The sequence below is a fragment of the Phalacrocorax aristotelis genome, chromosome 1 (assembly GCF_949628215.1).
Source record: "Phalacrocorax aristotelis chromosome 1, bGulAri2.1, whole genome shotgun sequence".
NCBI classification, from domain to species: Eukaryota; Metazoa; Chordata; class Aves; order Suliformes; family Phalacrocoracidae; genus Phalacrocorax; species Phalacrocorax aristotelis.
Window position 1 is genome coordinate 160446908 of NC_134276.1, and position 288358 is coordinate 160735265.

A 288358-nucleotide genomic window follows, 5' to 3' on the forward strand; every position below is an offset into this window, starting at 1 on the left:
AAGGGCCAAATTACAGTGGATTTATAATCCTCCTGAGCAAAAGGGCAGTGTTTATCTGCTGCTTTTGCAGACCTGCAGCTCGTAAAGCTGAGTGAGGTGTGTTGTCTCGCGCAGCAGGACAAGCTCGGCCTCATCTGTTGATTGGGGCAGGGAAAGTCCAAATCATAAAAAATCAGGCAAGGGACAATGCTGGGAGCACAGGTCAAACAGTCAGGAGAAGAAATGTGACTGCAGGTAGACCAGAAAAAACAGGTAGCCCTTTTGCAGGGGAAAATATATTGAAATATATTTGAAATACCCAGGTATTTCAAAAGCCTCACTCATTGAGCATTAACCAGGGCTGAAAGGGAGTCTTTGGGGTCAGGGGGAGAGCTCAGATGGAAATTCAGGTGGAAACATGGGCAAGTGATTTTGGTTTTTTTTTGGGGGGGGAACAACCCCCCAGAAAACAAAACAAAACAAAACCAAAACAAAACAAAACAAAGACTGACCTGAGCAACGTAAGAGGAGAGCAGGAAAGCAAAGCCCTGGCCAGTCTGACCCATGAGGAGTGAGCATGGGAAGTCATTGATTCAATATCTGCTCCCTTTTCAGGATGATGGGTTCTGCTTTCCGGTGTTTTGCCTTATGGACTGACACTTGCCCCGCGTCTGCTGACCGACGAGCCCGACGCCAGGGCACTCCAGGTGCCGGCTCCGCAGATCAGCCCTCTCTCTTGGCCTAGTTCACAGGGATATTTAATACAGGAGTTATTATGAACCATCACATCCAACCATCTCATTACAGTTTACGACAAAACCACCAGAGTTGCAAGGCTGCTAGCGGCACCGGCAGCTACCAGACACTACACAAAATGCAGAGGAATGTCCACAAGAGGGAGAGGTGGTGCCGGTCTCGACGGTGATTTTGTGCAAACGGCACTTTGCTCCCCGGCAATTGTAAGAGAGCCGGTCCCCTTGCTTCGCTTCCCCCAGCAGAAATGTTTCCTTCTCCTGATGATTCCCTTTTCCATGTTATTTTCTTTCCTCCTCCTTCTCCAGCCAAATGGTATTTCATCTTATTTTTGTGGGGTATGCCAAAAGGCCACGCCGTACAAGCTCTAGACACGGTGCCATCAGAAAGGCACTGTGATTAAGATGGTTTCTCTGCTCTTGCTGCTGCTCTGCTCCCCTTTCCTCCCACTTTAATTGTGCCGTGCTGGAAGGGTACCCCCCCACACACCTGCCCCATCACAGGCATCCCCTCCTTTCACCCAACCCATCACTGGGCGGTGGCACCCTACATCGGCCCCTCTGGGGAGCCCCGTTAGCCTCCATGGGCACACATACAAAATTCTGGTCATTCCTGCTGGGTTCTGCGCTCAGCCTCGACACCCCAGGCCTAAAACAGATTCCACTGGGACATGGGATATTTTCCAAGAACAGTTGGTGGCTACCAGCACAGAGAGCCTGGAGGTCTCTGAGCTTCTGCAGGACAAAGCTTGCTGTGAGGAAGCACCTGAAGGCACTGGTGATGTGGAAATGACACAGGATGGGCTGGACCAGGAGAGGTGAAGCCAACAGACCCAATGGCCAAAAGAAGTTCCTGCGTATGCACAGATTTTTCTTTGTGGGTGAAGGCCTGTGTGTGGAGCCACATCCGAAGAGGGTGGGAGGGATGAGTTTGGCTAGTGATTTAGCAGGAACTGTAATGAAGGTCATATCATTCCTAGGGCAGTTTCTTAGCCTGAAGGCTTAGAGAAACATATCCAGAGATGCTCCATATGAACTGCATCACCAGGATCACCACAAAAACCCCAAGTGTGGTTCCCAGCACCTTGGCCACCCTCCGGGCACTGTTAGACTCCAGCTGCCAGGGCAAGCCTTGCTTGTGCCCAGCTGGCTGCGGCATGGTGCAGCAGCAGCCAGTGGTGTTTCGGCAAGCACGCAGGAGAAAATCAGCTCTCCAAGGGAAAGGAACAAAGCAGGGCAGCTGCTGGCAGAGAGGCGATGCCAAACGGGGCTGCTGGCTCCCTCTGGGGAGAGGGATTTCCAGCCTGAGGAACAAAGCTATGGATGCTTCCTCTGAAGCACATTGTGCCTGCTGGTATTAACATTTCAGGCATTACGTACAAAACTGCCCAGGAAAAAAGTACAGACGTGAGCATATGAGCTCCTAAGTCTGACCACTGGCCAAAGAGCTCAACACAGCAGTAAATGTGGTCCATAGCTCAGCGGGGGGCACTGGGCAGGCAGGGCAAAGAGAGCTCTATCATGTCCAAAGCAAGAAGATTTATCAACACGCCTGCAGGACCTGTCTTGCAGGACATCCACACCGTTGTGAAAGATGCTGCACATTGCGGGGGGGGGAAGCAAATCTCTAGAAAACACTGCTGGAGGAGCGAGAGATGCCAGCTTTATTGTAAGCCAAAGCCTTAATTGCTCTGCTCCAAATTATAAGTCTAGGACTGGGAGAGGTCATGCACCCAGCTAGCCTTTTAGAGCAGCTTGTCACCGTTGGGTGGGTGCAGAAATGCACAGCGTGAAGAACCAGCACCTAATCCCAGCTCCTGCAGTCGGTTGGAGCATCTCGTTCAGCGTTACCTGCTTGTATAAGGTAACCTGAGCAGATACAATAAGACAACAGTGTAAGCAGCGGCTTAGCAAATACAACTAACTACTGCAGGCAGCATATCTTAACTTGTCTTTAGGCATGCTGACAGGAAACAACATAACCAAAAGCCATCAGAGGTGAGAAAGTGAAGAAGAAAGAGAAGGGCCACCCCTTGGCAGGGGTGAGACAGCAAGGTTATTTACAAAACAGCCAGTGGATATAGGTCTTATTTATAGAGGATAAGAAAAAGAAAAGCCTGTACTGCTAATGCAAAGTTATCTTATGTTGAGTGGGATCATTTAATAATATACATTACTTCATACAGATTAAAACAGAAGTAATTAAAAGAAAGGTTGTGCTCTGAGGCAGAGTCCCCCTGGCACTAAGTCCAGGTCCACAGGGGAGCTCTCACTTGTAGACGCTCTCAAAATCAAATCCCCAAACTTCAGATCATTTTCCCTAGCAGCTTAGCTACTTGTTGTGTCCTTTGAAGTAACATTTTAAGTTTAAATTTAAATCTTTATCCTCCTTTCTTACCTTTAACTTCTCTCTAGTTTATTATCCACACAGCCATGAATATCATAATTCCCTGCCCTCGTTAACATGCAAACATCCCCCAATCTCTGTTACACCATTCTCCACTGGGCAGCATTTGAAATCCAGAGGCAACTCCCTGCGTGCACCGCCAAGGGCCGAGGTTCACTGCGGCAGGTTCCCACACTCCCGCCTGGGCAGGGCGAGGGACCCCCGGGTGTGCAGCGCCAGGCAGCGGGGAGGCAGCTGCGACGCTGGCTGGTGGTTCGCTCCCTGCCCTGATGCAGGACATGAAGGTTTGCATCCAGGAGTGTATGAAGGGTTAGAAGGAGACCTGCCTTGGGACCAGAGCCGAGAACAAGATACCTTATGAAACAGTTTCATCTGAAAACAAAATGAACCCTCTTGGACTCCCCGATGCAGCACACTGCCAGGGTCTCAAGAGGCTTTGGGCTTGCCAGGAACCTAAAAGAAATATTTTCAGCCTGAGTGAGGTTGACATCAAAATTTTATTTAGTTTTTCCCCCTATGAACTCACAGGTGAGCCAGAAACCGTGGTTTTGGCCATCTCAGGAGTGAACTTACAACGGCAGGAAATGCTTTTCAAGTGCCTCAGCGACGTATGAAATGCTCCTTCCTTTCCGTCTTTGCCCACATGTGCATGCATGGTTGGCCTCCCTTCCTCTCTGCAAGAGCATGACTTTAAGTACTCTTGCAGCAGGAAAACGTTAAACCATATTTGCCCCAGAACTCCATCATTTTCCATACCTGTGCCACAGAGATGCCTCCAGCACTGCCACAGCACACGGGGCTGCATCGCACCCACATCAGGGAGGACCCAGATGGCATCTTTGGGCCGGGGCATCGATGGTTCCACAGGGACAAGACCCCAGCTGGGGAGACAGCACTGAGGAGCCCGGCCACGTGGGGAAGGGCTGGGTTGAAGACCTTTCCCTCACTTCTACGCACAGAGCTGCAATAACCCCAGCATGTCCTGGCTTAGAAACTAATAAAGCAGATTTTCACAGTGATGAACCCAGGGGAAAAAAGAAACAGAGGGATGTTTTGTGAGGGCTAAACACTCACACCAGCTTTGCAGAAGCGTTTTGCTCTCTTAGCCTCATATTCCCATAACGCTTAGGCAGCCTAGTACTGACTCTTCGTTCATATGGGAGGTTTTTGTTGTTTGGGTTTTTTTTTTAATTTTAAACAAAACAATCTAATTATGGTATAAATATTTAGCTTGAAATGAGCAGACAGACATTCAAAACCATTTTCTGACATGACAGATGATCTGAAAGGAGCTACGCTGCAGGCATTGTATGCCGTTCAAACCCAATTTAAAAATACACGGCGTAGTAGCAAAAATAGACATGACCCTAAGCACAAACATCGCTACGCAGACAAATGTCTCCTGTAAAATGCCATCGGTGATTTGCATGGCAGCCGAACCCAGCGGCAGTGGAATAGCATCGCCCGCCTCTGTGGGTGCTGCCATGATAAGCCCATGCGAACACCATTGCAGTGACACACACGTTACCATGGCAGGGCTTGCCCAGCTGCTCCAGTTCTGGGACTCCAAACTGCGTGCCATCCTTTCCTGAAAACCTAAGGGAAATTCCTGTCCCCTTATGCATGTTACCTGACCTCCAACTCGTGGCGTGCAGGGAGATGCCCAAAACGACTCTTGTTACCTTTGCCATATCTAAACTATTGAGACATCCAAATGACAGGTGAGAGCCAGGTAGTGTGAGAGTAATAACCTTTTCACCCTTAAACACTAAGGAGCTCACGTCCAAGCATTCACACCCAGAAATGCTGAGGAGCAGGGAGATGCAGGAGCAGCAGCATCCCCTTAGAAGCTCCAGCTCCAAGCCCATAGGGCTTGAGATCGACCCACTCCAAAAGCTTCGGCTCAAACCCTGGTGCTCCTGAAGCAGCCCTGCGCTTGCAGCAGGAGAGGATGGAGGCACAACCCCAACACTGGTGAGAGGGGTTGGGAAACAGGAGTCCAAGGGCCACACACCACCCTCGCAGGGGAATACCTCCGCTGAGTGGCCAAAGCCTGTGCTGGGTCCCTACGGGAGTGAAGGGGCATGACCAGAAGTGTGTATGGCTCCACGTGGGAAATGCAGCTAAAGCATGACCTGGTGCAGTCTAGAGGTGAGAGGTACGAGAGGCCTCTGCACACCCACCTCACTATTCACACTCCATACGTGGCAGACCAGCGGGGCATTTATGGGGTTAGACACAGAAGCAAAACCCTAAAGGCAGCAGCTCTGGGATGGGAACACAAGAATGAGCAAATCACACAGTAGCAGTGAGTTGTTGTGTCCACATCCGGGGAAAGACATTAACTGAGCGTCGCAGCATCTCCACAAGGTCATCCTCACATCTAACTACCCACGCGTTTTGATATCAGAAGTATGTAAAATCACAGCAATGGCAGTGAAAACATGAACCTCAATCGCTCCTTGCAGAAATGTTCTCTAGAGCACAAATATTAATGAAGCTAACTTCAAGCATGAGGTACTAGCCCTGTTTTTCAGATGGAAGTAACAAGCAGGAGGTACCAAGTGGGCATGGGGCAGGAGAAGGCGATGCCTCCCCCCAGAGGACGCAGCCTGTGCCCCATTAGTCCTCCCACACCAGCCTCTAGCCTCCTCCTGTCAGCTGTCACCGAGGCAAATGGGGCCATCCCTGTTCTCCTGTGCCTCAGGTTTGGGATGAAACTTCACAGAGCCTCTTCCTCCTGATCCCTCCTGGAGGCCCCAGTGCTGGGGTGCCTCCCCAAGGCTACCCTGCTGCACTCACCAGGCTACACAGTCCCTGCATCCTTTTGGTCACCCCTTTGAGCTAATTTTTACCTTTAGGCCCATGCTCACAGCCCTTTCATCCTCCAGATTTCCCAACCAGGGGCTTGTTCTGTTTGCATGAAGCAGCTGTAACCAGACCACCAGCAGGCCAGGTCTGAGACTGGGTCCTGGGTTTGCTGCTTTTCACTGGTCAGTGACTCTTGCAAGGCCAGACAAGAGGAGAAGCCAGTCCAAAAGCCCAGTGTGACTGCAGGCCCTCAGTCATGCAGCACAGCTCTGGCTCTGGAAATGGCCTTCCTGCACACAGAGAGCCAGGAGATCCCTGGGCTATCAGACCCAGGTGCCTTACCATAGTTTTTGGAGGGGAGAGCTGATAACTCCAAGCTCTGGGGCCTATCCAAAGTGTTTGCAGAAGCACTAGTGAAAAAAAAGGTGTTAAAAAAAAAACAAAAGTAAAATGAAGAGGAATAATAACTGTTCTGGGTACAGGAATCCCAGAAACATCAAGGTCGTAACTGTCCTGGTAAGACACAGCTCTGGGTGCTCCGGGCACTGCTGACTCCTGCAGCCACAGCCAGGCAACCTGCATGAAGAGGCAGTTGAGAAGGGATGGTCTGTGTCCTGGGAGGCAGGCTAGACCTGGTTTTATTGGTCCTGGGTTACTTTTAATTTTCTGCACATGAACGGACTATTAAAACACGACTCAAAATCTGCCTTTCTGCTTTGGCTGCCTTGGATCATCCTGTCTGCTCCAGCCCCATCATTCCCGTTGGTCATTCCTTTGGGCACACTCACGGCACGCAGTTTCTCTGACTTAGACTATGAAATGACACTCTGAAAGCACTCCTGTTTTTCACAAACCCTGGGGTGAAATTGGGGCCAGAAACATTGCTGGGCATGAAGCTTAGCTCTGGGCATGTTAGGACTTTGTCCTGTGAGGATTGCTTGGCTGCCAGAGGGCAGAAGTGAAAGGTTTGGAAAGGATAACTCCTGCTCTGCAACACTGCAGGAGCCAAGGAGTCGGGCAGCATAGCAGAGCTCAGAGCTTGATCATTTGATCAGAGGCCTGATCATTTGCAGTACAGGAGAGAGAATCACCCATTGTCTCTTCTCTCCCTGGCAACTCTCACTGTATTTTGGGCACAGATGCTTAGACTCGGTGCTGGTGACTGATCTAGAAACACGTGGCCCCAGGGGAGTTATGTAGCTGCAGTTGTGGGGAGGGAATGGAGTGGATGCACATGGTGAGCAAAATCTCCAGGGTTTGCTCTAGGCAGGTACCATACCAGGATCCGGCTGTTCTTCAAGATGTGCTTCCCACAAGCCCAGGCGCACCATGGGCACGCAGCCCCTTGGCCAGGAGCTCGGCCTTGGCGGTACGCGTAAGGATGTTGGCACCCCGCCTCCTCTGTGCCTTCGGGGCTTCTCGGCTCTGAGAGCCCCCACTGAAGGCTCAAGGGGACACAAAGCTACACAGGGACACCGGAGAACAAAGTATCTCACATCTCCCCAAGAAGTCCCAAGTATAAACCCCCTGTGCATCTACCCAGCACCAAACAGGTCTGGGTGCTGCTGCCCTGCAGGGACAACCGGGCTTTTGGCTCTGCACCACAGCCGCTCAGGGCTTGTCCCCAGTGCCATCATCCACCAGCGGGGACAGGGATGCTCAGCCAAGGTGTTTCTCACAGGACCCTGTCATTTTTGTCAAGGCGTTTCATTTCTAGTGGAGAGGTTGGGTGAAAAACAGCCGCCAGAGACTTGCAAGAAGGATAAGAGCACACCAAAGATGGGCAAGGCTCCAGGGCAATCATTTATTTTTCTACAAGTGGTTTTATCACCCGCCTGGTGGGGAAGGGGGTTGGTTGCCTTTTTCCAACAGGAGAAACGGGAAGCTTTGCCACTCACCCCCAGCCACAACTCAGATGCTCCAAATACGTTTTCTTCCCTCAAAATGGAAAAACATTTAAACACCTGAGCAAAGAATGAAAGATGGTGAACAAAGCTCTCTGGTTGCTGAGCAGTGACCCACCACGGCCAAGAGAAATTATCCCCGGTTCCCTGCCGTGGCGCTGGGTCATACCTGGCTGCAAGTTACAGTGAGTTTTCCACAGGTGCCGGGATGTCCCACCTGAGGCAACACCCGGAGGGTCTGGCGTGGCCCTGAGCACCCCGGGCCATTGCTGGGAGCCTTCGCATGGTCACCACTCCCACAATCTGAGCAGCTCCAGCTAGGCGCAACTGATACGTACCCTGGACTGAAATTTGGTCTCAGCCTCCTCTTGTTTTTTGTTTTAAGGGCACCATCCTTCAGCAAAACACAACGTGCTTGCGAGCTTGAAGGTTCCAGCCTCAGCTGGAGCAAAACCAGGGGGTCTGGCATCCCGTCCCTGGGATTATTTATGATCCGCCGTGGTGTTAGTGCTGCCTTACAGCTGCCTCCTGCATGCTATTCCCCACAGGGACGACTGGAGCAAGCTCCCGTAGCTCTACATGCGGGATTTCTGCCCAGTTTCAGTGTGAGGATGCTGGCTGATGGTGAGGAAGCGTTTCACTGTGCCCCAAGGCTCTCTGATAACGTCAGGGACCGGCAACTCACTGGCATTCATGCTGCTCAGCAGAAAGGCCCCTGGTACTTACTCGTGCTCATGTTGACAGGTCCCGACTCAAGAGGTATTTAATGCAAGAGGTATTTAGTGCCACTAACAAGCCTGTGGGAAAGGCACATTTCACTCAGACCCACAGTTACTCCAGGTATTTGTTCCTTTCAAGTCAAAACTATTTGAGATCCCAGGGCTGAAGAGGTATTTTGCACAGCCACCCAGTGACCGGAATTGCTGAGCCAGGCTCTGCCTAGCCTCCCCCCCCAGAGCTAACAGCTCTCCCAACCACAGCAGGACCTGGATCTTAACCAGGGATGAGTCGGCTGCACCACAAGCTGACCTCTGTTGCTCCAGGGCTGAGTCTCACCCAGTTTGATCCTGGAGAGGGTGTTAGATTCATCTCTCCGGACCTCTGGTTGCACTGGCTCTCAGCTTGGTGGCAGCTGTGCTGTAGCATTAATGGCAAGTGAGGGTGGGTCAGATCCGCTCCTGCACCATGAACCCCATCTTTGGTCCATGGAGGAGAAATGAGTGTTATCCCAGGGTCACAGCCCTGCAGCCAGCTCAGCCCTCACCCCCAAGGCAAGCATGCAAACGCAGCGGCCACCAGCTTTTCCCCAACACTGAATTTTTCATTTACCCCCAAGTTTTTGTTCATTCCCCTACAACACAGGCATGGAGCCTCCTATGGCCTGCGCAAAGCTTTGCACAGGGTGGCATTGTTTTTCCTGTTTCCTTTCTCACCCCTCCAAGCTCCATAGCCCGGGGGACAGTGAAGCAAGCACCTCACCCTGATGCCTGCCCATGTTCATTCTGGGGTGAGCAAAAAAGCTCCCCCCAGCCTCCTGGGCTCAGGGCGCTGGCGTCTGTGGCTGCCCTTTGCTGGGGGAAGACCTGCTTCCATGCTCAGCGGAAGCGCGGGGACAGCCAGCAGCATCTCGCCCACACGAGCTGCACTCAGGCAGAAGCAGGAGCTATTTCTGGAGAGCAGCTTCTCTTGGAGCAGAGGCAGCAGAACCGGGGTGCACTGACCGAAAAAGAAAAGCCCTGGTGTTTTGAACGCAAAGCGAGGTTTCCCAGCCTCCCGCCGGGGAGGACAGACAACATCCTTGCAAAAATAAGAGAGGACAGGAGCGCTCGGCAGCAGGGGGGCTCCAGCTGAGCGCAATGGCTATTTCAATAAAACTGTAAACACACTCGATCTGCTGTTGCTGTGGAGCTCTGTGAAATTGGTGATTTCTGAGCGCAGTTCAGCTGGAGAGCACTGGTGCTATAAAAAGCAAAGTGACTTTGGGGTTTGACGCTTCCTCCTGACACACAAAAAGGTGATTTGTGATTCAAAAGATGAGGAATTTATCATCAAAAGGAGCTGGGACAGAGCTCAGTGTTTACACATGGAAGAACAAGACAGGCACCAAGAGCAGATATATTTATACCCATCCATACCTTTGTGCTAAAGTTAGAGCGCAGCACTCAGCATGTCCTTAAAAAGGCAAGAAAGTTTCCGCAAACTGGGACAGCTGCTCCCGGTGCCGGCTCTGCACATCCCCTCCCCAGCACGCGCCTGGGCTCCCGGCATCGGCGTGCTGCAGCGGGAGAAGAGCCAAACGTGGTGAGGCTTCTCCCAGCGACAAGGCTGACTCCCAAACTCTGGTCATGGGCTGGCGGCTACGGCACCTCAGGAGCCAAACGCTTCCTGCAAACCTTCGGAGACCTGCAGAAGTAGCCTGCCTCTTCCCAGAAACAAAAATCCTCTGGTTTCAGTACCCTCTCTGCTTCCCCAGTCACATGGCTCAGACAGGCCAGGAGCCTTCAGCTCTGCTGCAGGAGGAGATGAGGGCATGCTGGTCACAGCACACCCAGGCTGGTCCTGTGGATGAGGATTTGGTTTGTGGGACCATCTCCATCAGCCAGCAGAGGGAAGAGGAGCAGCACCCGAGGGCGACAGGCTTGGGCTGTCGCTGATGGGCTGGTGCAAGCCCAGGGTGAAGAGAGCGCACCCAGGACAGTAGATGGTTCATCCCCAATAAGGTTAGCAACAGGGCTGGCCAGTGCGAGTCACCGGAACCTCTTGGATTAGGATTTGATATTTAGAAATGCTTCAAAAATAACTAATCGCAGCAAGTCCCTTAACCCACAGGTAAAATTGGAGTTGTCTGGCTTTACCTCCCAGGCACTGGGCTGGGCTACAATGCCACTAGGTAGGAAAGCCCTAGAAGTCAGATCTTTGCTCCTTGCAAAGTGCTTCTAAAAAGCAATTACTCGTCCTTATTCTTGATGAATAAACATAGCAGCTCTTGCGCTCATCTCCATGTTCCCCCTCTCTCCCCACCCTGCCCATCTCCAGCCCCCGAACCACGCTGGAAGCTCATCGCTGAACCACTCCCAGCTTCAGGCAAACTGAGAGCAACCACAAAAAATACATCTTGTCTGAATCAAATCTGATAAAATCAAATTTATCTTCTCCTCACCTCAGTGAAACAGCCGCAAGTGACAACCAACCCTGGCCTGTGCAGGGAGGGACACAGGACTGCGGGCAAGCAGAGGAGGCCATGGGTCACCTCTCACCTCCCAGGACATGTTGTTGGCACTCCAGAACGGATTCCACCTCCAAGCTCGTGCTGAAGATGCTAGTTGCATGAACTTGACTGGCCTTTGAGCAAGTTATGGGACTAGAAGACCTCCACACATCTCTTCCAACCCAAATTGTTCTATGACTTTGCAATTTTTGTATGAAGACAGAAAGGCAGGATGCAAATAACCCTCCCTCCCACATCAGCTGCTAAGCTCTCCTATCAGAGGGATGCCCAGGCTACCACCCCTGAGCCAGTACGGTCAATAGCAGGCCAGCAGCAAAACCCCAGGAACAGGACAGCCCCACCCCTGGCAGCGGGATTAGGGCTTCTTCCGTGGCTTTTGGGCTCAAATCTCCTGAGGCAGCTTGTCAGTGCCAGACTAAGGCACAGCCTTAGCAGCAACACCAGCCTCACCCTCGAGTTCTTCTCCAAATTCAATTTGAATTAATAAATTATTTCAGCATGATCCAAACGACATTTTCCAGCCAACTTTGTAATTTACTGACTGAATCCCCACCACCACGCAGCTGCCAAACACAGCCGCGTGGCACAGGGATTCACGCTCAGTGACCGTGTTGGTGGACCTCGGGCTGGCACCAAGCCCCGCGGCGCAGAGCCCACACCCAGGTTGATTCCAAGCCCTCTTCCAAGCTAATTCCTGATGTGACAGCGGTGAGCCTCACCATCCTCACTCTCAGTGGATGCTACCTACGCACGGCGAAATGTGCAGTGGCTTGCAATCAGCTATGACCAACTCATGTGATTTGTCTATTATTTAATTATTTACAGCGTATAGCGGGGGAACGTATTAAATCAGCAGCGTTCGTTTCCTTAGCCAGCTTGCAGTCCATTCGAAGAACCTGTATCATCTTCCTTCAGCGAGTTTTTGATAAACCCCTGTTAAGCAATGCAATACTACTAGAGCACTTTTAATGACTTACTAGTGAATTCCAGGATCAGCCATTTTAGGGCTTTGCCTTGCAATGAAGGTAGGCTGGAAGACCCACAGCCATCTTTGCTTCGCTTCTGAGGTGTGCCGCTGCCCCACCTTTCTCCCAGCACAGCGGAGCTTCATTTTAAGACCTCTCCCAGCCTCACCGATCCAGAGCCCTTTAACCAGCTCTCCCACGACAATTATTCGGCCCGGATTTCCAGGCATCTAATTTTAGCAGTTACTTTTGAACACCCTCTCAAGTTATTGTTAGAATGAAACGAGGATCATCTGACAGGAACACATTGCAGCTCCTCGGTAAATACTGGGGAGGAATGCTTAAAGGAGCTCACGCGCCTTCCTGCATTGTTATCGGCAATCCTGTCATCCAGGGACACACCTTGTCCCATCCCTTTTGTTTCTGGTACTTTGCATTTCCAAAAGCAATAAGAAAATCCTGTGCTGGCCTCAACTGCACTAGGCATATTTCTCTGTATCATTTCGCTCAGTTACCAGTTTCCATAATTATTTGCAAATTGGCCAGAGGGATTTATTATTTGTTATTTTTAGGATCACTTCAGCAGAAAAAACATCTGATTATATGGATATATATTGGCATGACATCTTTCACTTGAGGATCTCTAAGCACTTCGTAGAATATAAACAAATTGCTGCTTGTCTGCAGTGATCCTCCTTTTATAGGCAGGACAACGGGAGCAGTGATTAAAAGACATGTCCAAACTCCCAGAGGAAATTTATGCCAAGCGCAGGAACACCAGCTTCCAGTTGTGTGTGTTAACTATTAAACCTGTGCTAACACAGACAGCGGGAGGCTGGCTACGCAGGCGTGCAAGAAAACGCTGATACCATAATTTGAAACGGTTGTCTCTCCTTCCACACTAACAGGCTGAAACAGAGAGAAGGAAAAAAACCAACCAAACCAGCCAAGCCAAAAAACCAGGCTCCCTATCAAACACCAAACAAATGGCCCTTTTCTGCTAATAAGCAGCGACGGGAAAGGATGGCAGGGACAGGCGTGGGGTTACAGAGAGCTCGGTGTATGGACGGGGCTGGGATTTTGCCAGTGTCATTTGCCAAGGCTTCGCCCTTTATCACTCTGTTAAGAAGATCCGATCTCCCAGCTCATGCTTCAAACCAGCTTCCCTTCTTTGCATTTTACCTGCCAGGGAGACGCAGCAGTGAAGTTCATCCAGAAGCACTGAAGAACAGACACGACACAGGAGCCAGCAGACTGGTGTTTCTCTCTTTTATTTAAAAACAGTGCTTCATTACCATTTGCAAAGGGTTAGGAAGGGTTTCCCCCCCTTGCTTAGTTTATAAAAGCCAGCAACATGATCAATAATTTATACACATGGATAGTAATACAAAAAAAAGGAATAAAAGCTAAAGATCTAACTACTCCGACCTTCACAATTCCAGCTACTTGATAATAATAGGAATAACCCAATGAATACTGTATGGTCTGAAAGCTACTATACAATATGATACTTAACGAGGGAGGGCGGGAAGTTAGAGGCTGTCACAAAGCCCTGGGATGCAGATACTGCTTCTCCAGAGTCAGCGGGGAAATGGGACCCTGGGCAAGCGGCTCGGGCGTCCTAGGAAATGATCCAGGGGAAGGGAACGCATTCCACTTGGGACTCGTCCTGTTCCCCGGTGGTACCTGGCAATGGGAGGTGCTGGGGAGACCACGTGAAGGGGCAAGTCCGTCGCTGCCGTTGGAGGTGCTGCGGCGTCTCAGCCGTGCACTGAAAATCTCCAAGTCTCAAGTAGATCAGCCTGTGAGGTCAGTAAAATACTCCGCCAGCTCCGTATCGCTCTACAGCCCTGGTTCTCATTTGCTATCAGCCCCAGGTTTTAGCTCCAGCTATTTACAAGCAGGATTTATCATATTTTTTTAAAAAAAAAACAAACCAACAAAAAAACCACAAAAAACCCAAAACAAAAAACCACAAAACAACAAAAAAAACCCAAAACCAAATCATATCCCCTGCGGTAAAAGAGGATTATTTCGTCACTTGGTAATGGAGCCAAATCAAGCTGCCAAAACTATAACACACGCGCACACACAAAAAATACTGTGAACAGAGGAAAAAAAAAAAAGAGAAAAACATGACCAAAACTGAGACTAATGTGGGAGGCCTGATTTCTGTAAGGAATTCACTCCTCAGGTAAGCAACAACCCCCTCCACCAGCAGAGAACAGGGAATCTGGCAAGAGATTTATTGACCCACTTAAGAGAAAAAAAAAAAAAAAGAATAAAAAACAAAAACCATTCCTAAAGATTAACCGCCATTTTGCTGAATGCCAGCAAAATGAATATTTGGGTGGACGGCTTTAGACACCAGCAATCTCCTGGCGAAATCAAGCGATATTTTCGGCTGATGCGTTCTTGCTCTGCCACAAGTTGGGAGGCAGCGTGGGAAGCTTGTCTCCTGCACAAGCCTGGACCAGCTGCAGCCCGCTACGCAGAGAGGGCAACCGCTGGCAGTGCTTTCAGCCACTGGCAAGAAGCTGCCTTCCAGGGTTAGCAGTGCCAACAGAGACGGGACCTGGACATCCCAAGTCCCGTTTAGGCTGCCCTTGATGCACATGCTGCCGAGGGACAGGGACTATCCTGCCAACTCCTGGCTAGAGCAAAGCGTACCGGGGAGAAACCCCAGAGCCTACTTGAAAAGGGCCCCATTTCACGCTCTGGCTGTCAGACTCCTGCTTGTCTTGTTGACTGGAGTTTTCATTGTAGAAGAGAAGTTTACCAGGGTGGGAGGGCAGAGAGGGCAATCAGTAAGGTAGGGGTGGAGGGAAGGGGCTTTTCAGACATTAACATCACCAAAAATAGTGTTTTATGCAACAAAGAATCAAGTCTCACTGGTGTATACTACAAAATGTTTGACATTTTCCAAGAGCATGACAAAATAAAAACACAAAGAAGTTTACATTGGATGTTCATCTTGTTCACTAGGTTGGGTTTCTCCCCTCCCCCCCTCCTATTTTAAAACAGTGCAAACAGGTAACACACTTTAAAAATCACCCCTCTGCACCAAGGACAGCATTCCTCCAACCCTGCCAGGCTGGAGGGCCACAGGCAGCAGGCCGTCTGCCACGCTGCCCACGTGCTTTCCCTTTGGAGCTAGACTCAGCAAAAGCACTCCCCAGAGCTGTTGTCTGGGTTTCCCTTTATTGAATTCCTAAGTGCTCCCCAAACCTGGTTCTCCACTTGCCTCCTCCTTTGGGGCTGGGATGGGAAGATACAGATAGGGATGGGTTGGGAAAAACAGGGGTAGGAACTGGGAGGTTCTGCTTTGTATTCCCTGCTGCCGGAGCTCTGGGTGCTGGAATCAAAACCCCAGCCGCCAGCATCTCTTCTCAGGCAAGGAAATTGTTTCATTAACTGCTTCACAACTAGCACTCGAGCCAGCTATTCAGATAAACCTCCTCAGCTCTTGCTGTGCACTTCACATCCACAGATCTCAAAATGGGTGAGAACAGGGGATAAACTTCCACTTCACTTTAGGGATGGGGAAGCCAAGTCTAGAGTAGCAACACGACTGCTCCACGATGACCCTTGAGGATCACTGACAGAGCCCTGCCGAAAACACAGGTCTCTGACTCCTGAGCTAGTGCTCCTTCTTGCTGGGCAAGTCTGCTCTCTCTTGAGCACTGAAACAGCCAAGCCACAGCTATTTTGAAACATGGCTTTGTCTATCCGAACTCATGACACAGGATCCACATAACCTGGGAAAAGCTGGCTATAGCAGGCTCACACTGAGCTCCCTGCTGTCTCCAGGTCCCGTCATGGCTTTCTTAAAAAAGCTAACCCACCTACAACAGTGCAGCCTCCCTAGCATGGGGACAGTGACAACAGTTTGTTAATGTGCTGGGCATCAATGTGTTGTTCCCAGTAAAGAATATGCCATACCAGTAGAAGTCATCTTTGTACCAGCACAACTGTACCCACAAGGAAAGACAGACCAGCACATTAAATAAATCAACTCTTCAATCCAAAACTTTATCAGTAAAATATCATGTGCTGGCCAGACCTATTGCAAGACAGTAAAAACAGCAACACTTAAAGAAACATCTTTTCCTCCACATCAAGAGGAATCCCAGATGCCACCAGACCAGAAGGTAACAAACAGCGAGCTATTTGCCAGGCTGCCTGTGCAGTTTACCTCAGAAGCCAAGCCCTGCTTTGCAAGGGACCCATGACTGCAGACCCATCTCAGGGACAAGCACTAGCTGCCATCAGTCAAATAAGCCAGGGCCCAGTTTAATCCATTAAGTGTAATTCATTTTGCATAGGGAGATATAGGCTTCATTCTCACTTCTTCAGAAGAAGGATAAAGCCACGGCTTGGTTATTCTGAATGCATCTCAAGCCAGTTTATAACATCTGAGTGAACCCAGAGCTGCTGTTTGCCAAGGCGGAAGGAAAGGCTGAAGAGCTCTCCCACCACGGCACAACACTCACTCGAGAAACCTTGCTGCAAAATTCCAGCTGGCGTGCAAGTTTTTGGGAGGTCTGGTCCTCCAGAGACCTGGAACCAGCGAGCTACCTCCGGCCCCGGCTGTGCAAGCGTCCTGGCATCCCCTCTGCAGCTCACTGCTGAGAGCAGGATGCCGGGCTATCAGCAAGCTGCCTCAGCGGGGATCTTGCGGCATTAACTACGGAGTCAAGGAGACACTGGCTGGTTAATGCACCGGAGGAGCCTGGCAGGGCACGACCGGAGCTGGCCAGGCTCAGATACAGGAGGAATCAGGCTGGATGGTCTAGAGCAGGTATTACTCGGAGATCATTCAGCAGGGGACCATGGCCCCGCAAAAGTTGGGCGCTTCTGCACTAAACCCCTCATGCTCCTAATATTAATATATTCGGGTGGGCTGAAGCTGCCATGCATAGACTCTGCTCAGAGGCAGAAATGGGGCTGGCCTCCCTACTCGCAGAGAGGCCAAGTGGCGGGGGGGCATTGCAGGTGGCACTGCCAGGGCAGGGGGAATCCAGCTTTTCAGGAGCTGCAGTCAGAACCAGCTGAACTGAAACAGGAAAGGGGCAGAGGGGTGAGCAGCTGGCCCTTGCCGGGCTCTGCAAGCTGCACTCCTGTCACTCGCAGCCTGCAGACCTGCTGCATGGGGAACTGCCTGAGGGCAAGGGAAGGGACGGACTCACTCAGCCCCTCCACCCCACAGGTGGGTAGAACAAGTCCAGTAGAGGCTTTTGCTGCATCTCAGCTCCAGAAGTCTCCCAGCTGCCCTGCGGTGGAAATGGCTCCCCTTGAATATGACTATTTCTACCACAAGTCCTCCCTCCCCTACCCCAATTCAGGCAGTAAAAGCCCCCAGATGCCCCGAGTCCTCCTCATTTCCTAGATTTTGTGAAAGCCCCAACACCCTGTTCCCCCCCTCCCCATTTTCAAGCTAACTAAAATATATATATACAAACAACAAAAAAATTGTCATAACAGCAACAAACCAAACTTTGGCTTGAAAAAAAAAAAGTTAAAAACCAACAAAACCAGAAAAAAAACAAAAAAGGTGGCCAACAGGCTGGCAGTTTGGTGTCCCCTTTATCTAGCTATTCCTCCAGAGAATCAATAGCTTCAGGGTCTCTAGCTTAACTAATGGCTTCCCCATTCTTCCCATTTGAGGTGCCTCCTCTCTGCTGCACAGAGAGGCTACATGTATCACTGGGGAAGAGCAAAAAAAAAAAAAAAAAAAATAGGCGTGGTTGTGCGTGGCTGGGCCAGGACACCTCCCTGGGGGCTCTGCTTGCTGGCATCGCTTAGTGTTAAATGCAGGTTTCCTATCCTGGTATCAGCAGTGGATAGAGAAGCAGGTGTATGACAGGAGTTGGAGAGGCTCTACCAGCAAACCCACACTCCAGGCAGCCCTTCCGGGGGCAGCGAGCTCACCCCAGTACCAAGCGAGGGAATCAAGGCAGCCTAATAAAACCATGCTTCTGCATTTCTCTAATACGTGGTTAGAGAGACTGCCTTTGATAACTGAGTTTACTGGGAGCACTCTAGGAGCCAGCAGCTGAGCAGGGATGTCTGGAGAGCAGCAACTCCCCATCACAGCACAGCTCATGCTGTCCTCTAAAAATGCTGACTTTGAAACACAGCGAAAGCACTGTACATGAGAGCAGAAGGGGGGATGGTCTTGGACGTCGTGGAGCCCTTCCCTGAACAGCCTCTCTGCTTTCTCATCTTCTAATATGTAGTGTCTATATGGACTCAGCAGATCAGGTGCACAACTTTCTATAACAGGCTAGGGAAAAAAAGACCCAAGGGCTCTAACACAACTATGCAAGGGCCTGAAATAGCTTGTGGTGGGAAGTTCCTATGAATTCAGAGCTTGCACAAACTGCTTCTGCCTCCCCTTAAAATCCTGACTGAGACAAAATTACTTCAGGATCATGTTTAGATATAAAAGAACCTCTTTCCCCACACAAACACACATGCTTGCCCCTTGCCTCAAGCAGCTTATACATGACTGTTTTCCTCACTCATTATTTGAAACAGATTACTTGCAGAAGCGCCTAAAGCAGCTCAGGATGAACAGGAGAGACCTCGTACGCTGGACCTCAGAGCACCTGAGCACAGCACCGATGCACAATTCTTCTGTCAGCTCTCTTCTTCTGCAAGGCTGCATGCGCTTCACCTCTGCAAGTTTAACTGCTTGCTGTCCGCAACAGAGGTACTCTGTGTGATGCTGTGTTACATCTGCCACTCCTCGAGAAAAGAAGGGGAGGAAAGGGACAGCAGGGAGACAGATCTTGAAAAGGAGGAAGGAAAAACTAAGATAATTACAGCCACCAGCCATGGACAACAATCAGCTAGAATAAAGTTGTGTGGGGTGGGGAAAGATTATCCTCATCAAAAACTCCTTTCGAAGTCTTGTCCCCTATACAGCAGGTCATAGCCAAAGTCTTTGGGGAGGTTGAGGAAATCTTCTCTTGCCAAGCCTAAAATCCTGACACTGCTGAAACTGTGCCAAACCTGTGTGCATCAGATGGTGATAAAAACGAGGAAAGTCTTTGCGTTTACCCCGTTTCTGAATGTAAATTACTATCTCCCACCAGCATTAAGGTCCCAGCCACAGCCAAAGAGTGCTTCCTTCTGCAGACCAGAAACACGGCAGGTGGAGACTTCTCTCTCACGTCCTCCTGTCTCACAGGCACCAAGCACCAGACCCAGGGAAGTAACTCCGTCTGCGTGTTCCTGATTAATTGCATGATATCAGTTTCTAACAGCTTTCCTTATCACTAATCGCCTTTTCCGTGATTGGTAGGATAAGCTATGCACCAACATACAGACACGGAAATGCATTATTTTTACCACAGTTTAAAAAAACCCCAAAAACGAAAACAAAAAAAAAGCACAATCTTTGGAACAAAAGAATTAAAGGCAGAAATTTAAAGAAAAAAAAAATACATATTCAAAGAACATAGTGAGGTATAAAAAAGTATTTTCTCTTTTGTTTTTTGTTTTTCCTCCTCATCTTGCTATAGAGTTCCTCTACTAGTATATATTGCAATAGCCAGGCCTCATGAACTGGGGGGGCTGTCCCACTTGCAGGGGGCTCACGTCACTTCAGTAGGGGGCAAATCGGCTGTAGCCACCTCGGTATAAACTCGCCTGTAGAAATTAAATGGGAGAAGAGGTTGTTAGGAGGTGAACTGTGAAGAAATACTCAGCACAGCGCCCAAATGCTCACAGAAGGACTAATGGACATGTCCTGGCACTGACCCGCCACCATTAGCACCTCTAAGAAGCAAGAGAGAAGAACCTTGCCTGCAAAAACAAAGACATGGCTCAGGAGGGCATGCTCATGACCGGCCAGCTGAAGGTGAAGTTTGGCAAGTCTTGGCCAAAGGGAGTTCAGTACCAGAGATGGGACTCATGAGTCCTAATCTCTGAGCCAGTTGCCTAGGCTGTCTTTATAGACAGGAGAGACCAGGACTTCTAGGATGCTCTTTACCTCACCTTAAGGTAAAGGTCTAAAATAGACATGAGCTGGTATCCTAGAAGTACCTGCTTTTCCTTCCTTTGACCCTAAAGAGAACCCACATGATGAGCTGAGGCTCAGACGTGCTACACTGCAGATATCTATATTTAGGTGTCTTTTTCTCTGAACACATTTGTGTTCCAGCCTTTGTAACAACACAGATACTGCACTGCCTAGAAGCAGATGGGCAGGCATGTGTTTTCAGCAAGCTGCTCCACTCCCCTCCAATGCCAGCATACCTCACTCCTGCCCTTGCATAACTACTGCTGGCAGGCAGGACACTGCATCCCTCCCCTAGTGGAAGAGAGAACCAAGTGGTGCAGCTTTGCTGCAAGATGTCATGAGAACAACTTATTCCTTTGCCTCCTAGAACTGATTTCTCAACCTGCAACAACAAGCCTTTAATGTTTGTGAAAATGGCAAGAAATGGTATCTTGTATCTTTAACTATTGCTGATTTTTGCTCTAACACCTTGATACAGTTCTATTGATTCACCAACAATGTTCTGGCTCCTGACATTTCTGTTCATTCTTCTGCCATCTCCTTTGTCTAGGTGATGTGCAACACCAAGTGATAACCGGTCTCCTACAGCCTGTCTCCTTTCCTAGTGCACACACACAAACATATGAATGCAGAACAACTGAGAACCCAGCACTGCAGCTAAGGACCTCCTCAACAAAAGATTATTTCTAGGTGAAGTTTCTTTACCTGACACCCAGTGAACAGCTGTCCCCCAAGCTGGAAATGAGAAACAGCACAAGAAAAAAAAAAACCACTTACCACAGCGCCAACTCCGTAGCTAGCGGCAGGGGCAAGGGCATGGTAAGGGTCTGCTGTGTACACCCTGCCATAACTGAAGAGAGGGAGAAAAGATATTTTAAAAAAAAAAAAAAGGGGCAGGGGGAAGAGTAATTTCTGAGGGGTGGAGAAACAGCTGTCTAACCACAGGCAATGGAAGAAGCAGCATGCCCTTCTACACACATGTATGCATACATGCACACAGATTCACGCAGGCAGCCCTTCTTCGAAGAGATCCCGTGGGCATGCTGCCATGCATCATGAGATGGGCGAGATAACAGCCTGCAAGGAGGAATGTGGCAGAAGCCATGAGTTCGACCTGTAGGAAAGAGGTCAGCACTTTTGAAATGACAGCTAGTGCATCCCTTACCTCACGTGATGCAATTTGGGAGGAAAGTGACTGCTGGCGCTAGCGCTACTGGCACAGTAACAGCTGCTAAATGGAAAGCAGTGAGGGATTCTCCAGAATGAGAAGGGAGCATAAACTTTAGCAGCCTTGCATGCGCTAGGATTAAAACACAACCTCACTGCACAGGAGATGAAAAATTTTAAGGCAAGCACTCTGATGATGATAATCCTTTGTATCTATACACAGCTGCATGTTAAAGCATCCTACAGTACTGTATGAACTGAGCAATTTTTACTTTATGGATGGGGAGAGAAATGCACCCAGTGATTAAACAACCTGCCCAGAGTCACAGAGCAAGCAGCTGGCGAGACAATCCAGGTCTTTTGACTCTGAGGCCAAAACCACACTGTCTCCTTTGTGCAGAGAATCACAAGGACAGGGAAAAGGCCAGGATTTGTGCCAGCTCACATACACCGGAGGGCAATACTGCCTGGGAGCAGAGAGACAAACCGTGCATTCAAGTCTTTCATGTTGGGTTGTGCATGCATGTGTGCGCGGGCGAGTGCAAGTAAGACACAGAAACAGGGAAAGAACTAGAGGTACTGTAATGGATCAATGCTCCTTGAATCCCTGAGCACAGCAAGCTAGCCCCCATCGACACCTCCCCCTTACATACCCATCGCTGTAAGCTGCTGCAGCGGCTGCAGCGGCCGTGGCTGCTGTTGCAGTAGCAGGCTGTGCATATCTGTAGGCTGCATATCCACCCTGCAGGAGAGAAGAGAACTGACTTTACAGATACCTGTCCATCCACGCAGAGCATAAAAAAATTCAAATTAAAAAAAAGGTCACACACATCACAAGGAGAGGAAGTGTTTCAAACTGCATCAGCTCCCATGTCATGTCTATCGCAAGCATTGCCCATTAACTCACGTGAAGGACCAGGGAGACTCTTCCGTTACCCCATTTAGCAGAAGGAATAAACTAAAGCAAGCCTGAGTATGGTTATATCCCTGCAGGAAATTAGATTTGGCATGGAGGAACTGAAAACCCAAAGAGAGCTGAAATTTTGCATGCAATGTAATTTTTATGTCCCCTTCCTCTTACGCTGGGGAAATCAGAGGTAGGCACTTTCTGTGAAGTGTGTATTTTATAAAGGGGACCCATTCAGAGAAATACCTGTTTTTCCCTGCCCCCCCCCCCCCCCCACTTTTTTAAGCCTGGGAAACCCAAAAGGCTATAATTTCATTTGGTCCAGATAGCCAGAGAAGCCAAAAAGCAATCAGGAAAAGATGATCAGAGAAGACAGTCCCTGGTGGTCTCAGGGCTGGCAATGAGCAAACTAACATTGATACCAACCAGACTGTTCTCCCCTCCCTCCACGGTAAGAAGAAAATGGGTCAGGGGAAATTATGCCAGAACAGTCTGTATCACTGGTGCATTTTGGCCCACGCTACACACCTGTAGTAAAGGTCTTTAAAATGCTTATACTGATAAGAGGTAGTTACTAAAAATGTACTTACAGCTGTGTTGGCAAAATGTGAATCCTGAACCAGAGAAAGACCTGCAAGTCTCGTCCAGGAGCTCCCACAGGGAGCTCTTGGGGCAGAGGAAGACCTGGCTCAAACAGGCAGCTCTGCACACCCTGCAGTAAATGAAGGACGAAGCCCAGCAACCTTTCAGCCCAGGGGCAAAGGCTGCATGACAGGCAGCAAAAAGGGCTCTGAAGCCCAGATCTTGATTGTACACTTCTGAACATATTTTTGTTAACTTGGGAAAGAGGGGGCAGCAATGGTAAATGAACCATGGCTTTGATTTGCTAGCAACACAATGAACCGTAAAAAACATAATAAAATTCCATATTGCTTCTGGCTTCCCCCCGCCCCACCCCCAACTGACATTTCAGCATTTGAAGGACCAGCAGGCAGACTTATGCTCTTCACTTCCAGCATCAGCTCAATATACCTCTACGAATTCTCCCCTGTAGATCTTTTGCATATATGTAATTAAGAGTACAAGATCAGCTCTACTACAGGGCTGCGTGTTTGCTCATCAGTGCTCAGTTTTGGGCTAGGTAGCTTTTTAAATTAGAAGCAATGATTTTAAATTAATTGTTTGTTTTTGTGGGGCCTGTGTTAGCCCCATGAAGGGTAACATGCTATCCAAAACATGCCTGGGGACCCCTTCCTGCTCTGGAGGAGAGGGACTTACAGCCTCTTCAATCTTCTAGTTAACAGAAGAAAGAGCAACACAAAACCTACACCTCTGAAAGATCACTACGTTGCCTGAAAGAGATGTCATGTTACAGTTTTGCCCTTTTAATCTCATCTAGCTGTTTCAATCCCTGCATTTTGGATTGATGGCTTGGGGAGGTTTAGCTTGGTTTTGGCACGCTATCATTGCGCCACCATTACTCCCACCTCCAAAACATGATGGAGACAAGAGGACTGAGGCGCAGCCTTCATCCAAATCAAACTTTCATCGACCTCACTAAATTAAAACAAAACTTCATACCAACATGGTATTCCCATAAGCTTACAAGCTTCCTGAACTCTTGATGGGGACTGTCACTTGGGCATGGTGTACGAGGCACTTTTACCTCGCACAGCCCTCCTCAGGGCAGCTGGCTTCAGCGCGCACCCCGATTCCTACTCTGCCCCGCACTCGCCAGCCACATTTCAGATCAGAAGCCACTTCAAATGTGCCTGGCACATACTCTGAACATGACAGCAAGATGCAGTTTGAAACCAGAAAGGGTTATCATGTAATTCTCTTTTAACTCATGTCTCTTGTAAAGGAAAACAGAACCAAAACAAAACAAAATAAGAAAAAAAGAAGAAAAGAAAAGAAGGGTTGGAATCAGGTGTGGGAGGGGGAATGGCGTAACATTTATTAATCAAAATTAAAAACTAAGCATGCTGACATCTGGAGCTAGAACAACCAGCAAAGTCACCACGTTCAGACTCATATTGGCTAGTTCTATCCATCCCAGCATTCTCTTGGGACAGCAGTTCGCCCTAGGCTCTACCACAAGCTCAGTGAAGTACACAGCCTCAAGTACTAGAGCGTGCAGCCACAACAACCTGCTATTACGGAAACAGTCAGTCACCACTGGAGTTAACATTCCAACCTTAACGACTCCCGCAGCCTCCCACCCTCGCCCCCCGAAATGGCTCCCACCCTAGCCCTGTCCCACACCACAATGTTAATAATTATAACAAGCAATAACCCATCTGTTATATCAGAGAAGGGAACAGAGACTCCACTGAGAGATTTAGAGCGGGATGTTAACATTTCTTCAGTCAACTGCACAATAAACAAAAAAAAAAAAAAGGAGAAATAATTCATTGGAGAAATGAAGTTAAGAAATAGCTGACATGTGTATTGCTTTTTAACCATGCACTGATGCAAAATTGAAGCTACTGTTAATTTAAAAAAAAAAGTCACAGGATAGAGGTACACACACGGGCAGACCTGCTCAGTGCAAAGCTGTCTGCAAATTCTACTTGTGTGTACTTCAAATAAAACCAAAAATGGGGATTATAATGGCCATGGTACATTCCTGTCATAGGAGCAATGAGCGTGGACAGCTGGGGGATTTCTGACACGGGGATGTATTTAGCATGACCAGCAGGTCCAAATACACCAAAACAGGGTGAAGGAAAGAGGAGGAAAGTTGCGACTATTACTCATTATTTCGTAAATGCTTTCACCGAGCTCTGGGACCAGCCCAGAGCAAAGAAGACACCGTGCAGGTTGCCTCACCCAGCTGATGCTCCTGTTCTCCATAACTCAGGCCCCACCTATAACTCCATCAATGCATCTGAAGCCCTGCTCAGCTTGTCCAATGCAGCAGTTATTTACTCCTGCTACTCCTGTTCACATACAACTTTAACTGGTATGCGGAGCTCATCTGTAACCTCAGCTACATGGTCCTACTACCCCTAGTGATTTCTGATGCCACTCCTTTCGGTACTCTAGCAAATACAAACTATAACAGAGTAGAGCATCTTCAAACGACATGAACAATCATGTTTCCCAATAAAAGAAATAATAATAATAATTAGGAAAAAAAAAAAAAAAAGGCCCTTGCTAGCTGCACCACACTCCCCCAGTGCCACAGCCAAACTGCAACAGAAGACACCACTGAGTGGCATAAGCCCTGAAACCCAGGACAGACATGCAAACTCCCACTCTGCCTATTTAAGTGAAATGACTCCACAGGGACAGGTTTACTCATCCAGGTTCAGCTTTTAAAAAACTTTAGCCTCATCTCAAAAGAAATGAGTGTGTCTGAGCTTCTTGCGAAGATGATAAGTCAGAGATGTTTCTATCAAAGGGACAGTTTAAACACTACCTTGACAAGGAAATAGGGGAAACAAGGAAAAGGCTTAGGCATTTTTATTGGGCGGTAAGTAACAACCAAAAGGACTACCTAGATCAAGATTGGTCCCTTCCGGTAGAGTCTTTTGGATTGTCTGGGCAGCGTGTGAGAGAGATGTTGCTTATCTTAATTCAAGTTCTCTTTCTCTGGATATCCTGCCAGTGTTGCTAGGGCTGTGCTAAACCCCTTTCCCATGGGAATGTGTAGTGCTTGAGCCTATAGATTTCAATTGTCAAACAACCGTATTTGCTCAGGTATTCACAAAACCCCAAATTTAAAATTACTCTTCTGTGATGTTATCGTTCTTGGCTCATCAACAAAGCAAGAAAATATTTTTTTAAACTCCGTTATCATTAGATGATAGCTTTTTCAATATTGTCATATATTCTCTGAAATAACACAAACATTGCAAAACAACATATACAGGAAGCTGCAATCCCAACTAAAGCAGCGTTCCAATTACTGAGCAACTTAATGTAGATAAACGTGCACTTTAAGACTATACAAGTAAGTCCATCTTCTCTTCCATTCTTCAGGTCCATATTGGGCGATCAGTCCAACGAGAACATGAGGAAATCCAAAAATATGGCTTGCTATGTCAGTGTATCCTACGTTCTAAGCCTCCCTTTTCTTTTTCCCTTGCTGCCTTAGACGGGCGTGCAAAGTGTGTTGCTGGCTCTCTTTACTCCAAAGAGTCTTTATGCCACTGAGACACAAGTGTTCCCATACCCCTGGAGAAACGTGTAAGTCATGGTACCAGTTACATACTCTTGACCACCTGCCAGGTTTAGGCAGTGAGCCCAATTTTAGGATCTTTTATTTGTCATAACTCAATTGTGTTTTTTCCACCCCCAAACTGCCCTAACAGAAGTTAAGAAGCAGAAAGGGCTAGAACCATTTCCAGTATTTCTGTATTAGAAGGGTGGCATACGTGCACCAGGAATGAGCATGAATGAATTAAAAGAGGTGACAGGACAACGGTGTCCATTGCAGCAGGTGCTTCTACATGGTAATGGGACAAGCATGACCTTGTTAACCCTTCCATTGAATTTTGTTGGTTTTTTTTTGAATGAAATGCCACTCGGTGTGAAATCTGGACACACGCCGCCCTGCCATAGCAGGGGCTCGGATCACACATGAGTCTGCGCTGCTCTAAAAAAGCCTCTGTTCCCATCTCTAATGTGGTGCTGGAATGGTTAGTATAATTCAGTTTTTTCCACTGCAATCCACAATCTGATCGGTTGGCAGGTCACACTGGCACTCCTACCTGAGGTATTTTAGCGCTAATGATTGGTTCCTGTAAGACTATTCTATAACAGAACACAGGAAGAGCAGTTCAAAAAAACACAGCTGTGGAAAGAAACAATCATACAAACAGCCCGCGGCGGGGCTCACCAGCCTTTTCTTTCCAGTGGATGCAAGCACGCTTTTCACAGGCAGGAGCGGTCTTCGCATGGGTGGGTTGGTTTGGGTTTCCCCCCCGCCGCCCAGATTGACCCCATTGCAGAAGAAAGATAACCTTTCTTATGATCCGAAATGAAGCCCTCTGCATCCTGGGGCAGGTTGTTTTATGAATTCAGGTGTCTTGCCAGAGTGGGACGCATCCAACAAGAGATGGAATGCCTTCTTCACAGAAGAAATGGCTAGCAGGATGGTTGCCCCAGGAAAGAAAAAAGGAGTGAGGAAGAGGAGGAGGAGGAAAATGAGAAATTGGTGTATAGCACGTATGCAGAAAAAGCAGCCCAAACATGGGACTCTCCCCCTTTATCTTGCCTACCACTAAGCACTCCCTGCCAGCTCAGCTCCTTTCCACCCTTCCCTGACACAACCCTATGGACTCAGAAGACCTAAGGAGACTTCAATTTAACTTTCCCCACAGTCCTAACTGAAGTACCCTCTGCCATCCCTTCCACATCAGGACAAGCCTTTCACAGCAACCAGAGGGGCATAAGCACTGCAGTAAAAAGCATGACAAATCAGTGGGACACAGGGACACTGTAATCATTCCACCTGTGCCAAGCAAATTGTTTGGAAAGGTAATGTTATATATTTGGATTATGATAACTTTTTCCTGAACTCCATTGGAGGGCTCTGGGCAGCAATGTCATAGGAAAAAGCACCACCATCTACTTTGATGAGTCCCCTCTTCTATTGTACTGCTTTCTGACAGCGACACCAGAGCCACCAAGAGCAAAGTCATCAGAAGTTCACATTCTAACCTGACTTGGGGGCTTGGTTGTGTATTATGTGATGCTACTGCACTGCAGTACTAAGTGGTCACAGGGTTTTTCATTACTGAAGTCTCTGTCCTTAAAACATGTTAAATAAGTTTCTCCTCCCCACCTGCAATGGAAGCTCTGAAGGAGCTTTCTCCAAAGAAATAGGGAGTAACCCTGGCCAGTCTTCCCCTTCAACATGACAGCCTCTTATATGCCATACTCTGAGGGAAGAGGTGCGAAGCATTGCCCATTTGCTTGCTTACTTGCTGTAGCAAAGTCAGTGGTCTGTAAAGGCAGTGTTTTAGGAGTGAGGCGGGAAAACCCAGAACCCCCTGTAGTCCTTGACAGTTTTATAAAGGAACACTTAACTAGGTGGATTAATTTTTAAAGGACTGTACACACAATAGCGTATATAAGAATGAAGAAATCACCCTATGCATCTCTATGCTCAGCGAGCGTGTCTTCCAACTGCTGTACTGTGCTGGGAAAAGTGCCTTTACAAGACTTGACTGTCCATATAAGCTAACAAAATCCAAAAGCTAATTCCATCCATTATCCTGAGTCTAACCCCAGGGTCCCCTTTATAAACGTCAGGAATAGCACCTTCAAAGGAGCAGGGATGTGAAATCCATGCCAACAACTGTGCCACTACCCAATACAAAACTTCCCCAACTCCAAAGAGCTATTACCTACAATACCACAAAAGGGAATTCTGCTAGAGCTAGGCAGGCCACAGGTTGCAATGGCAGTAGCAGACCTGAACATTTTGGCTTGGAAATGCATATTCCTACCATAGCTGCTCTGCAACAGCTCTCCATCGGAGAGGAAACCGCTTTTCTCACTGGCCAGTCAGAATCCCTCCACCCACAACCCACCTACGTGTACACAGATGCCCTGGAGATTTGCAATATAGACTGGCTGGGTAGGACAAAGACAACGACAGGACAAAGTCTCCTGTGGTATCAGAGCTAATCCCCAGGAGGTGGCTGCTGACTCTTCTAACTGAAGATCTTCACATATTTGTACTTTACAATTCCCCAAAGAGGCGACAGAATCTAGCCTATTTAGGTACCATTTCTACCAGCAAAATGAGATGTCAGTTTTCACTCTAGCATCTCTGTCTCCATTTTTAATCAGTCCCAGTGTCTTCCCCAAAGGGATAATCTCCACATCCCAGTGGCACGTGAACATTTTTAAACATACAGCTTGCTCAGTTTAGTGTGGGCTGCACGAATCAAACCTGAAAGGGCCCCAAGAGGGGAGAGAAAGGGGAGGGTGGAGGAGGAGAAGGAAAGGGAAGGTCTGAGGCTAAACCAGTCCTGTTATTTTTATATCCAAATTATGTAAACGAGAGAAGTGTTGAGAGAAATTTTAATTTGCTAATCATCTCTTAGGTTAATTAGTAGCAGTGTGCACGTGGGGGACAGGACACCCAGTAAACTGACCCTGGCAATGATCAGGAAACCCAAAGGCTTAGGTCTTGCACCCAGGGGCAAGCGCAGTGACAGAGAAGCATGCTTGCATTCCTAAATATATAAATATATATATCCACAAGGAAGAAGAAAATTAAAGTAAATGATATTTTAAAAAACCAAACCAACAAACGAAAAGGAAAAAAAAAAAAAAAAAGGCTGGCTTGTCAAGGGTTGGGGACGAGAAGGCTCCGGTGTGTGTACTTACATAGAGGTCAGCACCGTAAAATCCGTCCTGGTAAACCACACTGCAGAAAATCCACACAAAAACAAAACAAAACAAAAACAAAAAACAAAAAACAAAAAAACAAAAGAACAGAAAACACATTCCGGTTATTGAGGACGGCAGCATGCACATGCGTTTTACACAGGCAGGTGATGTATGAATCCACAACCTGGGCTTTTGGCAGGAGCAAATCAGCGAGAGAATGTGTGTGCGCACGCACGCTAGACGGCTCCAAGTCATCTTCCATGGCATGCAAAGGGGGATGGGGCGGGCAGAGGGGGAGACAGTATGCAAAGGAGAGAGGGAGGGGAACCACCATCTTGTACAACAAAAATAGACTCAAAAAGATCTGATGTCCTGAAGAAGAGAAACATGGGTTTAGAAACCTCCACTCTGGTTGTTCTCTTGGAATGATTTTAGTTACCCCCTAAATATGTAGAAACATTGGCTTCATCAAGTGGGCTTGTGAAATCGAGGAGCACCTCAGAAGGCATCCCACTGGGGCTGGAGTCACCTATGTCAGAAGCTCATTTCAGAGAGTTGCATATGATTACATATTTTGAGCTTCACAGGCTGCATGACTTTGTTTCTGACATCCATACATCACCTGCTTTTACCCTGCACATTAGACATGCGATAAGATTTGGCTGATCACACAAGCATGCAAAGTATTATTATTCAGCATCTTAAAGAACCAATGCAACACCTCAAGAAAACAAGTCAATCAATTCTGATCAAAGTAAACACAGAGAAATGTAATTAAAAAGAAAAAACCAAAAATACCCACAATGCATTGCTTTCACAAGCAGAGATAATGAGCTAAAAAGGTTAGGTGACTGATCCAAGGTCCGAGAATTGAAAGGTGCAGTGGGAGTCCCTGGTAGTAACGACCTGTTCTGCAGCAGAGAGGAGCAACTGGAAGGGTTTCCATGGGATAGTGCTTTTTCTGCTTTAAGCCATAATTTTCTTTTTCTCAGAACTTCAAGCAGGAAAACTGTTAAACCAGAGCCTGGGGTTCCCAAAGAGCCACTCTTACCAGAGCATTAGCTAGCATAAGACTATGCAGCTCACTTTGGGGACGGGGTCAGGGAAGGATGAGGAAGGAAGAGAGGGGATGCCCCCCACCCCTTAGAGTTCAGCATGTGCTTCATAATGAGGAATTTCCTCCTGCCTTGTCCTCCGAATAGCTCCGCACAAACTTGCTCAAAGCTTTAAAAAGCATTAACCCCACCTTCTGTGATGTTCATGGATCTGATGTGCATGACTTACCAGTAGCATTAAGGAAAAAGGTATGGAATACTAGGTTTTCTTTTGATGATCCTTTTTTTTTACTCATCGGATGGAATGTGAAATGCTGCCAAGAGCCTGCCACCCTCAGAGACCCACCTATTGTAAGGCACGCACACACAAAAAAAGCCCAGCAGATCTTGCCAAAATTCTGCATGCTATTACTAAAAAATAAAATAAAATTAAAAAAAAAAACAAAAAAACTCTTGCAGTGTTAGCTACTGCTTGAATAATTTAGTCTTGCTGTCTTCCCCGGGAAAAGTACATTCCGTTCCCAATAGACAGAGTTACTACGGTCTCCAAGAGCGCTGGGAGCAGATATGAAGATAGAGACCCTTGTTAGAGGAAGAGGGGAGCCACTTCAGCAGGGAGAAGCAGGCCATAAGATCATTTTTGTTGAAGCTAAATTTTTACAACCACATAACAAAGAATTTGGCTCCTGGGGCAGTGACTTACATTGCTGGGTTCGCTATCTAGGACCAGAAGTGTTTTAGCAGTGATACTCCACCTGCTCCTGCAGGAAAGGCAAACGCATGACAGAGGAAGTGACTGTTGGTTTATGAACAGGTTATCAGTTTTAACAGTTATTCTGAACACAACCAGTTGGATGAATATAAGCTTTACCACATTGGATCAGGCCACTATTCCTGTAACTTAGAATCCTGTCAGCAAGAGATGCTAGCATCAGCTCTCCAGAGAAAACTGCAAGGAACACTAGTAACAGGTAAGAGTAAGGCTGCCTAAGTCCAAACAACAAAGCACACGTGCATCTTCCGTCTCTCCTTCAGTTAGGACTTGACTGACACCAACTGCCAGGCCTGAAATTTAGCAAGGTTTATTTAGATGCTAGAATATCCATATTTGCCATTCTCAATGCTAGCAAAAACTGAGAGAATTCCTTCATTTGAGAACAACGGAGACCATCTGGTTATGTAGACTGACCAGAAGCATAAAGCAGCCCAGCAGCCCATCAGATCTCAGTGGCATTTGCAAAAAGCCCACTAGCTGAGCTAAAACACATCCACAAGAAAAAGAAATATGCTGGTTTTGTAAAGCAGCCATCATATCATTTATGTGTAACAACAATTGACTTTGTTTCAAAAGGAACCAAAAAACCACTCCAAACCCCCAAAGCTCCCTAATGCCTTAGATCTAGTCTGACTTTTATCTACTTTTGGTTTCAAGTCAGTGAATCCTCTATATAGTTACCTTTGATTAAATTATTATTTACTATGGCAAGCCTACTCTTCATATAGGTACTTAATGACCATGAACAAGTCAATGCCTAACCTATAGCTTGAGAAAAAAAAATAAATAGGCTTGATCAATTTATAAGAGTTTTACAGTAGGCAATTTTTTTTCAGACTGACTTAATTCTTACAGCTATTTGTCTGAAGCATAGTTTGTCAGCATTCTTGTTTAGAAAGCATGGCCGCTACAAATCAGGGCAATATTCCAGTACAGTTTTTACCCATGCTATATATCAGAGGTTATAATGTCTCCTTACTTCTATCCAATACAGCCTCAGTTATAAATTGAAGGTTGCATTTGTATTCTGAGGTCAGGCTCAAGTGGCTATCTAACATCCTCTCCAATGGCCTGAGCAATTGCTTTCTAAGGTATGAATAGCCTTCCCTGCATAAACATCCATGTCCATACATAAGTAGGTACATTCCACATATGCATTAGTAAATCTTAGTTTGAGTTCTTGAAATAAATGTTAAAACTATTAAGCACAATACGATTACTTGCACCTTCCTCTGGAGTATCTAGCAGTAGACACTTTTTAAAACTTACTCTAACCTGAATGGCCCTCAGGTCTGATCCAGTATGGCAATTCCAACAAGCTTTTAGTAATCTACATTCTGTATTATTATTATTTTTTTGTTTCTGCTAAGCTCTCAAATGCAGTGATACCATTAAATTTTGTAACTTAAAATTTAAACACCACTGAGGTTTGTGAAAACCAATTCCTTCTACCAGGTTTGAGTTAACCTGCAGCTTACTGTACTGTTGTCTTCCACATTACTCACTATATCTTGATCACTCATGTGTCACTGACTGATCTTATGCTGTCATCTTCCACTGGCCAGGAGGAAAGCAACTGATGCAGGGTAAGGTGTCAGGAATGTGTGACTGCATGTGACTCCATGGATGTCAACAGTGCCCCCACTGAGCAGTGTCCGTCCTACAGGTTTACTGAAACATGGAACTGAAAAGCACAATTTGAATTATTCCATGAGGAATCAAATTCCCTCTACAAATTATCTTTTAGAGATTCAGACTATGATGACAATCAACACCAGAATTAGTTAATTACATTCCAGTGCTTGGGACCAGGGACAGTGCTGGGCCATTTGTGAACCTGCCTTGTTTACTGCTGCCCCACAAATGTTTACTGCATAGTACCCTGCCCGTAAAGACATGGAATCAGTCAGCAGGATCAGACAAACTCAACGTAATATAAGTAAACACTGTCATGAGACAGTATTTGGAAGGGATACTCGTTGGAGCCTGGCCCATATTCCAAATAGAAATAAACCTTTTATATGAGACTCAGGCTGGATTTATATCAAAGACAAGCCTAGAGTCCCTCCCAGCACACCACTTGTGACAGCTTCTTGCTAGGAACACTCCAGCCATTACTCCCAGGGATGAAGAGCACATCCCCGCATCCCTGGTGCAAGTATTTTGCATTCTGCTAGACAGCAGCACTTAGCTCAGGTTTGCTTCTCTGTTTCATTGTGGAGCACTTCCTAATAAAGCCAGACTGGGTCATTTTCAGAGCAACAGACAGACAAGTTGCAAGTCAGAGGCTATGGTTAGAGGAAATAGAATATGAACTAGGAGCAGTGGCAAAAGGAGGTGGATCTCAAAATCCAGACAAAACACTGTTTGGAAGGCCAATGTGCTCAGACAACAGATTTCATTTAAAGTCTTCCAGTGAGTTAAATACAAACATTGCCAGATTTGCCACAGAGCAAAGCCAGACAGATACATGACCACTGCAGCTTGCTTCCTTAAGCTCCACTTTAAATAACAGGCTGGACTCTAAAAATAAAGGGCAGCAGTAGCTCTCACCACTTAATCTGCCACAGAAGGTATTGCAAGCTTATCCAGCATATACCAGGCCAGCTCCTTGCACTGATGTGTGTGGCTTCCACCTCCCTTTTTTTAATAAAAGATTTATAATTTCTTTTTTTCTGTTTTGGGGCTAGTCTAAAGGAAAAAAGGGTCAGTCCACTTCTCTGTGTTGGAGGATTCATTCCTACTCCTATTATTTCTGAGAACATTGCCTGGAAAACACGGCAAGTAAAATCCCAGAGACAGGCAATATGCATAAAGCATCCTCGAAATCAGAAAGACAGCTTGGAAGGGACTTGCTGATTTATCTGTCATTCCATCACACTTAAACAAAAACCCAAAACAAAACTCACACATAAACCCAGTTCCCTGTATTTTTAAACAGCAGAATACTCTTTTGTAACAGCATCTATTCCACTGCATTACTAGTGAAAAGTCAGAGGGCAAAGAATCCTAAGGCCACACATTCACCATTGATTGCTTCATACAACAGTTAGAAGAATGCTGCACTTCTGTTCTCCCTATATCCCAAACACTCCCAATTTTAAAATAATGGACTTGATTAATCTTTGTTTTAAACCTTTTTAAACCGTCTCCAACAAAGAAAGCAAATCCATTGTGGGTAACTGGCTCTTCTGTGTCCTACTGCCAGATGGTGAGGCATGAAGGCAATGGATAATATTCTTTATTCCTGGATATGAAAACACAACTGGAGTGCAAAGAGCAGAACCTTTTTGGAAATTTTAGACCTTCTTTCTTTGCTTCCTTCTCTGCAGCGCTACAACGTATTGGGTCAATATATGACAAATGCCACATAGACAAATTGAGAAATTGCAAGAAGGAATCCATCGTCACTTTAAGCTGTTGCAAGTACTGAAAATTGTTTCAAGTCAAGAACTTAATGCATGAAAATTTAGATTTTCCCCCACTGGATGCCATAGTGTGCAGAATGCTCTGGCACTAGCAAATATCCTGACTCTCACCATCCAGACAATTTTAGTTATTTTTTTGTTAACCAATCAGCTAATTTGACACAGTTGTGCAGAGCACTCTGCTCTCATGACCAGTGCTTACCCTGGGTAGGCAGGGATGGCTGTGGGAGGTACCGCCCGGACTGCCCCATACACTGTCCTTCCTCGGCCCCTCAGATGGGCTCCCCGAAATGCGGCTGCTGTGGTGGCTGCAGTTGGATAGGGGAAGCCTGGAACTGTAAAGACAGACAAGGTGGAGGGTGAAAAGGATCCGAGCTCCTGCCCAGGGAAAATCCATCTGCTTCAAACAAAGTGACATAATAGCTCCACAGCGGTGGGACATTTTGCATCAGTCCTGCAGAGGGGCATGCTTATAACCCAGCAAGCATCCGATACATACTTCCTGCTACACCATGGCCTTTGGGGGAAGAGGGGTTGCAGAGAGGTTTGGCATGCAAGAGGTTAATGCTTTGGCATGCCTCACCCACCACAAACAGGGTACAAATCCCCCCGCCTTTTGACACCGCCATGCAGTCTGGTTAGAGTCCAAGAAGCGCAGAGAGTTACTATCAATACAGCAGGCGGCTCTTCCAAAACTGCAGAGGCTCTTTAAAATAATTTGTCAAGAGGCCCTTAAAGTCAACCAACTTACATCAGTCTCTTCCCTCCTTTCCCCTCCCACTCTTTGCCACCCAATCCTCTGTATGTTCATTTTAAAGCCTGAAAGACAAGATAGCCCATATAACAGCAGCAGAAATTTCCCATAAAGTGCCAGTTTACTGAGAGCCCACCTTCACTTAACGAGTGTGACCATGTATAGCGGGGCCTGCTTTATTATGCTTTACACTGGAGTAAACTGGCTCGTGATGAAATGACGTAAAACCTCAGAGGCATCTGCAAACACGTAATAAACAGATACCGAGAGGGAACGAGTCCCAGGGCGCAAACCCAACTCAATGTACGTCCAGGTGCATGCGACTGGGGGCCCTGCAGGCTCGCAGTTTAGCAGCTTGTATAATATGTACTTTAGGGATTCGTCTGTTTGGTTTCTTTGATTTCAAAAAGGGGGGTGGGGGGTGGGGGCGCAAGGGAATGGCCTATTCTTCACACACACCCTCCCCTTGTTCTGCAGCCTCCTCATTGCTCAGAAAGACCCATTCACCAATACAGAAACACACTGCAGATGAACAAGTTACAGCCACTGTACAGTATACTTTGGCTCAAGGTAAACTCATTCCCAGCGAGACCCATCCTTTCAAGTATATATTATACAGACTGGAGAGAAGAAGGGTAACAGGTCATCATTAACTCAAGCACATGAACAATACAGGGGCCAATGGGGGCTACTTACTGATTAAAGGAATGTAAGTGTTAATACCCCCCCTTCCTGACAGGGGCACTGCGGCGTCATTGCCCAGCGAGACATCTGCTTGAAAGCTGGACGCTAATTTAATTTTTAAAAGAATAAAGAAAAAAAATGTAAAAAGGTTATAAAGAAACAGCAGATTGAGAACATAAACAAACACCACTGCAGTTAAATGGCAGAAGTGGAAGTGTCTACTTAAGCTCTACCTGCATATAACTCAGGGCCGTACACCGCTCCAACCACAGGACTCAACTTCCAACCTGAAACAACAAAGACTGCAGTGAATGCCAAAATCTACACCAAGGGAAGGAGCGGGCAGCGTGGGTAGGGGGAACGGCCTCTTGCGTGTGCCCCGGCTTCACATGCACAGCTCTTTCCAAGTTCTGCTTCGCCTCAATCCTCCTTGGTGTAGATGGAGGCCAACTGCCTTTTTCTAATGTCAAGTTCTAGGTACAGGTCGCTGTATCAGAGGGAACAGCAAAACATCAGCTGATCCGAAGCATGGGAATGCCAACTACCTTATATGCATATTCGCCACTAGCACCCCTGCGACCCTGCATTCCCTGCATGAACCTTGCTGTCAGCTCCTCCCTGCTTTCACCAGGAATGCTGCAGATCCAAAACCTCTCTAAAGCCACCGGCCCAGACTGTCAATCCCAGGCAAGTGAATTTATAGCCTTAAATTCTCAACACACCCTTCTGCCTTATTTGCTAGAGCTCTGCTAAAACGCAGCAGTGTCTGAATTTCCACACTAACTGAATTACACGACTATGGTGCAAAAAAGCAACTCAGTATATTCAGCTCACATTTTCTCCTCTCTCTGTTATTTTAGTATTTCCTGCCTTCTTTATGCTATTTTTCAGGTGAAAGCCTTCCCAGAGAATGTATTTTAATATCATCTGGATAATTGGCAAGAACTGCAAATCATCAACAAGAGAACTGTGCTTCAAGTAGTCATTGCTGGGGTATGAGCAGGAACACATTTGCCAGTCAGATCTAGAAACATACCTGTCATCCCCTCCCCCCATCTAAGAAGAGGAGCAATGAGTGTAAAGCAAACATCATGGTGTAGGCTGGCTTCCACAACACATTCCTTTCATGAAAGACCTCAGCTGTTCAGCTAGCAATCACACAGGTGTTTTTATTTAAATAAATCCATACCCTTACTCTGTCTTGGAGTCCTGACACACTTATTGTGCTTTAACACCTCTATCCAGCCTAGAAACCATATGAACAACTTTGTGAACTGCAGCCCATCAACATCACCCCTTCACCTGCTGGCAGAGTATCAATAAGAGATGCAACGCACACTCCCTCCGCAAGACTGGGCACGCTGCCCCTGCGCTGCCCACCTTGATGGCAAAATACAAGCGAGTGGTGGCAACAAGAAGACTGGGATCAACCCTCAAGTTTAGTAAGTCAAACAACCACTCATCTGATACCTTAAGCCTGGCCTAATAACTTCATACCTTTGCGTAGCTTTAAGCTGGCTTTAAAATGCTGGCTGTGAAAGCAAAATATTCCTGCCCGTTCTCAGGGTTTCACAAGTGAGCCAAGGTTTTTTACCAGTCATACACATTTTCTGCCTTTTTTTTTCAGGACAACACAACATGGCTGTGTTGCCTTTTACTATAAAATCTCCCAATTCCTTTCAGACACTGAGAGTCAGCATCCCAGCCTTTCTGCCTTCCCGTTTCCCCAGTTCTGTAACCAAAAAAAGCCACACGTGTCAGTAGCAGAGCCACAAATAAAATTTGGATCTTCTGACTTCTGAGTCTTATGTTGTAATCAAAACATTCTCACACTAGCAACTACCTATATACAGCTTCCTGCCTTGCTGAAGCTGTTTGGGAACATTTTCAGTCCAAAATTAATTCTTCTGCCTGTTTCAGGACAAAGACTCAGATTCAAAACCTGTATCAAAGCAGCATTCAGTTTTGTCGGTCAAAGAACGACTTTTTATGCTATATATGCCTATGCAATAAAATTACTGCACAGACAGAATAACCAAGATATCCTGATGAAACAGGATTCTTCATTACCCAAACAACTTCGTCTTTCTCTATTCAGGTTCACTGGAAAATGACTGAACACAGGCGCAGTCTCTAGCAAAAAGCGAGCAAACAAGCAGCACAGGGCCTCTGTTTTCCCGGCTGCTTGGGGACTGCTGTATTTCTACAGTTAGAACCTAAACTGAGATATATCCAATTATGTATCCTATGTTGTGCTTCTGGATTCATATTTAGGTATCCACGTGATGGCAGTGAGACTCAGGAGTACTGCACGCCCCACTGTACTGCATCAGCTTGTGGTAGCGGCAGGAAACCATCAGTCCTTGGCTTCTTTTCTTAGCTTGGCTACACTGGGCATGTCACTACTCCTCTGTTCCCACTTCTCCATCTGTAACATGGTGTTCCTCCATAAATGCTTAGGAATTACACTGAAGAATAATGCTATAAGTTAGGGTTTGTGCAGTTTTTGTTGGTTTCTTTTGGGTTGGTTTTGGTTTTTGGGGTGGTCTTTTTTGTTGTTGTTTTTGTTGGGGTTTTTTTGGTCCTGAGGGGAGGCCATGACTTTTCCCTCCCAGGAAGCTTTTGTCTTCCTTCAAACCTTTCAACTCATCATTAGTACAGTCTCTCTTACCATTTGCGTAAGGTGTGACCATCTTCTTATTGGTCATCACTCGCGCTGTGGCGTTGTTAACCTAAAAGTAAGAAAGGGGAGGGGGAGGAGAGGGAAGGAAGCATAGGACATTAGGGAAAATGATGGAAAACTCTCAGATACCACACACACACACGCACACACTATACTTGTCTGAGCAAAAAAAAATTAAACAATTAATTTTACAAGAATGCAATCTTTAAATTACTTTTAACAGTTGCCATTTAATTATAAAAGTTACAGCTAAACGTGGCACTTTAAAATTATGCATTAAACAAAAGGCCAACGAGAGTAAAGTGCAGATTCTCCACCACCCTGCTGCTCCTTGGTACGTGCTTATTTTTGGCTCATTGATCGAAAGGGCGAAACTTGGGAGGTTTTGTCCAGGTTCTGTTCGAGAGGCAGTGACAATTTCCGCAGCCCAGGGCAGGGGAACTGAACCAGGTGATGCACAAGCTGACTTGTTTCTCAAGCTCACTGTTGGGATTGGGGCCCAGCAGGTCGCTGGTAGGCATACTTTTTAGATAGAAAAATGTAGCCTGGAGTTCATCAGCTTTAGATTTGAACTCCCAAGGCTTCAGGAGATTTCTGGACCACCACCAAGCGTTTGGATGGTCTGGTCTACATTCACCAATGTCCTCCCCACCATTTTAATCTTTTTCCAGATTGTTTTTTTCTTGTCACAAATCTCATGGAACAAAAAGAAGAAATAACATAGCAGTAGACCTGGGTCTTTTTTTTATTTCATTGTGCCCTCCACCCTCTTTACAGAGCTCTGCGTAATTCCAAGCAGTTTGATTGCTCAAGCAAGTGGGGTGTTACCACAGAGATGGTGCTGATAAAGAAAAGATGGACCAGTTTGTAAGCCAAGTTACTGCAGCCCCGTGTCAGAAAGCCTCAAAGTTCTTGCAAGGAGGGTGAAGTCTTTATACAACATCAATAATTTATCAAAACCCATGCTAAATGGGAATTGAGGCCAGGGTGAAGGAAAAAAATTCATGTAAAAATAAAAGCTGCCTCGGGCCCTTGAGACTTATGGATGGTGAGCGGACGCAGGGTGGGGAGACTGGAGCTACATTTACTCTTGTTTCAGCCCCAAAACAATAGAAACATTACACATTTAAAAAGAAAGAATGGAAAACAACAATGATGAGACTGAGAGCATGCAGTTAAACACACACAGATAAAAGAAAGAAAAAAAAAAACCACAATTGATTCAGAGGGTGGGGAGGGGAGAAGGGAGGAGATAGGGTCTCACAGACAATCATTAAGATGGAGCGAGTGCCTGAAATCAGCTGCTACAGCAAAGTGCAACACAAGCACTTAAAGGAAAAATTGCCAGAACTGATCAGAAACCACCAGTCAGCAGAGACCAACAGCTGCATTTAACCAAGTGAAGAAATAAACCGGGGAGGGGGAGAGAGAGAGAAAGAAAAAGAGAGAAAACAAACAGTAACAGCTACAAACAGGTCTCAGAAAGAAAAAGCAGCAGAAAGAAGGGGCAGGAGAGAGAAAGGAGGAAATGGGTGCATTAATAAAAACCAGCCAAACTGGAGTTCAGTAACTCTGAGTAAGATGTGCAAGGGGAAATCACCATGAAGTCAGTAATCAAACAGCTCAGACTGCTACAAAACGATATGTACATCCAAAGTCCAGGCGGCATTACTCAACAGCGTTGAAAATAAAAGGGGGAGAAGGGGGAAGGAGGTGGGTGGGGACAACAAGTCAAATCACATTTCGTAGTGTTAATGTGAGATGGCAGATGGATTTTTTTTCTTTCTTATTTAATTTTGGTTTTTTGTAATTTTAAGAAAAATTAAAAAAAAAAGCTTCTTCTCTAGCGCTTTTGTTTCACTTACCGCCAACTCGTACCATCGCCAGCATTGTGTATAGTTACCATGGAAAGAGTGAGTCAAGTGAAGGGCCCTAAACGCTAAACCATTGAAAAGGGAAATAAAAAAACAAAACAAAAAAAAAGCAAAATATGCAGACATCTTACTCAAAAACGGCGGCTTTTTTGTTTTAATATTTGTACTCTTTTTTTCTTTTTTTCTTTCAAAGAAAGAGGGAGAGAGGGAAGACGCCAGTTAGCCTTCACCACAGTGTAACACCAAACCGGTCACCACCAGGTATGCCCAATATATGGCCATGTTGGCCAGCCAACATTAACCCTTCACTCCCCTAAGGTGAAAGCTAGAAACTTTAAAGATTAGCTTTCACCAAGCTGACTCTTGACCATAGGAAGGTCAAGAAACCAGTGGCGTGTATATAGCACAGCCCTCTCGGGGCTTCTGCCCCACATCTCCCCTTCCCTCCCCTCCCACCACGGGCATCATCTCACACTTGCATGGAGGAGAACTGGCCTCGGAGGAAAGAGAGGATACTGGCTGGCCCCCTGCTTTCTTTTTTGGACACAGAGTTAGAAGTCGGACAGTACTCTTTCAGTTAGTTTTGTTCAGGCCTGGTAACAGGAAATCGGAGCCTCGCAAACTGAAGCAAAGGAAAAATCAAGACAGCAGAAGGGCAAAAATTTGGAGTGGGTGGGAAAAAAAACTTAATAAAAGAAGAAAGAAAAGAAAAAAATACCCAAAAAACAACAATAAAAATAGTCTGTAAGGGGTGTAAACTTTTATACATTTCAGTGCAGGGAGGTGAAGGACACAGACACAAACACACACGCACACACGAGACTGGGATCCAAATGTGAAATAAGTGAGGCAAGACACAAAAAGAAATCAAAAGAATAAATATAAAGAAGAAATTGAATTACTGAAGACATGCACCTCGATTTTACGGCCCTCTACCACGGTGCCGTGTAATTTCTCCCTGGCCCTGTCTGCATCAGCACTATTCTCGAAAGTTACGAACCCGAATCCCTGCATGCAGCGGGAGAAGGGGGGAAAACATGCACATCGTTATATATTGAAATACTGATCTCTAGGTAAATAGAGAAAAAATATCACAGTATGAAATCGACATCAGCACAACTCAGCAATAACCTCTTAGAGTCACATTGTTGGTTCATGCATGTTTCATAAATGAAAGAAATTAAATTCGATAAAATAAAGGAACTGTAATCATAAGAAGAGTAAATAAAAAAAAAAAAAGAAAACATAAAAGCAATTGAGGCCAGACCAAAAAAGAAGTACAAAGTTACTCGAGACAATTTTTTTGTTTTGTTTTGTTTGTTTGTTTAAAAAACACTAAGCCCTGATCTGACATAGGCAAGCTGGTCAAGCCCAAGCAGGGCTCCTCTTCCCTCTGCTAATTAACAGGCATGCTTTGCAGGACCCCCCACCCACCCCAGACACAGTACAGGACATCGACACTGAGCAGCACTTCGTTCTCTTGAGAAACTGCTACGAGAGCAAGCAGCAATCTGAGTTCACGCCTGGCACCAGGAATTCTGCGAAGCTTTGGGCAAATGAAACACTGAACCTTGTTTTTCCCACCTGTAAAATGGAGACAATAATAATTACCTACCTTAGAAAACTGCTGAGAGGAAGGGCTGTTTGTAAAGCATCCCTTGTAAGCTCTTCGGGGTACAGCTGATGTCTACGCCTATGCCTGTAACTTCCCTAGTAACGCATAGGGCCCTGAAAGTAAGCAGGGCTTCTAGGTGGCACCTTCAAATAAACGTGACTGAACATGAAGATTTAGAGTATCACACATTCTATTTTCCTATGAGTACTGTGTTGGACTTGAGTGTAAATCTAAACACCTAAATATGGATTCATCAGTAAAGGCAGGTTTTAGTTGTCTGACACTGCTGACCTACTGCTACGGCCCTCCCACCCTGCTACCCATCGTACTTGGCTTTCTTATGAGATGGCAACCTCTGCGCCATAGACAGTAGCAAATCTCTGCCTAGTTAGACCATGAAGTTCAGAAAAATTGATGTGCCCTGCTTGGAGCAACCACAAAGACTCAAGGACTACTAAAATGTCCCTTTAGTTAGACAAATTGAGCATTACCGCATCCATGAAGGTGCATGCAACACGCCTCTCCTACATGCTGATGCTGCTGCCAACTCATGCAGCCGTGTAACATGGCAGGATAAGAGATCATGCTTCCTTCCACAGAGATGAGTGCACTGACATTAAAACAGAGCCAATGTGACCAAGTGAATTAGGATTTTAGCTAGTAACAAATGCTATCCTACTACAGACAACTGTGATGAGATATTCTTCGTGCCATTACAGAGAGTGGGGCCAAAAAAACCACCACAACAAACCACTACCAAACAAACAAAAAAAACCCAACAAATTTGTGTCGTTCTGCTTTTAGGGTATCTTAAGATAACAGGAGTAACCAGCTCCAGTGGTTTGGTATAAAGCAAACTGATTTAATGTATGGAGAGTAATCTCTGCTGGCTCCGATACCCTCGGGAGCAGGAAAAACAAAGCTTGCAACTGATACAATGGAAACTCCTGACATTAACTGGAGAGCAAGGTGATGTGAGTGATCTACAGCTACGCCTTGTCAGGCAAACGGCATGCTAGCCTTGCGGCCCCCTCTGTGCAGCCGGAGGTTGATATGTACAGACTGGACTAAAACAAAAAAGACATCTTGAATTCTAAGCACTGTTAGCAACAAGACACAAGCAAGCCATCATTCTTGCACATGCTGGCCTTTACCATCCACAGCTAGGTTTCGAGCACCAAACCATTACACATGCAGGTTTGGTTTGGGTTTTTTTTTCCTTTTTTTTTTTTTTCCCCCTGAACAGCAATAATAAGAACCTGGACAAGTACTGCCATGTTGAGATCAACAAGAGTGCTCCTTTGGGCTCCAACACAATAATCTAAAACTTCAGATGATTTCATTTCTCCAGCTATAAATAAAAAGCTATATAAATAAGAAACTGATGTCTTTTTCAGAACAGCATAAAAGTTCTCTGTTTATATGGATTAGAATTGGAGCTACAAGAGATCAGGGCTATTAACACTGCCCAACTACATATAACTCAAATATGTTGCAGGGAGGGTACAGGGGTATATAAGAGCAAAGCTGATAATGAAGGGACAGCGTATCGTGTATGCTTCAAAGAACCCCTACAGAGAAAGGCAAGACTGAGAAATAGAGCAATACCTTTCCCTCTGGTTCTATATAATGGGGAAAAAGCATCTTTAAAAGGCTGGGGGAGAAGGGGAGGTGAAGACTGCAACAGGAATCTCTATTTCCCTCTTCTCTTTTTACATCAAAATTTCTGTTTGTTCTAGACAAGCCTGTGGAGACCAAATGAAATCTATGTCTTCGGTGATGATGTGAAAGCTAGTGAGCAGAGGGAAGGTAATTTTTTAGACATTAATCTGTACAGGCTAGAACCAAACTAAGACTATTTTAATTCACATTTGTTTGCAATTAGTGAAGTCTGTATGGGATTTTAAAATCACATTATCATTAAATACCTTTAAACTTCAATTAGGAATTTTCACTATTTTTAATAAGTTAACTCAAGGTAGGGTACAATCCACATGCAGACTATATGAAAATAATTAACAATGTGAATTAAAACAGAATTAATCTGATTCTGAACAACATAGCTAATTAACCACAATTTTTGTTTTATTGACAGATCAGTCCTTAGCTTGTGCATCTCTCTTTGTTGAGAACCACTAAATGTCAATGCTGAATTAACTCTTTACATAGTTGACTATTGGCAGAGTCAGTATTTGTGCCCCCTTGATTTGTCATCTTAATGCATATCTTAAACATTCAAATTTTCATTAGGAAAAACAGGTGATCCATGCTTGACATTTTTGTTATTTGTAAGTTTAAAAACTAGCAATTATATATACATTCTTTTTTAATGTGGGAAAGAAAAAATAGCAGATACATATAATTTTAATTCCTTCTCACAGATGACCTGTAAAGAATAGGGATTAATTTGTACCTAAATACACATACAAACACTTCTCAGTTTTCCCTCCCAAGATTGTCTTGCCCATGGAAAAAAAAAGAAAGAAAGAAAGAAGAAAAAGAGGTGGCAGATGTTCAATATTTACTAGCTTAGCTTTATAGCAGGTACTGGTTTGCTCCAAATTACTAGATATGGAGCCAGAAGGAGGGAAGATACAATCCTGGGTAAAAAAATGCTTAAGGCTTTTAAAATTTAGATTATACAAATAGCTTGGGTTTAATAAGGCTATTATGATAACAAGGCTGAAATTTTTAACAACTCCTTTCCACCAGCAACTGCCATGAACTTCTCCCAAGCAGAAAATAAGTTTAAGCCTCAGTGTACCCAGCAAACACTAAATAACCCCAGCAAACATTTTTAGGACTGGTGAGTAATCTGCAGTGCCAGACTAACCCCTTTTACCCAAAGGTTTATTCAAAGGGCCTGAAGAGACCGAGTAACTGCCACCCTTTTAGTCTGGCCTCAGACTCTGCAATAAATAACAAGCAACATGATGAGCAGTGAAAAAAAAATGTATATATAGTATTTGAACGTTTCCATCTCTGAAGAATGAGAAAGAAAATTTACCATGTAACCGTAAAGGGAGAAATCAAAAGCAGACGGTTCTCCTGGGTGTGGCCAGAACACAGAAATTAAACAAAAAAAAAAAAAACACAACAAAAAATAAAGTAAAATAAAATAAAATAAAAAAAGAAAATAAAACCAAAGGAAACTAAACAGAGCCCCTTGAAATCCATGCATTGTTAACCCTTCATTTGTCACGGAGTTTAGACCAGTCACCTCAATAGCAGCGTCTTTGCCTTGTACCACTGGAGCATGCAGCCAGCAACCGGCCCTGCCATCATCTGCTGCTGTGCTCACTTTTAACCAAGTTTGTGGGGGCTTTTTTTGATATTTTTTTTTTATTCCTTATTTCCATAATAAGCAAACTTTTAGGAGCCTGGAAAAAAATGGCCAAGGAGACAGCAGTTTAGGCTACCTGTTTCCAAGGCATTTGGAGAGAGTAGGAGGGTTTCAGCTATAATCCACCTGAGATGAGCTGGACTGAATACACCAACAGAAACACAGCATGAAATTCAGAAACATATTATTGAAGTTACACACACAAATGCACACTTCAAATCTGTGAGGGAATTGGCATAAACCAAGCTGCCACTATTTTCAGCAGCTCTTCCAGCTCCCCCCTGCCTGTGCCACACTTTGAGTGCGTTAAGGCATATATGCATAAAGCACCTGTCTGTGTACCTGTGCAAGCTGGTGAACCAGATGCAGAAATTAATCTGGCTAAAAAACCATAAATACATCTTCAAAAAAAACATGCAGGGCTGTTTTTAACCTGGATCATTTCATTGTGTTGCTGCCACTGCCAATCCTCCTGCAAAACTGAGGAGGGGGCAGAGGCCGGGAGCAAACGGCGGGAGCCTGGCCAGCACTGCTGCTCAACACGAGCTTTGGGCTTCAGAGCCGCTCCAGCCAACTCAGGTCAGGGGTTTCACGGCCCCATGTTGTCCCCGGTTGTGTGCTCCTCCTCCTCCCCTCAATCTATCTTGGATCTTACTGTGTGGTCTGTGAGTTCAACTAGCTAAACTGTCAGAGGACAAACTCGTTCCTCTCCCTCTCCCTGCTGTATCATTTTTTTGCTAATTTAGCACCCAGGATTCAACTCTCTACACAGTGAAACGAGTGCTACTGGGAAGGCACTCCCACAGGAGCAGTAAATCAGCTTATACTATCAACCGATCAACTTCAGCCTTAAATAAACCAGTTCAGTGTATGGACTAATTTAACTCATTAGTTTAGTACGGCACAGTTGAAGGCATAAAACTGTACCTCACTGAACTAGGATAAAGGGACGCAGGTCACGTCTCCTTCATACCACTGGCATTACAAAGGGATTTGGTGACCTGAGAAAGCTATGCTGGTCACTGGTATTTAATTTGTTATTAAGCCTCTTTGTGTTAATAACACTATTTGTATTTCTGGCTCAACTGATGACATCTGAACAAGAATTATGAAAACAGAATTAAAATGAAAACAAGACCTCTAATTTGTTTTATGTAACAAGGGGTTGTATCTGTGCCACTTAGTGGAAACTAACTCCAGAACAAGAGCAGCTCAACTCAAAGCACCTAATCCATTCAAAGAAGAAATAAATGCACATGCAAACGTACAGTCTCTTAGGTACACTTAGCAAAACCTAAACTCATATTCTTATCTCAACCTACAGTTAACTGCAAACAAAAACCGCCTAAGTGTTTCCACACAGCTTTCTGCACAAGGTTTTAATTAGCACAGGTTTACTTGCAGAACTCCACTCACTAACAGGTATAATTTCTTTGTGAAGACAAGATGTAAGGTACTATACAACTAATTTTTTAATCAAAAATGGAGCTTTTCTAGACACTTCAGTCCTGTACAAGAACTCAGAGACCTGAGTCTCCCAAGTAGAAGGAAGTGAAGGACATAAACTTACACGATCCTGAAACCACAAGCTTGCAATCTGCACTAATATGAACTCTCACCATTTGAAAACCTAAAAAAAATTCTACCTCTTCAAGCCAAGATTTTACTATGTGCTTACGCACTCTTGGTCTCTGAATGTCATCGAGGGCACATCTTGGAATGTCACATGGTACACAGCTGATGAGCAAAGAGCTTGGATTCCCTTCCCCTGCAGCTTTACGAATGCCACAGGGTACTCGTTACGCAGGCAGACTGCATTAATTCTGCAAATACATCCACTTGTTCGGTTCAGCACAACAGTACAAAAATATGCATCTAGAGGATGCATTTCCACTAACAAAAGGAGCAGGAATCCTCCCTCTCTCAACTTCCTCTGGAGTTGTTTTATTCACGGTTCAGTGAAGTGCATGGTAAACTGCAACCATGAGCACAATGCTATTTAAAGGTACTTACACGGGTCAGAACCAGAAATGTAATGGTAAACAGAACAAATGAAACAAACAGTTTCTTGGAAGCAAGCAAAAAACCAAACACATCAAGGGAAGACTGATGTCATTCTATTAAACAAGAATAAAACAAAATGAAATTCAAGGGATGCTTAAAGTTTCTGTCTTGTTTCTCATAACTAGCAAAGCAACATCAGTGTGAAGTCTACCAGGGCCCATATAATCCCACTAAACAGATTGAATCTGGGCAGAAATTGAGTTAGGAAACAAGAATTCACATTGCTTGGAGAGGAGAATCAGCAAAACTAATTATTAACTGCCTCCTACTCTGCTGTGACACAGAAAGTCAAAAGAAACAACATTTCCTAAGCCAAATGCAAGAACCTGAGGTGCAAGGTAGCTGTGGCAGACACACGCTGCTCTCTCTTTCGTCACCAAACTTCCTAAACACACAGAGATGCTGAAGATGCAGCTAGTTTGATATAGCTCCCCCAGACTGTCAAAGAAAACTGCCTGGTCATCTCAGGTGGATTCAACAGGAAGAATGCAACCCACACGCTTCCTCCAGTCCCTCCTACCGACCAGCACTAGAGCGATCCCAGCAGAGATCTCCTGCCACAGCTCGGCAGGGACAAAGCGCTGCTCAACCCCATTGTACACTGGGTGGGAGCAAACCCAGCGCAGTTTGGGATTTACCACTGTACCTTTTAAATATTTACATAACATATACACAAAACCCTACAACCCTTAGGAACCCGGGGGAGGGAAGGGAGCATTGAGAACACAGCACAAGGCAGGCAGCAGGAGCATCTGCTTTCGGATTCCCAAGAGAGAGGAAGAGGAGAAGAAGAGAGAGAGGTTTCATATCATTAATTAGAATGGAAACCACAGGGCAGGAAAATGCATTCAGATTATTTTTTTTTCCTAAGGTGGAGGAAGAACCCAAGAGTGAGTGAGTGGCCTCCAGAAAGATCCATTTCCTTTGCTTCACCATCAGATCACCAAACTGCTGTTTTCCATTATTATGTGAATACCAGGTGCTTCGTGCAGCTACACCCCACTCAAACACTGGGGCCTCCCATTTTCATGCTAAGCAGGAATAATCTTGCATTCTTTTAAAAACAGGAATTATTTTGGGCAGAGAAGGATGCCGAGATACCACAAAATTGCTCTGGGTGTTGTCTCATTCTGTTCAGATTCTGCCCCATCCCTCACAAGGCTCTCAGTTTTGCCACTGCTTTTTGCTATAAGATGACAAAAAAAGCAGTAGAAAACTGCATGGTCAAGGACTGGAAGAACATGTCTTTGGATCGCTTTCTTTTTTCATATATTTGTTAAGGGTTCAGGATAAAACCCATCAAGGAACTCTTCAGCAATAATTTTTGTTTTAACTGAAAACCAGAAGCCTTGGGCTTTTAACAAGTGCGTGAGAAGGTACTTTTCAGTCATAAATCAAATCTTCACAGAAAGCCTCCAACGTTAGTGTTGCCTAGAAGGGAAAGGGCAGCCGTGGGCGTTTAATACAGGGCTGTATGGATGGGCAAGAGAGAGTAAAGTTCATGTGTGGAGAGGAAAACACTGTTCTGGAAAGCACAGGCAGTGGGGGATGAAGGATAGAGCTCACCACTTTGCCAGGCCAGTTATTTTTGTTCTTTCTTTTGCAATTACATCCAAACAAGTAGGGATTTGATAGAGGCCAGAGGCTACTCCCAAAGCCAAATAGAAATAACTAAAATCAAGACTAATTCACAGATAGCTCTGGCCTATAAATATCACAAGAACAGCAGAGAGCAGAATAACTACTTACAAACTCAGCATAGCTGATTGTTTTGGCAAGGCATATAGATTTTTATCCAGAAAAAGGGATATAAAACTAACTAAGTCATATGGATATTTACTTCTTCAGACTGTCTTACTTAAATAAAAAAAAAAAAGACCAAACAAAAAGCCAACAAAACCAAAACCATGGTATTAGGCACAAAGAATGAGAAAAGGGCTAACACTCACTTTTGTATACAGATCAACCGCTTTCTGGTTTCCAGCTAATACACAGACTGAAGAATTTCAAAATGCATCTTGGGCAGCATGGGTGGAAATTTGCAGAGGGCTCTGAACATGAACATACCCCGGAATATATGTTGAAGCAAAGAGGCCACCTTAAGACTGTGAACCTCAAATCCAAGCGAAAGGCATAGACTCTAAACCAAGACTGCTTAGCTGAATTGCAACCTCAAAGTCTCTTGTGTGCATGCACACATGTGCGCACACGTGCGTGGGGGGAGGAGGGAAATTTTTTTTTAATTGAAAATGGGAATCTTAGCATTGATTAAGTCAAGCAGAGTATAGACATGCACTGTGCAAGCTTCCCCCATAGAGCTTTGGCAATGCACCTCGCTCCTGACCTGCAAAACTCCCTGCTATTCCAGTGCTGAACCTCCTGGGCAGAGAGAGAATCACATCAATTTGTCATTGTGGTGATACTGGTTACGTGATGAGAACCAATTGCCAATTAGGACAAAGATCACTGAATCTCTCTGCAGCTGACCTGAGCAACATTTGAAATCTCATCTCCAGAAAAATGAATTACCATTAACCCCAACAAAAACTCCCTCTTAATATATCTGTAAGATGAAAATAGGTCTCTGAATGCAAATTCAGTGGGGAGAGTTCCACACGGGGCAGGGCAAGGGGAATGAGGATGCTCATTTTAAGCATCAAATATCTCAAACATGAAAGGTTGGTATCACAGAAGTGCTGAGTTAGTCTGCAAAATAGAGTAAATAAAATCCTTTCACATATGAGATATGACAGTTTCTTCTATAGAAGTATTTTAGTGCAACAAAAATGTTGTTGGGGGTGGGTGGATTAGGCTTTGTTCTTACAGTCTCACCACCACACAAAGCTGTTGTACCTTATTCTGCCTTCCCCACAGGGCACCCATTGCTAGTGCAATGGGAACAGGTTGGTCTGAAGGCTCAAGTGACTGACTCCCTGTTTGTTCAAAAGGCTGGGAACCTGATCCCACATTACAGACAGGAGTGTCCAGGAGCATTTGTATATGCTGCCCAGAAATGACCACGCTCAGAGTCTGGAGTCAGAGGGAACAGGAGGCAGCCCCCAAAATAGCTTTTCCCTTCCCCCATCACACTAGTTCCTGCTGACCTCTACAGAGTATATTCTCTAGGCAACGAACTGCCTTTAACTCTGCAATCAAAACAAGAGAAACGGGTACAGAAACAGGACTTACCTTGGAGCCACGCTCATTAAAGATTATCTCTACATCAAGGATTTTGCCGAATTGCTGCAGAGAGACAAAGGGAAAAAAGATTTATTTTTGGCATCCCATTTTTCCTACCTTTTGGGGGCTGGCTTAGTGCACTAAGAAAGGTGAGAATATTGCCATTTCTAGCATACAGGCAAAGGCATAAAATCCCAGTGACATGACCCAATTCTCTTGGGTTAGGACATGCAGCTCCTCTTGGTCACAGACCCTGGTTTTCTCAAAAAATTCTAAAGGAAGAATAACAAACTCAAGAAGAGTTTTAGGGATGGCTTTTGAGGTGGTTTTTCTTTTGCCCCTTTTAATCTAAACAAGTCTTTCTTCCCTCATTCTACTATTTCACCTCAGACATGGTTATATGATTTCATCTCGGACATCTAACAACATTTCTCAAATGTAATTCAGCACTTCATCTTCCTCCTGAAGCAGCTATCACAAAGAGAAACTTAACAGTGATGATGTTTTTCTGGAGGAGACAGTCACATAAGACTCCCAACCTCAGGGATTCCAAACCCTAAATCTCCTTTCCTCTCTCCCCTGCCCTTAATTTCCTAAACTCCAAGCCTTCAAAACAATTGATGGCAGATTCAGAAACCAGGAAAATGGCCAGCCCCTAACAGTTTGCTTTTCAGAAAATATCATTTTACTTCAACCGGTGACATACAGGCTGTTGATAGCAGGTTGACGATAACCCATGCAACTTTATGATGTACGATACAACTCTGACCTCTGCCTCAGCCTGGAGACCCTGAGGAGAGCAGGGCCCCACTACTATGCACTGTTTCAACAAGTGGTTCCAAAGAGCTCCCTACTTAGCGCAGATTAAAAATGGGAAACGAGATCTACAAGCTAGAAAGGAGATTTACTACACTCTGTGGAACCATATATGGATCACATACTTCACCTTGGAACGTATTAAAATATTTTTACTGAACTGGTCAGATTCAAACCTATAGTAACCTATAGGTAAAAGCATCACCACTTCAACAGAGCCCTGCGATACTCTGTCTTCTAGAAGTGTCAAATGTTATATTTCCAAACTGGAGGTCTGCTCTCCAGAAAGACAAGTCTAAGATCTCATTTTCAGGAGTGTATATACAGAGCAGCCCTCATTCTAGAGAGGCATTCAGGCAACTGCTATGTCTGACCATTTTTCCTACCCCGTTATTTACAAAAGCTTCCGTCAACATGGTTTTGATCTCACTGCTTGCAGAAGATTTAAAGGTGGTAGCAAATTAAGGAAGGGTCAACAAGAAAGGATGGTTTCACAATTCGGAAAGATGATGAACACAGCCTCCGGGCACTGGGACACTCTCCACTTTGCCACAGTGCTCTTAATGTAATATTTGCCATTTTTTAAAAAAATTAACCTTTCTATTCAGAGTCAAATGGGTATAATGCTCATTTTGTGGGTGCCCTGCTTGAAAGACTCGTGGCCAGATTTGCAAACATGGAACATTTACAACAGCAAGCCATAATGACTAAGGAGAAGTTCTGAATATGTAAAGCAATAAAAAGCTATAAAGTCCCTTGAACAAGTATTCCACAACTGTCTTTAAGCAAACAAAATGCTTCCAACAATTTTAGCAATAGTTTCTGTCTGCTTCCATTCTCCATTCTTAAAAAGGAGATAGTTGTATTCTTTTATGAATTTTGGTTCACAGATGTTGTTTTTATTGTTCTATTGTTTAAGGACAATACTCGATCTTCTATTCATCCTAAGAACAATTGAATTCACAATATCCCATGTTACACAAAGTTTGAATAATGCTAATGTAAACATGCATCTTCCTTGAAACCTCAACATCTCAACAGCTTAGGCTTGATCCACGCTGGATCCTCTTTTGACCACTGCTGTGCCAATCACAGCTAAAATACATTTTCTATTTCTATCCCACACTTGGTGTGGGCTTATCTATAAAGGAGATTAGCTGTTGATTGCTTTTTGTTGTCTTTGTTGCATATGGCTTGGGCACTGCCATGAAAGAAATCAGTCATGATTGCTTTCTTGGTAGACTATTTCAGTGTTGTTACACGACAGGGGCCGAACCAATTTAACAGCTCGCAGCTGCTGAAGGGCTGCCCCTGCTCCCTTGTCCCTCCTTGTCTGGTCTCACCAGCTTCCTAAAGCTGGCCCGTTTTCATTCTCACCTGTAGAAAAACTGATACAGCTCACCAATCCTGCGAAACACTAGCCCAACAAAAGGAATAAATACGAAGTTTCTGACAAGTTAATGATCTGAAGTGGCTCAAAGCGTCAGGTGAGCATTAGGGCTCTGAGAAGCAAGGAGGAGTGGAAAGTAGCACACCCTGCCCGAGAACAGGGTCTGCCCCTGCCACATCAGCTCAGCTGCCTAGCCTTACCACACACGCTGAAACAGCCAGGCTCTCGATAAATGCAAATGCAAAAATTATTTTCAGAATCTTAAAAGCCATCAAAAATCACCATTTTCTACCTCATTAGGATCATCTTGAAAGAGAACAAACTGTGCAGCTTCTGGTGCACAGTTATGCCCTGCCATCTTCCCCTTTCTCCACACCCAGCTGGGCCTGGATCCTTGGATATTACTGCCAGCGCTGCCTGCCAGCCCCATTCGGCTGAGCTCACCATGCAGGGTCTCCACACCAACAGGAAATCCTGTCTTGTGTGTTAAATTTCTTGTGGCTGACTAAAAGCTGGCTGTAATGCTGAATGCAAGTGGTCTCACCTAGCTCTATGAGATGTGTCAGGGATGCCTCCTTGCCCTGTAGATGAAGGATGTATGTGATTTCCTGGACAACAGAATTAAGATCACCAAATCCTGTGGTTGCAGCAAGCACAGGCTTGATGTTTACTGCAGTGGGCTACATCCACCCATGCAAACCATCCCAATCTCTTTTCTACCTAGGAACTGTGGGTGTTTGAAGAGGCAGAAGAGAAGGACCTGCCTGCGAGAGAAGGAATAGAGAGAACAGGGGCTAACTGCTGAACTGAGGTTTGGTGGGGAGGAGCTTCCCGCTCCATGAAATTCCCTGGAGGAAAGCAGCATAGCTGAGAGGCAGGAGGATGTGTGTTGGGCTCTTCAAGACTCTGCTGCAGCTGTTGCCACAGCGGCTCTGACAGCTCCTAACACCACAGCTCTTGTCCTCACTGCCGCAACGGACACCGCAGGTCCAGCACTGGAGGCACTTATTTTTGGTAGCATGCCAGAATTTTCCTGAAGAATGGAAGCAGGAAAAAAGAACTAGTTCATTTTAACAGTTTATATCTCCTTCAAAGCTGAATCTAATTTAGTGGAACATAGAAAGGCACTTTGTTCTCTGATGGTCCTTCCCCTACCAAATGTCAATAGCCTACTGCAAATAATGGAAGTTTTAAGAGCTCCTTAGTGAAAGGTCACAATTTTTGTATGGAAAATGCTAGGCCGTCTAAATACAAGGGTCAACACCACATGCCCCCACAGTAATTTTTTAAAATCATGTATACAGGCATGTTTGTATTTTCCAGCAGACAGAGGGTCTAGCCAAATAAAACAAGACACATGCTTAGGTCATCCATGAGAACCAATCCTCTAATCTCTAACCTTGAAGACACGAATTACTGTGCTCACAGACCTGATTTGTTCACTCAATGACTAACAAGAACTTCTACTTACAACCCTGCACAGCAGCTGGGGCAGAAAAATTCTCAGCAGAGCTCACAGCCTCTGAAAAAGTCATTGCAAGACTACACATCTCAAGTGCTCCCCACTGTGACTTAAAAAGCTTACTGTGTGACCAAGAAGCCAGCATCCCTCATCACACGTCAGGCTGCATAAGAAGCCTCCTCCAAGAGCTGCACATGTATACGCCATATGATGGCTAGATATATATATATACACACACACACGCTTCCAGTCATGCCACGGCATAGGAGCTACAGGATCTTGTTTTATCTTCGTGCTCCATTCCCTGAAGTGACCCTGTACCAGCTGTTAGTTATTTTTCTGTAAAGCAGGTAAATGCAGGTAAATGAGAATCATCTCCTCTCCTCTACAGTGGTAGCAGGGGCTCTTGGAAATCACAGTTTTAAGAGGCATAAAGATATTAACAGACATCAGCTATGACCAGAACCCAATTTGCTTGCTTGAACATGATGTACCTTATCATAGATGCAAGGGCATTGTGCAAGAAAAGGTATATGCATGCTGTGTGCTTCTTTCCACCCAGATGACATGAAGGCAGCAGATTTTTCCAGCGGAGGATGTAACTACATTACATATAATAAATTTGAGAGTTCTGGCACCAGAGAGCTTTTGCCTTCCAAGGCACTGACAGTTTGGTAGGGCCCCTCCTGTATGCTGTTCCAGCTGGCCCTGCCTCCTCTCTCTGTCTAGAGCTTTCAAAAACAGCTCCAAAAACGTGCCAGACAAATAACTTAACCCTAAAGATGCAAACAACAGGGAGTACAAGGCAAATTCTCTAGAAAACACAGAACAACAAAAGGTAATGTGAGACACCATGTGACAACCTCACATCCCTGCAAGAGAACTCTGTATGCCCAAGCAGCTTTGCACTGGCCCTACAAAATTCGCTTAGAGACAAGTGCAGTGAACTATCTAAACCTTGAAGGCGACAAACAGTCCATTCTCAAACATGGCCAAAATTCAAAATAGCCAGAAAACCAATCTACTGTGCAAGAAACCATTTCAGGTCCTCAGGGACTTGAAGTGTGTGAGCAAGAGCGTTTCCTATGCAGGATAGGTCCATGCTGCAGAGAGCATCCTACCCATGCTCCCAGCTACATGGGATATACTTTCAGCTGAGAACAGCTGGCTCCATTGTGGCGTGTATTAGTCAGTGCCTAGTTATGGCAGCCCGGGGCCTGCCAGAGCTACGCTGCTATCAGTACATGAACTTCCTCACCTAAAGTTGGGTCACATCTCTTCAAAATAGTGAGTCCAACCCTGCTACAACCAACCTTGTTCAGCCAAGCTGCACCAGTATGCTTTGCTGACAGGAAGATGGAAGCATCAAGGATTCAGACCAAAGCGTTACCATAGTTTACCAATTGAACAGACAGTATACAAGCACCAACAAGCCCTTATTAGGGTTGACCTGATGCCCAACAAAACACATGTTTTCTAAGAAACCAGACTTTAAAAGGAAGCCACACAACGAGCACAGATTTTTAACAGTATTTACAGACCACAGTCATCCCAGCAAACAAAGTGACGAGGAACATAATTTCTCAGTCATTTTTAATCCTCTGACTCACAAATAAAAGATTTTCACACAAACCAGTGAGATGGGGGTGAACAGTACCACAGGGTAGCGTTCCAGAGATCTTAACACCAGTCCAGCTTCCTGATCTACACTTTCAGCTCCTTGTTCCTGCCTTGCACCGTCTGCAGAGGTGTGACTGCACTGTTACTTGGTATGGAAAAGGTACTTGGACCCATGCCCACAAAAGCAGCATACATTCAAATCTCAATTTGAGAGGACTCAAGACATGTAGACCGAATCCATATAAAACTGGGTTATAAAAGACAACTCCATGTAATTTTACCCAGGCCCTTTATTCAAGTAAATCCAGGTACAGCACAGCACTGTTCCCTAAATTACATTCAGCCCAGTCTCACTGCAGACTCTTCTAGTAACTCGTATGAAAACCTAAACAAATCTTTGATAAATGTATGATCCAGTCATCGCTGTCTTCCACCAGATGGTCACTACAGAAGTTTTTATGTCCTGTGGCATCAGCACATAGCTTTTGCAGATCAAGACAGACAGTACAATAGCTGCTGACAGCTGAAGTACCGTGGTCCCCAGCATATGCACGCAGACAAACCAGAATGCTCAAGTAGCACTGAGCACACCAGTTCTTTGCAAAAGGTGATTCCAGAAATTGCCCTGGTGAAACATATCAGTATAAACAGCAGCGCCTCTTCTAACTCTAACCAACATCAGGGGGAACAAAGTCCTGCCCCATGACAGGGCTGGAGCTCTCTCTTATTGCAGGAAGAGCTTGAAAACAAGAATTGTCACAAAGAGGCCACCTTGTGTCAGAACATTTGTTCTCCAGTACTGGCATGTAGGACTTGTTACCTGTGATCAGTGGCCATCAGTACTATCCAGAGATGAAAAAACTAAAATACATCTTGATATCCAGAAGACAGGATTTCCTCCTTCAGATGTCCAATCCACTCAGAAAGCAGAGTCCCTTTCAGCAATTTTCCTATCGCTGTACTTCAGGCCTTGCTGCATCAACACCTGTAGGTCAGTGCTTCTTGGTCTATCGTTTATTTACCTACTTACCTTGATGCCAAATTAGTAGTTTTCTGCCATTGCCAGTAGTTGTGTATCATGAATTACTTGTGTATTTAAATTTATTTACTGGCAAATACAGACTTAAAATTCTACCAAATTCTTGGTGAGAAAGAGCTGTAGTCTAGCTTGTTATTGTTGTAGCCTTGAACTATAGGCTCATGGAGGTGTTTTGCACTCTTGACACCAGAATGAAACTGGATGAGACATTATATTCACTGAGGTATTTTAGGAAGTGCAAAGTGCCAAAATGTTTCCCCAGTGGCTGAGATCTGAAGGCTACAATAGCTTCCAAAAATATCTGAGCTCCCAGAGCTGTGCTGTTTGGGTCATACAAGGCAGTGGTCTACCAAAAACATGCACCATAGAGATATGAATTATGCTTAGAGAAGGAAAAGGGTAACAACATCGCCTGCCTTAAAATCCAATGTTAAAAAAAAAGGAGCTACCATTCTGTCACCTTTAATAAATGAAGTTATTAATAACTTCATTAAGTGAAATTATTAAATGTGACAGAATGGTCACCTTCATATAAAACAGCTACGCATTATTATTATTCCTATAGCTGATAATGCACAAAACCCCTTTATCCACTGGGCTGATGATGTTCCCCACCAGAAGCAGTTAAGGGCCTACAAATAGCAGCCGTGGAGTGAGCAGGTTTTTAAGAAAAGGCAATGTCTTCTTCTGAAGCCAGAGCCTGAGGGAATTCACACCCTGTACTGAGCTATCCCACCTTCACCTGCAATCATCATCAACATAGTCCTTATTTTTATCTTACACATCTCCTTTTCTAAAAATAGTTGAAGATTCTTGAGAAACATCAATTCTGAGAAACATCAATTCTGACTCCTCATACTGTTACTCTCACAACAGATAAGAAGGATTTAGTGCACAGACACCCATATGAACTACCAAAACGATCCACTTTGCTTGTTTTTGTGGAGGGAGTTTGTGATTCAGCCTGAGAACAGATGGATTTTCCTCTTGCAGGCAGCTCAACCCAGCCATCGTCTTCCCCAGGAGACTCTGAAGTCCATCTGACTCTGAAGTCCAGAACTGACCAGACTATCCTGGCCAGTTTTATACTGGGAGGAAAACTGCTTCTTGAAGCCTAAGAGGGAAAGACTGAGGCAGTCAGCCATGGGGTACAAGCACAGACACTATCATAGCACAAAGCTGAAAGGACTGGAAACATGTTGAGGGAAACATGAGCTTTTCTTCTGCATACATAGTCCAGTAAGGAAGGGGACAGCCTATCTGCACTTAAGAAGACTACTACCATCATGTTGGAGTCTTTACACACACTAGCTGAAAAACGTCCCTCAAAAACTGGGTAATAAGATTTTTGAAAAGAGTTGCCAACTTGTTTTTGACACTGATGGCAACTCTTCTACTCCCTGGTAAGTTGTTCCATTATTTAAATTATGCTAAATGATTATGATTTTTCTCTTATTTCAATGTTAATTGTGTTAAATCTCAGCTTTCAACTGGAAAAATCTTATTATTACTGTAAACAAGACCTAAAAGCCCTATTAGTAGGTATCATCCACGCATAAGCACCTGTACGGAACTTGTCATCTCCCAACCTCTCTTTAATAAGCTGAGTAAATCATGTACCCAACACCTTACACAGTTTAAAAGCCGCTCATCTGCCAAGCCCTGGAGTGTTTTTTTTTGGTCTTAAACTGATCTCAGAACTGAAGAAAATTACGCAGTCAGGCTTCAGCTTTCAACATGAGTGAGATCACATCCCTCCTTCAACCTGACACCACCCTTTGCATTGCTGAAGCGACTATCTTCAACAATCACTAGTACTCTCCCAAATCTGTGTTTTCTAAAGAAAGCTTTCCATCCTAAAAGCACAGCCCAGTTCGCACATACTCAGTACTCTGCACTGAGCTGCATCAAACACTTTTTTGTTGGATTTATTGTCAGTTGACCAGGTATTTCAAGTCATTCCCTAACAGTAACCTTATCTTTCTCTTTCCTCCTCCTCAAATAGTTTTTCATCTGCAAACCTTACTGGCAAGGTTTTAATAGTACTGTCTCCATGGGTTGATACAGATGCTGTACAGGACTGTGACTGAAACAGGTCCCTGGAAAAACAAACACCAGAAACAGTCTTGATTACTGATGTCTCCCCAGTTACTTTTTTTTATTATCTATCTTTAAAAGAGGTTTTAAATCCCTCTAATGTGTATTGTGTTGATTTAAGTGTTCTTTTTCTTAAAAAAAAAGGCAAAATTGGTCACTTGGATGAATTCAATTGGTTAAGCAATGTTCAACTGTATCAGTATTGCTTTGTACAATCTTGTCAAAATAGACTGGACAATATTTGTCCTAAAAGATGTCTATTACATTTTACAAAGTCACACTGAATAGACACTAAACGATTTCTTCATATTCTAATGTTTTTTTTTAGCATTCCAAAATTATTCTTATCTTAGATCAACATATGGATAATCAGTCTGTAGCTCTTTGGGTCACCCCTTTCGATTTTTTAATAGTGAATCCTGGTGGGCAGCACTCCAGCCTCCTGCAGCTTCCCTAGCTTACAAGAATTGGCTGAAAATTAACAGAGCTCCTTGCTTTGGCTATTATCTTGGAACGTACCTTGTCTAGATCTGCTAAGTATTAGGGAGCACTGTGTCATCCTCCTTTGTTATAAATTACATACAAAACCAGATACGGTACAAATATCTCCTGTTACATCATAAACACAGCAAGCTGGGGTTTTTTGATGGTCTTTGTTTGGTGTTTTTGGTTTCATTAGGATTTTTTTTCCCCAGAAACACACAACTCTCCTAATTTTATATTGGACCTACACCTAGATCTTCTCTCTTTGCATATAGAAGATTGATGCCTTCTCTGAACCTACATCACCAGTATCTCCATGATTAGCACATTTCCTTCCTCACCTGCTTCTTTAAGTTTACATTTATATTCACTGACATTTACTTCCTCCTCCTCTTCATCCTCCCTGCCCCACTGTGTTTTATTAACACAGTTTCAGTGACTGTGGAATCAAGCCTTTTTGACCATCAGTATGATTTTGGTGAATACTTTATAGATTCCATTAATACTTCCCTTTTAAAGGTACCTTCCTGGACAGTTATCCTGCCAATTGTTTAAACTCGAAGAAACAGACTCTTCTAAAGCTCCTTACATCACTGCCTGATGCCATATTCTGTTTGCACAAAGTAAATACAGACAAATAACAATCACTGGTACCTAAGCAACCGTGGGATTTCAGGTCAGCTATTAACTCTTCTTTATCTGCTAGAACAAGGTCAACTATTGATTTATTCCACAGTGGGTGCAGAACTGTGTGCATTAAAAAATGACCTATTCCTTCTAGAAGCTTTCTGGAAGTCTTTTTATTGGCATCATGAAATGTCAAGTAAATATTACCTGTTTTAAGCAGACTATTTTATTTGCCTCCCTATAAGAAGCATATACATAAGGAAATGTTTGTTCCATTCTTGAGGATATCTTAGGGACCTGTTAGAAACACCCAATAGGTGAGAGATGGTTTGAAACCCAAATAACTTGAATTTGTCAGGAAATCCTTATGTCTGCACTCTCACAAATTGTGAAGGTTTAGAAAGCTTTGTGTGATTTCCATTTAATTGCACATGAGACAACACAATTGAAGTCCACCTCTACTTCAGTCTGGACAAAAGCATTGGCTAATGCTCTGTGCCCCAGGACTGGGCTGACCTCTCACATGCTGTTGCATCCTCAGGGGACTTCTTTACTCCCTCCCTACCATCACATTTATTTCTTCCTCCACGGCTTTGCTGTCTACCCAATTCCTCTCTTTGTACCGTAGCTTGGGAAAATCACTCCAGGCAAGGATTTTGAGTCGCTCAGATATGACATTGAGGAGACGTGACCTGACACACAGAAGGGAGAGGGAGAAGATGAGGGTTACAAGGTAGCCACAGCCAAAGACTCAGACAACTATGAGTCCCCTGTAGGAGAAAGGGTAGGTTTCAGTGAGTCACCCAAGGGAAAGCATCTTGATCCTGAAAAAGAAATAGGAGTGATGAGTACAGAGGGAGACACGCTCTCCTGCTTGAGGCTCTGAGCCTGCTGAGAGAAGCAGCAGTGAGAGATAAAGGGCCAGGTGAACTAACCAAAGTTTGATAGGGAATATATCACTTATCCCCGTTAAAAATCACAACACTGTGCTGGAACCCAAGATGATGTCTAATGAAAAAATAAACCAACAAAAAATAACTTAGGGAATATCAGAAACCAACTCATATAGTGTATTTCCTTGTCCCTTCTATGTACAACCATTTGGGCCCAAAAAAACCAATGGGAAACCTTAATGCAAGCAGTTAGGCTACATTTTCTACAAGTCACTTCTCAGCACAGCAGTTCATTCGCATTTCCTGGGTGTTCTCACCTACAAAGCAGAGGTAAGAGTCACCAGAACAGAGATGCTCTCGTCATTTCTGTTTCATCCACATCCCCCCACACCAGGAGCACAGGGAGGAACAGCATCAAGATGAATGAGCATGAAAGGGGCCAGTCGTCAAGCCAGGCACTGGTCTCAAGGGAAGGGGCAGCAGCAACATGGAACAGTTTATGTAAGCGATGCAGCTCCCGGGAGAGGGGAGCAGCAGTAGCACAGAGCAGGACGTGCTAAATACAGATTGTAGCAGGTGGTCCAAGAACTGGCTGTGATTTCAGCAACCGGTTTATCCAAACCGGATGGAACTGCCTACCTCACAGCCCTGCAACAGCAAAAAGCAAGCTAAAAAACACAAAAGCAGAACAGGCAACTGAGAAGATTCAGCAATCACAGATTGCCAGGAGATGAGTTTCACCCTGAAAACATTCCCACGGATGTCAAGAGTGTGACAATCTAAAGTATGAACAACACAGAAACAAACCCAGACCTCTTGCAACAGAATCGTAGTTTTGGCTAGGACCAGAGGTCAGAGGTCATTTGGTACAACCCTTGCTCAAAGCAGGTCTACTGAGATCTGGTTGGCCAGGCTGTGTCCAGTCAAGTCAGATTCTGTCAAGGAACTTGTGTTTGTCATCTCTCATCTCATCATTACACACAACCAAAAAGAATCTGGCTACATCTTTTCTGTATCCTCTGATCAGGTAGTTGCAGACAACAAAAATATCCCTCCTCTGGATTCTCAAAGCTGAACAGGCCCAGCTCTCAGACTCTGGTCACATGCCATGTTCTGCAGCATCCTGACCATCTCAGTGGTGCCCATGGGGCTTGCTCCAGTATCTCACTTAGACGAAGTGCACTTCTTGCCCTGGAGAACCCAAACTGGACACAGTATTCCCAGATGCAGTCCGCCAATTGCTGAAGACAAGGGGAGGATCACTTCCCGGGGCATACTGACTACTAACACAGCCCAGGGTGCAATCAGCCACCTTTGCCGCAAGGGCACACCGCTGCTTAGGTTCCATCTGTTGTCCATCAGGACCCCCAAATCTTTTACTTCAGAGCCTCTTCCTAAAGAACCAGTCCCCAGCCTAGCCTGTAATGCTGCAGAGGTTATTCCCTCCCAAATGGAAGGCTTGAAACTCACTGAGTATCTTTAGATTCCCATCAGCCCGTCTCTCCAGCCCGGTCAGGTCCCCCTGAATAACCGCCTTGCCCTCCTGCATTTTGACCACACCTCTCCATTTGGTCTCATCCACAAAATAGCGTCTTATGTACACAAAAAGCTTCAAGAACGAGGAGCAAAGGTCTCTCACAATATATAGAAATTGAGACTTTCACTGAAGAACATCAGAGAAATTTTTAACATTTCTGCACGTTTTGTTTACCTTCTACTGTCCAAGTTATGATCAGATAAGCCCAATTCTTCTCTCATTTATGGCAGCGTAAGCTCGAAGTCCATGAATGTGGCATATTTACAGTACTGTAACACTATTCTCCATGTAAGAGTATGTGTGTATGTGCATGTATACACTCTCACACAGATGGCTCAAGAGATGCAACAACTGAAAGAAGATTACTGCAGAATTTGGAGGAGCAGCTGGCTATGCAGTCAGGGCCAAGGTATACACTCAAAGCTTAAGGTGGCAAGAAGAACCTTAGCTTTAGTCTTTCAGGACTTGAGTCCTCTGGACTGCATCCTAAACAGGCAGCAACTGTTAACTTCATAAATAAGAAATATTTCTGAAGACTGAAGAACATGCCATCAACCAAGGATGGTACTACCATATCAACACACCAAATATTCATGATGATGATATATAGATAAGTTCACTTGAAGGTTAGGTCGTGAAGCATCTAGTTCATTTATCTCTGTGTTCACATGGAATGAGTCACCACCTATATCCATGTCAACAAACTCTTCCTCAAAGAGCTCATAAATTGAGAATGATGAATAGCATACAAAGATTAGGGAAGACAAACTATTTGGTCAAAAGAAACAGTGTATATGTATCATACACAGTGTAAAATACCATCTGACTCGCACTAGCTTTTCCACATGCAATTGCTAGTTGGCCAATTCCTTGCAGCAATTTTTCATCACAGAAGTGGATCATGAAGACAGACATAAATATTTCAAGAAGTTTCTAAGCAACTGAAAAACAGTGCTTTGCAAGGGATATATTAAGTCAATGTTTAATCCTAGTCTTTACCGGGAAATAAGGTAAAGTTTCCTTTTGTTTTCCAAACCAATTGTTAGGTTACACTGAACATCTTGATAGGAACAACAGTTGTATTTTTCATGTGTATTTACCAGCTGAGGCAAACATTACCAATTGTCCTAGTCCTGCAAGTATTTTTAGTGTGCTAACTAAATTGAGGGGAAGGGGTTTTTATTTACATGAATACACCAGCACCACATGTCCCACCTGTGAAGGAGAACCTGGCATGCCTGAAAAGGCACCAGTAACTTACCCCAAACATCTGCCGAAGGTCAGGATCTCGAAAGCGGAAGGGAATGTTAGACACATGGAGTCGTTTTGGAGTGGATTTGCTCTCGGTATTCTCACTGCTCTGTGTCTGTGATTGCTGTCCATCTGTCTGTGCCCCTCCTTCTGTCTGCTGAAATCAGAAGGACAAAAGTGTGTGCATGAATAGAAACCACACAAATTCTTTTCACATGTTTTGTCTATCTCTTTTTAGGTATTAGTACTACACTTGCAATTGCAGTATCTAGCACTTGACAATTATTTTGATAAAGCCAGTAACGCTTAACAATTGATCTGTTTCTTCCCTTCCCTTTCCATGAGTAAACAGTAATGGGATTTCAGCCTCCCTCCCCTCCTGTAACACCTTTTAGCTTAACAGATTTGTCTTTGGTTTTCTTAAATTGCTTATCTCTTCTTGCCTGTTCTTCCTCACTTCAGCTGCTACCCTATGAAAGCTCTAATGAAGAGGCGGATCTTTCACATCCTGAAGCTGGGAGGTAGTACCGCCACTCTAATCTCATGTGGCAGGATGTTCATGCAATCATCAAAATCCCACAGCTGAAGTGGCAGCTCTTCACTGGGCCAATACCAGAAATGCATCCCCAGGCAAAACGGCATCTGCTCTGTCAAGCTCCCTTCAGAGAAACATTACCCCAAAAGAAGATCTAAAATTAAATGGTAAAATCCATATATGAACAGCTTACGGATGTCTTTGATTAACTTCTCATACATTTAAAAGTCAGCCCAGGGACAGGAAACAGTCATTACCACTGCAGGATTTATAAAAACTCCAGGTGCTACTTTCTGCTACCAATTCCACAGCTAAAACAAGTGAATTTGTTCCAGCATTCCCAAGCACTGACTGGTACAGCAACGCGAGCAAGAGGTGGGCCAGGGGTACCTGCGCACAGAAAAAGTGCAGCAAGAAGGCAGAGGAATAAGGGAGAACAGTGTGCCAGAGGAGAGGCCTAACGCCTCCAGAGATGACTGGCAGAGGAGAAGAAAGGAAAAGAACCTCAGCCACTTGTGTTGAGTTTAGGCTAAGAAGTGGTATAATTTGAGCACAGCATCAAATACAAAGGCAAGGCCTGCTGCCAAAACGGCTTGATGAGAAAATGGTATTTTTCACACTTTAGTCAGAAAAATGACCTCAAAAACTCAGAGCTACAGAACAAAGTACAGTACCTATTTGGTCGGTTTTATTGCTCTGTCCCTTTCCAAGAGCATGCATTGACAGGCCGAGGCATTCAAAGAGCACCCACCCACTCCCTCTATCTCCTGCTGCTTGCCTCAGCCTCCTAGGAGTCATGCTTTGACCACCTGTGTGATGCACTTTCAAGTGTCATTCCGTTTCTTTAGATGCCAACCTGACTTCTTCCTTAATGCATCAAGTGAAAAGAAGTTCTACGAGAAGGCAAGGACCATGTAATTGCTAGTCAGCCTGTTTTAGGCACCTTCAAGAACACACACAGGCCTTAAAAATAAAGATGTCAGAGTAGGGTTTAGGTTTTTTGGTTTTTGTTTTTTGTGGGGTTTTTTTGCTGTTTTGAGACCCTCCTCCCTCCATTTTAAATACCCAATTTGTGCACCATAAAGGAAAGAAATCTCAGGGGAGTCGCCAACACCGACTCCCCAGCCACTGACTGGACTTGCTAGACTGCTCTGCACATCATTCGATATACAACACTTAATGAATATTTGGAAAGAAACATCTCTCCACAGTTCAACTAAACCAGCTACGTTAAGAGAGCTTCTTTTGGCCAGAAATGTCTCTTTCAGACATGACCTTGAACTTGCATATTGGTTATAAAGAACTGACAAGAGCAAGCAAACAGTAAGCACTGGGGTCTTGTCACACTGTGCAAAGCAGTGGCAGCTTTCCATTTTATTTTAGTAGAGCTGCGCAGGAAGCACAAAACATGTTTGATCTGGTTAATATAAATTAAGCTGTGATTGGAAGAATGAGGATACCGCCCGGCAAGCATCTCTACTTCCCAGAGCCATGCAATTCTCAGGAGAAGCCTAGCAGGATGATGCGTTTTTATTTGGCGAAGACTCATCCATCCCCCAAACACCAAATTTTCAAGAACAACCTCAGAAACTTCCATTTGATCATATCTAAAAAGCTGCCTCCCTGTCTCCAAGTTCTCCCTCTTCTCCTACCCTCTCCCCTATGACAAAAATGCATCTCCAAACATACAGAGAGTGCACCCTAAGGGAAGAATCGATGCAGCCGGCTTGTGATTAGATCATACCATGCTGTTTGGTGGTTTATTTTTATGACTCCATGAAAGGCCTTTGCTGCTCGGGGCAAATCTATCCAAGAAGGACAAAACACAGGAGTAGCCTATCCATCACTGCCGTACACAACACCTGCAAATGAGTTCTCCAAAATAACTCCCCAAAATCATCAACACTCCTGCTAAGAGAGATCTCTAGAGAGATCATAAGTGTTATGCATTTATTTTGGAGCCCTGCTCCAGATTTGCCAAATCCCATGTTTTCTATGGCTTTGCATGGAATTGGCAAGTGGGCAAACCCCCATGCGCACACTGCATCCTCAAACACACAGACTAGTGCGTCTTCTGCAGTGTGAATGAGGAAAGGCACAGATTCTGAAAGGTGACAACACCAATGTTTTAGTCTTTAAATTCAAATATAGGTTGCACAGGACTGGGATCTGCTGCTTCCACAGGGGAGGAAGCCACGAGGTCGTTTGCACTCCTCTCCCATCCATTTGTTGGCAGGCAGAGGGCAGAACTCCTTTCTTACCAAGGGTGCAATGTATCATGTACAGCGGCCTCCTCAAAAACACTCACAGCTGTTCCTGCATATGGCAGAGTGCTGCTGCCACACAGGAGTCATTTTGCAGCACGTGAGATGTGTACAGTCAGAAAAAGGCTTCAAAGAGGAGAGACAACAGAAGCAACAGGGGATCTCGACCCACTCTTACCTTTTTGACTACACTAGGAGTCCCCAAATGCTTTTCAGGCTTTTACACATCCTGATTTTTCAGCAGTAGTTTAACATTAAATACCGTCTCTCCCTGGATACTGTAGCTCCCTCATTTCTATCGTCCATGGCCCTAAGGTAAGATTTGAACTTTCAGCCACTATAACATTAGTTCAATACATTTGTCTACTGCCACACATTCAGCTACAACATAAATGAAAGAAATAGTCTCCTCAGATCTTGCCTTTTTTTTTTTTCCTTTTATAGTTATTTCTTGTCTTAATTCATTAGGAAGGAGATGAAAGGAAGGGCCTAGAGCCTGTTCTCCGGCAGCACATAATGGAGACTGGTAACAGCGCTAACCCTGACCAAGTCAGATGATAAAAGCCAGCATTTCACCGAGTGCCCACTCCCCACCCTGACTCCTTCCCCAGACCGAGTTTCAGCTCCTTCCTTCTGGCCTCATGTCAACACTTCACAGCAAAGAACCTGCCCTCTCCCTTCGCTACAGACAGCGATTCAGCTCAGAAGGGAGCTGATACATGTTCCCTAGGTCTCAGTGCTTGTCATCAGGCAACAGAGAGACATGCTGCGACAAAGATCCTGCATTTAGAAACAGCGTTGGATCCACCTTACCTCCTCAGAATAGTCTGCATAACATATGCAGGTGATAATGTCATTCATGCCTGCACACACAAGCTCTGAGCTCTGCTCAAGGTCACTGAGAAATGCATCAGAGCTCAGGAAACGTGCAACATGTGCTTCACTTTTAACTACTTGCTGCCTGTGCCCCCATGCCAGCTCCTTCCTTATGCCTGCCAGCAGTAAGGAAACCCTAAGCAAGAAGAGGCCGCTGCAAAGAGAAGCTTGGATGTGTACATGTGCACGTATGCATGTAAAAGGGGAGAAAGGCACCTGGCAACACGAGGGTGTTCTGAAAAGTTTAGGGGCAGCTCTGAAACCATCCTTCCACCTCTTGACTAGACTATGCTGTCCTGAAGCAGCTGGTGAACAGGAAATTGCTGAGGATTTCTTCTCCTTGGCAGGAGAGAGGCAGGGGCTCCAGCACCACTGAGCAGATCTCCATCTGTGTGGCCAGACAGAGGGCTACCTCCCCGACGGGCCAGGCAAACACCAATGTGATAGACCAGCACAGACACTATTAATATCCAGCACATTCTGTTTCCATCTCCCGCTTGCTTCTAGAACTGGAACTGCTTCAGGTCCAAGTTACAGAAAAGCAAAAAAACAACCCCCTGTCGTCTCCCCCAGGAAGCACGCAGTCCAAAATGTTGTGAATCATAACCAGGAGGTTAAAAGCCATAAATCGCTGCAAAGAAAATATTTACAAAATACAAACTGCAACTAATAACTATATTTAAAAGCGGACTTGGGTGGCTTACAAAATATGGGAGACACGCTGTGCTCACTCCACTGCTTATAGACCAGTATCATATCAAAACCCCCCCAAAAAAAACCCCAATAAAACCAAAAACAACCTTGTTTGGATCAAGAGCCTGAAGAACTGTGTGGAGAGAAGAAGGACTGAAAGTTATGACTGGCAGAAGGCAATCTCCCCACCACAAAGGAGAGTGCAGACAATGGGGGAAGATCTCTACAACTTCTAGTGAAGAACCCCTGTCAAAACAGCCAGTGACCCACAAAGAACAGATATCCACTGAGCAGGTTTGGTGGAAAAACGAGTGAAAAATTAGGCACTAGACACAAAAGTCCTCTCCTGCCCCACCGCACTCTACCAGAGTGGGACTGAGGTCCTTCCATATTCAAGAACAACGGGTATGGGAACTTCTGCTGCTTAAACAACACTTGTTTAGCGGACAGAAGACCGCAGAGCTAATAGTCACCTTTCAACAGCGGTAAATTCTAGGATTATATCCAAGTACTTGATTTTTCAGAGGTGCCAGCAGTGTTATATTTAAAAAAAAACAAAACGGGGCTACACTACAGGGACAATTAACAACGTGCCCAAGTATTTGTATGCCAAAAACTGGACAAAACATTGCTAAGGACATACCAAATAACTTCTGCTAGGCTTTTAACTATTTTCAGTACAGTCAGATTAATTCAGGGCATTTTTTTTCTGATTGTTAATTACCTGTTTTCAGACATACTAAGGCTTAAGTCAATTTCTTCACTTTCCTCATTAAAGATATACCGCGAAGTCTGAACACAAACCTAGAAAGCACACAGGAAGCTTTGCTACTTGTCCTGCACAACAAAGACATCTCTGATATGTCAAATAACATTTTCCATGTAGTGATGTTTAAAATTACTTTGTCTTTTTAAGCAGTATTTTTCAATAGAATTCTCCGGTGCTTTTCTTCCCCCACTGCCCCCCGCTTTCAATGAAGTGGTAAAATAAGCCCCGCCCCGAAAGGCCTGCTCTGCTAGTCACAATGCCAAACCCTTTGTGAGCAGTTCCAGCCCATTCCCCACAAAACAGGGATGCCCTGACAAGGTGATGGAGGCAGCAAGACTTCCCGAGCTAGCAGTCACCCATGGACCGCTCCACTGACAGCAGCAGAACAGCAGCCACACAGCGACTGACTAAGACCCATGCAGCCCACTATCTTCTTTCTGACAGTGGCCAAATCTGTGGAAGAACACAGGAACAGGGAAAACATTTGGTGACTTTTCTCCAGCACAGCCTCCACCAAACTGAGCCAGCTCGTGTTTCAACTTCCAAAGCATCCTATGGACAACAGTTCCAATGCTAAACTCTTCACTATATGAAAAAAGAAAAGTAACAAACACCTGATTTCATTATATGTGGCACTCTATTTTCTGTGTGCATCCTAGTAAGTGAAAATGGGAAAGTTCCCTATTTTACTTCCCATACTATTCAATATGCTATGTACTAGTCATATGCTTTCATTACTATCAGCTCTTTTTGTAAGTGAAGATTTCATTTCTTCTCATAAAGAACCTGCTACATCCCTTTCATCATCACTATTATCATTCCCTGTACTACTCTAGATCTGCTATAACCTTTGAGAGATATGCAGAAGTACCACAGCTGTATACTCTAACATAATGATATTTGCTGATTTATTTCCTATTTCTCTTTTGAAATCATTTTTAAATCTGCCTCACTAGACACAAGTCTACAAGTGCTGACAATAATCTGCCTCATACTCAAAATAATAAAATAATCTGCCTCATACTCAAAGCAAATTCCTGATGTTAAATGTCAGAGTTTGCTACCTCAAGACAGCAATTTCCAAGCTGAGGTGCCCAAACAATCAGCAGCTAGCTACTGATTTGAAGCTAGCTCTTCCTCACGTCTACCTGCTCAGCAGTATCGCAAGATAAGTGAGGATATTCATTAAACATATTCTTCACCTGAAATACCTCACATGAGCAATTGCTTTAATTACTAAAGTGATGAAAAATAATTACAGAGGAAAATTCTGCAATCTCAGACTAGGCAAGAAATACCCATGGGAAAGTCATCATTATAACATCATCCATGTGTTACAAAAGTCAGCTGAGGAACCCTTGGTGCCATTGGCTCCCTTCTTTCTAAACCCTTGCTAGATGTTACGGGGCACAGCCAGATAACTGAGCAGCTTCCCTGTCTTCCTTCTGAGTACATAGGGGCTCCCCACCACAGATGTGTCTCCTTTAAGAAATCAGAAAGTCAATATCACTTTATGATATAGCAGATGAGTTAAATATGTTTCAATATGGCACATCAAGAAGCCGAGAGACACGGTGCTCTGTAATTAAATAATGCTTTATATTGGTTCACAGCAACGTAACACCGAAGCGACAGCACCTGCCATTTTCATGTGAAGTCATTTACATAAACTTATTCCTCTACTTCTATACCTCCAGCTGCATTCCATAATTTATACAGACATACAAATTCTTCCCTCTGACATTAACAAGAGAAACGAGCTGGATAATCAGCTCACAGTATTAAGTGCATTGCATTTACTATCAAGCAAGCTTTTTTAGTTCAGCGGATGATTAATCTTCCCTCTGCGGGTAGAGTACCAGGAGATGCAGAGAGCTGACAATTGCTCTCGGCTTCTGGCCATGCACTCCATACGCTTACCTTGCAACAACAGCATTTGCTGGATCCCTCCAAGAGCTGCTCTAATTCATTAACCCAGCAAAAGAATTAGACAGCTTTCTGCCAGGTCAGTGAATTAAAGTGGCTCACGTAAGGAATGCCAGAGCCAGTAAACAGGAGTGGGAGTTTGCGCTTGGAGCCAGATCTCTCCTTTCTGACAGCAGTGAATCTTTAGATCAGTTCCGCTGCCAGAGGTACTGCAGCCTAATTAGCATCTCCACTTGCAGCTATCTGTGCTGGGTGTCTCCAGCAGGGATAAGCGCACTAATGTAAACCAAGAAGGGGGAAGGGGGAAGAAACCAGGTGACCCAGCACCATAAGAAACGAAATGCAGAACGTCAGCGGTTTAAGAGACAGGCTGCAACAGGCAGACTGAGTAGGCCAAATATGGTCCGGTACCTCAGCCTATTTTTAATCCAGGTCTTTCAGCTGTGCTTTGGGACAGTATCAAGAGAAAGGACAGATGCTTGGAGGTGAAGACCAGAAGACCCACATGCCAGGCAAGAAACAAAGCCCCACAGATGAGGCTTTATCCTAAAATAAAAAAAGATTCCAAAATATTAAGCTGTTTGTATTACACCACCTATTGCGCCAATTTCTTTTCCATGCCCCTGCTCTGAGAGCTTTGAATGCTTTCCACTACACTCAGACCTCCAGAACCAAGCTCATCCTTCACTGATGACACCAACCAGTCATTCCCCTTTGCTCAGGGCTTTTAGACTGTGTAGGAAGGCATGGACTTTGACTCTCAAAGTTTATTTTACTTAAGTTCACTGCTGATGACCTCAGGCTTCCAGACCACTGGCTATTAGCTCAGACACCACCGCTAATCTCAAATCATTCAATCTGACTTGCCCACCAGAATCTGCCAAGTTTCTATGAAAAGGTGCTCCCACCCAGTGTGTTAGGGACCCTGTTATAGACCCACTTACGTTGCTGCATAACACTTTACCAACCAGGTGAAACTCCCCTTTCCATGAGGGACCTTTAAGCCACGCTGTATTTTTGGTTACTTTTGCAATTATCTTAAAGGCTCCCAGTCTGAAAAGCAGGAAAGCCCCGCCATCTGAGCACACCTTTGGATATCTCATTCTGTTCTGCCAACCGGACCAAGCACAGGCCTTGTTCTTAAAAGGAAGGAGAGACCTTATCTGTCTGCCTGAAGGAATTTCTGAATCATCCCGTGGGAGCACAGGCTTCAAGTCAGCAGCTAAAAAATCCACCGGCTGTTCGGTCTGGGGTATCGCCTTCACACACGACAGCAGCTGGGCTTGTCAGTCGCAGTAAGGGGAGGGAAGGACCATACATCACCCGCAATGACTTTTTGCTCTGTTAAAGCTCGCACTGTTGTTTGCGCAAGACAACAAAATGGTGTAAGGAAAAGGTGCCTTAAAGCATAGCAGTGTAGTCCACGTGGACTGAACATATATGTCAAACAAGTAATAACCAGTGTATGCGATGGACTAGATGCTTGATGTTAGCTGTAGATGTTCAAGGTGAAATAAACACCCTGTTCTGCTATACTTTAATAGCATGCTTTAGCTTGAGTAACTACAGACCCTTCTTCCTTCCCCTAGTTCCTATATCGTTAATCAGCATAATGAGAAGGAGAAAAGTTACAAGCAGTTACACCTCAAGGCAGCCCACAGAATCAAAATAACTTCATACAGAGGGAGCCCTAGACAGAGGGATAAAGGGACTCAGAAGATCCAGGACCCTGTGCCTGTGAAAATCTGGCATGAGAAAGGCCCTTGGCTGAGGCACCTGCCCCCTCCCCCTGGATTTCTTCATGTGCCACTGTCTGGGATCCTCTAGGTTTGATCAGCCCCAGCCATAGCAGCAGCAGCAGCACACAACAGCAAATTGTCTGCACCCTTACCCTTTCCCAGATAGCTATGGCCTGCAAGCCTGACTCTGCACACTCAGCTCGCACATCTTTAACCATGTCAAATGGTCAGACCAGACGTGCCCACCTGTTTCCAACAGCTTAGTACAAGCATTAGTTGTTATTTAGCCTGTTTCTCGGATAACCCGACAGTCAGGTTCCCTTCACAGCCTCCTGGCAACACTGCTGCCTCCCGGCAGTCTCCCAGCAACACTCCCTCCCGCACAGATGGGCTCCCAGTCCCTCCTTGCAGGCTAGCCAGCCTCCCCGCATGCTGTGGGCTCCTTGGAGCCTGCATTAGTTGATGAAACACAGAGCTTAGCCCTGCAGTGCCACAGAGATGGCTCCTAATATGGAAGAGGAGCAGGAGGGTTGGCAAGAGCTTACATCCAAGGTCAAGGCTCGCATCATTTCCATTAAAAAGAAACACTCAAACTCTGGGCAAGGATGGGAACAGCAAAAATACATGGGGAAAGCCACTGCACTGTTTTATTCCCTGTTTCCAGCTTTCCCATCCAAGGGGCAGTGCTGGAGATAGTTGTTTGCTGGAGATGGGCAGCCCAGATCTTTACGGGTTGGAACAACATTGGACAATCTGGTCCTAAAATGATAACTTGCATTTCTGCACACTGCACCAGCTCCAAGTTTTATTTCCAGCCTGATCTCTTCTGATCTACGTTTGTGTTTGCTGAGTAAGGCACCTGAAGTTCCTTTTATGCACTATCAATGTGCTTTACAGGGTTTGTACCCCTCTTCTTCAAGATGCTGAAGTTGCAGCATTCCCAGGATGAACTCTAAGATAGAGTGGGCTGGCAAGAGCCTTATGAAGTTCAACAAGGACAAGTGTAACGTCCTGCACTTGGGAAAACATAATCCAGGAGTGCAGCACAGACTGGGATCCACCTGGCTGGAGAGCAGCTCTGTGGAAAGGGACCCGGGGCTCCTGGTGGACAGAAAGCTCAACATGAGCTAACAGTGTGCTGCTGCGGCCAAGCAGGCCAACAGGATGCAGGTTTGCATCAAAAAGGGCATCACCAGCAGAGATAAAGAAATAATTATCCCACTCTACTCAGCACTTGTCAGGCCACACCTGGAGTACTGGGTACACTTCTGGTCCCCGCTATACACAAAAAATACAAACACAAAAATATACACAAACAGGCTGGAAGGGGTCCAGAGAAGGGCCACCAAGACGCTCAGAGGACTGGGAAGCCTGCCATGCGGGGATAGGCTGGGAGAATTGGGATAGTGCAGCCTTGAGAAAAGGAGGTTTAGAGGGGATCTCATTACATTGTATCAGTACTTAAGGGTTAACTACAAAGAATATGGAGACTCCCTTTTTACACGGAGTCACATGGAGAGGACAAGGGGGAATGGACACAAGTTGCTCTTGGGAAGATTCCGACTGGACATGAGAGGGAAATTTTTCACAGTAAGGACAGTCAACCATTGCAATAATCTCCCCAGGGAAGTGGCTGACTCAGCCACATTGGACACCTTCAAGAGTTGCCTGGACACAGTGCTGGGCCATCTTGTCTAGACTGCGCTCTTCCTAGAAAGGTTGGACTAGATGATCCCCGAGGTCCCTTCCAACCTGTGATTCTGTGGTATCTTATCAAAGTCATAACCAGTGGTGTCAGCCATGCAGCCACCGCCCAGTGCAGAAGGAGCAGGAGTGCACACCAGGAACCATGCACACCCGAGCTGGCACTATCAGTTTTTCCAATCATTGGCACTGAACTCACTCAGTACTTAGAGGGGAAAAAATAATATGTACAAGCCAAACATCCAACTACAAGTAAAACTGAAAGCATTAACAGATTAAATCCACCCCTGAGCACTGAAGGCTCTCTCCATAAGGCTATTTATTAGGAAGTTAAGTCTTAACAAGTGGCTTAAGAGGTGGATAAACCTTTTCCTGGGATAATCTGCCAGCATGTTGCCCAGTGCCAGTTCCAGGCCATAGGAAGAAGAAAAAAAAAAAAAGGTGAAAAATCTTTGTTTGGCAAATGGATGCCCACTAGCTGAGAGGTCCTTTCTTATCTTTGCCTCCTGAAGCTCCCTGACATCTTCACAGAAAGGCAAAGAAAGTATTTTTCTACTCTGCTAGCTTCCTGAAAACAAAACCACATTGGGATTACACCCACAATGCATGTGCTCACCCTAATCCTTCGTATGGTCAACCTTTCAGAATTTACCTCCATCACGTTCATTTGACCCATTTGCCAATTAACACAAGGTAATCAGCACTTCTGTAAAGGACTGTCTTTGGACAATGGCACTATGGTAAAAACTTAAGTACTACTGCTCTTTGCAAACACCTATTTATAAGGGAAGCATGCACAAGGGGAAAGACAGGAGCCTAGTAATAGAAGGTCAGAAGCTATGTTTTGTTTATAATTCTCTCCTTCTCAAGTCTACCACTGATTTGCTGCATACTTAAGAAACAGTCAGCAATCCAATCAACAGCTACTTTTTCCCAAAGCACCGTGCTGCTCTCCTGGCTCTGCACCCTTCTGCACTTACTGCAAGAGATCCGTTCTGCGTGCTGGCCGTGTTCGTACTCTGCTCTCCATGCGGCTGCGTGCTTCCGTAGAGCGTCAGATTGTGCTCGCTGGTCTGGCCTGCATAGTCCTGAGTGTGTGGCACCCCATACTCTGTGGGAATCCCGTTCTGTGGGGGTGGCGGAAATGGGATTGTGGTGAATGGCTGCACCATTGCATCAGGAGTTGCTGCTGGCTCCTGGTTACCCTGAAGAAAGGGAAAAAGAGGAAACAGCTTTATACTACAGAAGATGGATCAAAACATCAGCCTGAGAAACTATGTACACACACACATTCATGTGAATATCCCATCCCACCACCACCGTAAGATTGTGCAGTTTTCTATTACCTTCTCTATTAAAAAGAGCATGCTTCACCCCTCTGAGCCATGCCACTGTTTTCTTAATTGGTTTTGGGCAACTTTCTTGCTACTGGGTGGCATTTGGAGAACAAGTTGTGGGGCTTGGAAATTGCATACCCCTGTAATCTCACAGAAAGCTTTACACACAGTAAGGCATTATTTTGGAAGGGGGAAGAGACACTGAAACATTGGAACAGGGAAGGAAACACAGGCAGAAGAACAGGGTTCTTTAATATGCCTAGAAGTACTATATCTGGGTCCATCTCCTCCAGCCTGACCCTCATGGCTCTGCTCACAAGCAAGCATATCATGCAGTTCAGAGCACACTCTTCACTCTTCCCTGTTGTGTTACAGAGAAAAGTACTAATTTTAAACCTCATCTGTGTCGTAGCCCCCTCCTTTGCTCTGGCAGCATGGAGTACAGAGCCCAGGTGCTCGGGTACCAGTCACTGGAACATCCCATTTGCTTTGTGCTGACTCTGCAGAACACACCAAAGAGCTGTGGGACCTGAGTTGAGAACACTAGCCTGGAGCACACTCACTCCGTCCCCAGCCCTGAGCATCACTACCATCACACAAGGCATTAATTACCCACTCCTCTCTCAGCTTAGGGTATCCCACCGAGACCTTTACGCTAGAACAGTGGGCTTTTTAGCAGCTTTTAGCACTGCCTTAGACATAGCTGACACCAACCAGATGACTCAGAAACAGACAGCCGACCACGCAAAAGACATCCCCAAAAGACAGTAAAAAACGTACCCCACCGTGCCTGAAAACCACCCAAAGCAAACACAAAAGCACACAGCCCTGCAGCCACTGCAGGAATCTCACAGAGCAGGGAGCAGGGAGCTGCATTCAGCCACCTGGGGCGAAGGAGAACAGCCTTGACATTGAAACCCAACCCTGGGAAGCCCAGGCTGCTGCACCGGCTCCTACTGCTTCCACCGCCGCAGCAGAAAAAAAATCCACACGAAAGATTTATGATAGGAGGACTGTTTGATTTATGTGCGTGTCAACAGACTAATCCTGATTTAAAATTTTGGCTGCTGTTCCAGCCCTGGGTCCTCCCCCACAAAGCCCAGAGGTGCTCAAGCCTATTCTGACACCAGCATGCTTAAATCAATGGAGTAAAAGACAAGCAGACCTTATCCTGCAGATAGGGAAGGCAGAGTGGGAATTACCAAGCAGCCTTTCAGCAGAGAGCATGTAGGGGCTGACAGACCTCCAGTGAAGCCGGACAAACCTTTCAGTCCCTTTATCAGCGTACCTGCAGCTTTCCCTTCCAGGCGAAGGAAACAATGATAAATGCAGCGCACCTCCAGCCAGCACCGGGTCATTCAGACACTGGCTGAATCCCAAATTTGCTCTGACATTAGTCTATCTGGTCTGCCTCCCCCGGGGGCCACGTGGCCACGCGCTCCCGCAGCTGGGGAGAAGGAGAGGGAAGGGCATTCAATACCACTTAGCGGAGCTGAGCTGCAGCTTTGGCCTGCACCAAACAACGGATGGTTTCATTAACTGAAGTCCAGCCGGTGCAAAGCCTTGCTGCCTGCAGAAACACAAAACTCTGCAGCCTTATCTGAGAAGGAAAAATTCAGGAAAGCATGCCAGCTACAGCCCGTGCTTGTTCATTGCACGCACTCCCCCGAGCCGTTGCGGCCCTGTGTCGCGTGCTAGCAGCTCTGCGGAGGTTTTTCACACACCAAGCACATTTTCTGAAAGCAGGACAAGGCTTCCCCCCCAGCCTCCCTCCTCCAAAAGGAAGGCAGCTCCACTAGCCCTCCACTTCTCGCTCCTTTGCCATTCTCAGCTTCAAAGCAGGGAGCTTCTGACTCAACCTAAACCATCACCAGGATCTGCAGGGCGAGTTTTACAAATGGGAGGGAGGAGAGACTGAGCGATGGCTATCCCACTGCAAACCAGGTATCAGCAGCCCCACTGCTCACCTACTCAGAGTATTTATCCCCTGTCACAACAGCTCTGTCTGCATACTGACTCCTTTTCAAGCTGTTTTTCTTACAGGATTTCATTATATCCAGTTATCTGCCTGCTTCCATACAACCCACGTTGTCTGCCCATTTCTTGTTTTAAAATAGGAAGTAAGTATGAAACTGATTTTTTTTGTTTTAAAAGATTTCAAAAATTGGTACGGTAAGCCCAGGAAAGATGCAGTAGCAGCAGCTATTTCCAATTTTCTTAGAACAACCTAGATTTACAAGCCGGTAGTACCCCATAGGAGGAAGAGAATGCTAATTAGCCACAAACAAAACCTATTCTACCATCCTCTCAACGGTGCAGGGCTGCTCCCCAAAGGACATACTCCAGCGTTTTGGTTAATCTCACTCTAAGACTGCTTAAAATGCCAGCCCATAAACCTTATATAATCTTATTTTCACTGTTTTTACCCCTCAGTTAATACCGTTCCTTCCAGTTTAAACACATTTCAACCTTTTAAACATTTTCTCTGCCTTCTTCAATTATCTACAAATGTTTGAAGGATGAAAAATTCTCACCCTCTCTCTGTTGCTTGTGGTGTTTTGATAATACATATTTATTTTTAACTTAATCACACCCCACAGCCAATATATCCTGGTAACTTTATTTATTACTTCTCCCTGACCTTCCTAAGATTTTCAAATAAGGGATTTCTGGTGCAGAATGAAATGTTTTTGATACCACTGTCACTACCCTCCCCCTCTATCCCCAATCGCACTAACATGCAAAAATCCTGTCTTTTATTACAAATGTATCCTTAATTTCATGTCTCAGGTTATCTGTAGGTCTATCACCATTATGCTTGTCCAAGTTTCATCATCCCACGAAGTATCTGTATCTCAAATTATTTTTCTCTTGGTATGATTATGTACACATTTCCCGTCCGAATTTTTTTTTGTAATTTTAATTTCCTTTGATGCTTTAGAACTACTTTGCTTCTGTTTCCACTACTGTCTACAGGACTCCTGATGAGATCTCTGCAGGTTTCACAGCATACTGATATCATCCTCCAAACCCAGAGGAGATTCTACTTCTTCTGTTATTCTACCAAATTTCAACATTTACATGACACTCCATATTTTCAAGAACTAACACCGCAAAAAAAAAAAAAAATCCATTTATCTTCAAACATAGAACCTGAACTGCTTACCCTACTTCTAAACCACCAGGGAAAATCCTGCAGTCGGAGGCGCTGCTTTTCCCACTTCTCAGGAGATACAAAGAACACAGAGAAAACCCCAAACTTCCTGCTGAAGGTCTGTATGTCAGAGGAGAGACTCAACTGAAAGTGTTTTGTCTATCCAATCTTGACAACATACCTCACTGCATTGCTAGTCCTGCCTGTTTTAGCTCATGAAATTCTCTTAAACATTGACTCAAATGCAACAACAGGACGAGATGGATATGTCCAAGAGTAGTCACCACCCCCAAATTCAAGCAAGGATGCCATCACAGGACTAGGAAAACCTGGCTGCAGCTCCCCACAAAAACTATTGCCGTCTTCAACTTATGTGATGGCATGAAACAAATCCTAACTAATGTTCACGAGCAGACAGACACTTCTCTCAGCCACAGTGCAGGGTAGGTGGCAGTCTCTAGGAGGGGATCTTGACGGACATTTGGCTGCAGGAATAGTTATGACAGTTCCAGGTTAATCAACTCCTTCCATGAGTCTGAGCTGCCATGCACTGACCCACACTAGCTGTCAGCCCATGCTCCCCAACTGGGAAAGGCTGTTCAGTGCAACTGGAACTCAGTGCAATTAACACATGCTCCTTAAAAAAAAACACCAAAAAACTTCAATGCAATATTTGGTAACCTATAGTTCAAAGAAAACCAGCAATTCCCATGTTTTCTATTCATTCTGTTGTTCTGCTCCCACAGAAATCACTCATCAACATCAGGTAGGAATTCAAAGCAGCTCCCCTCTTGCAAAATTTTGACATCAGCACCCAAGCCCTCAGGGCACAAGAGGGATACCGGATACCCGTCTGGGCTCCCCTTTTAGGCCCTTATTCTCAGCCCTACAAAGGTCCAGCCATGCCCTTGCAGGTGCCAGCTTTCTTCCTTAGGTCAGGGTTTCCCCTACACAGCTCAGTACAAAACCATTCCACATTTTGTTTAAAAAACAAATTAGCTAAACCAGTAAAAAATCCATAATGGGGACATATTTCTAAGAGTTTACGTGGCTTCAACTTAATTAACGAACTCTGTAGCTCCAAGCTAAGCAGAGGAATGGTAAGCAACCACACATAGTGGTACATTGCAGAAGAGAGAACTGGGGTCAACATCTCAATGAGGAGCAATGTGGTTCAGCAAATGTGATGCAGGATGAATTCTTCCAGCAGACAGCAGGTGGTGATCCAAGATCACGGCACTAGAGCACCAAGAAGGAACACCAGAAACACACACAAAGGCCTCCTGCTTCCATAAAACTGTCAAAGATCAGTCTGTTTTGTGAAGGACGGGTTTTGTTTTGCTCGTTAGAGGAACAGGCGTAATTATAGGAATATGAAAGAAGTCTCATAGCAACACAGCTCCAGATCCCTTCTGTACTGGTACACCATAATATGCATAGGTATTAAAGCAATAACCACCCAAATAAAAATTATAATCGTAGTAAAGCTAAACTGGTACAATTTCTGTATAGACATTTCCATGCAAACTGCCACAAGGTAAACTGTCTGTGCTGCCCATAACCTTACTGCAAATCATAAGCATCAGAGAAAGGTGCAGAGAAATCCTACAGAATGTAAACATCACATAATCTCTTAACTATGCCTTTCAACTCTGGTAACCCCCAAATCATTAAGACAGATATGAGTATATGCCTATTAGCAGCATGGGGTTTCTAATAAGTATGCCTTTGCTGAGCTCATTTTATGAAACCTTGAAGCAACTGACTTGCAGCTAACGGAAGGCAATTATCCTGTTTGTGAAGACCACTGTGTTCCAGGCTACAACTGTTTGCTCTCTGCACTAACCTAATCCCTTTCGTAAACAGCAAAAACAGTTGTAGCTCGGATCTGAAGGGCCTGGCGCAACCGTTCAACCTGGAGCCACTGCCCGCCCCCAGCTCTCTCCATGAAAGGGATCCTTGTGAGAGGGGGGGACACGGGGACCACGCCGTCCCTCCTCCGAGCCAGGTCACAGCCTGCTGTCTGGGAGGCAAACATGACACAGCTCCTGCAGAAGAGGCCAAGCACTGCTCCTCAGCTGTACACAGGCGAGACGAAGGGCCAACTACCCAACCCTGTTGCCACAGAGGCAAGAAAATAATAATAATAATAGTAATAATAATAATAAATAACATGGCCTGGGGTTTTCCCCCCCCCTTCTCATAGCTGAACACAAATTAAGGTTGCTATAGCAGGATCCCCTTCCCAGCCCCTTCTGACACAGCCTTCTCTCCCAGAAGCCCTAGTGAGATTCACGGTCCAGAGGAGCTCTGGCTGGACCTGCCACCCTCCCACCTCCAGCTGCACACTCCTGCCTTCTCTCCCCCACCAGCCACAATGCTCTGCCCACCCTCTGCTGAGACGTTCCAGCGCATATCCCAGGGGGGGGAAAAAAAAAAACAAACACCAACAAATAACCTCGCTTTTTATTGTCAGGTTAGTTTTATTCCCAGTTAAGAGTGCTGAAATGGCTTGGCAAGGACTTAGAGGAGAATCGGAGCCAGAGATGAGAAGGGGTGGAGAAGCTGGGGAGGGAAGGGCCACGGGCACCAGCACTTGGATGAGCTCAGGCTGCTGGGGAGCTGCATCTCCAGCATGCATTAACCTTCTCCCCAGGCAATCCCACAATTTGCTGATACAAACGTATCAGCAAGCAATTTCTTCGCAAATAGAATGGATACAAAGCAGCCTGAGGGGTGCTCCAAGACCCAACAGGAACTCGAGCATTATCCCTTCCAGAAAACCACGGCCTGGGACATTACACCACAGGGAAACCCCAGCCTACACTGGCAGCTCTCATGGCACATGGAACACAGGACTTGATTTTGAAAATTGTGCTTGTGCTCTTCAGGGTCACAAAGAAACTCAAACACAAGCCAAAGTGATGTATAGGATGGTGAAGCAACGGCTTTCCAACTCCCCAGTCATGCCAAAACAGCGACTTAGCCACATGAACCTTGCAGGTGCCCATGAACATCATACAAAATCTTTACCTCAAAACACAGTAATAACACTTCCTCTGTCAAGGCCATTTCATTGCTGGTTAGTTTCTGAATAGGAAGAGTGGGTAAAATGCCTACAGTAAGGAAGTTTGGAGGTGAAAAGGATATACAGAGGATATCACCATCCTGTATTCTTCAAGTTTGTACAAACCTGTTCCTGGATTCAGAGGGGTACGTGACCCTAACCTGACACCCACAGTCCACATTACAAAAGCACTTCTGTTACCCCACAGAGCAAGACTGGCGTATCTGTCTGACAACCCAGACTGATAAAATCAACACTCTTTTCCTTGATGTGGGTTGGTCATAAAAGCACCTTGAAGAAGATCACAGTAATAAGGGAGTTTGTATTTCATCTGCACATCTGGAGCTTGATCTTAATTTGATCTATGACACATTGTGGTAATAGAAAAGGATGCTGGATTTTTACTCTACCACCACGGGCACAAGAGCAATTCCTCCTGAATCCTTCCCAAAACAGTGCTCTACCTATAGGTAGTTTTGCAGAAGTTTGGTGGAGTTTTATGCTAGTTTTAACAGAGTAACATTTATTTGTATGCCTTTTTTTTAAATTTAAATCAGATGTAATCATCTTAGGAACTCTTTTTGCATTGGGTTAGCTTAAGCCTAAATAAGCTAATCTTCCACTGGAGAGGGAAAGGAGGGAAAAAAAAAGATGCTTGCACCTAGCTAACCATTTAAAGGCATGTTTTCTTCGACTTCCTGGTGCAAGCTTGCACTACATTATCTAATCTTGCCCTTCCTTCTCCTAGATACGTAAAGCAAGGGAAGAACAAGTTATCTTCCAATATACACTCCATCATTCCAGGCCACCAAAAACTGTTCTGTAAAATAAACCAGCTGGCCTTTTTTTTTTTTTTTTTTTTAATGCATGTAAGAACGTTATGGAGAAGACGTTCAAGCCCCTCTTTTGTAGAAAAGGATGAAAGAAATTATCTTACTGTTATACACAGGAAGCACTCACTCATCCCCATGCTGTCATTATTTCCAGTAATGGTCAACTTTTGCTCTATCCCAATGCACAAACACAGGCTCTTGGTGCTGAATGCATACATGCTTAATTAAGAAGCCCCTGGGCAACCTGCAAAGAGGCTTCCTGTTGGATATAGCCAAAGCTTTAGAGTTATGCAACATTAATAAGGCCCAGAGCCACATCTACTTGCCAGCCTGAAACACACCTTTCAGATTTTATAAAAGCTCTGATTTTCTGCTCCTGAGATCTACATTATTCCCCCTTCCGAAAAAAAAAAAGTTAAATGTTACTGGCACGAAGGCGTCCCACCAAACGCTTTCAATCAATCCACGCTCTCTGGGGTTGATTAGAAAGAATCAAGAGACAACATCGAGGTCTCAACATCTGTTTCCATTCCATATTAGGAATGAAACTACCTCTGAGAATTATTGGGGAAAAGGGGTGGGTGCGTGGAACAAAGGAAAAAGTCACCAGGATGCATACGTCCTCAGGAGCAAAGCCAGCAAGTAAGAGAAAGGCTCAGGCTCAATTTTTTGTTCCAGATCTGTCCTTTAGCACCTACTCTGGCGGTGTTCTTCCCACCTCTGCACCATTCCAAGTGAATATTTTCCACTTCATATTCATAGTCAAACGTTCTTGGGAAAAAAGATTTCCATAATACGACTAGCTTTCAACAAATCAATATGAAAATAAAGTCCCAAAATATTACGAATCTAGTCATATGTTAATCCAGCAGGCACCCAGAGTAGCAGAAGCACCTCCCACACAAGTGAGATTACTTTACTGTTGGGCGAAGAGGGTTAAGTTTCTTCTTTTGGACCAGAATTCAAATGAATCATAGCTAAGAAACAGTGTGCTGCAGATGTGCCATGTATGTTTAATCCAAGCTAACCACGATTAGCTTTTCAGCGGGTTAGCAAACCAATCACACTCACAGTTGCATGACTGCAGATCCTCACACAGGGAGGCAGCAGGAACTGGAGGCCAGTGGTGGGGAAGGGGTGTGCTAACTGCTCTTCCAGGAGTGGTCCATGGTTGCATCAGGGCACCCGGGCACTCATGTACACAACTAAGATGGCACGGAGGACCTGCCCGTGTTGTTTTTCTGCCTTACTCCTGACTGCTAACCAGTGGTTCCTGCTGCTGCTCAGTAAAAGAAGGGCTGCAGAACATGGAAATTTAACAGGAAAGAGAATCCCACTTAGTCCCATGCTAACTCTTGACCAGGCTCTCAGGTTAGTGTCACAGCTACTGTCACCTCAGCTAATTCTGCAATCAGATTGCTCACTTCACGTGGCTTTGTTTCAAGGAAGACAGTAACTCTACAGGTGACGTCATATTTCTAAAAACCATTATCTGCCTCTCCAACCCCAATCGGGTACCTGAGCTCGACTGATAAGCAATTTTTCATCCCATGTCGCTGCTCTGTGGGTGGACTATCACCCTGTATCTGCAAGCACATCACCAAATCTGAGTGAGTGTGGAGAGTTATTCCTGCAACCTCAAGAATTCAAACTGCTTTCCTGAATGTTTAAATCCTCATGAAGCTCATTCACCCCCTTAGAAAGATTTGTATCTACTTCAGTCACAGGAAATTTTCAAAGCCCTTACTACGTGATGCAGCTATCTGTAATAGACTCTTCCAGATCTCTCTATATATCCAGCACTCTTCTAGGCAGGATTTTGAAGATCACTTTTGGCATCAGGCTTCCCTGTCTCCCTCTCCTCTGCTGGAGGAGAATGAGCTGAATGCAGGACTGAGCTGTGTGGAGGTGCTACTTGGAGCTGACTTGCATCCCAGACGATGGACAAACCTCAAAGCCCTGTCAGGCAGCTTCACTTACACAGCACTTACACAGGCCCCTTCAATTCCCCCGATTTCAGTGGCCAGCAGGAAAGTCCTCCCACCTGCCTGCACCAATTCCAGCACCTCACAGGGAAAAGTAGCCCTGCCTCTGCTGGCAGCACAGGAGGAGGAGGAAGGGAGAAAGAACTGGGAAGGGGAGAACACATCTGGAATCAATTGGAGAGCTCTGAATGCCTCGGAAAGAACTGCAGAGCTGGCAGAAACCATAGTGAGGAGCTGTGCACTCAGACTTGACTATGGAGCAAAGGTGGGGGACAAGACACATATAGCATACTTAAACACAAAACCAGAGCTCTTCCTGGGGCCTTGTTTTTTTGTGGGTTTTTTTTGTTTTGTTTTAAGGCAAGCAGTTAAACACCTCAGCCCTGTCACATTTTCACTGCCGCTGACCTATCATGAGCACGGTCAGAGCTCAGTACAGACGAGAGGGGACGAGATGAGCACAGCCTCCCTCAGCCAAGGCAAACGGGACTCATCTGTGACTCGAGTGCCAGGACTCAGTAACACAGCAACAATACATCAAGCTGCTCTCTGGGTGCGTGGCAGAGGAAATACGTGACTGACTTGGCACATGCTCGAGAACAGAAATTTGATGGTTTAAAAACACAGATTTCTTCCCACAGTTACTTTCCATTCCAGACATGCAATCTCCTATCTCCTGCTGCTCATTTGTTCCAAGAGGAGTTTTCCATTTTCAAGGAATCCTCCACTATGCATCCTGGAAAGCAGAGGTTCTGGAAAGGAGCAGAGGGTCATGGAGAAGCAACTCACCAATGCAGCAGGCTGGTACAAAGAGTGACGCTACAGCTGTTCGGATATTTTACCAAGAAGTAGGGTGCTGGAAGCATTGCTGCTTTGCTAAGTGGCCTCAGCCAGATGAAAAATAAGATACATGCTTCCACATACAAATTTTAACAAGGGAATTAAGAAACTCATAAGGGAACATGAAAGAGCCACAAAAATGACCACAAGATTGGAAAAAGTCACATGGCTGCACACTGAAAAACTTAAAAAGCCCAATCCATTTTGCTTATAATTTAAAAAAAATAATTAAGTGGCAACTGATTATTTTGTGAAAGTATATTAATGGTGAGAAATAAAAGTAGACGCTAATAATATTTAATCTAATGAACAAAGGCATCAAGAAAACCAATAGCCAGGAGCTGAGTCTGATAAATTCAGCTCTGGTAAAAGACACCTTTTTATTCTGTTTACTGATTTCTAAATGACAGTTATTAGGTCAGCTGGTAAGAAGGACTCAGTCCTTTCCATCTTCCCGTGCTTTCATGCTGAAAAGATTATTTCATTCAAAACAGGGGTACCTGAGTACATGGCCTACAATGCACGTGTGGCCAGAAGAGGCAATCTGAAGCCAGATCTATAGGACAATATTCTGGAAAGCTAAGAAGAGCTGGAAGAAGTCAATGCACATAAATTAAAGCAGATTAAACTAAGCAGCAGACACGTTTATAAGTAAAATTACCTCACCTTATGGAGAAGAACAAGCTATTGAGAAGTATAGGCGCAGTTTCATGTACCACCTAATATGATAAACTACCAACGGGCTTCAGCAGCAGTGGCTCTGCTTCCCTCCCCGGCTGTCGTGAGATCTAGTCATGCCACGGCCATAACCAGAAAATTAATCCAAACAATAGTCGTCTGTTTGGTCATAAACTGAACTGTCTTGCTTTATATCTGCCTAAGCACGATGCCCAGAGCAGTGAGGAGGCTGAACATATGGCCAGGGCAGAGAGACGAGGGGGACTATTCTTCTCACAGCAGCCCATAGTTACGCTACATTAAGCGTAACTTGAAAATGCACCTGAAAGCCACTTCAACCCAGAACAAGAGGTTACATGGACATTTAGCATATGTTATTGCTGCTACCTGCCTCGCTTATGCGTAACTTTTAGACTGTCCCCATGTAAACCACCATAAAGTGGCTTACACACAGGGAATTTGTCAAGTATCTCAGGAAAGATTTCCCCTTTGTTATAAAATTCTTTTAAAGCCTCCTTCCCCCGGGGCCTTCCAGCTAACGTATGTTAGCAGTAAACACAACCAGCATAGACTTATCCCCTACATAGGCCACCTGCATGGCTCAAAGGTGAAGCTCGAGGTCAGCAGCACATTTGACCACCTTTCAGATGGCTCCTCCTGGGCTGGGTGTTATTAATGCAGCTCCTACAGCCTCCGTGCTCAGCATCTTTGGAAGCATGCTGCTCTCCCTTGTCACCACCTCATCAGCACCTTGGTCACATAAAACATGCGTGGGTTTAACAGCAGCGATATACCAAATATTCACATTAAACTATTGCATATTACTGGTACTCCCACTTTTAAACTGCTCTATTTTACTGAGGCTAAATTGATAAACCTTAAAAGCTAAATTGATATAAGAGCATCTCAGTTCAGTGGCACACCTGTCAGCATCTGCAGCTACATTAATACATTACTGCATGAGTTCCCGTGAAATTTACCCCTCCATAAATCCCAGTAGACCTCTACCTTCCAGAGCCAAGTGCATTAAAGGTTCTTTTTTTCCCCTCCTCAGTGTGTTTGTCTGCTCACATCTACAGAAGGACAAGAGAACAGGCTACGCAAAACTTAAACCCTTTCAGCCAGTCAGTCTCCCCTTCTGTACAGACCCTTTCACGCACACAGTGTCAGGCTAAACAAAGCCACTCGCTCCAGGATACAGGCCTGGAAAAAAAGCATTAGCATCTGGCAACCAAGAGCAGCACCCTGGCATACGAGCCTGAGAGCAAACACAAGTCTCTGGCACGAAGAGGAAACACCGAGACGTACGCCTGACTGCTCCTGTCAGTCTTGCAGTGGGGGAATGCCCGATTAGGGTTTTGTGTTTTTTTTTTTTAAATATATTTTTATCATATTACTGAAAGGAAATGCCAGGGACTGCTGCAGCCCCTGTCCCTTGAGGCTCTGCTGCTGCCATCAGGCTGTGCTGCCTTTGCAGCAATGAATATTTAAACAGGGCAATAAATATTGCACAGCACATTCACGCTGATGAGAAGTCTACTAGAATAAGAGAGACGAGACAACCACACAGGGCCAGGGCCGCTCCCTGTTCTGCCCCTCTGGCTCCTGCACTGCCTGCCCTCCCTCCAGACCTCCTTCCCTCCAGACCTCAAGAGGCACCTGAGAGCCTCAAATATGCATGAGCACAGCTCCGATTACTTTCCAAACAAGCAAAAACACCGTGAAAAGTAAAGAAGTGCTCTGCTTTCCAGAAAGGTGCAGAACACAGCTACCACACACTTTGCTTTCACCTCTTCTGGGGCCTCTGGCTTTGGCGGTGTAGTGCTCACAGTCAGGGAAAAAAAAATTGCTTTAAGACCCCACAGCGTCTTAAACGTTTTAATATTGCACCTTGGAAGAGAAGACGACCAAGACCACCAAACCCAAAAGCTCGAGAAGAAAGCATGAAAGCATGTCTCTTTTCCCCACAACTCCCTTCCTTAATTTCAGCAGCGCATTTACTCGGGTGTTTCTTGGTTGCTAGCAGCTCCACTAGACTCTCTATGGGATGCTAACAGATGTACACAACTTGGCCATCACCGGCACAAATAATATCGGCTAGCAAACAGGTTTAGGACATGACAGCTGAGTAAATGAATGCATTTTCTGTTATCTGCATGTCTTTCATGTACTGAGAGCTATTTTGACATTCATAGTGCTAAAAGCTTGGGTTTTTAACTAGGACCTTAGCTATGCTCTCACCTATAAAGAAACTTAAAAAAAAATTGGGGTAACTAAAGTTTTTCAGGAAATTTTTCAGGAAATCAAAATCAATTATAAGACACTTTTTCAGGATCAATTTTATAGGGCCATAAAACCCATGGCCATGCTCAAAAATGGACTTTTATACCAGCTCTCACTGCATATCTCAGTAGATTCAAAAGATGTAAGGTATTTGCTAGTCACACAACATATGGAGAAGCCTTCAGAAAACAGTTAAGCTTCCTCTGGGTGAAGGGAAGTCAAAAAGACACCCTCACAAAGAGCAGCCAGCAGCCAAAGGGTTATCCTAAGTGACAGGCGCAAGCTAGCCTGCCCTCGCTAACCGAGCTGCACCAGAGCATCTCCTTTCCAGGTAAAGGCTGTAATTAATAGTATATAAAAAGACAGGCATCTCTGCCTTTCCTGGTGCCCACGTTTTAAAAGATGATGGTAACTAAAGCGCAATCTCAACACGTCACATCCTCTCAAAGATGCCTCTCGGACTGAGCAAGGAGAAGACATTCCTTTTACCTGGATCCTGGCCCAGCTTGAGGTACAAGCTAGGCACCAAATGGTTCAGCCCTGTCATGGCTTGGGCACGGCAGGGCACGTGCAAGGGTATGCGACAAACTCAGCAAGGTCTGCAGATGCAAAATCTTGGATTAAGCTGATGAATTCCCCTGCAGTCTCATTTCAGATGCTTTTAGACCTTTGAAGGAGAACAGACAGGTCTTTCCTATGCGCAGAAAAGGCCCTGCAGCACATCAAGAGTGAGCTTGCTACCGCAAGCCAGAGCTCCTGCTATTTCATCCATGGTCCTCGTGGTCAAGGAAAGAGATCAAGGCAGCATACGAGAGCTGCGTAGCCTGCTTGGGATGGCCAGTTTCCTATTAATGAAATTCTCTCTCATCCCCCTGCTGTATGGCACAAATTGGCTCCAAAGTGAAGTACTGAGCTGTCAAATAGCAAAACCTCTCTCCAAATAGCATTTCTAGGAAGAGCAGCTGCCTACTGAATAGGTGGATCAAACGCCTGCTGCCACCCCCTGTCCCTTCTGATCGAAGGTTCCTGGAAGAGAGGCAACAGCCCTCCTTCAAGACTGGCCATCAGCCATGCCACCAAAAAGATGCTCTTTATATTAAAAATATAAAATAACAAATCACCATAGTGTAGTTCAAAGAGCAACAACAATCCCGCTGCTTTGCCAGCGGCGAGTCCTGGTATTCCACAGCTCTGCTCCCAACCACCACCCCAACTGTCCTGCATATATCACTACAACAAAAGGATCCAGTCAGAAGTGAGATTCAACCCGGCCCAAAAAACACCTTGTATTTTCCTGTCCTATTAACAGCCCTCATACACAGAGGAAGCAAAATATCCTGGAAGGTAAGCAATTACCTCACCAATTAATTTAGAGCAAGAGCCACCATTTTGCAGCAGACATCAAAATAATGAGTGCTCCTCTGTTGATTGTGCAGCTCCGTATTATTCCCACAATGGGCCACATACCCAGCAGCACAGTGACATGGAAAAAAGGGCATCTGATCCCAGGCAAGAATGAAAAGATAATGTTTGCTATAATACAAAAAGTGTTAGGAAGGAAAACAACATTTAATCCTGTGGCTCCTGAGGACCTCTCATGACTTAGAAAATAAATGCAAACAGATGAAAAAGTTAATTTGGATCATATCAGCCCCACTGGCATGCAAAGGGCAGAGCAGGCACCCTGGGGAGTGGGAGGGAAAGATTTGCCATAGATCAGGTTACTATCACTGACAGATGACCTAAAACACCACAAAATTTCAGACTCTGCCAGTTCTTCTAACTTTCAAAGGTGCAACCACCTCCTTTAAGAGATGAAATGTGCGAAATGTGTAACACACTGAGGACAGGGAAGAAGATCCTGCAGCACAAGTGTATAAGCAGCCAAGATGATAATATCCTCACTGCTTTAGAAGGAGCACAATTAACTGAAAACAAGAAGAATGCAGAAGTGAATTGTTCCTTTCAAGATGTAAAAGTTTTGATCCAAAGCAATGAGGACATAAGGAACCGGAATTGTTTCTCATCCGCCTGGAGTTGCTGTGTGGAACAGACAGACAGCTGCTCTGTCCTACAAACATGCTCCTTTGAAACAGATGTCCCTCTGCAACCCAGCACACTCTCGACTTGGGAAGCCAGAGATCCAGCTTGCTGGATGGGCTCCACACAATCGTCCCCCAGATGGGCCAGCACAGCCCACAGACATACTTCATCACTGTCAAACCTGAGAAATGTTCTTCAGCACAAGCCCTCAGCACCTGGTTTAACTTCGTCTCATTTGAAGGGATCCAAGCTGCCCTGCTTTGCCGGCAGCGAAGGGTAGGCAACACTGACAACTCACAGGACTAGCCAGGCACCAAACGCAAGAACAAATCAGTGCTCCGCAACCTGTTTTTCTGCTGTGCGTGGTCCTTTCCAACTTCATGCATCCAGGCCGGTAAAGCTCATCACAAACTAAGCATTGTTTGTGTCCTATTAAATTTTTAGGAAGCGTTCATGTTCAAAAGTGGCCAAGGAAAGCATGAGCAGTAGCCCACAGCAGCCAATGTATTTACTGTTACCTGAAGTCCCTTTGCTTTCTTAGACGTTCAAAATGAACTAGAAGATTCACAGGAAGACTGACTGGTGTGAAAAACTTCCTTTAAATCGTTTAAGATGAAAATTATGACAACTGAATCTACCGCTCTTATGGCTTCCCCTAGCACGTCCAGGACATAAAGCCTTTCCAGAATCCCAGAATTCAGCACAGAGTACCAGGAACACCTGCATCTGATAGCTGTGGTGGATCTTAGGGAATGATTTGCACAACTGCCTCTAGCTTTGTGCTCTGCTTCTGCTGGGTACTACCAACATCGCACCTAATTAACGGACTCACCTCCATGCACTTCAGCAACAGCAGGACTAACACACCTGACCTTTTGTGGGTGCAGAGAAGCAGCTCACCCAGGCACGGTAACTCCCAGCGGAGAGGTGGGAGGGACACAGCTGAGGGCAATTCCAAAACCACTTCACAGCTGGCTTGGCTGCAGGAGTCCTGGCCCCACACTAGCACTTTGCTAGGACTGCCAGAATAGTAGCCAGGAGGCTCACCACAGCTCTGCATTTAAATTGTGTCAAAGGTGGTTCTTTCCTGCCACCAGCTTCTTTTCTCCTAGATTTAGGCCAGACAGTATCTCAGAATAATTGTATGGCGATGCACAGAGCCTCACAGCTAACCTAGAGGCCTACTACACTTTTGAAAGCCACTAAAGCCCTCTATAACCCCCAAGAAGAATGAAATTTATCTTCCTTTATGCTCATCCAAAACATTAAGAAATTCCTAATACTCAGCTCTAGCTATTATTCTTCTCTGGGTTACACATAACATAGCTCAGAGTTTCCTATCCACCCACTAAAAAAAGCCACTTTGGCTTTCTGGGTACTTCTGCTTTAAGCAGAGGTCTGGCTGGAAGATGCGTTCTTGGCCACGTGGCTGAGCTGCTGGGCAGGACCTGGGCCACCCATCAGGCAGGGAGGCTTGGAGCTGGCAGGCAGCAGGCAGGGCAGGCATGGATCTGAACAGAGAAGCTCAAGTCTGCAACCTCTGGTGCAGCGCTCTCCTGACTTCTGTGCCACACTTGCAGTAACTCCCGCAGCTCATTGTCAAAACCAATTAAGAGTATCCCTAACAACAACAGTCCTGTGAAATCACATTTGAGCTGGAAAGGACAGTAACGTTACCACCTCTCTTACCTCCTCAAGCAGGGCTGTTTCAGGAGGACATGCATTTCGTCTATGGCCAAAGTTGCCTTCGGGCAGCTCAAAGCTACAGTTTCAGACTTGATGGAAAACATGGCTCAGGGATATTCAAGCTGATTTAACCCAATTTATTTAGATTCATCTCATTGAGTAAGATAATGCATTTGGAAGTCCTGCTTTCTGATGGAGCATAGAGGTCTCAGCAGTATTTTTTTCCACTTTTCTGAAGTCCATGTTGCCAGATAAATTCATTCTCACACTGTGCCTTGTAGCATTTTGACCAAAAGAAGCTTTGAAGATTCAGAGTCCCTTGGAAAATTTCTCTTCAGACAAAGGTTTGCAACTGGCTTTGGATGACCTAAATTCTTTCTGCCACCGAGAGGGTCAGTCCCTCCTTAACTACACCTCTCCATCAGTCACACAGCATATGCCCATTCACAGTCTGTCACTCATGTCCTTATGAAGGACACCTGGAGCAGGAAACTGTCCCAACTTCTCACCACAGCCTCCAGTCACCACCTTCCTCACTCCTGTTTCTCACCACACTACACTCTTTACCATAGATTAGACCGTGTGAGGGAGTCAAAGTGACCCCAAAAACCACCAACTACCCTCCCCCCCCCAAACCAAGCCAAGCTTACGTAAGAGGGACTCCTAGAAGTACTCTTCCTCCCCTTCCAGCTGCTTTGAGACAGGAGAGAGCTCTATCCTGGAACTGGGTGGTGGCAGACCAAAGAATGGTTTTGCAAACCAAATGTAACAACATTAAACAGCTTCATCATGTACACAAAGAAAAGCAAGGGGAAAAGTTAAAGCAAAATAATGCGCATGAAATATTTGAACACTAAGCAAAGCTAACATAGCACAATACCTTACAGCCCAACCAACAGTCAACAAATTGACTTATCTGCTAATTTCACCAAATTACCATGCTCTTCCCTCCTGATTCAGGCTGGAAGGATCCTTTGTGAGATAACAGGTGTAGAACTCTGCCTATTGGAACTCTGAAATCCTTTCCCCTGCTGCCCTATTTATCTCAACCACACTTTACAAAGCAGGAAGGAACACATGCTGGAAAACAAAAGCCCTTCTTACTCCTGCTCCCTAATATTCCTAAGTACTTTGCATAATTGTTCAGTTTTGATAACCTCCTTTCATATGCTGTAACAACAAAAATAAGAAAAGCTACAAAGAGCAACAAATCAAATTAAGGGTTTCACTCTTCATGGAGGTTACATGAGACAAAGGAGGACAAGTACTATCCCAAACGCCTCTCCAAGGCATTTTTAAATCGGTCTTTTCAAGACATTTAAAGCAGGTTTTGCCATTACGACAGGAGGGAAAGCGTAGGCTTCAGATAAGGAGCCTGAGTGAGACCCGATAGGTGAATGATGGTCTAGGCACTGCATAGGTCAAACTCTGATTATCTAAATCTTGGTTAATCAAAAGCAATTATCTGAAAGTCAAATATGCCCTCCCAGTCAGATAGCTCGGTAAGACCAGGACTTATACAGCACACAGAAATCCTAAACTCCACAGGACCACAACTGCAGAGGCTATGAATTTTAAGCAGGATAACCAGGAGGACAGCTCAGAGGGTTTTAACCGTACTCAAGACTCCCAGCCCGAGGGCAGTCTTCAGAAGCTGCTAGCAGATTACCCTTGCAATTACTTGGACATTTTTGGTGTCTCCATGCACTCTCAGAGTAGAGGCTACTTGGAGTGCAATTCCAGTTAGGTATTTAGAGACTACTCAGGGTGAAAGTCTCCATTTTAAGCAGGGCTGGTAGAGCCAGGCTGGTTGATACTTCCCATTTTAAGACCCTGTTTTCAGTTGTTTATAATTCTGAGAAACCATTCAAATTGCAATTTTTTTTTCATGCTATCTGCACTTCATTTGAGGGGTTGGTAATTTTTTTTGTTACTTCAGCCATATCGTTCCAACCTAAGAAAGAAGTAGGGGGAATATTTTGTCATGTTTATGATTAGGGGAGGGAGGGGAAGGAACCACCCACACACACTTTGAAAAGCCTACAAGGACTTCATATTTAACAGAAAAATTTGCATGTCAGGGATCTATATTTAGCAACGATATTAACAAGCCACCAAAATCTGACCAACTTTATAACAAAAGTATGGAAAACTACGGAAAACTACAGTTACAGTTTATCAACTAAATCTGCAAGTAAAGCCACATATGATGGTCCAAAAAGGCTAAAACCAAGAAAAAATATTCCAGTATGCAAAACCTGCCAAAAAGGAAAGAACCAATCCATCCTTCATATTTATCATGGAAGAACAAATCACGGCAACAAGCTTTATCTTGAATATTAGGAAAGACTTAGCAATGCTCGGAAAGGAAAGGACTTGGATTGTCAAGGCTGGCAGTGGCATCACAGATGTTTTTAAGGCAGGTTACTTGCCATCAGGAATGGTTTAGACACAGTTTATTCCGACAGGAAATAAAGACACTCTTGCGGGTGGCTGGCAGTGCCACTTGCACCCCATTTTCTGTGATTTCATGCTTTTGTTCAGGGCTCATCCACAGCTTCACAGGAGATACTGGCCATGGCAGATCCAGGTCTGGAGATCAATGACAGCAGGGAGATGACCCATCTCCAGTAGTTTGCATCATCCCCTTTGTCGGAATCAAGTAACATTTAGTAGCAGTTACCCACCTCAAATCCAAAAAACCCAAGAAACAGAGCTGGAAGTGTAGCAGAAGGAAAGTAAATTGGGAGAAGAAGCCCAAGCACCAACAGGACAGATTTAGTATGGGGGGAAAGGGATAGACCAGACAAGTTTAACTGCAATAGGAGCAGAAAAGGCAAACTGAATGAGGCATGCAAGGAGTGGGTGGAGAAGTTAAAAAAGCATATGACAAGGAGACTGTAGTGAGGACAGGGAGGAGGAGGAGGAGGAGGAGGAGGAAAAGCAGAGAAAGAATAAGAAGGCCTTAAAATCAGCTGAGAAAGAACAGAAATGTTCACGGTAAAGAAATAGTGTGCCAAAACAGGGTGACACGTAACTGGAGAGGAATGGAGACAGGGACAGCATGGACATAGGCTTGTGTGGGACAAGCTACTTAACAGGGATCATGAGGAGCGGGTGGGAGGAAGATGATCCATCCATCCATCCATGATGCATGGCAGAGGTGAGACAGGAGAGGTCATGCAGGGTTGAAAAAGAGGGGAAAATGTGCCTACTAGTGTACACTCCCAAACCTAAACCAGAGCCTAATATTGCAAAAAGTCACCATTCCTCTGCTGTCAGCAAATATACAAAACCAACTGGCAAACACACATCAAGCTGGCCTGCACAGAAAATGGCAGCTAATTACACATTCAGTGTAAGTGGCAGAGGTCTGTGGGATGCATCTGGAACGGCCAACCCTGCTACTGATACTTGCAGAGGTCATCATGGTGCCACATATACTGGAGCTGATGGGGACGGGTGGAGGGTTGTCTGGTTTTTCTTTCCTTTCTTGTGGAAAAAAATAGCATGCAATCATGTGATTAAAGACTATCATAAATAGACACAGAAATAAAGAGAACAAATGAAGGTTTCTTTCCCAACTTAAAATATGGAAATGCCCCGGAATTGAAGTGCCTTCCCATTACCATCTTGATAACTCTCAATTCAGTTTGTGAATAATATTGCTCAATGGACAGTTTTGCAAAGAAAAAAAAAAATCGGATATTTTAAACAAAGCACGCTGTTGAACAGGCTCAGCATTTGTCCTATTTTCTCTTATATATGCAAAGTGCACTCTATTTTTTCAAAAAGCTTTCAGTTGAGCATTAATTGCACTAACTTCTGTGAACCCTTCAAAACCAGCCTATAATCTCCAGCGCTCACTGGTCACAGCACAACCTCCAGTAGCCCAGCAAAAGAACATCCTGCACAGCACAGGATCATAAATAACTCAACAGGCACAAACCAAAACACTTTTGGTAGGAAAGGTAACATTTCTCTACTCTGATTCCAGGGAACATGTCAGATAGGAAGAATACCTGACAACATTCTTTTAAATAATATTTGAGAGCAGGGTGAGGCAAATTAACCACCTCCTCCCTGGTACTTAGACCTCCAAGGGATGCCTGTGAGTGAATTCTGTGACTTAGCAGCTGGGAGACAAATAGGTTAAGGGGCAGCTAACTGCACATACCTGCTGAAAATGTAGCTAAAACAGGAACATCAAGCATTTTACCTGAAACAGTTACGACGACCAGAATCCAAGTCTAAAAAACATCAGCCCCTCCACCGCAGCTCCCTTTTGCACTGGTGTTAGAATTTTATAGTAGAAGGCTGGTCAATACTAATTAAGTAGAATGGAGCCATCATGAATTAATAACCTGCAGGGAAAGATACTGCTGGTTTTAAGGGCTTCCCTCCTTCTCAACCTTCAACTTCCAGTACTTTTCACTAATCCAGATACTTCACAAATTAAGCGTTCTTAAAATAACAATAAAACAGTATGTTAAATTTACACAGCCTCGTCATCCGAATATCACAGCACGTACTGTGGCAAACTTCGGCATCCTCAATTCCCAGGTACCCAGGGATTAGTCACCTTGCCACCTGCTGAAGAAATACATTAGGGACCAGTGAGGTTATTTCTAGGACAGGGACTTAAGGAAATGGCACTGCTGTATCAAGTTCCCTTTTAGCTCCCCATCCTGGCCAGGCAACATGGAATGCAGCTTCTGCCATCCCAAGGCTGCTCTGCAAGCACCTACAGTGATTCGCTTCTACTCCAACACATCTGAAAGTGCTCAGGAAAGGTAGTAAAGAGAAAAGGACTTTAAAAACCTCTCACATGGTTCTGAACAGGCCCCGCTGACTTTTAAGCCCATAAGGATAAGCCCTTCTCAATCAACAGTGAAATCTCTAAGTATCACAAGAGTTATGTACACAGTCCATAGGCCCACCTCAAGCAACCATGTCTTTACATTAGGGAAAGTGAGCCACAGGTCCATCTTTCAATTCCCAGGGGAAGATTCTCCTGGAAAAGTGACTGGCCAAGATTCCTCTCACACAAACCTCTGCTGCTGTTTTAGTGCTGCAGACACCATGTCAAAGTCCTATGACAAACAGTAGAAGGGAAGCACAAACTAGGGCATATGCATAGGCACAGTCAGGTATCGCATAAACAAGTGCTGCTTTTCAAATGGCAAAGGAAGGGAAAGAGCACAAGGCCATGGACAGAGAAGAGAGTGAACCCCTTCAGAAAGCTCATGCAAGTTTGCAAGAGTGACTAATACTAAACCGAGGAGCAAACAGCAAGGACGCTTGGCCTGAAAGGAAAGGGAGACGCAATCCTCAAAGAAAGGAATGGGGACAGGGGAATAGCGGTAGCTCCTGAGACAAGTCAGAGAGGAAAAAAAAAAGGGAACTTTCCACTATGCACAGAAGAAAAAAAAGGCGCTTTTAATTATTTCTTTTAGAGGGGTAGGGGAACCCTGCAGCATCCAGCTTGCCTGAAGGGCAACAGATCCTAAAGCGGACGTAAGGGGACGGGAGAGGGGAGGCTGTTCTGGGACTCAGTCTCCTTTGCAGACAGTTCAAACAAAGGAGGACGGTCTCCTATAATGGGATGCATTGTACATTTCTAGCTAGCACACGGTGGCTGTCATGACAGGGCTCCCCATCTCCTGTCTTTTCTCCCCCTCCAAATATGGACCACCTGCATGATTCCAACATGAAGCACAGACAAAGATCTGTTTTATCACACCGTTACTGTAATGGGAGGTAGGGAAAGATAGGGAAAGGGAATGAGGCAGAGAAATGAAAAGGAGACAGAGAGGCCTTTAATGAGTCAGCCGCTGCTGATTTAAATAAGATCTCCATTTAAGGAACTCTGCATTTGTTTTGGGGTTTTTTGTGTGGTTTTTTTTTTTAATTAAAGAAAAAAATCACTAACTGAGTAAGCAACTTTTGGCTGCACAAGGCTGTCTTACAGCTACACATGGGGTCTGGGAGGGAAAGGGTTATGGAAGGGGGAAGGGAAAGGGAAGAAAACCTCTGGAAAAAATGAGGCTGCTTGCTGGTTCATTTTCACAAGTACATAAATTAGTCTCAAAGCCACAAACGCCATCACCTCCCTGAGCCATGGGCAGAGCGTAGCAAGTCAAACACGTGCCAAGATAAACGGCACTGGCTGGAGCCTCCAAAGGGGTGCTGGGGGGGACAAGAGGGGGCATGCTGGCAGGCAGGGCTGCAAAGACGCTTCAAATGGTGCCACAAAATGGAGACTGGTGATCCTACAGCTGCACAAAAGGGAACCCTTCAGATGTTCCTGCCTATACCCACATCAAAAGATGGGAACTGAAGACAGAAAGGAAAAACGGGGTGCTGCAGTCGGAAAATAGCAGCTCTCCCCAGTCTGGCTTTGATTACCACGAGCAACCCTTCCTCCTCCTCCTCTTTCCATCTTGGAAGAAGGCCCGCCGGCAGGCAGCAACCCAGGTGAAAAGCTCCATCGCTGGCAGCAGGGAGGGGAGCAGACAATGGCGGGGTGATTCATTACAAAGGCATACACACATATATACACGCACACACACATGCTCTCGCTCCGGCGCTGCTGACTGCCACATGGGCTGGCGGGACTCCTTAAGGAGGCAGCAGCTCCCTTCCCACTCTCCAAGATGCTCGACACCTTCCCCCTCTCCCAGCCCTGATGGGAAACAGATTTGGAGGAAAACGCCAGCAAGGCACTGGGCTGTCCAAGAAAGGGAGGGCTTTGTGCTCCACGCAAGCCAGCAACCTCACCATGCACCGCACAGAGAAAAAGCCTTTTAGCATATAATTCCCATCCACCCAAGACTCTCTTTTATCTGCAATTAGCACATGATGTACTGGGCCTCATTTAACACTCATTTTCACTGATTTAGGATTAAGGGGGATAAGACCAGGGTACTTTTTGTTAATGAATCTGAGCTCTTGCTCTCATTAGCAATTTTGGTTTCTCTTTTTCAAGCATGTTCCTACCTTCCAACATCTCCCATTTCTTCCCATTACTGTTTCTAGTCTTCCCACCCCATACACTCCCATTTATTTTGTCTTACCAGCCCTTCATGCCTATACAGAAGCCGATCTCCCAGATTTCCAAGGAAGATGGGCAAGCTTGCTCCCAGACAGAATGCAGACCAGGCAGGCAACGTTGTCTGGAGATTGAATCAAATGGAGCAAGAGACTGTAGCAATGCTGAATTCATTCAGTGGCCATTACCAGCCTAACATACCAACAACATGTACTTTTCATAAATGAAATATGTTCACAGGTTGAGAGTAAGGCTGCTCCATTGCTTCCAACAGCACTGCAGAATAACGCGGCTGGGCATATTGTCCTGGATGTGCCACGCTCCTTCAGCCTCACGCTCAACCAAACCTGCAGCAATGGACCACTAAGGACCAGCCTAGCAACCCAAATGCTTCCCTGCAAGAAGCAGCACTATGCTACAGCTGAACTCACCTTCGCCGTCTTCCTGAACTCTGCATAAAAGGGCTATTGGTAGTTCATTCGGAGACCCCAATTGAGACACAATCCGAGCTCTCCTTCCCCACTGGTTATTTTAATATGCATCTTCTTCAGCATCAGCATGTAAATATGCAGTGCAAATCCTGAAAACCTATCCTAGATAGTACATACTCCTAAGACAGTCATAATTCAAGGTCAAACGATACTCATAATACATGGTCCTGGTGCCTCCTTTCCCATGTCAGTAAATTAATTTCTGTGGAAGACAGATTTCCCTAAAGTTTATTAGGATATCCCAAACCTTGCAAGGAGTTTATACCCTCCCCTGTTTCAGCCAGTGCTCCAGCAGAATCCCATCCTTCCCAGCTCCACACATCTCCAAACCAACCTGCTCGTGCTTCAGGGTGCCCGGTCCTAGGCACGCACAAACTACACACACTTGTGTACTGGTGACCCAGGCACTCTTCTGTGCAGCACAGACACAGGCTATGTGCCTAACGGTTGTGGCTGAGAGCACATTTTGCGATACAAGGCTGTACAGAACAACTCTCTGAAACGTGCACATGCCAATCTGCAGCTTCGGGGCATACACCTCCATCTAACCGGGCACGCTCTGAGCACACAGCAATACACAAAAGGACCCTGACTGCAGAGGCACAGCTTTTCAGCATCATTCGCTAACCTAAATAGAGGTACAGAAAGCCTCAGGAAATTTTCTGCAGAGCTCTTCCATCTCAAAACAGAAAGCCTTCGTCCAGATAAAAAGGAATCGATAATGGAAGGGACTAAATATCAGAAGCAGAAGGTGGGGCTTGGGATCTGGGGAAGATACCTTCGGAGTGGACACGGACTTATTTTTCAGCCACTGACAATCAACACAAGATGAGAGACGGGAAGGGTCAAAGCGGGTGTCACTGCTGGCAACAGATCCATTCTGAGCCAGGCACCTGCAAAAGCGCTGCCCCTTGCAGCGGGACGTGTAGGGTCTCAGTAGCAGCTACGGAACAGGGGTTCAGCCAGGGCTAAGGAAAGCCAGGAAGACAGTATGCATCTAGTCTGAAAGCCTGCAAACCTCCACACAAAAACAGCACTTGTGAAACCCAGATTTGAAGAAAAGTTCCCTCTGAAATTCCTTCCCTCCACCCCCTTTGGGAATATACCCCAAAGGTTTCCAGCTCTGCAAGGCACTGCGGGGCATTATATAATGCCTAACTCCAAAGGATTCCAGCTCCCGATGCTGCTCTCCCTCCTCCTCCTCCCTCTGCCCCCTCCCTCCGGCGGCGACTTGCAGATGCAATGCAAAAAAAAAAAAAAAAAGTAAAAATCCAACCCCACGTAGCAGCCTTAAAAGGCGAGCACCGTCCGATAAAATGCCCTTCCGAGGCGGGGGAAACGCGATGGGATGGCAGCCGGGTGCGCTCCCCAGCTCCGCCGGCCGCCCCCCCCCGGAAAGGCGCGGGCAGCCCCACGCCCGCCGCCACCGACAGGGGCTTCCCAGCCCTCACGGCGGCCGCGGCAGCCCACGGAGGAACGGCTGGGAAGAAGACGTTTACCTTCGGGCCGTTCCACGGCCGGTTTGGGATAACTTGGGAGGCAGAGGCGCCCGTGCCCCTCTCCCTAGAGGGCACTGCGGGGCTGCACCGGGCAGAGGGGGGGCTGCGGGGAACCCCTTCCCCAAAGCGCCCATCCCGGCTGCCCGGCGCGGCGGGGCTTCCCCCCCCCCCGCCCGCCCCAGCGCCGGAGCCGCGGCCGCCCCAGGGGGAGGGAGGCAGGGGAGGGAGGGATGGAGGCGGCGGGGCAGCCCCGCTGCCGGCCGATCCCCTCCGCTCGGCGCCGGGGCCCCCGCTCCCCGCCCAAACAAAGCCGGGCGGGCGGCCGCCGCCCCGGCAGCCCGGCCCGCCCGCCAGCCTTACCTGAGTTACCATTTTCTTTTTCTCCATAAACCAAAATGGGGGAGCCCGGCCGCTGGGGGGGTGGGGTGGGGGGGAAAGGGGGATAAAAATAATATAAAGAGGAAAAAAAATTTAATAATAAAAAAGAAGCAGCAGCCCCGTAGAGGCGGGTGCCTGCGCTGCGCTGCCTCGCCGGCGCGGTGCCCCCCGAGCCCTTTTTCCTCCCTTTCTTCTCCCGTGTTCCTCCCTTTCTTCCCCCTCCCTCCCTCCCTCCCCCGGCGGCCGCCGCTCCCCCGCCCCCCGGCTCAGCCAGATGGCTGCGGGAAGCACCGCCCCCAATGCCCAAGGTAATTAATGCGAGCCGGGACCGGTCCCGCCCCCGGCCCCGCCCCGGCCCCGCCCCCCCGCGGCAGCTCCCCCCCCGCCTGCCCGCCGGGACCGCGCCCCCCCGGCAACCCCGGGGCTCGGCGGGGACCCAAACGCGAGCTGAAAACAAAAGCGAAGGTCGCCCCCGAGCAGCGCTGCTCCCGGCCCGGCGGGACCCCAGGGCCTGCCCGCCTTCCTCCTCCTCCGCACCTACCATTCCCGGCGGAGAACGGCCGCTCGAGCCTGGCGGCCAGGCTTCCCCCGGCCTGGAGCTCAGGAGGCGGGAGAGAGCATCTCCCCGCAGAAGGGATGCTCGGGAGAGAGCTGTCAGTTGTGCACAGACCTCCCTCCTGCCACAAAGGGGAGAACGCGTGGGTTACACGGCGTATCGGACGAACCGGAAGCAGTATCCGTGCCAGGATCCACATTTCTTTCATCATAAAAACTGGAGATCGCCAGACTCCTTCCCAGCTTGCTTCTTCACCCCTCCCATTTATCTTCAGTAAGCATCTGGCCCTTAGCACCTGAGCGCTCTGCACTAGGTTTGTTCTCCCAGCGACCCCGCAAAAGACCGATACACCACTACCCCGTTTGGCAGAGGGGATCCAAGACGCACCAACTAATTTTTCCCAGCATTGCACCCACGGAAACCCACGGACAGGGCTAAGTGCAGGTCTGCCAATCTGTCAGTTAGACAAGAGGACTGAGCTGATGCTCCAGCACTTGAGATACGGAGATAAAACCAGCCCAGGCAAGTTGTCCCTCTGGTATCTCTCCTCTTGACACCTGGAACTATAGACTCCCAGGCTTTTGCAGCAGAAAAGCCAAATCACAGTGCAGCCACACCTTGGATCCCCACGCATTCTCCTTTGCATGAATACACTCCATTATAATTTACACTCAAAAAAAGCGCCCAAAAATCAACCACCAACACCTAGCGGTCTTTCGCCATGGGCTTCTGCTATTGCACTGCTCTCCAGGTAGCCTGCGCTGACCCAGACCGCTCTTCAGTTTTCCAATTTCAGCACTACAAAAGTGGCCCCGGCTCCCTCCCTCCCTCCCCTCCCCTTTCTCTCCTAATGCAGAGGAAGGCCAGCAAGAGCACACATCCCAGGCCTGTTTGCTCCTCCAGCGTGAAAAGCCTGAGGCCAAGACAGCGGCAAGCCATGACGCCCCACCAGAGCACAGAGGCAGTGCACCACAGGCCGGCCAACCCCACGCAACCAAAGGATCAGCTGTGGCGTGGGGTCTTCCGGGAAGCAGCCAGCCTCCACGGCTGTCCATGTTTTTCTGAGTTACTTCATCCTCTCTGCTAACTTGTATCTTACAATACTAGAGGCTACAGGCAATATCATAAAACCAGAGGAGAGTATTGGATTTTTTATTTTTTTTTTTCCTTTCTCCCCTATTACAAACCTGAGATTCTGGAGCATGAACCTGGGTCAAGTGTAAATTCCATTTGAAAGCAGCAGAAAACACAGTGACCTCTTTATACCTTTGCCATGACAAAGCACCAGGTTTCAGCAACATGCATCTCATTCACCACACTACTGCAAATCACTCAGGATAATCTCCTTACTCTCTCCACTTAACTGTTGCATTCACCTGGTCTCCTCTGTGCCACAGCGCGGCAACTTCTTGTCTCAGATCTAGGGCACAGACCTTCAGGACAAAGAAACATCATGCTACTGCCACCCCACCGCTGTTCACTGGGATAGCATCATTTCTAACCCATTTTGGCCTTCACACTAGGAACCTCTAGAAATATTTGCCATTAAAAAGAATCCTTTAAGGAAAAAGAGGTGCCCAGTCGTGCACTGATCCCTCGCTTGCACTGCCTCCCACCACCCAGTTGGTACAACTGCTTTGCTGGTGTGCCAGCAGAGTGGGAATTCCCTTCAGCGTGATCTACTGCTGGTCTCCCTCTTTCATCTCCATAGTAGGCCAGAAAGCATCTCCTCCCCCGTGCTTGGAATATATCCACCTTTGCTCCTGTTTAGTGAAAGAAAAGCCCCAATTTCCAATGGATGTGCTCGGGCAACAAGAAATGCAGGTCTGCAGGAGCTGATCCCTGCAGAAACGCCTGAAATTAACATCTGATACAGAGTTTCAAAAGCTCCAAAATACCATGGAAAACATGATCAGACTTGATAACACTTGAGGTCTTTTTTGTCTTGGGCTCTACTGGAGCCCACAAAGCAGCCCACCTGATAATGAACAAGACCAATAAAATTAATTGGTGAATCTGCGACTCACCTCTTTCACCAAGGGCTGGGGGTTCAGACGTCTCATGGCCAAGTAAAATAAGTTTGGTGGGCTTCCACTTAGCTTCTCCTACATGCAAATCACAGAACCACAGCCCAACTTACCACCACCTTTTGCCACCCTCTACTGAGCTAAATCAAAGAGTCAAACTGTGAGAACGTGCTGCTGAAGACAAGAGAAGAACAAGCAGAGCTGAAGGCTGAAGCCTGAAGAACACACAGCTCAGAGCCATGAGATCATCCCTTCCTACTTACTACATTTATTCAAAAAGCAACATATTCAGAACGGCTCTAGATGCCAATACTTAGGAGTACTCATGATTTCTCATGCATTACTGGCACATATGCGTTGGAACGTCATTACCGTGCTGTAGAAGGAGCATTCTGAAATAACTATGGGCAAATTTAACCCACCTGCCCCTGCAGTACCAGAGCACAGCTTATCATCCTTACTGCACCAGGCAAAGCCCAGCGCTCCCACCTGAGCACGCCTGCACCATTCTTGCATCCTCTTCTGTGTTCACCCGGATGTACATGATGGGTTTTGGTTAGCTCCTATCATTCAAATCCTAGTGGAAAATAAGCTGGAGAAGGATGTTTAAGCAGCAGGTGACCAGGTGAGGCCACTGAAATCGCAGTGGTGAGAACATGGATAAAGAACTAACCTCTAGTTTGACTAAGTGGTCTACACACACACTTTCAAATGCTTGGCTTATTTCAACACTCATAGGACTGGTAGAAATGGAGACAGAGGAGAAAGCCACAAGTACTCTGCTTTCAGCAAGTTTCAGGGTTTGTCTTCCTCTTTCTTTTGCTATGCCTATAATTCCCCTTTGCTGCTAAGGTGGAAAGAAAGCACAGCCTTTGATTTTAACATCTCATTACCTGCATTTCTGTGCTGGCTCAAGTTTAGATGGAGCAAACCTGCCAGCTGGATCAAGGCCAGAGGGGAGAAAAAAAGTTTCAAGTGTAAAGAACCAATTTATCAGGAACAAATCTTAACAACCAAAAGACACACTTGTGCTGGTGGATTCTATTCATGTGCGTAATAAAAACCCCAGTACAAAGTAACCTAACAAAATACTCTTTAGTGGTGATCTGAAGTATCTCAGGTTAGATAATCTTCAACTGCCAGTCTACGTTTCACGTTTTCTGGATAAATTTGGTGCCTGTGAGAACAAGGAATGCTGACACTGAATAGCCAAGGACTGCGCAGAGAACATCATCTTTCACTTGGCTCCAAAAGTATTTCAGCCTGACCAACGGCCTCTGGCTTCTCCAAGACTCCACACGTCGGGCCAGCAGATCTCACGTGTGCTCCAAATATAGCCCCCTCCCCCAGCAGAGCCTGCAATATAGGCTTCACCCTGCCCCAAGCACTGTGCTCAAACCCACCCATTCCTATCACCCTACACATCCTCGCTGGACCTCTAAAAGTGAAAAGGTGACAAACAAGACTTTGTCAGAGGTTTTGTGCGTGGTTTCCGAGGAGGGAGGAGGAAAATAGGTCCAGAGCCATTCCTGGTGGCTCGCCATCCCTGTGGGACGGACTGCAGTCACACATACAAGTCACATGCGCCCAAACAGTGCAGTAAGGCACGCAACAACAGACTAGTTTGCAGAGCATGGGATTGCTGTCAGCTCAACCCCCCTACCAACAAAAAATAAAAAAAAGCGCCAAAAATGCAAACCAAACCATAAAATTCTCAAACAACACAGACCTTGGAGTTAAAGTGTCAAATGGTAGCGCTCGTGTGCAGGAGCCTCAAAGCCCTCCGCAGAGCCTCCAGGCTGCCAAGGCCTGGGCACACCAAGCCAAGTAGCCCAGCATGGAAGCGGAGTCCTTCTACAAAACCAGCACATAAGCTCCAATTTTGCCCAAGGAACATATAGAGCAAACACCAAGACTCTATACTTGCCACTGTCCTTTTGCTTACCTGGACGACTGGGTATTGGTAATCCATACAATACACACCATACATAGCCAAAGATCCTCCAGCTAAAGGCCAAATGGACACAGGACTGGAAGCTTCCAACCCGAGTCTCCGTCTTTCAGCCTTGTGGGAAGGACTCTGGCAGCCCTGCGCAGTGCTTGGCTCGGGCCTCTGGGGCCACTCAGGTTGACACTAGCTCAGCTGAAAATAAAAAGGAGCTGCCTGGCTCAGCTCGGCTCAGCCCCTCTCTTCTGGGATCCAGCAAGGCAGCGCTCAACCATAGGCAGCAGAGGCTCCTAAAATTAGAAATCCCCTGCTGAAAACAGCCCTGCAAGCCTCGACTGAGGAGCGTCCTGCGACTCCTGGGCAGCAAACAGAGCGACTGCCGGGAAGAGGGGGACACAGGATCTTTGCAGCCACCACCACCAGGGATGGGAGGAAGCAAACAGCATTTAGGATCTGAAAAGAGCATATGTTCTGGGCTCTAGGTGCGTCAGAGGGAACACTCCCAATCCAGGACAGGGAAAAACATATGGGACTGTTCCTCCCCCACCCCCATACCCTTCTTGCTGTCCTCGGCAGGGACAGGTGCTGGGATTAGCATAGTAAAACCCTTTGGTGTTGGGGAGGGAGGGAGGGAGAGGGGAGAAGCCACATTGATATCTTGAGCTGAAGGGATCTGTTTCACATGTGCCCATATCGTTTAACGCCTCTCCCTCCCTGCGCACTTAAGGAGGGCAGGGACAGCTGCCGGAACCAGGGCTGGCGGGGGGAGCCAGGCCCAGGGCTGGCCCCTACCACCCCAGCCTTGGGCCAGCGGGTTGCTCCCCTCAGCTGTTCCAGTCAAACTGGGGTGGGGGGATTAACTCTGCCATGGGGGACGGCAAGCAGTGGGGAGAAGGGGGCAAGGCTGGGCAGGGCCAGTTGTTGTACCCGTTTTAGGAAGCCCATCCTCCCCATTCCCAGGGAGGAATCCACCCTGTGACCGACGGGGACAGATGGGGAGCTGCCCAGATGGAGGCTAGCAGGCTCACCCCGTCAGCCCTGCGTGCTGGGCGCGTTACTGGACACCCGAGAGCCCGCTGCTCATTCTTAGAAGACACACCGTGGCTGGGGGCACCAGAGGGGACCCCATTCTCCCAAAGCAAATCACAGGTTTCACAGCGATGAGGTTTCACCCATCGCTTTGCCAAACCGCACCAGGCTGACACTGGACCAAACCCAGGCTCCCAAACAGTTAACAGCCCAGAACCACAAACGATTCCTGCCATCCTCCAAAGGAGAGCATTGATAAAACCCCTCCCTCCCAGGTTTCAGAAATAAGGATGTTGCAGTGATCAAACCCAAGAAGGGCTATCCAAATTCCTCCCCCTCCCATTTTAAATGCATGCAGTGGGTTTTTTTGCATTTCTAATCTTTAACTCTTCTGTAGTGCTGCTGTGCACCGCTAAACACCTACCTCAGCCTAGCTCTGGAGTAGCTGCCTTTCCATCGTTACTGAGAATTTCCTCCCCCTCAGAAAGGGTTAAACTTAAGATTATTTTTTTTTTTTTGCCAAGAGGTTAAATACATGGATCATTATCTAGCACAATCTGCATGCACAGCACTTCATAATTTAGGTAAGGGGTGCCTAACCCACAGCCCTCTGACCCACCCAGCCTGGCAGGACAGCTCTTGGCTTGTCCTCTGTTCCCACTGCCCTTTCTTTCTGAGACACCTCGGAAAAGGACAGCTACAAGCTGGGTGAGTGGTTACGGCAGCTGCCGCCCACTCTCATCATCTTTCCTAGGGCAACCGGGCCGCTTCTTCCTCAAAAAAGGAGCATGGACAATTTGATGAGTACAAAGCATGATATTTTCTAAATCTAAAAAAAAAAAAGTGTTTATAGCCATTGTTTCTGTGTGAAGATTTGCACAGAGAGAGAAATTAATTGCCCATAAATGGGAAAGCAGCTATGCTTCTAGATCTCTCCACTGGGGTAAAAGGATGCAGCTCCCACAATGAACTTCCATCTCATTCTGCCTTTGACCAGTTTATTTTGCCCCAGACCAGCTTCTTTATGGAGCTCACATCATGCCGCCTCCTCCTCATCTCACCTTCAGAGGGCTGTTTGGCCACCTCTCAGCACTCCCCCTGCAAGCTGCGCTTTGGGGCACAGATTGTATCTGGTTGCCTCTAAACGACTAATACTTTTTTTTTTTTCCCTTCTCCTTTCTGTAACTACACTTTCAATAGGTGCCTGCCCTTCATTCCTTTGCGTAGCTCATTACCATGCACTCAGGCAATTTAGTATCTCCAATAACATCTTTTTATGAAAAGGCATTAATTTATAAAAACCCCAAAGTCTATTCCACAGCCTGTTTTTGCTACTTCATATTACTGCCCCAGGTTTTAAAACCAAATCCCTAACTAAGTTAAAAACCTTATATTTATTTCACAATTCAATTCTTGTCATTTCCAACCAGGCCTCAGGGGAATAAAACATTTCCAAATCCTAGTGCAGATATCTTACCATCTATAAATAACCATCAAACGGGCAAAACAAAACAAGGAGGGGGAGAAGGGAGCATCACCTAAGCTCCTCTGTTGTTTTAACTACAGATCCAGAAAGAACTGCCATGCTTTGTAGTTTTTGATGCAGATTTAAGTACTCTGTCTTAACGAGTATTAAGATACTTGGGTGACACTTCGGCAACAAAGCATCGCGCCTCCTGTGTCCCACAGAAAATTAGATGACAAAAACTAGTTTTAAATTTCTATGTGCTAAGATGGATACAGCAGAACTTTATTGACCGGTAATAAACTACTGAATTTTCTGCAAGGCTGGCCATAATGGCTGGTTTACTGCTGCACATTGACTTGCAACAAATATTAGTCACATATAAGACGGCGCTGCACTCCATAATCTTATTTTCAGATAAAGGCCCGACTACATTACCACATAACCTGCTATGCACATGCATTTCCAGTAATGCAAGTTAGGTAGCTGTTATAAAACCATTGACTTGTTCCTGCAAATGCTTACACATATGAATAATTTTTAAATTACATAAATATTAATACTGGAAAAGACCTCCTGACACACAGAATGAGATCAATTGCTATCATACAAAGTCATCTAATCTTTTAATATAATTTATCAAGCTACATCGTAAAACTGTTTTGCAGCCAAAAGGCTGGTCTAGAACATCATTCCCCAGCAGCTGGGATCTGTGTCCATCTCCAGCTTAACGGTATTCCTGAGCAATTTCTGTTTGTTCTTTGTTCATGTGCCAGTACCGTCCTCTGGCTTAACCATATTTTCTCTTTCCCTTACAATTAACCTCCCTGATGTATCCCCTCTCTACCCATCTAAACAAGCAGCTGTTCCAGTCTTTTCTTACATGACAGGCTTGCTATTCCCCAACCTCTAGAAGCCCTTTCTTGCACTGTGCTTTTTTTTTTTTTTTTTAAAAAAGACATTCCCCAAGGCAACATGGTTAGCTCCTAATCCGTTTCAAAATTCCAGAACTAAACTGCGTCTTCGCTAGCCTCATTAGTACTTTCCCCTGTACCACCACATCAGATGCTGTAGGACCCATCTACGGTAAGACACGTCATCCTGTTAAGAAAAATGCATATCAAGTTAAGAAAACTGGGTATCTTAAAGACAGATAGGCTGATACAGCACAATCCCATTCTGATGGATTTGAGTTGCCTTTTATCTCATTTTTCATTTGTGTCTAAGCCTTTAATCACAATTTTTGTCTCAGGTTTTGCATACAGGTGAGGATGGACCAACAGGTCTGTATTTACTCAGACCATCCCCCACCGTCAATAGGGCTATTATACATCTGGTTCTCCAAATATCTGATAGCACTCCTGATTAGATAGATTAAAACTTGTATCAGATCTGCAACTTCATGAACCGGTTCTTTCATTTTCAGAAACAGGTATCACTGCTCCCCAGCCCATCCTGCATGCACTAGGGTCTTTGAAATGCCCACCATGGTGGCTTCTACAGCAGGTTCATGCCCATAACCCATCCTTCCTTTGTCCCCATGACTCTACCTACAACAACAACAGATTTTTTTTCAATTTTGTGATCACAACAAAAGTATCCTCATGAACTACGCTATCCTCAACACTAAGGGGCCCCACATCTTCCCTTCCTTTAATTGTATTTTGAGAAGTTATCACCCATTTTTGTAGTAACATTTGCAAGGCTGGCAGTTCTCACTTTATCCCTGCAGTTCCTGACTTTAAAGGCACAGCGGTCTCTGCTGCTAAGTCTTTTTTTCCATCCCTTGTAAATTCTCTTTTTGCACCTAATAGCCTTCATAAGGTGATTATGCCTCCAGTTAGGCTGAAACTTCTTCTTACAAGCTTTTTTCCCTTTACTTGTATCATCAAGAATTTGTAGCCAAAGTATCTCTAACAAAAACAAGCAACACACAAAAAAAAACCCACACAAAAAAAAAACAACACAAAAAAACCCCACCGCAAACCACACACCTCTACATTAAAGTCTGAGCTTTCAATTCAGTTCACTGACTTCATTAAATATTTTGCTTCATGTATCAAAGCTTGTATCATGATCGCCCTATCCAAAGGTGGGGACCTGGAGGCTTCCGAACAGCTTGTTTTCCTGTAACAGTCATAGCACCAATAATTCACTCACTGTCTTAACAACAGGTGATGATGCTACAGTGACGAAATATTTTGAACCTATTATTAGCAGCATTTGTTCTCCAAGCTGTATCCGAGAAATTAAAGTTTCTCATACTAATATTTATCTCTCTAATGGTACTGGGAATAATATTTCAGAGCCTCAAGTTTGTATCTGAATCCAATCCTATGAGGGATTACAGCAGACTCACAGTACTCCCTCTGGGACCTCTTTTACCGTTCTTCCCCACCGTAATTTTGACCAGAAACAGATCCTGCGTTATCAGTATTACTCTTCTTTCTTCTTTACAGCCTACTGCATACAATACAGCCTATCACCTTTTACATCTACCCTATCTGAACCACACATAATCTTGAATGCATGTTAAAGCCATGATTTCTATTCTTGCAGATTGATATTATCCCTATAATATCCAGTTTCATGTTCTGCACCAGTAGCTCTGGTTCCTTTACTTGTTATTTCTAATGTCAGGAGCCTAAAAAAAACCCTGATATATTTCTGCGTTTACTGATGACACAGCTCACAGCTCCCTCAACTAAGAGTATGACCCATCTAGTTACTGCTGAATTTTTTTTTTTAACATTGAATTTTATTGTTTTCCATCCCCTACCCACCCACCACTTTGCCTAGAGATACTGTTTTACATGCTACTGTAGCAGCATTTACCTAATTTTCCTCTTTCTGTGTACTAAGCAAGGCATGGAGATTACACAAGTTTTTCCCAACATTCTCAAAACCCAGTATTTTGCTTCACATGCACTGCTCTCTTTGATGTCTGCAGACTGAGGAGCATTTTTGGAAAATGCAAGACCACAGCCCTTGGCTTTGCTTTGCCTGCTTTCTTCAGACTGCTTATAGCAAGCATGCTAAGTCACAATTACAAGTAAAGCTATAAGAACATAAGCTAGCCACAGTCTCCCTATGCTTGAAGTACATCCATGGTAGTCCCAGACATTTCCCCTGTACTTTTTAATTGCTAAAAACTGTGGTATTGTGGGGACACAACAATACAGCATGGAGTCTGAGATATTTCCATGCTGCACAGTCATTACACCACATTGATCTTTACTAAGGAAATTACACCAACAGTTTCATTTTATAAACTGAATTTATAAAATCTTTAGTATAATTCTCTGTTCTACAGACAAATTAATCCAAGCCTTATCTAGTTACTCCCACTAAAGAGCTCTTACCTCTGCTGATCCTAACTCTTCATTGCTAGAAGCCTGGCTGATGCTCTTCCTCTCACCCACCAAAAATGGCATCTTTAACAATTAGCCAATCACTACATCTGCTAAACTGGGTCATCAGGGATCTGATGAGCAGCTTACAATATGTCTCTGCTTTTTAAAGACTGATGTAAATGTAGGAAACATGCCAGCAAGCAAGGATGCATTTTCTGGCTGTGTATGTACTGATTTCCATAGCAGCTAAATAGATCAAGCGGCTCAGCCAGCTCGTACCGGTGTTAGACAAACAGCACGCGGTACCAAGATTACATCTTTAGAGCTCCAAGAGATTCTCATTTTGCACCAAGGCAAGTCCCATGTCCTGAGTACAAAGATGGCTTTCGCCCACTCTAGGTGAGAATTGATAGTGGAAAGTCATCAGACCTCCATAGGGCTACATTTTCTGGGCTGTATTGCTTGTTTGGTTTGAATAGGTATAACATTTTTCAAAAAGCTGCATGATTTTTTTCTTCCAAGTTTCAATATAACCAATGACTAGAAATATTACATATGGTCTAGTTGTTCTTTTGACCCTGAAATCATTAGGGTTTCAAGTTGGGAGGACATAAATGTAGGCAGAGCATGCACAGGAACACTCAATATTCTGAAATGGCAAGCAGAAGCAAAGACGATGACAGAGGTGACTGCATAAATTGTTTTTCCTCACATTTCAGAAACCTGGCAGTTTTACATAGGTGTCTTGATCTTAGGAGCAAGAAGATCTGGCGGTGGATCAGCTATGGAGGAGAGCAAATAACTCCGTACCGAGCCAGTGCATTCTTTGTGAGTGAAACATGTTAGCATGCAAATGCTGAAGATCAGGAACAAGATGCAGTAAGCAGAAATGGAACCAGCAGTTCTGGGGGATGTGGAATAGCAGCAGAAGCGAACGAGAGCATGTTGGATTAGCGTAACAGGGACATCACAAGCGAGAATTTGAATACGTCGGTAACGCCATAGGAGCTACTGCTTGCCTGGACCCGGTCTGAGTAGTTAGTGATACTGATTCCTCATGTTCATTAGGATTAACGTTCCTAAAACACATTAACCCAAATGGAATTACCAAAACCACACTTTGAATCCAAGGAAATTAAAATCCCTCCGGCAAAAGGCCTAAGAAGCCCAAAGCTAGAGAAAGCAACAAATACCAGGCTACGTGTAGCAGAGACAATAATCCCATCACACTCACTGCTTCTGTCAAGGAAATACCTCAGGTAGACAATGGAACCTCAGTCATTACACACTCCAGTTTTCATGGATAAAATTCACGATTCAAGAAAAATTTAAGAGAGGAAAATACCAAAGACAATATTTAATAAAATGGAAGCTCTGAAATAGCTTCTGGTCATGTCTTTTCCCATCAAGGCACTAAAGATCTCCCTTTTCAATCATCTTCTGCAACACATTCTCCATTCACAAGGTAATTTACTTATGAATGATGGAGTAAGTTTGTGTCGGCCTCTACTGCTCTAAAACTCCCCAACCAAGTTTTGTAGCCCTGAAACTGATCTAAAATGGCTTTACAGCTAGGCACCGTGCACACTCTAAACTATGGACGTAAGATACCTGCATCCTGTTGCTGCCCTCAGCTCTTCACTGCATCATCTACACATAGCTATTAAATATTAATGGTTTGTCTAGACTGGAAAACCAGCACAATTTTAATCCACAATTACAAATACACAGCATAAAAGGACAGGTCAGAATTAAAAGTAATTATTTCTTAAGTACCACTTATTTTCAAAGCCTCAACGAACTCTGCTTTAGGGAAGGACATGGAAAATGGAGGCAGAGCAAGGATACTACATCAGTCTGCTAAAGCAACACATTGGAAGACCTTTGTTTGTGGGATAACTGGCTTTGTTTTGTTTTGTTGAGCTTTCTTACAGCCATCCAATAGAACGGTAGCATTAGCAAACTTCAGAAACCTACAGACAAAAACAGAACTCCTGAAATCACAAGCCTGGACCTTCCTCAATCAGAAACCAAGCTCTCTGAGAACCCAATCTACACAGTCATGGCTGTCAAAGACTCTTGATCCTGAAGTTAGATTTGTGTAGACAGAGTCTTTCTGAGGTTAGATATACAGATCCTGCCCACACAACTTCAGCTGCCGGACAAGGACCCAGAGTCAATTCAAGAAAACTCATATTGCCCAAAGTCTGTCTCTGAAACTATTACAAAGGAAAAATGTAAGGCAGTGATGAACACTCATCTGAAGTTTGAAAAATACTCTGTCAAAAGACTGTGCTCCCAGAACCGAGGTTTTATGCTCGACACTAGCTAACGAGCTGGCTCCCAGGAAGGCAGCTTTAACAGCACAGTAACTCACAAAAATATATTAGTGATTAACTTGCAAAATAAAGCTGGCAGCAGTCTGGATATACCAGCAGCATATAGAAGATGTGACTTCAACTTTCATTTCTATCCCAACCCGTCACTTTACATGCATTAAAAAACAGGTTTTAATTATGCTATCTTGACAAAACTCCAGCACACCTGAGTATAACACACGACAAGTCCAAAAGGAGCTTCTAAAATCCAGACAGGCTCCATTGCCTTAGTTATTACCAGAGGCACAGTATAAACGGGGAAAAGAAAGTATACACAGATTTTCCAGAAAAAAAAGTAAATATCTGTGTGTTGGGCCTGGGCCTCCTTTCAAGGAGAACTCTAAGTGCTTGGCACTGCTTCAGGAAGAAAATAAGTGTACTTTTGGGCTAAGCCATTTGGCAAAGAAGGTGATCGTAGCACAGCTTTCTTCTGGGACCACTTGTACATGCACTGATCTTGGTAATGTTACACGTCCATCAAAATGCTTTTTGCCTGTTACATGAAAAACAAAAAGGTGTCCAGATGCAGAATTTCAACATCAAAGAACAGAAGTTTTCTCTGGGTAGTTTATACATTACATGACAGCCATGCTGCCTTTCTATATTCCTTTGGGGGCAGTGGAGAGAGGAGAGACAAAAAGAATAGAGTGGAGGCAGTTTTCCTTCACTACAGAGGCTGCTAGATCTATTGGCTAGCTCCAGAACCTCAGTCAGCGAAAAGCTGTGCCCATTTTGTCTCTCATACTCCCACTTGCTTTTTCACTTAACAAGCAGCAGCAGTTCCATTAGCTGATCCTTAAGGGGAGAACGGGGAGATCCGAAAAAGACAGACCTGATACTTCTACAAAATACAGCAGCTTAAGCCTGAGCATTTCCCCAGATCTATGCTAAGCCTACAAAAATTAAGGTTAATTCCTTAATTAAAGACCTATCTTCCTAAGAATAAATATTATTAAAAGTCACCAGATGGTAGTAGCAGAGATACTTTCACCAAGTATTTTTAATTGAATGAATCACAGACTAGGGCTGGACCGCACAGGCGATTTCCCCCATAGTGTAAGTATAGTTATGCTATTATCTTGGCCCCACCAGTAGGTCGCCACGTGGCAGCTGTGGGACTATCAGTGACGCCACGCGTATTCCCAGTCCCTTGCAAATGCTCACAGGATAAAGCACTTTCGCCAAGGGCTTGAGCTAACATGTTTTACCTTGCCTTTGCCTGGGGTGAAGGGAACTCATGATCAACTATCGCACAGCATTTCAGTACATGGCCGTCTTACTCATCTAGCTGAGGGCTCGCTCCCTAACGGAGATGGTTTTGGTATGTATTCTCCTCCCCACCTCGCCTCCCAGCTTATCAAATTGCTTCCACATGACAAACTAAAATAGAAAAAGGTACTTGTCCAAGTTAAACGGTGTTCACACAATAAATTATGCTAGTATCGACTTAATTTATCCCTACCTTAGAGCGGTATGGCTTCCCAGCTACACAAACAGAAGCAGAATTTTGGGGAAAGGGTTTCTTGGGCAGCATTTTGTTTTTTTGACACAGGAGCAAAGGCATTCCCTGCCCAACTTAGTTCAACCAGAATAGCAAAGCAGCTGCCCACACTCTGTAACTGTGCAAGCAAGAGACAAAACATGTCAAAAATATTAAACTCTTAATTGAATGGAAGAGAAATAAATAGGCAGCACAGTCTACATGAGATAGCCGGGTCTGAGAATGCATTACTTGCAGGAACTGAGGAGCTGGAGAACATGCAGGCAGGACCTTTAGCTGCCGCAACAGCAGGTCACTGAATAAATCTCAGGAAATCATTTGGAAACAGTTGCAGCGTGGCAGTGTACAGAATGTGACACATTCAGCATAAATCTGCAAAGACAGTTTCATGATAGAAAAATTACATCTGTCCATTAATTTCTGTAGGCTTCAGTTCAAAATCTTGCTAACTGCTAAGCTTCAGATGATGAATCCTGCCTTTTCCCCATTCCCATTTAAAAAAAAAAAAAAAATCCCAAACTCAGGCAGCTCAAAAGAGATTCAAGAGCAAAATATCAGAAGTGCTGTAGTTAAGAGTTTGGTGCATTTGCTGAGTGCACAGAAAGGATCCAGAAATAGCACGCAAAGCTGAGGTTTGGCAAGAACAACGCAGTTTACCCTGAAAAAGGAAAGTCAGACACACTAAATGAATGGTGACAGCAGCAAGTCATGCTTTAATGCAGAGAGTGACCCCAGGGACTACTCTTTTTGGGGGAGAGGTGCTAGTTATTGCTGTGTCCCTCCTCCAGTGGTGTTAGTGGAGTGGTAGAAGGCTGTGGTGGAGAAAATAAGAGATATGTTGAGGCTATGCCAGCTTTTAGGCAAGAAGTAGTCTTCACATCACTTTCTGCCTCAGACTAAGATGAAAATAGTAAAAGGCAACAAACACCTAGATTTTGTTTGGTCGGGTTTTTTTGAAACCTCTCTATTTCTGAGAAAGGAAGAGTGATCAGAATTCTGGAAATCTTTTCCTTCTCACAAAGTCCCAAGACATGGGCGCAGATATCTGCTATGGGCATGTAAACTGTTACCAACACTTCTCCCCAAGAGCCAAGAGGACAGCCTTGGCTCTCATCAGGAAGCCTGACACAGCTCAGTCCAGAAGCCTTTCTGGTGGGCTAGCTTCAACCCCAGCAAGTTCTAGAAGAAGCCACAGTAGCCAAAACCCCTGGACAACAACCAACAAGGGCCTTTCTGTTTGCACCATCTGCACAATGAAGATACCTGCTCTTTTCAGCAGCTGTGACCTCTACAAAGAAATTCACACATGTTCATTCACCCCAATTTGCCACTACCTGCATCCTCTGTCGCAAAACCAGGAAGACAAAGATGGTTTCCCAGATCCCATGAGAACCCTTATCTCTATTTTCTGTCACTATTAAGAAATCTCCACCAAAGACTTGGTTCATGTTCTCTGCACACCTCTCTGGTTACTCTATGGTTGGGCTGCTCTCACTTCATGGTAACAGGGCTACCAATGCAAAAATTAACTGCAACTCCTCTGCATTATTGGCTTGGATATTGGCAGCACTCAAACTTCAGCCTCTATGGCTTTATGGGTCTCTTAGCATGAATTTAAAAGAACCACTTATCTCAGGCTAGAGATTCATGTGTAAGCCAGAGTTAAAGTAGGGCAATACTTAAGCTGAATCTCAAGCTCACACTGTAACCAAGCAAATGCTGGACCTTCAAGCTCTGAAGGGGCACAGCAGACACACCTTCTGCAACAGCTCTGAATTAGCCAGCTTCTGAGAAATTTGTATGAATCTTGGACATCTAACACAGCTCAATGGTCTGCAACTGAACTGCTTTAGCAGGCAGGCCGAGCTGCAGCATCCTCTTTCACGTACATCACCAAGTCCTCAGTACAGTGCTGGGAATGAGACCCTTTTCTGCAGCAGAGGAACATGGTAGATGTGCAAACCCTGCAGGAAGCAAAATTCAGAATGGCCGATTGCCAAAGGCATCTCCAGGCAAAATGAAGAAAAACCGTCACTGCTACCCAATTGCCTCAGATTGTCTGCAATAGAACAGGAAAATACATAACCACCATCAAGATGAAAACAAAGACAATGACAGCCATGTTAAAAAAAAACCCAACATACTTTCTGCACATTCTGTTCCTTACTTACCTTCTTTACAATTATGGGACAGATCTAATAACAGCCCCTAGAAATCCAGCTGTCACATTTTGATAGTTCACTGATTGCCCACAGAGATCTAATTACCTTGGCCAGTCCACATGCCTAAAACCTCACGTGGGCACGGCCATTCCTCAGTCTCGCCCCGCCAGTGGTCTGGAGAGTGGAAGCAAGAGCAACGCTACGATGATCAGATGGTTTGTGGAGCCACCAAGGTCAAAGCACAGGGACAAGAAGAAGGGAAACAGCTGCTCTAGAGCTAGAGACAACAGAATGCTTGAAAACCTAGAAAAATAATTAAATGAACTAATGAGCCATAGTTGGCAAAGGAATCACAGGTCAAAGAAGATACAATTCCTCGGTGGGGTAGAGGTCAAGAAGGGGAGAAGCCCTCCCATGTCAGGGCAGAGAAGGACCAAGTTAGCAGCTCCATAGCCGAGCTTTGACAAGGAGGGTAGCGAGAAAAGGATATACAAAGAGAAGAGGCAATTTATTCTGGAGTGTCAGGGCTGGAATAAGCAGAAGAGGATGAACAAAAGGGAATGTCTGTGGTGGATCCAAACAAGAAACAGGAGTGGGATGGCAATGCCACAGGGCTTGTTTTGTTATTGGGTTTGTGCTTTAAATTGAAGTTAATAGAAAAAACACCAGCAGTTTAAAATGCTCCGAGCATACAGCCTGCCACTCCTCCTAGGTTATGACAAAAATTCCCGCCCTGTAATGAGAAGGACTTCTTGGGATCCAGCAGCCCTCCATCTCTTCACCCCCAGTTGGGGGGCAGACGGGGTTCCCATATCAGCGGCTCGGCAGCACGGAGCTCCCCACGCTGGCACCGGCCGTCTGCCCAATTCAGACCTGTAATCTCCCTCGACTTTGATTTAATGCAGCAATTACTGGTAATGTGGTTTGAAGGAGATAAATGCCCAGTACAGGGCTGGCTGGCACTGACGCTCATTCCGCTCATGATGCGAGAACAGTTTTAATTAAAATCCCCTTTATGATAAAGGAGCTGCTTGACTGGATGTTTCTGTGCAGCCCTGATACGGAGCCTCCTCCAAAGCGGATTAGAAATCAAAGTTTCCCCCTTCTTGCTACTGGCAACACACAAAAAATAGGGAACACAGTCACCATGTCACCCCTCTGCAATTTTCTTAACCCTAGAACTGCCAGAAAAATGCCCATGTTTGCTTAAAAGCAATTGCCACCTCTTGTCATGGCTCTAAATGTTTCCTAAAAACAAAGCACCGAGGCTGCCTTAATTAGAATAAATGCATCAAGAGAGGTCATCCACTGTGATCCAAAATGGGTTCCCCTCTATCTGGTTTAAAAGGGAATCAACTTGGCTACTTCTGTAGAACACCCATACCTACAGCCCACATTCTGGCAAGGCGGGAAATCGGACCTGCAGTGATCTGGCAAGACAGTAGGAAGTTGGGATCTGGCTGAAAGGCTGGAAAAGCAGAAGCCTCTGCTGGGTGAGGCAGAACAGCATGGATGAGGAAGAGGGAAGGAGCAGCACTGCAAGATAAAGGCATAAAATCTGGCACAGCGGTCAGGATCCCAGCACAGATATGTTCCAGAAATGATCTGTCAGCTCTTGATCGAGTTACAGCAAATGCAGGTGCAATTTTGGGTTGGTTTTCTTCTTTACAGTATAGGAAATACCAGAGATGAATACATTAAGCACAGCTAGTTTCTATTATTGCAAGTGCCAGGAGCAGATTGTCACAGTGAGAAATTGGCCTTGTGCATTACACAGAAAAGGCAGCACTGGCTTTGGAGGCTTGCAGACAGTGCAATGCGAAGATAAAGAGCCTCAAGTCTGAATGCACATTATTCCTCTCCTTAAGCCACCGAACATACGTAAACATAAAAAGGCTGATTTAAGCAGCTGAATTTCTCCATGACCTTCAGAATAGATCTGTGGACCATGGAACTGTCCAAGCCTTCTTCTCCTGGGACCACCCTTCCTTTTCAGAGTCTTTGCCTCATGACCCTAGGAATGCTCCATATTCCCTGAAACTGTCTTTCCCCCCAAAGCCCTCAATGACAGTCAACAGGATTCTACACTTGAAAACCTTTTTCTTTCAAATTCCTTTCTTATTTTTATAGTGGCTCTCATGCTCTATGATTACTCACCCCCTTCAGACAGCACAATATCAAACAATAGATAAAATCAAAAACAAATCCTGAACAGGACCAGGAGGGATTTGGCACAAGGGTGTGACTAGCTAGCTCCATGGGAGTCTGAAGCAGCAGACACCAGACCACCAAAGGCTGATGTGGCACTGCTGTAATGGTAAAACCAGCCTTCAGGAGCACCTTGCTCCTCAGAAGGATGAACAAAGGGTAAACGCACCAGGTCAGACACGGCAATGTGGTTTTGCTGGTCTACAAGGGAAAAAAAATGAAACCAAAAAAGGCCTGGTATAATTAACAAGATTAAAGGGGGATTTAGGATCAGGACAGAAAAGCAACAGACCAGATTGATCCTTACAGGATTAAAGCTGGAATCCTACTAAGAGTCCAGTGGTTGAGAGATCAACGCAATGTAATGGGATTAAATCAACATCAGCTTTTGTTTTTACACAACCGAACCCCCAGCGCCTGTGCTTTTACCGATTCAGGTAAAAGGTGGAAAAGGCGGTGGAAAAGTTGACTGGTACCTAAAGACAACTGGTGTGCAGGTTGGCCAGGCCCTTCCCCTTCAGCCCTCTCACAGCAGAAGAGCAATAGGTGCTGCCACTTTCAGAAGGGGGGGGGGGGGGCGGCGGCAAGTGGTTTATAACAAACTGTCCAAACAGCCAAGAATGTTGAGGATTTACCAAAGTTCGTCTTCTGGGCAGCTCTAAATTAATTGGTATCTAGTGTGATAGGATCAACTCAGGACTGACTGACGGATGGGAAAGCCAGGAGGACAGTCCCAGCTGCATTCAGACATGCTGCCGACAGGCAATTGGATTTTGATATTGTCTCTTGCCAGTGGGGAACAAAGGACACAGTATACTCTGCGGAACATATCAGCAAACACATTTAAGACAAATTGTCGCATGTCCCCATTGCACAACAATATCCAAGAATTAAAAAAAGTGAGAAAAGGCTCTTTCAGCATGTATCATTTGCATTACAGCTGGTGCAACACATGCAGGCCAGCTGCACCTCTATTCCCCTGCCCAAGTTTCCAAAGCTTGCTGGTAATTTGAGTGGGTAGCTGGGGGGAGGGAAAGAGGGAAACAGGACAAGGCACTCAGTTCTTTCTAAATATGTATACTATTTTAAAATATTTTATTCTTGAGGAAGAGAAAAACATACATGTTTAAATGAGAGGGTACCCAGCACCACCCTGCTCGGCTGAAGAGGGAAGGGGTGTTTATCACACACCTGTTCGCAACAGCTCAACAGCTGCATTGGAGAGAAATGCTCCCCATGGAAGGAAAAAGCATTAAAGCATCTCGTATTTCTACAGCATTTCTGAGTCCTAAAGGTGTTTAAAAACAGCAGTTACACACACGCAATATACACTCCAGCAGTTTTTGCTGCAGAAGAAAAATTTCCCCAACACTAAAATTTTAGAATGCAGACACTGCCCATTTCTTGAAAGATGCCACAATCAGTAGCCTCACCTATGCTGAATGTGCTTCTCCTTTTCAGCTGGTTGGACCCAAAAAAGTAACGAGCATTCACTGCTCCTCCTCACTCAATCAGCAGCCAAAATCTCAGTGTAATAATTTGGCGGCGGGGGGGAGGAATAGCTGAAACTACTGCTGGATCCAACAGGCGTGTGAGAAAAGCTGCTCTGCAGCATTTCCGAGATGGTCCCGACGGAACTATGTACCCCACTTATGCTGCCAAATAGGCTTTGCCACCTTCCCACGAGACAATTTGTCTTTACTCAGAAGGGGTCTCTATCCAAAAGGTATATCATGGAAGCAAGCAGACATGACCATAGTGATTGAGGGCGGGATGAAAAAGGAGGCCGTTGCAACAGAAATGAAAAGTTAAAAAATAGCAAGAGGCAGATCACACTGCACATTTTCTATTTTCTAGCCACGTATACATATTTGAATTTCAGCACTTTTCTGCATTTAAACTTTTGTTTCAACACTATATGATTTATAAATTATAAAAAAAAGTACAGAGGAGCGTTCCGGTGTCATCCTATGCCAGCTCCTTAAAGCATGATGAATAATAATCCCTATGAATATCTAAAAAAATTGTCATCTGGTCAAAATATTTTCATTTCATCATTGTCTTAACATCCAAGATTCAATTAGAGTATTGTGTGTGGGACAGTATGTTTCATTTGAGGCAGAAGAAAAACTAACTGCCTTTGCCCCGGATTCGGCTACAGACCCAAGAACCATCTGGTAGAAAATCAGCCAGAGCACTGTGCAGGCAGTATATTAGTCACGAGACGTAGGACTGAGAACAATGAAACCTAAATTTAAGGGACAGACAAGGGAAACTTAATTACTTGTTTAAGCTTCTTCACAGCTTTGGGGAATCTTTAACACTTTCAAACAGAAGTATTTAGCACCGGCGGGCACAAAGCACATCCTCGATTGATTTTTTTAATGTTCTGCAAGCCCATTTTCACAACTATCTGCACTGGTCCATCAGCACAGCCTGCTTCTCCGATGTACGGCCACAGGATGTGTCCTATCGCCCTTGGTATGGAGTACCATCCAGAGCCACAGTACTGCAGATGCAGATTGCTGATCCTCTTCCAAACTCACAACTCTCTGAAGAAAACATTTTGTCTGACCCCACAACCTGACTCAAACTCCTGCAGTACCCAGTAGCCCTCGCTGAAGGACAATGATCTCTTCCAGCTAATGGCACAAGCTATCCAGTCCTACTTCTGGTTAAGCATGTACACATACATAGTTGATACCTTAGTGAGTGCTTAGAGCTGTAGAAAAAAAGGCATCCAAAATCAGATCCACTCAAAGAGCTTTCCTATACCACCACTGTACCCTTGGGGTTTAGGACAAGGATAAAGTTCTGGTGCTGCTGAAATTAAGATTTGCAAATAAGCACCATGGGAAGTGCAGAAAACACAGATGTTCAGTCTCAAATCACTATTATCTGCGCTTTTCCTGAAGCTTTCAGCTGGAAACCAGGAAGGTTGAGGTTTATTCTCTTCTTATTCTCTTATGGTTTATTCTCTTCCTTCCAAGATAAACAGGCTGTTTGGTGAAAAACTAACTTAAACAGGACCTGGCCCCTGTCAGCCTCCCAAGACTTGGACAGGCTTACAGCAGAGTTCCCTACACTCATTGCTGTTTGGACAGGTGGGAATAGAGCAGACGGGCAGAAGAGCCACTGGAGAAATCTACACCGACTCAGTCGGCATACATCCCTCTAATTCTTTTGTTTAGACTCATCAGGGAAGGAAATTCCTGAAGATGATGGCAATGTGCCGGGCACTGATTTTACCTGGTTTTACATTAATCATATGTAGCCTACAGAATACATCATCCTGATTGCGAATGTCCCTTCTCTGGAGCCAGTATCTCAATTTGAAATGCCTTCTCTTTCTGAACTGCACAGGGCTTTCTTGTCTCAGTGGTGACCTTGGCATCTTCCAGGATTACAGTCTTGCAGGAACACAGAACTGGAAAAGATCACCTAGATTATCAACTCTAGTTCTCTAATAACACAGGCAGTCACATTATATAATCTCTTCCATAAACTCTTCTTTCTCCATTTCCCAAATCTCCAAAGCCTGTGTAAAACCCTAGATGCAAATAGATGCAAGTTGCTTTGTCACACTAACCCCCAGGGGAACGCAATGCAGACATCCCCAAACCAGCAGCTTAGGTGCGGAAGCAGTATAACCATGTTCACGAGGTACTGCACCAAAGCTAATAAACCTTATCGAGCAGCAGAACTCTATCTCAGTTGCAGTGCTGGACAAACATAACTATATTACTTTTGGATTCAGGCTGCTACATATGCATGCCACACTATGGCACTGCAGGGACTTGCAGGCTGGGGAATCAGCTTACAGGCTACTAGCTTGAGGATCTTTGCATGAGCTCCATTTTATGATTTCCCAGGAGTTTCCTGATCCAGAGCAAGAACCCAAAACTGATCTTTATATTAACACAAAGCGTCTTTTACAATATTCACAGAAATTCACCCAGACCTGACCTCTAACGCACGTTCAAGAAAACCTTCCTGCCCCCTCACAGCCAGTTTCCCAGAGGCTACCACATCTTAACCTCTCTTAGCACTGACCACATAGTACGTGCACCTTTCGCACACAGCAACTGCATGCTCTCCATCCCAACAGAGCTTCAGTTGATGGGTGACGTATTTATTTGCCATTCCTACCAAACAGGTTCCAGCCAAAGACCTACAGGCACAGCCAGACTTCCCCAGTAATAGCTGCTCCTGGCTTGGCACCAGAACAGAGCAGGGAGGCCATTTTCCTTGGATAGCCACTTGCTTTGCTGCTATCAAACGTATGCTTTGAAAATCACGCTGTAATGACCATACTTTTCACCCGCAGTAGCTACCTCTCATGCAAAAAAAAATCCACCAAACAAATATTAGAAAGACATGGCGTGAGGAAGAGCACATTGCTAAGACCCAAGTTTGGCAGCAGAGTTGTGTTTCCAATCCCTTGGTGGTAAAGCTGATGAGCTCGGAGCCTAGAGGGAAAAATTATTCCAGTGAAGGCAAAGGGAGGCTTTTAAGTGACAAAAAGGCAAGTGAAAGGCAGGTCAGGAAGAAAATCAACAAAAAAATATTTCAAAATGAGCTTGACAAGCTTACTAGCACTATTCTTGCTTGTATGGTAGATAATTAGTAGGTCTAGGTAAGATCTTCACTTTCACAGGGCTCTAGAGAAAGAAATCATTTCTAGTTGCAATAGGCAGCCAGCCCTCTCACAAACACTCAGCATGTACTCTGTACACGGCTGCGAGAAATGAGGAAATTATCTATACCCACTATAATCTGAGATCAGAGCGATGAATCCAGTGCTTTCCTACCAGAAGCCTAGCAACAGCATGGACCTCCCCTACCTTGGTCCCTCCTGCCTTTGATAGTTTCAGCTGTCTTTGAGCACAGGAGAAGGATGGTTGATAAATTGCTTGCTAGGGCTGCTGCCCCTTGCTTTCAACCTCTCTTGTAACAACAGACCTCCAACAAGGCAACATTCATACATGCAACTCTCAGAACACATCATGCTCTTTAGAAAATACTTGGAATGAAATGACTCTAGATTATATCTTATGACTCACAGTACACAGAGATTCATCTGCTCATAAATGAAAAAAAAAAAAAATAGGGCTTTCTTATCCAGAAAAGGGTTGAACACTTTTCCCACACTCAAACCACTCTGCTCCTGGGTGTTGCCAGCAGAACGCCCGCTCCCATGTTGTCAGTGCAACACCTCCCTCTGAACAAAGACCCTCTTGCCTTCATGGCCCAAATTACCCCATGTCCCATCCAAAGAAATGATGACTAGGAGCCCTTTTGAGCAATTCAGGAGCCCAGACAGCTGTAGGCAAACAGGGATGAGCGAGAGGGGAGACAACGGTAGATTTAGATGGTCCCCTACAAACAAAACGCTTCTCTGCAAAACCAGAACTCCTATATGCACCTCTTATACATAAGGCAAAGTACCCACCTCGAGTTTCAACACTGATGATCAGATGCATGCACTTGAACCGCTTGAAACATCAGAAAGACTATCATATCATCTCTGCTTCAGAAAGACTTTATACAACTGCATCCTACACAATAAAAGTGTTAAGATAAATAGTCTCTCTTGATATTTAATGGCACAGCTAGTCTGCCGCCTTCACTTCCCTCACAATGCCAAGCATTAAGTCACCATGACAGATATTTTAAGTTTCCCACTCCCCAGCCCTCTGCAGCCCACAATCCCCTGCAGTCTACAAGGCCCTCATTTAAGAGTGTCCTACAACAAGTTTCACCCGAGGGAATACAGTTCAGCAAGCAGGAATGTCAGTCTGAACCAAGGCTACAGCATCACTTCATTTCAGAGACAGTATTATAATCAGGGACTGTGATGTTGCAAGTAGCCTGTACTTTCAGGTTCAGTATCCACACCATACTACAACTGCAGAGAAAGGTGCATTCTCCTTTTTATTTTATTATTTGTCAAATGTGACAGCATTCAATATTGCACAATCTCTTCAAAGAAGATAATTCTGTAACGTACACCCCCGGGGGTGGGGGGGAGAAACATTATGGTTGCTGTGGGAACCTTAATTCTGGATTTCAGGACTTGCATATTTAAAACCTCAAATTTAACATTGCATTAATGTAGCTTCATGCATTGAATTAAGGAATGACTCAGTACAAATCTCTATGCATCTACTGAAGTCCTGACGTTCCAAGGACAAGAGACGGAACAGAAAAAGAAAAAAACAGCATGGGAAACAAGGAGGGAACGGGTGAGGAACTTGTGCACAGGGAAGCAAGAAACCCGCACAACCAAGGCACTGCAAACCCCACACCAAACCAGATATGTCACTCCGGGCTCCTTGTTCTCACCGCTAAAGGTTATGTAGTCTGTCAGGATAAAAAGAGCTTAAAGCAGAAACACGAATGGGCACGGAGAAAAAGGTTCCTGAAAGTACCGAGGAAGGAGAAGATTCCCCGAAAGTAATAGGGTAGCCTGTACTGAGAAGGGAAAGATCATATCCAGATAGCACAAATTCACTAATTTTTTTTTAATTATCATGGCACAATGCCCAGATGATGCCCTTAAAAACCCCTTCAGCTCTTCAAACATTTAACACTTATTTTCCCCACTCCTCTGAAGTTTAACTGCAATGCAAGCGCAGCAACAGTGCCGCCCAAAGTTTAGGGTGCAGGCAGAAGCAGGAGCCCACGGAGGGGTACCTGTCTTCATCTGTCAACAAGTGTCCCAAAACAGAACCCTCTCTTAAGAATCCAGGACAGTGCTTCACCTTTTGGGCGAAAGCTGGTCTTCACGCAGGCTAACACCTCCGCTCTCTACTACAGTGCTCATGCACCCCTTGCCAGCGGGAGGGGGCGAGACAGCAGGGCAATGCTCCTTGGCTCCCACTCTTACCAGCATCCTCCCTGTTTCAGCTGGGTAAGGAACATCTCCATTGTTTACTGCTTATCTAAAATCAGCAGCAGCATGGCTGAGTTATTCTGCTCTGACCCCACCCACCAAACAAAGCACAAATCTTAGCTGAGCCATGGGGCCAGCCCAGCATTTCTCTCTAATAACTGGCACCCCAATTTGGGGTCCTGCACAGCAGGCTGCAGGGGGCCAGGGTGAGGAGAACGGAGAAGGTGGACGTGCCTGCCAGCAGGGCCTGCTGGATGAAACCAGGCAAGTGTGCATACCCCAGCACAGAATCAAGTTACCCTGCAACAAAGATAGTGTGTGTATGTGCAAAGGAGGGAAGTCAAATCTGTCTGCCCGGGTTCCAAGGCTCGCTTTGTTGCTAAAATAAACCAGTGTTTGTTCCTGGGAGTGATGGGGAGCTGGACTCTAAAATCAGCAGCAGTGACAGCCCCCACCTTCAAAGTTAGGAACAGATTTAAAAAAAAAAAGTCAAAATAAAAAACTTGGGAACTGATTACTCTTCACCTCACATATCTAGGTAAGGAACCCAAGGGCAAACTGCTGATCTCAAGGGTGCCCAGGAGCAAACAAAACTACACGTAGATGACTAACTGAGCAGCCTAACAGCTGACTGCTCCAGAGGAAATTCCAGTCCTTGCTCAAAGGCTGAAAATATACATGCTTTTATATATACTTTTACTTTGCTTGCTGGATCTATATAACACTTTACACATGTTTTTCCTGACATTATTTTCCATATTCCACCAGAAACTCAAGTAACCATGCCACTTCTGGAAAAACAACCTTGCATCCAACTTTTCTTGAAACAGCTTCTCCCCCTACCCCCAAAGCCCTGAATTCCAAACCTATCTATTCGCTCCCTGCTCCTCTCTTAACCTTCACTGACTACAGATCCCATTCAGCAGCACTCCTCCAGTACCTGGGATGTCTCTCAGTAATTCCCAAACCCCATAAAGCAGAGGCACATGGGAACAGTCCTGTGCATGAATTTAAAAAAAAAAAAAGAAAATATATATACAGGTGTCTCAGATGGCAGACAGTGAGCAGCATTAAACCAAAAATTTTGTCTCCGAAGCACCTGCCCAAAACTGTTCCCTCCAGAGGAACTTATAATGACAGGAAAAGCCTGCTCAATACCCGGCTAACAGTACTTGCTCTAAATATTATTTTTTACAAGGGAAAACTACAGCCCACTGTGTGTAGAGGCTGCAGAGAGCTAAGCCCAACAGCGAGGGCCACTCACGTTAGTGCAGAGTCCTTCAGCTTTCCATTCCTTATATGTGCAAAGTGTGCAAGCCCTCACACACCCTTCTCTACTCACCCAGAGGTACATCATGTTAGCCTGGGTCGTTCGAACCCAGCAGTGAGATGATCCGGCAACACAAGAGGCACTTCAGTAAGATTGTCGAGACCGAGGTTGATTGAGGGTGGGTGAGTTTTTTTGGTTGTTGTTTTTTTGTTTCTTTGGGGGTTTTTGTATTTTTTTAAAAAGAAAAAAAATCCAAACGGCTCAGTTTGAGGCTTAGACAGCGTCTCGCCTCCTCCACCCCCCTCCTCCAGCTCTGGCTGCTCTGCGCTCTTCTCTCGCACTTAATCTCTCCCTGGGAGTTCCCAGCCCCGTGTGTCTGTACTGGCGTGCACAGCACACACTCTGCATTCGCCTCCAGGGAATTTCTCTCTGTCATTCTGCTTCTAAAAACACAATCTCGGCCTCACAAGATTCTTGCAGGAGGCAGGGATGGGTGGGGTTAGTAATAAATGCAGCCCGGCTCCCAGCGCCAGAGAGTGCTTACTTTAGAAGAGGGATCTTTAGACATGAATGAGGCAGAGCGATGCCCTCCAAGGTCACTGGGGGTGAGGACCCATTTCCCCCCACCCCGCTAATTACTTCTCCAGGAATCATCTGCAGATGTAGGAGCTGTGCATGGTGCCATAGGCAGGTTCTGCAAGTCTTCATCTGCCCTACTAGTTAACACCCAAAATTCAGTCACAATTCAGTAGCTGTGTTTAATCATTAACCACTGACAGGCACCGAGGAGCACAAATACAGGGATCCTGAAGCTAAGGATAAAACCTGTGGTACACCAGCCACTCTGGAGCTCCCGCAGGAGAAATAACCAGCATCAGCATGAGCTGGGAGAGAGAAATGACTCACAGATAAAGGGGTTAATCTGCTTTCGCAGGTGGCTCTGCATGAGTATTTTACAGACTCGCATATTTCTAAAGGGAAAGCAGCAGCTGGCTCCGGTTCCTCCAAGCCTATCGGGTTCCCACTTGCCCGGAGGCAGCTTCCCCCAAGTTTGACTGGGGCAAGCACCCTCTCGCAGCCTTGTGGTCCGATTTCAGGTTTGCAAAGCTCTGCTGGTGGGGCAGCAGCCCCAGCAAAGGCACACTGAGCAAAAGGCACTCTTGCCGCAGCTACCTCGACAAGTTCCAGCAAGCCCTTCACCACACAAGCGAATCCTCATCCCATCCCCCATGCCACAGGACAAGTGTCATCTCTCATCTCATTAATCAGTTAAACCACTCTTCCAAACTAGGAAAACGGGTTTCTCGACCCCTTCCCTTCCCACCTCAAAATGAAGAATCAACTTCCCTCACTGGGCTCCAAATGCTAAGTTAAAATTGGCCTCTTCTCAAACAGGGAAAAAAATAAAACTTTAAAAAAAAATCATGTTTTTGTGGAGGCACTGGTCTCCTTGGAAATGAGTTGTGCAGAAATATTTTTATCTCAGTGAAAGATATAGAAATGGTGTTCTTTAACGTATCACCTCTACTCCCTTTACTTATAGATTACTTAAATGCAATCCAGCAGGCTCAGAGCAAAGCAAGCAGCCGTGTGGCCTGCCGTGCTCCACCCACAAGCCAAGTCCTATCTACGTGAGGCAACAAACTGACATGCCTCCTGTTGCAGCGAGTGCAGACGTCCCAGGCGTGCTCCATCCTCCCCAGGCTCCCCTCGCCTTCAGCAAGCTGCAAACGCACCCCAGGCCAGGTTTGTCTCAAGTATAGGTGTAAACACATGGGATGCCAATGGGCTTTAAGGAAATGTATGACTGTCCTTGCGGTCCTGCATAAAAAAAAACTAGAGAAAAGGCTTATCGTGGTGACCAGGATATAGCAGCCGTGGGGACATGTTCATTAGAGACAGGCAGGAAGCTGCTCAGCTTTCCAGCCAGGAAAACCCAAGCCCTGCTGCTCCAAAGAAGGAGCAGGAGCCCTGATTCAGGAAGCTCAGGTGTCACAGGGTTGTTCAACTGCAGCATCTCTTCAGACTCCCATCTGCTCTCACCTTTTGGCATGACAGGTCAGGCTGAGAAGGTGAAAAGCAATGTTCCTAAAAAAATCACTTACTGTACCAAAGCCTATGTACCACAGTCTCCGAAGAGCAAAGCATGCGATCTATAACATGTTCTCAGATGCTCCAAGAGGAGCAAAACACCTGCAACGCTGACATTTGCATCAAGGTTAGACACTCCAGCTAACATTTCAGCAGCAGGGTCGCACCAGTGGTAGCTACTAGTTCAGCCAGCCTGCAGATTCAGGCAGATGCTTCTGCACCAAATAACCTTGATGGCATTTTTAAGGTTTTCTTCTGATCCAGAATCCTGATCCAAAAATTATCTTACTGTAACTTTAATGAAAGCTGAGATTCCTTGTATTCAGAGACGGTGAGACGTCATGTGGACTAGGTGAGCAAACCCAAGTAAATCTTACTTCATGTGTATTTCCATAAAAAACTTGAAAAAGATGAGTGCTCAAAACTAAGCTGAAAAGTGACCAATAAGCTGCAAATTTAAAAAAAAAAAGAAAAAAAAAAAAAGAGAGAGAGAGTCTCCCTCTTCTTCCCCAAGCTCTCTCACCATTTAGGCTACTCTTCCGTACAAGAGAGAAAAGTAAAGCTTTCAGGATAAGGCTGTTCTTTAATTTCAACTGGGACTTGTTACAAATCATCCCAGCAGCTCCACAGCTGGACGGGTCGCATTCAACCTCCAAAGCAAAACAAGACCTATGAACCCTCCAAATACCAGCTTGAAATTCATCTGCCACTGTTGCTACTAGGCCACCACCTCTCCATGGAAGGTATATGGGCAGATTACTGAGAGCAGACAACTGCTGGTGACGAAATACCCTCGTCCTGGAGCACTTTCGGATGAACTGCAAGAGCAGGTTTCTCGACACTCAATATTCTCAAGCAGCAAGAGGAATACCCGATGGGTCAGGAAACAATGCTGTGGGAAGCTTCCAGAAGCATCGCCGCTCAGCTTCAACAGAGCTGCTGCTCAGAGGTTCAAACCAACACTAAGAATATGATGCGTCCACCCAAGACTATCCACAGCTGCATTGAGTACTGGTGGCAGTGAGGTAACCATGTTAGCCTCAGATTATAAGCAGGAAAAGATATTTACTTGGCCGATATAATTATGTGGGGAGAAAAAGAATCAGTTGAGCTATTAGGCCTTCTTTAAGCTTTTATTCAGATTATACAGATTTTCAACTACATTAGCTGGTATGTAAAAGATATCAATAGAAGATGTATTTTTTTTCTTGAAAAATTATCCTGAGAAAACACAAAATATTTGTAAGTAGCAAGAGGACAACAGTATGTTAATGAGTCTAATTCCAGAAAAACAAAGACAGACATGACTAAGACAGGCTTCTTGAAACAGGTAGTTAGGATTCCCTGCAAATGCTTTGTCTTAATCCTAACAATAGTGCTTTACAGAATATACGTCAGGGAACTTGGAAGGCTGCTGGGTGTGGAAATACACATGACATCTTAGGGATCTTTCCTGTCTCAGGAAGGGTTAAAACCAGAAAGAAAAAGATTTTAAACTTAAGGCTAAGAGAAAGACGTTCTGAGAGCTATAGCCTAGTCAAACATTGGTCCCCTTCTCTGATGGGAGGCTGTTAAAGTGAAAGGGAAAGAAAGCATTCTGCAAAGGTATTAATGCTTGTTAAAGAGGTAAGGAAGGTGCTAGCAAGTAAAAAAAGGGGAAAGAGAAAAAAAGGAGCACATAACCACCTATTTAATATTATATCAAGATACTTGGCAAAACAAGAGTCACTGGTAAAACAGAGAAAAAAAATCTACCTGCTTCTATACCAGTATCAAAAGCCTTAATTACATATAAGGAGGACCGTGGCTGCTCAGTTACATACATAAATTAAAACCAAAAATACTGCTCATATATAAGTTTCAAATAAACCAAATGCTTAAAAAATAATCTACAAAAAGTTCTAACCTATTTAGGAAAGATCTGAGTGGGCAAACAGGGAGTAGGTATGGCACAGTTTCAAACTGACATTATCTGTTCCTAGCCAATTGTGTCTCAGAGGCATATGATTTCAAATGCTCGTGGATTAACATTCTAGCAGATAAAGCTCAAGGCAGGGTACGAGCTGGTGTGTCTGCCACACACTACTGAAATCACATTAGATAGCACGCAGGATGAGTGGCTAGCTAAGCACCTCTTCATAACAGAGGAAAAAAACCTATCTGATCACCAGGAATTTCAAAGGGAGCGACACTTGCAGGAGGCGTTGGGGGGCTAATGCCAAAGAACACGCTCGAAATTTCTAAATTACAGAAAACAATTTCTTAGTTCAAGAAGTGTTACATTGAAAACGAGCAATTCAATATTAGATTCCATCTTGACAGAAAAGAGCAATCAATCATAAAAATAGAAATTAGCAGTAGCTTAGGTAAAAATGATTGTGACAATCACAATTGGGTATATGGAAGAAGAATAGAGACTAAACCAGCGTATCTACAAACATACTTGAGTGGTACCAGAAGTACATTGGCGTCTTTTTCCTGGACAGACAGATTGCTTATTGGGCTTCCCTGTCACATCCCCACACTTGAACACTTGTATATATTCCAGCAAGTAAAAAAAAATAAAAGCTGAAAGAAGGAAATCAAAAGGATATTAGGAAGAAAAAAGAAAAGTTACAAGGGAGTCCTAACGACAAGAGGCAAAATCCACAGCCAGAGTGGGACGATGATAATGAGTTTTTCCAAGCTTCAAGAATAGCAAGTCCAGCAATCGCATTGACCTGTTACTATGGGGAAAAGGTAGAAACATCCCCAGTACTGAAGAAAGAGCCAAAGCATTCAATACTCACTTCTGTTCTATATTTGGAGAAAAGTCAGCTGTTGCAGCCTGTGATAACGGCATGCTTTCCATTCCAGCAGTAACTAAGGAAGAGGTTCCAACAGCTACCCAACAAACAGCATTGTCATCCTCTTATCTAGCTGAAGCTTACAAACAGCAGGGATGTAACCAGATAACAAGTGGGCTTTAACCAAACTACATCTGTGAACATATTCAGATGTGGACACTCAGAAAGGCCTGCAGTCTGCCTCGAACTGCATGACCTGCATTTGCAGCTCTAATAAGCCCTAACTACAGTACTAACATCAAGCCTGCTGTAAGGCCAAAAGAACAAGTGTGATGCAATGACATCCCCAAATGCAGGTGTTTGTCGGAGCCCATATTATTAAAGCCCTGCTGCTGTTAGCTAAGCTCAGCCAAAAGATTATACCTCCGTCAACACCAGAAGGCTGCATCAGGAAAGCAGTGCTACTGGTGAAGTCACCAATACCAATTTTCACAGCATCTGAATTTTCCTAGAAGTATCCAGGTTGGAACTCTTCCACTAACAAGACCTAAAATAACATCCCAATGCTGAGCAAAGCAAAAAATGAAGTGGGGTCTTATAACAGGAGGTTTGCAGAACAAAGATGCAGGTGGAAGGCCTCAAGTAGGTGCACACAAGTTAAATTGTGCACCTGAATGCATCCGGGAGACCATTCAGATACATGAATGAAAAATACTGATCATAAATATATGTACTCCTGATATTTAATAAGGCTTCCTGGCAACCCCTCCTGTAAAACAAAACCATAAAATAATTTTGAAAAACAGCCTCAACTCTAAAATAAGATGAAATTCTTTTACGGCTTATAAGTGCTATTGATTCTGTGTGCTCCTCCTCTTCACTGTGAAGTTTTCCTTGGCTGAAAAGTGGGAGGGAATGTACTCTGAGGTTGGGGCAGGTTGAACTGGGAAATTTCACTTCAAACCAAAGAAAGAGTTGCTCTCACAGCGAAGAGCTGGACCAAGCTTTCACATTTTATGCAGAAGCTGGGTTCTGATGAGGATGTAGACTCAGTCATTGCCCCACCACGATAAACACTTCAAGGACCATCTACAAGAGGTCTGACTGGTGATGGTAAGGGAGACAAGCTCTCCAGCTCTCAAAGGGAAATTCCTCTGACTCAGTGGCTGCTTTCCACAGCTTATCCGACTCCAGCAGAACGTCCCAGCAAGAGAACAGGGGAAATCAGACTCCTGCTAGTTATGGGGTTTGGGTACATCTTGTGTCTTGGTTTTTCATTTGGTTTGGTTGGGTTTTGTTTTGTTTGTTGTTTTGGGTTTGTTTTGGGCTTTGGTTGGTTTTTTTTTTTAAAAAAAAAAAAGATTAGAGATGGGCTGGGAGCTATCTGGGGAGAGGCACAGAAGGCAGCCCTGGGCACACATGCAGTTCCCTATGGAGATAAGAGGATCTTCTTTGAAGCTGGTTTACTCCTTTGGGTGCCACTGGAGACTATCCTGGTGGCAAAGTACTGCTCATTTACAAAGACTCCCTCCACTCAGGATCCTGGCATTATCTCTGATTATCGGAATCTCTGAACCGCAAGGTAGTTTTCCTCTCAAGATCCAAAAGGACTCCAGGAAGCCTCTTTCTGCATTATCCTGTTTGAGAAAGGAAGCAAGAAGAATACAAAGTGCATACAATAAATCACTCAGAAAAATACCACAATCCCTTTTAGATGTTTTGCCAAGCAAATAAGCCAAACATTGGCATATTACAAGGAAAAGAAAAAAAAAAAGGCATTTTGTCTACAGAACAACCCATTTCATTTTCATTACTGGAAAACTGGATTCCCTATTCTCTCTCCTGCAGGTATGGTTCAGCTACTCAGCAAGAGGCTTCTGAAAAGAGATTTACTTATTTAAAAGCAAACTATCAAGGGCTAGTTTATCTTCCACAAAAAGCAGAAAGCCTGAAACAATAAAACACCTTGACATGCAAACAAAACCAGCAATTTTCAGGGACTGTCCTGCTACTGACTTCACATAGTAATTAAGTCTTTAAATAAACTTCAGAACATCTCAATTCACTGGCTTATCGTTCAAGTAGGTAGAGAGATTAAAAAAAAAAAAAGGAAATGGCTACCAAGAAAAGCTTTTTAGACTTTGTTTGGGATTTTCCTCTCCTCACAAGTATGCTCAAGAGCACTATTCTGGAAGGCGCTGTCAATCCTTCAAGAGAACCGCAATAAGCTCAGTAACTAGAAAAGGTACATTGCTAAAAATGTGTTCCCAGACAAAACCAGCCTTTTAAATTAAAACCAAGAACACCCACATCAACAAAACTAAATTGTGAAGCCAGAGAATTCAGTTAAACATTCAAGACCACGCAAACATTTAGATGTAAGGAATTCTTACAGCTGCAGTATACTGGTTTGGGCATTCATCTGCAGAAACAAAATGCTGATGGAACTGCTCCCAGGATATAGCAAACATGAGTTTGGGCAGCCAAGTGGGAATTTCCATGAATTACACCTGTCAGCCCTACTATGGCAGAACAGGAGTGAAGTTTACAATCCTCCAACACCTTCTGAGGAGAAGCTAGCAAGCTTAAGATCTGCAGAAGAAAAAGTATCTCGGCAGCTGTGTTGCCAGGCTTGATTTTCAAGCTGTATCTTCTCCGTTCTGTCACACCTGGATCTAGTCTGAAGTCTGTGCTGAATTGGCATATAGCAAATATATTTAGATACTTGTAAGAGGGGATCAGAATAGGCTCTAACACTGGTATTCAGATCTTCCATGTTTTCAAAAAAATTTAGTTAACTAACAGCTGCCTTAATATCTTCTCTAGTAACATCCAGAGAACAAGGTTTGATCTCCCTTTAATTTTTCCATGAAGTAGCAAAAAGTATTAAACAGCATCAAGCTCCAGCAAAATTCTTTTTTTAGTATCAAATCAGGAGTACAATATCCAATTGCACAGATAAAGGGCAGCCCTAGACTTACTTGCCAGTGCTAAAGAAGATATTTATTTGGTTGTGGATATTGAAGAGGAACTGATGGCGTCCAAATGTTATCCTATTCAAGGTGGGAGACTTCAGGTGGCAAGAGAGAAACTGCTTCAAATACCTCATCAATGGAGCTACAGCATCGTTACACCATTTTTTGCCTCCACGTTTATCATGTCACGTGGCTGTACTGCCATCAGCAATTCACCAGCACAGCAACAACCCAGCAAATTAAGAAAGGATATAAAGATGACAGTATTGCAAGAGTGGGGAAAGGAGAAGACAGAGTAGCTCTCTTCCCTAGACCACACAGGGGTTTATTAATATGCTGAAATTTTGGGTTAGGCCAGCTACTGCTAAAAGGGGAATACAGCTGGGGAACAATACCATCCTGCAGAAAGGGACTCCTTCTGGCTTGTTTGTGTATAGGAAGGTTAACAATGTTAGCGAGTTATTCAGGAAGTAATGGATACCCTCTTGCCCTAAGCAAATTCCTTTTCAATAACAGTAGTAATTTCCTACGCAATACAACTATATCAAGGTATAATGGCTACTATATTTATCTACATAGGCCCTGTACTGCTGGGATCTAATTTACTATGGCATAAAAAGCAGTTTACAAATCCTGGGATAGTAAAGTTGCTAGCAACAGGAATAAAATTCTATCCTGTATTTTATGGTTTGAAAACCGGGTTCTAACATCCCTTTTTAAGAGTATAAAATGCATTCTCTCCAAATTAGAAAGACTCAAAGACTAATAAACCCCAGAAGTAGACTGCAAATACACCTATGAGAAGGAAGAAATCAGCTTAACAAATACCACATTGTGCACATTTTTAACCTTATTGTCACAGCTGCTTTATTTCTTCTTTTATTCAAATAACATTCTTTAATTTGACCCTCTGAGAAGAAAAACAATCCATGATGTTACCCAGAAGCCTTACGTACCTAATGAAGACAAAATATCTTAAATCTGTGATGTTTTTGTTAGCTGAATGCCTGAAATATGGCTTCAGTATGAGAAATGGCACAAGTATATGATCAGCAAAGAAGAAAGGAATGACTCCAGCTAATGAAGAGGTAACACCAATAAACACGGAATGACATCTCCCAAGAAACAACAAAGCTAAATTGCTAAAAGACTTTGGTGGAACACAGCATCAACCTGTGATAAGTAAGGGTGGGTGGAAAGAGACCAAACACACATGTCAGGGGACTGCAGATACTTCCATTACGTAACAGTAGGAAGAAAATCCAGGCAAAATCGCCATTAACAGAACTAAAAGCAAAATATTTCAACAGGGATATTGGCAGTTGTCAAACCACATAAAGGAACAGCAGACTGTTCAAATGTAAAAGGCATTAATAAAGCATAAGAGGCATAAATAGATATAAAATATAGAGGAAGATTTCTAGAGGACTGGAAAAATATAGTTCTAAAACACAACACCCCCAACTTCTATTCACGATGATCAGCAAAGATCAGCTGTCAGAAAGCAATTCTGCTTCTGATCTCATTCTGAGCAAAGAAAGCGGTCCTCAACCATACCTGCACCACCACCATCTCTCTGGATTATTGTCATGGCTGCAGCAAACCGCTCCCTCCATCTGACTGGTTCCTCAGGGAATTATGAGCACAAGACAAATTAGAAAAGTGTGTGCATGTAAAGCCTAACCGCACTGTTTCCTGCTTTTTAAGCAAAATATAGCCCATCCTTCAATCTCTTTTTAGTGTATATATTTAATACAGGACTTGCAAGAAGGCATGTGGATAGACACCTACCTGTATCTTTTAATAGGGCATTTCGCCTTTCTGCAGATCTCACATGCAGTGAGTACTGGAAACACCGAGAGTCTGTAACATGGGATGTTCCAACAAATTCAGATTTATTTCTTGCCACCTGTGTCAGCTGACGTACTTGAATCAGGAGGATTTTGGCTCTCATAGGAGCATACCAGCTATAGATCTGGTCTTCAGCATCACTGCAGTCTGTGGGATACAAACACACTGTGACCCTTGAACACCTTCAGCGGAGCTTATATTAAGGCTGTTCCACCTTCCTTTCTTTCCCCCACACCCTGCCATGACAAAAAAAAATTCAGTACTGTAAATTCCATTGTGATGTCTTTTCTAATCAAGTCCTGGCAAAATTAAGACTCTTCCGTTAGAGACTGATTGTAACTTCCTTACTCTTACGATAACTTTCTAAGACAGACAAATTGAATAAGTACTAGTGGCTCCCTCGCATTCAGTTTATACAAGATGAATGGTTATGAAGTAACTATGGCCAGCCAACACATGCAGTTATTGTGCCCTAGGTCCTATGCAACACATTCTCATGTTATCTTAATCCAAATTTGAGCCTTGAAGTGTAGCCATACTGTCTGACAAGTACTGTACCCGCTACAAGAGCTGCTCACTTTGATAACAAAGCAACCAGCAACAGTATATGAAATTCCTCCCCATTCCCAAGTTCTCAGAAAGCCACGGTGACCAGAACAATCTTTTTTCATCCTTGTGTGACCTGAAGAATGCCTGTTTCCTTTCAGATAAAGGCCTTGCTATGGTTATCTAATGCTAATGTCACTACAAACTGGATTAGAGATGCCCAGAAAACTCAAAGTATGTACATGGATAGTCAGCTGTATCCTAATTCTAAGTCTGAAGGAAATCAAATGCTCCAAATTGTGCCTAATGTAGTTAAGTTTGCCCTTTAGGTAGGATAGACCAGTAAAAACATATTACACAGTGATTAGATTCATTCCTGAGTGAAATACAGAGAGCTGGCTCTATCTGTCTATTGTGCCAGTATATTTCAAATTATTTCAGAGACCAACGCTCTTCCCGTGCTCTGCTCCACAGCAGCAGCTGCTCGAGAAATACAGCAGTTCTCTGTCTGGGGCAAAGTTGGCAGCAACTGGGGACAACGCTGCTGTCAGAGTTCAGCTCCCAGTTCTGAAATGCCATTCTACTGGAAATACCAAAGAGCCTAAATCCGGCTTCATATACCACGGGATGCAAAATATCTCTATCTCAGCTTTCAGCACAAAGCTCTGGAGTCTAATGACATTTACTCCTTTGGCCCCTGTCAGTCTTCCTCCAGACCCTGCAAAGGATTGGAGCTGGCTGCCATAAATGGTTGGAAAACAAGATGTTCTCCAAGCACTTGGAATTGAGGAGCACTGTTTTAGCTTAAGGAGACCATGGCAAGAAGCCAGGGTGACAGGTGCCCCAGAAATAGAAAGGACGATCAAACTGTTGCCATCATTACCACTGCTGTCCTCTTGACTTGTAAGAAAGGGTAGCCCATGCTCTCCAGGTGTATTAGGGGAACGATGGACCACAAAAGGCAAGGAGGATGTGTTTGCTGGCAGTACCTGAAGTCTCTCCTCATTAAAATCCCACTGTAAAGGAATTTGAGCACATCTCATCAGATACAATCCTACCAGTAAACCTTTATTAGGCCTGGCAGCAAGCACAGCCATGACATGAGAGCACAGCTCATCACAGTTCACAGGCACCAAAGGAGTTAAAAACACAGATTCCTGCTAAAACTGCCAAGAGCTACAAACCTTCTCCTGTGTGGGCGGCAGCAGCAACTAAATCCACTCCCCAACAATTGGCTGGCCTACGGAAAGAGAGGCGGGAAGAGACAGGTCATGGGGGACAGCCCCCCCAAGTAAATAGCAGTACAGCATCTGCTCAGGTTTTCAGCTAAAATTAGTGAGACAGTTCTCTTCATTTTAGCACCAGCCTCTCGAGACAGCAGCCTCTGACCTTTATCAGGAAGAGCACCCTTGTCCTCTAATCACAGACTTCCTGGAAAACGCAATCTAGCTGGCAATTAATACAGAATGGAGGAGGAAAAAAAAAAGGTTCATAACATCAAATCACCACTGCAAGATTTTTAAATGCACCCCCCACCAAAATGGCAGAAGAATTCAAGCATGTTCTCACAAGCCATCTCACCCCACTAGCATTATTTAACAGTACTTATTAAAAATACTTTCTCACCTCTCCCCCCACCAAAAAATATGCCCCCCCAAGTCTTGTTTTGCAGATGTTGCCTGCAGCAGCATAGCTTCTTGCTGTGAAAGCTTCCACACAGGTGTGCAGAGCGTGACCTGGGCAGAATTACATGTGCCATTTCCACTGGGAAATCTAAGAGACTTATTAAGCCAGGACAGTGCCAATTAATCTACTAATGGAATGAATCAAAAGTGTGTTCCTGGCCCTTTCCCTTTCACATCCCAAAGCCTCAGGGGAGCTGAAACCATCTGGCAAATGCCTGCTCCGAGCAACATTATGCTACTGCTGGAAATACCTCTCCCTTAATATTGAGAAGAATGAAACCATCTTCTATCCACCAGCTATTCTCGGGAGCATCTGCGTAGCTTGCTAAGGTAGTCTCCTTGCACACAGCATCCTTCCCCAACCAATGCAGAGCTGCTCACTCACCATGCAGGAGAAGTCAGCAGAACAGAAAGTGATCCCATTCATTTACTCGGGGTCCTGCTGAAGCGGCTGGCGCGAGCGGGGCGGCAAAGCAGTTACCGTACTCTGTGTAATGCACGCAGGCTGCCCTCCCACAGCAGATCCCAACAGCAAGCAGGCAGAAGCACGCTCCCTGCCCAGACTGAGAAAACGCTCCTGCTGAATTCTCTCAGTCCTTTCTTTATGCAAGGGGAGTTGCAGGTAGGGTAGCACGGAAGTGTTTGTTTATGTTAATTTAAAAAAAAATCTCTCGTCTAAGCACACTTGAAATGGAGATCCATCCAGAGAGCGTAAAGGGAAATCAAGATATCAAACACTCCAAGGTTCATACATGAATATGTTCTTACTGTGAGACAAAGGGAAGGACTGACTCAGAGATGCTGAACGCCCTGCACCCTTTGAGTAATAAGCAAGCTCAGGAAGAAACAGAGCTATGAGGCAGCTGTCACAAAAAAAGCATTTTTGGCACTTTCAAGATCATACAGGAGCAGAGGAGCCTCCTATCTTACAATTTAGACACACAAAAAAGAGAGAGAAAGGTCCAAGACAACAGCAGTCATACAGCTGTGGAATTATGTAGATGGTAACAACTGGCTTTTGACTGTGACAACAACACAAGCCCAGGGCATGGGAGACAAGAGGTCGTCCATGCTCAGAGGCAGCACAGAGCATGTTTAGACAAACATCCATCAGGAATTACCTAACTTGTTATTACAGGCTCCCAGAAACAGGAACTTCGGTCCCCTAAATTACCGTTCCAGTGCTTCGCTACATTGAATCAGAAATGCTGTTTCACCCCTTAATATCCAATTTCAGCTTTCCTTGCTGCAAATTAAGCTGCCTTCAATGGACTTGGTAAATAATCAATCTGCATCCTCCATGCTTCTCTACTTTTCCTTTTTTTAAAGAAGGAACAAGCTCAATATTTTCTTCCTATGTCAGGCTCCCTGACCCTCCTGTTCTTGGTCTTCCCTAGACTTTTTCCAGATTCTGTCCCTGTCTTTCCTGAGGTGCCTAAAACTAGGTCCAGTGCTCCGCTTGCTGTGCTGAGCTCTGAAGAATACCTTTTGCAATTACTTGACACACTTGGAAATACATTCCAGGTTTTCAAGATCACAAAAAACCAGCACCACATACTCAGTTTGGTATCTCCTATAACCCCAGGTCTTTCCTTCAATATTACTGCTTAGCCAGCTATTCTCCATTTTATATTTCATATACAGTTCCTTTTGTTAATACAGCTTGGTTTTGTTTAATTTCGCATTGTTGGATTTCAGGCTGCTTCTGCAATTTACTGTGATCTTTCTGACACCTAATCCTACCTTCCAAAGGCTGCCAGCCCCTCCACGTACATACATTCAGTGATTCTTTCATTACCCTGATGTTTGATGAGCAGTACAGAACAGCAGAGCAGCCAGGGTAGACCATGTTAAGACTTCCAGATCACACACAGAGGAAAGCATGACATAATTACTCCAAATACATTTTTCCAATGAGGTGCTCAGCCCCTTCTTAATTTCACCTTTTGTTTGCCTAGTTTATGTAAAGGTCATACGGGACTACGTCCAAAGCCAGTAGGTTTCTCCATCTGCCAGGGCTGCTGCCATGTCAGAGGAGAAAATTAAATTGATCTGACATGATTAGTCCTTAAAAATTAGCAATGTATATCTGTTGTTGCTTTAATTTCCTTTAGTAAAGGATCAGACCATAAGCATCTGATCTTTTCAGCATCTTTCCAAGTTCCATAGCTACACTGACCACCTGTATTTCTTGGTATCTGTAGCCTCCTTTAAAAAAAAAATTAGGATGGAAGAATAATGTTTATTCACACCCATATACACACACTCCCTTCATTTACTTGAAAGCTGCGAGATGTCACGATATGCAGAACACATGCTGGGGAGAACTGATCACTCAAGCACAGCCTTCACTGGCCTGAAGGAGAACATCCCTGAACCCTCACCGTAAGCGTGCGTCCATCTTGCGCTACCCTCTAAGCAGCAGCAGTGCTGTGCAGCACACGCGCCTTCTGATAAAATGAGCTCAGGCCAGGAGCCTGCTCAAGCCGGGTAAGCACTAGAGCCTGCCTGCTCAGGGTCCCCCCTAAAAGCCGCTCTCTATTGCCAGCACTCCCCCATCAACCATCCCTCCCACATCTCCCCTCTGCTCAGCCCTGGGACGTTTCGGAGCAGCGCAAAGACATGCATTACAAAAACCTTTCCCTCTGTGCCTCTGAAGAATCGAATCCCTCAGCGAGCCCTGCAGAGAGGTGGCAGGGCCTGCCTCAGCCCTCCCTACATGCTCCCATGCTGGGTTCAGGCACTGACACATCCTCTCCCCAACCCTCAAAACAAAATTTCCCTTGTCAAGGACAGCCATCATGAAAACTTAATTCACCCCCAAATTCTTGCGGGACACAAGAGGGGGAACCCTCTTCCCCCTCCCTCCCTGCGGCTTTAGCCCTTCTCCGTCCTACGGTGACGGCTGTAGGCTTGTGCCAGGGGACAGCCTGACAGGATTGGGACAGCCTGATAGGATCGCGCCAGGGGACAGCCTGAGGGCACTCCTAGGGAAGGCACCGGCCGCGGCCGCCCCGGGCCGGGCCCCAGGGCCTGCGGGGCGGGCGGGGCGGGGCGGCGAGCGCTGGCCGAGCGCCGGCTGCCCTCTCCTGGCAGCCCGCCGCCAGAGCGGCCCCGGGCCCCGCTGCCCGGCAGCTCCCGCCCTGCCCCGGCCGGGCTCCCACACTTACTCCCTGCACCCCGCCCCTCTTCCTCCTCCCCGGGCCCTCCCGGGCGCACCAGGCCAGGGCGCAAAGGCCAAAACCGAGGAGCTGAACCCCCCGCCATGTTGCAGCAGCGCGTCTCGAAAGCTGAGCGTGCCCCTCAGCAACACGCAGCGAGCATTTACGGGTATCTAGAAATAACTTCTGCAAAGGTATTATAATCCTTCAGGAAAAAAAAATATACTAAATGCACAAAAAAACTACTGTAAAATTTCTTCTGTTTGGTTTGGGTTTTTTAGTTCCAGTTCAGGAGAAAATCCTCACCCATGCAATGACAGTCCAGCTGTGCAAGCTGAGGACCCCAAGCCCCCTCACCTCAGAGCTTGAAAACCACTTCAGTTTCAAGTTAGCTGTGCACAAAGGAACGTTTTCCCCCATAAAGCAGACCTAAAGCAGAAGATTCGTTGCCACAGGATGTTGCGGATGCCAAAGATTTAGACGGGCTAAAAAAAAAAACATTGAGACAAATTCAATAAAGAAAAGGCTATCACAGGTGACTTCAAAAAAATTTAAAAAAAAAAAAATCTATGGCCAGGAAACCCCAAAGCCGTTGATTGCTTCAAAAGTATGGAGGAGAAGTATCGCCGAATCTTGGCGCTGCTCCCTCCGCTTTAAGTACTTGCTATTAGACGCTGTCAAAGCCAGAACACTGGAAGACAGAGACCTTCTCTCTGACCCAGAACAGCCACTTTCATGTCCTCGATAGGATAAAACATCAATCAACAGGCTGTTTTCTCTACACCGTTTGGTTTTGGTCCTCCAACTGATCATTTTACATACTACTTCTAACACACATGCCATACTCCCCAGTGCTCCTATAATTTCAGAAGGGGAAATCTAAATAAGATGCTGTCGTCCTTGCCAAAATAACTGAGGGGCTTGGGAGTCTCCAAGACTCTTGCAGACATCAGGAAACACTTCAACGGTCAAAAAGTACATCACAGGAAAAAAAGCAGTCTCCTGGTCCTCTCCCAAGAAGGATGACTCACATCTCCTCTCTTTAACCCCAAGCAGAGATGAGGAATTGCTCAAATCAGAGGACTCAAACATGAAAGGAATTTGTATTACATCATCCAGCCCATTTCCTGCCAACGCCTTACAACCCCAGAGCTTTGGCTGGACTATTCATCAGCAAGGTAATCGTTACTTCCCTTGAGAAGCTCTTCACAGGACTGAAGGACCTTATTGTCAGGATGTCTTCCCATGTATTTGAATTAGATGCAGTCCTCCTTAACTACTACTTCTCGTACAACTTTTCTCCACGTGATTATTTTTTCTCTTGTTACCGAGTAACAGCGAGGCACGCTTTGGTATGGAGCTTGCCAGGGGTGTTTAGGAAAGGTATTAGAGGTTCTATAAGGAAAGGATTCTCTGCCCTGTATTCAGGGAGGCTAGAAAGATGGCAGATGTGAGGGAAAAGGGAAATAAATATATGGCCAGAGCAATCTGTTTGCCAGACTTGTGTCAACTGCAAGACACCATGCTTCCTCTATTATTTAAGGATTTTGATGGTAGGGAATCAGCTAAACAGAAACGAAATGGGAGATTTGGGGGAATGTGGCCAATATAAACACAGCAACTTGGTTTAGAGTGAAATTTCAGAAAGCAGGTTTATAACAAGCTCAGTTATTTAGTGGTGTCTGCATTACAATTTTTTCTAATCCTAATTCCTGAATCTTTCCTGCAGTTTCTTTGGGGTGTAATTGGGGCTTGAGAAAATAAGGAACCACTTCTTAGCACTTCAAGTGATCAACCAACTGTCTTACCAAGACAGTCCTGGATTTGGGGGAGAAGGATTACTAGATTAGTCTTGGTAGATCTCATCCTTCCACTTCCAACTCATCCATGATTGTGGATGTGCTTGAACTTCTGTCTGTCACCAACTCCTCCTTCAATTTTTAGCTAAATAATCTGCTCTCTTTTTTCTTTCCTTCCCAGGTATCATGATTTACATTACTTTTAACCCAACTCTCTCCACTCTATCAACACTGTTTTACTTTCTGAATGTGCTGAGAGTTATAGAGCTGGATGCACTCCAGTAAAGGATGTCTCAGGAACTCCTCTGCTCTTGCAGCAGCAATTGCCTTTCCGTAGCACACCTTAACTGTCCCACATCCTTTACAGCTTAGGTGCTAAATGGTAAGCCCCCAGCAGTTATACCACTACACACCTTTGAAGTCCTCTGTGTGCAGCTGCCTCACAAATGCTTCCCACCTCCTGAATATGTTGGACATTTTCGGCCAGACCATATTCTCTAAAGTGAAGCTTGCTATTTGCCATGGAATGTTGCAGTTCAGTCAGTAACAGAACATCCCTTCGGTCCTGTCTAGTACAGAGTGAAAATATTTCACTGCTTGCCTTAAGAGAGGCCGTGGAAGCCAGGAAGCGGTAGATTTGGCAGTCTTAACCCTAATTCACCTAGCTTTAAACATAAGGAAGATGTTTAGAACAGTTTCCCCTCATTAGCTTGGTCCTACCCCAAATTCTGGGTTGTTTGCTTTCAAGCAAAGAGGCACTCCTCAGAAGCACCAGGAACACCAAGCCTGGTCTTCTTCATTTTATACAGAGGATCTCAGGTGCTTCATCATCTTTGTCCTGACTATTCACTTAAGGAGTGAGGTGCTCAAACTTCATTTAAGGTCTTTCCAGAACGTCCTTCAGGTTAAGCACTTGTATTAACTACACTCAGACCAAAGTGTAAGCAACAAACAAACCAAAAACCCACAAACAACCCTCCTTTCTAGCTCCTGAATAACTTAAGACTTCTACCGCCACAATTCCACCAGTTACCAAGCCAGTGAGCATACACACTAGACGGTGTATTTTCATGGTCAGTTACAAGCAGGAAAACAAAAACCAAAATGCTTTTAGGAACACTACTTGCAGATTTAAGCTCTTGAAACAGGGAGTCTTTGTTCTGAGACTAACAAACTAGAGCGCTGGAGAGACTGGCTGGTGCTACCAAGGTACAAAAAAAAAAGTGGCAAAACCATTTTCCTCCGGAATGTCACTTTTTATTTGTTTTATGACAAGAGCATCTCAGTCTGTCAATACTCTACCAAGATATTTTTGTGGATATTCTAATCCTACTGACCATGCAGCTGGCAATCAAGTTGTGGCAGTATCTCCAAATTCACACTTCATCCCCATGACAGAGAAGAGGAAGGTAGGTAAGAGAGCCTCAGACCACACAGACTAGAGGACAGAGGCTTCCCCCTCTGAACTCTCTGCCAAGATCCCTGCTGCTCACTGCAGAGGGACCACTGACAGGAGCCGCCAGCTCCAACAGGAAGTGACCTGCTGTCCTGCCTCCCCATGGGAGCTCACGCCCGCCCTTCACATCTCAGGATGAAGGGCTTCCTTGTCAAACTCCCCACGTCAGGAGAGACTGGGCAAAGAAAACAAACTGGACAAAAAAAAAATCAACAGGAGAAGCTTCCTGTTCTCACAGACTGCTGTGACCTTCATTCACCCAGACCAGCTTGTGGCCCCGGGGAGGGGAGTGCACGCAGTCACCTGCTATCTACAATGAATGCCCCAACAGATACTCCAGAGCAGCAAGTGAGTAAACACCCAGGGGACCAGGCTGAAAATTGGAGAGGATTTAACAGCATTTCACCTTAAGCTTGAACTCAAGCCAAGGGGACAGTGACAAAGCTGCTCCTAGCAGTTGCCATGGGCACCCACGCTACCTTGGGCTGCAGTCTCATCTACATACACGAGAACAACAGGTCAGGTCTGGTCAGTCTCACATGGAAAACCTGCCACCAAAATTTAACCAAAATGATGTTTCCACCATGTTAGTGCCGAGCCAATGGCCCAGGTTGATTTAAGAGTTGTACTCATGGAAGTATAAGCTTTTAAAAGAAGCTTCAGACCAACATTCTAACCCATGGTAATAGCTGATGATCTCTTTCCGTAACAGGAGAGGTATAATAGCTCTAATATCCTGACCCAGTTCTGGCGTGTGCAATTACCTCCAGCTTCCATAAACTGTTTTCTCCTCCTCTCTTCCCTTCAGTGGCAGCTAAACAAGGTGTTCTTGCTCATTTTGTCTCCTGTTGGGGAACAAAATTATTCTGTGCAGCTGCCAGATTCTGCCATAGAAGTGCCAGTATTCAGCATTCAAACAAATTTCAGGTATCATGTCTAATATACTTCGACATGAAAAGCACTAGAGCAATATGACATAGGCCTTGGCTATATATAAAACAAGCTGGCACAGTTAGCACGGAATAGCTTTCTGGAAGCAGAGTATTTATTCTTGATGAGTTTGTCTATGTGTAAATGTTATATCAGTATAGCTGTACCAGTCATTTTCCATGTTGAGACCAACTCATAGTAGCTCAGAGCTGTTTGTCACAGCTTGGGAACCGAAGCAAGGAAGTCTTGGTTCACTGCATTTTAGGCAGGCACTGATGTTACAAAACAAGAAACACCATTTTGTTGGCAGGCCCAACAGAGGGATAAAGAACTGAATAGTCCCTAGGGAATAAGCTCTCCTCACCAAAAGACTTGGTTCTCATCTTGGATAACAATGTTACACTAACACTTCCAATATTTTCCTTTTTTGAGGGATTCATTCCTGTCATCAGCATAGCTCTGGAAAAAAGGAGGGGCATCCTGCCATTCCTGTACGTGCATTAGGCATCCACAGAGCAAACCTTGAATTTTTGAGAAGAGTCCCAGAGAGCTCTCCAGCTCCTTACAGGGCTGTAATATAGTGCCAGTAGTGCAACACTTCAGCAACAGAAAGCCTTCTCTTTTTAGGCAAACTTACACCATTATGATTTAGCACACATGCTCCCCTGGCCCTCGCACCACAAAGAGTCCAGTAAGGCAATGCTCTGGCAGGGCAGGTGAGGAACATGGGGGCTGCACAACAACGCAAAGCTCTGGGTTACCATAAAGCAATCACACAACACTAGAATTAAGAGGAACACAGCCTCAACATGAACCCATCTCATTTGCCCCAGTGCTGCTGCCTACGCATGATGATGACAGAATGCTTAAATATTTGGGAAAGGATACAAAATAAACTTCGTACTGTAGACCTAAGCATTCCCAAATGGCCAAAGCGAAGACTTAAACCAATCACATATTTTAACCGGCAGGAAGAAAAACTACAATAATCTGGAACATCTGGGTACGATTTAACCACTAGAGGGTGTAAAAACAGCATCGTGAAAGGTTCGCAGCCAGCAATTAATGACATTTAGAGCTTGAAGGAGTGAAAAGGGCATACAAACAAGTGAAGGAGTAGGATGCTACCTAAGGTGAAAAAAAGGGCAAGTTATATCTACAGAATTTCTAGCAGGACTATTGTGATCACACGACGAGATGCCCTGAAAATAAAGCTCAGCTTTGCTACTTCCACTAAGGAAAACATTGTGGTAAAAAGCACAGTGTAAGTATTTACAATAAAGAAATGCAACGGTAAAGAGCAAGGTACAAAAACTTACATTCACCAGCTTAAATCCAGCTCCTAATCTGAGAAAATATGACACAATTGCTCCTAAATCTCATAATTACTTTCTTACAGGGTCAGGATTGCTACGCATACTCCCACACCACTTCCTTTCTCCTTCCCCAGTGCAGAAAGGCAGGTGATGGATCAGCCATTGCTGCTCTCCCACACCAGCCACAGTCTGTGGCAACAGAGGATTTCTTTCTCAGCTGGTATCATGTTAGAAGCTCCCAATCAGATTAGCTAAAAGCCTTGAAACCTCATTAGTGAAAACCAGACCTGAATTTAAGCTGCTTCATGGCCAAAAGCAAGGCAGAAGGACAAACACCACAGATCAAGATGTTACCAAGAGCAGAGAAGAAAAAAAACAAAGCCAAAAAAAGATTTTTACAAGTATTTGCTAAAATTAAAACACACAAGTTGAACTGAAGCTGTTTGTCCACTAAGAAATTTCCATAAACCTCTTTGCCATCTGAAATACATATGCACACTGGCTAGTATACGTTACTTCCCATGCTCACCCACAGAGAGCCCTCCAGGTCTGCCCAGGCTATAATTCTCAATTCACACACTGGCTGCTGCACAGCTTTCCCTGCCCATCTCCGCTGATCTGGTGACCTGCCAGCAACAGCAGTTCTGGACTTTCAAATCAGAAGAGTTATTAAGGGATGAGAAAGAGGAAACCTGTGAAGCGGGACATACTGGTAGTCACCAAAATGAAACACCAAGATGACCCAAAAACACCCCTAAATCGGTACAGCAAACTGCAAAATAGGGTGCAGAGCGTGCCACCAGAATGGAAAACAAAAGCAGATATGAACTGCTTTAAGGATCTCAGACTGGCTCTGCCTCTCAACCTAGCATACCTTACTTAGCCTGGGTAGAGCAGGAACACAATTCCCACAGCATCCCAACGCGTAATATTTATTTGTGCGGGTTAACAGTTTAATATCTCCCAGTAGACATTCTGAATAATTTCCTCCTTTATGGAAATTCATACACACATTACAAGCACCAAAGAATTGCTTCAATTGCTGAGGCTGCACTATGCTGCACTTCCTTCATAAACACATCTCCTGTTAAGCTGCTGCTGCATATACCCAGGCCTCATGAAGATACGATGAAAATTACTTTCTTTATATAGCAGTACCTGTGCGTATTAAAGAATTTGATTGTTTTGTTATTTGCTCATTACTGAAATGTGCTGCATTATTGATTTTCCGTGCATATTAATTTCCTGTTACATTGGTTCATACTCTGCTTTGCAGTAGCACTGCAGAACACCGAAAAAAACTCCATTCTAAGAAGGGAGATTTAATGTGTGACGGTTGTATCTTACAACCCATTAAATTTCATTTGTTCCAAAGCATCTCCTCCTTCCATCGTGCAAATTCATCAACTGGGATTTCTCCGTCTTCTGCTAGGAGGCAAGAGAATGCTTACAGATGCAATGCACTGAAACTGTAATTTTTACTGCTGTAGGAGAACATCCTAAATAAGAGTATAGGGCAGGGGCCCTGCTCTACTTGAAAGGAAGGTATAACAAGTTCACAGATACTAGAAACAACCCAGTGGGACACCTCATTCCCTGCTCTACCAACGAAGCAGACTCTCACAAAAACTCAGTGTTGTTTTGTTCCCAGATGCTAGAATTACAGCAACAAGTATAAAACAGGGACAAGCATACACTGGCACTGAACATCTACATTCATTAACACTGAGGAGATATTGTGGGAGCTTAGGACAGGGATTTTAAGTTACTTTTTTAAGAATAAAGAATTTCCTGAGCCATTGGTAACGTGAATCATGTTTAACCCCTTGCCAGGCACGTTGCCACATACTGCTGGAGGCCATAAAAACCATTCCATTTACCACATACATCTCCACAAGCATTCCACAACAGAACAAAACCATTTCCACTCCATAATAAGACAGTCAGGAAGCTGTCGGACAAAACATCCGTAAGTGTACGGAGACGTGCACACACACATTTACTGCAATCAGACTCTTACTTGATTGTCTCTTGCTGGGTATCCATGATAACCTGAAGTCAGAGGCTCATTCTGCAAGACAAGAAAACAAAGAGTGAATGTAGTGGGAATAGAAACCAAAGAATTATATGTCTGTCTTAACTCAGCCAAAACCAAGAACCTGCCTGAAATGAGGGAAGAATGAGCTAAGATTAAAGTATTCTGCTAACTTCCTATTTTCCATGTAAGCCTATATACCTAAAATTCATTTCCAACTCCATATGCCAAATTGTGCAGAAAGAAAAAAAATATCAAAGCCATAAAATAAACTAATCCTACCTTACCCTCTAATTTCAGTTGTGTATAATTCTTGTACTTTTCCAAAGAATTCACATGCAAACTTCATTTACCATAATGAAAACTGAACAAAACAGAACATAAAATTACAGAAGCTTCTGCCCAACTTGCCCATTTTCAAGAAATTTTTCCCTAAACATAAGCCATAGAAGTGTCAATCTTCTCCTTTTCATAAGTATACTAATAGCTTAACATGAACTTAAAAAGCAGTTATTGTAGCTTCAAACACCCCAGTAAGCCCTGAGCAATACCTCACACACTCCCAACGGGATATCAAACCTCTAGACTTTCTTCCTTCACCCCAGAAGGGACTCAGAGTCTACATTTTTTTGCGTTATTGGCAGCCCCATCACACCGCTCTGCGGGAATATATGAACCTCCAACACTTCTGGAATTTCTCCATGAAATTCCCAGATGTGTCTCTATTCTAGCAGTGCAGTGGGGATTAAGATAACATACTTCACAATACTTCCTAAATGTTTATTTCTGTTCCTTATTTTCTGTTACTCTCCCCCAACACCTCCTGTTTGAAATGGGGAGAGGGCACTCACACGCACTCCACACGTGCATCTTTCTCTCTGGGTGGAAGATAAACTAAACTAGACTAAGCCTGCATCAATTCTACCCTGGTACCCCTGTGGTTTCAGGAGCAACTCCTGGCAGAATGTTAGGAGGAAGAAAGAAGGCAGTTGCCCCCCACAATGAGTTTTTAAGTCTGCTCCTATCTCTTGTTATGACTTGTGATGGGGAACTCCTAAGCCAGCCCTGCACTTTCTCCAGCAGCTCTTGGGTAAGGGGCAGGGGGAAGAGGCTCAAGGGGAAGACCCTGACAAAACACAGCAAAACAATCCCAAAGTGTCAAAAGCAAAGATATTCTGGGCATGAAGCTCACCAAGATGTACGATCGCTATCAGGAATAGTTTTTGTTCAGATGTTTGGGGTTTTGTCCTGGGATATTTGGGTTAAACAGTCCAGCTCCTACCAGAGAGGTGTCTTCTGCTCCACACAGGACGTGTGTGGCTGCTGGCACAATTTCACAATTTACACAAGAACACTTTAACACAACTTCTGCTAAAAAGCAAGGTGCTAATAATTCAATACAGGGACTAGCAATGCTATTTTAAGTTCATATTCATCCTCCCTCTCTTCCTCTTTACCTCAAACCTGCCCAGGGAATTCTCCATGGAAACTTGCCAGGAAACATCCAGCCTCTCCTCAGTCTCCCATGCTAAAGCTACAGGAACACGCCCAGTATGACAGCTTCAAGGACAACAAAACTTCTGGCAGCCAGTTTTGGGGATTAACAGTAATTAATTAGGTTGACCACCCTGTGAGTACATTCTTCTCACATACTAATAGCCAGCAAGCAGGTAAAGCGCAAAACTCCAGAAATAATACAGAAACAGAAGGAAAGACACAGAAGTTGGAAGAAACAAGTGGTACTAACCGCTACAGTACCACTGTACTGTACACCAAGTGGTACTACAGTACCACCAAGCTTTTGGGTTTTAACTATGAACTTAATTAAAACCCAAGCAACATCACAATGAAAACGGACAGCTGGTACTTTATCCCAATGTAAGAACATGTTATAAAAAAAAGTATTTTGATTGATGTTTCTCCCACACACTACAGCTTACCAATTTAGGTAAGTGCAATAAATGTCCACCTTGTATCAGGAGATATGGCCTTTTCCTGAAAGGCCATTCCAGGTACACTTTTAACAGTACTTGTACGCCCACCTGCAAGGTCAGTACCTCAAACATACTTGTATGCCAGTCTTTCTGGACACCTTGGAAACCAGGAAGATTTCCACACAGAGAACAAGGAATGAACGGACGAGTTACCACTGCAGATACTAAAGATATGGACAGTGAATACAAGCAGAAAGTTATAACGAGGAAAGGAAAAAAGAACTGTTATCCTCAGGATGATGTTCTTCACATCAGGGGCTAACCAGAGGGACGGTCACTGCGAGGTTGTGGCAGAAAAGAGACAAAAAACAAACTTCATGGGATTTCCATTCTGAAGTCAAAGGACCTGGATGCCCAGAAACCACCTCTAGAAACAGAAGGGTTTCATAAGCAGAAGCAAATCATGAGTGTGTAATTGTCTTTCTCTTCCTTTTCACAGGGACCTGAGGGCAGCCCACAGTATGTAAGAGGTCAGAAATAAAGAAGAAAAATTGAGTGGAAGAGGGGGGGAAAAACCCCACAGGTGGTAATCTCCGCTTTGTTTTTTGGAAGACAAACCCCACAAATCGCAGATTAAAACATTTGAGTGATATGGTTGCATCAGAAGGTAAAAGACAACATGAAAGAAGATTACATTAGGAAAGCAAGAGTTTGGAGAAAGTAGAGGTTAGAAAAAGAGTAGCAGCTGGAGCATTAAGGTCACAAAAAGGCCAAAGATATCTCTGCCTTTCATACAGCAACGCTGCCACCAAGTACTGAACTCCTTGCAAAATCCCCGCTGTGCGTATCATTGCTTTAATTGAACTTAACTCTCCAAGAGAAGGCAGGAAGCGCCTAGGGAAACCGTCTCCCGCCAATAATCTCCAGTGCTGCCAATTTTACAGGTCACTAATGGTGAATCCAGGGCCTGTTGCATGATTATTCCATATGGAGTTTGCTTTTGTTGAAAACTAAACAGAGCAAGAAGTGAAAGCGTTAAACTCCTGTGACTGGAACAGGACAGTCCAGCAACATCCAGACAGAAAACCTTAGGTAGCAGGCAATCTAAGGCAGCAGAGGCCAAGGATACAGCTCAATCTCCTCTCTGCCTGCACATGCACAAAACCAATCTCACAAAATGGAAATGGGAAGACAGAGGGGGAAGATTTAACACAGATAAATACCCTGCTCACAAACACAGAGGGACTCTGCCTCCTGGCAGCAGCCTGGTGGGAGAGGGAACCCCCAGATAACTCCATCTCTCTCACGGCTCCCTCCTGCCAATTACATCTGTCTTTCAATATCAACATGCAACTAGACATTCGTAAAGAAATTGAGTTAGGCAGCACTAGCCTGCAAAATCAAATCAAACTGCCACTGGGATGTTTCATTACTTTGTTTACTACTGAAAGGCATTTCTCAGGTACTTGCAATCTGCTTCAGAGCAGGAAGAAAAAAACTGGAAGCTAATACAGTACGTCAGCTTTCTACAACACATATTGTGATTTTATTCAAACTGTACCAACGCTCTCACACATGTGCTTCCACACTTCTGTAGGATGTATGAGCACTGTGGTTGTACCCCAGTAGTAGACTCTGTGCCAGCCAACTGGATTCAACAGTATGAAAGTCACAACTCAGTCAAATCCACTAAGCCTTTACCCCCTCCCTTTACTTCAAATTTTCCCACTTCTTTAATTTCCCAACCTTGCTAACACAAGTTCTTTTCCACTAACATTTAAGGTCTGCCACAAACTGCAAGCCACGGGTACAGTCTTGGGTCACAAGCTAAACACAGTACAGCCATTTGCAGAAAACTCAAAAGCAAGGAGATGCTCCTGCACTAGCAGTACAGCCAGGCTTTGGGGCTGCCGGGTTTTTGACACCTTTCAACTTGATAAATTTTAACATGAGTTGCTGTCTATAAACCAAACACCAGTAGGAAGTGATCAGCTCCCCAGGTGCTATTAACTTATGAAAGGCCACAGTGGACTGGAGTAGAGTCAGTCCTCTGGAGAAAATATCACAGCTGTAAACATAATGGAAGGTCTGAAAGCCCTCTCACCCTTTTCTTAAAAATAAAACTAATTTTAGCTTAAAGAGACAATAATTCTTTGACCTAACTTGACCCCAGAACAAATGAATTTTAAATCACAGACTCACCATTTTGCCAGGCACAACAATCAGTGACGCCTGATTAGCAATTGTTTCTTGACAGCCAATCTAAACCTAAAGCCTGCAGATTAAAATTCTGCTGGTATGAACTGTTAGCCTCGTGAGTCCATGCATATTTCCCCAGCTGGAGAATCAATTCCTGCTGAATCCAAGCTTCAATTTGAAGTGTTGACTACTTTTGGTTGCAAAGATAACCTCAGAAACACGACCAGGCAATCTCTCTTCCCTGAGTCTGCGGCATGCCTGCTTTCCTAACAATGCTGGCAAAAGGGGAGTGAAGCTAATGCAATTCTTTTGAGTTTCACAACCACTGCCTGGCTCTGAGCAAGAGCAGCAAAGCCAACACGAGAACAGCTCATCTGCCTCTGCTGTGGCTGCCCCTGAGCGCTACCAGCAGCACAGCAGCCTCGTGGCTTGGACAGAAGTGGCAAGGGAGAGCCCCAGCTCCAGAAAGTCAGAAACCCCTGGACTACACAGAGCAATGAAATGAAGGCAACAAGAAATTACTTGTTCCTCCTGAAAGCAAAATGGGATTTTAAAGTGGTGAGATAGCATGAGTTACACGTTTATCAGAGGCTTGTGCTAGACAAACAGAAGGCACTTTTCTAGCACAAAGACATTTACCAAAGAAAAGGGCTGAAAACACTGGCAACCAAGCTATCAATCTGAAAGTGATGGTTGCAAAAAAGTAAAGCTCACCAGCCAGACACAAATCCCAGCACTGTTCACCACAGCCTGTTGGTTTCACCTTTTTTTTCTTCTTCTTCTTTTCTTCTTGCATAGCAGGAAAAGCAGAAATCCTGTGCTTGGAGAAGGGGAGTCCTGAAAAGGCATTTAGTACTTCAACTGCAGCAGAGCACTAGTGAAATTGCAAATGCCTTGACCTTATTATCAGCTACCAAGAAAACAGGTAATTCTTCATTAGACTTTACCTGTACAAATTACTGCATATAAACAAAAGGAAAATATCTGCTTCTTTGTCCAAGCATATCTGATGTGTTCAGTCTTCATTCTCAATTGTCTGTGCCATCTCCCTACCCCAAACTGTCTGTGGATAAAATTAATGGGAAAAGCAGCATATGAGGCTGAACTACCAATTATTAATGAAAAACTGAACTAATGTAGTTTTTAAATGGATCTTAATGTCACCCTTCTCCCTCGATACTTACCCTAATTCGATATATAGCTCTCGCTAATCACTCTGCAGTTCCAATAACTGAATCTATAGTGTGGGACACTTCCCTTCAGCTGTCTTCACTTTCAATTAAACTTGCTTGTCGGCTTTGGCCAGTTTCCAGACACGCAGACGTCATCTAGCAAACCACTTCCATTTATTTGCTTCCTTGTTAAGCGTCCTGACATCAACAACCTATGCTCACAGGGACACAAGTAACAGGACTTGCATTCTACTCCTCACCCATCCCTTTTTTGGGGGGATTAAAAGCCCAAGATTTTGACAAAAGGCGCTGCACCAAGTACACTGCACACCGCTGTCCTTGATGGTGGGGAAGACACATGCTGGCTGGGAGGGCCGCGGCTTCCCATGCCTGCCCAAATTACTGAGGACACTTCTTGAGGGACAGAAAAGCAGAGGTGCCATCACTAGCGCAATGCTCTGGTCACGGGGGGCCTCATGCCAGTGGCTGCCCCGGCGGGAGCAGGGAAACGCCCATGGGTTCCCTGCTCCAGGGCCTGGCGGAGGTCAGGATGGAGGCCCATCTGGGCCCTCTTCCTTCCTGGAATTCTGGCCCTGTTGTCACAGCGACGGTGGCCTCCGGCAGGGCCCCTCCACCCCCACCCCAGGTTTCCCCTTCTCCTAAAAACATCATGTTTTCAGCAGGAGTCTGCACAACGTGGGACACATGGGATGGGAGAGCTCCTGTGTGGGGCCCCGACCGCCTCACAGGGCTCCGGTCCCCTGAGAAGGGAGGCAGCCACCGGGGTTCCCCCACCTCCGGCCTCTCACCAACTCCAGTCCCCCAGCACAGGGGGGTCCCTGTCCCTGGCACCAGGCCACAGCTCTCCAAAGCTGGACCCGGTACCCTGGACCCCCAGGCTGTCCATGACCCCCCACCACAGGGCCTGCAGACCCTCCTCTCAGCCATCATTAACAGGCAGGAGCCTAGGTGGGGCCCGGCCGGAGGAAGGCCAAGCTTGCCAGAGGCTCTCCTGGTAGGAAGCCCAGTGACACAGTGAAGACAAGAAAGGAAGGTGATGTCAGATTAATAAAAATAGCCTTCTGCCCTGACCAGAGTTTGAATATGTTGGAGCAATTAGCTAGGCAAGTCCACCAAGACAGAACAGGGCAACTTTGGGGGAGGTCACGTCCCTGTCAAACAGAGCCCCGTTGAAGCCACCCAAATGTGTCAGTGCAATTTCCTGTATTTGAAGTACATATTTTCTTAACTCCAACCTTCTGTTCCAAGAAACCCCATATATACACTGTAGGAAAAATAACTGGTTGGTATAGCAGAAACTGCAGAACGGAATACACTCAAATATACATCTGACCAAACCACTCAGAAAGATGGTATTTAAACTGTCAGGGTCTGTTAAAAAGTTCAGTATGCAACGAGTTTACAATGCACAGTCAAGTTTTAAGTTGACAGCATCCATATGAAGTTAAAATAGATGTCTAATTTTGCAGAGAGAAGGGGGACTTTCATAGACAGAAAGCACTTCTGCAGCTAAAATGGAAGAACTAAATTTGAAGTATTTTACAGAGATTCTTTATAACAGTGCAGATTATTCCCTGACTTTTTTTATTTTATTTTAAAATTGAAGTAGCTTTTTGGAGGTCAGAAGAAGCTTTCCACCAACTGGTTTTTTCATTTTCCAGATCAGCCAAGGGGTGTTTTCCGCTTCTCAAAGAGATGAGTTTTCATTAATTTAGTGTAATTTAAATGTGCAAAACACAGACTGTCTTTTGGACTACATATGGCAGCAACCTAATACTGCTCTGGGCATAAAGGAAATACAGCCTGCCTCTGCTGGTCTATGACCTACGCTGGCAACAATAGATCCAGCGTGAGTTAAAGCCCCTGGGAACACTGTGCACAGTGTGACGTCTATGATCCAGTAAATACAAGGTCACTCTGCATGCACAGAAGTCAATAGCATAGAATATTGATTTCCCTCCTCTTTTAGTAGGCAGAAGCATTTTAAAACAGCAGCTCATCTTCACTTCCACTCTTACTCAACACGAACAGGACAAGGCTCATAACAAGGCTTTAAAATTCAGCGCTGGGGGCATCTTTGGCTGTAATTGTTACACAGGGAAGCATTTCACACGTAATTCGTGCTAAGCCACTCATTACAGGCCAACATGCTTATGGCACGAAAATCCGGCATGCTCAAACATGATGGCTACAAGCTTTCAAAAGGCAAAGAGGACTACAGAGTTCTGCCTTAGTGGATGGCTTCATTGCTTCTGCCCTCTCAAAAAACAGGATGGAGAATACAGAAAATAACAGGACAAGGGAGATGATAGACCTCAGATCCAGAAGGGAAGTCAGTTGATCGCAAGCTTGTTGGCTGGTTTTGTAGATATTCAGAGGCTGTTGCTCAAAGGCTAAAAAGAAAAGTACTCCTACTCTGCAGAACAAAATTATAGTTGTTATATTACCTGCAGAAGAGAAGGCTGAAACTAATTTGTTGGCTGGGTGTGAAGAGGCTGTGATATAAAATTAAACATGCCTTGCTTTTACGGAAATGGGCATGAAAAGGAGATAGAGGCACAACAGTACATGATTCAGATGAAATCATGCTGTATACCAAGTGCTGCAGGCAAATAGGTGAGAGAGAATTTTTCTGTGCCCTGGACACACTGGCCTGATTGCATAAACCGCCCTAGATAAGTTACAGAAATTATTTTCCCAGGTTCACGTTACAAACCAACTTCCCTTTCCCCAAAGACATCATATCTTTGAGCAGCCTAGCCAAATGCAGCTTCATCTCCGGGGCGCTGCAAGTGCCCGCAGCCAGCCTGCTGGCCTGAGAAAGGAGAGAAACAAGGCAGGCAGGCTGAAGTGCCAGAGCTGTAATTGCAAGGGGTTAAAATGCCTGGAGGAGGGAGGAAGCACAGGGCTTGGGGTGAAGAAAAGGCAGGCTTCAGGAGCGCCTCAGGAGCCAGGGCTGGTTCTGATTAAGCCCGCAGGATTGTGGAGTTGCACAGGAAGCGCGGGGGGGGGGGGCGATGAGGGGGAGGCATAGGGGTCTCAGCCACAGCCATCCCAAATACACTAGAAATCTTTGTGTTCCAGCAGGACCATCTGGAAACAGTTAGACAAAACAACTCCCAGGCCTTCCCTCCCAAAATAAAAAAAAAAATAAATCCACTCTTAAGACCATTAAGCCTGGCCTCTTCGTCCCCCTCCTGGAAAGCTCCTCTTCCTGCAACCACGGGGAACAAAAGGCCATCTATACAAGGGAACGAACCCCCTTCATTGCTGCAAGGGCGGTTTGCATGGCACAGCAGCCCCCTCTGCCCACCAGGGGCATCCCAAAGTGGCATGACAAGGGAGAGAGAAAGCCCGAATCCTCTGCCTCACAGCCAGCACATTGCTTCAGAAGTGGTGCTGGTGAAAGAGCATCCAGGGCAATATTCGCACCTGGTAAGACCAACATGGGGAAAATACAGTCAGCGAGTCCAGCTGCAGCCAGAATATCCCCAAATGGGAAATGTGCACGTTGAGGGCTCACTCTGAATTTTCGTTCCTTGGAAGCTCCTATTTCTGTGCCAAAAATCAGCACACGGATGCGAAAGAATCCACTCCAGGGGAGACAAATATTCCAGATGTATGCCAGAGATTTAATTCTGTTCTTAAGAGGATGGAAAGACCATGATGTGAAGCACATCATCATGGTAATGCTGCCCTGCTGCCTCAGAGGTACAAAGAATCAGAAGAGCGACAGAAACCAATCCAGCCATTTTCAACCCCTGAAGGTCTCCTTCTGATAAGGACTGGGACAACCCATTAGTGGCTGAGCACATGTTCTGGAGACAAAGAGGGTGACTGTCTCCAAAAATGCTGTTCACTTATATTTTAAAAGGGAAAAGGAGAGGTAATGACTGTTGACTGCTACCAGAATAAACTACCATGTAACAGAGATGTACTCTTCCTTCCTTGCCTTTAACTTTATTCACCTCTCCCACACACATCACGATTTTTCAGGATTTTTCTTCTAATTAGACACCCAAGTGCTACACACTTGCCTACAAAAACATGCAAACATATCAAAACAAAATCAAAGCTAACCTTTCAACATCCCAATTAAACAATTACATATGAAAAGTAACAGGACTGATTCCTGCTATAACACAATGTCATTCCACTACAGAAAACACATCTTTGCTTTTCTTCTTACATCCACCCTGTAACTGAGTGACATCTCTTTATGGGCCACAGCCAGTCTGAATGGGTTGTCCATAACCAGAGTGCAATTCATAAAAATAAAAAGCCTTAAAATAAAAGTTTTTCTCAACCATTAGCCAAGGACTCCTTGGAATCCACTTCCATTATACAAACCTCCTCACTGTTCCTGCAAAGCTAACTGTTGCTAAACACGATTGCCCCGAGATGCCAGCGTGGTAGCTGTAGTCACACCTCTCCAAGTATATGAAAAGAGAGAAATCCTGCCTAAGCTACCAGAAATAGCCACCCTAGACAAACTGTCCAGTATGGCAGGCTATAGCTGATGCCCCAACCTAGGCAAATATGCTGGAGGAATGAAGCACCCCCGTGCAGGCAATGGTCATAGCTAGAAAAGGGTTAAAACAGGAAGGAAGGGAGAACTAATCAAAGAATCTCCTTCCCTCCCAACAGAGGAACACCACCTCTCTGGAACAGTTTTGAGAGGAGTTTCAGTACGTGCTTTGTTTCGAAATTTTAAGAGAAAGGAAGAAAGACCTGCCCTTCATTTGGAAGGCTGCATCCAAAGAGTCGGGAGAGTGCTCTGCAAAGAGAGGAAGATTCAAAACAAAACACCACCCAACCCGGCTGTGGGGACAAAATGAGGCATTTACAGTAAGTTACTGTTTCCATTTCGTTGCACACAGAAGCAAGGCAAGCCACTCTGAAGGGGTTTCTAACAAAGATTGTGTTACTGTGGAGAGCAAAATTATCCAGCGAGGTATCTGTAAGTGGTCTGAATTCTTCAGTTTGGCCCAGACGGGAGCGCTAGCCCTGCTTATAAGGGAAAAGCTGCTGCTGCTGCCTGTATTCCACGCACAAGGGCCAAGAACTTTATGTATTAATGGAAAAATGAAGCGAGAGACTGCCAGCAGTCTCAGGCATTGGATATTCTTATACTATTGTACAACGCGTGTTTAAATGCAGCCATCGACCACAAAAATAAGATTGCAATTAAACAGCGAGAGGTCATAGGAACAAATCAGGCCTGCGTAAGGTCAAAACAAGTGCCAGAGATATTTGTGCTGACTGCACCATTAAAACACCAGGCTGCTGCACCCCAGGCATCTACAAGGCTACAAGACCTGGGTCTGCTGAACAGGCAGGAGATAGATACAAGTTCTTGCCTGCATCCCACAAACCTGCATTGCATTTCTCTCATCTTACCAGCTTTAGGTTTAGCTAAGGCCCAGGAAGTCCTCAGAAACAGCAGACAACCTCCTTATAGAGCCTCGGTTCTGCCCTATTGTCTTTACAAATAGTCTGAAGCCGCTGGAGAAAGACCCACACACCTCCCCAGGAGGTCTCTAAAACCCCGGATTGCACATTCCTGCCAGCACCACATGAAAGCATCAAAGCCCCCTCCCTTCCCTGCCTGCAAGACAGCATAATAAACAAGCCACTCCACCAGTGGCGGAACTAACTAAAACTAGTTCCTCAGAGATTTGTACCTTCTGCCCCCTGGCCATTTCCCATCCCAGCCTCCCACAGCTATAACCACAGCCCCCCTTGCCATGTCGCCTGCCATGGTCCTGCTGGGCAAGAGGGGGAACACACCACGGTCAGACCAATCTGTCCACCCACTCCATGTGAAGTGTGTAATCCACAAGTCCTTATCACCTCGTCCTCCGTGGGGCACTCGCCTGCATCTCTCCCCCCCACAACCCATCACCGTTCTTCACAAAGTTTTCACAAAGGAAGGTGTTGGCATTACAATTCTACCAACTTTTAAATGCAATTGAAATTACTGCTTGGTTTGTAAGTGAGCACATGTGGGAAGGGATTGTCACAGCACATTCACATAAAACTTGTTTCCTTCACAATTTAGTCTAAAAGCCTCTTCTGCGTGCAATCCCTGGAGACTTCTTTGCATTAAGAAGTTACATTTCCCTCCCTGAGCCTACAGATGAAATGCAGAACAGAAGAGATCTAAAAAACTTGGAACCTGAAATTACAGCATCGTGTATCTTCCTATGCAGCACATTCAGATGAAGGAAACAAAAAAAGGGAGCCACCCTCCCACTGAACACACAAACAGCTTAAATTAGGTACAGAGAAAGTGGCAGTATAGCAAATTTCTGAACTGGAGCAGACTGAAGGCACCGTGGCAAACAGCAGTCGAGAGGGCCAGTCAAAGCTTCAAACCATGCCAAAGCACCACTGCTTTTTTGTTTTATTTCTCAAGGTTTCTTTGTAAAAATAGCCAGCAATTTTATTCAAAGCTCTAGACAGTTGCAGCACTATAAATTCAGTTCTCCTTGCTCCTTCCTTCTGCATACTTGGTAACAACTGCTTGACCCAAGTATAAAGAGATTAAAACTCAACTGCCTTGAGCTATACGGTGATACCAAACACCGTCTAAGAGCCAGATTAAGCCAACCTAAAAAATCACACTACCAACAAGGGGAACTGCCCTGTTTTTGCCCCTCATGCTCTCAAGTGTGTGTCCCTATCTCATCTCTTGCATGCACAGTAGGGATCACAGAAGAAAACGGCAAGTCAAATCAGCTTGCTGATCCTCCTGGAAGCTAAACCCTCTTCCTAAAGGAGAAGGATTACCACGTGGTTGGAGTCGGAGAGAAGACAGGGCTCCTCTTTCAGTGAAAGCAGAGTCTTAGATCAGCTTAAACCAATGATGAAACTGCAACAATGTGAGCTATGCTGACAAGCCTCCTTCTTAGAAATTACCGAGCCTTAACCTCCATGCATTTCAGAACCTTTTACACAGGCATCTTTAACACTGCTTTAATATTCAGAGTTTTTACTCCCTTGAAGAACTGATCATAAGAAACATCCAGCAGTCATCTAGGCAGAAGAAGAAAGTCTTATTGCTGATCACATTTCATGGCTTCCCCTTCTCATGCCAAAACATTTCCAATACTGTACGGCCTAACCAGATATGGGTAATGTTTGCTTATACTCGTCTCCTTTCTTCATCCCTCAGAAGCAGGGAGCAACTCAAGTCTGCTGCTTTACCAAAGAGTGGAGGTGCTTAAGTGAGTTTTCATGGGCAAAGGAATGCTCTGTAGCTAGCAGCCATGGGTATCCGAAACAAATCCATCATGCTTGTTCTCTTAATTACTTAGAGTTGTGAGAATCCAGGAGGGAAAAGGCATTTTTATCAATTAAATCTATCCACACTTGGTAGTTTTCTGAACAGTTATTGGGGAAGATCGATGAAAACAGATGCTATTTCCCACCCCAGCCCCTGGATTTGCAAAAACACACATAGACCCTTTCTGTTTCCATTGCTTTAGGTTTGTGACCTCCATGACTTTCAGACCAAAAGCACCACTATCCACTACAGGCCCATACGCCACTGTTACAGAGAGATGCCAAAGATTTGACAAGACCAACTGCAGAAGTATTGGCTGATGCTGATTCTAGGGACAATGTTGATGGTAGGATGAGGCACACAGAAGACTTCACTATTAAACATCCTAAAAGTACACATCCTCAGACATCAGAACCATCCATATTTTAGAAATGTTCCTGCTTCTCTGCCTGATGCTACAGCCTCCAATAACAAGATCTGCACATGTCCAAGAGCTGCACACGTCCAAGAGCCAAGAGACTCTACCTCAGCTTCTAATATGATCTGGCTTCAATGCTTAATGCTTTCATCACCTCCCAGTTGGACTACAGCATGGTGACACAGTGAGAGCACATGACTTCAGCTTTTAGAAAACTCCAAATCACACAATTTCATGCCTGGAAACACTGCAGCTCTCCATCCAAATGGCCAAGCAGATCTCAGGGTGAACATTTACACAGGTGATAATGCTCTTCGGCTTCAAGAGTAGTGCACTTTGCAGTACAAACTTCGTAACTTTCTAGGAGCAGTAGGGACATGCTCACTTCAAATCCTCTAACAAAAATATGTAGCGAAACCTTTAATTTACACTAAAAAAGTGAACAGAAATCTTCAAATATCAATCTTGAAGGAGCAAATAATGCTTTTCCTAAAGAGGATAGTGAAGCACAAACATCATCTCATTATATTAGTCACATTTCTTAACGCATTATAAAAAAGCACCTAAACTATGACTGCAGAAAATAGCACAAATATAAACTATACACTTGTGCACAAGACACCTATCTGTATACGAACTTTCCCAAAACTGAAACATAACAGATCCCTAAACTTTGTAGGCAACCAACACCAGTGGGGATTTTGCAGCACTAAAACTATCACAGAAAGAAGAAAGGCCTAGAAAAGTTGCTGGATTTACAGTGCATCTTCCTAGTGCCAAAAATCAAGTATTGAGGCACCAACACTACCACCTGCAGTGTATAAATGTTTGTGTCAAAATGAAGCTTGTAATCCTCCCGAGTGAGACACTGAACCTCCCAAATCCCATCCCATACAAAGACAGCATTGCATCAGTCAGAGTCTATTGAAAGATAGCACTAGTGCCTGGAGGATTACTTGCAGCTTTAAAACAGCAGCAGAAAAATGAAAAAGGGAAAAAAAAAAAATGCTGGAATTTCACACAGATGCTGCTGCTGCATGGAAAAGCTGTTATCATCCACACAGAAAGGCACTGTACAGATTCAGGACAGAAGGGTTGAACACATGCAAATCATAGATTGAATTAGACTGCTTCTCTCCCCCACTGCTCTTCAATCGGATCAGGAGCATGAGGGAAGGAGCTGGAAATCTGCTCCCTTCTGGAAATAGTCAAAAATCTCCTGGGGGAAGAAAAAAAGAGGGAAGTAAGAACAACAAGTTTTCCCTTTCTCCTGCTGCCATTACTAAAGCCAAAATGGGTACAAACAAGAAGCTCCAAAACTTAAAATCTCTACTACACAAAGATAATATAAAAGCACAGCCCCAAACTCTGGTGATGGCAATTCTAGCTGCCTCCTACACCCCAGAAGCAGCCACCTATTACAATAAGGCTTAGCTTCTCAACTGACTACATGTAGGTCTCACCATTCATGAGCCCCAGTCCATCAGCTTTTGTACTTACTTCGAGGGGGGCTGAATGCTTTTTGCTCAGAGCAAAAACACAGCTGAAGCCCTGTGTGCTAATGGCAAAGCGCAGCTCCAGATCTTTTCCCAGTTGCTGCATGAACATCACTGCAGGCTTCACACCTTTGCAACTTGTTGTCTCCCTTTGACTCATCCAAGTTTAAAAGCAATAGGAGGAAGCTTGTTTCAGACATTTCCCTCTCCTCTGTTGACAGGGAATACTACACCTCTCTCCATTCCTGCCTGTACGAAGGAGAAAACAGGTGGCTTGACCCACTGTTCCCTTCTTTCTAGCCTTTTTGATTCAGTATCTAGTCAATGCCCATAGACACGTGTAATGATCCTACTGTTTGTTTTGCTTCTCTCTCTGTTGAATCACTTCAAGTCCCCTCTGCTGCTTGCTGCAGAGAAGCCACAGCCAGTGATATGGCAGCCATCACTTCAGAGGTAGCAGCACACTCCACTGCTCCAGGCATAAGAGTCAAAGCAGGGAAAAGAAGGATATCGCATCCTTCCCCCCAGGTTACCCATCACAGCCACACACCGCAAATTGAGGCCAGGGAGACAAGCAGCAACTCCGAAAGGCTTTGCCTTTGGCTGAGGGGCTGACATTCATTAGGAAAAGCTGATGGCCGGCAGAAAGGTGCACCCCTCCAGCATCCAGGATGTGCTCTGGAGTGAAAGGCCTGGGTTTCTTTCTGGAAGGGAGCTCCATTTTCTCCAGCACCTGTCAGACCCTAGGGACCCCAAAGCACTTTATCAAACACTTAAATCCCCCAGAATCCCAGAGGGCTGCAACAGCACAGGATTTAAAAAAAAAAAAAAAGCCAACAAAAAAACCCCACACACCAGCCCCTGCCACTTTGTACTCAATCATTTACATGTCACCTCTACTACAGAAAACAATTTTTGAGGGAAATTACTGGTTACAGTTCTGATTGGTACCCCTATTTTGCTCATCAAATACACTAGTTTTTAAGTATCAACATAACTACTAAACAAAAATTCAATCCAAAGTCGAGGCTGATTTATTTATCAAAATCACCATAAGGAGATTCTGGACAAAGAGGACGAGACAAAGAAAGGGCTGATTTACATGATCCAATTAGAGGTTAAAAAAAACCCCACTCCTCTGTGCAGCCAGGAGGAGGACCTGAAACTCCATCCGGCCCCATCAACTGGGACCAGAGAGCACTCTGGTCAAAGGAAGCTTCCCCAGGGACCAGCCACCTGCTGTAATTGCTTAAAAAAGAAAATATAGAGGAACAAAGCAGAGCTGGGATCAATGCAACAAAGATGGTACCAAACACACATCCTGAAGCTCTTGCAAAGAGAAGTGATATTCTCCTCCGAAAGTATAACACGTGCCTTCGGTACCTTTTGACTTGTGCTAATGTGAACAGTAGAGATATTTTAAACATTTAACAAAAAATTATTCACATTAGTAAGACTGACACCATCGGCAAACGGGAAATGGCTTCCATTAGGACAATAAAGAAAACATTTCCTCTCAGAAAATGTGAAACGTGATTGCTTTTTAGCACAACCGCCCCTGAAAATTGTGTGCAAAAAATAAGGACATGGTTTGCACAGAAATCTATGCCACGAAGACGAAGTACAGATAGGATACCAGATACCGCATATGGAGAGATGGTAGAAAAAGATTAGGACCGGGGAGCCTGGGCAGACTTCAGCACGGCTGCAAGGCAGAGACTGATATAAACACACACAAACCTGCCAACAACCCTTCGAGCAGCGAAAGGGCCAGCGCCCACCTATGGTGCAGAAGGAAAGACCGTGGGACAACCCAACCCACGACTACAGAACTCCAGGGTGAGCCTAGCATAGACGGCCACCCCCCCTCCCTGGCCCCGCTCCCCCGAACACACACGGCATGGGGCACCCCTGGGGCAAGAGCAGCAACAAACTCATCACTGGGTGCTGGCAGGGTGCCCCGACACCGGGAATTCAATAGGAACAGGAGGCCAAGGAGGAATGAATAATTCAGGCACGCTGCTGGCTTACACCGCACTGAGGAAAGACGAAGCCAGCTTGCATCGCCTTCAGCCAACATGCGTGCTTACGTTCAGGGTCAAAACGCAAAGCCAGGGTGCGTGCACCGCGCGGGTGGGTGAGCACCGTGCTGCCTGGGAAAGCAAGTGGCTCACCGAACCGTGCCACGCTGGCAGGAGCCAGCGAGCCCTGCCTGCCCTTGCCACCAGCGGGAGCAGAGTGCCGACACACAGCACTGCTTGTTCCCCTCGCACACAGCTCCCTGTGTCCCGCCGGGAAGGAAAAGCCACCGGGAGGGTCATGTGCTCTCCAGCAGCCCAGCTCCCAAAGCTTAAAGCTGAAGAGGATGGAGGCTAATCTCTCACAGCCACCACTCTGCCCTAAGAAAGGCTAGCATTAGATTAGTCTATCAAAAATAGGAAAAGCTGGGGGGGAGGTATAAGGGGTATAAGGGAAGACAATAAAAAAAAGTGTTGGGGATATGAAAAATGTTAACCTTCAAAGCAACAGGGTTACTGACTCAACATTGCATCATGCAGCAGAGGAAACAGCTTTTGGAAAAAAATCCTCTGTGCTGGTTAGTAACATCTACTGATGACCGGGAGCACAGAGAAACACTGGTGAGAGTCTCTGCCTCCTCCACCCAGACTGAGAACAGACACTGATTACAACTCACACTCCAGAAACACAACTTCTTTTTGCTGCCACCAGGAAGGGGAAAACCTCAAGAAGGGCAGAAAGTAACTCTGGATTTCTTCCCCCCCCTACTTTCCACAAAAACACATCTGACACTGAAACTGTTCTGCCAGACCTCAAATCTCAAGGCCAAAAGAGACCTGGTAGATCAACCTGATGTTCTGGGTGCTCCAATTTTTAAGGCGTACCTCTCCCAGCACATGCTGCAACAAAGCAAAAATGCCTCCAGCACATGAGAGCTCTCCCTCCTCCCCCCAGCCCAGCAGCCAGCTCTGCCCCAAGACCAGGTAGCCCACGCTACCCCACCAGCCGGAACAAAAGCACACCAAATCGGCCAGGGCATGAACACACAGCAGTTACAGCAGCCGACGGCAAGATGCAGAGCCTCACCGCATACCGGGCGGCTGATAACAGCACTGAGTCAGTCTTCACCATGAGGAGTTCTCCCCATTGTTTCTGCTCTCAAAGACTTTCCAACCGACTGATTCGGGGCCGAGCACTTCACACCGCAGCAGTGCCAGCGCTGTCCCAGCGAGCTGTACTTCCCGGGCACAGCCCTACGGCTCACGGACACGCTCAGGCAAACAGCGTGTGCAACGGCACTGTACAAGGCTAAGCAGATGGAGGCAGATCAGGTCCACTCTGCTCAATTGGAGCCCCGGAGGGAGGGAAAATATCACATTTGCTACCTACTCCTTTTCCTGCACAGGCAGGCAGGCAGGGCAACGCATCTTAAGCGCAGATGTCTGCCCCATTACGGATCTCCCTGGGGCCTGCAAGGACTTCGACTGTAGTTCAGCAGACAAAGGATCCCAAGCCAAACATGGAGCCCCAAGTAAATCCTCACAAGCCTGGGCTCCAGCAGCAGCTTCTTTATCTTCAGTGCATTTTTTTTTTTTGTTAATTTTTTTTGGCACTCTGCTGACTGTCACAAAGGTAATGTTTGGAATGTACGTATGTACACCAAAAACAGTGCAGAGAGAAAATGTTAACAGCGATATTTTAGCTGAATACAAACTTCGTACACAGCATATTTAGATCAAGCCTTTTGACACTTCAGATCACATTGTACAAACACCTGCAAACCAGTAGCTCTTCCTTTGTAAACAGAGGTGGAACAAGAGAAGAGGGGGGGGAAAGAGTACGAAGTCCCTCTCACCCTAGATCTCTTATTCCTTTTAACGAACAGGAATTACTGCATCATTAGATTTAGTGGCAGTACTTAAAAACAAATCAGATTTGGTGTGAGGAAAATAAAGCTATTGACTCCTGACATTTGCAACTTCAAGTATATTAGACCAGCTCCTCCATTTATATTTAGTACACTGGTAAAGAAAGCAGCAGTCTCTAATTAAACAGACAGAGCATAATCTTTACCAAGGGATCAAACACACCAGAAACCTTCCCCTTCCTGGTGCCACAGCTCCCTGGGAAGCCATGCTCTCGCACGCTGTGGAAACCATCCCAGCCGAGTGAGTCACTGCCGCTATCCCAACGGGGCACGATCTGGAGGGCAGTTGGAAACAGCTGCAGGAAGATCAACCGGAGAGAAATTCAGACATGGTCCCGATTTTGCCTACTCCAAGAGGATTGTTTTATTCTTCTCACTTTGTCTGTACCACAAGCCTCCCACACACACCCTGGGACTGTCTCCCCATCGAAGGGGACCACAACCACCATTTTAGCTTCACTGACAGCATGATGGACTCCAGAAGCCCGAAGAAACTGATGAGACGTGCCTCTCGCTGGCCAGGGAAGGCCTCTGGCAGCAAGGTCTCAGGCCATTTCCTAGCACAAGGGAAAAGGAAAGCAGCGCGAATTGGAGGCAGCAGAGGGTTGCGATTTGGGAGTGCAGGGCTCTGTCAAATGCTACCAAAGCAGGTTTTGGTATCACTGAGTTTTTATAGAAGCTGCAGACTTATAGCTCTCACCTACTTCCCCAACTCATATCTTTCAAGGAATTTATTGACTTCCTAACAAGCTCCTTACTATAAAATGTTCCTTATTTTTCTCATGTTTGCATTGGGCACAAACAGTGCTGACACTGCTTGTGCACGCGCTGCCCAAATTCAGTGAAAAAAAGATGAAGGATGCAATTTCCCTTTAGCTTTAAATTCAGTACGAAACACATGAAAACCCAGCCTCTGCCATATGACCACACAAGACCTGCAGACACACAGGGGTCTACACACAGGTCCACAAATAAACTATTTTGGCCTTTTACCAGCACAGCAGCACACACGAACCAACGAAGCATCCTGAAACGTAACTGACCTCAGTTTTCATAACCAATCCTCCTCACTCCAAGAAAACTAGAGTTATTTTATACCATGACCTTCGATCTTCAACCCACAGGAAATGGCAAAGTAAGAGCCCAGGAGGAATATTTACAATGAGGAAACAGCTGGAAAGGGGCCAGATAGTTCCTTCTTCTACACGTATAAAGTTTTCCAGCTCCCTGTCTCAGTTTCTGAGACAGCTGAGAGTCACGGAGCAGCACTGCACTGCACCCAGCTGCAAACATGAATCTCAAACACCAGCCTCCCCTTGACAATCAAAGGAAGGGTGGGAATCTCTCGGTGAGCCTGCCCAGGAGGTAAATATACGGCATAATTGGCCAAACCTCATTACACGGCATCTCCGGCCTTTCTCTCCTCTGCTGCTTGCTCACTGTGACACCCGATCTATCAATCACACAGCTCATCAGCATGCAGTTGCCTGTCCCCCCCTGCCCACACCCTCCCCAGCATGCAGCAGTAATTGCCTTTCCTATTAGCCCACAGCGACAACAGCTGCCATGGCAACTAGCAATGATTTTAATAAGTTTGGTCTGTTTTCAAGGGCAGCATGCGCGTGCCGGCACATGAGTGCGTTGCGGACGCGCGCCAAGGGGAAGGAGGGCCTGCCGTCAGCTACAAAGGCAGAGTTGAAAACGTGGTTAATTGCAGAAACTGCAGACGAACAATCGTTTATCCCCCTTCTCTGCAGGGGGAGAGGAAACCGCTCACTCCTAAAGCATTGCGGGTGTGAGAGAGGTCCACACCAGCGTGGCAGTGCTGAACATGCAAAGGGCTCTCCTTGCCAGAGCTACAGATGCTGCCCAGGTGACCGAAGCAACATGCAGCTGCGCTGTGGGTACAGCGTGCCATGTCAGCGTACACGCTGCTGCTCACGGCACCAGAGAGACAGGCACAACAACCACTCGGCACAACCTTCCCTCTCAAAGTGAGAACAGAGGCAACCCAGCTTCTCCAACAGCTTTTCTCTCTACAACACTGCCAGAGCCTCCTCTCAGGTCACACTGCCTGAGCGTCACAGGCTCCAGAAAGTCAACATGCAGCTACTGGTTTAAAAAGAAAGATCGGCATTAAGGAGAAAAGTTTTGCCATCGTTGCTGAGCACACAGACAGAAAAATCCTGCTGATTTACTGCTTTACTTTAGCTCCTCAAGATCTGGAGTAACCTGTCACAGTCTCAGCTACAAGCATCTCCCCTTCTCCCAACTGCACCCACACCCTTCCAGCATGCCACAGCCCCCCAGGACACCCTGACTCCCCAGGCAGCTACTGATGCCCCATGTCCCTTCCTACCACCACCACGGCACAGAGTTCAGGCTTGCAGTACTTCAGGTTAATCTGCAGATCAGTTTAACCTACTGTACAAGATGCAGTTGCTGCACACCGAGAGCAAAGCTGTGCATTACAAATAAACTACTCCAACACCTGGATCCAAAAGGCACAGCCCCACACCCTTCCACAAACAGTGGGTTCACAAGCAATCCCCTCTTTTTAAACATGACCTAGCAGTCAGGCAGCCACAACATCCACCAAGGTAGGCTGTGCCTACTGTAAATACTCCATGGACACAAGCCCCTGGTGGCCCAGAGTGAAGGGGTGTTATCAATCAGACCAACCTACACCAGGTAACCTAACACTGCTTAACCCAGTAGTACTGACACAACATTTGCAAAGCATAAATTTAATACTACTATATTTTTTTTTGAAAAGCCTCTTGGTTTGGCTTAATCAGCTGTTTGTCATCCACTCGTCAGCTGCTACAAAGGAACACTTTCTGCTATGCAAACCGCACCAATATCTGTAAACTCCACATAAAAAACTTGAAACAGACAAGAAAAGCAAGCATGGCATGGTGAAGCCCAGATTTCCAGATTGGCTGCAAGGCTAAGCACACAGTATCATCCCAGTCTTACAAGCTACGCGGACTCACGGGAGAGGGCATTTAAAAAAAGAGAAATCTGTACAAGAAAAATCTGTACAACCGTTTCCACCATACCACCTATTTTGCACAACCCTAAATAAAACAAGAAACATCTCTAATAACAGGATGCAGATCCATATATGTATTTAATTTTAAGTGAATTTTGGTGCTAGGGAAAGATGCTGTAGTTTAAAAGCTGCAGAGCATACCTTCTGTTAACACAAGAAGCTGATGCAGCACAAGGTGTTAGCAGTGTGCAGCTCACCACACGCTCCCAACACCCTCTAGACCATCCTTGGAGTAGGCAGCAATTAAGTGAGGAGGCCACCTAGTTCAAACTAGAGGAGGAAGGACAGCCCACTCAACCCAGTGCTCTGAGATTTCTGCTCCTCCACAGGTGACCTGGTGGAGTTGTTCCTCTGTGCATTACCTCACATCACACTTTTCTTCCTAACGTGAATGCTACGCAACTGCATGCATTGAGACTTACAAAGGGCTCAAATCCATGATAATGGAGGCTAGGCTAAAGAATACAGGGATATTTAACTGCTAAAAACAAAGGATTAAATCTAAGAACAGGAAGCAAGAGATCTGTTTTGATTCCTGTAATGCTATCTGCCTTGAACAAATTCTGTGGATACATCAGTCTCTGGCTAGCCCATACATGACAAAAAACCTCACGCTACCTAACTCACTGGAGTGACTGAGCCACACTGGAAGTGGTGGAGGAAAAGGACTCTGGGAACCTTCTCTATTCCCATCTTCTGACATCTGAGCTGTGACTGTGAACCTCTCCCCAAAGCAGTAACAGTACTTCATTTTGCTATACATCCTCCCCTCCCAAGCAGCACGTGAAAATGATGCTCCATCCTTGCCAGATTCATTGCTGCCCAGGGGGTTAAATACAGCAACAATGAATTGACCAGTCTTGTTAATTTAATTCAGCTACAGGGGAAATCTGGATACAGAAGCAGAAGCCATGACAATACTGTCAGAGGGCTCTGAACACAGCATTGTATAATTTGCTTTTGGTTGTCATTACTAACCGTGCAAGGAAGAAGAAATTTCCCTACCAGACACTTTACATTTTTATTGTTTAAAGCTCTTCCAGGTAAGGAGAAAGTTTCCTACAGGCACATTGGTTTTTGTACCCTGCCAGTTAGCTTCTCACATAACATGCTGAATTATCATTTGACAAGATGAACTTCCAGTAACTCCAACCCAGGGCTAATTTAATAGTACCCTGAGGTGAAAGTCTCCCTCCAGTCACCTGGGAAGGCAGCACCACCTGCCCTGGCTCCACTGGAACAGAGCAGCCTTTTGGAGATGAGTGGTACCGCGCCCCATCCCCCCTTCCCACTGCAATCTTATTACCACAGTGCATCTGTTTGAACACAGCCCGTACAAAATTCATTGTAATTTTTTCTAGCAACTTCATGGAGATAGCCGCCTCCATGACAAGCACTATGCAGTAACCATCTGTAGATAAGCAGATCAAACAGAGAGTGACGCTAACCATCCAACAGCCTCTGCACCCCAGTAAAATCCATACAAGACAAGAGAAATACTTACCTAGGAATTAAAGTTGAGAAGTGACCTCTTGAGAAGTTCTCCACTACTTAGTGTGACTGTATTCATCATCAAAATCCTGCCCAAGAAGTCAGAGGCAGAGAAAGCCTTACAATGGTAGGAATTCACCCTTGGAAGGGGAACAATGCCACATATTTACTCCTGCCCAAAGGGCCCAGAGATTTAGGGATTGTCTTTAAAATCCTACTCTGGAAATGAAAGTAAAAATTGCTAATCCCAGAACCAACCAGACAGATCTACAAACCTCTGAATCTTAACTGCAAACTCCCAAGAATTCAGGCATCAAGAAATTGGTGACCTAGTATAAGAAATTGCTCAGGAGACTGGACATAAAAACTATATTCCAGACCAACCCTGAGAATCAAGTAAACCACACAAGCTAAACAAAACACTTGATACTGCTGTGCCATCAAGGCTGGTCAGTTTGTCTACTGTACTACGTGTTTTGCAGAGTGTTTGCATCATCTTTTTATCAAGCACCAGATCCAAGAAGCAACCTCACATAATACCTTACAACAGATATGGGATCCCAAGCATAGAGATTTTATGCCTATTTAGAGACAAACATAGACTGCAGAGTTCACAGAGGAGCTTGCTAATGCCTTGTCAGCAGCAGTGACAAAAGAGCTGAGACCAGGCGTCTTGGAAAATTTCAGTGCACACCAGACTCAAAAACACCCATCTCCTGCTATACCTCCCAAGGATGACCAGGGATAGGCACTACTTCAGGCAGACTGTCACCACATTCACATCACAGCCAGAGCACTCCTCTTTCTGAGGCGACAGGGCCACTCTCCCCAGTTCGCCTGCAACCCCACACCAACAAATACGAAAACCTGGGAGAAACAGGAACATTTTTATCATAGGATGAACCAGACCTAGTGAAGCACTATCCAGTCCACATCTACATGTTAAAATATGCAGACTGGCTAGTCTTTTCCCTATCCATAGAGATGCCTCAGATTTTCAAAGGCCAGCATGGTAAGGAAGGACAACCAGATCACCAAAGGTGAAAAACAGCAGCTGGTACAGAAAGGATGGAACAAATGCAGAAAGGATGAACAAATGCTATATCGAATGCTGCACTGCAAAGCAAGTCAATCTCCCTATCCCACAAAGCTACCAAGACTGTAAGCTACTTCTATGGTAAATGCCTGCAGCAACCCCGAGCTCCAAAAATGAAACAAACGCCAAGCTCAAAAAAATAAAAACCCAATGCAGAAACTATCTTCCTGTTTGCACTGGAAAGGTCATGCCTATTTAAGGAAACCTTCCCAAGCAACATGGACATGCTCCATCTACATCCATCAACTAACAGCCCAGGGTTAAGTGTATTCACTCATCAAAAAATTCCTAGTTCTTTAAGAGAGTCATGGTCCAAGCTGCAAATCTAACCCATGCTCACTTCTCCTGGCATGCAAAGCAGTCACGAATACCTGACACCACTCAAGACGAAAACATCAACTCACTGACCAGCAGCGGAAGAATCCTTACTCACCCCTTTAAGCACTGAATAATAGGAGGAAAACACACACAGAAAAAGTGTCTCAGCACCTCCATCTATTCTAGTCAACACCTTCCCCATAGGAAACACCCACCCCCAGGAGAACAGATACACTGGTCACAGTCTGGCTGAAAATGATACACTCAGATATGTTCTCAACCCCATAGACAAAGATGTTTCAGAACAGAACATGAAGCATCAGAAATTCTTAGTGGTGCTAATTTGTGATTTATTGACAGAGAAAAGTTATTTTCAGAATATGCAGTATTTGGCACTGACCACATGATGCTTCTGTTGGAAGAAGAGATCGGGCAAGATGGTGAAATGCAGTAAGTTTTTCTGGAAGGATGCAATCAGTGGACAGAGGCACACACAAAAAAACCAGACCTAATTACAAGCATCATTTCAATTTCTTGGCATAGGCACACACAGACATATATACAGACACATATTAGGTAATTGGTCAGACAACATATATTCAAATGCCAGTCTCATTCACCACGTCCAAGTCCATCACAACAGTCCAGCTCTTGGACAAGACTAACTCACAAGTCAGTAGTGGGAACTGGAAGAAGGGATGAACAGATGGAAACACCACAGAAAGTTAAGTCCCACTGTAACCGTCTTTATCTGAAAAATTAAAATCCCAGTTGGTCCATTTCCTTTTTTTTTTTTTTCCCTTCTCCTCTTCTCTGAAGCTTTCTCTGGCCCATGGTGGATGTTTAACCATCATATGGACAGCACTGTTCACAAACACCACACCTCCTCCTGCTGAATCCATCCCACCCTGGCAAACAATGGCCTTGCCTCCGCTGTTTGTGACTGTGACCTCTCCGCCCAGCTCTCACAAAATGAGGCACTTGGATGTGCAGACCACCACTCTTGGAAATCTAACTACCCCAGGAAGTCAGAAGTTTCCTAGGAGTGCTTAGGTATAAACGTCATACACAGAATCAGCAGATGCCAGGTCTCCACTGGATTCATGTGAGCATTGGGGAGGCCTCCAGCTTCATCTCCTACCCTCACTTCAAGACAAAAAGAGTTCCTAGAACACACCCGGAGGCACAAAGAAGGCATTGCCAGGTTGGTCTTTATCTCCTCTTGAGAAAAAGGCAGTGGGGTGGAGTGTTTTTTCCTCCCCTACAGTGTCATAGTCAGACAATCCTGGCAACAAGACAGGGCATCCAGTCTAAAATCCCGGTCATCTTCTCCAGGACTCACTGCAGATGACACAGCCCCAGCCATACAGCACGTTTCTGGTCCTCCCTGTTCTCAGCACTGCACTAAGCTAAGAAGAGGAGAACCAAACACCCATGCAGAAGCAATAAAAAGCAGGCAGTGATGGGACGCATCAGGGACAGATTATTCAACAAGCAAAAGGAAGGAGATACCAAGTCCACGATCACCCAAGTACTTTTCGCCCAAGACAAACGAATCCCAAGTAGGAAGATTGTTTTGAAGCCCAAATGTGTCACAAAACCTCCCCAGCAAAACATGCCTTAGCTTGCTTCCCTCTCCTCCCCACTAACCCCACAAGTGCCCACACTGAGGCCTGTGTCCCCAGGAAGGGGAAGAGTTGCGGGTCCCCCACACAGCCAGTGCAGAGCGCAGGTCGGGAGCTGGTTCCTGCCTTTCCTGTCCACACAGCAGCTTTCAGCTTGCTAATATACCAAAGCATGCTTTTAACTCAAAAGGCAAGGTAGCTATATTCTCTCCTAAAATAGCATTTCAATTGAAGAAAATCAAGGGCTGTGGATTATAAAACACCAGTTACAGCTGCCCATGCAACTTCCCCTCTTGTTTCCTCATGTGCAGGGATGTTACAACAAATCAGGCTTATGTGCTACTTTTTCCTGACTCCTGCTTTATTCAAGCCTAGGAAGCATTGTACTCTGAGCAGGAAAAACAGCTGCAGAAACCAAAAGGTATGTGGTTTTGTAGCTAAGGACAAGCAATATCCCTTCTACTTATAGATTTCAAACCTCATCTTCCACGTAAGGTTTCACTATGATGATGACCAAGTTACGTAATTCAAGCTTTTCTGCTGTTTTTTGAGATGAAGGCAACACGGCTTTACATTTGCCCAACACCACACATTTAAGGATCAGTTTGTGGAAGTGGTAGGTATTCATATATACAGTGGGAGTTGTAGAGAGCTGTAGATCAAAGATTTAAACATTACCAAAACCTCACCAGCTACAGTAAAAAACACAAATAAAAAATAAATCAGGTTGCAAGTGTCAATGGGATTTTTGCAAAACTGGTCTTATTACCAGTACCTCAATTCCTCATTTCTACAGTAAGAGATAATATACTTTTCTGCCTCTCAGGAAAACTGCAAAAATAAGATCATTAGTATCTGTGAAGCACCCACACTACAGTGGTGATCACTGTAGAAGAGACCATTAAAAATTAATAGTTCTGTATTCAGTGCAAGGTTTAGATTATCTGCAGTAAATTCAGTTTGGGGTCACACATGAGATGAAAAGGAAGATGTGAAATACTGAATAGCTCTCAGTCCAAAGCCTGACCTCACACTCATTTTAACAGATAACAAAACTCTCGCTATATTTAATAGTGCCTCAGTGATGCACTTATGGAAGTGAAGTCATCTCTAAAAACATGAAATGTACAAACACATAATTAAGACCTCACATGGTGCCTTCTTGTCACATCCTCCTGCTGGGCACTTGCTGGGTACGAGCTGCGGGCCCTACCATGCTGGATACACCAGGTATTAAATCTCCCCAGGTTGTAGCCTGCTGCAGCACTGGTTCTCACTCCAGCACTTTCTCCATCTCCTCACCCCTTTGTATTGAGGAGACAGCACCCAGCAGCTTCAGACCACCCGGGACGAACACCAGTTCCCACAGCACTGCCATAGCATTCACACACCTCTTCCTAAAACTGAAGCATTGAGGGCATTCTGCATTTTCACACACTTGAACTTCCACTCCTGGACAAAACAAGTAACAGGGCAGGCAGGAGCTTCGGAAGTCAACTTATTTCTCCTCCAGGCTGCCCAAGAGACATTCAGATCTTAGCAAACCAGCAGAAGTGATGTGTACACTTTACTGCCTCAGTTTCTTCCACGATCCAGATCGTTCCCGTGGCCAACATCAAACTCCTGCTTCCCACTCTCATACATCCCTCGAGCCGCAGGACATCGGCCCGTACCACGCTGCTAGCTTCCACCTCCTTCGGTATCCCGTATGGTTTAATCTGCTGTGGCAACACCACAGCCTAGGTTTCCTTCCCTGAAGGAAGCTTCTGGTTCTCCCCAGGTTGTGTGGCTGGTCCCACGCATAGGAGTAGAAGCGGCATCACTTAGAGAGAGTGGTCTTTAATCCCAGGAACCACCCCAGGTCACTCCAAAGCTGAGCTTTGAGAAGAACTGTTGCCTACAGGCAAGGGGAAGTACCTACAAACATACTCCATCCTGGTCCTGCTTCGCTCCAAGGCTACACAGGGCTTTTAAAATGAAACAATGATAGGAAAGAGGCCTCTGGTGGACCTTCTATCCAGGACAGGAGAGTATGCAGGGTAACGGAGAAGCCCTTTAATGCACGCACTTCCCCTCATTTCTTCTTCCCACAAGAAGGAAGCAAAGCCACAGAACACAATAAAAACAAAAAGTTGGGCAGAGATGGCTCAGAAGCACCACCTCACAGTGGCTGCTCTGAGAGTCACGCCTGGCTACACCGCCTGCCGAACCAGGGCCCCAGGGGGAAGACACCCAGCCCTGCAGGAGGGCAGAGCCCAGCCTTCCCCGCCCAAGACAGCCTTCCCACCCCTCTCCGGGTAAGGGAACGGCAACCGCAAGCAGCAAATTATAGGCCTAGGATCCCAGCTACAGCCTCTCCTCAGCCCACGCAGCACTAAATCAAGGCTTTTAAGTGATGCCTTGGTGGGATTTTCTTCCTGGGCATCGCCCCCAATGGTGACAACCACCCCAAGCATCTGCAGGAATCTCCTACAGAAATAGCAGGGAAAAGCTGTGTGGAAAGCCTGAGCTAAAAGAACACGCTCCGGTCCCTTGAAGAAACCCAAGCTGAATCCAGATCTCAGGGCCTCAAAGGCCTCTGGAGAGAATATTTTGATATTTGCAACACACAGAAATGCCACATAACGTTCCTTCCTTAGCCTCTCTACTAAAGGAAATTTAGCTACATACAGCCAGAGGGTAAAAAGTTCCCCCCCCGCCCTTAAATGGTGCAATTCTTCCCCATCTCTATGCTAATACTTGCATTATTGCTGAGGCAATTACAAACAGATAGAACCCAAGAAAGTTGCAAAGAAAAAGCAACAATTGCTTCTAGCCCACACTCTTCCAAGCAAGCATCCAATTTTCCTGCACAACAAACTTTCCTAGACAAAGGCAAACACAAGCAACAGCCCCAGGGAACGCACAGCCACTTCAAAGACATGCCACCAAATCCCACTGTCCTACCCAAGAGGTGCAAGCAAAAGATCTCGGGACCTCTTTTCTAATAGGTATGAACCACAGGTACACTCCATCCACACGCCAAAGGTTAGGAGGTGGCAATGGTGTAGCTGATTGAACACCAATGTTGCACCAAGTGAGCCGGCAGAAACTGCAAAACTTTCCTGCTCTGCCCAAACAGATGCTGGATCCAGCTCAAGTTCAGCTGTTGCCCCTCATTAAACAAGACGGCTTTTGTATACAAAATTTGGCGGCTACTTCAATACATCATATCATTGCTAAGAAGCTGGCGTCCCATTTCTTTCAGTCCAGCAAGAGAGCTGCTAGGGGTGGTTTCGATAGATGCCGTATGTACGTGTGACAAGCCAAACAAGAGAGAGACTGGAACGGTTCACAAGCCTCTTCCCACACACCCTGGAAACCCTCCAGAACCAAGAATGCAGGTTAGAAACTTCAACCTATGATGGGCTCTTCTCAGGGGAAAGCTTTCCTGCAGGAGTGGTGCTCCACTGGCATGGCTCAGTGGGACAGCTCGGCAGAGCCCAGAGAAGGAGCGCTGCGGGTCGGGACAGTGGCATGGTCCTAGCCTGGCGAGGACTGTTTCGTCCAGCCCCTGCCATTGTTTGGCTTGGCTCCTACAAACATCTCAGATTCAACCTGGAAAAAAAGGAGGTGTGCTCAGGAAAGTGAAGCAGAGGGAAGGGGAAGCATGCTGGGGAAAACACGTACACATCTTTCAGACTAGCATTTTCCTGAATTTAGAAAAGATTGCTGGCAAAATTAAATTTACTGGAGAGCAAAGGGAGTTAAGGCCCAAAATGCAGTCAAGCAGCTCTAATCCCTAAACACTAGGATTATCTCATGACAGCTACACTCCAGCGTCCACTCAATACCACTGTAAAATGTAGATCAACAGAATGCTTCAATGAACTGGAACTCGTTACTTCTAATTGCTTCTCTCACTTCACTTCTGGACCTTCCTCTGATCCCTCAGCCACCACATTTCAAAAGCACACACACACCCTGAAGGTCAAACAATATCCAAGATGGGCAAATTAAATAAGAGGTTTTCAGTCGACTAAAACACCTGCCCTCCTCTTTTGCTTCCACATGAAAACTAAGATTTGCCCCACGCCACGAGACAAATCAGCAGCGTGGAGTGATAGGTTTTAAAACCTCTTCAACTGATGCAACCCCTAACATTTTCCAAAGGGGCAGAGGTTCCTGTGCAGCAAACCAAAGGGTGCTAGCGACAGGCTTTATTTTTCCAAGCTAACAGGGGTATGTCCTTCAGCAGCACTCTCCAGGGGGCTGCAGACCACACACAGAATCCAGTTCAGGTCCGCCTCGACTTCAGTTTGGCTTCCCTACCACTAGTGAAAATGAAGCAGTTAATTTATTTTTATTTCATTTTATGTCACTGCTGCCTCCTTTGCATCTCCTGTGTTCTGGTGTTCCTGCTGCCACCAGCCTTACCACAGCAGAGCCACTGAAAGCCCTCAGTGCAGCCACAGTAAAGCACAAAGCTGGCAGAGCAACACAGCTGCTAAACCTTCAATGACCAGCACTTCTTTGAGACAGTCTTGAAAACTGAGGTGGGAACCCCTGATGCAAAAGGGCAAGGTGGGAGCCCTGCTTGCTAGGTCATTGGGAGGAAAAGCCAGCAGAGGGTATTTCACAGGACGTGCCTGGGAGAGGGACACACTACTCTGAACTCAGCTAGGGGGGCAACCTTTCCAAAACACAAGGGGGACCCCAGGCTTTCTGCAAAATGCCAGCACGCTCCTGTTTCTAAATAGAAATTCTGAGAAGGGAAAATAAAAAGCATATGTCTACAACTAGTACACATACACAGAAGGAAACCACCTCCAGTAGAGCCAGACCTCTTTTCAGTTTCCAACATCACAACTGTGGCCATCACCTTTAAACACAAACCTCTGAAATCCAAAGAGAAATACTGACAGAGCCTGTAGGGGTACTAAAGTATCCAGAATACTTCACCTGGACTTTCCATTTTCCTGAATATGGCAAGAAAAGAGCCAACATTAAAGAGCTCTCAACATCTATAAAATGCCAACTTTCAGTCAGTTGCCAGACATTTTTTTTGAACTGGAGGTTTTCTAAGTCTTCCCAGACTGTGTCAGGTCTAACTCATAACACTCAAATATTTTTAAAAAACCCAAAGGACAAAAGCAAACAGAGAAATAATAACAAACTTAAAGGTGACTCATAATGTCTCATCACATCAGCAACAGTCTGTCCAAACAGCATCCCAGGAAACCTTATCCTGGATCCAAGGCAGGGATCAGCTTCTAAAAATTGGAACTTCACCTCTTTTCTAGAATATCTTGTATCCCCATATTGTTCTGCATCTCTTTACAAAGACGGTCATACCATGAATAATAAGAGGGAAGAAGCAGCTAACCTGATTACACAGCTTTTCCATGATTTACCGGAATTAGATGTTCTCTTCCGTAAGATTTAAAAATACAGATTTCCATAGGGTTCCCCACAGCACAAAAGCTTTTATTCACCGGCCCCTTCTCAATTCCAGTCCCAGTCAGCCCTCTTACTTGTAAAACCCAAACCTGTCTTTGGAAACTACCAGCAGATTGATTTCTTGCCCTCCTCTGGAGCACCACAAACGGGCCATAGTTTGAACGAGGACACCAGCAATGTCCCCCGCTCTCCCCTTTCTGTGGCATGCTGCAGTTAAAGGTTTTCAGTCTTCATGCTGGAAGGAGTCAAGCTAGTAGAGGGTGTTACAGACCATCTTCTGGCTCACAGTAGGAAGAGAAATCACAGGCCTTCTTGCGGAGCAAAGATGTATTGCCTATTACATCATTATTTAGTCACAGGAGACCGATCTCAACACCGCTAGTCATCTTTATGAACCCTACGCAGACATGCCTGAACGATAAAACAAAGTCACCACTCATCGCTGCCACTAAAAGTTTACATGGACTGGATAAGGCCATAAGACCACAGCTGCATTAATTGCCTTCCCTGACCCATCAGCCATGCTCACGGTTGCAGAAGAGTAATTCCCCAAAACACTCTGGGATACTGAGCACACAAGTCATTCGTGAAAGAGGAACAAGGATCAGCTCTGTTCACACCTTGCATCTAATTCCAACCACATATTACTCCTAGGTATAATTTTAATTCATTAACCAGCCTGGACCCCATAAAAAAGTTAAATCAAAATTCAGCTTGGGGACTGAATGAGAAGTTGATTAACTCATTCAACCCCATGCAAAGCAACTGGAGGTTATTAAAATAACTTTCTTCAGCAGTGTAAACTGGCTGGTACACCTCTAGCACTTCAATGGGGAAAACAAACACAGCACCCTGGAATTACACCCTTGTCTGCAGCTCCAAAGAAAAAAAAGGGACACTTCCCAGACAGCCACAACATTTCTCATCTTTCATCATGCAAGGAACAGAGGAGAGAGATTACTGCAAGGGTACTTTCTCTTCCATCTGTAGCAGCCATCAACCTCTTCTGACAAGCAGCAAATACAGCTGCATCAACAACTGCATTTCGGTGCAGTTTCACAAGTGGCTTAAGCCAATACAACTTTTTCCCCCCCTCCCCTCTGGTAGAGACTATTTTTACCCAGATCAGCAAGCTAATCCACGACTCAACTCGTCCAAGCCAGCAAACAGGGAGCAACCTAGTTCCTAGCTAGTATTTATAAGGTTAAAAAACAGCAGTACCTTTGGGGCCTTTCACTTCCAAAGCTTACAAACATATCCAAATACTTCCAGGAGACATTCCTGGTTGGTGGCGTTTGATTTTTGCCACTTATGGACCAGAGGGAGCTAAAAAGCAGCAGTTTGTGCTGGACCTTTTCCTCCCACTCCACGATTAACTGAAATATGTCCCAGAAGCAGATAGCAGCCATGATCCGATTTGTCCCAATCCCGACTCAAGCAGCTTTACACCACCCTCCTAACAAGATCAGCACTGGCCAAACACCATTTATCCGGCCTGATCAGAGATGGATTAGATAATGAAACCCTAACTGCATAAGCTGTCTGAGCATGCTGGCCTGAGACAGCAGAAAACAAGAAGCCCAGTAAATTTAAAGGCTACTTTAAGCTTTAACGCACACTTTGCCCCTAGTTCTTAATAACTAGCTCCTATCTTATCTTCCTGTAAGCTAGTTTATATATATTCATGTTAACAGATTTTAAAAAGCTATTAGTTTTGCAGTTGCATTCGTAATTTCTATAGCTAAAGGATTTATTTCAGCATTGTAAGTCGTGTTCGTATCCTGAACCATCAGTAGGTAGCGGTTATGCAAAGAAGAAACCATGGCAAGCGTGGCACCCCGGGATTCCTCGCTATCAGACCAGAGACACGAGGTCACCAAGTTTACACAGCAACAGCCTGTCGTTCTGGAACAGGAAGTAGAAAATTGACAGGATCTGCAGGAAAAACAAGGTACAAGAGTTGCCAGTGTTATTTCCAGCTTCCAGAAAGCCTCTAGTCCGGGGCCGGGGGGGGGGGGGGGGGGGGGGGGGGGAAGAAAAAAATAAAATCAAAGAATAGGCTCTTTATCCCTCTTGTAAGCATTACATACAGTTACATGTAGAGAATTCACTAAAAAGAACCTGTTATTCTAAAATAAGGTACTTCAAAAGAATACACTATCCGAACATAAATCCTCATGAAAGACAACCTTCTGTTCTGACTTTTAGGTAAAAAGATACTGAGTTTCCCAAACATTAAACATTAGCTCTGATATTATTTGTAAGTTTGGCTTCAAATTTGGTATTTCTTGCTTACAACCACGAGAAGATTCTCCAAATGAAAAAAAAAAAAAAAGAACCGCAGTCTTTAACAGTAAAAACAGTCAAGGGAAACGTCTGGACATAATGGTATGTGGGTGTGCGCATATATACATGCATATATACATTTATTTTTATCTTTTATATGGAAAAGATTGAAAAAACTTTTCCATTTATATACATACCGAAAGATTGAAGTTACGCTAAGAATACCAAGTAACTACAACATGGGGGTCCCAGTCTGAAGTATAGTTATACTGACTATAAATACACTTAACTTTAAAACTGGGCTCTACTAGTTGCACTTCTCCACTTAATTTCTCCACCGTTTGCCAGTGTTTGATATGGAAATGAAACCCAACTTTCCGCTACAATCCACAACTAACCCCTGCCACCATCACCACCAGCATTACACATTGCTGTGCACACGTGCTGCCATAGCCCCATGGTTGAATGCTGCAATCTTAGTATCTTGTACTGCTCATTGAACAGATAACAAAACGCTTTCCTCGATGTAAATATAGAGGGAAGCCTTTTACATATACAGAAATTATACTCATTTGCAATAAAAAAAATTAATTTTTAAGACCGTTTTGTTAAACCAGTCCCGTCCTAGGCAATTTTCAGTTGATTTATCATTGGTTTACATCAACACTAACCAGTTAACCACTAACTGCAGGTACACTGATGCATCTCCTGTAGCTACACAGGACCAGTGCCCCAGTTCAACTCAGAAGAGCTGGAAGAATTTCACGTCACGATGTTCATGCACTCATTCATAATTCCTAGCAAGACACAACGTATAAGCACTCCTTCAGTGCTGAGCATCTTTCTCCTTGCAATTATACACATTGTCTGAGTCACACTTGACACCTACGTGTGGGAGAAGATACTACTTCAAGGAATAAAAAAGCACGGCACGGTTTGCGCTGGCCCTTGCGAGAGCACAAACAGCACCACTCGGGTGTGAAGCTCCAGCCTATGCTCAGCCCTCACCATCACACTGGGGAAAAAGTGACGTTGTGAGGTGGAGAGACCACCAAGAAAGGCTGAACATCAGACAGAACCACAAACAAAACCATCCTACTACAACCTCTTTAAAAAAAAAAAAAAATCTTGAGCATGCAAACTGGGGACAGCCTGGGAAATAAAAAGGGAAGCTCGTTGGCCAGCGTTTGGCACCTAGATGAGACGCATGTTGGAGAGGACAGGATGCTCCCCTTGGAAACTATCAACAGCGCTTACCAACCCAAGCGAAGGTGAGAAGAGAAACAAGTTCGGATTAATAAATAACACTGCTTCTAAAGAGCTCCGATATACTCGTTGCGAGGAATAGAAGCAAAAAAGGCCGGTGCAATTGCCATAATAAAACAGCCCCGTACGACAGCCAGACAAAGGAAAGCAGAAACACCTCGGCAGCGTCGCCCCACAAACACAAAAGCGATCGCACCTGGGAAGATCAATGCTCTGGGGCCGACCAAAACGTGCTGGCAGGAGGCGAGGGGGACGTGAGGATCCTGCCGGCAGCCCCCGTGCCAAGCTGGACGCCGCCCGCCCGAGGCCCCAGCACCCCCGTCCCGCTCCCAGGCAGCGCCCGGGCATTTCGCCCGGTGCTTTACGAGACCCGGGGCGGCGCGGGTAACCCAACGCCGGCCCCGGCGCCCTGCCGCGCCCAGCCCTGCCATCCCACCGCCGGAAGGACGGCGGTGCCCGGAGCACCGGACCCAGCGGCGGCCCCCGGAGGGCCACGGCCCCGGGGACAGCCCGCCTCGGGCCGGGGAACGCCGGGCAGGAGACCCGCCCCCCTACGCCGCCGCTCCCGACGGGGGAAAGGGCCGCACGCCCCTAAGTAAGGCACTGAATCCCATAAACCGGAATTAAAACCGGCCCGGCCGCCCCCTCCCGCCGAGCCCCGGTGCGGGAGAGCCCGGCCCTGCCCTGCCCGCTACCTGCATGCCGCCGCCGTCGGCCTCCGCCTCCGTCCGCAGCCGCTTGCTGTGGCCGCCCTCGGCGCCGTCCCCACCGGGCATGGGCTGCTCCAGCTCCGGCTCCCGCTTCACGCCGCGGGCGGCCCCCCCGCCGCCGCCGCCGCCGCCGCCGCCGGCCAGGAGCTGCGGCTGTGGCTGCTGCTGCGGGGGCTGGCCGCCCTCCGCCATCCGCACCGCCGGAGCCCCGGCCGCCCCCCGCCGCGATCGCCCCGCTCTGTCACCGCGACGCCCGGCGCTGCCGGAGGAGAAGGAGAAGAACGAGGAGGAGGAGGAGGAGGGCGAGCCCCGCGCCACGACCAGAGCAGCGGGCTCCGACCCACCGGAGCGCCTCGGTCCCGGGCTCGGCGGCGGCAGCGGCGAAGGAGGGGCCGAAGCCCCTCGGCAATCTCCGGAAAGGCCGGCCGGGCCGCCGGAGCCGCGCGACCCCCGCTCGGCAACCTTCGGCGGCGGCGGCGGGCGGGGCGAGGGGCGGGGCGAAGGGCGGGGCCGCCGCGGGGCACAGGCAGCTCGCGCTCGTCGCCGCCGCCACCGAGGCGCACGGGGCGGTGGGAAATGGCCGCCTGCTTGCCCGGCCCTGCCGCCACGGCCGTGAGCCCGCCTCAGGCGCGGCGCAACCGCAACCGGGGCCGCCGCCACCGTCTCCCCGGCCTGGGCTGCAGCCGGAGCGCGGCTCTGCGGGTGGTTGCGGGGCGGGGGTGGTCGCAGGGCTGAGGCGGGAGGGCGGCCTGGTCTCTGCCTGCTCCTGCCTGACGGCGTCTTTTTGCAACGGGGCTGGGCCAAAGGCGTTAGGGTTTGGGCCGGTCCATCTATATATCGGACCGTGGTGGGTGCGGGGCCCCCCCCGGCAGGGCTGGGGCAACCGCAGGGGTGCAGGGCGCCCACCCCTCGGGCAGAGCCGTGTCCCCTGAGCCCCTGCCACAGGCACAGCCGTGTTCCCGTGCCCACTCATGCAGGGCTGCCTTTCAGGGCGAGATTTCCACGGCTCTGCCCGGAAGGAACGGTACTGAACTGAGTCGGATCTGGGGTGAGGGGTACTGACTTGATCCCCCGCCTCAGGAGCACGCACCTTCTGGGGGTGTGCTGCCCAACTCGGTACCTGATGCTGCCCCCACTCAGGGCAACATCCCGTCGCTCGTAGCACATGTCTTTCCTGCCCTTTTCCAGGCATTTTCTCATGCTGGTCTGCGCAGCTCATGCCAGGGCTCATCTCTCAGCCCCAGTCTGCATCTGATTTCTTGAGAAAGGGGCTGATCTGCTTTCCTCTTCCTAATAGCCTCCTTGGGCTTCTCCCACATTTTTGTAACTCCTCACTGGTTCTGCTGCAGATGACTTCCAGCTAGACGGAGACACCTGTCTTCAAAAACCTGAAGCCTGTTCATCAGCCCTTTTGTATGTCTCCACATTTTTGATCTTGAGAAACAAATTCGGTATCCTCAACAGAAATGTGAAGATTATTTTATTATACTGTCTGGTAGCGCCAAGGATGATGTCTGCTGTAGAATGAGGAATGGCCAGGCTGCCTGTACTGTCCTAAAAGTAGTCTGGAAGCCATGGCAACTTGATGGAGAACTAATCTGCAGATCATAATACAAATCTGCAGTTGGCTTTATTATAGGATGAAAACGGTACTCTTCCTCCACCTGCCAAAGCTTTGGAGGAAAAGGAGAAAACCAGGAATGGAGGTGGTCATTGTGAGTCAAGACACACAGGAGGAAGCCCTTCCTGACTTCTTTATTATCACCATGTGTAACAAAGCAAGTGGACCAGTTAGGTTAGCTTGGTGTGTCTTCACACATCTGCTGATCTTCATGAAATGATAGAGCCTTTGGTTCTGAGTGACAGTTACAATACATGACTCCAGTCTCCCCTTACACCACATTTTTCCTGATCCAAAAATAGTTTTCAAGGCCACATTAAAAGCTATTTTAAGTGGTATGTTTTTTGCTGAGGTGCCAGCTTGTCTCCTCCAGTGACGGGGAAAATCTCTTTTTTCAAAATGACTACAAATTCCCAAGGAGTGTCAGGTACCCAGAGGACAATTACCTGCCGCCTTTGTCTGCTCACCCACCACGGGTAAACACATCTCATTCCTCTTGACTGGGTTTGATAAAATGAGCCAGACTGTCAAAACAACATTGAAGGAACATGTTCTGTCCACTTGTAGCTTGAAAAGAAGCTGAGATTCTCATGCTGGGATGCTACTCATTTGGAGAAAAGCAGCATTTTTGTATTTGTCTTCTTCCTAATTTTAATGAGGAGTTCTAGATGAAGGATACAAGTTGAGATATTGCCCCCGAGGCACTGTAGAAGGCTTCAACCTGAAGAAGTTAGGAATAAACTGGGGACAAACCTCTGTGTGCTTGGGAGCACTCCTCTCACTGTGACCTAGGTGTCTGTCCCTTGAGGGATATCAAAAGAAGGAGCTGCTCTACAGTGCCCAGCCTCCATTTATCTCTTCATCTTCCCCTAACCCCATTTCCACCATTTCCTGCCATGCAGGTGCCAAAGCTGCTGCTGGTTCCCCCTTGCCTCCTGCATTCACGTGGTCTGCGCCGTGCAGCGGCGCCAGGGAAAGCTGGTGGTGCCATCAGCAGGTCCCTGGGTGAGGTATTTTCGGCTGGCTGTGGTCCGCAGCATGCCAGCGGAGCAGCCAGGACCAGCGCAGAGCACAGGGCACCCTCAGTTATGGTGTGGGTGAAAAGAGCTGAGGCAGGGTACTGCACCCTCCCTGCCAAACTGACCTGCAGTTGCTGCCGCCGTGCTCTATGCTATCATTTGCTTTCTGTTATTACTGCCGTGATATTTCATATTATTATTCCTCTAGCTGTTTCCATTTCCTCTTAAAAAAGATTAATGAATTAATCTTCACAGTATGCATGTGGGATAGGTATTATCTCCATTTAACAGATGGGATATGAGGAATTCCTGAAGTCACAAAAAAGCTTTTGAGCTGGGACTACAATCTTAATCCGTTGATTTCCTTTCACACAACCCAGCTGCCTTTTAGGTATTTGTATGTGACATCTGAGACATACAAAACAGACAGCTGACTCCTCTGTTAACCCTTCCACTGCTGCACAGGGCTCTTGCCAAGGGCTCCTACATGTCATGATTTTATGGACAAGTTCACAGAACCCTCACCAGTGCTTTGTCTTTGACAGATCAACAAGAGGCAACTATAAGAAACATTTTCCTTCCACAGAGCTCACAGAAGCTGGTATGAAGAATATATCTTTCTGTACATATTCAAATAATTTTAGAGTAAAGTTGTGGAGGGTTTCCCACCCCCCCAGAAAGACACCTTCTGAAGGGGTTCCTGGAAGGAGCATGTGCTGGTGCTCTCACTGGGCTGGAGATGAGGTGGCGTCACGACACTGGGTGTGAAACATCTATGGAAGTACGAAGAGCTGGGTCTTATGATGTGCTTAGAGGGAGCAAAGGCAATGACTAATGCAGGTTCTAAAGCACAGGCATGAAGTGAGGCACAAACTCGTCTATTAGTCTTTGACCTGAAGGCACAGAAATCATTAGGAGACAGTTCAAAGGAAACCTCTCCACCACTACCACTGAGAACGGCTTCTTGCTGCTTCCATCATCTACACACGATGTCTCATCCTGCTGACTGACTCCTTCTTGCCCTTGCGGCCTCCCGCACCTTTGCCTCTCTCCTTCCCCGAGGGTTCGGTCTCTCTGCTAAGCAGGTCAGGGGAGGTTTAGTGGCTTGCCCAACCCTGCTCATTCCTGCTGTTTCTATCCTGCCAGCCAAGCTCCTGGAGCCAAACACTCTTCCTCCTGACAGCAGTACTCCCACAGGTAATGAAGTGCCGCCAAGGTAAAGTTTCAGACTGCACTTTGGTCCTGGTTTCACAGGAAGCAGCGATGGAGCTTTCCGTAGCAACGGGCATGGGTAAATGTTTCTCCTTGCTTATCTTGGGCCAGGTCTTTGCTACATTTTATTAACAGAAGCTGCCTTTTCTTGTCACCGATTAGCAAACAGCCAAAAATACATAACCTAAGTCAACAAAATCCAAAGACCTTGTCACCTGACTTAAACCGTCTGCCGGAAGAATGCCAGTCCCCAAGCAGTGGCAGGAGGCCCACATCAATATGTCACTTCAACTCGAGGGAGCTGGCAGCTGCCAGTCTGGGCATCAACACCCACGATGTGCCCGATCTTTTCCCAGCGCCACCTCTTGCAATGAGGCCACCTGGCTTCGGCAAACGCCACCGAGCGCCTTGGCGCTCCGGCAAAGCACCAGTGTCAACGGCTGGGGATCAGCCAGAGAGCTCAGAGCAAAACTTTCCGGACTAATTTTCCTGCTGGCTTCAAACATCACTGCAGCACATTTATCGATGCTAATTACTGCTTGGTCTGTGGTTCTGTGGGGTATCATCGTGTCCAAAAGTTGTGCTGTTTCAGGTATACAGATGTTGCTAAAGCAGTACGACACCTGCAGTGCAGATGCAGTTATCTGCATATATGCAGGTAGCATAAAAATGCCATCTGCCTGCACTGCTTAAGCCTGGAAGGATGGGGAATAAAGGTCCTTCGGTGCTTCTAATATGAAGGGGCCTCCCACCATATCCCCAAAGTGTATAATAATAGGCAACTGTGTGAAGAGCACATCTGGGAAAGGAAAGGTCTTTTGCCTTCTGTTGAAACAGTGGGGCTGTCTCAAAATAAATAGCATGAGCCACGGAGGTAGCACAGAGTGTGCATGGGGACACAGACAAAAAAAAAAAAACAAAAAACCATTGGCTCTCCCCCACCCTCTGGGTGCCAGAGATCAAGAAGCAGGGAAATACCTGGCATTTATGCCCCTCGGCTGACTGTCATGAGTGAACCAGAGGTTGGTGGAGGCTGGAGTCTACGTCAACGGGACAGCAGTGACAGCTGTTGATGCAGTCCTCCGGTAGCCTCGCTGAAGGCACAGCCCCTGCATAAAGACATCCCTGGCTGTGTCTCTGAAGTACCTCAGGGCTGCGCTAGCCTCTCCTCTCTCAGGCACCAGTCTGTAGCAGCCGAGCAGCCATGGCATTATTATTCAGCCTACGTGGGCACACAGACAAACAGACGGTACAAATCATTATTTGCAACTGCCGGTTTCCAAATAGGCTGGAGGCTGCGCAGCTCGAGAAGGGCAAATGCCCCGCCAGAGGCAGCCTTCATTCCCAGCGTAACAGGCAGTCGGAGCAAAGGACAAAGCAAAACACCCGCTCTGGTGGCTGGGCACATCCTGCAAACGGAACGGGTGTTGTCACGTAACTCCTGTTCATTTTCAGTGAAGCACCCTGTTTATTAGGGCCCCTCAGCTACAACTCAATTTACTACATGGCTGATCTCTGGAGTCAAGTCTGATTCTTTCTCCCTAATTGGTTTAATTGAAAAGCATCTGAAAGTGCATTGTTACACACAAAATGCCAAACTAAGCCGGTCCTTAACACGACTCAACTAGCAAGAGGAGCCGTCTGCCAGGGCAGAGAATAGCTTGCGGATATTGTCTACAGCGATCCCTGTATTACCTTTCACTTCTGTGACTGATGCAGGGATAAAGAAAGGGTGTGTGGTTGAAGCAGGCCCACACCCTGATGTTTCCCAGCTGTTCAGGCCTTCCCTTGAGACGACGGCCATCTGTGCGAATTACAACAGCATGAATTACGCCTCGGGATCCAAGCCACAGGAGTGTTTCCAGGATTGCTCCAGCTTTTTGCTATTCCAAACATTTTGCAGGCCCCTCCTTTTCTGCTGCTAAAGTTTTAGCTCTTTGTGTCCTCTGTGCTCGCAGAGTTTTCCAGTTCCATTCCTCATATTTTCCTTGGTCTCAACTTTCAGCTGAAATTTCCACGTGTCCAGTTGTACTTGTTCAACTTTCCAGATCACAACACGTACATTATAGATGACTCCACCTGCTGGCTATTCAGTAGTCCAGCATCCGTAACAGAGGGACTATGCAATGCGTACTACTTATTCATATAATATGAGCACAAAATCGTGCCCTTCAGTTGTACGTTTGCTGCAAAAGATTATCGGTTTTCCTTTGTGCAGAAAAGTGCTATGTGAATTTATGATAATATCGTACCAATAAGCACTTGCAATCCGATATGGCCCTTTTACAATGCTATTTGTTGCTGATACAGCACACGTTTCAAATAAGATTTGAAAACGTACTTTTTTTTAACGTGATTTCTCCACTCTAGAAATAGTTACTGCCTCTTTGGCTTCAGATCCAAACTAGAAAATGGTGATAAAGCACAATAAATACTCTACATGCGAGCCAAAAGGATATTTTCAAAGTTAGGCAAACCCCAGTTTGCAAAGAAAATCCCCCGTACGTGCTACGTCTGCATAAATACTAAGCGTTCGCATAAAAACCTGATGTGCGCACGGACACAGAGCCAGCTAGGTCAAGAGAACTGTCTCTGCGAGAGCTTGAAGAAATCCTTTTCTTGTGATTCAGCGTGACATTTAAGCACTTGCTTAACTTTAAGCATGAGAAATATCATTGCAATCAATGAGGTTATTGACATGCTTCTGGACAAGGTGAGTACTCTGGTGCCGGGCTGAATGAGGGCTGTGCTGTGCGTGCAGGGCCGGAGCGGCTGTGCGAGTTGCAGGCAGGGGAAGCTGCCTACATCTGTCTCGGAACATGTCTGTCTGCCCTGCCAATTGCCAGTGGTCTCTTATCTCCAAGAAAATGAAATTATTTCAAATGCAATTTGTAGCCCCCACTGAAAAAAAAAAAAAGGCTAACCCTCTCTCCCAGAATCACCCAAAATCCAGACAGCACATAATCCACTACAGGAAATATAAACGCCTAATGCAATTTTATAGGCGGCTGGAGGGTGCCAAGTTTGCTAGCCCAGACAATAGGTTGCAGATTTCTCTATGGAAAACAAAAATAAAAGAAAAGGAACAGAAAAAGGTGGGAGGGGGAGGGCTGGACTGCAGCTCTTCTCGGTGTTCCTCAAACCTTGGGAACTTCAGCTATGGCTGCTGGCAAGAAGGGGCCGCTAATCCTGCAGTCTGTAGCAATCAGAAACACAGCCATATTTAGTCATGTTTTCCAGCCCCTTCTCCTATTCCAGCCTTCTGAACAGCCATTTGGAAGGCGAGCAGGGCTACAAAAATCAAACCAAAATAAAACATTACCACCCCTGCAAAATTCAGAAAGGGCTATCCACGGCCCTGCGAAGCTGATGATAAAACCGTGGTGGAATCCCTGCCTGAGTGACACTGGAGTTGGCCAGGGACACCAGCCCTGCGCTGGGGGGTCCGGCTGACCCAGAAATCAGCTGTGTGACTCAGGATTACCACCGCCGTGCTGGCCCCACTCCCTTCCATAACTCGCCTCAGACTTCATTAATACCACTTATCTTCACACAAATTGTACTCAGATGGTGTTAAGGTGGTTTGGGTAACACGGGTTAAATACGGAATGGGGAAATTCCCGTAGTCTCCCAAGTATGTGCTGTAAATTCAGGCAATTTAGGGCAAAGGGGAAAGCTGGAGGCAATCTGAGCGTATTCTTCAGCAGTTGGAACGCACAGGTAGGGCACCTAAATAAATGTAATTGCAGTACCAGGCTATAACCATGTCATTCTGGAGGAGTCATTTTAGTTTCATCTCCCGGACTCGCTTACACTGATTTTTAAAGACACAGTGTCTTTTCCTCCCCTTGATTCCCATTCTCCAGCCATCAGCCTGTTTGGGTGCCTCCGCTGTACATCACTTACCCTAGTACGCTTACCAAATAGTCTTTGTATTTGTCCTCAAGACTGAGTTTCCTCAGTTTGCAGTATGTATTAAGAGATTAATTACAGTATTCATGTAATGGGCTTCACCCTGGATAACATCCACATTCTACGTAATGCAAACGTACATACGTGTGCCTGTATGCACCCATATACACGCTTATACGTACCTATATGCACAGACAAACACCCACGTGCACACACATAAGGCTTCAAGAAAGCCTCAGCACTGCTCTTTCCTACTCCTTGCAAGGGGCTGCTTTGCGCACGCAAGCTGCTCAGCCCTCACCGATGCCTCTCCCAGGGCCTCCGTCTCCCCCAGCTGCCCATCCTGCCTGGAGGGGGGATGCTCTGGCGCCCCGACACCACATGCGGTGCTGGATGCTGGGTCCCAAGGGAGCCCCTGGGCTCCTGCACCCTGCAGAAAGTCACCGGGGATTTGGGGGCATGCCCTCAACTTGCACCCTCCCTTGCAGCTCCCCGCTGGCCTGGACCGATGGGAACCCAAGCCTGGATGGGGGGGGTGGGGTGTGTGGGTGTGTGGTGTCTGCCCCCACTGCAACTCCCCCGCCAACATCCCTGCGTCTGCTCCAGCGGGCTGCCCCCTTGGAAGTTGCTTCCCCTGCTGCATCCCTCAGATCTCCGCTTTTGTGGTTTTTCTTTTCTTCCCCTTTTCTGCAGCAGCAAGAGCTTTCCCTTGGGAGCCATTAGTAAGGGAAGGGAGACGAGAAGAAACGAGAGCCAGAGGTTCAGATCATGAACAGGCACGAACTCACCCCTCCACTGCCAAAACCTCATTAAAGGCTCCAGACCTACCAGGGGCGTGAGCCTACAAGCCGAGGGCTCGCTGCCCTGCCTCCCCTCAGCCCAGTTCTTCCCCAGCACCCACTGAGGTCTCTGCAGCATACCCAAAATCCCTGCTCGTGCTGCCCGTGGCCATCCTGTGTCACTGAGCCCAGAGCCCTGCCAGCACAGACATCGCACCAGGTAGTCCCTTTCATAAATTGCCTGAGCTCCAACTAAACCCACTGTTAAAGCAGTTTTCAGCTCCTCGACATCTGCAGGGCAGCTGCTTTAGAATTAGTTTGCAGCAAAGTTCTCTGTTTAATAAAAAGTCAGTATCAAGCTGTTGCGTGGTTTTGAAGATGATCGCCTCATGCTATCACTGTGCCGTGACGAAATGCCAGCTGAGGTGTCATGGCACCAAACCAGTCAGAAACAGGCCAAAAAAAAAATTATTAGCTGCAATAAACTTCCCTCGTGTGGCTTTAGCAGTCATAGGCTAGCTGAGAGGCGTGGGATCCCTGACCCTCAGCAACGAGCCCTTGCTGCAGCATGCAGTCGGTAATCACATTTTCACCCCGGCGCAGACAAATTCCTTTTGCACTTCCTCCGTGCCACCGAGCACAGCACGCCCGCCCAGGAGACCGGATTATAATCAAGCTCAGCGGGGCTCATAATCAACACAGGTAAGTACACATCACGTCTTGCTGTGCTTCGGAAATAAATAAGGCAAGTCTTTTTGCGCCTGCTGTACAATTCATCCCCTTCCTGCAGTTTTCGACCCACAAGAAATTTCTTCAGCCGAAACCGTTCTTCATTAGTTTTCTGAGATACTTAATTTTTAAACACATCCCGGTCCATCAGTCACAGCTGGTATTCTGCATCCACAATTTCCACGTCATCTTCTAAGGCTGTAATTTAGCAGTAGGACCCTACCAGATCCACAAGTCGCCAAATTTTACCCGACAGCTCTGCATAAGCCCATGCCCAGCTGCAGACGCGGGTGTGAGCATTTGCTAAAGGCAGGTTTTATATTTTCACCACTGGTCTTTCTCCCATCTATATTTGTCTTTTGTTGTTTTGTTTGTTTTTCTTTTTTAAGGAGGACAGAAGTTCAAATTGCAGAGCAGGAATTGCCACGAGCACTTCTTATTTTCTGTGAAGTATGGTGCTACGGCTGGCACTGGCATCAAAGCATTTGCTGCATAGTTCAGAGGGGAGGGGAGAGAAGAAAAAGAATAGAAAAAAAAAAGAGAGAAAAGACAGTAAACATTTTACCTATTCACTGCTCAGCAAAACCAGAAAGCAGTAGCGTCAAAACCACATGAGAACAGTCGCTCTCCTGGCACAGTAGCTGCCCAGGTTAGCAAGAAGGGCTGTGCAAGTTGCAGCCAGGGAGAAGAAAAGGCAGCACCTGAAAGTAAGCAGGTAAAAGGAACAAATTACGTCGAAGCAAAATCTTCCTGTCTGTGCAACCCATCACTGCTGCTTGGTTCACCTCCTGGTGACGTAAACATGAGAGGTTCACCCTGCTCAGTGCGCAGATGGGACCCCAGTTTCGGCCATGCGAGGAGCGACACAGGGCTGGTAGACCTGGGAACTGGGGGGGCTGTGATCATCCCCAGTGAAGGTACTCAGGTGGTTGCAATCAAGCCTTTACCCCCAGCCTAAACAAGAGCCTAAGGACCAGGTTTTTAGTAACGGTAGGGGGGGTTACCTGCCCACATAGGTGCAAGGCCCCCATTGTGCAGGCAGGAGTGTTGCTGGGACCAGCTGGAAGGATGTCAGGGAGTCTCTAACCTGTGCTGGAGGAAACTAAGTACAGAAAAGAGCTTTGGGCTCTTCTGGCTGGCCCCAGCGTGGGAGAAAGTCCTGCCGGCCCTCTACAATTCACAGGGAGCACTCTCTGCCATGGTCGGATAGGGTTGTTTGAAGCTCAACTTGAGCCCTGAGAAAGCACATGAGCAGGGCACAAGCACAGCCCGTGGGGCTGTTGGTGCTCAGCCCCGTGCTGTGCCTGCTGCAGGGAATACTGGGAAGCCCGGCCAAAGTGGTGTCACACCCTTTGCGGTGTATGTGCCTGACCCTGCAAGAGCCAGGCAGGAGGGTTTCCTGCCTCTGAATACGCCTACCCCAGACACACCAGCACACTGCTCAGCCCTGCGCCCTAGCGAGTCGGACCACGGCAGAGGGGTTCCCTGCGGGCTCCTACCCAGGCACCTCTCACAGCACAGCCACATCTGTGCCGTGGTTTGGAGAAGAGCACCCACCTTTCCAGCCCCAGCTCTTCCCGCGTTGGTGCCTGCTGCGGGGCATTTCCTTTCTCCACCCCAGTGGTCAGGAAAGGCTTTGTTTGATGGGGGAAACCGGAGTCAGCTGCCTGCAGCAGTGCTCCTGCCCACATGCCGCTTACCGACAGAGAAGTGGGGCTGGGGGGCCTCCCGCCAGCATCGCCCGACCACCTGCCAGCTTCAGGGCATCTCCCTCACCTACAAATACAGATCAACTTTCCTAAGAAATGAAGGAGTCCAGCTCATGCTTTTTGTTTGGTATGAATGTCCTGCGAGAGTTTATTTTAATTGTCTTGCTGCTTTTAATAGTTCGTGGCAGCGTCATGAGGCAGCCTCTCCGGCTGGGCAAGCCATAAGTACTGCAGCCCTACGGAGAGCATGCATCCTGTTGCACAGCTCTCAGAGGTGTCAGGGGGATGCTGAGGGAAGATTCTGGGGGACTGCTTTGTCAGAGCCTGGACAGCAGAGCAAGGAACAGCTGCTCTGTCCGCCCAGGAGACCAAGACCTTGAAATCTGGCTTTGGAGAGAGGCCATTTCCAGACGATCCTGCACAATAACCCTGGATGCAGCGCCGCCTATGCCATGCCCCATGTCCGTGCAGTGGGTGCCCACCTCCTCGCTCCATCACAGACCTCTTTGCACCTGGGTTATAAGAAAGGAGCCACAGAGAAGCTGCGATCCAGTCTCCCTCTATGATTTTCTCCCTAACCCTCATTCACCCACTGCCCAAAGCAAACAAGTCAGGTCCCTTCATGGGGACGTGGCACCAGGCTTTGGTCGTCCTCAGCGTCCCCTCAAAGCTATGCCAGTGCTGGGCTAAGCCCTGCAAGGGGAGGACCGGCCCTGCTGCATCCTCGGCCACTGGTGCACCTGCACTGGTCCCATGCATGTCCTAATGCTTCCGTCGGTGGCAGCAGAGATGCTGTGCCCTGCACCAGTCAGCCCCACAAATTCAGATGCTTGTCCCCAGCCACTCCACTGGCTTTTCTATTCAAACAGCTCTGGTTTTCTCACCTTCTGCCTTGGGAAGCGGTGCTGGTAAATGACCTCTGGGATAGGTGAGGTGTCACTCTTGGTGTAGATTTCCTCCTACGCCGTAGAGGTATGGTACGTTACCCTCCGGTGGAACAGGCCTGATGGCTGTACTGGCCATCTCTCCTCTGAACCAAATGCCTGGCTGCAGCAGAGAGATGAGCACCTCCCTTAACAAAGGAAAGGGGCTGTGGTGCAGATAAACTCCCTTTAGCATGGACAGCACAAACCCAGCACCTTTCCTCATGTGGGGTCCCACCGCAATTTCTTAGCTGCAGATCCTCGCTGGAGCATGAGCCACATCCTTGAAGTTGCTTCTCAGAAACTTCCCAGGTGAGAGGGAAATGGTGAGCTGGGCTTCAAGCAAAAGCTGATCAAGAGCTTTATCCCTGCCTTACCCACAAGGACACATCAGGGTGAGACAGCTGGGTGCCTTGTGCTTCCGAAAACGATGAGCCGGCTCGCTGAGAGCTGTGCAGCACGCAATTACATTGACAGCAGAAAGGATCAAAAGCCTGCACAGCAAATTGGGCTGCGTGCTACCTCATTAAAACCTTTTTTGACTGTGCCAATACCTCTGCTTCAAAGCCTGGTGCAATTCCTAGCAAAAGCATTAGCACTTCTTATGCAGTCCAAGAGCCTTGCCTGAGACCCGAGCTGGTCTCTCTCCCAGAGGTGAGCTCCTTGCACCTGCACTGGCTGCAGGTGAGGCTTTGGGAGGCAGAAACAGGGTCTGCAAGAGCCAGCTCCAACCCAGGATGAATTTGGCAGCTCAGGCATGGTGCACACAGCCCCCATGCCCCTTTCAGCCCCCAGTGGGGAAGTGCTGAGAAGGAAATGAAACAACGAGCTTTCAACATATGCCTGCTGGCCACAGGCATCCATCCAGCAGCTGGGAGGTTTTGCCAGGGTCCTCTCAAGCCCCAGGGACAGCCCAGGATTGGGAAAAAGGGTCTGTGAGGGAAGAGTGTCTCAGTGCCCTTGTGCCCAGGCTAGGAGGAAGGATGCTTCCCTTGTTGACGCACCAGGAACACTCAGCACCAGTGGTTTGGAGGAGGAAAAGTAAACAGTGGGCTCAGCTCTGGTGTGTTGCTGTTTCTTTATAAGGCAACATAGGGATATGTTTCCCTGGATACATCAGGAGTGAAGAGCAGGAAGCAAATTTCTTTGATCACAGCTCCAAGGGATGGGGTTTTTTTTCCCCCATCAAGTTATCACTTCACCCACAAAGCTGGCGTAGGCTGCCTTATAGGGCCGGCTGGTCAGTGCAGCTCTTGGCTGTATAGTTCAGCATCTCATTGCAAATCTCTCAGCCAACCACCACCAGTTCCCTCCACTAGTACTTTGTCCCTAGTGAGACTTTTTCTGGCCAGGAGCCCCACTTCAGCCTGGCCTTACATGAGGTCAGGGGCTTGAGTGATGGCTCCTCTCCTAAAATGGAGCCTAAGGAAGCGATCCATTTATCCTGAGTGATACACCCTACCATAACACCATCTTCCATGAGGTCCTACACAATTTCCATCAAAAGTCAATTAAGGCTGTAGTGAATGAAGCCATTCACAGTATAATGCCAGATTAATTAGCAGCACACAACCACATTATGAGTAACAGCACTTCAAGGCCAGCCATTCCACCATCATCAGTTTTCCATTTCCTCCCTCATTCTTCTGTAGAGCTGAGGGGCTGAGCAATAGCGAAACCTCTAGGGCAGACCTCTCCCACGGGGCACGCGTGCACCCAGGCAGCACCACGTCCCACAGACTTCTGCTGCCTGCACGCCTCCTCAGCTGCTGCAGGAGAGTGGAGGAGGCAGCCTGCCTTAAACGCTCCTCGTGCACAACCAAGTCCTTGCCTAGTCCAAAGAGTGACCATGCTTCTACCTAACTGTCTTTTAAGTGTCCTCCTCTGCGCATTTTACCTGAATTGAAAGCACCGTAGGCCAGCCCTCCCCAGTCTTGGTGAGGGAGGCTGCCCCACCACAGGGAGCTCCAGCACCTCTCCTGTCACATGCCAGACCATCATCGCTTGAGATGTTTCACGGTTTTCTTTTCCTCTTGCTGCACTGCTGCTCAGCTCTTTGTTTTGCTCAGCCACGCTGGCTCAAAAAGGGTAGCAAGGATTGGAGAGTCATAAATTTAGGACTGTATGGGTTTGGGTTTTTTTTTTCTCCTTTTCCTTCTGCTTTCGCTCCCACTGCTGGCATCAGAGGAAGGAAAGAAATAGGTCCAGATGGACAGCAGATATCTACTAGTATTAGCTATCTGTCCTAGAACTGGGAATATTGTCTCCAGCTGTGCTTGGAGACAAAGTTTAAAAGGACATGCCCCTGGCAAAGTTTGGATCTGGGCTCTTCAGGGAAGGCCACACAGCTGGGATCGTGCCAGCAGGGTTGGGACGAGGCATCCCCAGAACAGGCCAAGCAGCTCTCAGAACTAGGCTGTGCTGCCAGGACAGGGAGCCCAGCCCCGTACCCAGCCAGGATGGGGGACCCACACCGGCTCCAGGGCATCCTCCCCCCTCCAAGGGCCACGAGCCAGGGTGTGCATCTGCACAGGTGGCTGCTCGCCCCTGGACAGCACAGGCCAACAATTAATGCTTTAAACGTCCCTGGGGCCTGTTGCTCACTGATCGCTAGTTGGGCCGCAGCGGCCTGCGTTTTAGTTTCAGATCACATGGCCCTGAGGCCTCCCTCACGGCAGGGAAGGCTGCACTTTTCCACCATAGCTCCCTCCCTCACTGCCCGTGCCTGTCACTGAGGCATCCCACCTCGGAAGCCATTTAGTCTGCACCCTGGGCTTTGACAAAGTGATTCTCCATTTACATTAAAGTGGTACTTGAGACAGTTTGGGGAGGAAATGGAAAAGGGCTAAATCCTAAACCTGGCAGGTCAGTGCTGCTGCAGCCCGGGGAGCCCAGCTGGAACTGGCTCTAATGGCCACTGTCTTCACTCTGCCCTGGGGGAAGCTGCAGCAGGAACAGGCCGAGCTCAGCTGCTCTCCATGCAGGCACGCTCCCCGCAGCAGGACTGGATGCTGCCGGTCTCGTGATTTACCTCCATCTCCCTGAGGCTGTGACAGGGCCCATTGCTCTGCCCCTCGGTTCTGCTGTTACAACAGCCTGCGAGGACCCTGCTGTAACCTGCATTGCCACTATTATTTTTTTTTTTCTTTTAGCCAGGTTTATTATATTTAATGATCTGGCTTACAGAGCCTTTGTGTCAGCGCAACAGCCCAGTGCAGGGACAGGAATGTTTGAGACCAACTTTACCATCATCCCTTGCATCTTCTGAAACTATGTCCACGTGCCCCCCATCATTTAGACCCTTCAAATGCCTGCTGGGGTCAGCCCTGAGGGTTGGGTCATGCAGGCAACCAACAGAGCTTCAGCACCAACTTCCAGGAGCAACTCTTTCACATGGCCTGCAGATCACATCCCAATTCAATCTCTTTTCCGCTCTTGATTATTACAGCATTTGTAACCCCTCACCTACTCAGACCATCCCCAAAACTTCAGGAAAACCACTGTGAGGCATTTTGCAGCTCTGGAGATCCTCAGAGCAAATATCTGGAGCCACAACAACTTGCTAGCTTAAGGTTGCACTCTGCAAAGTGACAAATGCAGTGGGAGACTAATTTCTGCCCTTTCATGAAGATACACAAAAAGGTGGAAAGTTGAAGGAAAGAACAGTGTCAGTGGAAAGAAAAAAAAAAAAAAAGGACACAAGTCTCTTTCCATCTTGCACAGGCGAGAGCAGGACCCAGGCAGTGCACCGGCTCACACACAGCAATGCAAAGGGCACAAAATGCAGCCTGCACTTAAAAGGGTCAGCACACCATCAGCACACAGGTGCCGGGGCAGTTCTGCTCTGTATCACAGCAGTACCTGGCCAGCTGGCCTTAGTTCAAAATGATCCTATGATGGGAAAGCAATTTCAATGTAATTTAAAGGGTAGGCTGCTCACAAAGATGCCCTACATTTTTCTGCAAAACACTTCAGAAAAAGACTGAAGTATCTGAACCTGTAAACTGCCAGGCAAGAGTGACTCCAGACCTGTTTTTAACAATGTACCTGCAAGACATCAGCACCCGTATTCCACGCACCACCAAAGACACTTCCATCCCCTTATGCATTAGTTCCTCTTCAGGCTTGTAAAAGCTGCAGCCTGTGTAACATAATGTCAGAAGTTGTTCATGCTCACACAACCCCGTGGTGTGACTACCCTGGCACATGCAGCAGCACGTGGTCAATCTTCAGGCCTCCTCCTTCTGCACATCCCCCACATATTTTCTTTTCCTTCTACCTACACTTAAAGTTTCTTAATGAGAAGACCTTCCCCCCACCCTCAAGATCTGCTCAGCCAGAAATCCCTCCCTTTGGGAACGGTAGTCGCATATGCTCCCCTGAGGTAAAGGCGTACCCTCCCTGCTCCTTGTTTGCCACCACTGGCTGGGGCAGCAGCGCCTGCCAGCTGCACCGTACTACTCAAGGTGAGCACCAGCACTTCCTTCCCCACGGCTTCCACGCAAGGTCTGACCCTGTCGCAGCTGCAACTTCTAACTCCACCTTTCCCATCAAGGCTTAAAACTCTGCCAACACAGGATGAAGGGATGAGGTTACAATTATCAGGTGCTGGTGCCACGCTCTAGCTTTTATGCCATGGCTGTAGCACCAGAAGACACGAGCACTGGGGGCAGGTTGAGGGGCCACAGACCAGAACACGAATACAGCCACAAGTCCCTTATTCAATTTCTATCAATGCAATGAAGTAGATTCTTCGGGGTCAAGCTGGAAGATGAGTGAAAGGCAATTTTAACAATACATTGATAAACAGGCTTCTAGACATTTATCACCTCCTCCACTAACCTCACTTTCCAGTGACTCTGGAAACTGGAAATAAAAGTGAAGAGTCGTTTTGCACAGTTGTTAGTTACAGACTCAGAAATACCATCTTCAGGCCAAGAACACAATGAGCTCAGCTCAAATTCACAGCCTTGTGTTTGAATAGGTAACTCTCTGAAAGCACGCAAAAAAGGTGCATTTTCTTCCTCCAAAATCCCCGGCATTGGCCACTGCACCAGCTGCCCCGGTAACACGCTGCGGGTTCTGTAACACCTGATTTCAGCTTTGGAGAGTCACTCAGTGCCAGGGAAGGGCCGCAGCGCTGCCGGCAGGTCAGGCTGATGCTCTAACACCACAGCCGCTGCCTTTGGGGGCGACGCGCGTGGTCCTCATCGAGCCAAGGGAAGGAGGGAACGGCAACACACGCACGCAGAGTGCAGCACATGGATAATCTTTATTGGTCACATCAGTGGAGCACCAGTAAACCATTACTGACTGTAGTGGTGACACACAGCTGAGGCACATGCTAAGGCACTTTATTATGTAAAAAAAAAAGAAAATATTTTTTTTTTGTGACAGCGATCGGGACATGAGGCTCCTGCATTTGGAGCGCTTCAGGCATACAGTATGGCGCTTCATATTTAATTATTTTTACTTCGCTCATAAGTAGGTCTAAACGCAGCATATACAATACAGTTAAGAATATAGGTAATTCCAGCAACCAGTGTACGATGTAAAAAAAGTAAAGACTATCTCTATATAACCATGGTCCCAATAGAAAGGCAGTGATAAAGACCTTTATTTTTTTTCTTAGTTACTTATTATGAGAGATACAAAGGCCTTACATATATCTGTGCAGATTAAAGGTTTTTTAATACACTCTTAGTCAATGGTGCACAATAACTAACCCCTGGTTACAGAGCAGGTGCAAGAGGCTTGGACATGTCAATAAAAGAAGGATTTCCACCCCCAACCCCACCCTCTGCCCCCTACCCTATTATATTCCCCTAGATTCTGTCTATTACCATTAAATATATTTGGTCCCCCAGAGATTCTCAGGCAAGCACAAGGACAATGTCCTGCTTCCCCAGCCTGTCATTAACTACTGGTCCACACTACTTTAGATGAAACCGCTCAGAGGCACAGACACTAACAGGACATCATTGCACTTCAGAAATCTGTCCAGACAGTAAAAACAAGAAGGAGGAAAAAAAAAAGAATGACCAAAAAAAAAAAAAAAAAAAAAGACTTTGGCAAGTCCTCCAGGTAACTGGTCCTGAGAGGAGCTTCCCTGTTCACCCCTCCCTGGAAAGATATGAAAGAAGAAAGGGCAAATTGCCATGGCCAAAGCACACCGTTTTTCCTGAAACTGCTCCCAAACCATATGGGGGGGGCAGATTAAGAGAGGCAGAAGTCTGAGGTCACTGAACATGATTGCCGAAAGCAAACAAAGAAGGAGGGGAAAGAATACAGGAAAGAGCTTCCCTGCAGCTAGAATCAAAGACAAAAAGAGATTTACAGCAAAAATAATCTTTCCCTAACCCCACTCCCTCCAAACTGTGTTAGGATTCACCAGCAGGCATGGCACGGACAGTTCTACAGGCCTTTGTAGTGGCCAAGCTGCTGGTCAGATTTCAGAGACCCAACTCTTTGGCATTAAATACAAAGAAAATTAGGAAACTGGAAAGAGGAGAAAACTAGGAACACAGATGGCTGATGGCTCCAGATGCACAGAGCTGGGCTTGCTCTGCAGATCCCAGCCAATTCAGGAGGAGAGGGTTCGCTGAAAGTCCAATGGAAGAGGGGAGGGTGGATGGGTCACTCCATCACACGTAACCTGGGTCAAATGGGAGGACTTATTCAGTAGCTTTGGCATCACCAGCGTCTGCCTTGCCATCCACTTCCTCATCAGAGCACTCCCCTGTACCCTTCCTGACCATTCGACGGGTCACGACAAAGGGCAGGTCCCCGCGCCTAGGGAAGGACAGACAGTATATGTCAGTAACACAATGTTTCACTGAACTCACCAGACAGGACAGGCTTTGGGAAGAGGTAAGGAAGCACCTGGCTGCGCCGTTTGCTGTGAGCAGTTACAGCAAGGCTACACCGGACTGGCTGCCAAGGTATTGCATGAAATGCTCTGCCTTACCTGAGCTTGCTCTTCAGGGAGCTGACTTCTCTATTCATTGCATCAGCTGTTTCAGTGGCATCCTCCAGCTCACGCTGGAGCTTCCTACGGGATGCATTGGCTCGCTGGGCCTCCTCTTCTGCTTCCTCAAGCTGGCGTTTCAGCTGCTTCAAGCGCATGTTTGCCTTGTCCGCCTGAGTGTATAAGGGGAAGAAAAAAAAAAAAAAAAAAAAAAAAAAAGATCCGTGTTTCCTCAGAGTTAAAGCACAGTAGTCAGAGCAGCAACAACAGAGTTTCCAAAGCCCCCTCTTCCCCTTCTGAAGGGAGCTGCCTAGGACTTGACAGCTCCAAGCTTTTCCTTAAAAGCATTACATTTTAATCTGTGTCATCTTGTAATCATCACAGTGAAGGAAAAGAGGAGAAATCTATAGGAAGGTTAATGCTAGAGCCCTCTTACATGCAGATGATGCCTTGGTCATAGAAGGGAAATCCTCCCCCCCGGATGACGCACCAAGGCTGCGGGTAACTATACACACCTGATCTTTGAATTGCTCCGCATTACGCCTCTCATCATCCACCTGCAGCAAGATATCTTTCAGCTTCTTCTCGGCACGGCGCACCTGCTTGCTGGCAGCCTGGCGCTCCCTACACAGAAATACAGTGATGATCAGGCAAGAACTTATCTCCCATTGTCCCCAACAAGATGACCTGACTTAGGCAAGTCAGAAACAAGGAAGACAGCGGAAGTCCTCCTAACTTAGAAAAAAAGGGATGGGAGACAATGTGTTCCCAGAAATGACCAAAAGGCACTGATGTAATGAAGATATGACCCTTCCTGAAGCTACAGAACGACAGCAAGCGTACCATAGCCGCAGTTTTAGAAGTAGTTATGTCTGGAAGAAGCTCAAAGTCTCTAAAGTGTAAAACAAGGAAGGTTTGCCAAGATCTTACATCTTTAGTACCCCGTATACCTAGGATGAAGCCCTCTCTCAGACAAATCAGAATTTGTTCGGAAGAGCTTAAAATGCCAGAGCGGGTGGAGGCCTGTAAAACAAATGGAGTTTCTACTAGGACATACTTTGTCTCCATGTCCAACTGCTCTTCCAGCTGTGCTATCTTTGCTTCCAAGGCTGTGATGGTAGCCTTGTACTTGGACTTCACTGCGCTCTCCATCTCCTGCAGTTTAAGTTTAAGCTCCTTGTTCTGGCGCTCCATCTGCTGGCGAGCATTCTCATTCTTTTGTGCGTTGCTACGCTCAGCATTCAGGTCGGCATTCATCTGATCAATCTGCAGAGAGAAGTAGTACTCAGCATATCGAGCGCTCCAGCCCGAAAGGCTGATTTCTCAGGCACGTGCTGACACACAAAGAAAGAGGACCCTCAGGGTGAGCTGAATACCTGGAATAACTCTGATGCAGAGGGAGCTGTCTGTAGGCAGGGGACTTCTCAAAATATCTTAGTTTACCCAGATTTTCAAAGTAATTCCTTGAATAACAGGTTTATCAACCTCCTCTCAGGGCTAAATTTGCCAATCACGTACAATGCTCCCTGGGGTGAAGGCTACGCTTTGGCACTTAACACAGTAATTATCAGTCTTGGTGAATTACAAAAATCCTGAGGCAAGTGGATCCAATACGTGTGCTTTACTAATTTATCATTTATTTGCTGTCTGTCTACTTCCACTACAAAGCAGCAGCTGAAAAATACTGACTTTCAAAGGTGAAAGGGCAAGAACTCAGTCTACTTCCAAGCCAGGGCTCTGGCTGACAGTCAACTAAGTAGAGAATTACACTCTCGCGCACCTGAGTGAACAAGCCATTTGGAAAACCATCAACCTTGCTCCTCGCCTTTGGAGCGCTAAGAAAATGACATGCTTGACTCTCAGTGTTGGGCAGAAAACACATGGCAGAGAACAGACAGATTAAGATCATGGTTTCTATAGCAGCCTAACAAATTCCACATGGTTAGTCCATTTGAAGAAACATAGAACTGGCGGAAAAGTCATTTTCCAAGCACATTGTGGCACTGTTCAGCATGCCAAGTTGGAGCAGCATGCTACAGATCGTCTTTCTCTTAATCCCTTAATACAGAAGAGAGGGACTGGGAGTTTTTTTGCTTTGGTGGGGTTTTGTTTGTTTGTTTTTGTTGGGTTTTGTTTTTAAATAAACTTGAGAGACTGTTCCAGCTACCCAATGATTTAAATGATCAAAACCAGTGAGTTAACATCACCTCTGCCCACCCGGTTTTCTGTATTGTGGTATTCAGGTGTTTCATACTGCTTACATCTATGGACTTCTGAGGGCCTGTACTGTACACAAAGCAACAGCTGGCATTACTCAGCGCTGTTGACAATTTACACAGACTAAAGAACCCCCAGTGGCACATGCAGCCTTAACAGGTACCTGAAGATTTGTCTTCTTGAGCCGGTCATTGATTAACTCTGTGTTGCCCTGTTCTTCTTCTAACTCCTCCTCCAGCTGAGCTATCCGGGCCTCCAGGCGCCTCTTTTCCTCCATGGCCAGTGCTCTATAGGACACAGAATCATTAGAGCAGTTTGGGGAAAATTCACCGCTTCTAATTTTACACAATAACTCAGTCTTTCAAGAGCAGAGGGGATACAGTGTATGCTGCAGTCTACATAAAAGTAACAGCCTGCAAAGTATTTTCTCAAACCAGCTCCTCCACCCTTAAACAGGGAACATTACTCACCCTTTACCACTGTTGTTGGCAATCTCATCAGCCAGCTCATCCCTTTCTTGCTGGGCCTGGCGCTTGGCACGCTCAGCAGCTGCAAGTTCCTGGAATGAAAACGAGACAGTCAGTGATCCAATGGGAAGCTACCAATTAATGCAGCATAGGAAAAAGTAGTTACTGGTAACGGGTGGTATGGTCTCTAGCTAGATCCAGACTTAATCATAAGACATGGTCTGTTCCCCACCCACCCCACAGCTTCCTTGGTTTTGCACACTCCTATCGCAGCTGTCAAGAGCAGCCAAATTCGGCATTTTGAAGGGGACCTCATATTTGAGCAGAGCAAGTACAAAAGAAAGGAAATAACCACTCAAGCTTAGACTGCTACACTTAGTTCTTGGCCAAAGAAAACGAACCAACCCTTGACTTGCATGCATATTCCATTACCTCCTGCAATTGGATCATCTCTGCCTCCATGCTCTTCAACTTCTTCTCATTTTCTTTGGCCTGTGCCAAGATCTCTTCTCTGGAAGTACGTGTGTCCTCCAGTTCCCGCATGTAATCCTTCATCTGTGCCTGGAAAGGGAGAACAAAAAAGGATGAATTTCAGAGCATCCACATGAAAAAACTGTGCTTGTTTGTCTTACAGGAAACGTGGAGGGGAAAATAGAAACATGGATTCTTTAATCTTCAGGTACCAAAAAAGTTGCTCTAAAAACAAAAGGAATCATCTTTTTTTTCCATTTCACAAGTAACAAGGAGTAGTAGTAATAGAAGCAAACAGGACTGCTTAAATTGCAGGAAAAAAAGGAAGTCTTGTCAGATATAGGGAGGGGGGAAGGGAAGGTAGAGGAAGGTTTCTAGTGACGCAATGGATCAGACAGTTTCGGGAGGATTTGGAGATCAGACAAGTGCTTGTAGGAATTACAAAAGCATAACAGAAACTTCTTGGGGCAGCAGATGGCCTAAATGAAATGAAAGTCCCTCTAGCTTTGCTGCTCCACAAGCTTTCAAGAAACACTGACATGAGGCAAGCACTAGAACGGACTTTACCGACAGCTTGTCTCCCAGGGAGTTAAGCAGGCAGGTTGGACTTAGAAGGGTATTTGAAATGCCAATAAATCTTTCATAGTAAAATGCTACAAGGATCTACTGCTCTTGTGACCCTGATGCATGGTTCTCATGAGATGAAATCTTGTATCCCATTTCCCTGGTAAATGCCCTACACTGACAGCTAACACAGTTGCATCATCTCACCTGCAGTTTGCGGAGCTGCTTGATGGCTTCTTCACGATTCTTGTTAGCAGTGTCTATATGGCTTTCCAAATCCTTCAGGTCCATCTCTAGCTTCTTCCTGGCAGCCACAGCAATGGAGCGCTGTTTTCGTTCATCTTCCAATTCCACCTCCATCTCCCGCACCTGTATGGAGAAATATAGGCATCAGTGTTTCATCGCCTTTATTTCCCAATAGCTACTTTTCACATCCCCTTTTCAAACTGTATGTAAGTGCAAGCATGTGACTTGTCTTCATTCCTCCTGGCAGGGGGACGGAGCTAACATTCCTCATTAATAAAGTTACACGGGTTCCTTTGGTAGACAAAGGCTGTTCGAACAATCACACATAAGAGGGGGAAAGGCTCTCACAGCTTTGCAGCACTGCCTGAAGAGTTACCATTGACAAGCATCTGTGGATTGGCAGTGTCTGTCTAGCCATTTTTGGGCACACGTGCCTTTGTGTACAGAACACTTTCAGGATTTACAGAGCAATTCTTACTTGTCTAATCAGCTGTTTCTTCTTCTCTTCATTCTGTTCATCACGCCCCTGCAGGTCCCGGTCAAACTGTGCCTTCATGGCCTGTTGGTTCACTTCTAGCCGCAGTTTGGCATCCTCTGTGGCCTGCAGTTCATCCTCCAGCTCTTCCAACTGTGTCTTCATCTCCTCCACCTGCTGCTCCAGGGCTCGCTTAGCCTTTTCCAGCTCATGGACCTACAGCACAGTACCACATGTGAGGTTTCCTCAAACAGTGCAGACAATTTGCCTATCCTAAGAGCAAAAAAGTTTAAGAACAGCCACTTGCTTAAAAGACAGGATACAAGAACACTGCATCCATCACTTGTATTAGGGCAGAGATACCCCTCAAAGCCAGCTGCTTGCATACATGCAAGCTGCCAGCGTGAATCATGATTACCTACGAGTTCTGGTCACCACACCATGTGTGGTGGTGGGGAGAAAGAGAAAAGCATTTGTTAGCCCCGTCCTGACCTACCACAGTCTTGTCAGAGCTAGGATACCTCTGGTTCTGACAGAGTTCAAGAAAACACTTTCTAGACTCTGAATTTGTTCTCCTCCTTCCTGTTTAACCTAATATTTTTTGTCTTGAAATATTGGGGTTACTGTCTTCCGTTGCCTGAGTAATCCCTGTATTTTACATATCAGGCTCACATCATACCTTCATCTCTGCCACAGTGATACCAGTTAACTTTCAGTTTGCCACTAACTCAATTTGGGTCATTTCCAGGCTCTTCCAACCCATCTTTCCCACTTACTAATGTAATACAAACATAACATTCACAAACTCAGAATGTGTCCAGTATTCTCTGCTGCATTCCTCTGTGTTCACACTAGCATAAGCTTTCTGCAGTATCAAACTAACAGTATCACCTGTGTGATATTTCCTGCCCAGATATTTTAACTTCATACTTACACTTTTCCCAACGTCATCCTTTGAACTCATCAGATCTTCCATCTCTGCACGGAACTGCTTATTGATTCGTTCCAGCTCAGCTTTCTGCTCCATGGCTTCTTCCAGGGCTCTGGCCAGGGAGAGGGCCCTAGTCTCCTTCTCACGGGCTTCTGCCTCAGCACGGTCCCGTTCTTCTGCATACTTGGCAGAGATGTTCTTCTCCTCTGCCAATAGCTACAAGAGCACAGCATCAGTATTCTGAGAAACTACCGACAATTGTCTAACACGGTAAACATGCATCTTTTCATTAATACCTTCTTAATAGTGTTCTGCCATGGAGAGAAGGAACCGAGAAAATGCAGCTTCAAAGAATGAAGCGTGCCATGCCACTTCTAATAACTGTGCTGACCCCAAATGAAGAAACTTCTGATTCCCTAGGCCTCCAACCTATTATTTCCAACTTTCTCTAAGATGATCTGCAAACAACGCTTTGAACTTGGTCTTGATATAAACGTTATCTATCCCTTTGGGAAAAGGAGCATCGCTGAACTTATTATGCATGGAACAGGATTAATCTACTTCTGTGAAAGCTTATTTCTCCACTGTATATTCTATGCCTTAGTTCAGAAATAAACATGCATTCTCCAAGCTTAGGTATTCTTAAAGCAGACCTGTCAATAAGATGCACCTACTGAATGCCCAGTGACTGAAGTCATACCTGATCAAACTTCTTCTGCTTCTTCTCTAGGTTGGAAACAATCTGCCGCTGATGATCGAGGTCCACAGCAAGGTCATCCAGCTCTTGTTGCAGGCGGGTCTTTGTTTTTTCCAGCTTGTCATATGCAGCTGTCTTCTCTTCATAACGCTGGCTCAAGCCCTCCAAACCCTTCTGCAGCTTCTTCCTGGCTTCCTCTGCTGACTCAAGGCAGATCAGACCATCATCCATCTTCTTCTTTGCATCTATTGCCTGAAGGACAGAAAAGATTGCATGTGAAGCCATGGCACAGGTAACACTGTATGTAGTTTACAGGCACCAGAAGTTGAAGAAATGTGTCTGCTCATTTCTGAGGGTACTACTCCCCTCCTCAAATAATACATATGACTGAATTCCCAAAGGAATTCCTGGATAGAAATCTACAAGCAGTTCATATGATTATCATCAGAGACCTCTTCATTTCCTCTCTCACCCAAATCAGCAGGATCACTCTTTCCCAGGAAAGGTTCTGCTACTAGAAGTCAATTCTGCATTTAGATTTTACTTCCTTCAAGACAGAGCTGCCCTTATGATTCCTCTCAGAAGTCATTGGTTTATGGGATGCAGACTCTGTACCTGTTGCTGAAGAACAACAATCTGTTTCTCCAGGTTACTCTTTGCCTCCTGTTCTTCTTCCAGTTTCTCTTTGATATTGTTCTTGTCATCCTCCATTTGCTTCAGCTTAGTGCTGAGGCTCAGTTTTAGGCGAGTCTCCTCCTGCAACAGCTCCTACAAAACAAACATCCCAGTGGAATTCAGCACTGCTCCTTGGCTTTAAAGGCTCACAATCCTCACCCACTCTCTCTAGAATGAGTACTTTTGAAGCCGAGTTTAAGTATGCAACTTATGTCACAGATAAGACAACCGAAGGCAGAATTTAAATAGTTGTCTTCCAGAGAGTCAATATAGAAACAAAAATATTAGAAGGGCCCTCTTCTCTCACACACTCTAATGATTAAAGTACTTCACCACACAAGCCATCCACCGTCCTTTCTGGAGTCCTCCAAGTAGCACACAAAGCATTAAAACCTTTCCTAACAATAACGTGACTTTCTCATATTCAAGTATCAAAGAATTGGGCAACAGGCTAAAGTGATTTAGCATGGTTAAAACAGTGCTGGTCTTGGCAGAATTGTAAGACACTGGTCATTCACAAACTCAAGGCACATTTATTGACTTATGCTGCCAGTGCTTGAGCTGAAGGAAATACAGAGACTAATAAGGCCAGTCTTTAAACTAGTGCAGTTTTTGTATTGTGCCCTATCTTTGAGTCTGTTTTGTTTTTGTTTTTTAAAAAACCGTATAAGTAGACAGAACACCAACGACTGTTCGCGGTTACTTAGTATCTGGGGTTTGGCACACTCTTCCTTTCCCTTCCAACCTTCTGCTTGGTACTTCATGCTTTACCAGGAAAGTCATATTCTATTAACGGTAAATGGCTGTTTTATCCCAAAAGATAAGACTAAGCATGATTTTTTCCTGAAAAAAATACCAAATTATTTGAACCTATCACTTCCCCAACATCCACTGGGAAATAAAATTGTCTGCTTAACTTTACAAATTTACCAGAAGTCACACACACTAAAACCCTGTCAAATACTTGACTATGAAGATCCCAAACAAAAACCTAGCATTCCAGTCCAGTTCTAGCATTAAAAAGCTCTCAAGCGGAAAGGTGACAGAGGAAGACTTTTAAATCTAAGACAGGGAAAGTTAGGTATGTTCCACATACTGAGGTAACAGAAGGAAGGTAAAGAGCTTGTTACTGTAGAAATGCTCTCAATACCATGCAATATAACCCCTTAGCAAAAAAGGCCAGACCCAGTCCTTTCAAGGGTTGTATATCCAGTATTTAATGGTGCCCAGAGTGATTCCTCACTTCAAGAATTTGTAACGGACACAGGCTGCACCACACACAGATGCCTTGGCTTCCAAAGCTCTCACCTGTGTATCCTGAAGCTGTGATTCCAGAGCAGAGAAGTCCTTTGCTAATTTGATTGATTTGCTGTCTGACTGGCTCAAAAGACCTGTGACATTGTCCAACTCAACCTGAAGGAGAGATCAGAGTATCAGTTATTAAATGCATCAGCTACAAGACCCAAAAGTGAAAACCCAGGCACCTCACAGCAGTAAAGCATGTATATAATCTGTCAGGAATGAACACATTTCTAAAGTTCCAGGGGTGAAATATGAGAAGTCAAAAAGAAATTTTTATTTGGGATCACCTCTGTTGTAACAGCCTTCAGGTTCTGGTTGTTTTGGGTTTTTTAAGGCCTACATGAGATGAGACAGCCTGGCAAGGATTTTAAAAGCTTCTATTAAACTAACTCTCTTCTGTTTTATACTATCTGCTTCAGCACTATACCTAGTCTCAAAATTACATTTTCACACTCCAAAAGGTAGTGCACACACCAGCAATGCTCAGCTTTTAATGACAACCCTCCACAAAGGAGAAGGCAGAAGACAATGCTCCGTGTGAATCCAAGGGATTTTTGTTCCCTTGAAGAAAGGGGAAAACCCTAAATTTCCACATCACCCTTAAGTCACCCCTCATCATCATCAATCACATTACAAAGCTTCAAGACATTGTCTTCCAAATTAGTTACACAATCATCATTCTGTCTGTGCCACTCTAGGCTCACAAGCGGCTGAATGTTTACAGAACTGTACTGTACAAACCGCTGTATGTTGACAGGGAGCAGACTTGCTGATACTTTAAGGCTTACAAAACTCATATGGCAACTGGTTACTTCACCTTCTCAGGACTGTTCACAGTAAGTGACATCAATCCAAAGGCCCTGGCAATGAGTTAAGGAGTTTGCACAGTCCTCGGGAAACAAACTATGGATTTACTTTTTTGTAGAAACTTTATCCTCAGGATGAACAACATTTTTGAACTAGCTATGGGGAGGTACAATCCTACCACCTTTCCCCTCTAGCCCTGGGCTGAATCAGAAGCTAAGGAAAACCCATGCTACTCACCTGCAATTTGTTAACCCTCTCAGCCAGTTCAGTCTTCACTCTTTCACCTTCTGTGAATTTCACCTGGAGTTCTTGGAGCTGAGCATCTGCTTTTTTCCGCTTGTGCTCAGCATCCCCTTTACCCTGCAGAAGAACCTTCACCTCATTGGACAGTTCAGCCCTCTCACTTTCCAGAGCTTGTTTTGCTTTTTCAAGATTTGCTTTCACCTAAAGAGGAAAAAAAAAAGAGCAAAACCCCTCAGACTTTAGATATGGCAGAATCCTTCCACTGAGTACACTGCTTTTCCCCAACAAGCAAGCCAACGTTGCACGTTTAGCAGCTAAGTTGTAGGCTGCTTAGTCAGGAAAAAACCAATTTGAACAGCCTGTCACTGATAAGCAAGGAGACAATCTAATTATCAGAGAAGACAACAATAGAGGAGATAGTCTTGCACCATCAGATTTCCAAATTAAAGGTTGTACAAGTCAACAGGTGCTAGCAGTGAAGATAATGTCTTGGCTATGCAGTATAACATGCCTGATGGAGAAAAAAAGAATGAATGCAACTATTTAGAACAACTTCATAGATGCTTCACAGTGAAAAACAATCTAGCAGGGGAAGAAGAGCACACGTATCAGAAGCCTAGCATCATGAACACTTCATGTTGTTCTGCGGCTTTAAGACATGGTCATAGACCACCTGTCATTTCAGGGAGCTTGACTGCTTTGGCCTTGTGTTTTCTGTTCCACATACCCGTTTGGTTTGTTCTAACTGCTCTGCCAGCTCTTCAATAGCTTGTGAGTGTTTCTGCCTCATCTCTTGGATTTGAGCCTCATGAGTCCTTGCCTCATCTTCAAGGGTCTTTTTCAAAACTGTTACTTCTTGTTCTCTCTTTGACCTGCAAAATTCACAAATTCCATTTAGACACCAAGGAGAGAATCACACAGATGTGCATATCCACCAATAGCATCTCTAATGCAGGAAAATGCCACGGTCTGTTTAGCTGTACAAGTTATAAAGATACTTTTCGAAGTTAGAACTTAGCATTACACCCTTCTTAAGTGCAAGCTGGCAGCACTGCTTTCAGCCTAAGTAGTAATAGCCTGAAAGTATGAATGTTTCAGGGGTATCACTTACGCTACAGTTAGGGAGCAAACTAACTTTCTTACATCAGGTCAGGTAAGGCAGTCTTGACTACAGCTTGCACACTACCTCCTTCTGTAGTCACTGAGGCTGCTAACCAGCCCACCCTGATAAAGGCAAAGACTTGCTTTGGTAAGAGACTGGATACAACAGCATTTGTTAAAAAAGTCAAAACTGACACCAAATAAGACAAAACAACTACATATTAGTTACCTGAGCTCTTGCTGAGCAGCTGTAGAATCCAGAGTGTCTTCGAGCTCTGTTTTCAATGCTTCCAGCTCTTCTCCCAGATCCCGCTTCTGTTTTTCAGCTTTATTCCTGGATGCTCTCTCTGACTCCAGGTCCTCCTGTAGCTCAGTGATCTGGGATTCAAGTTCCCTGATCTTTTTCAGGGCCATGTTCTTCTGAGCTGCCTCTTCTTCCACCCTGTGTTCAACATAGGGTTCTGGTCAGAACCAGGTTTAAACCATTTGTAAATTAAGACCACCTGTCTACCAAGAATAATGAAGAAAAATAGCTGGTATTGGTCAGCTCTACAATATTACATTCAAACTTTGACCCATATATTATCTACAAATTCTAAGTTCTATTTCCCAATACTTGAGAGAGCACAATTACTTACCTTAAAGAAGGGGACAGAGAGAGACTGACAACAGAAGAAAGCAGAAGAGAAAGCACCATTTTACATTGGAAATTGGACACTTTTCTGGTAGTTGCTATATTCATCTATTCAGTGAGGGACAGTGTGCTGCTACTGCTATTTAATCCCATCTGAAATCTTACTGCTCCAGTGAAATGCATGCAGTACACATCACATTCACAGTCTAGCTCTGTACAGAGAACATGGCGGCGATCAGCAGCCAAAGAACTCTGATGCAAGGTCACGGATCTCAACAGTCCACAGGCTGAAATACAACAGCCACAGATTCCATTTAGTCCCGCTTCCAAAGTGACACAAGACAAGAAATACTTCCCAACCTGGTGGTCCCTGAACCCCACAGGTCAGGTTCTCACCTAGCTAAGGCTGCCTGCAGCTCCTCTTCCTTCTTGGCCAGCTGCATTTTGAGTTCTGCAATCTGAGCCTGCAGCTCAGCAATCTGGTCATGCAGATCACTGGAGTCCCCTTCAAGCTTTCGACGAGTCTTTTCCAATTCTTGCCTCTGCTTTTCTTCACGTCGCAGACGTTCTGATGGAGATGGGGACATGTTAAATTATACAGATGAGACATACTCAAAAGAAAGTTGTATAAGCAGAGAAAATAAAGCTATTTAAGCAATTGTTTCTCTCCTAATAACACAACTGACCAGTGTAGCTACAGTGAATTATTCTGTCAGGACTTACACATGCAACTGCCCCCATATTTTGCCCTCAAAACATATCTGGGCAATTTCCCTTTCCCTCATCTTAAAGCCAAACCTCCTTTCCCCCTTTCGCTGTAATAAACAATGCCAGCACAATGCCAGCCTCTCCCAACACCCACAGCATGCAGCCATAAGCACTCATTAAGTGGTGCTGAACACAAGGTCTGCTCTCCCTTTACTGAAACTAAATAGGCTGGCTCCTGCTGTGTTAACCTGGGCACTCTCCAGATGAAGTGCCTCTAACTTGAACTCTGAAGAACTTGTGCAAACAGAATATCAGAAACAGCACTAACCCTGACAGAATGATGCTGCTGGAAGTAGAAAAGTGGAGACACTTCCACAGCAGGAGAAGAAAGACAACCAGCCTCTCTTCTCCATTGGCCTGCTGCTTTAGAGAGGGTTTTTATTTAGATCAAGGGCTCAGCTGACAAGGCACATAACCTTCAGCCAGCCACTGAACAGCTCTATCAAACTGATCAATAGCATACATACTGTAGACTAATTTTTAACCCCTCAGAAACTGGAGAGAACTAAAACTCTAGAAATGAACTTTAACACAAGAAACCACCTAAAACTAAACAGGCAAGTCCTTTTCAGGAGCTGCCTTAAAAAATAAACATAAAGCCCCCCAAAAAGCCCCAAACCAAAACCACCTTCAAGATCTGTGATCATGGCCTCATGCTTATTCTTGAGTTTCGCTAAACTCTTAGATTTCTCCTCTTCCTCTGTCAGGTTCGTTGTAAATTCAGACATTCTGTCTTCCAACAGTTTCTTTTCCTGCAGAATTGAGAAGGCAGTGTCAAAGCAGTGGCTGGAATTACAGATTTTTCCAGAGTTGACTGTGCTTAAAGGTCAATGTAATGAGTGCCTACTCCTACTACAAGAAAACTTGGAACAAAAGAAATCCTTTCAGGATTGCAGATAGTATTCAAATAAATAGTTACTTAAAGATTTGTATTTCATAGCCCTTGCAAAGCTGAAAGAGAAGTCTGCTTATGAAACAGATACTTTCATAAAAACTTGATACTGTTTGGCAAAACAATGTATCAGAAAAAGTTTGCTCACGGATCCTTATTTAGTCAAGGCTGTTTAAATATCATACAATACTGACTTGCAAAGAATACAGGCAGTCAGCTAATTTCAAAAATTCAAGTCATAGTTGTCAAAGACAAGACAATTCATTCATAAGTTTCCCTGTAATATGTCAAAGGTCAGCCCTTTGGCAGATGGCTCCAGGAGAAACACCTGTGCACCTTTAGCCTGCATAACAAGGTGCAGGAGTCTTACCTTAGCCAATTTTTGATTCTGATCTTCCAGAAGTATCACATCTTCTTCCAGTTTCTTCAATTTGGCCTCTGTGGTCACTTTTTCGAGCTGTAATTTCTGCCTTGCGCTTTCTTCTTCTTCAAGCTGCTCCTCTAGTTCCTTCACAACACCCACAGAAAAGCAAGGCATTTGTCAGCGCTGCTCGCTAGCCAATGTAACAGAACAATAGCAACACTAGAACTTGGAAGTTTCTTTACCCTTCCTTCAAGGTATTATTAGTACTTTCCAGAAGTGACATCTCTGTCATGACTTAATGCAACATACTGCATTCTAACAAACAAGTTTTCCAGCAGCATAAACAATGTTATTTTACAAAGAACGCTACCATTCCTAAAATACCTGGCTTAAGCAAAGACTTGTCTAATTATTTGACAAGTGGCCATCATCTTCAAGGATGGAACAGGTCATTCCCTATGACTGACTGGAAGCCTCAGGCTCAGCACCAGAATCACTGTGTTCTATTGCTATTTCCACAGATAGATTTTTCTATGGCTTTTTTGTTGTTGTTCTCTCTCTACATTTCCCTCCAAGTTGAGACAAGAGAACCACTCTAACCCTTACTGTCTTTTTTACTGACAAGAGACAGCATTCCTAAGGTATTACCTGGATGTTCTGCTGCATTTTCTTCTTTTCAGTCTGCAGATGTTGACACCGTTCTTCCTCTTCTTCCACCCTTGCTTCCAGGTCATGACATATCTCCTCTAGTTCTTGTTTCTTGGCTGTCAGGCGGGCTCTTATCTCCTCAGCTTCAGCACAGAGTTCAGTTTCTGCTTGCAACTGTTCCTGCAGCTGCATCTTCTCTGCCATTAGCTGCATTGGACACAAAGCCAGAAAGAAGACAAGCTCCAATTTACCAAAGCACTTAGTGATCTGCATTAAGTGAAGCCATGTGCTCCTGTGTTCTCACAGTTACAGTCTTATTCATTGCAGCAGTCTCCTGCTGCTCATCAAAAGCTAAATATGAAAACACAGTTTTTAAGTGTTTGTTCTCCTTCAGAAACCATGCACTGCATCATTGTGTTAGCCTTAAACTTCTCAAGACCATATCCATTTGAAGTAAGGAGATAGTCTCTTTTTTCCCCTGCAAAAGTAACACAACTCATTATCAGCCCTATAGAAAATCAATCCTCCTGCCACCTTCTGTGTTCCAAACAAAAAGGATTCCATTAATGACGATGCTGAATTCAACGAGCTTGCTATAATACTCAGCCAAAGGAGACTTTTCTTCACATAATGGCTATGGAAGGGCAATAGGTGGTCACCGTACAAAATGACCTGCTAGAGGAACGGAGCTGGGAAGAGGAGCAAAGGAAATTGAACAAGATGGCAGCCAGGCCATGTATTTCAACAAATTGGAATCTTGCAGCTTATCCATCAGACCAATAAAGCAAAGGAGGAGCTCTCAAGCAGTTGGCCAGGTAGAGAGAGAATGACTTTTACACATGGGATTTACAAACTCACCTGGGCCTGGAAGGTCTCCATCTCACTCAGTCTATTTTCTGCAGCTAGTTGCTTCTCCCTGACCTTTGATAGTTCTTCTTCCTTGGCCATCATCTCCTCTTCCTGTCTGCTGACTTGCAGAAGGGGCTTCACCTGAAAGGGAAACCAAGGGAATGAGATGAACAAGTAGAACATAAGAAATGCTCTTATACTTGATAAGCGTTGAATAAATCAATATTTTAGATAAGTGTCATATTTGAAGGACTGACCAATTGTTTTGTTGTGAACACTGGGAGGATCATAGAGAACTAGTTATCATCTACTCTGCCAATAGCATGCTTTCTGCCTGCCCAACTTTTCCTCCAGGATGGAGTGCATCAGGCAAAGGCTTGGGCAAATTCCAGACCCAGATGGGCTAAGTAGTTAATCGCAGGAGAATGAAAAAGTTTCCACATAGTGGAGAAATTCACAGGTAGGTCAATGTAAACAAGAAACAAACAACACCCATCTCTGTGCTCCCCCATCAAAACCCCTTAGAAGTCATTTCATAGGAAAGAGAAGAAAAGTTTAAACTCTGCCCTCAACTCTCATTTAGCGGCAAGTCTCATGGCTAAAAAGCAAGAAACCCTACACATTTAGAAAAGAGACCATTTCCTCATGTATTCATTGTCTATATAAAAGTAAAACATCTACAAGTCTAACACAAGCTCAGACCTCAGTGCTTCTCCTTTGCTCTTACAACCCTGGAGAAAGAGATAGCAAGCCATCCCCTTATTAACAATTTTTGTCTAGCTAAATTGACTAGCCACATAGCAAGTGACTCTGAAGTGCCATACTACCAAAGCAAGCAATCCTCTTACTCATCTTAGGCATAAAGCATTAAAAGATTACTTCTGTTTTTCCACAACATTACTTGGATATAGGCTTGCAGTTGGTTTATGCAGGCATACTGCATAGCTATAAAATATGCTATGATATTCTCTGCCTAAATGAAGATGTATTTGCAAGCCAGCCCAAATGTCGAGGAAGTGGTTTCTGTGCTCTGGTTCAACCTGAGAAGCTGAAATTGCAACCAAACTCTCAAAATTGCAATGGGAAAAATATTACCTTGGTGAACAACCTCCACCATTGCCAGTTCCGCAGTTTCAAATAGGCAGCACAGTTCCTCTGAAGCACTTTCATGGCTGTCAATTGCTGCTGGCGCTTGGCAAAGGCTCTGCAAGGTAAATGGAGGTCAGACAAAGGAACCCACAGCAGCACACAATTCTCTCCACCAAGTTCTTTCTTAGATACCTCTACATTTTTACTTTAGAATGTTCCCTCCTAAAAAAAAAACAGCAAAATTTCCAGTTAACTTCCCCTGTCCAAGGGTTTTTTTTGTCCCTCAGGTAAGAGTGGTTATACTTTCCTTTATTCAATTTCCTTCTTAATAAAGCTTTTCCCTCCCTAATATCTTCTAATCTGAAAAGCCTCATTATTTTCACTTCATAAAGGGAGATCTGAAACAGAGGTGTATTTTCCTGCCAATCTGACAGATACTAGTTTAGTTTTCAGAACTCTACCATTTGCAGCCCTACCTAATAGCTTAAGAGAAATCCTACACCTCCCAGATCAGTACTGTAACTAAGACATTTTCACATTTGCAGTTAGCAGGAAAAGTTTTTGACAGAAGAGCTGCAGCATAGTATTCCTATAGAGATGAGTAGACTTTACTGCTCTGGTAGCGTGTGGGATAGCAGCATACTGAATTTCTCGCAGGTGCCAGAAGTCCAGCATTACAGAGATCAGAAAACCTTAAAACAATCATCAACTGTTATATACAACAAATAAACCATGGCCTTTCTGAGAAAAAAATAATTTCTATTCTTTTTTTTTCTTTTTTTTTTTTTCTTTTTTTAAGAGAAACTTGTACTTGGATGGGAGAAATACATGTTTGTAATGTACTTTATGAAATATAGTCCTTACTTTCTGGCCAGGTAGCCTCTGCAGCATGCTTGGAATCCAATAATGACATCTGTGATCTTCAGGTCTCTCTCTTCTTCAAGATGGGCAAGGACTCCAGCTCTGAAAAACACTTTACTCTGTCCAATTCGATAAAGGTTGGAATCCAGCTCCAATGCTTTGATCTAAAATGAGAGAGAGAATAATTCATCTCCTTGCAAAGACTACTTCAAGTGAAAAATCACAAAACATATTTGTGTCTCATGACTAAGATACCCCTTCCCTACAATGAGCTACTCAGGCCAACCAAAGCTGCTAGCTCCCAATGAAGTCCTGTCCCAATTAGAGGAATTGGAGCTCAGCCAAGCACAGCATGAAATGGAGGTAACCAGAGACAGAAAATATGATAGAAAGCATTGTTTAATACAACACCTCATCAAGTACCCAGAACTACAAGGATGCTGTGGAGAATATATGCCTAGCCCCAAGAGCCCTTTTCATTTTTCTAAAGGAAACACAACTGTTGATCTTTACTATTTATTTTTCCCAGTCCTAATCTTTGGCAGAAAAAGGTACCCCAACCAACTCCCCTGTCCTTTAAAGGATTTGCTGTCAACACTTATACTACTTAAGAGGAATAAGGTATACTCCTTTAAGACAGAAAAAGGTAATCCCTTACAGCCAAACCCAGTTCAGTCTCCCCTAGTCTTCAAGCTACAGAGCCAAAGCTTTCCCTTTGAAGCAGGCAATTCTGCAGAAGTTAATGGGAACCTTCACTAAAAGCATCTGTCATCAGCAGGCCATTACAGAAAGTTTATTGAAGCTCATACTTTAAGCATGTGCTAAAGATAACATTAATGATTCTCAGCATTTTGATTCCGTGAATACTGCTGGCACCTGTAGAAACAGGAAGATCATCTTTGCCTAGCATGAGGTTCAATAATCCTAGTTGAAAGCCTCCATCTGCAAAGCCAAGAGACAGCTTTTTGCACCCTTCTTCTCTCAGACAAAACATTTGACTTGGGAATTTTGGTCTGTGAGTACTAAAGATATATTTAACATGCACAACTCTGATTTCCACACCACACCCATAAAGTTCATTCTATTCAAGTAGTTTCTAAGATGTCTTACCATCAGCACACAAGCCTGCTTTCCATCCATAAATCCTTTGGGAATTGCATTTGGAGTTAAGATTTCATATCTGAAAAAGGAGAAAGCATTAGACTAATTACGCAAGTATATTTGAAAACAACAACAACCACCACCAGTAATGCATTCCTATCTCATGATGAGTTTGACAGCTTACAGTGTTCTAGAAGAAAAAAAATTGTATCTCTAGACAACATAGTATGAAGCAGCAGCCTTAGATGGGGTCCTCTATGCCTCACCTGAACTACACGCTTACTAGAGAAGTCAAAGATGCTTTTGGGATGCCTTGTGACAGGGAATACCAAGTTCTGTGGTGCTGCCTTTGAAAACAGTGGCAGTCTAGTTCCAATAAAATACTTAAATTTTTGCACTTATGTCTTACCTTTGCCAGGGTAAAGACTGCTTCAGATTCTTTCCTAGCCCTTACCTTTGTCTGAATTCCTGGAATACAACTCTGTTGGGGAAACCTTGACGACAAATACGGATTCCCTCCAGCACTCCATTACAGCGAAGCTGATCGAGGACCAAGTGAGGATCTAGTTTTCCAGCCTAGTGAGGAAAAAGCATATTTTGTAAATACCATGAAGCTTCTACAAAAGGGGCTTACCCCCTCACCTCCTCCCTCTTTTCTGCAAAGTAGCCGGTTCTCTCTTTTTCAGTTAGGAGCAACTGAAACCTTTTATGCCACCTTAAGAACTGCAAAGATCAGTCTCCAAAACTGTGGTAAGTATACAGTTATTTAGGATGACCTTAAAAAATATATGCTGAGAAAGCAAGACATCTTTATGATGTCTTGCAAAACCTCACAAAAGACAGCAACCCACCCACATGTCCCCAAAGCCCACGTAAGATCGCATGGGCAGTACTGTTATAATTGTCTTTACCTTTTTCTCATGGTTGGGGATAATACAACGGACAAAGTTGGGGTTGGTGTTCCTCAAGGTAGCCATCAGTTTAGCCAGCTGTTCTTTATAGAGCTGTCCCACTGTTCGGAACATACCCTTCCTTGTTTTAAAGGCCCCTGGCAATGCTGTATCTGACATACCAGCTACCTGATCGAGCCCAACAATACGGTCAACTAGAGAGAGCACAAGAAAGAGTGTTAAAATTCTGCTACAACTTAAGGAAGCATTGGAATGCACAAAGAACATCTGGGTAGAACAGGATAAATGAGAGGAGCTGCAGGATCCTTTTTGCTTCATCTCTACACACGTCGACTCCTTTACAGAACTTGTGCAGGGATAGGAGCAGGAAGGGAAAAAAAAAAAAAAAGCAACAGCTCACTACAGGAAGTTTGAGTGATGGAGTCAAACTTACTCCCAAACATATTCCACTGATGCTCTGGATGGCAGCTCCGGAAGAGCAATCTAGAAGTGAGTTGCAGATGCTTCTGCTTGCTTAGGTTACAATGAAAAATAACAAACCAAGAGTTCTAGCTGCTAGCCCAGCAGGGGCCACAGCTAGAGAAAAAGCCCAGCTTCACTCTTGCATTACAGGCAGAACTGCCATGGCTGGTGATCAGAAAAGCCAGATCTACTTGTAAACTGAGCAAACATGGTAAAAAGGCATGGTAAAAAGCATGACAGAAACCAAACCTCAATATACCACTGTTTGAGTTTTTTTGGGAGTACAAGTATTCTATGACAGAGACATGAACAATACAACTAGGAGAAAGACAGAACTCCCTGCCCCAACAGTTTCTCCATTATGCCACAGTGACATCCAAGCACTGATGAAACTATCACCTTGATAGGTGGACTCCACAGATCCTTTTTTTTCAATAGAAGCCAGCTAGATCTGACAGTAACAGGGGCAAGAAGAAACTAAAGCATTACTTTTTCCCCATTACTCTTCTACATGGAGATAAAAATTCACTCATCCAACCAAAACCAACTGTATCACTATAAATTTCCACATCCCCAGTACGTTTTTATTAAGGGCTTCAAGCTACTACTTCACTTGATCTTTAGTGAAGTGGCTGATGCCTACACTCAGGCTCCCAATCTTCACTTCAGAAAATACATCAACTTGTGCTCAACTGGCTTCCGATTTAAAAAAAAAAAAAAAAAATGTTAAGAGAAATCCCTACAAAAGAAGAAATACTCTGATTTACAGCTAATATTAGTTTAGAACTGCTCACTTCTAGAGCAGCTGTTAGAATAGGGTCAAGGTTGTCTTATCAGAAAGAAAAGAAGGTCGTTACTAGATGACACCACAGGGAAATCCACAGAAGAGTGTCCCAGATTGTGGCTGGAACAATCCTCTTAAAAATCTTGAGCCCTGCAATCCGCATCAAGATAGCAAAAAGGACAGTCACTTGCAACAGAAGATGCAGCTAAGAACAATAAATGAGAACTGATCAGCTGCGGTTCAGTTGACATTTCCAATCCAAAAGGAGTCTCACACAGCAAAGGCCTTTTTAGGTGAAAGTTGCTGACAGCCATTTTTCATGTAGAAAAAGTTCCTTTGCCAAACTAACTTTATTTTAAATGATCAGCAGATGAAGTCATATCCCAATACTAGAATCAATGCTAAACTGGATTTCGGTTTATACGCAGTCTCAGAAATCTTCCTTCCAAATCTTGCAAGAAATACAGCTTTGCTAGCTCTACGTTCAAACAGTTGACAAGGATTTGCTTTTAGCTGTTCCTATGCAAGTCTTGCAAGAGCAACCTTTAGAACCTGAATATGTCCATATTTTTCCTGTATCCACTTGCAAGGTGAGAGTTTTGCTTTTGTTTTAAACTCTGTGAGGAGCTACTAGCACAAAGCAGAGGAAATGAACAAGAAAGACAAGCAGGTATGACAAAGGGACAAAGAAGTTAACGGAAGCATTTCTTGCATGGCTCTAGGATGCATTACGCACAACATGACAGCTGGGTTTCTCAGTCACCTGGTTCTAGATGAAGAATAGGAAAGTGTTGATAGAAATAGGCTCTCTGAACGTTCTGCATCTCTGCAACAGACAGAGACGTCAAAGAAAACCCACCACAGAAAGTGACAGCAACAGTAAGACTCAAAAGCAGATAAACCCAGAGAAGATAGAGTAAAATACTGAACAACACTGCAGCAAGAACACACTAGTTACAGGACCGAAAAATGTAGATTCAACCTCAGATCTTGTGTTCAAGTGTTGCAGCTACGAAAGCTGCTGGGACATAACGGTGCATTCATATTTTATCCTGGCATTCTCAGTTTCAAGAAGTAATTGCTATATATGCATCAAGCTTAACATAAGTTGATATAAGTGAACCTTTCTCTTGAGTTACAGTGAACTGTTAATGCAATTCCACAATCTAGGCAAAGAATGTTGCAGGTAATGCTCATCTTTATGGCTTAGTCTTCAGGGGAGAAAACAACATAGCTCATCACAGAGTTTTAATGATCAAACAAACTCTTCCACATAAAACAAGAGAAAACAAGTGAGCTTAAGTTTAATTACGTACCATCTTTCCACAGCTCAGACACAAACTTATCCGATGACTGGTGGAGAAGAGTAGCAATGTTATCATTAAGTGGATCCATGTTCTTCATCAGCCATTCATCTGCTTTATAGTCCACCTGGAGAAAACAAACCCATCAAGAAATCTGCGGGGGGATTTTCTGCAGCGCAAGATGCAACAAGATCCTGCAAAGTCTATAAAAGTAGCACTGGAGGTTTGCACAATCAACAACGTTACCTAATCATGCTTGGATTTGCCATCTAAGCAAGCATACCTACAAATTTCAAACCCTGAAAAACAGCTGTACGTTCTGTTCTGTCAATTAAGGGAACTGATTTACAATGCTAGTTTGCACCAGCCAGAGCGTGACACAAAAAAACCCTGCATCATCATTTCTGGTGATGAGGTCTTGATGCAACATTTCTGAAGAGTACCTCCAATCTCACCAAGTCACAGAGAACAAATTTAAATTGGTGTCAGTTTGACATGTCTTCAACTACAGGTATATAAATTTGCAGGCAAATCCCCTTAGGTCCTGTCAGGTCCACAGCAATGGAACAATGTTGTGAAGTCTTCCACTGGTTTCCTGTAGGCAGCCATTTTGTAAAGCAGCCATTTCTAGGAAGCAGTGGTTATGCATTAGAAAAATAGAGCAGACATTCCAATATTCACATTTTAGCTACTAATTCTTTACCTTGCCAGCATAATGGATGATACAGAAATCAGCTTTGTCTTTCAGCTGTTTTGGCTTCTGAAATTTGGGGTGGTTGCCTTGTTCTTGTACAACTTTTTCCACAAAGCTTTTGTCTGTTGCTTTTGGGAACCAGCACTCTTCATCCAGAAGAGCCAGTATGCCAGGAGGCCCAGCCTTAAAGAAGGGAGACATCAAAACATCATTAAATACATGGCTACACCAATAATTAAAACCTTTAGAAGTCTAGGGGGGGAAAAAAAAAAAAAAAAAAAAAAGATACCTAATACCTAAGCCTGATCCCCATCACATTCACCTGTTGTGTGGTATCAGTTCAACTACTTCCATACTAATAGAAATTGTTAATAACTCTTCAAAATCCTCCTCTGAATTCTGAACATCTTTATGAGAAGATCTCTTCCATGGTGCTTGTCTAGGTTGTTTTGTGTGGAAAAAAAAAATCTTTTTAATGGAAGTAACACTATGACACTGTTCTCCAAATATCCAGGTGTCTAAATGCAGAAGACCACAGCAGGACATTTCACAAAGTAGTCCTTACTATTGGAATATCTGCTATGAAATTTATAAATTTCTAAGTTTCATTAGAGCAGAATGAAAGCAACAGATTCACAGCTTCTCATCACACTTATAGTTAAGTAAGGAAATTCACACTACTTATGGTAAGCCACACATACATCTAGCACTATGCAGATCTACACAAATGAAGACAATTTTGTGAGAGGAAAAAGCAGCTGACTAGATCTGTTTTCATGCAATATTTCCTACAGAACTGATATGAACAGATTTGTTGGTGACATACTTTCAGACAGAGAGGAAACTGTTCACTTCTGCTTCTAAGCACACCATGGTGTCAGTAGAGGACTACAAAAGCTTTTTAAGCTAGTTTCCAGTCTACAGGTAGAGGTTATGTGCTCAATGACAAAATCGGTGCAGTCATTTCTTGCTGCTCAACAGCAGAAGAACAAGCTTACCGGCTTCTCTATGAGGTCAATGCAGGGCTGCAGATCCAGGCCAAAGTCAATGAAATTCCACTCTATGCCCTCCCTCTGGTACTCCTCTTGCTCCAGAATGAACATGGTGTGGTTAAACAGCTGCTGCAACTTTTCGTTTGTGTAGTTAATACACAACTGCTCAAAGGAATTCAGCTAATGAAGAAAAAGGTAGAAAGATGTTGGAACAGTTGCTTTTGAAGACACCCTTACTATTCTCTTAGCACGAAAGGTCACATCTACAGTTCAGGGATTTAAGCTAGTGTTCTGTGTGGGGTGGACAGCCCTTTGTCAATAACTCCATTTGCTCATCAACTGCCTTTCCTGTCACGTGCCACTGCATCACCACTGCAATCCCTAGGGAAGTTTACATACACTGCTCCACATTTTGCAAAAGGATGTTTAATTGTAAACAGCAGAAGAATTACTGCAGCTACTCAACCCAGGAACAGAAGAGGCTCCAGTTTTCTCACTCAGAGAAAACTCAGAGCTGGCAGGTCCTCTTCATAGGAAGAGGAAGAAACAGAAGCCTGAAGATAAATTCCTAAAAGCACATGGACTGGAAAGTCCCTTTCTAATCCTCATACATAAAATCAGAGCAAGGAAAGTAAGGGAGGTTTCTTCAATGCCTCCATATTTCTTCAAACTGTAAGGACAAGGTTGATAACCCACGGTACGTTTTCATGTTAGACCACACTACCTATAATGCAGCTTCCAAAGAGAATGGTCCTGATCGACTTCCTCCATGTTTCAGTAATTCCTAACCATATATTTCCACTCCCCTCCTTTTCATGAGATCCAGCAACCATGAAACCAAAGGTAGACTGATCAGAGAGGGGGAAGGAGGACTAACAAAACAAACTCAAAACAAACAAAAAAACCCCCACATCTTTGTGTCTTAGTTTTCCACTTAATGAATATATTGGTCCAATTCACCTTGCAGCTGCGTATGAACTAGATCCATCATAACACAGGTTGATAGGAGCTGCCTGGCTGGGATAATGGCAGGATAGTTCTTTTCTGATGGCAGCCTGTGCTTGCTTCACACTAAGTATAATGCAAAGGCACATTCTAAAATTGTTTCACAGACATAATGGCTTGGCCTAACAGTTCACTGCCACCTATAGAGGGAGCTCCCACTTCCCTCTTTCCCATCTCTCCCTCAACTTTCTTTCAGCTCTTCCTCTCCTACATTTATCTTACATCAGTTTTTATGCCCATTCCCCTTTGCAGACTGATTCAATTAGAAAACACCCATAAGAAAATTCTTTCCACAGGGCTAGAGAGGTGAACAGTACAAGCAGTTGCAGCCAGGAGCAGCAGAAGGGAGAAAAAGCAAGTTCATTCCTTTTTCTGCATCAAGAAGCTGCTGTTAAACCCATTTAGTTGTATGTGAAACCACACTCTGATCCCTGATTTTCAGGCTTCTTGCAGAAAGGAGCACACATAGGTCAGAATTTATGTTGAATCTGATTTGGTCTACCTTGTCTTTGTCTTTCCCAAAACTCATCAGCAGGAGGAAGAAACCATTTCTAGCAATTTTTAGTGACACTAATAGGTTTCAGTGGGTCATCCTTTAAATGTTTTGGGAGAGGCTAATGTGACAAAGTTTTAAGTCCAGTGGTGATCCATAACTCTACATGACATTTTAAAAGACTTTTTTGTAGGTTAGCAAACTCTTAAGATGTGAGCTATAAAGAATCAAGAACACCTGGAACTATGAAATAAAATAATTCTAATGCACATGCCAAAAAGGATGTAAGCATCCGAATATACAGCAGATACAACACTTACAGAATACAAATGACTAAAGAATGAACCACTTAAGTTATTAACTAACTTATCTGACACTTCACATCAACAGGGATCTCAAATAACAAAAGTAGAATACACATCCTTTACAAAATTACACTATTCTTTCCCAGTTTTAAAGCCATTTCCTTCAGCGGTCTTTGCTCCATGGTAAACTGTGAGTACAAGGACCTAACATCTCCTTACCTCAAAAATCTCAAAGCCAGCAATGTCAAGGATTCCAATGAAGGACGCACCCTGTCGCTTGGTCTTATCCAATGCCTTGTTGATACGCATAACCAGCCACCGGAACATACGTTCATAAGTGGCTTTAGCCAACGCTTCGATGGCAAAGTCAGCCTAAATAGAAAAAAGACAAAGGTCAGGAGTTACATTATAATCCAAAGGCAGGCATGGATTACACTGTTTTGGCATCTAAGAGCCCAACTAAAGTCTCAGGTTGTCTCTCCACCACCAAACTCACTGAACAAAGCTCATTTCAGAGCTTATTCCCAATGAAAAGTAGACGGCACAGTGATAGTCCATAAAAAGGCAAAGGATTTGTCTTACTAAATTAGTGTGTCAAAGCTAAATTTCAGGATCCTGCCTGCTGGAGAAACTAATGCCTGGTACTCAAGAAAAGAAAAAAAATTAAGCCCAGTCACCTCCAAAGACTATAGTAACAGAGTGTTTCATAGGCCCAAACAAAAGCATTTAAATTATTTTGTAAATTAGGATTTGTGAAGCCCAATGCCCTCTCCACCCGTGCCACCACCCTACCTGTGATTGACACAAAAAATATTATGTACAGTATGAAATTAAATATCAAAATGGAAATACAGCCTCTGACTGTTTCTAGACTTCACCCTCTCCCCTATCCCTTCCACGTTATGTTAACATGTTTATTTACACTGAGAATAAAGATGTATTCATGGAGAAGCTGTTCAATGAGTAAGCACAGGGGCTTTGCTCCATTCAGGAGGCCACTAGCTCCTAGGTCAGGTTTCTTTTAGAGCACAGCCTGATTCAAGTGTGTTAAAAAATTTCCAATCAGTTTCAAGGGTGAGCAGCAAATTCTTCCACCCTAGTAGCTGACCTACTCAAAACCAGTGCTCTCTGTATTATAGCAACTTGAAAATGTCATCCCTGCTTACAGCACTGAAGGAACTTACTCCCTTGGGAAGCCAGTCACCAAAATTAGGGGAGTTCTCTCTTCCCCCCGGCTCAGATGAGAAAAAGTGCTACAGGGACAAGGTGATGTCTGTCTTTATACAGATCAAGTGAGCAAACACGAGAAGCAATATGCATGCTACATTATTCAAGTGTGGTTGCCATAAGCTGCAGTCATAAAGATGGTTACTAAATGCTACAGAAACCTCTAATAGATTTGTTAGCTTTGCGGCAGCAAGATTAAAGAATAAAGTACTCATTCGTTTTTAGAGAACGCATACCTGCTCTTTGGTCTGAGCTTTCTGGACATAATCTCGCCCAACTTTGATGCGAGGAGTCAGGATACCTCTAGTGAAATCAGTCACATTGATACCCAAAAGGTGAGACACTTTCTGAGCAGCTAAAGATGTTAAGGAGAAATGACGAGATTAACGTTCTTTTGTTTTTCTCAGAGAAAGCAAGAGAAAAAGAAAAACATTCCTGCAACTGCCTTCCCAAGAGTCATGAAACAGCTTATAAAAAACATTAAATGAAGGACAGGTTAATGAGACAAAGAAAGGCATCTTCAAAACAAAAAAATCTTGCAACCCTTACTCTGTTACTGAGTTTCTCCAGAAGCCACGGGAGTAAATTTGAAGCAATACCTTCATACCACTAAGTCATGACATGGAAACCTTAAAGTTTATAGTCTGTAATCAATTTAAAGATATATTAAGGAACGGATTTCTTAATCAAGCTAATTGTTCTGTCTTCATTTACTGATTCGTCTTTGAGGTAACTCAGTATTTCAGACTCAAGATCCAAAACCCAAATGGTTTACTCTCCTCCCCAAAATGCCATTTAGAGCATTTTTTTCCGTAATAATAATAGTAGCCAAAAATAGAAACACAAACATAAATTAGCAACCCCTTATTTCTGCAGTACATCTATAATCAAGGTCTAAAAGCTAAGTCCTCCAACAGATAGCCTATCATGTGAAACATGATACTATTTACATGGGCAATCGTGGGCAGTGCAATTGAAATATATACACATACTTTATACCCCTCACAAAACTATCCACTTTACTCTTACAGTTACAAGCCTACCTATGAAGTCACCAAAGAATACTCCTTAAAAACAGCATAGGTTCACAGGAGCAATCATTCCTAGCTTGGTTAAAACACACACCATACATATTCCAGTAGAGTAATCCTTTTCATTTGATCATCACATGTACTTCCTGCCTAGCTCTGTCACAAGAATAGTGCCACATTCCTGCCCATGGGTGGCTGCAAACCCACACCTGGCAAAACAGCACATATTTGTATGAAGCACGTCAGTTCCTTTGACAAATAGTTCACCTTATAGCAAAACAGGACTCCAGCATTCCCTACATACTGTAGTATATTCTTCTACTTGCAAAAAACTTCCTGTAGGCTTTTTTTCTGCCTTTTTCTTTGGGGTGAGAAAAGGAGATTGGTTACCTGTATTGTCTGGCATAGAGGCTTGGTCTGTATTACGCTCCTTCTTGAAGACTATGTTGCCAAGTTGAAGAACACCCGAGATAACCTTCAGCAGACCTTTCGAAGTAATAATAATAGCTCAGTGTCAGACATCTCCAAAAGCCCTGATACGACCCAGTTACCTTTCCTGACATGATTAAGAGGCCCTTCTCAACCTACTGAAGTTTCTTCTGGAATTTGGGAAAAACCACCATAGGCAATTCCTCTGTATGTCTCCCACTAAGGACACAGGACTTTCCCTCTCTCTCTTATGCAAGACTACACAGCCTGGAAATTTACCTGTTCTCAACATCACTGTAGTAAAGCGGGAGACAGCATTGAGGTAATGTGTCATACTACAACACATATATTTTTAAATAAAACGTTTGTTCTCTATTAGAGGGCCAAAATTCACTACTTTACTCAAGGACGACTGTTAAACACAGGAAAGAGACAGTTAGTAAGAGTACAAACCAATTAAGAGAAGGAAGATTTTGTTCCTTTAACCCTGTATTACTTTCAGCTCCCTGACCGAGGTCTGTAGTCCATACAGACCTACATTATAAGGTACAAAGGGCAGCCGGATGTGGGTGAAAGTGCCTGTACCATAACTTACTAATTATATGCTGCAGCACCCCACCTATTACTAACAATGTATTTATACTCTTCGAATGGTGCACGTCACAAAAGCAGCACCAAACTCTAGGTCAAGACAGACATTTTTCAATGCCATAACATCAATTCAGTTTTCACTGTATATTCACTGCATGAGAGCTTCTAGTTGCCTGGAGCAAAGTAAACTGCCAGTCACTTGCAAAGGGGATCTTGTATCGAATATTTTTTTCATCCCCTAGTTTCTACCTCTTACAGAAACATTTGTTTTAAAACAATATCCTTTTGATAGCAGAGCTAACAAAGGCTCCATGTATGCTACATCAGGACTAACAGAAAAGAAACATATAGGTTCCTAATGGCACAGTATGAAATCCAGTAGTTTGACAGCTGAGTCTGGACTCCTGGCACTTGGACAGACAGCTTATTTTGATGTTGTCTCATAAATGAAGATAGTTAGTGTTTAAACTTCACATTAAAACTAAGTAAGCATACCATCCAGCCAGCTACTGTATGCATTACTCTTCTAAGCCTATAAGGAACATTAATGCACTTCACACTTTAAACAGCAAGTGCAAAACACTAAAGCTATCTTTGCTGTAGCGGCTGGAAACAAAGCTCACCTATGTGACAGCAGACACATGCCCTAGAGCATACATTAAAAACCCAACTCAAAAAACCAAGCACAGCAGGACATCCAGACAATAAATCAGGGAGCCAATTCTTTCATTTGGTTTATGCAAATTTCTCTTCACCTCCATACAGCAGTTTCAGATGATTCAGAATATCAAGAGGTGTATTAAACTGTGGATAACAACAGCATGGATTTACAGCAGGCTGGACTGTGAAGAGCAATAGTTAAGGAACAGCCACAAGAGCTGCAGCCTCCAGAAGAGGAGGTGGTGACCTCAAATCACCACAGATGCTTGCTTCAATGCAGAGAAAAAAAAGAAAAAAACCAGTCTTAGCTTTAGATGACCTTATACATCTAGGAACTGAGACTTTGCAGAACACTGGTTCCCAACCAGTGAGGCAGATCATGAATGAGACAGCACAGAGTTCTGGTGAATACATATTACTGCACTTTGTGCTGGCTGCATGCAATCTAGCTTCACTGTCATGGTACTGTGCTCCCAGAATCAGACAATATTAATTTCTGATCAGCAGTTCAGTGTTAAGCTGGAAAGAAAGGCACTATGACCAGGCCATTCTCAAAGTACTAATCCAGCAATGGTTGGATTAGATACTTTAAAGCCACTACTTAGGGACAGGGAGAGCACGCAAACCGTGCATTGCACAAGAGAATTGGGGGGTTCTTGGATGTGTTATTCATAAACTAGATATACAGCTCTCAGATTGGGAACAAAACCAGCAAGCAGAAGCACATTTTCATTAGCTGCTTGAATTCTAACATTAACTGTATAAACCAAAACTGTGCTGGTAGATCCTGAGGTGGGTCACTCCAAAGCCACTAAGTTTATCACTTGCATACTGTCCACTTGGGGAGTGGGATGGACACCAGACAAAACAAAGACAACAAAACCCCAAAACAAAAGAACCCCAGAATAAAAAAGCTCCAGGGAGATATGATCTGCTCCCGCTTTCATTTCACTGCATTTTCAAGCCCTTCAGCGGATTCATACCTATCTGCTCCTCATCCGGGAAGCCCATGATCTTCATTGCCTCCATGGTCTCCTGAAACATATCTTTGTCTTGCTGACCCGGGATTGTGACATGCCCATTGGAAAGGAACCGATATTTGTTGTAAGGCTCCAGCAGCAGATCAGCTTAGGAAAGAATCGAGAAAGACATTACCATGGCCTTTATTTTCCTCCTTTTGGTTGTTTGGTGTTTTTTTTTTAATAGACAACAAGCTACCACTGAGATCAAATTTCTGATTTGCATGTGCTAGCAGGTGCTGGATGAATCTGGGATTAAGCCCAGTTTTACTGCAGGCTGAACATTTAATGCATTTTAGATAAAATTGGAGTTTTTTTGCCTTATTTCTTTCTATTCCCTCCTCTGGAATACTCACCAAAGCAGTGTCAATCATCATTACGCCTTAAGTCTATAAGAAGCAGGGATTAACTTGAAAGTAAATTTGCCTTTAATTTCAGATACCTCATTTCTTTCAAGTCAATTGGAAGTTAATACATAGCTTTTGAAACAGTAGCAGCTATGACAAAAGTCCTCTCCTTCTGTCTTTCCTCCAGGTCAATTTGCAGTTCTCAGGCAGCAGGGACCCTGATTATCAGGCTGAGCTAGGTGCACTAGGATCCTAGACTTCTAGAGCTTCTTAGGTGCCAGCAGCTTTGCTCCATTCAGTTAAACACTGAGCACATCACAGTAGGACCATTCCTGCACTAGAAGGGTTTATATCATGCAAGATGAGACTAAACATAGGACAATGATTTCGATAAGGAAAGGCATAGAGTCATTGCTGGCAAGGAGACACTGTAGGAAGGAACCAGAGAAGCAAGTTTTCAGGAACTGAGAAGCACAGGGGGAGGGCAGAGGGATGTATGAGTGTATGGAAGAAGTGGAGGAGGGGTGACCATATCTAAAAGACAGAGCCAAGAAACTATGAAGGAAAAGGTCCTAGCCTAAAACATTTTGCACCCTCTGTTGTTCTGATGAGGGAACCCCATAACTACAACAAAATAATACTTACTCTTCAAATGCTCGCCTGCCCCAGATAACAGGTAGTAAAAGATGTGGAAGGTTCTCTCCTCTTTGGCTTGACGAATTGCACGTGACTTCTCCAGCAGATCTTCAGAGAGTCAAGGCATATGGCAGGACATACAAGTCACTTCCTATTCTATGGCAGGAGAAAAAACTCATACTACCTGATGTTCTCCTCATGGCAATTAGCAGGGGTATTGATTTAGCAATCATTATCAGTCAACAGCCCGCTGAGCTGTTCTCAGCGTCTCAGTTCTGCCAGCCTCTGAATGATGGCTATGGTAAGAGAGACTTAACCAATAAAAAAAACAACAACCCAAACAAAAAACCAACAACACACAAAAAACCCCCAAACCCAACAGAAAAGCAGAAAAGCAGTGGCCATCCACTCCTAGTTGCCTTGGACAGAAGTGAGAGTGGCTTATGAAATTCCAAAGCTATTCATCTTCTCACAGTTTATGCTTCCATTTCAGCCTCCTAAGATTAGAATTCATTCATTCAGAAAAATTCAGAAGAGATTTCCTCCATGACCACAAAGGTCACAAAACACTATGTGAAGAAACAGGCGACTACAACAGTAATCTTGTTAGCACAAATTTAAATACTTCCTACCACTTTCTCAACCCGACAAACAGAAAGTTGTGAAGAGGTTGCTAGGTACCATTACTGCCTCCTATACAGCCTTTAGCTTCTTTTAAGTGGTTACAGAAAGGATACAGGTCTCGATATTGGCTCCAACAATGTAGCCATTGACATCAAAGTTGATTCTGATGAACTTGCCCTATGAGGAAGATAAGAATGAATACTAATTTTAATGCTATATCTGGTAACAGCAGTAAACAGCAAAGGTAAACCTCTTTTTAATTCAGGAAAGGAAATTCAGAACAGGTCAGGCAGGTTTTAGGCAAAACATAAGGTCAGCCAATAAGCAATGCCTCCTGATCAAAACAGCGATTTAACAAACATGACACCAAACACTTTCAGACCTTTCTGACATTCAGACAGCCTACAATTCAAATTCATTATATTTCAGCCTAGATTTCCCACAGCCAGGGTTCCCTTCAGTTTCATATGCTATATGATCTGGCCAGTTCTGCCTCCCTAGCTTCAACCATTTTCATTAAGTTCCAGCTCTTGCTCCCCCATCCGCCTCTCAGACACTGTCCATTGCTCTCTAAAGCAAGTAAAATAAGGATCAGTATTTGCTCTCCAAGCTAGAACTGACTGTCATAAACTTATGTCACTCACAGACAGCAATTCACACAAAAGCAGACCAAGTCTTCCCTCTGGAAAGCACACAAGACTGGCACCCATGCTGGGTAGTAATACTCACAAATCTTGAAGAGTTGTCATTCTTTACTGTCTTGGCATTTCCAAAGGCCTCCAGAATCGGATTAGCTTGGAGCAACTGCCTCTCCAGTTCTCCCTAGAGAGAAATTGGAGATTAATAAAGTACGTGGTGGTTTACTGCGTTAACCTTGGGTCAAACCAGCGCTGAAGTTTCAATTCACACTAGCTTGGCATCTGTTGTAGAGAAGCCATATTAAACCTTAGGAGATGATCCCCTTAAACCTTGAAAGGAGACTCTTTAGTTATCTGGGTGAAACAGAAACATTTACAAATATGCCTTGTTCCCTTCCTCAATACAAGGGCATCCCAGTGCCGTCCTTCTGTTAACAATAAGCCCTTCAAAGACACTTGGCCATAACATCCCACAGACTTCCCAGGATCAAAGCGAAACACTGTACCATCCAAGACCAGGCCCTCATCCCAGAAATGTCTTGCCATCTAGGCTGGAAGAGTGAGGAAAATCCTCTCTTGCTACTGCAAGCGAGCCTTGAACTCTGCTGGTTAAGAAGCTAGCCTGAAAAGGTCTAATGGTTGTTTTTTTTAAAAAAAAAAAAAAAAAGCTTGCACTAAGAGTCTACATCTTCCAAAATACAAACAAGCAAACCTTCTTTGTAAGGAGGCACACAAAAAAACAGAATTAGTGGTATCCCACAAACTGCATGATTGCTTGCATTCTACTGCCATATTCACATACTCCTCCCCTCAAGGAACACAAAATGCTGGAGCTGTAGAAAAAGAAAATTCAGAACCTTTACCCCTGCCAAGTACTAGGCCATTGGAGCATATACCCCTTTCCCGGCAGGCTCTAGATAGATCCATGGCTGATTTTAAAAATTACTTGTCCTCTGTGCTAAAAGCATGGAGTTCTATATATTTCAAGATTACCTAAAAAGCTTCTAGAGACAGAAAACGACAATTTAGATTAAAGTTTCTCTTTTTAGCAGTCATAAGTAAGTACTCAAGACTTTCTGTGCAAAATGGATAGAAATGAAGGTTGATTTATGAGAACTGGAATTTATGGGCAAATTATTTAAGGGTATTTCTAAAGGAAAATTGTTCCCATTCATTCTCAAAGTGCATTATAAGACAGATTAGTCTTTACACGGTCTCTCTAAAAATACATGCAATAAAAAAGGAAGATACATAAGAAACTGTACAAAGAACTACAAGTCTTTATTTTGTACTTCCACATTCACCTCGCTTCATGCTTGCAAAGTGCAAAGCCAAACAAGACCCTCAGTCCCTGTAGAACTACACATACACAGAAGGGGCAGCTGCTGCAAACATTTTCATTCACTGTCAAGTATATATAACAAGGGGGTTAGCACTGGGAAGGGAACATGAGCTGGAACATCTGCTCTCTCACAACAGAGCCAGTATGTGCCTTTAAGGAAAAAACCTTGAAACTAAGGTTCAGTCCTTGAAACTGTGGGGCAGTCACATTTCGCCTCCTATTATGGCACAAGTACTGAAGTTAGAACACCCTTCCCTCACCCCATTCCTCCTCCCCAGCCTGCAGTGAAGTCCTAGGCATTTGTGACTGTAACCTGTTACTATGCAAGTGAGAGATGTCAAGCAACATAGCATTTCAACCCAGCTGTGGAATAAGAAGGGAAGAGATCAAAAAAAGCCCATTTTTTCCTCTAACGAGAAGTCAGGCTTTGACACCAAATCTATTTTAATTATTTGGCCAAAAATAAAATTAAGGTCATGCTGAGCTACACAAAGATCAAAAGTTTGTAGAAATCTATACTACAGGCTCCCCTGTTATTTAGTACCTCAGGGAGAAAGTGTCATTAATGTCAAGTAGGTGATGGTAAACTGTAGTTTAGAGGCAATTAGGTCTCCTGAACCACCAAGGTAGCAATACGCATAGAGAATGCCTGGTCAGGGACACAGCGATACTGAGCTGTGGGGAAAGGAAAATGCTAAAAAGTTGGTCAAGTCAGCTAGCTCTCATGACTTGCCTTAGCCCTGCAGTACAGGAGAAAGAGCAAGTTCCTAGCATGTCATGGCAATGGTACATAAGATTCAGTGGCTGCTATTACTGCAATATATCCATTCCTCACTGGCACACACTGTACACTGCCTTCATTTAAAAAGACAATCCTCTTATCTTTAAAATTTTAAAGAACTTTTTGGCTCGGGTTTATTGTTTTTTTTTCTTTACCTTAATTTCTGACAGTCACTTTTCACTGAAGGAAGATATTATTATTATACAATGGGTAATTTTGCAAAGCAAAACCAGTACAATACAGAGCTGCCCATCACAAGCTTTCTAAGGTTCCTATCACTAAGATGCTGCCAATTTTGACACCTGTGACTGCCATTCCTTGACCTAAAACAAATTTGGTTAATACCTGGCATGCATTTAAGTGTGTACTGTATTCCTCATGGAAACAGAGGCAGTAGTAGCTGCTGGATCTGTTAGTCTGTGGTTGGGCAGCACACACTCTTCAATGCGTGCTGTTTCTACTGCTCTAAAGTTGCAACGCCAATTTAAAGCAACTAAATTCCTTGACATCTATCTTGTACTCTGAATATTTTGCATCTCATACACTTTTTGGAACTATTTCTATGCAAGGTAGAAGTTTTGCAAGCCATTGATTCTTCAGGAAGTATGGAGAAAGTCATCTAGAAATCACAGCTAGCTTTAACAGCATGCAATTTGAAAAACTGAAAGATTCCTAAAGATGGGGGAGGGTGTTTGAGGTTTTTGTTTGTTTTGGCGGGGTTTTTTGTTGGTGTGGTTTTTACACTTTAGGGATTTGCTTTTTTATTCTTCTCTGTAGTCACGTGGGACATTCTCAAATAACTGAGTCCCATCAACAGTGGGTTGGATAGGGAAGGGAGAAAGATCATCAATAACCTAATCTTTATTACAAATATTGAAGCATTAGCAACTATTATCCATGAATTTCTGATTAACTGCAAACATCCTGAGAAAACTATTACATAATTTAAGTCAGTAGAGAAGCAGAGACTAAATATGGGGTGGGGAGGGAAAAAAATCAATCTCAACTTCCATAAATAAAGTTTAATCAAATGAAAAAAGTGTTTATATAATTAGATTCAGTAGGCCCCAAAAGCAGCATTAACGTGCTTAGTAGTCACACCATGCAGCTAGAAGCTATTTAGCTAAATACACTAATGCACTGGGATCGGTCGAAGCTGCCACTACCTACCAAAACAATAGAGCTAGAGTTGAAGAATATGCTTAATAAATCTGTTTTTGCTCTGATGCTTGGAAAAACAGGGCTTTACATCCAAAATTTCTAATAGGAGACAGTCAAGAAACCTTTCTGATAGATAGAGCACCACTACTTTCTAAACTATCCTTGGTTAAGTTCCATGCCTAGTCTTGCAGCTTAAAGGATCAACACTATCATATTCAACCCTAAAGAATAAATCTGCCATGACCAGTATACCAGAGATCCTCAAAAAATGTAATGTATTCATCTTCATAAACCCTTACAATCTGGTTCCAAGTTTAAGGTTTGTAAAGAATTGTTGCATAGAGCACTCATTACCAACTAACATTCAAAGACTCCAGTTCTAAATCCACTCTAGTAAGGCCAGTGCTACTATTTAGTTACAAAAGTGGAGCAAAATGTGAGCTGCAGGACTTTTTGGAATAATCAAAACTTGGCAAGGAGTTGGGGCAGGGGGGTGGAATATCAAACTTGGACAAATCACCAACCAGTCCAACTTAGGACTGTTTTATTCTCCTAAGCAGACTGCCTGTCCTGCTTCGGTGGTTGAAATTTTGCTCAAGGATAAGCAGTGGAAGAATACTTAACTCAACCCCATGATTCTGTTTTCCACATTTAAAAAAAAGAAAAAGAAAAAGAAAAAAGGAAAATGTTTCTAAATACAGCCACTGACAGACCATGGAAAAAGCCTTCATATGCCTGAAACTTTGGCACATAGGAAGTTTTGTTTTGGTTGGATTCCAGAAGTTACTGCTATGTGTGCACACACACACATAGTATGCCTGCATGTAGAGGTGCCTTCTTAGTCATATAGTCCTTACACATAAGGCATGCCTACACATTAAGCTACTGTAGGAAAACTCTTATGTAGAGATACAGTAGGCACACCTGGCACCTGGATTTCATTACACAGCTCACCAATGAACACTTTGAACATGTTCAGCTCTGGCTAGCCGGCTCACAGTCCTGGAACACCCTCTCTGCAGGGCAGCCTTCTCCCCCGCACCTTTCTTTGCAACATGCAGCCACATCTCACTGCAGGGAATAGAACACTAAATACCTAACTACATTTATCTTACTAGGAACACCACACTCACTAGACGCTTATGGTTCTAGGAAAGCCTGGTCCAGTCTTATTGCCCTGGAGGAATACTTCTTGAATGGTGTATCTGCGAAAATCCTGCAAGAAGAGCTTTAAATGCAAACTAGTCCTGAGCACAGAACATAACTATTCTTGATAGTACTTTAGTCTCCAATCGAACAGCCTCACAAAAAGATTACTGTGCACCACACACAAAAAAAAAAAAAAAAAAAAGATTGTGAATTGTCTATGGATTTGTTTTAGCTGCAGAAAGTGATATTGGTGTGGAGTGAAAAGCTGCTCAAAAAAATCACACAATGGGACAGAAAACGCATTCCTGGTGCAGAACGTGCAGTAAACGTGCAGCTCACCTACGAGGATACAACTGACGAATTCGGCAATAGTCCATCGGGGGAGAGGGAGGGGGAAAAAAATATAAGTGAGACATCTTTAAAGTCCTCCCACCATCACCACCACCCTCCTTTCATGTGCTGCTAACACTTGGCTGTTTTCCACCCTTTTAATGTTTTCCTACAATTTAAAGTTTTTCAATGGATGTCCACTAGACCAGCACTGTACTCTCCAGTTTTGAGACAGTATATACTAACAGCCAAACCTAATCTATAAAGGTTTTACACTGCCTGGACTGGTTATAAGCAATACATCTGTGTAAAAAGATCAGTATGGGTGATGCTTCATTTACAGCCTCTCTTGCCCATGCACTTGCCCACAAATCCAAGAGGTTGTGTATGAGTTTATCCCCACTCTAGCTCCACTGAATTCAAAGGCATTATGACTTAGAGCAATGCTCCCTGGCTTGCAATTTTTGACAAACTTTTATTGTTTCATAGTTCACTGTCCTCCTCAGTCCCCTGATGTTAGATCTAGGCTTTTATTGAGCAATACAGCTTTAACCAACATCAGCCAATATATATTTGTAGTCCAAAGTCAGCACAGGAATAACGCATCATCAAACCCAGGTCTTACCTGGTCTTTCTTAGACTTGTGTGAGGAAGCAACATGAGCCAGATACTGAATGACCTTCTTGGTGTTCTCTGTCTTACCAGCTCCCGATTCACCTCTGTAAAGAAAATCTGCAATTCATTCACAAACAAGACGTAGGGGGACATATTCATATTTCTAACCCCAAAGGGGCTACAGAGCTCCTTAACTGCATTCTGGCCATTACAGCACCTCCCTCAAAACCAAGAAAAAATAAGTTGTGCTGGCAAGCAGTAGCAGTGTAGCTGGACTGCAGGCCAGCCCTCAACCAGTTTGTCACTGAGTGCTGGTGCTGTACACATGCACGGAGGAGGGAAGACAATAAAGAACTATGCTTTCTAGTCACTCGGATACAAAGATTGCCAAGCTTCTGAGGAATAAACCAGAGGCTGCTGTATAGCTAGGGGTGAGAGGTAATGAACCAGATCTTTCAAAAGGAAGCCTCCTGACTGCAAGAAGAAACATACCAATTCCTTAAGCAGAACTGAGGGCCAACAAATTTTGCTGTGTCTAGAAGAGAAACTGCTGTATCAAGAGTATCTGTTGCTGTTTCAGCCTCATCAGTATGAATGTACTTAAACACAACAGCTACATCAAATCTGAAGGACTTCTCCAAGCCTCCTCCATTGACAAAGCTGTATTTCTTTAGGAGTTTGAGCACAGGGACTGTTTCAAAACCTCCCTTCTTCCTCCATCTCTTATGAAAATTTTTCTGCAGAGAGGATTAGATATATATTGGAGGAACTGTAGTGGGACCTTCCTTGACTCTCCACTATTACCTGATTTACTGAGCCCAATCCCAGCATCTACAATTCAGAATCCTCCAGCCGAGATTTTTAACACAGACTTTGACATCCAGACGTGCTGGCAACTGTAATACTCACGTGCAAAGGATGGACTGATCCTCTCGATCTAAAATAAAATTTTAAAAGAAGTAGTTAGACTGAGACTCTAAAATTAAAATTTCTGTTACAGAATGAAACCGACAAAGAAAACCAGGAACTACTAAACTCTGCCAAGTATCTTCAGAAATATGGCCGAGGAGCCCTTTTCTGGCAACAGATGCCAACCTCTCACCATCTGCTAAGGTATAATGGTATCATTGCAATTTAGTTTTCTTCATCCAGAAATACGATTGTTTGCATTACAATTTTTCTACAAACAATAGAGAACACCCTCACTGAATAATTCTTTACCACAGAGCAACAATTTGATGTACATCTACGTGTTCTTCAGGCACCTCCCCCCATTATACTGGGCCAAAACTGACAAAAGTTAGCAGCAGAGCAATGGAAATGGAAGGAGGAAGGAGAAACTGGGACAGGAACCATTACAAATACCGAAGTGCCAAAACCTCACATCAGACAGAAGCTTTCACACCCGAAAGAAACACTGGAAGCTCACTGAGAAGTTTTTGTTACTTGTACAGAATAGACTCAGAAACTACAATGCTGACCAACAGACTAAGTCCTATGCAGCTGATATATTCGTGGCACCATCCCCTATTGTATTAACGGAGTAGCTGGTAACAGTAGAAACCTTTTCTTTTTCATGCTGACATACCAGTAGACATACTAATTCATGTGTCCAATTCCCAGCTGTGGATGATAGCATCTTTCCAGTTACAGAGCTTACTTCACCCAGCCTATCCACCACTATCTTCCCCCACATCTTTAACCTTGTTTCAGCTTTGACCTATGATTCCACTTCCTCACCGGGAGTCCTGGCTAGTCCTTCCACCATAGCTTTATCACACTGCTCCCCTACCACTTACATGTGAACACACTCCCCTACCATTCCCGCCCGCCACCTCCAGCCTGCATCCCATTCCTCTGCCATGCTACCAGGAACCAGCTGGGAGCATTGGGCAGACTGAAGACAGCCTGTGCCTATACCACAACAGCCTTAGTAGCTTGTAGTCATCACGGGGGCAGCAAGACCTGTTCAGCCATGGAGCAGACTCAGGCACAGCAAGCCCTTCACAGACAGCCCACAAGAGCTATTGGGGGACTCACCAAACAGACTGTGCCACTAAACTCAAAATCCCCATTATTTACTAAGTTATCCATTTGGGTGTGGGTCCTTTGTTTTATTTTGCTTTATTTTAGGGGGAGGGGTGCTTAAGATCAAGACCAGAGGACTTTCAGATCTTCCAGTCTGAGAACCTGAGTAACACAGCAGCTAAGTTTCATCCAATTATTTTTAATTTTCTCCACACTGAGCTCCAATTTTTGTGTTGGACTGGAGTCTAATCTCTAAAAAGAAAGCAAGCCCCAAACATCCGTGAGAGTAGAAAATTCACTGGATTGCTCTAGTAAGTTATTTTAGCAATTGGTAACCTTCATCAGTACATTTCTGGACGTGACTGTCTCCATATTTTAACTACTGGTCCTTTCTATTCCTTTCTGCAGTAGCTTAGAGAACCCAAGCACACTCTGTATTCTCCCCACCAGAGACTACTTAGACGATATAATTGAGTCACCATTCAAGTTGTTTCGTGCAGGATAAAGAGATTGAGCTCTAATTAGGGAAGGCTTTATAGTCAGATAGAGGTCAAGTACCCGAAACTACTTTCCATACCCTTAAACATTGCTGCTGCAAGTGAATTTAGCATTTCAGTCCTAATGTCACGTATGCCATATTATTCAAGAAAAACTCCTATAAACTCAGTTTATAGAGAGAGACGTATATCTAGCCTTTGGACACATTTTCATGGAATAGGGAATATGAAATAAACCTACCAAAACAGAGATCTTATCTTTTCTTAAATTATTCTGAAACCAGTAATGGAAATGTGGGGTTTACACACTACAGATAGAAAGCTCTGGTTCTTAAGCTTCTTTACTGGAAACTGATTATATGGAGACGAGCACAAAAATTTAGAGGAAAATAATCTGCTTTATCCCTGTTAATACTGTTTGCAGAAAGAGCTGATCAGCCTTAAGACTGGAGGAAAGCAAGCAGAATAAAATCATCACTCAAATGGTTTTGTCCCAGCAAACTCTTAAGCATCTGAAACTAGATACTGCAGCTTTATCATCATTGCACATTAATTTTTTCAAGTGCTAAATTTTATTCATTGCCTTGAAGATATGCACCCCTTTTGCTGAGGGACAGGCAAAGAGTAGATGTTAGCCAGTCCTGAAAGCCCCACCCCATTCAAGGTTCCCAGTGGGTCAAGGGCTCAGCAGGCACACACCAGCCTTCTGCATGACTGGGCACTTTGAGGGTGGAGCAGGGGAATAACTAATGACTCATTTATGGATTGCCTAAGGAAATGTATTCTTCAGTAGTGCGGCACCTGGGTGCAATTCTCTATCACAAAGCAGCTATGTGAAAGGAAAAGATCTGTGCCTCTGAATAACATCTGACTTTTGAAAGCCTGACTACAAACAAGCAGCCCACTTGTCCAAGAAAAGGTTATTATTTGCACTCAGGTACTACAGAGGCTCTTTCTTCTAAGAAGCCAATCTGAGACAGAGGGTGGGAAAACAAAACAAACAAAAAAAAGAGATAACCCTAAGGAAAGTGTTCTAGTGTTGGAATTATGAGCTGGGGTTCCTCATATAGACAATGGAGCCCTAAAAACTTGAAATGTGCACACCTTCCCCTTCCCTCTCCTCCAGGAGAGGATCCTTATTCCAGCAGAAATAACATTGGTAAGCAGACAGAAAAACCGACTGCCCAACTGAAGATGACGACCCACATCAGATAATACTCAGAAGCTCTTTGGCACTGAACGCTTTGATCATGACAAGTTTTGTTACACTTAGTTGAGAAGATCTTTTCAAGCCTCATTCCAATGAGGCAAGGTAGCAACAGCACCCTGGAGCAACCCAAAGAAGTCCCAAAGGGGCAAGCACACAATTTTTTCACTCCTTAACACAGAGCAAGGTGTTGAAAGGTGCTCAGGTAGGAAAAGTTATATACAGTGTTCAAAATCCTCTTGGCACTACGTCTTCCTCCCCCAGCATACTTTACTGGTGGCCTGCTGCAGCTGCGTTAGTCACCTCTGCTTTAAGCCAGCAGGAATGTACCTGCGAGTGCAGGCAAGTCACCGGCAGAGTGCAGACACTGCCATAAAAGGCAACATTCCTGTTTGCAATCTGGGGGAAATTCTTTCCCAGGACTGCAAAGCAGCAGTCATTGGGATAGCTGGAATTCTTCTAATTGTGTACAGACAGACAACTCGAATAATGTGTTGAGCAACAGGAAACTGCAGCCGACCAAAGGGCCAAAGAGCTAAGGCATACAAAAGCATAACTCAAACACACTTCCAGTTAAGAATTGCTTTAAATGCCAATATTTATTCTCCATACAATACTGACTTGTGCCATCACAAATCAGAATTCAGTTGCCCAGACAAGAGGCCACGTCCACCCTTTTTTTTTTTTTAAAGTATCATTCAACATGGGCATGCTGTACAACTTCAGTCAGCACTTGCCTTTACTCCATTGTCAGTTGTGCAAGCAACCTACTCAGCAAAAGAGAATGTGCTGGGTACCATAAACTCAGTTGCTTATAATAACACGATCAAGAAACACCTGATTAAAAGAAATCTGCATCTGCTTTTCAATTCTGAACAGAGTCACTTATTAAAAACAATCCAGAATAACAACTCAATAGTTAATTATAGCATCAGTTCTGTATTTCAGACCAGCTGGCAAGGAAAGCTTTTTATCTAGGGTCTTCTTTAGCTCTCATCACCATAGTATTCAAGTGATCATAAGAAGCAGCAGCCTCAAGCATCCAGAAATTCAGGAAGTATAATGTCCTTCAAATTTAAGCTATACAGCAATATGGTACAGTAACATCAGTAGATTAATTATAGTCCATTAAAAAAAAACAAACATAATATCTAACTCATTCTTGACTTTCTCCAGTTCAAAAATAAAAGACCTCATTTCAGACCATTTCCAGGACCTTCAGCATACATTAAAAACTTAATTAAACCAAAATTTGTTTTCACAAGAGAGAGACATCTTGTACGTAAGAAGTTCTCAGCTACATATTCTACTGCAAAACAACAAATCTGAATGAATGCTGAACTGCTGTGGTCAAGTATCTGATAAATTAATAGAGCCCCAAACTCTTGAAATTTGTTTTTAGATGTGAGAAGGAGGTTGGGAAGCTAGAAGAGAATGTGCAAATTTAAGCTCCACATCTCAGTTACAGAACATCCTAGCAGGCCTTTATCACCCACTTCCTCTGCATGAGTGACTCCAGTTTCAAGCCTGTTCATCTCCATAAAAGGAGAAGTAATATAGCATTCACACAATGGTGACATCATCTCTCCAGCTAAGAGGAAGTGTAGCTGAAAGGCAAAGGCTTGGCTTGCAGTTCCCTGCCTATAGCTGAGTCATTAAGGCTAAAAGCTTAACCAGAGATAGATGGTACCACCCACCTCCTAACCACCAAGCGTCTGGCAGAACTGAGCAGCCTGGCCCTCTAGGTTTCCACTACTATACTGCTCCCTAGCACCTCAGTGAATGTCTGTAGCCCAGCTTAGGCAACTGACTGGCTGACCGAGTTAGGGAGTTGACCTAAAGCAAGAATTAGTCTTAAATACACGTTTCCACCACACAGTAGTTTTGGTTCCTCAGTCCGTCCTCAAACTTCTCTTCTGACCTCTACCGTAGTCTTACAACCAACATCCTTCCATCAGCGCTCTAACACAGGAGGAGCCCGAGGCACCTGACACACTCTGCTATGTGGAACCACCCCACTGGCATAAAATCTAATCACATATGATCACTGTGGTGCTTTAACCTACACGTGAGTTTGAGTAGGATCAAAAAGACTCCAGGGGAACACCAGAACAGAGCCTTAGAGCCTGCTCTTGCATTATCATTTAAGGAATGCATTAAACAGAAGTTTCAAAATGCCTATCATCAAGTAAAAAAGAAAAAAAAAAAATCAAATGAAGGACAAACAGCATATTCAAGACAGCTCTCAACAATAGAGCTTCAAGATGCAAAAGTAGAAAATCACTTGAGTTGGCAGGAACACTGCAGTGCCAAGATTCAGCTTTGTATTATCTCAATTTTGAGGACAGTCAGGAGGAGAAATGTAAGTTTCACTTAAAAAAATGAAATATATCCTACTAGGTCAAATGCAAATATTTATTTCCCCAAGCCCTTTTTGGACTAGAGCCCATACCCCTTTTCTCTAGCATTCCTTAACTGAATCAGGAGATAGCAAAAGAGGAAAACAAGTTAGGCTGTCATTTTAGGTTACACAAATGTTTATGAAGTTCTGACAGGAAAGAAAAACTGGTATATAGCCTGCAAAAGCTCAGGCAGCTCATGACACTAAAACAGTGACTGCAGGGAGACGGACAGCAAGGGCTGAACCATTACATAAGCAACTTCCAGAGAGCTCCTGCTCTGGTTTACTGGAATGAAGCAAAAAGGGTGTGGTAACTACTAAAAAACAAGTGGGCAATGGACTCTTTTTTTAGCTTCTTGTTCTATTGAAACGCACATTTCAAGACACAGATTTTTACAGCCGCGCTTAGAAATCTCAAGTAATTCAAAGCATGTAAAACATTTCTTAAGAAAAACAGAAACTATGTACTTCCTTTTCTTGACATTTGTATACAAAAACCATCAAAATGATCATCCTCCATAATTAGTATCCAAGTTTAACGTTGCCCTTTGCACTAGAAATTTGGACAAATCTTCGAAACAAACTAGTGAAACTGCAGGCTATACTCCTTTGGGTTTAGAGGGAACAGTACCTGACCTTTACATGCAACTTGAGACATCTGTGCCTCCACATAATCTGAACAGCTCTGTCAATCAGGTATCCCTGAATTGGTAAGCACACCCAGAATACTGATTAGAAAATAAAGACGCACTTTGGGACTGTGCAATATACAGTGCAGCATAGCAGACCAATGGCAAGAAGCAAGTTGAGAAACAAGAACTGAGACCAAGGAAGTTAAAACAGAAGTGTTCTACTAGCTTGGAAACTTAAGAAGTATGTAAACATCTGAGAATTACAAATAAAACACTTCAAGGTTATGTTCTATAGAAGCAGATTGAGAGGACTGTTTCTTGTGAAAATGACAACTGGGCCTGAGGTCCATGCAAAGATCTACAACAGATTTATCTTACAGTAGCTAACACTGTTTCCAACCTTAATGTAACAAGGCCAATAAAAATCATGGACTTACTATGCTTCAGAATTTTTTCTCTTAAACACCAAACCCAGAGACCACCTAACTCCCAAGTGAATACTAGAGCAAGGTGCTGGCTGCACAGGCTCCTTTGCAGACTAATCCATCATGGTCAAAGAGGGTTTGATCACCGGACAATAATTTTAAGAGTTTTGTTCAGTGACCTGTTAGGAGCCTTACACTAGTATATGGAGAAACTGGATGAGAAAGGAGATGGAGTACATTCATTAGCAATGTGCTGTCTATTCCCCCTCCTACCTATATCTTAGTTGAGCAGGTAGAGTTTTGGAGACCAGAATAACCATACTGATCTAATCTATTACAAAAGTTTCAGACAGTGGCATTAAAACAACCGTCATGCTCCAGACACCAATGAAGTTTCTAGCTTCTATGAGTATTTCACATAGAAAATTCCCTATATGTGTTCTAAGTAGACAAACAGGTGCTGTTTCACAGCTTTAAAATTTGTTTTTAAATAGATCCCTTGCAGACTATGAATTGAGGTATAGACTGTACCCCATCAGTGTACAATGTACAGCTGCACTAGAATAATGATCTGTTTGCTCAAGACACCACTCCACTTGCAGTCACTGTGCTTCAATCATCAGCGCCAGAAGAGTAATTCTTCTGAATGCAGTCAGACCTGAGGCTTCAGGCATCCAGGTAATCTGGGGAACAGCAACATTAAGATGAATAGTTGTTTTTGGAGAAAACAATGTTACACTTTTTTTCTTTTTTCCTCCTTTCTCCAACCCAAGACGTTAAGACTTAGAAATGAAATGACAGCATTATTTTGCTGCCTGGTACTTAGAAAGACTTCCTGTGCTTCAAGAGCAGAACTCTGGAAAAAAAAAAAAAAAATCACTTTGAACACCTCCATCATGTGATTGCTTCAGGGAAGTACCCCTGGTGAAATTTAACAAAAAGCAATTTAACCTCTTCAAATATATAAATGCCACATGACACATTTGTGAATGGAGTAACCACAAAAAGAGGACCAAGCTTACCCATAGTGCATCAGCATAGATGCCTGAGAAGGGTTAAATAGTTTCTATATTAGGAGAAGTTGGAATAAAGCTCTCATCGTCCTCTCCCTTCCCTATTCCCTTCCTGACAAACATCTCTTTGAATGGCTTGCTTATTAGAATACCATAAATTGACTGAAAATGAAAAGAAAAAATTCAGAGTCCTAATCAATTAACGTTCAAGGCTTTTCCGCTCTGTCAGCTTAAGAGAGAACTACACCCCATGCTGACAGAAGTCAGAGTCAACAGCTTGCTATCCTTCTCCAGAACATGAAGGATTCCCGGCCTTCGGGGCTCTGAAAATAACCTAGGGAAGGCAGCCTAATCCTAAATGCCTCCGGCTCATGTGGAGCACCAGACCCTTTCATCTTCTATTCTCTGTAGAGATTCCTGCCATACCACAGGCTGCTGCACCGAGCCTCCCCCACCACTAAGCAATTCCACTGAGAAAGTGGAAAAGGAATGTTGCTTTCCATTGCCCTAGAGGCTAGCCAGGACCAGAGACACTGCAACAACCTACTCACCTTCACTCCCGGTAGCAGACATTGGAATGCTACTGTTACCCTTTGCAACAGGGAAATAAAGCAGCAAACGACCCTAAAAATCATCTGTAGGTTCTTGCTAGCACGAACACACACATGAAGCAAGACACACTCAAAAACCTTTCCAAACCCAGTTAAACAGGTCAAAGCAGGCTAGATTGAAAGCTAACTGGGAACGATATTCTCATCCACCAAGCATTCCAAAAAGTCAGCAACAAGATATCTCAAACCAGGCAAAAAAGATCTGGGGTCAACATCTAGGCTGTCGATACTGATGAGAATATTGCACAGCTAGAATTGTTCTGGGAAAGGTAAACTCTCCAGCAGAGTTCATAACAATTTTCCTATGCTAGGAAAACAGAGGCAGGGCTGCCAACCTTTAGCTTTGTACGCCAAAGCAATCTAAGCCTGGGATTTCTGAGTTTTAGACATCACTTCAGCGGTGGTCTTATGGAGACACCTTCTCTTTTCAAAAGGAAAGAAAATATCCATGTAGGTTGATCAGCAGCTCTGAATCACCATCAGACCAGGGAAGGTCACCCATCCCTTGTCACAGAACTTCAGCTGTCTGGATATCCACTGCCACATACTGAATTATCTGGCAGGGATGAAGGACAAGATGCATGCACATGCAGTTCCAAATGGTTTAACTGTTGTCCATAGAGGGAGAAGGACTTCTTCAGTCTCCTTACAACAATGCCAAAGAAAACTGCTTCTGATTCTACAAAGAAAATATTTCTTTTTAGGGAACAGTAACTCTGGTAGGGTTAAGATAATAGCTTGTTTAAGAAAAATATGTTGGTACTTGAGCTGACAAGGAGTGGGCAAGAGAGAGAAGGAAGTAATAAAGGAAGCAAAGCAGTGATGAGGTTTATAGACAACCATGGTGCCACGTATAGTACAGGCAGTGCATCTGTCTTTGTCCTTCATGGCAGAGCCAGTCTTTGTCTGAGGGAAGTAAAGTCCTTTTTAGGTCCAGGTTCAGTTTTTTTCCTCTGGATACAGCATTCCTTTCAGAGTAACACATCAGCAGTATAGCTGTATTTCTTCAAGAGCTGTCACATCTTCAACAAAGTGCCATCAGCACCCTGCCACCAGTCTGCTGCAGCACGTCTGTATGGCTCACCCCTCCCAACACAAGGCTTTTACAAATACAGCTTAATAGATCCATCATGTTAGCTCTCCCATGTGCTCTACTCTGCATGGCACCACACTTCAGCAACCTTTCTCAGCATTCTCCACATGTAAAATTTGTTTGAAACCACTAACACAGATACGTGGAAGGAGTTTTTCTTGCTCCCTTTCCACTCTGGGCAGCCATATCATTATAGTCTCATGCTTAGAGGTGCAAGTGATAGTGAGGGCAGGGAAAAAGCAGAACTCTTTAAAACAGTATAATTAGAATTGTGAAGCATGTTTTTATTATATCTAGCCTTTGTTCAAAAAGTGATGCTAATGACAAGACCTAGGAGAGACAAACACTTTAATCATTTTTAGTCATCAGAAAATAAAGGCGTAATCAAATTCATACAAGCCACGCCAAATTAAACTGTTCACTTAAACCTTACAAAGCATGCCTCTTCACATAACCCAGCTTCAAACAGGAAGAAAAGCACAAAATACCTCCATACCGGAACACAAACACATGCACTGACTCTGTGAAAGACCTCCTCTCAGAAGGGGGGATATGCACAGGCCATTCAGAGCTCAGTTTTTAAACGTCCTCAAGTGACAAACATGCAGCAGATAATATATATGGTTCTTTACTTCTCATTATACATAGAGAAACCCAGGTCAATCTGCGTGCTTTCTTTTATTCTAATGAAAAGCCAACAGATGTATTTCATATTGCCTGATAGTAAGTTTTATTCTTAAAAGAATAAGAACATAACCAAACAACTCCTGATTAGTAAAACTACCACTGACCATCGCACTTCAAAATGCAGGTTACACTAAGCTTGTTTCACCCAGCTAGACTGTATGACTGGATTTTAAGTATTTTTGTTAAAAGCTTCCGTCAGCCAACACACATGCTTACCCACCTACAGCTATTGTCCAATAGGCTCATCGCTGACACCAGTCTGTTCTTTATGTCAAGTTTAGCTCTTGCCAGTCTCTTTGCAAGGTTCTTAAATCCACTAGAGCAGGTGAAAGCTATTCACCTGAACAAAAAAGCTGGTACGAAGTAGGTGTCTGTAAGCAAGGACAGAGGGGGCAACAACACCTTTTGACAGCAGAGAGTTGTGCTCCTACAATGTTTCGGCTGCAGCCTTGATCTGTGATTTCAACAACAGTCATTACCTCAGTCAGCACTCACCTTGCATCATACTCCTGTAGGCTGTGTCTGTGATGGCATAGATATGAGGGGGCATCTCATGTCTCTTTTTGCCTTTGTACATCTCCACTATTTCTTCCGAGTATATGGGCAGGTTCTTGTAAGGATTGATTACCACGCAGAACAGGCCTGAGTAGGTCTGGAAAGGAAACACCCCAGCAAATAAAGGCAGGAATTAAGTGTTGTATACTTGCACAGTTTAACAGTATATTACTTGGGAAAAAAAAAAAAAAAACAAACCAGACCTTTTTTAAGTCATTCTTCCAGTGATGCCATATGGGATGCTTCCCACTAAGCAATACTAGAATCTGAGCAACAGCTAAAGTCATATCAAATTGACTAGCACTCAACCTTTCCAAGTATGCACAGAGCATCAACTGACACATTAGTCACACTGATATCAAACTGGCCTGCTCCCTGGCTAATTAACAGTCCACTAGGACTGTCTTTTCTTCCTTTCAAAGTTCCCATATTCAAGTTCCCGTTTCATTATAAAAGGTAGATGCTCAGCTCCTAGAAACATGCATTTTATTATATTCTGCCTCACGTTCGCTATGGGTTTATCCAGTAACCGATCAACTACAATGTAATAAAACTTCAAGCCAAAGTAGTTCCTGAAAGAAAAATAAGACCAGCGTACTCCTTAGAGGTTTTTCAAGACCACTGGACTAGTCTGAATTCAGCGTTGACCCCGCTCTGAACAGGAAGTTGGATTAGAGGGCTTCCTAGAGACCCTTCCAGCCTGAACACTTTCATGATTTATAATGTAACGAGTATAACTAGACCTAGATTCAAAACTGTAAATTTATTAATGTAGTATAGTTCTGAACTAGTCAATATAGAAAACAATTCTAAAGTATTCCATGCTCAAAGAGTCAGCAACATTTGCCAAAGTTTACTTCCAGTTCATTGTAAATGGTTAATTCATTGATCTGTGACAGCAAGCCTCAATTTCTCAGCCGGTTTCCACTGGCTTAAATTCTACAAGTTCTAAGAGAAGACAACTGTCAAAATACTTCTAATGAAAATATTAAGCTTATTTAAAAAAAAATCCTTTGAGACCTGGTTACCTAAAAAAAAACCCTTTCAAACATTTTACTTGCAAAGGGAATAGGAGGAGCAGAGGCTTCTTAGATATTTCCTAGGTATTCTAAGAATAGCATTCCAAGCCTTGCTCCTGGGGTTTAAAGCTACCCTAGTTCCCTGTCAGTTTTAGAGCCAGTTGTTTGAAACATCTGGATAGGAGCATCCTTCTACAGCAACTTGCAGTGCTATCAGAAGAGAGTACATTTGGCACTTCATTTCTGTTGCTACCATCTCTTCTATTGTTTGCTCCATGAAGAGTGCTTCAGAGTGGTGAAGAGTTCTCCACAATGAGCGCAGAGAATACTTAATCAGATTTAGCCTCTTTAGCTAGATAAAGGTAAGGATTAGACTGTAGTGATCAGAATGGTGAAAATAGCATCTACTACACAGTTTATGGACTTGTATCCGAATTTTCCTACATGCTGGCTTACCATGAAGTAATTAGCCCACTCTTAAAAGCAGCCGATTCAAATACAGCTTTTACCCTATGTCCCCCAGAAAGCAAAATTTTTATAGGTATTTAAGATTCCTTTTCCATACGCCAGTATAAACTATCGGGAAATGTTTCTAGACCTACTTTTTTTTTTTTTAATATTTGAGGAATATTTGAATAGCTGACAGAAAATACTAATCTCTTTCCAAACTGGGAAACTATGAAAGTTAGCTAATACCTTTTAGTGTAGAACTTCTAAGTCGCAGAAAGCTAATTCAGTGAAATGTTCTAATCAGGGTAAGTTTGAGGTAGTGCTTGAAAAGAACAGTTTAAGGAGTTTGCAGAAACCAACTTGGCAATGGTAGTTCCTTTTGCCTGAGCCTTAGTTCTCCATCATGTCAGACAGCACTTGTACAGCATGGAATATTAGCTGAAAGACTGGGTCATGCTTTCCTGACCTTTGACTACACTAGTGGAAGACAGAGTTGCATTGACTCCTCCTGGTCCTAGAGTAGCATGTTCACAGTACATGCAATACACCTTTTCCTTATGCCAGTGTAGAAATCATTGACATTGGAGTCAACCGAACTGTTAGAAGAAAAGCTGTAATTTTATCAGGGTGCTGAAAAATAAGTAAACAAAAACCCTCTAGGCTGCCAGTTCCAGCTGTCTGCATTAGCAACCACCTTACCTCAAATCCCATGGCAACAGCAACATGCACATAGTAATCAAAATATGCCCTATATAGTTCCCGTTCCACCCCTACCCGCCCCCCCCAGCAACAAAACTAACTCATGCCACAGACTGAACCTACCTCTCCTTTGAAGATGTTAATAAAGCTAAATGCACGTTTGCTGCTTTTGGAGGATTAGAAGCGAGAACAAAAGAAAAGTGGTAGCAAGTACAGTGGTAATATTGCACAAGGAATGTAAAGTTTTCTTGTGTCTATTTGTGTGAATTTTTCTTTTTTTTATGGCCACGTTTGCGGATAAATTAGAATTGTTGCTTTTCAGGTAAGAATAGTGTAAAGGTCTGAAACTGGACTGAAGTAGTCTTATGGATGAGAGCAGCAGTTTAGAAAAAGGAATACATTCATTTCAATTACAGTGATGAAGCTATGAAGCAGGTATGCAGGAAGAAGCCATCACCTTTTTCCAGCATTCTGGTTGCCAGGAGAAATACCTAAGGGAAGTTTCCTTGCAGTATAATGATCTTGGACAGATGTGTGAGATGATATTTTTGTCTAATGACGAGAAGCAACTAATCATGGCTGGGAAAGACAACAGAGAAAGACCACTGCAAATCACGACTGCTGGTCAAGCACACTGACAGAGTTTTATATAGGAAGCACGTTAAATTATATTGAGCAGAAGCTGTCCGACCTAACAGAGAGAAGACAAGAGTCATCTTCGTCTTATTAAAGTACAAGTAGACTTACATGCATAAAGCCCTGAATTGAACCCAACACTCCAGTTGAAAGGCTAATCTATTGTAAGCATAGCTGGCTTGGAAATCTGTACTTTCCTTCAGACATTATCTCAAAATAGAATTCTGGCATTACCTTTTGTTAACCATTTCAAGTGACACATGGGCCAAACTGAAACTAGTTTTACTTTTCTAACTGCTAAACTAGATCTGAATAGCTGAAAGGACCATCTGCAGCATGGCACAAATCCAACAGCATCAGAAAGTTTATATTCCAGCAATGTTAATGTCAATGAAATAACTGGAACTTGTAAGTTTTGAGTTCCACACTGAATACAAACAAGGCAGTTCAGGTAAGCAACACAGAAGTTCAAAGTGATCTTCTGATAAAGTATTCCAAATAGAAAAGGTTAACATGAAAGACAGACTATTAGCAAGTCACCTCAGTGCAGAGCCAATCAGCATATGGCAACAGCAAACTGGTGTCAGACTCAAGCTCTTAGTTCTTGAAATGTTTGTCACTCCCTGCTCAAAATTTGTCTGCACCAGCCATAAGACTTCCCCTTCCTTTTATAGGATGAGTAGACAGAAAAAAAGTTATAAAAAAAAAAAAACGCAAAAAAATCCACAAAGAGAGACAAAAAAGCACAGCCCTGCTGGCAAGGAAGAGGTGGAAGGGCAAGAGCAGAACTAAATTATGCTTGCGATCTTTCCAGAGACATTTGTGCTAGAGATACATTGGGTGTATTCTCTTTCTTCAAGAGGATTAGAGATCAGCTAACAGCCACTCCAATGAAAGTATTTTAAGCCTTTGCATTAATCTTCTGACTTGCTGAGAACTGCTGACAGGTGAGATCAGTCCATTTCACAAGTGGACAGAAACATGGTTTTGGCAAGACTAAGATTCTGTAATAGAGCATTACTATGCTAGGTTTACTTGGGTGAAGGGTGTAGGATTTTTTTTTTGTACTTCTTACAATCCAGTTAGAACTCAGTTTTACAGTCACAGACTATACCTGAAATTTCAAAGGATATCTTGCAAGATATGTGAAACAGCCCCATTGCATAGTGTGCAATAGCCTGAGATGCTGTTGAATTATTTTCAACAACTTATTACATAACCTAGCAATATTTCCTGTTCTAAACATGTTACACATGATCTTGCACATCCTATTTCATCTTAATACAAAGATTCTTCCCTCTGAGAATAGATTTTGATCAATAGTCAAAGGAATTATTGACAACACAGAATCATTAACTGCATCAACCTCCAACTACATTAGGTCTCAAAATTTTGACATCAGAAGGTAGGGGTCATACTAAATGTATATCAGCTTTGCATCCTTCAAATGTTCTCTGACAATTTCTGCAACAGTTGTCTATATGCCTTTGTGCCACTCCAAAAGAACACTGGTCACAGCACTAGCCAGAGCCAGAGTTTCTAGCTTGTGCTCATGCTCCTTAACTTAGAAGGCAACAGTTCGCAAAGGTTTCTACCCAAGATGGATAGCTAGGGTGAATTCCTGCTATGTGGCATCTTAAATACCACTGGTCCCTGTTAGGGCAGAGGAGATCATCTATAGCTTGCCACATAAGATGACTAAATGAAAGACTATATGCCTTCGGGTATGATGAAGCAGTAAGCATTCAAAACAACCCAAAAACATACAGACAGATATTGCAGGGAGTTTTTACTAATGTTGCCTTGTCCATGAGACGAGAGAGGCAGCTTTTGGGTTTTGGCAGCACAAAAAGGGGCGGGGAGGGGAAAGCTAGACAGACTTTCTTCAAGGGCTGTATTAATATACATGTTTATGCATGAAATTTATTCTTTAATGCATTTTATTTTAATAGATCTTCTAATCTACTATCAGGAAGATTCCATAGTGCCTAAAATACTGAATATCCAGCACTTCTACATCCCTCAAGATTCCATCTCGGGCAGTCCCAGTTTAATTCCGTAAGCAGAGGCTAGTCTGAGAATGTATAAACCAAGAAACACTGTTTCCTGTTTTAACCAGTCACTGCACCCAAATTTTACATTACTGATTAGTTTAAGCATTCATTCTATGCCTGCAAAGTATTGATAAAGTAGAGGCTATCACAACCAACACCTGCTAGCTAAACAGAGGTCACATAAAAAGGAAAATCAGAAGGATCTGAAGAACCAAGTCAAGGTTCCAAATTCTCCTTCCCCACCTTTCCTTATTTTTTGCTTTTGGTATTCAGTGAAGTAGTTGTTGCATGCTTCATTGGGTACAACCATTGGTCCCATAAACGGTATCTTTGTCATTTCCACAGCAATAAGAAGCAGGAATCTCTGCTCTTGTCCATTTTGGGGTGGAAAGAAAAGGAAATATTTCCTATCTGTAAGCACATGCAGGCACATATGTGCCTCCTCTAGTAAGACACTGCAAGATTCAGAATTTTTCTAACACAAAAAGCTTGGCATTAGTATTCTTTCCCACTGAAGCTCCAGACGTGGGAAAATGCAATTCAGATGTTAGGTATATTAGAACTGTGTTTTTATTATTATTTGGGTCAGTTCAGAGCAGAGTCCCTGTTTATCACTTTCCAACTGCTCTCACTTCTTGCTAAAAGAAAGTTAAATGGCATTCAAAACATCCTGCAAATGAAGACATTAAAATGTTAAAGACAGATTTACCACAGCATTCCTTGAAAGCTTCAACATTAACTAGAGCAGGATTGGCATAGTTTAGTGAAAAAATTTTAAGTAGAGGGAAGAAGCTAAGTTACATGAGTTGCGTATAAAGGCAATGAAAGGTTAACATACATGTTTTAGAAGCAAATTATGACAGTAAATTCACACACTACATAATAAAGAACTCTTACCCCAATAGACAAGATTACTTACATAGATCAGTCCTGAGTAGTATCTCTCCTTCAAGTTGTGAAGCACAGAAGCCTCATTCAGGCATGTCAGCTCTGCCATATCTTCCACTTTAGAGAATTTGGGAGGGTTCATCTTCTGGATGTCATCCTTATTTACTCTCACTTTCTTCCCATTCTCTGCCAGTTCCACGATGGCCTCATCTCCTACTTCTTCTTTCAGGCTAGCTGCCTCAAACCCATTCTTCTCTGATGGAACCCATACCAGCTTCTTAGCTGCCCAGTCAGCCTGAGTCAGGGGGTTATTAATGATGTTTTTGTCCACATAAAGGTACTTATCTGCATCTCTTTGCGACATTGTGCTTTAGAACTGGGGACCTGTGAAAAGAGGGGAGGGGAGAAGAGATATTTTTAAAGCCTCAAGTTGCCTTGCAAATTCCTAGAGCCATACAGGCACATGCTAAGTACCCTGAGTCTCTGGACATCAGAGCATGCCTTCCCCTCCTTTAGTCTCTTGTTAGTAAGCACTGGTAAGTTGTCAAACTTCCAATAAGGTCAAGGACTTGCTTGCCAAGAGGATGAAAAAACAAAACTAGCAAACAGTTAAAAAAAAAAAAGCCACCTACAACAAAACACTGACCATTAAGCATTTGGACGCCATTATTTGGCAGAAAAGAGAAAGCACATTAAAGTGGCAAGCATCAAACAATTTGTAAGATGTGCCAGTACTCATAGCATTAGATACTGTGTTAGAAACATTCAGGTCAAGATTAGCCCTTCACTGCTCTACTTGGTAGAGATATTAGCTTAGAAATATAATCATAAATGTTCAATCAACACTTTTACGTCCTACCTCCTTGTTCTGATAAGCTACAAATCGAATACCACAACATCTTAGAAATGCCAGATACCTGTCTAGGCAATACATGAGGTGCACTTTGCTTCTAAAAGGCATCATCGATAATTTGAGGACACCAGTTAAGACCAACATTAGATACTTTCCATCACCAGCTTAGTAGCAACACCCAGCACACTAGTTTGTACCTTTTTTTCTAGGTAATGTTCAGTAGCAAAATACTTCCAAGAGAGTAGCAGAATAAACCTGTGGTCAGGAAACTCTACCACTAAAAATTCTCTATCAAAATCCTTGTATGAAGCTGTGGTCAGGAAGAGAAAGTACCACTCCTACAAGAGGAAGATTTAGGCAGCATGCTTAGAAAATGGCACCCTAGATTTAGCGTTTCATCAAAACCAGAACCCTACTGTTAGACTTTCCAGTTTATAAGGCAGCAATTTTATTGGTACCATTCAGAAATCCTTTCAATCAGAAGAAAGGACTGCATGCGTCAAGGCTCATTAACCATGTAACAGCAGCCTCTTTACAAGGTCTCATAAACATTACTTCTTGCATCCTTCCTCACAAAGATACCAGTGTCCTCAATATATGTTTTTCATAACTTGGATAGAATCTAGTTCTTTTGGTGATGAAGAGCTCAGGAAATTAAAATATCAATATTAATGTCATGGAAGGCTGTCAGGATCTAGAGGGGTAACTTTTCCACAGAACACACCCATATTTACAAACCAGCCTGCAAATCAAATCAGTGAAGTCTGACTATAGATACTGCAGACGAAAAGGTATTGAGAGCAGGGCAGAAGCAGTTCAACTCCCAAAATATGCATGAGAGCAACAATAGATGTCGAGTCTCAGCATTAGCAAGCAGTGAATGAAGCCAGAAAAACATCAGCTATAATAATGATGGGCACAAACGCCCATACCAGTCATTTGTAAGCATGTAGGGAAATTCCTTTCAACAAATGTATCACTGTAGGTGGCATGCAACTTGGTGCCAGACGCTGTCCAGATAGCCATATATTCACAGTCAAATATTCTTTAGCAAACAAAGAGAAAATTACTCTATAAATAATCATTTCCTTTAACTTGAGTTTAAAATCTTTGTCTTAAGCCTCACAGGATATGCCAAGCAGCTATCCCACACTTTACCTCATCTTTCCTTCCCCACAGGGTCACTGACACTTCCACCTCAGCCACCACAATGGTGATTCTCAGAGCAACTCCTACTCCCTGGCTTTTCATATTTTTATTGAAGATAAAATAATGAAGAGATTTGTTGCAGAAATAAGATGTAACAAACAGGAGGCTGCCATGAAAAATTTGAGTTGTCAAGAGTGCTCCAAGACCACCCTAAAACAGCTAGCCTGACAGAGTATGTACGAAATAGAGAAGACTAACAATTCAACAAAAGATATTCAGCCTCCATGACATTGCAGAATATCATCTGCAGGTTGTGGTCAAAGGGTTAAGCAAAGGGAGTGAAGGGAAGGAAGGGAAAAGAGAAAAAAAAAAAAATTCAATTGTGTTCAGAGTTGTATCAGGTTTGGCAAGGCAACAGCTGTTGCTCTACCCTCCATTACACAGTTTCCTGCCTATGTAACTCCCAGAATCTAACCAGTTGCCTTTTTTGGCTATAATCAGGCAGGACACAGAGGCAGTATGCTTCAGCTAAATTCAGTTTCATCATTTCCTGAGGAATCCTAAGTAACCAGCCATCTGAAGTGTCCTACATTACACTGAAACATACTCCTCGCTTCCCTACTGTCAGAGTACATGCATACTATTCTGTGATTCAGTACACCTTGGAGATTTATTCTGGGATAAAGACTGATTCTTTTTGACTAAGAAATACATAAGGCTACAATAAATCTTTCAAGGGGTATCCCCAGCCAGTTCTAGACCTGAAGAGAACTAAGGAAAGAAGTTAGCTACAGAGAGGTTAATCAAATCCCTTACAGGAGGAGAACCCCTGAATTATCTCACACACGGCAAGACTGTGTTCTTCAGCTGCTAAAGGATCATTCTATAGCATCTATCCCTTTTTATTTCCAGGACTGAAAACAGTAACTATCACAGTGACAAAGAACCTAACATGGTTATTCTAAAATCTCACTAGACACCACGTGGTTTTTTTTAATGCCAGTACTACTAAATAGTAAGGAGATTCAAAGATGGTCTGTACCTCAAACTTCAGACAGACTTGAAAATTGCCCTATTCCATGGCTGCAGCAGTCTTATTCTCACCCTCTCTAACTAGTATTCATATGCTCCAGAAGAGAAAAATCCTCAGGTACCAGAACTGAAAAACTGGAGGATCACACTAAGATAACATGGTATTAGTGCTATTCTCGAGGCTGACTTCTAACCCACAGGGCCTCTAAACTAGCAGTACCACAAACCAACCGTTAATTTGCCTTCTCCACAAGAACAGTACCAGAGGAATCGGATTCAGCAAGTTTCATCTCATGAGCTCCAAAACTTAGCCTCCTAGCTTATGTTGCATTTAACTGGGCATTTCTAAAAACCCCTCAAGTGGTCAAGGAAGTAAGTCCAGTAAGCTCTTGCAGCCTTATAGCAACTCACAATGAATGCAAGTCATTACCATTTTAGGAACAAATTAGGAAGCAATTTGTTTGCCTAGTAGTTTGCATTTTGGGTGTAGATAATTATGTGGGGCAAGGACATTTATCTTTACATGGCTATTGTGCAACTGCTGGATGAGAATACCGTTAACAATATTCTTTTTAATGCAACACCAGTCTACAGGTAAGAAGACAAAAAAATACAGAAGGAAGACAGACCATCCTTGTTTTGAGTTTAAATGCCTCCTTCCTAGTATTGTTTCCAAAAATGAAATACTAAAGTCACTTCCCTGTCAACCCAGTATGCTCCCTTATTGTGGTTCACAGTAGTCTGAGGAACAGGCTGGTCAAACATTGCTTATTTTCCATTATTTCAGGTGCCAAAAGACATTCTGTTGCCATTCACTAACTACATAGTTGCCACAAAGATGCCATACAGTTATAGATGGAGGCAAAGTGATCTCTACAGTCATGAATAGGATGGGACCAAGCCATTAATGATATGTAGTCCAACCTTTAAAGAAAAAAAAATTTCAAGAACCCTTTACATACATATTTCCCTGCAGATTCTTTTGAGATTAACAAATTAAACACTGGCTGTAAATTAAGATGCCATGCATTCCCTTTGAACTAAGCAGAATTACCCAAAGCCCTCATTTGAATGCAGTCATGGACAGAAGTTTGCCTTAGCCTCTTACAATTTCATAGCCTTAAGGTTTGAATTATGAGACACTTCACACACTCCTCTCCCTGAAGTATCAAGTGCTTCCCAAAAATCTGGCAACAAACACCTTGTCTGGCTTGGAAAGGTCTAAAAGCTGCCTTTGCTATACGGTCCCTTCCTTTGGATTAGTGTTTTGCAATGCTAAAAGCATAGAACATTGTTTGCAATTTAATTTTCCAGAACTATTTGTATTATTCCCCCCACCCCCTCCCAATGTTTACTCTGTCAGCAGCCACAGAATTGTTCCTGGGACTGAGCCACTGCTCAGTAAGATGAGCTTGGGCTATGCTAAACTATCGAGGTAGCAGCTGAAGTAGAAATACAATTAATATATTCAGAAAGGCATTAATGGCAACAGTTAAAGCATCACACTTACTGACAAGTATTAGAGCACTAGCTAGGCAAGGAAAGCACTTTTAGTTTGAGTTATTCAAACCGCCATTAAAGTAGGGATCTCCACACTGTTCTTTTTAGGCTTCAGCGTCATTATTAGCAAAGATGCCTTACTACTTTGGAATGGACAGCTTTAATCACAAACCATTTTCCTGCTTTAATGAATTAAGCGAAGTTTGTGGAACACTGGGCTACAGAGAACATAAAATAGCCAGATACCTGTACCGTATCCTTCCTGATTCAGCTCACTGTTTCAGAACTTTGCTGTAAGACTGAGCCTACACAAAAAGGGACATAGGTGGGTAATTCCTAGAAGTTTTCTGCTGCTTCATATCCACCAGTAAGGCACTGTTATAAAAAATTTCTGTGATCTCACATTAAATGATCCCCCTACATGATTTGTCTAGAGGCCTTTATACTAGCAGTGCAAGAGGAACTACTCTAAAGATCAGGGTGACGAATGAACAACAAATAGCAAATACATTTAGACTAAAACAAATTAATTCCCTTTGCTTATACAGTTCACATTTTAACAAGTATTTCAGGAACATAGTTCCCATGCCATCTTCCAAACTGGCTTACCTTTAGCAGGTTGTGAGAGAATGGCATACAAGACAAAAAGCCCTTTCAGAGAGCAAAAGGAATGTACACCATTTCTACAGTCAAGACAAGACTTTCACACTAGAAAATTACAGCACTACCGGTCACTTACAGTTCCATTTCAGTTACAACTAAATTGTCCTCAGTGAAGAAACTTCACTCTTAAATACATAGCATTTAAAAATAATCTGACTTTGAGAAGGAGCTAATGATTCAAACTAAGTTTGGTCAGTAACATTCATGTGACGGGAATCCTTGTTAAGTGTGCAATCTGAACAGCTAATACTTGCATTATTTTTGCAAACTCAACTATTTCACTTTCCCCAGCCAGCTGAATACAGTTCATCAAACCAACAGAAACAGTTGCATTAAGTGCAGATAGAAAGCACAGTAAGTAGACTTTAGTGGCCGGGCTGCCTACAGTGACCGTGAACTGACAACATGAAAAAACAAGACCCAACCCACCAAAACACACCCCTATAATTCTCTTGTATTTGCTAAGAAACTGTTCAGATCTCATCTGTTTAGATCATACTAGGCTGATGCTTCACAGCTCCACGTGCCAGGATGTTTATGGGAAAGAAGGTTGTTAGCAGAAACAGCTCCGATTTGTAAGTAACACCTACATAAAAACTGAAGTCTCAACTGTTATGGGTGAGAAATAAATTGCAGGGGGGAGGGGAGAGAGGAAGGGAAGGGGAAAAGCTGGCAGGAAGCTGAACTGATGGACTGGTTATATATCTGCCTGTTTCTCAAGTTCAGTATATTGTGACACACCAGTGCCTGATGCTTCAGACTGAACTCAAGAATCATGAGTTTCAGTTATCCCACTAAAGAATACAACATTGGGCAAGTACACAAGTTTGCAGTTAATACTCCCTCAGAGATAGCCCCCTGAGCTGAAGGCATTCAGCTACACTTACCCTTTTTGTTCAGAAGGCCATGCTGCCATGCAGACTCATTTCTTCTAGTTTGGCTTTATTTGGGATTCATAATGATTGCTATTAGGCTTACTGTCGTTCACAGCTTTCCTCTCTAGTCACAGTCTGACGCACACAATACATTGTTGAAAGATTTATTTCACAACTGGAATGCAGATTGCTGGCAATTATTATTGCATATTCAGTTTGACTGTAGTGCTGCCCAGACTTGCCAGCTACCGCGTTTATTACTGTAAGTTAAACTCAAGGTAGAGCTCTAAAGTGCCTTCTTTGGAGGCACAGGGCTCCAGGAATCAAGGACGTGGCATCTACTTATTTAATCTATAAAGTATACCTGCATTACACAAAAGTGATCTACTGACCAGACTACACTTAAGACAGAAGAAAGAAGTTGAAGGGAATTCTGGATCTTCCAGGTGGCCTAAAGGTACCTGGCATGTATCCTCAGAACAATGAGCATGGAATAAACGTTTCTCAATTTCTGTGTGTCCAGCTCTCTTCATCAGCTGTCAAGCACCACTTTCTGGTATGTGGGAAGCAGCACTTGCATATTCTACTGTAACAGCTGACACAGGAGATTTGGTCTGTGAAGCTGGGACTTTCCATGGCGAATTGCAAAGGCCACAAAGCCATATACAAGTAAGACGCTGTCCTTACATACCAGCTTAGTAGTCACCTTTCCTCTCCACTGGGTTCAAATGAATGGCAAGACTGAGAAAACAGAAGCTACAAGCACAGCACCTACAGATGTCACATAATGACAATCTGAAGAGGCTAATTTTGGTACCAAATAGTGAAAACAGGATAGCACAGGCTTCACCACTGGCTATACAAGCACAGAAACAATCTTGGGCAACCACACTGCATACCATAAAGAAATTCACCACCATCGGTTATGGGCAAACGTGGCCAGGCATTGTTTTCCTAAGTCAAGGCTAGGAAGGGTATGCTTGCCCCTATTTTAATTGCACCTTTTCAGTTCAGCGAGACACAAAGGCACATTATCACATACATGGCACCAGTAAAGTTAATCAGTTCTACAAAGCCTGTGCACATTGTTTAAACACATGAAACACTGGTTTAGGGAGGGGGAGGGAAGCCTTCTGTTGATTTCAAGTCCAGTCTTCAGCATGACAAAGCTAGGCTGGCTGCCACCCAACCCCATTCACTTTGAATAAATATTCAAAGTTTACAATCCTGCATAATACACTTTCTGCAACTGTTGTTTCTCATTAGTGCCTGTACAGTACATGCCTTCTCAGCAGAGGAGAGAATTCCTCTTCCAGAGACAGTGTGCCCACAAGGAAAACATTCCAGGGGGAGAACACATTCTTTGTGACCACTCACCAAAGTAATCCCACTTAAGGAGACAGCTGTAGTTCAGAAAACTGCAGCTCATCCCTGCTGTTCAAGCTGTTTTGCTGGAAGAGTTGTTTTCAGGAGGCATAATGGACTGCAAAAGTTCTGATCGGGCATGCAGAGTTGCCTAGGGACATTGCATGAAGGAGGGAGGAAGAGCTTGGAACGTTTCAGCCTGTCCTTATTATCTCAGGGTCACTTTTCATCCCTTCCCTAATATTCTGATTTAAGGCTAAAAATGTATCTGTCAAGAACTCTCTGGGGCACTGAAGTGTAAGGCAGCTCTTCCAATACACACTTCTATATCAATTGCCTTTGTCAACTCCAGGTTTCATTTCATCACAAGAGGAAACAAGGAATAAAACAATTATACCTAAACACAGAGAAGAAAAACACAGTTCCAGTTCACTCTTTTAGAGACAAATATTTAGCATGTATGTGGCTAAGATAAAGTCATCTTACAGGAGCAATTATCCTTCCTTATGTTAACTGAGAACTTGCTTTGATCTCAACATCAATACTACTAATTTTCTTCCAGCTCATATTGGAAAGAACCAAGAATCAGTGCAGATATGTCTGGCAAAACATTTTTAAAAGTATTATTTTCACATTGCAGCAGAAAACCAAGTTTCTCTAGACACTTACAGCTCAACCTACTGTGCCAAACTATGACCATGTACAAACAGCCTTCTGCTATATCACATACTTTTATTCTTGTTTCAAATAGTTCTGCTCCACCATTAACAGCAGCTATGGGGACAGTATGCAAAATCCCTGCCACAGAGAAGTCTACCACATTTACAGGGTCCAAGTTTGATTCTCAACACTCCTAGGATTTATTAAAAGGACCTACCCCTGTTTATGAAGGTGATCTTGGAGGTGCGGGCAGGAGGACAGTGACTCTGGACATGAGAACAGCAGCAACCTCTACACTGAACGAAAAGCTACATAGCCTTAACCTCCAGGATGTATAAGGAGGCCAGGCTGCAAATGACCTCGCAAAGCATAAATATCAAGGCCAGGATGGTCTGAAAAACTTTTCAACATTCTGATTGTGACATCCCCCTATGGCATTCAAGGTCTTGCACAGCTTTGTGGCTCCTGACTTAGCTATCCATTACAACCAATGTTCCAGAGAAAGCCCCCAGTGTAGCAGAACACAAGGAACACTTGCCTGGTCTGTACACCTTAACCTCACGCTCATTTTCTGGTTAGCTTGGTCCTTTCCTGACCTATGCTTTCTTCCCTAAACGTCAGATATATCAGTCTTTAAAAAGGAACAACATTAAGCACCTCTTACTTTAGAATTTGCCCAACCATGCCCTCCTGTCTGGATCCCCTGAAGCGTTGATTTTTATATTAAAGGAAAAGAAAGGACTCATCTTTCAATCTGAAATCAGTAAAAGCAAGGGCACTTGAAGTAGGAACCTAGTCTGAATTGTTACAGTCATGGCTATATGGCATATAAAATTTTCTCTATTCTGGCATTACAGGAAAATAATTTTTTTTTTTTGGGGGGGGGGGGGGGGGGGGGGGGAGATAATTATTCCCTTCTGACAGGAGACTGACATACAATGACATTCCACGGTCCCAGTAAGGAGAGGTAAACATAATTTGGAAGTTTCCAACAAAGTTTTCCTTTCTGGCGTAGCAGGATAAAAAACAACAGGAGGAAACACTGACCATAGAATAGCAGAACTGTTTCATGTGTTGCCATCATAGTTGACAATGTTCTCCACAACCATATACATTACAGTGCTGTGGTGGCAAGGTACTGGAACAGGTTGCCCAGAGAAGGTTGGATGCCCCATCCCTGGAAGTGTTCGGGGCCAGGCTGGATGGGGCTTTGAGCAACATTGTCTAGCAGAAGGGGTCTCTGCCCATGGCAGGGTATTGGACTAGATGATCTTTAAGTTCCCTTCCAACCCAAACCATTCTGTGATTCTATGATATTATTCTCCTTATCTACACGAGCAAGAGCTGAACCACTACTGGAGTTGTCCTTTTTCCTGACAGAAATGATATAATACAGCGTGGTAATATTTATCAGTTTAACACTCTAAAAACTTGATGTCGATTTAAGAACTAAAATATACTAAAATCTAATAGTTCTGCCCATTAGGAAAAAACTTAGAATTTGCCACATAAAAAGATTAACTCCCACTATGTGGAGGAAGAAGGTGCACTGACTATGCACACGTATATGCCAGTACTATGCAGACAATATGTGGATACTTAATTTTTATAAGTTACACCAGTTTGTCTAATAAATTGGCAATCCATTTTTTAATGAAAAATGATGACTAATAGATCTTTCTTTTCACATTTGTGTATTCTCATTTTACATTTCCCATCAGGTACTGCATTAAACTGGAAGCTCAAGTTCATCTACACAAAACTTTGACTCGGGAAGGGCCATTAAAACAATTCAGAATAATTTACTGCATATGAAAGGTCAAAGACTCTAGTATCTGCTATAAACATTCATAGTGCAATATAACCCAGATGATAACAGCTAAGTGAACTAACTGGTTTAAGTCACAAATCTTAAGTTGCAGTTTAAAGAGTTTTTGTGCCTGTGGAGAAATTTTGTGCTTATGCTCCTCTAAGAAAGAAAACCCCCTTTGTCAGTAAGCAGACACGTCAATTTGAAACATAAGTTTCAAGTATCCAATTACTTAATTATTGTAAATAGTCCACCATATACCTGCATCCATAATCCCATATCCATTTACTTAAACAATTCTGTAAAGTCTGAATACATTTTACTTCATGTCAAAAGAAAGATAAAAACATCTTTATCTCTGACTAACAGAAATAAAGACATCTGAACAGCATCTATGAAGAAGAAATATATTAAGTTGTACTCTGTTAAAAAAAAAAATAAAATTCTATTAATACAAAAAAATTGGTTTTCTTGGACTACTTCAGGTGCATTTATAAGCAAAAACTAAGTTTTCTTCTAGGTAATTGTTTTCTGCAGTCAGCAATTTATGAATTAAAGTGCCTGTTTCTGGATACCTTCATCTCAAAATCACCGCTTCTGATCTGCTCCACTAACTGAACACAGTGAAAAACACAGCCACCCACTCACCCCCACAACCACCCAAAAAACAGAAGAAGAAAGATCAAAGAAATATGTCAATACCTTCCCGTACATTTTAAACTATGACTGACACAGCCAAAACAGCAGCCAGAGAGTACTTTTCTTCATCTACATAAAAACCTGTCAAAAGTCAATTTACCTCATCAACTAACTAGTTCCAAGTGCTTAGCCAAGAACTTTCTCATCCAGTTCATTGGTTTGACTTCAGATTTACATTCAGTATTTGTTGCCAACTTCTTACATTTATGCATCTTTATTTGTTCGAATATGCCTAAGATAGACTATCAATTTAAGAAAAAGAAATACTACCAATGAAAAATCAATTTGTACTCACACTTTTCTCAAAATAATTCATTTTATCGATTCAGAGCACAGGAAGACTGGAATCTTTTGCATTAAATATCAACCAGACCTACAGTGTAACAGTCACTGCCAAAAAGACCTTACTGACTAAAATTTACCTACAAACTGATACAACAGTTGTCTTAAGTCACATTTGAAAAAAGAGACAGAGGCAACTAATTAAATTTTTTATTTAAATTTTGCTGTAGGTTCAATTCAGTCTCTTTTTTTTTTTGTGGATATTTAAATCAACTCTAAGTATGTCAGTAAAACTAGCTGGATTGAGTGCTGGCCACAATTGACTTCAGCCAAAGTAAAATTCTGCTGCACCTCCAAGGTTGATTAAAAGAGCCCAGATGCAAGTGAACTGGTGAAATTTTGACCTTAAAAGAAAAACACAGATGAATGTACTCTCATCACTACAACAATAAAAAGGGAAGTAAACTATTACAAGAGCATGTTTGAAATCTTAGATTTTAAACAGGAAGCTGCTTAACAGAAAAAAAAACCTGACTGTACTGGACTGTCAAAGTTGAGCTGTAAAATTTCTCTAAACCTCTCTTCTTACAAGTTTGAATGCCAGCTTTGCTTTCATTCGAATCAGAACTCCAGTTCTGTGTTGAGGCATATATCACAACGGATTTCCTGCCAAGAGTCATTAAAATGGTAGTTCCTGATGAATACAAGTATTCATCAGTTAAGACGACTTTATGATACAGATTTCCAAGTTAAGTTTTGCTCAACGTATATTAATTATTAGCTGGAGTTTACTGAAATCACTCATCCATGTGGTTTTATTTACTACTCTCAGTAGAGGCAGCATATACATATTAGGAGAAATTCAAATTTCTAGTCATGAAGACAAGCAGAATTCAAACCCTATGCACAAAACTCTAGAGGCGTAAGTTTCATTAAGAGGTCATGGAGTCAAACCACAGTATGCAGAGTTATATTTCATTATACCTCTCTGCATCCAAGAGCAATACATTTGTAATACTTCTATAAGAAATAATTTGCAGTAGACAAGTATGCTAGATGGATTTTACAGTTTCCACTTCGCCATGTTTAAAAGAGACATGACTAAGCAGTACTAGCTCCCGAACTGTTGTACAATGAAACCAATCCCACTTCCATCACTGGAAAACTGTAGACACTACTACTTCTTTAAGACTTTTTAGGATACTCAGAAAGACAACATATTGTGCTGAACAGTAACAGGCCAAAGTGCCATTAACTGAAAACAGGGACTAGTCCATTACACTGAACATGACTGGGTTGGAGTCAGGTCAGAAGATATTAAGCTGCTACAGTACCCTAGGACTGCAAGACAAGTCAGTGTTGAGATTACTACTTCAAGTACTCAGAACAAGTTCTCACAGCCGCTTTAAAAAAAAGTGAAGCAGATAAACCATAATTAAGATGAACTTGTAAACTGTTGCATTTAATTTAGTTGGACAACACCCATTTGCATTAGTTTCAGGGCAGAAGTTGCATTTGTGTTTTTGTCTCATCATACTCTATTTAAATCTGGTTGCTAGTTTCCATCTTTCTACACTAGGAAATTAAATTAGAACCATGGTGTGCTTAGACTGAAAAGAAATTTAAGGTACAAGGTCACCAAGCCACCATTAAGCTAGAGCAATTGCCAGCAAAAACAATGCCGCTGTAGGCAATCCTGTGCTATTATAGTTTTGTTCCAACCCACAGAAGACTTAACACCAGGCACACAATTTCTCTACTTAACATGCAGACAGCTGTGCCTCAATTATACGCTGAGAAAACAAAGACTAATAAGATATTTATACAAGAAATCAAAGATAAAAATGTATTTTAGAGGGCAATGAGTGCATTATTGAGTCAAACAAAGCCATATTAAATCATACACTCAGGATTAGAGTTTTGGACACCTTTCAGTTGGTATGCACACTAACTCTGGGCCTCTAAAACACACTGAAGTCATCAGTTAGGTTCAGCACGTTACCCAATAACCTGAAGCTACCAGGCAAGAAAGCAGATGTAGTACACAGGGGTGGAGGATAAGACAACCTTAAGTTTGGCTTCTGCTTTCAGTAAACCTTGCATTAACCAGACGACCTCCTGCACCTCCAGCAGATCCATTTATAATCCCACCCCATTATAGTCACACCAATTTGTAAGTGACAAATCTGGAAAAGACACAGGCCTAGGGATGGGGGTAGAAGCAGAAGATTCAGCAGAATCAGCTTGGAAATCTCAGTACCTATGGCATGTGTCCTGTCTCATCTGTTCAGTGTCCTGGAGATTAACAGAACACCTGAATTTTCAGGTATAGACAGACTAATTTAATCTCACAGTAAAACTGAAGTATATTTGGACATAGTTAGTAGCCATGCCAATATACATACACTCCCTTGTACCTTCATGTGAATAATTTGACAGAGACCTAACCTGTGAATTATTAGTTATTATAAACATTTAGTACATTATTTTTAAGGACCTGCCAAGATAATAATGGCTCAAGTTTTCAAGCTAGTTTGTTGCAGTGGTAAATGCAAATCTCAGCATCCATAGTAGAATTATTTGCAGTGCCAAGTACTGTTGCAAAGAGGTTTAAGCACCTGTGGCATCTGACTCCACCAGATAGTTTTCAACTCAAACTGAGTATCAGAGCTGCCACCTGCTACACAGCTTGAATACTCTACAATGTTTTTCATAATACCAAAATAACATGCTGGGCAACAGATTATTTCAGCTTCCTATGTGAGAAATTCTTCTCATCTCTTTCCTACAACTTTACTGGACAAGTAATGTTATTCTTTTATTATTATTACTTATTCATTACTGATTCATTTAAAAGATTATGGTGTAGCTCTCACAACCTATCCGCCGTCTTAAAACATTCGGAAGTATATCAAAATCAACCTAGAGAAAACAATGAGAAAACCTTATTCTTTCATTTTCTCTTCAGATGAAAATATCACACTGGTACTTTTTTTTCCTTATGAGAATAACTTGAAAGAAAAAAACAGGCCTTCAGTTTCCACACCCATTCTTCTGTGACAGACAGTACCTGACTATTTAGTCTTCCTGATTATACAGAAACAGCCACATGTTACCCAGCAGAGCAAACTTTGAGGTCAAAGTCTCTTCTCCAGGGAACTTCCAAAATCAGATCTGGGCTATACAAGTCAAGCACCCATGAGATGACGCCATATTACAAAAAGAACCAGGTAATTCACCAACTTGGTGCTAGTCATACTCACTTTGAGGTTCCAGGTCAACAAATATGAGAAGTTCAGACACCCATTTCTATCCACTAATAGCAATTTTGCAGCTACCTTAGAGTTACTGAAAATTTTGCCTGTCCACCTCCAGAAAGACAGTGCACACACTATGAGCAAGTGCAACAAATAAAGCCACCAAGAAGGAGAACGCATCAGTTTAAACAGCCCCACCCGACATGAAGCTTCACAGCACTGCTGCATTCTGTGTTACTTTTACAAGGTCAGATAAGCAGCACAATCTTGTGTTTATACAGTTTTGGCAATTGTGATTAACAACTTCAAAACTCTTTTGTGCTAAAGGCAGCTCCACTTACATTTATCAATTGCTTCCCCCTCATTACAACTTCCTAGTTAACAAAAATATTTGCTTATCTCATTTAAATGTCGGGAGAAAGCACTACAGTTGCAGACAGCACATCTATGAGTCAGTATATTGCTATACTACGACTTGCCATTTTTACTGGAATGCCACGGATAAGTGAACTCAGTCACATTGTTACCTAGTGACTGATTTCAAAAGCATCTTTACACAAGCAGTAACTGATTAGAGCACTGTTACTTTGGAATTAAAACTTTACTGTATCTAAGCTTACAGACAGATGATGTATGAGAGTCAAGGAAGGATGTGTAATTTAATCTTCCAAACCATGGTATGACAGCCTCCATGCAAATTAACTTACATTTCTTTATAGCATAGGGCAGAGGCACAGTAATAGTCTGCAGGCCAAAGTCCATCTACTACAATATCTCTTTAAATTTGATGCACAAATTCCTCATGCATTACTTCAGAGATTACTCTGTTAAGGACAGACCTGCTCACTTAGAAAAAAAGCATAGGTTCTTAGTCTGCTCTGACTTTGTGCCACTGCACAAAGATGTAGTTTACCTCTGAAAAATTCCACTTTATTACCAGAAGCACATCACTGCTTTAAAACTCATTTCACCCTGCATTTACGCAAACCCTTATTAAGACCACTGGGTACACACCACCCTCAGGGGCTACGAAACTTGTTAGTTTCCACACCTACTGGAGAGAGGTTAATAACGATATCACTAAAAGAGAACTTTTCCTACTCGCTTGGAGGTGATGCCTGAAAGCACAAGCTATCTGCAAGAGTTTTTACTGCAAGCTTCATCTTGCCCTGTCACTCCCTCCTCCCTCTCTCCTGGCTTCACTGCACAGACCAAACCGAACGAGGAAGTGGAGATCTGAGGGCGGAAGCCAAGCCCATTGCAATGTCTGCAGAAGGATTGTCAGCCTGTGACTCAGGCTACAGCCCTGACAGCTGCCAAACGGTCTTACTTTTTCCCTACCCGTTAGTTCCACAGGACGGACACTTAAACGCGGGAGGGGGGGGGGGGAAGAGAGGAGGGGAGACGCACCGGGGGGAGCAGAGAGAGAACAGTCCGGTGAAAAAGAGCGCGAATAACGCCACCCCACCTCCGAGGCGACCGGTGGTTAGCAGGGCGGGGAAGGAGGAGAGAGGCAACTCCCTGGGCATAATGCAACCGTGCGGCGCAGCGGCACGCACGGCCCCGAAGGGAGAAGGGGGGAGAACATGGGGCGGGACGGGGAGCGCCCGGGGCATGGCAGGTCGGCGCCCTGCCGGGCTGCCTCCCGCCCGGCTCCGCGGGTAAGGCGGAGGGGAGCAGCAGGGAAGCGGCACCTCCTCGCCCTGCCGGACAAAGAGGCGCCAAGCCCGCGGGGGGGGGGGGGGGGGGGAGCGACGACGAGGGGACGGACGGACGGACACATACACGATAAACTGGGGCCACCCGCGCCCACCCGATCGGCTTCACCTGAGCCCGGCTACGGCGGAGGGAGGGAAACGCCGCGGCGGCGGCTACGCTCCTCACAGCGAGAGAGTGGCGTCCTGATGCTGCCGGCTCCTCCCGCAGGCACCGCGACCGCCTCTCGCTCACCGGCACTGCCAGGCGCCCAGCCGAGGGGAGCCGCCGCGGCCCAGCAACGCCGCCAACCCGCCTCCTCCCCCCCCGGGAGCGGCACCGCAGGCCAATGACGGCGCTAGCTGAGAACTGACGGCCGCTGCCGCCAATAGGAGCCGGCCGCAGAGTAGAAGCGAGCCGTTGAGGAAGCGGCTATCAGCCGTTAGCAACGCCCGGGCGCGCGTGGAGCCCCGCCCCGCGGCGGGCCTAGCCCAGCCCAGCCCAGCCCCGCAGCCGCTCGGGGGGCGGGGCGCAGTGCGGGGCGGGCCGCGGTATAGTAGAGGTCGAGCCCGACGGCCTTGGGAGGGCGGGTGGTGTTCTCTGACTTTCCCTAGCCGGCCACGGGGCCCGGCCGGGTTACCCCCTTTCCTTCCCCCATGGTGGGAGCCGTGCCGAGCCGCTCCCACAACCCCCCACGCCAGGCCGCCCCCACAATGCCCCGCGCCGGGCGGGCACCGGTAGCGGCCTCTGCTCTTTCAGAACCGCCGTCTCGGTAGCCCTCGGGCGGCCTCAGACCCCGGCCCCAGCGTCTCCCCGGCGCGGGGAGAAGGGGGCTCGGGGTCGGCCTCCGGTAGTAGGGTGGTGGGCTGCGGCCCCGTCCTCCAGAGGCTGTGTCAGAAGTCCTTGGAAATGGGGGTGGTGGAGTGGGGCGCGCGTGTGTGTGGAATCCCCGCCCGGTCAAGAAGTCCCCACCCCACCCTGTTGTCTTATAGTGCAAAATAACTGCTGTAGGAAGATGCAGGTCAGAATTGTGTTTAATCTGATAAAGGGGCAGAAGTGAGGCAAGGAGAAGCATTGGCATAAGCCGCCCCTGGTGCTGCGGAGGTGTGTGTACAGCCAGAGCATATGTTAAAAGAGCTTCAGAATGGATTAAGAAAGGCATGCCAGTAACAGAGGTGTGAAACGGTAGAGGTGGTGTGATTCTGCCTTTTTGCATTTACTATGGTGCTCTTCAGTGGTGACCTCCAGATGAGCACAAGGAAAAAGGAAGCCGTAGCCAAGATGCAAGACAAAAGTCTTTCTGAAAAGACCACAACATATATGAGTCCAGATGTTACATCCAGCTATTTAGATGACGTTTATTGCCCATTTTACAAGCATGCAGAAAAACAAGGCTCCTTCCCTTTGGGGCTTCCTACTCTCTGTGAGGAGGGCAGATTTGCAGACGTAGGAGCCAATGACAGAAAAGGCAAGGTGAGTTTGCTGATGACAGTATCAAAGTTACAAGTGGAAGAGGCAAATTAAGTGAGAGAGACTTGAATAAAGAGAGAAGTCAGCAGCAAAGTGACCTGAGTAAGCATCTCTTGTCCAAGTGAAACACTTCAGGCTTAGAAAGATTCACTGCAGCGGTTTGGAAACAATGCTAGACCTTTGTATCGCAAGACACAAAAGGGAGTGGGAGAAATCACTGAAAGGTTTGTACAGCTGAGTATCAGGGATACAGAGGTGTCATTGTTAAAGGCAGAGATGAGAAATGTAAATACAGGTGCAACATAGACATAAGAATTTAATTTGGCAGTGAGAAGGGAACATACAGGATAGGTCTTCGCTAGTGCATCAAGGCAGAAAATGAAAGGAAACTGGAATTGTGACAACCAGAGATACCTACATAGCCAGACATCTTGGATGGTGAAACGATCTGCAGTATCCAGTCACTCATTTTGATCCATGAAAAAAAGTGACCAACATGTGGAAAGGATATTTACTGTTTGAAAAACAAGGTTTTGAATTCTCCCATGAAAATGAAACAGAATGGAAATAGTGGAGGTAACTACATAATCTCAAAAGCTTTTTAACGAGAAGCTGCCTCTTCAGCCAGCCAAGTGGCTGAGGAAGGAAAGGTAAGCGAAGGAAAGCAGTCATCATCAAGTCTAAATAAAGCTCTTAAAGGTGAAAAATAGCAGATTTTAGCTAGGAAAGCAAATACAAAAGGCAGAATGAATTGACAGCAGTAGTAATGTGGGAAATAAAAGATAATGACTGCAAGCATGAAATGCAGGCATAAGGAGGCTCCACAAAGTTGTTTTTGAAGAGCAAATAATACTGGGCATTTTAAATTGTTTTACTCTTTTCTGATTCTCTTAATTTCATATGTCCTCTGCTCTTCCTGATGTTAAGATTTAAGTCTAAGGTCAGGCTGGACTCTCCTCTTAAGTTTTGACTTTTTTTTTTTTTAATTTGAAAAACTGGTCCCACTCCTCTTTAATCAATATAAAAACTGCTTTCAGCGGTAAATTGTCAAAACTGAGCTCAGAACAAAGGTCGCTGCAGGTTTACACCATCCTTTCCCTTAACAAAAAGTGTATCTCACCTCTTTTGAAAACTCTATGTGTGGTAGTTAAGGCAAGTCAGATTTGAAATGTCTGTTTTCTGTACTTCGGTTACTTTGAAAGTAAGTGCAATGGGTTATTGGGTTGATCTGGTGGCAGGAAGTTACCCAGGAAAGGAGGCACACCTCAGAGAGAAACAAGTGTGACTAAAAAAGCTGTCGTATTAATTTTATACATTTGTTACTTTCTACAAATTCATAGGATGTTGAATCCTTCTGATCAACTTCACTCACATTTTCCAGCGATGTTTGCAAGCCAGCATCCTTTGGAAGAACAAACCTGTAACGGTCATTGAATTCTGAAAAACACCATCTCAACAGCAGACAGATTTACCAGTTTGGTGGGAGTAAATTAATGGTACTGTAGTATTTTTAGAGAGGAAAAAAAGTTGTCTAAGCAGTGAGCATCCAGAGATGCCTCTTCAGTTTGCCAGCCTTAACTGCAGACCAAGCAAATGCCCACTTTGCTGAACTACAGTGTTTTCCCCTACACTGGTCTAATCCAAGACAATTGGGCTTAAGTTTGTTGGCAAACAGCAATGCCTAGGAGAAGCCTGTACTGCTGTCATCAACAATAAATGCAGAGACATTTGACTTCTACATCTGACAAACAGGTAAAGTGGCTAAATTAATTTTGGTGAATAAATTCCAGTGTTTTGCAAGGCAGAAGACATCTCTCCCAAAACTATTTTCTTACTGACAAGCTTGAGAGTGTGAAACAAGAAGAGTGATGGAGACAAAAGGTGTTTACTTGATTGGAGCAGTCACATTGCTAAACGCTAACCACAGTGGCTTCAGCCAGAAACCGCACGTGCAGAGATCTGGAGAATGTCACAATCTAATGTCACAATCAGGCTAAGAAGCCTGAGCTCTGCTTTTGCAAAAGCCCAAAACATCAGTAGTTTCAGTGCAGATTCATAATTAGAATTTCTCAAAAAAAGCAGCTCTGGAGTGGCTTTAATATGTACATGCATACGCAGCAGCAGCTATAAATGCAGATGAGACCGTGAAGGGTTTGCGTGTACTGTAGCAAAAGGAAATGGCGCTTCTGAGGTGGGTCTGTAGAAGCAAGCCACACATCTGTGGGCTTCACGCCTATGTCCTCTGAACAACCTGAATTTTGCCTGCAATTTAGGCACTATCTCTTAGCACATAACTTACTTTTCCCCTTATATCAATTCGTTATTGTTCTGCTCCCATAACAACTGCCAAATACAAACTGTGAGTGCAGAAGATGGAAAGACATGAACTTAAGAGGTGGAAGGAGTGAAAGAGAGTGATGTTTCCGCTGGGCGTTAGAGCTTACAAGTTTAGTGACTAACCATTTAAGCCCACGTTCTAGCTCTGTTTATCCAAATTCTACCAGTAGCAGCTGACATAAAAGCTGCACTGCATCACACTAAGAGAAACGTGGTCCGGTAACCTGTCTCAGAAGCAGCCAGTAGCAGACATTAGGAGGAAAGTAGCCCTTTCCTTACAGAATGATGCTACCTTTAGCATGACTACCCAACTTCTGGCATCACTGTGGAAAAGGTACGGTTTAATTGGCTTGTTTTCCTGTCTGGGGTGCAATTCTATCATGCCCTCTTCATCAGCGGAGCTGGTTTAAGATGTCTGTTCTCCCACTAGCTGTTCATTCCTAGTGCTGTGTCATAGTTTACCACGGCTCCAGCGGTGCTGATGCAGATGTTTCAAAAGATGTATTGTAAACTGGATCACCAAAGTAGAGTTAAAAAAAAAAGAAGGTTAAGGAAAAAAGATCAGTTCACTGATCTAGTTTATAGGCCCACAGAGACATACATCAGCACAACTGAAGGGATTAAACTGAGGCACTGTGACAGGAGTCTTTCAAACTGACTTTGCTGATGGAGAAAATTTAAGAGGGGAACTATACTTGCCCCCCAAGACTGGGGAGGAGGGGAGGAGCCATTACCTGCCATACTCTAGCATCTAAAACAGTTATTCTTCCTTGCACCTGTCCTCAACCCCCAACCTGCACAGTCCTGTGTGAACAAGCTGCTGAGCCCGTGCTCCCTCATTGTGGTTCTTGCTTCAACTTTAGTAAAAGAGGAACATGTTTTTACTTTCCTAACACATTAATGACAGGATGCCACTGTGAAAAAACAAAAGCATTTATGTACAGCATCTCTGCTTGCTTGGGATACCATCAAAAGGCATAAATCTCGACCAATTGGTTACATAGCACAGTAAGGGTGTTTATCTTGTGGCAGAGTCCCTCCTTTCAATAAAATGGGAGTGACACCACCTTGTAGACACCATCTATGTAGACATAGACATGTGAACTTTATTGGGGAAGCAGGTTATCAAACAAGTGTGCTCTGACAGAGGTGTTCTCAGAAACACACCTCAATGAAAACTTCTGTCTTAGGCAGAAGAAAAGTCCTCTTGGAGCTTTTGAGTTCCTCCAAACCCTGAGATGGGATTACAGCTCCGTTATGCATGATTAGAGACACCACATTCCTGATCTAACCTACTAAAAGTAATGGCCCAGGGCTCTTTACCTCCAAGGAAGAAGAATTCTAATATAATCCTCTCTCCCATCTAAATGCAAGCACAATGCTAAGCAACACTAAACCAACTTTTTTGGTTCAGTGTATCCCCTTCCTAACTTTGTGTCCTCTGGCCCTGTTCTCTTTGCTGCTCACTATTTTCTATTCAGCTTTAAATTTGGAGAAAGCCGGCATCCAACCCCATTATGCAAAAGGGCCAACAGGAATACATGCCATCCAGCAAAAGTATCTTTTTCCAAATTAGTTTTTCCAAAACCAAGATTTGGAATCTAAGTTTTCTGCCTTGGACCTACCCATCCTTGTCCAAAATGCCAGCAGAACACATCCTGTTCCTTTCCTTAAATAAGCACAGCAGCGGAACAGTTTGCAGAAAACAAACTGAGCATTTTCACACAATCTGTTACGGCTTAGCTCCTTCAGTGATAATTCAGTGACTATGATGCATGTAATTTTAGGCTTGTCTGTCCTGACCTCACCGCTCCCTGGTTCAACAATTGCTAAGGATCCTTTATTAACATCTCAAATACCTCCTCTTCCTTCTCCCTTTCTCAGAGGGGGTAAGAAATGCTTCAGATTCCTGAGTTCAGAAGGGCTTCGGGGCATTCTTCTTACTCAGCAGAGGATAAACTGGAAGGGGAGTAACATCCCTCCCCAGCCCCTCTGTCACCCTGCACCTGTCATGCTCATGACGCTGAGGTAGCAAACATACTTGCTAGGCATGGGTCAGATATTGATAAAGAAAAATACTTTAGAGAGATTGACAAACCCATCTAAATGATGTTTAATTAATTCCTGATAAGGTAGGGCTGTGGAGAGCTTTACACCACCTTTGCTTCTCTTTTCCTTTCCTGCGTCTCAGGCTGGGCCATGTTTTCACAGAACCAAGAATTCAGTAGCAGGGTGACTACACTATTTGGAAAACAGGACTAAGTTCAGAGAATACATAAAGGTGACAGTGTTTAGCTGCTTCACTTTTTTTTTTCCATTGTTTCAATTGCTTTTCAGCATCAGAGCACCCCAACTTTCAGCTTGCTGCCTTTTCTGAGGTTCCTGTGGGAGCTTTTGGTCCACTATTGGTGCCTCTCAGCTTACCTCATGGCTGCTGTTTGTTTTTGGGCTCAGCCTGCAATAGTAATCAAGGCCAAATATTTGCTCAAATGAAGTGGCTCTGTGGTTCTCATTCCAGGAAGCTGGCTGAGGACAAAGTGAAACTAGCTTGAAATATTCCAGTATGCCCAAGAGATGCTAGGAACAAGGGATTTTTCCAGTGCTATAGAAAGTCATCCAGATTCTCACTGTAGCTTTGTTGTGGGAACTGCAGGGGAACTAACTCGTTTATAGCCTGCCACAATTAAAGACACCACTTTTGTCTGCCAGAAGCCAAAGTCAGTCCAGTCAAAGCCAAACTTTGGGACCATCCTTTCAGGCTACAACCAGAAAGAAGACTCAGTGTGAAGTTACGCAATCATTTGTTCTCCCTCTTCTGAAAGACTGAAGCCCACATTTTTCTGATAAGAGGAGGCTACATCCTTTGTGCTTGCAAGTCAGCGGCAGGTCTTATAAACACACCCACAGATTCTCAGCGTAACATACTGCAAGCTCTCTGCGTCTGGAGCCAGAGCATGCTTTGCTCAACAACCCCCCTTTCATTTCTGCCAAGATTCCCTCCCACATTTGGGACTTTTTTCCTGCTCTCTTGAGAGCCTCCTCAATTCTCCCAGCTCCTCCGGCCTCCCACTGTCAGCATGGACTGTTCTGTACAGCTTTGCCGGTCTGCTCTGCCTTCAGAAACATATGGGGCAGTGCAGGAAGCTGTGCACAGAGAAGATCTGTTCGTTGCCCTTATTCTCAGCCCATGTTTGTGTTGGGTGGATGGACCAGAAGACTGAACTGACAGCACTGCCACAGAAGGCAGAAAATTAGCTGGCACTTACTGAGGTGTTAGCGTTGTAGGACGTGAGAAAATACCAAGAGATACACAAGGTGTCATCACCATGGGAAACCACCTTTTAGCCGAGGTGCACATGAGCTTCATTTAACACAGTTGCCTTCTTTCCCATTTATCAGAGCATCGTTTCCTGGGATTATTCTGGAACAAGGAAGGCAACTCACTGGGCATCCTACATGTTTGCATAACACACAACTCCTGTCAAAAATCAGTACTTCACTGAGGAGTAGCAGGCTACTGAGCTGTCCAGCTGCAGGCTACCACCTGCTCTGCAATATTTCTTAGCTACCAAGAGACAGGAGAATGTTAGAGGAACCAAGCCTGCAGGACAGAGGTGCTTGGGGGCTCCTTGTGGAATTCCTCTACGTGAGGTGGCAGCTTGTGTTAGGCTGGGATGGAAGGAGCCCTGCAACCACTGCTGCCTTCTGCACTGGCTTTTTAAAGAAAAAGAGGTTAAAAGGTTTTTTGTGGAAGAGAATATTTGGACTTTGAGTTACAGACCCAAGCATGATACAAATCTAAAGCACAAAATAAGAAGATAGCTCTGCTTTCTTCTACCTAGTGGGTCAAGGCACTCAATCTGTGGTAAATCCTGTCCATCCTTTCCTTGTCTTTTCTGTTGACACATGTTGTTAAAGCATCCTTAAACCACTCGCTACTCTACCATTCTCCTGATTACAACTGCATCCTACACTGAACTTTAAACACACACCTCTACATAAGTTTGCGGCTAATTGTGAGACAGCACAGAGGCTTATAAATTCCTTGACTCTTTGTAGAGGAATGTACACGTATAAAAGTCTTTTGAATTTTCATAAGCTGCCCCTTAGATGTGGGACAGCAAAACACAAAAAGATGAAAACAAGATGCTCACCCAATGATTCAACTTTCCTGCAAAGTTTCTTCCTAGTAGCCATCATAACCCTGAAAATAGTCATCCCAGCCCCTTCTTCCTGTGGGCTAAAACACATCAGCAGTGGGGATCGCAATTTAAGGTTTTTGTTCCCGCTAGGAATCCATGAGAAAGAGCTTTGCATTACATGGAGGAAAAAGAATCATAGGCAGGAAAAGAAGGTATGTGTTTTGGTTTTTCGTTTTGGGGTTTGGTTTTTTTCCTTAAGGAATGCTAAAGCAGGTTTGGCTTTGCTAGGTGACATACCAGCTGTCTCCAAGCTCTTCTTATTATGATGTCTCTTGTACCTTAATTGAGAAAGCAGGGTGTGGAAATTTCAGCAAAGGCTCCCCTTTGTAGTGTGTTAATTAGGCACAGGAGTTAACAAAAACCCTCAGTTATAAACAATTACCTTTCCCAGGGCTTACTTGCATTTTCATGCTACCACATTTTTAGTAATTTTTTAATAGTTTTCCAGAGTGGACATGACTAATTTCCAAAATTAGTCTTCTAATTAGCAAAGAAAAAAAAAACCCAAGCAGGAAAATATGTAAAGCAGGATTAAAAAATAAAAGGTATCATTACAAGTGCTTGAAGAGGCCTTTTTTTTTTTTTTGTCCTTCTTCAGGATACAGGAGCCCAAGGTCTTTTCAGATCACTGTATGGTCTCCTTTAAAACTGAAAATCTACATTATGGTCCCCTGGAAGTGACGCAGGGTGTAAATGCCTGGGGATGGGAAAGAATCTGATCTGGGTTTGTGTGCCCTGAAATGAGCGCTACCCTCAGCCCCACAGGAGGAGAAAATCGAGGAAAGCGAGAGGGGCTGCGAGCTGTAATTCCTCCAGATGCACTCCATCCATTCCATTTGCAAAGCGCACTTTGCTCTAGGAAGGCTCTGCTTGGCCCACAGGACATCTTTTTGCCTGCCAGTGTCCTGGCTGGCCGCTCAGTATGTGCTCAGACGCAGAGATGCACAACAGCTGGGAAGGGAGAGGCCTCTGCCCTCCACCCTGCCAAGGCTATGCTTCATCCTGATGGCAATGAGCTCATCTCTTGGCACCCAGCTGTCCTGCAGGGGAGCGCCAGCCACCCTGGCACTGGTACCCCTCCTCCACCTCCCAGCAAAGGAAGGAAGAAACCCAGGGGCTTGGGGCAGTCCTGCCTCAAAAAGAGGCAATTCCAATGATGGAAATCTGTACTGTAAGGACAACAGCAATCTTAATCCTAAACATTTTACACCCTGGATTGGCATGAAACCTTTCACACTGCTGCTTTCTAATCTTGTTCTGTTGAATTTCTGGAGAAAGGTGGAGTGAGGCACTTTAACCCACAGTATCGGGAGAAGCATGTTATGATTCAGTCTCCACTCAGTGTCACACTTCTCTTGCCACCTGTGATAGTGCTGTTTGCCCAAGACCTTTTACAATGTAGACAGCACCCAGACAGTCAAGCGTAGATGAGGAGCTACATCTATGTTCACTGAAGGTTGCCCTTGAGTCCAAGGAACTGCCCAGAAAGCAGGGGAGCAGTGTTTATGTGGGACTGGGGAAAGAGTCACTCAAGCTACAGTCTCAAAAGGGTCTGTGTCTCCTGGCCTGCCAGCAGGCCTGGAAAAGACTGTCTAGGGGAAAACTCATAATTCGCAGTGGCAGCTTCCCAAGCATAGCAGTTTTCATTGGGAACAACCATGCCTCTCCTCTCTGGTAAAGACTGAGGATAGTCTAGTGAAGATTCTAGTGAAGATAGGCATTCCCCCCTTTATTGCTGCACATCAGACCACATTCCTCCTTTCTCACTGTGTTGCAGTAGCACAGAGTGCCAAGATCAGCTCTTGTTGCCTTCCTCAAACAGCTTTCAAGCTCAAATGCACCAGACAAAGTCAGTGTGAGAGAGCAACCAGAAGTGCAGACAGGTTGAAAATGGCCTCAATGCCTGCAGTAGGTCCCAGGCAGGAGCTGGGTACAGGATACTACCCCAACTGACCAGGCAATTCAGGGAACCAAGGACCCCATGGCAGCACAGAGCTGCTTCATGTACGATGGAAAATGTTTAAACTGCTGTAGCTGAGGCCCACAGGAAACTTTTGGGAAGTGTGTGCTGTGTCTAAGACAGGAACCAAGAGAGTCGGTGTTTAAAATATTCACTGACAATGAATTGCTTCATTACTTAGAGAAAAAATGAGAAGGGGGGAAGGAGTAAAACTCAGCCACAGCAGGAAACAGGCAAATAATTGTCTGACGGATACACCAGGGTTCCTGACTGCTGGTCTAGGACTTTGCTGCTGCTCAGGCCATTGTGTCTTCCTCATCATGATAAGCTTCTCCTTTTAGGAGACAGCAAGGTCTCCTCTGCATTTAGGTATTCCCCTTGGGAATGCACTGCACCTCAGAAAGGGCGATATGTCCTTGGAAGATCATTTCTCATAGAGAGAAAAGCTGTGGGAAGTTGGCCATTTGGAGGCTCACATACTAAGCATAAGACCCTGAGGATGGCCGCCTCCTTCGACACCAACAGCAAAGTCTCCCCCACTGAATGGCCCCATACGCCTCCAGTCCCCAGGGGCTGTGTAGGGTGCAGGGGACCCCGCAAGAGAAGTGCCACAGCCATGCTATGGGATTAGGGCCAAGATCAGCAAGGTGGTGTGATCCCTGCCTTGTGCTGGTCACCACAGCTCCTTCCCTGTCATGCAGTCCCCTGTCTGGGTGCATCCTCTCCTGTGGGATCTCACACCCTGGAAAAGAAGCAAGCAGAAACATCTTGCATAGGGCTGCTTACCATCTCTGCTAGTGTCTTGTTTTGCCTTGCTCTACGGTTTTTCTTTCTTCTACATCTCCCCCTGTACGTACACTTTCAGTTCAAGAATGAAAGTGCCACCACCCTTCAAAGTAAGGAAACTTTTGGCCCATGAGCAGCTGAAGAAAGGCACATAGACACATATGCTGCTGACCCCCTCCTGCAGCACTTTGCAAAGCGAGTGAATAGCCTCAGGCAGGAGGCTTTCTACACTTTGAATAGTCCACAGCAAGGAGTTGTGCAGGACAGAGCACCTGGAGAAATTGGACCTCATGGCCTGGGCTTGCACATCTCTGAGCAGAGACATGGGAAATGCTGGAGCTGGGGAGGGGAGCCCTGGAAGCTGCAGGCAGGAAGAGTCTGACTTGGAAGGTGCCCAATCTTGCACAGAGCAAGGCAGGTAACGATCATACAACTATTTATGGCTCTCTCTAGTTGTGACAACCACAGCCTTATATGGGCAAGAGTACTCCACTCGAGGCAGAGCTGCGGAGGTGGAGCCTCAAGGGGCGCTCCTGATGCTTGCTCCCAGGCTATCTGCCTGCACAAGCCACTGACCTCCTTCCCTGGAAAAACCCTGGGAACCCTCGCTGAATCCAGCTGTTTAAATTTCAAACTACAACATGACCTGGCTCCCCTCCCCTTCTCCCCCCATACCTTCTCCAAGCTAGAGCTGTAGTGAAGCAGAAGCATCTGCGTTTGTAATGTTGTGGGTATATGGGAGCACTGGATTGGAGAGTCCCCCGCATCCGACGTGGGAAACCTATTCCCATCTGGTTGTGATACTACTGAGAACCGGAAGAAAAAAAAGAAAGGAAAAACAAACAACCCTCCCCTCAACCCCCCAGTGTTGCTTGTCAGACACTAGTGAGTGTGTGAAAGGCTGCAGCTGGCAAATCTGGAGCACAAACTTCGCTGCAGATCCTCTTGCTTCTGGATGTGCTTCGGAGGCCCCCCAGTACCTCTGGCTGAGCTGCCAGTGCGTGTGTTGGGTTCTTACACATTTCAGCCCATCCAATCCACCCAGCTGAACTACACTGGAAAATAGTTACAAATAAAACCAAACATAAACATGCTAAAAATGTCTCTGTCATCAGATAAGGTTGCTATGCACATAAAATTCCTGACAAAAGTTCATTAAACCAAGGACATGAAAAGTTAAGCCACATGCATACAGTGGCTGGGATTGGGGGTGGTGGTGGTGTTGTGTGTACAGTGAGCAGGAATTCAGGCTGTAAATCTGGTTTGGGGTCTGCTGCCAAGCCCATAGGACATCACCCCGGTTTGACTCAATTTCTCCCAACGGGAAGCGGGGGGGGAAGGGGGGAAGTCACAGCACCCACCTCCTTCTGCAAACACTGGCATGTTTCAGGAAGGAGCAGCAGATGGGAAGTAGGGATTAGCCACACCACTTGCATGCTGCAGAAGGCTAGAAGGCTGGCCTTTCAGAGAACAAAGCATGTGCTGACCACCAGCCCTCAGCAACCTTTGCCAAAACCAGTCATATTTAGTCCTCCAGGAGGCAGTTATCAATGTTTTGTAAAAGAGGAAACAGGTGCTGAGAGCTTCCTCCATAATACACTTCTTGTAGTGGTAGCAATGTTCAAGTCACAGAAATGCAGAGTTGAGTGGGCTGGATGCTACTACAGGGGCTTACCAGTTCTCAGGCACCCAGGTTTGCAGAGAGGTGCATAAGCTATCAGATGTAATGACCTTCCCTACCATGCAGTGAATTTCGATAGTTCTCAAGCCACATATTTTAAAAGCCAAGGAGGGCAGGAGCTGTGGGAGTGGTTCACAGGTAGGAGTGATTTCAGGCCTCCCTCTCCTGAGTTTACCACAACAGCCACACTTTAATTG

General features: G+C 44.7%; 2 protein-coding genes across 20 annotated transcripts; both read right to left on the minus strand.

Moving 5' to 3' along the window:
* Nucleotides 1-19389: 19389 nt before the first annotated feature.
* Nucleotides 19390-187665, minus strand: RBFOX2 (RNA binding fox-1 homolog 2). 19 transcript variants are annotated; one of them, XR_012657543.1, is made up of 16 exons: nt 187173-187480; nt 151413-151463; nt 75660-75884; nt 64184-64330; nt 50968-51021; nt 41672-41764; nt 38871-38931; nt 36433-36486; nt 36212-36304; nt 34964-35096; nt 31262-31319; nt 29501-29540; nt 26869-26911; nt 21897-21985; nt 20854-20926; nt 19390-19703 (listed from the first exon to the last, which is right to left on the minus strand). XR_012657543.1 is itself a non-coding variant. In XM_075076150.1 (14 exons), exons 1-14 carry the CDS (start codon nt 187377-187379, stop codon nt 19659-19661), a joined length of 1368 nt encoding a protein of 455 aa, XP_074932251.1. In that variant the 5' UTR covers nt 187380-187665; the 3' UTR covers nt 19390-19658. The 19 variants fall into 19 exon arrangements, 17 of the variants coding, with proteins under 17 accessions (XP_074932251.1, XP_074932109.1, XP_074932165.1 ...); XR_012657548.1 differs by lacking the exon at nt 31262-31319; XM_075076150.1 differs by lacking the exons at nt 29501-29540; nt 31262-31319 and having other exon boundaries at nt 187173-187665.
* Nucleotides 187666-204344: 16679 nt separating this feature from the next.
* Nucleotides 204345-276060, minus strand: MYH9 (myosin heavy chain 9). The gene is made up of 41 exons (XM_075076164.1): nt 275858-276060; nt 259917-260269; nt 254080-254236; nt 243900-243927; nt 243001-243094; nt 237704-237796; nt 237088-237151; nt 236360-236458; nt 235332-235475; nt 233059-233154; nt 231874-231992; nt 230630-230782; nt 228614-228787; nt 227625-227798; nt 226934-227048; nt 224372-224565; nt 223915-224036; nt 223470-223539; nt 222363-222523; nt 221505-221613; nt 220419-220550; nt 219561-219767; nt 218919-219056; nt 218285-218408; nt 217285-217456; nt 216484-216696; nt 215881-216025; nt 215148-215354; nt 214110-214214; nt 212742-212894; nt 212130-212378; nt 211433-211645; nt 210502-210714; nt 209985-210146; nt 209175-209303; nt 208746-208834; nt 208439-208562; nt 207116-207324; nt 206574-206682; nt 206059-206231; nt 204345-205883 (listed from the first exon to the last, which is right to left on the minus strand). The coding sequence occupies exons 2-41, from the start codon at nt 260247-260249 to the stop codon at nt 205766-205768; spliced, it is 5883 nt and encodes a 1960-aa protein (XP_074932265.1). The 5' UTR covers nt 260250-260269; nt 275858-276060; the 3' UTR covers nt 204345-205765.
* Nucleotides 276061-288358: the final 12298 nt, after the last annotated feature.

Bases quoted from the DNA above. Each gene is read 5' to 3' on its own strand.
- RBFOX2 (XM_075076150.1), bottom strand. From the start codon at position 187,379: ATGGCGGAGGGCGGCCAGCCCCCGCAGCAGCAGCCACAGCCGCAGCTC. The intron at 151,464-187,172 runs GTAGCGGGCAGG...CTTGTCTTGCAG, and splicing joins CCGACGGCGGCGGCATGCAG to AATGAGCCTCTGACTTCAGG. The intron at 41,765-50,967 runs GTAAGTCCTGTT...CGCTGCATGCAG, and splicing joins TTAATGAGCGTGGCTCCAAG to GGATTCGGGTTCGTAACTTT.
- MYH9 (XM_075076164.1), bottom strand. From the start codon at position 260,249: ATGTCGCAAAGAGATGCAGATAAGTACCTTTATGTGGACAAAAACATC. The intron at 237,152-237,703 runs GTGAGTATTACT...TCTTCCTCATAG, and splicing joins ATGACAACTCTTCAAGATTT to GGCAAGTTCATCAGAATCAA. The intron at 231,993-233,058 runs GTAACCAATCTC...TAACATCTTTAG, and splicing joins CTCTATGCCAGACAATACAG to CTGCTCAGAAAGTGTCTCAC.